Source organism: Populus trichocarpa, chromosome 12, assembly GCF_000002775.5.
Source record: "Populus trichocarpa isolate Nisqually-1 chromosome 12, P.trichocarpa_v4.1, whole genome shotgun sequence".
NCBI classification, from domain to species: domain Eukaryota; kingdom Viridiplantae; phylum Streptophyta; class Magnoliopsida; order Malpighiales; family Salicaceae; genus Populus; species Populus trichocarpa.
In genome coordinates, this window is record NC_037296.2 from 12,068,188 (window position 1) to 12,314,014 (window position 245,827).

General features: G+C 33.7%; 25 protein-coding genes, 2 long non-coding RNA genes and 2 other non-coding genes across 53 annotated transcripts; 11 read left to right on the plus strand and 18 right to left on the minus strand.

Annotated features, from left to right (window-relative positions):
- Nucleotides 1-7,369: 7,369 nt before the first annotated feature.
- Nucleotides 7,370-9,203, minus strand: LOC7484471 (cytochrome P450 94B3). Its single transcript, XM_024582283.2, has one exon. It carries the CDS (start codon nucleotides 9,017-9,019, stop codon nucleotides 7,490-7,492), a length of 1,530 nt encoding a protein of 509 aa, XP_024438051.2. The 5' UTR covers nucleotides 9,020-9,203; the 3' UTR covers nucleotides 7,370-7,489.
- Nucleotides 9,204-15,123: 5,920 nt separating this feature from the next.
- Nucleotides 15,124-18,818, minus strand: LOC7454549 (uncharacterized). The gene is made up of 6 exons (XM_006376839.3): nucleotides 18,539-18,818; nucleotides 18,071-18,116; nucleotides 16,554-16,680; nucleotides 16,182-16,252; nucleotides 15,920-16,023; nucleotides 15,124-15,478 (listed from the first exon to the last, which is right to left on the minus strand). The coding sequence occupies exons 1-6, from the start codon at nucleotides 18,662-18,664 to the stop codon at nucleotides 15,446-15,448; spliced, it is 507 nt and encodes a 168-aa protein (XP_006376901.1). The 5' UTR covers nucleotides 18,665-18,818; the 3' UTR covers nucleotides 15,124-15,445.
- Nucleotides 18,819-22,128: 3,310 nt separating this feature from the next.
- Nucleotides 22,129-25,360, plus strand: LOC7454550 (SNF1-related protein kinase regulatory subunit gamma-1). Its single transcript, XM_002318092.4, has 6 exons — nucleotides 22,129-22,462; nucleotides 22,662-22,834; nucleotides 23,369-23,539; nucleotides 23,626-23,901; nucleotides 24,253-24,416; nucleotides 24,813-25,360. Exons 1-6 carry the CDS (start codon nucleotides 22,255-22,257, stop codon nucleotides 25,108-25,110), a joined length of 1,290 nt encoding a protein of 429 aa, XP_002318128.1. The 5' UTR covers nucleotides 22,129-22,254; the 3' UTR covers nucleotides 25,111-25,360.
- Nucleotides 25,361-28,227: 2,867 nt separating this feature from the next.
- On the minus strand, nucleotides 28,228-30,711 carry LOC7484472 (exocyst complex component EXO70B1). Its single transcript, XM_002318687.4, has one exon. The coding sequence runs from the start codon at nucleotides 30,523-30,525 to the stop codon at nucleotides 28,543-28,545; it is 1,983 nt and encodes a 660-aa protein (XP_002318723.2). The 5' UTR covers nucleotides 30,526-30,711; the 3' UTR covers nucleotides 28,228-28,542.
- A 6,145-nt stretch (nucleotides 30,712-36,856) lies between these two features.
- LOC7454551 (uncharacterized) lies at nucleotides 36,857-41,000 on the minus strand. Of its 3 annotated transcripts, none has more exons than XR_002977105.2 (7): nucleotides 40,852-41,000; nucleotides 38,977-39,414; nucleotides 38,735-38,905; nucleotides 38,564-38,656; nucleotides 38,297-38,407; nucleotides 38,038-38,179; nucleotides 36,857-37,255 (listed from the first exon to the last, which is right to left on the minus strand). XR_002977105.2 is itself a non-coding variant. In XM_002318688.4 (6 exons), exons 2-6 carry the CDS (start codon nucleotides 39,148-39,150, stop codon nucleotides 38,132-38,134), a joined length of 597 nt encoding a protein of 198 aa, XP_002318724.2. In that variant the 5' UTR covers nucleotides 39,151-39,414; nucleotides 40,852-41,000; the 3' UTR covers nucleotides 37,716-38,131. The 3 variants fall into 3 exon arrangements, 1 of the variants encoding a protein (XP_002318724.2); XR_002977104.2 differs by lacking the exon at nucleotides 36,857-37,255 and adding an exon at nucleotides 37,716-37,857; XM_002318688.4 differs by lacking the exon at nucleotides 36,857-37,255 and having other exon boundaries at nucleotides 37,716-38,179.
- On the minus strand, nucleotides 40,789-49,622 carry LOC7454552 (DExH-box ATP-dependent RNA helicase DExH12). 6 transcript variants are annotated; one of them, XR_002977103.2, is made up of 5 exons: nucleotides 46,267-49,622; nucleotides 44,698-45,087; nucleotides 41,151-44,591; nucleotides 41,016-41,040; nucleotides 40,789-40,910 (listed from the first exon to the last, which is right to left on the minus strand). XR_002977103.2 is itself a non-coding variant. In XM_002318689.4 (3 exons), exons 1-3 carry the CDS (start codon nucleotides 49,237-49,239, stop codon nucleotides 41,394-41,396), a joined length of 6,561 nt encoding a protein of 2,186 aa, XP_002318725.4. In that variant the 5' UTR covers nucleotides 49,240-49,622; the 3' UTR covers nucleotides 40,789-41,393. The 6 variants fall into 6 exon arrangements, 1 of the variants encoding a protein (XP_002318725.4); XR_002977102.2 differs by having other exon boundaries at nucleotides 40,789-41,040; nucleotides 41,160-44,591; XR_008056877.1 differs by having other exon boundaries at nucleotides 40,789-41,040; nucleotides 41,154-44,591.
- Nucleotides 49,623-55,754: 6,132 nt separating this feature from the next.
- LOC7454553 (nucleotide pyrophosphatase/phosphodiesterase) lies at nucleotides 55,755-60,565 on the minus strand. Its single transcript, XM_002318690.4, has 12 exons — nucleotides 60,205-60,565; nucleotides 59,480-59,571; nucleotides 59,177-59,246; nucleotides 58,949-59,071; nucleotides 58,726-58,818; nucleotides 58,236-58,365; nucleotides 58,031-58,112; nucleotides 57,823-57,955; nucleotides 57,417-57,622; nucleotides 57,195-57,320; nucleotides 56,661-56,970; nucleotides 55,755-56,186 (listed from the first exon to the last, which is right to left on the minus strand). Exons 1-12 carry the CDS (start codon nucleotides 60,421-60,423, stop codon nucleotides 55,881-55,883), a joined length of 1,890 nt encoding a protein of 629 aa, XP_002318726.3. The 5' UTR covers nucleotides 60,424-60,565; the 3' UTR covers nucleotides 55,755-55,880.
- Nucleotides 60,566-69,023: 8,458 nt separating this feature from the next.
- LOC7454554 (uncharacterized) lies at nucleotides 69,024-71,335 on the minus strand. The gene is made up of 5 exons (XM_002318691.3): nucleotides 70,652-71,335; nucleotides 70,311-70,559; nucleotides 69,953-70,031; nucleotides 69,515-69,596; nucleotides 69,024-69,416 (listed from the first exon to the last, which is right to left on the minus strand). The coding sequence occupies exons 1-5, from the start codon at nucleotides 70,937-70,939 to the stop codon at nucleotides 69,353-69,355; spliced, it is 762 nt and encodes a 253-aa protein (XP_002318727.1). The 5' UTR covers nucleotides 70,940-71,335; the 3' UTR covers nucleotides 69,024-69,352.
- Nucleotides 71,336-77,089: 5,754 nt separating this feature from the next.
- Nucleotides 77,090-78,633, minus strand: LOC7454555 (F-box protein At5g50450). Its single transcript, XM_002318692.3, has 3 exons — nucleotides 78,403-78,633; nucleotides 78,134-78,296; nucleotides 77,090-78,041 (listed from the first exon to the last, which is right to left on the minus strand). Exons 1-3 carry the CDS (start codon nucleotides 78,543-78,545, stop codon nucleotides 77,301-77,303), a joined length of 1,047 nt encoding a protein of 348 aa, XP_002318728.1. The 5' UTR covers nucleotides 78,546-78,633; the 3' UTR covers nucleotides 77,090-77,300.
- Nucleotides 78,634-90,022: 11,389 nt separating this feature from the next.
- Nucleotides 90,023-95,317, plus strand: LOC7454556 (ubiquitin-like modifier-activating enzyme 5). 7 transcript variants are annotated; one of them, XM_024582710.2, is made up of 8 exons: nucleotides 90,023-90,339; nucleotides 90,492-90,746; nucleotides 91,206-91,280; nucleotides 91,457-91,543; nucleotides 91,657-91,772; nucleotides 92,383-92,429; nucleotides 92,876-93,004; nucleotides 94,773-95,317. In XM_024582710.2, exons 2-7 carry the CDS (start codon nucleotides 90,678-90,680, stop codon nucleotides 92,971-92,973), a joined length of 492 nt encoding a protein of 163 aa, XP_024438478.2. In that variant the 5' UTR covers nucleotides 90,023-90,339; nucleotides 90,492-90,677; the 3' UTR covers nucleotides 92,974-93,004; nucleotides 94,773-95,317. The 7 variants fall into 7 exon arrangements, with proteins under 7 accessions (XP_024438478.2, XP_024438480.2, XP_024438479.2 ...); XM_024582712.2 differs by lacking the exon at nucleotides 94,773-95,317 and adding an exon at nucleotides 93,550-94,758; XM_024582711.2 differs by lacking the exon at nucleotides 94,773-95,317 and adding an exon at nucleotides 93,858-94,758.
- Nucleotides 93,235-97,289, minus strand: LOC7484473 (uncharacterized). 4 transcript variants are annotated; one of them, XM_002318693.4, is made up of 9 exons: nucleotides 96,823-97,273; nucleotides 96,630-96,705; nucleotides 96,456-96,495; nucleotides 95,988-96,046; nucleotides 95,876-95,913; nucleotides 95,378-95,441; nucleotides 95,070-95,123; nucleotides 94,281-94,376; nucleotides 93,235-93,957 (listed from the first exon to the last, which is right to left on the minus strand). In XM_002318693.4, the coding sequence occupies exons 1-9, from the start codon at nucleotides 97,014-97,016 to the stop codon at nucleotides 93,901-93,903; spliced, it is 678 nt and encodes a 225-aa protein (XP_002318729.1). In that variant the 5' UTR covers nucleotides 97,017-97,273; the 3' UTR covers nucleotides 93,235-93,900. The 4 variants fall into 4 exon arrangements, with proteins under 4 accessions (XP_002318729.1, XP_052301955.1, XP_024438471.1 ...); XM_052445995.1 differs by having other exon boundaries at nucleotides 93,235-94,376; nucleotides 96,823-97,289; XM_024582703.2 differs by lacking the exon at nucleotides 95,070-95,123 and having other exon boundaries at nucleotides 96,823-97,267.
- A 10,263-nt stretch (nucleotides 97,290-107,552) lies between these two features.
- TRNAL-AAG (transfer RNA leucine (anticodon AAG)) lies at nucleotides 107,553-107,633 on the plus strand. The gene has a single exon. It is a non-coding gene; the product is annotated as a tRNA-Leu (tRNA).
- A 5,304-nt stretch (nucleotides 107,634-112,937) lies between these two features.
- Nucleotides 112,938-113,780, plus strand: LOC7454557 (protein indeterminate-domain 14). The gene has a single exon (XM_002318094.4). The coding sequence runs from the start codon at nucleotides 113,004-113,006 to the stop codon at nucleotides 113,538-113,540; it is 537 nt and encodes a 178-aa protein (XP_002318130.1). The 5' UTR covers nucleotides 112,938-113,003; the 3' UTR covers nucleotides 113,541-113,780.
- A 7,183-nt stretch (nucleotides 113,781-120,963) lies between these two features.
- LOC7454558 (TITAN-like protein) lies at nucleotides 120,964-124,696 on the plus strand. The gene is made up of 7 exons (XM_002318096.4): nucleotides 120,964-121,334; nucleotides 121,501-121,627; nucleotides 121,761-122,088; nucleotides 122,197-122,267; nucleotides 123,125-123,179; nucleotides 123,326-123,789; nucleotides 124,312-124,696. Exons 1-7 carry the CDS (start codon nucleotides 121,051-121,053, stop codon nucleotides 124,330-124,332), a joined length of 1,350 nt encoding a protein of 449 aa, XP_002318132.4. The 5' UTR covers nucleotides 120,964-121,050; the 3' UTR covers nucleotides 124,333-124,696.
- Nucleotides 124,697-130,262: 5,566 nt separating this feature from the next.
- Nucleotides 130,263-133,460, plus strand: LOC7484476 (uncharacterized). Of its 2 annotated transcripts, none has more exons than XM_024582318.2 (3): nucleotides 130,263-132,106; nucleotides 132,188-132,280; nucleotides 132,366-133,460. In XM_024582318.2, the coding sequence occupies exons 1-3, from the start codon at nucleotides 132,059-132,061 to the stop codon at nucleotides 133,290-133,292; spliced, it is 1,068 nt and encodes a 355-aa protein (XP_024438086.1). In that variant the 5' UTR covers nucleotides 130,263-132,058; the 3' UTR covers nucleotides 133,293-133,460. The 2 variants fall into 2 exon arrangements, with proteins under 2 accessions (XP_024438086.1, XP_052301802.1); XM_052445842.1 differs by having other exon boundaries at nucleotides 132,193-132,280.
- A 3,238-nt stretch (nucleotides 133,461-136,698) lies between these two features.
- Nucleotides 136,699-138,909, minus strand: LOC7484477 (acetolactate synthase 2, chloroplastic). Its single transcript, XM_024582568.2, has one exon. It carries the CDS (start codon nucleotides 138,811-138,813, stop codon nucleotides 136,837-136,839), a length of 1,977 nt encoding a protein of 658 aa, XP_024438336.1. The 5' UTR covers nucleotides 138,814-138,909; the 3' UTR covers nucleotides 136,699-136,836.
- A 3,530-nt stretch (nucleotides 138,910-142,439) lies between these two features.
- LOC7454559 (protein transport protein Sec61 subunit gamma-1) lies at nucleotides 142,440-143,898 on the minus strand. Its single transcript, XM_002318696.4, has 3 exons — nucleotides 143,670-143,898; nucleotides 143,472-143,587; nucleotides 142,440-142,667 (listed from the first exon to the last, which is right to left on the minus strand). Exons 1-2 carry the CDS (start codon nucleotides 143,761-143,763, stop codon nucleotides 143,472-143,474), a joined length of 210 nt encoding a protein of 69 aa, XP_002318732.1. The 5' UTR covers nucleotides 143,764-143,898; the 3' UTR covers nucleotides 142,440-142,667.
- Nucleotides 143,899-148,067: 4,169 nt separating this feature from the next.
- LOC7454560 (nuclear transcription factor Y subunit C-4) lies at nucleotides 148,068-152,832 on the minus strand. The gene is made up of 2 exons (XM_024582603.2): nucleotides 151,977-152,832; nucleotides 148,068-148,297 (listed from the first exon to the last, which is right to left on the minus strand). The coding sequence occupies exons 1-2, from the start codon at nucleotides 152,678-152,680 to the stop codon at nucleotides 148,294-148,296; spliced, it is 708 nt and encodes a 235-aa protein (XP_024438371.2). The 5' UTR covers nucleotides 152,681-152,832; the 3' UTR covers nucleotides 148,068-148,293.
- Nucleotides 152,833-155,970: 3,138 nt separating this feature from the next.
- LOC7454561 (uncharacterized) lies at nucleotides 155,971-160,106 on the minus strand. The gene is made up of 2 exons (XM_024582602.2): nucleotides 159,937-160,106; nucleotides 155,971-158,986 (listed from the first exon to the last, which is right to left on the minus strand). Exon 2 carries the CDS (start codon nucleotides 158,858-158,860, stop codon nucleotides 156,512-156,514), a length of 2,349 nt encoding a protein of 782 aa, XP_024438370.1. The 5' UTR covers nucleotides 158,861-158,986; nucleotides 159,937-160,106; the 3' UTR covers nucleotides 155,971-156,511.
- A 9,059-nt stretch (nucleotides 160,107-169,165) lies between these two features.
- Nucleotides 169,166-173,131, minus strand: LOC7454562 (protein NUCLEAR FUSION DEFECTIVE 4). The gene is made up of 3 exons (XM_002318699.4): nucleotides 172,561-173,131; nucleotides 170,192-171,126; nucleotides 169,166-170,076 (listed from the first exon to the last, which is right to left on the minus strand). Exons 1-3 carry the CDS (start codon nucleotides 172,900-172,902, stop codon nucleotides 169,578-169,580), a joined length of 1,776 nt encoding a protein of 591 aa, XP_002318735.1. The 5' UTR covers nucleotides 172,903-173,131; the 3' UTR covers nucleotides 169,166-169,577.
- A 9,533-nt stretch (nucleotides 173,132-182,664) lies between these two features.
- On the minus strand, nucleotides 182,665-183,698 carry LOC112323619 (uncharacterized). 2 transcript variants are annotated; one of them, XR_002977068.2, is made up of 3 exons: nucleotides 183,507-183,698; nucleotides 183,297-183,389; nucleotides 182,665-183,205 (listed from the first exon to the last, which is right to left on the minus strand). It is a non-coding gene; the product is annotated as an uncharacterized LOC112323619 (long non-coding RNA). The 2 variants fall into 2 exon arrangements; XR_002977069.2 differs by having other exon boundaries at nucleotides 183,288-183,389.
- Nucleotides 183,699-183,801: 103 nt separating this feature from the next.
- TRNAS-UGA (transfer RNA serine (anticodon UGA)) lies at nucleotides 183,802-183,883 on the plus strand. Its single transcript has one exon. It is a non-coding gene; the product is annotated as a tRNA-Ser (tRNA).
- A 786-nt stretch (nucleotides 183,884-184,669) lies between these two features.
- Nucleotides 184,670-186,452, plus strand: LOC7454564 (mediator of RNA polymerase II transcription subunit 30). The gene is made up of 3 exons (XM_002318098.4): nucleotides 184,670-185,262; nucleotides 185,766-185,846; nucleotides 186,076-186,452. Exons 1-3 carry the CDS (start codon nucleotides 184,885-184,887, stop codon nucleotides 186,172-186,174), a joined length of 558 nt encoding a protein of 185 aa, XP_002318134.1. The 5' UTR covers nucleotides 184,670-184,884; the 3' UTR covers nucleotides 186,175-186,452.
- A 1,089-nt stretch (nucleotides 186,453-187,541) lies between these two features.
- On the minus strand, nucleotides 187,542-190,304 carry LOC7484478 (non-specific phospholipase C6). Its single transcript, XM_002318701.3, has 3 exons — nucleotides 188,563-190,304; nucleotides 188,220-188,396; nucleotides 187,542-188,072 (listed from the first exon to the last, which is right to left on the minus strand). Exons 1-3 carry the CDS (start codon nucleotides 189,638-189,640, stop codon nucleotides 187,774-187,776), a joined length of 1,554 nt encoding a protein of 517 aa, XP_002318737.1. The 5' UTR covers nucleotides 189,641-190,304; the 3' UTR covers nucleotides 187,542-187,773.
- Nucleotides 190,305-192,512: 2,208 nt separating this feature from the next.
- On the plus strand, nucleotides 192,513-194,738 carry LOC7454565 (FBD-associated F-box protein At4g10400). 2 transcript variants are annotated; one of them, XM_002318099.4, is made up of 2 exons: nucleotides 192,513-192,764; nucleotides 192,870-194,738. In XM_002318099.4, the coding sequence occupies exon 2, from the start codon at nucleotides 192,870-192,872 to the stop codon at nucleotides 194,559-194,561; it is 1,692 nt and encodes a 563-aa protein (XP_002318135.2). In that variant the 5' UTR covers nucleotides 192,513-192,764; the 3' UTR covers nucleotides 194,562-194,738. The 2 variants fall into 2 exon arrangements, with proteins under 2 accessions (XP_002318135.2, XP_024438241.1); XM_024582473.2 differs by having other exon boundaries at nucleotides 192,695-192,764; nucleotides 192,851-194,738.
- A 4,284-nt stretch (nucleotides 194,739-199,022) lies between these two features.
- LOC7454566 (CBS domain-containing protein CBSCBSPB5) lies at nucleotides 199,023-205,324 on the minus strand. 2 transcript variants are annotated; one of them, XM_006376843.3, is made up of 15 exons: nucleotides 205,158-205,324; nucleotides 204,946-205,073; nucleotides 203,886-204,054; nucleotides 203,636-203,768; nucleotides 203,378-203,548; nucleotides 203,158-203,236; nucleotides 202,923-203,036; nucleotides 202,701-202,767; nucleotides 202,249-202,354; nucleotides 202,109-202,167; nucleotides 201,235-201,344; nucleotides 201,019-201,152; nucleotides 200,646-200,731; nucleotides 200,461-200,550; nucleotides 199,023-199,506 (listed from the first exon to the last, which is right to left on the minus strand). In XM_006376843.3, the coding sequence occupies exons 1-15, from the start codon at nucleotides 205,158-205,160 to the stop codon at nucleotides 199,330-199,332; spliced, it is 1,626 nt and encodes a 541-aa protein (XP_006376905.2). In that variant the 5' UTR covers nucleotides 205,161-205,324; the 3' UTR covers nucleotides 199,023-199,329. The 2 variants fall into 2 exon arrangements, with proteins under 2 accessions (XP_006376905.2, XP_024438242.1); XM_024582474.2 differs by having other exon boundaries at nucleotides 204,946-205,310.
- Nucleotides 205,325-228,533: 23,209 nt separating this feature from the next.
- LOC18109678 (putative F-box protein At3g16210) lies at nucleotides 228,534-230,354 on the plus strand. Its single transcript, XM_006387903.3, has 2 exons — nucleotides 228,534-228,709; nucleotides 229,041-230,354. The coding sequence occupies exon 2, from the start codon at nucleotides 229,073-229,075 to the stop codon at nucleotides 230,174-230,176; it is 1,104 nt and encodes a 367-aa protein (XP_006387965.1). The 5' UTR covers nucleotides 228,534-228,709; nucleotides 229,041-229,072; the 3' UTR covers nucleotides 230,177-230,354.
- A 1,281-nt stretch (nucleotides 230,355-231,635) lies between these two features.
- On the minus strand, nucleotides 231,636-241,377 carry LOC112323677 (uncharacterized). Of its 5 annotated transcripts, none has more exons than XM_024582873.2 (2): nucleotides 240,982-241,375; nucleotides 231,636-232,418 (listed from the first exon to the last, which is right to left on the minus strand). In XM_024582873.2, the coding sequence occupies exons 1-2, from the start codon at nucleotides 241,240-241,242 to the stop codon at nucleotides 232,341-232,343; spliced, it is 339 nt and encodes a 112-aa protein (XP_024438641.1). In that variant the 5' UTR covers nucleotides 241,243-241,375; the 3' UTR covers nucleotides 231,636-232,340. The 5 variants fall into 5 exon arrangements, with proteins under 5 accessions (XP_024438641.1, XP_024438642.1, XP_024438644.1 ...); XM_024582874.2 differs by having other exon boundaries at nucleotides 231,636-232,415; nucleotides 240,982-241,374; XM_024582876.2 differs by lacking the exon at nucleotides 231,636-232,418 and adding an exon at nucleotides 233,940-234,225 and having other exon boundaries at nucleotides 240,982-241,373.
- On the plus strand, nucleotides 233,206-234,424 carry LOC112323678 (uncharacterized). Its single transcript, XR_002977170.2, has 3 exons — nucleotides 233,206-233,411; nucleotides 233,911-234,049; nucleotides 234,153-234,424. It is a non-coding gene; the product is annotated as an uncharacterized LOC112323678 (long non-coding RNA).
- Nucleotides 241,378-245,827: the final 4,450 nt, after the last annotated feature.

The following is a 245,827-nucleotide window of genomic DNA, read 5'->3' on the forward strand; positions in this document are numbered from 1 at the left end:
GATGTTAAAAATAATTTTTAAAAAATAAAAAAATATTATTTTAATGCATTTCTAGACAAAAATTACTTTGAAAAATAACGACTAATATACTCTCAAATACCCTTTAAATAATATATTCAGGTCTAGATGTAAAAATAATATTATTACAAACCTGACAAATTCCTGTCTCTTTAGATAAGTGTAGGCATAAAAATAGTTTTATTAACCAATTTGTTAAGGCAGGACCTTTACAAACTAAGAAATAGAATAATTTTTGGTTTTATGTTTTAAAAATATTTTTTTAAAAATTAATTTTTATTTTATTTTAGATTAATTTTTTTTAGATATTTTTATATTATTTTAATGTGTTGATGTTAAAAATATTTTTTTTATTTTAATATATTTTCAAATGAAAAAGTATTTTAAAATACAATTACTACTATAATTAAAAAAAGAAAAGAAAAGGATGAAGCTGCTACTGCAGAATTATTTAATTTTCTTTACTTGGATCATACGTTTCTTACATTTTTTTTTTTTAGTTTAACGTGGGTGTTCGGGCCAGCTTGCGCTCACCTCGACTAATCCCACGGGCCCTGAAGTTAACGACCATGTAAGCCTCCAGTGACCATCATATGAGCAACCATGGGACTCGAACCTGAGACCACAAAGAAAGTAAACCTCTTGGTCCCAAGCTCTTACCACTGGATCACTACCTAGAGGGTTATTTCTTAGATATTTTATTGCATACACTAAAATTCCCTCCAAAACAGCTGCTGACAATCTTCTAATCGGCAGTTTCCATTTAAAGGACACAGCCCCAATTCGTTGAATGACCTCGCAAGGGCCATGGAACCTGGGACTCCATTTGAGATTAGACTACCAGTGCGTTTATTTTCTGCTAGTTTTTATATTAATGGCAAAACAAACGCTCCAACATACTTGGTAACAAAAAAAAATTACATTTTATGTTGGGAAGCTTATTAAAAAATTAAGTTTGAAACATAAATTTTATGTAATGGTTTTTATATGTTTTTTTAACCGAGTTTCATAAATGTTTTTTGAAGAGATATTTGAGAGTGTAGTTGTTTTTCAAAATACTTTTTACTAAGAAATGCATCAAAATAATATTTTTTTTATTTTTTTAAAATTACTTTTGATATCAGCGTATCAAAATGATATGAAAATACCAAAAAATATTAATTTGAAGTAAAGAAAAAAATAAAATTTTTTAAATTTAAAAAAAAAAAATTTCAAAAATTTTATACATGTTTTTTACTATATATAAACTTCAATTATATTTTTACCATACATATATTTAAATCTAACTCTCTATAATTAAAATAATAAATTTAATCTAAATATAAAAAAATTATATATAAATTAAAACAAAAATAAAAATAAAAATAAAAATATTACTTCATGCTTAATAAGTAAAATAAAATAACCTTATATTTTTTTAAAACAAAGCTAATATAAAGCCTGAAATGAAAATTGAAATTATACAACCGTCGAGAACCATAACTTTTATCTCTTAATTTGTATTATGCATTGTCATTTATCTTAAATATATAGTAGGTTTCTGAACACTAAATGACCCGTTCTGTATATCCATCCGGTCATGAATACCTTGTCTCTGTCTGTGATCGCCGGCTAGGTTTCTGAACACTAATTGACCCGTTCTGTATATCCATCCGGTCATGAATACCTTGTCTCTGTCTGTGACCGCCGCCGGCGATCCATGAAATTCTCACATGGGGATCTCTCTCGTACGTGGAAACTGCCATGTTACATGATGACAAGGCAGCTTGAAACTACAGGATCATCATTTAACATGCACATGCTCTATATAGTGCCCCTATGAAGGTACAATTCATGTAGCCATGTCTGCCCATCATGCATGTTGGAGCCCTGCCTCAAATTCATCCATAGATCCCACATGGGCGTGCGAGCTTTCTTTTCAATTGCTTCATGCTTGCTCAAAAGGAGCTTCCATGCTAGCTAGGGTTTTCGAGCTTCAGTTTTATTACAGGAGGACCAGCCTCTCTTTTTGCCTGCTTCTCTCTTTTTAATGTGTTTCTCAAGGCAAATTATTTGCCTTGTTTGGTCACAACGCTTTATCGTGCCACAACCACGTGCGAGATTGAAGACGGCTTTTCTTTTCTCCCGTGGCTATCTATTTCTACTCAATAATATTTTTTTTTCCAACATGATTAATAGTTAATTGGATTAATAAATTTAAACTAAAATAGATCCATTTATTTTGCAATCTCATGATGTCATTTATTTGGTTAAAAAATAAATATTTTACTACATATATAATTTATTTATTTTATAAATCATGAAATAGTTTGTTTTCTTCTGGGAGAGAGAGAGAGAAAGAGAGAGAAAGAGATTGTTGGCGGTATTTCGTCGGAATCCAACAAAACTATCCAATTCCGGCGAGCTGGAAAGAAGAAGACAATACACCACACGTGATCCTTATTTTTTTGTTATGAATACATTTTTTTGTTGTAAAATACATTTTTAATTTTCTTAGAAATAAACATTCTTAAAAAAAATCATAATATCTCTAAATCATGTTTTCTTTGTCTTTTATGTTTTCCTTATTTTCTTAAACAATACACCACGCGTGGTCCTTATTTTCTTTATCATTTTTTTTTAAGAAAATCAAATAAAAATTCATATACTCAATGACCACTGAAATTAAATATAATAAATAGTAAAAAAATTTATGAAAGTAAATCCAATAGAATAAGATTAAAAAACACTCATGGAGTGTCTATCAAACCACTTATGGAATTTTGCAGACTACTAACATATTATTTTGTCACTATTTAGACACTACATTTGTTGAGGAAACATTTATTAATGAAATCATTGACGGTACTTGTTGGTCGAGAATTTATTGTCGATGATTTCTATTATATCGATCAGTCTGTTAGTAATATAATCATACTAGAGTTACAGAAAAAAAAACACGTCAAATAAAAATAATTTACCGGCATTATTTTGTTAGTACTTCCATCAATGATTTAATTAATATCACTAAAGGAATCATGACTCGTCAGTGACTTATATATTGTCAGTGGTATTTCTTGTGATTTTTTCCAACTCTCTAGAACTCTTTGAGGATTTAATCCGGAGGGTGATTTCGTCTATAATAGTGGCATTTTAGGTAATTTTTTTGTCTGAAACTTTCCAATAGACTTATTCCATCGGTAATTTTGTCAATAATTTGTTTAATATTTTTTTAAATAAATTAAATTAAATAAAATAGAATGAAATTAAAATAAAAAATCAAATATTTATTATAAATTTAAAAATTGTCAGTTTGTATAATTACAGATTTTCTACAAAAAATCAAATTCTTTCACATTTACTATAATTTTTAACTTAACAATAAAATTGATAAAATATAAAATGTAATCATTAAATAAGTTATTATTTATTTCATTACAAAACACCTAAGTCACAAAATCAAACTCAATTTCATCAAATTACGAACAAACACAATTTCTTAAAATCTCAAACAAATCCTAACATGTACAAATCATACATTCATACAATAAAGTTTTATGAAAAAAAACTATAAAACAAATAAATACGCAAACAAACTAAATATACTACATCAGAATACTAAAAAATTAACATTTTAAAAATGAATTACAACAATAAATGAGTAGTTTTTCTTATTTGACGTGGCCAATCTTAAAAAAAAAAAAAACCAAAACAAGGATTCTGACAAATTGAGAGTTTGGGTGACTGTATTTGTGATGATGAAAGTTTGATTTGTGACAAAATATGAAGGTGATGCGTGCTGTTAATTTTCTGCATAATAAAAAGGAAGAAGAAGAAGAAGAAGAAATGAGGGAGGGCGAGAGAAGGTCATCTATCAGGTTATAACTTAAATATTATAGATGGGTTCACTAACAGATATTAGCAATGACTTTATTTTGTCGGTAAAACCGTTTATAATGATGACACATCTTTATTATTTTTTCTTTTCTTTTCATTCTAACTGTAATTTCCTCAGTATATACTAATGAAAATTTTTTGTTGGTGTATATCAAGAGGGACATGGCGATAAAATATTTCTTCAGTAAAAATCATTGTAAATTACCAACGAGTTTTATTCCATCAGTAGTTCCATTTGTATTTGAGAAGTTTTTGGTAGTGAACAATCCATGTGAATTATGGTAGCTAGTCATAATGTAAAATTTAAATAAGATATAGAAATGTGAAATATGTTCGTCATTATAATTAAAAAATATAAATAATATTTTTTTTTCATAGTTTAGCCAGAACAACAAAAGCTCAAAATTGTAATAATATTTTTATGTAGTTTGTAATAATTTATAGTATTTTATTTTACATTTTTTATTTATAGTATTTTTTATATTAGAATTAAAATAATTCTTTTTTTATATAAAGTTTAATTGGGTAAGCTATGATTAAGAAATTATTCTTTTGGTAATTTTATAGATAATTCTTAATTTCCATGGAAAACATATAATATTAGAATATACTTATTTTTTTATAAAATTGCAAATCATATGGATAAGGTCTATTCAGGGAATTAAAATTTATTAATATCTGATTTATTTATTTATAAAATTAAGACATTTCAATTTATAATATAATTAATAGAGAATGAAAATGACTGATATAATTTATTTGAAAAGAAACTTGAGTAGTTTTTATTGTCTAATTTGCATTTTTTTTCCCTCACCTATAGTCTTTTAACACAAGCTCTTTCAACACATTTATAATATACTTTATTATAAGCTTCTTTTATTTATCATTTTACATTAAAATTAAAAAAAAAATTTGGTTTAACCAAGGGCATCTCCAAGCCTATTGTACCTAAGACTATTTCCCTTGCGAGTCGAAGCATGAAGGTAAAGCTCTCTAGAGAATTGAACTTGTGTTATCATCATTTCTGAGAAATAGACCACTATCATCTCTATCAATTACTTGTTGGTTAAAATTAATTTTTAGTTGGGATTTTGCTTTTTATAGAGAGAATAATTTTTTTTAGGAGAGAGAGGGGGGTAATTTCCTTCTTTTAATCATTTTATTTATTCCTCATTACTATATTTATGTAAATATTTAATTTAATCAAAATGATATCATATTTATACTAATTGTGAAAGAGATGAAACCTAGTAGAAAAGGAAGCAATATTGCAAAAAAAAATTTAAGGATACTGGTTAAAAACTATTTTAGAGAGTGAATAAATTATATTTTTATTACTTAAATACTTTATCATTATGTCCATTCACATATTTATCTTCTTATTATCTAGGAAACCAATTTACAATCATCAAAATTATTCCAAGGAAAAGAATATTTAACATTTTGAGAGGACAATAATAACTTTTTTAAATAATATATTACAGCTTATTTAGTAAATTTCACATGAAATTATATATATATATATATAAGGAATCCGAATCCGATTCTTTCCCTTGATCTTAGATTATTTGTTCCTATCTTTCCTAGTTTATAGGATAAATAATTGTTTTGTTTGTTTGTTTTTTATTATGTATGATCTTCCAACTGTATATACATTATATATAATGAGAATCAATAACCTTAATACTATTGAGGATTTTAGCCACACTTTACACATGTTTTAAAATCTTATTATGGTATCAGAGCATAATCTCTCAAATAAAGAAAGCATAAACATCCAAAAGTGCGAAGCATAGTGCAGTTGGGGTATTTACCAAACAGGAGCTCATAAGGAGTTTTGCGATCAAGAGTTTGTGAGGGGAGTCGGTTGATGAGATAAACGGTTGTCGAGAAGGCCTCAACCCAAAGAGGCAGCGAAACACATGCATGAAACATAATAGTGAGTCTGTTTTAGTGAGATGTTGGTGTTTACGTTCAACAATCCTATTTTGACTCGGTGTATAAGGGCAAGCAATGCGCAGCACAATACCACAAGATGTGAGGTGAGAGCGAAATTTATTATTTATAAATTCAGTTCCACCATCATATTGGAAGGACTTAATTTTGGAAGAAAATTGAGTCTCAATATAATGTTAAAAGTTGACAAAGGTATAAAAAAATCAGATTTGTGTTTTAATGAGAAGAACCAACTGAATCTGGTACAATCATGAATTAACACTGCATGATATCAAAAACAAATAGTGGAACAGACAGGTGAAGGACCCTATAAATCACAGTGTAAGCGATTAAAAGGCAAATCACAATGAGTATTATTAAGTGAAAAAGGGCAAATGATGGCTTTTGCCAAGGTTACATCCAACACATAAACCGGAATCCAAACCCATCAATTTATCACTACGGGAAATAAAACCTGACTTGGAGAGAGAGTCAACAGTACGAAAACTAGGATGACCTAGGCGAGCATGCCACAAATGAGTAGAGGCACATAGTTTATTGGAAGAAACTATGGAAGCAAGAGCATGATGATGTTGCTCGAGCACGTATAGGTCATTCTCACATCTGCCGACCCCCATCACAACTCATGTGACCCAGTCCTGTATGGTAAAACTAGAATAAAGAAAAATGACTCAACAATTATTATCCTTTGTAAGTTGACTAATGGAAATAAGCTTTTTTGTAATACCAGGAACAACTAAAACATTAGATAAAAGTAATGAGTTATTGGGTACAAGAGTGGAAATGGAGCCAGTGTGAGATATAAAAAGAGACTGACCATTACCAACCATCACCCTTTCATTACTAGAGTAGACAACATGAACATTTACATCCTCGGGATCATTTGTCATGTGAGAGGTGGCACTAGAGTTCAGATATCAGGTAGAGTCGTTGGAGTTCGGGGTCGAACAAGCAGCGAAAGCCTCAATAAGGTTGGCAGACTGCTTTTTCTTAAGATTAAAAAGTGTCCAACAACGTTTAGCCAAGTATCCCTTCTTGTCGCAGAGTTGACAATAAACTGGAGAAAAATTAGAGAAAAACCAATAATCTGGGGAGAAGGGGCTAGGACACTTTACACAAGTTTTTAAACCTTGTTTTATATATATATAATTCATTATGTGTTCTTATGATAAATTCTTCAATATTAATTTGATGAAATTTTGAATAAGATATATAGTATGTTTTATGTATGTCTAATATACACAATAGAGAAGAGGTGAAAAAGGAAAAAAAATTGAGATTATAGAGAGTGTTTGGTTTGGAGGCGGCTTTGACTTTTGTTGACGGGGTCCACACAAAAACATGTATTTTTAGCTTTTGAAGATGTTGTTTGTGCTTTAAAAGGTTGTACATTTTAAAAAAAAACCACCACACCTCGAAGCTAAACACACATTGAAGTTTTAAACCAAGGCACTCTAGAATTTCCCATAAAAAGAAAAGAATTCAAAAAAAAAAAAAAACTTAGCTTGTATCTTTATCAAAGGCATATCACATATAATAAAATCTTTTCAACAAGAATGCAACTTAACACTGATAAAAGCAAAGTACATGGCCACACATATATTAATTACAAATGCAACATGCTATCCTATATTTTATTTCAAATATCACCATTTCCATTCCTTCTCTTGACCATAACCTTCAACCCACCAACCATGTGAGCTGTCAATAGAGGAGCAAAAACCGGTTCGTTATCAAAAACCGGTTTGATCTCGAACCGCCTCAATACGGAAGCCATCACATATTTCATCTGTATCATAGCCATCTCCTTCCCTAGGCACACCCTTGGACCGGCTTGAAAGACAGGAAACGTATATGGACTCACCGATTTCAATGTCTGATCATTACCGATTTCTTGAAACCACCGGTCTGGTCTAAATTCAAACCGGTCCTTACCCCACAATTTTTCCATTCTGCCCATTCCGTAGGGAAAATAGGTCACTCTATCTCCCTTTCTGACAGAAGTTCCGTCCGGCAAGACATCATCAATAATAGCATGCTTTGAGTCCCATGGAACTGGAGGGTACAGCCTCATGGACTCACATAAACTTGCCTTCAAGAAATTCATGCCTTTTAAAACTTCATAATCAATTGCCTTTTCACGATCGTCAAGCAATGATTTTACTTCTTTCACGATCATTTTCTCAGAGTTTCGATGCTTTGAAAGCAACCAAAATAGCCAAGTCATTGCTGCTGATGTTGTATCTCTCCCTGCCATGATGAAGCTTATCACCATATCTCTTACAACTTCCTCGCCGTGCCCTGCTAGTAATAATCTTGACAGAAGATCACTTTCCAATTTTCCTTCTCTATCATTTTCAAGAACCCTCTTCTTGGTCTTAACAATTTCTGAGACTGAATCATGAACAAGCTTGATTGCTTCTTTCAGTTTTTTCTCAGCCCCTAAATTGAAGAGTTTCTTGGCCTTCCACACAGCATAAACTGGCGCCATTCCACGCATAGCGCTTATTTCTGAAGCAGCATCAAATGCTTTAACAAGTGGCGGGATGGGCCGTGAAAAATCCAAGCAAGAAGGATCAGTCCCCAGAGAAACTCGACAAACAATATCAAATGAAAATCTCCTCAACAAATCTTGCAAATCCAATACACTCTTAGCTTCCACGGCCTCTTCTAACAACGGTATTAGACGATTTTCCACCTCTTCTTGTAGTGTCATAACAACGAATTCTCTCAAAGACTTGGTGCTGAACTCATGGCTAGCCAACTTACGTTGAGTGCTCCATAATTCACCATCAGCATTGAATATGCCGCACCCTAGAAGGTCCCCAAGGATTTCAGTAAAGGGTTTTCCTTTAGGGAAGTTAATGAAGTTGGTCTTGAGGACGTACTCAACATTTTCCGGATTGGCCGTGACAATAATGCGGCGGGCACCTAACCGCTGCACCACAATGGTTTGTGTTGGTGACACCGACAAAAGATTGGTGTACCAGTCTAAAAGGCAGCGGCGATTCTTGTAGAAAGAGATTAGGCAGCCTATAATTGGATAAGAAGGAGGGCCATGAGTGGTGGGTGGTTTTGTTTGAGAGGCGTAGAATTCTTGAAGGACTGAGAAGAAGAAAGAGAGAAGGTAAAACCCTAGATTGCAAAAGATAATGAGAAAGATGAACATGGCTAGCTCTTTTGGACAGAGTTTTTCTCCTTGATTTTTGGTGAGGATTATCGAGAGAGTTTTGCTTGTTTTTGTACTAGAGTAGTTTAAAGTAGGATTGATCCAAGGATATGGGGAAGAAGGGCTATATATACACACAAACAAACACAGTGTTGTGAGTTGATACAATTTATTGGCATGTGTTTGATACCGAAAGAGAGAGAGAGAGAGATCCGTTGATATCTTTAGAGAGAAAAGGTAGAAAAGGAAAGAAATCATGCATTCAAATCCAATTTGATCATGAGCATAAAAAAAGTCCAATTTAATGTATTGGTTAGCTAATTTTAAATTAACTAAAAGTCATATCTTCGTAGAGATCACTGTATCTTCAGGGATCCTCCCATGTGTTTGTACTCGTTTATGTATTACGATTTTATTGGTATAGATTTTCCTTGTTTAATTTGGTTTTCTGGATCCTGAAGCCCCGATTTCAACCAAAAAAAATTGAGATTTAATCTAAGTTTTAATTCATTGCCTAAACCATATTATATAGCTAAATTAATTAGTTTTCATTTCTAGGGTCACTTTGCATATACACTGAAACTAACTAGATTTATTTCTCATTTTGACAATTTTTAAATCTGAATCCTTCAATAAAATGAAAATTAATTTTAGTATATATTAATTAATTTAAATGGCAAGGACATAATTTCCTCTCATATATATGGAGTATTATATATGCTAAAATTATTTTCATATATATATATATAGCTAGATAATTGTTATTAGATCACCGAAATACTGAACTAATTCAAAATTATCGGTGGATTAGAAGCATTATGTATTGGAAAATAATATAAATCATATCTTGAGATCTGATCTAACAGTTGAAGTTATTGGGTTGAGATGATTCTTTCACATCATGCATGCTCACTTTTAAAAATAAAAAAATCTGTCGATTAAGGTTTCGAGAGGAATTATCTCAAAATCATTGTTCTTTAGTTTTTTTTAAGAAAATTAGTAGGGTTTTGAACTTGTGTTCCTGTGCTTTAAACACATATATAACAAAGAAAATTAATTTTAACACACCCCACTTAGTTAATCAATCACTTAATTAGATTAATAAAAAGATTCTATGAATGGCTGTGGTGAAGAGAGACCTCAGCCATGCACACTAGCTAGCAAACCCAATCCAGTAGCCTCGATCTAGCTTATTTACTATAATAAAGACATGGGTGACTGTGTGGTCAAAATCCTTAATTACTACACATCTAAACGAACTCCTATCCCCTTGTCTACCAAGCATACATCTAGGTTCCAACAACTCACAATTCGTCACTGTTCTTGAGAAGAAAAACAAATTAAATCTAATCTTGTCCACGACACAAGGATCGATAGTCTCCAATTGAAGCACTAAGTGACAAGTTAAAATATCCCAACCTATTTTGAGCAAAACTCCAACCTGTGTTTTGTGGATGACTGGATAAGAACTGTTCATCTAAGCATTTTTTTGTCACGAGAAGATATTATGGTGAAATAAACAATAATTTAGTATCTATTTTGTTAGTGATATAACATTGTAGCCCTTCTAGTTTCGTAAAGCATGATTTAATCCCTAGACCATCTATATATCAGGGTCGATTCTTAAAAAATCACCAAATTATTCCTAGATTTCTTTCAATTAAAAAGGTTTTTATTTCAATTAATACATTTTATAATTAACATACACTTAATGGAGAGGGTAAGTTATACATATCCACTTTTTTTTTATAATAATCGATTAATTTATTAATAAAATAGTCATTCAGATATTGATCGAGAGAAACATAATGAATTTAAAAAAAAACTAAAAAAGAAAAAGATCGATTGGAAACAATTCCAATTACAATATATTAGTAATATCAGAATCTAAGCTTACTCTTGCGCGTTTCCTGCCTGTATTTATCTAGAAATAAATGCCTGCAGCACTGCGAATGAGATCAGTTCCTGTATAACCTTATCTAACAAGTTGGACGATGAAGAATCAAGCCAAAAACTGTATCCTAATTCACTGTTTTTTGGTGTATATATATATCCACTTCTTTTTTTAAAATAAAACACACATTTAATTTAATTAAAAAGTTACAAAAAATAACACATAATATTGAAAATGTTTAATTTCTTTTCCTCTGATTAATTTATATATGCTACGGTTATTATTCATATTGTTTCCTTATTTGAATAAATAAATGGAACACATATAACATATACATCTTCCAATTTATTAAATCATGTTTCACAGTTGAAGGAAAGATATTCCATTAGTTTTATATATCTATGTCGTAGGCACACACATATACATCAAGCATATATATATATATATATATATATATATATATATATATATATATATATAGAGAGAGAGAGAGAGAGAGAGAGAGAGAGAGAGAGAGAGAGAGAAGACAACTAGCTAGAAATTGCAAAGTTTGCTTTTCAATCGTCGTTGTCAGGAGTAGTTAAATTATTTCACGTTGAGAAAACTTCAATGGGTTGTCTCCCTCTGAACCCAACTGGCCTTGTGCTCTTGCGCCGATATTTAATAGGCATGTGAAGGTTCTGAAGCACGTTTTTGTTTCCAGAAGAGATACTGCTTCGACACCATGCAATTGCTTCAAGCACAGCCCTTTTGCGGCCTATAATCTGGCACAATTCAATCCTACACCCTCAATTATTAGCTGCTAGCAAAACTTATCACCTCCGCCGATATTTAAGAGGCAGATTGCTTGTAGCTAGCTAGTAGTTGCCCCATTTGAGCCGTGGTGGGGCTTCCTCTGTTCTTTTCAGTTAAGTTGAATTCAACTTAAAAGATAACAGGGTCGGTTTAAGTTAAATGAGGGTTTTCATTTTATAAATATTTTATTATTATTTTTCATAAATATTTGACAAGTCAAGTCTATTTTCATTTCATAAATTATAATCACTTAAAATGGGATCCATGGACGAAGGTTGAGTTAACACGCACTCTTTTTTCTTTTTTCTTCTTTTCGGGGTGGTCCAAGCACTATCTGACCTTGGACAGGGCACAGCCGCCGTGTCGTTTGGCTTACTCCACGACATTAAAGCAAATATTCTAGTCTACGTCAAGATTAATATAGCGTGTAATAAATTTAGCACACTGTCTGAATTTTAGTGTTATTGACTGATTAATGAGTATTAATTTTGTTCAAAAATAAACTCAAGGAGTTGATTAGGGAATTAAGGATGTCTATTCTTTTCATTAAATCTCTAAATTAAAAATTAATACATAAAAAAAATATTAAATTATTCTGGTTCTATCATTTCCTATATATACATAAACTCAATTCATAATTATCCACCTGTCCTTGTCTGCGCATGGTAGCAGTTTATTATCATCGGCGGTCAATCATGAAAACGGCGCCGTCAAAGGCTAGTTTTTTTCACGTGGAAGAAATGATCGCTTGACAAAGCCCTCCGACGAGCCAAGCAGATTGTGGCATGACAAAGCACCGACCCATACGACCCTAAAGCTGGAAAAATATGGAGCGATCTTCCATCGAATCCATCTTTCTCTTTCTCTTTCCGTCTCTTGTGATGATATATAAAAAGAAAAGAAAATGATGGCCGAGGCTCTGCCTCTTCCGACACTGTTCGTTCCTTTCCATTCCCTCTTTTTTTTATTTATTTATTATTATTATTTTAATATGGATTTCCAAGCCAGCTTTTGCATATCTCAACTAATTTTAAGGACCTTAAAGTTAATGATTATATAAATTTCTAGTGGTCATCGTATTAACAACCACATGACTCGAATCTGAAACCACAAGAAAATAAACTTTTTAATTCTAAATTTTTATTATTGAATCACCTACTACTTTGTATTTTTTTTATGTTGGAAATTAATGAATAATATCACTTCTTTTCGTAGCATATATAATAATCATGCGTTCTAAAGAAAGCTCAGTCAATCAATTCATACACTCGGGAAAGAGAGATTTTTTTGTAGCCATACAATTGCGGCTTCGAATGGATTGAAGTTAATTCCCCATTTCTAATTCCAAACTCAGTGAAACATCGATTTCCATCTATCTCATTCGCTACTTAGGTATAAAGTATTCTAGGAGCGTTTGATTAATAAGAATAAAGATAAAAATAAAAGAAATATGTTTTTGTTAAAGAAATAAAAACAAATATATAAAAATAAATTTATATTTGGGATAATTTTAGAGTTAATCCCTATATTTTAAAAATATAATAAGGTATAGAAAGAACATATTTTCAAATATAATATTTATTTATATTTTATTTCTAAAATATCATTGTAAAAAACTCTGAATTCTAAAATTATCCAACTAATACATGAAATGATAAAAATAATTATTATCATAATTTTAAAATCCAACCCGAAGGTTGATCCAAGATTTTATAACCAGGTAGTAGATTTTAAACTTTGAGCTCGGAATGAATTTAGTGAAAAGGCTAGTGTGATACAGGTCAATCTATCCAAGGTTTTTTTTTTTTAAAAAAAAAATTAAATCTATGTGGTTTTGAAATTTGTTTAAAAAAAATTAATAAATTTTGAGTGAATTAATTAAATTGTGATTGGACTCAATGGGTCAACTAAATTAACTTTGGATTAACCTTTTTTTACACCCGGTCTAGGATATAAAGTATATCAACTAGATCTTAGATTGACTTGTCAGACTAAACCAAGTTTAATATTAGTGTCACCAACAAGTTATTCAATATGTAAAAAGCCTCGGATAATAACCTGAGATAAGATAATAACCTTGAATTTTTAGTGCTTGTTTGAGAATATGATAAAAATTATGTTTCAAACTATTTTTTGCTTATAAATACATTAAAATTAAATTTTTTTATTTTTTTAAATTTATTTTTGACATCAATACATTAAAAATATTACAAATAATTTTAATTTTTTAAAAAAAAAAACAATGTTTTTACCGTGCAAAACATGCCACCCGGAGATTGAAGCGATCCAACTTCCATAATCCCCACATTTTTAAAATGTCATGTTTTGATGAAAAATTCCGTCAATAATATGTCATGTCAAACGACTGAAAAGGAGGTCACGCTGCTCTCATATATGACAAGGTAGAAATGAATTGCAACTTTCCTTGAAGGGCCCCATTTGCAATATCCCAAAAGCAATAATTAATGGGCTTTGGACCATCAAATTGATTGCCTGTTTGTCCTCAGTACTCCAAATCCTTCCGTAGCCAATCGAATGATTTGCAAATGATCCAGGAAGTTTAGAGAGACAAAATTGCTTACTCTATTCTGTTTTTTAAATTTGAAAAATGGAAGAAGGGGGAATGAATACTAGTTGTGAAAGACAACTAGTTTATTATATAAATTAAGTGGGAAAAAATGCAATAAAAATAAAAATAAATAAATAATGCACCACCTTCATTCACGTCAACTACTTGTTTCTTGCTCAGCTCCATTGCTTGTAGAGAGTTACCATTATTCTGCGAGAGAAGACTGGACCTTAGAGTTCACTGATCGCTTGGACCTTACAGAAGTCGAGGTTTACACTGGCTATCTTCTGAAAACTGCTGGTTAAGTTGTGTCAGCTCATAACAAGGACTCGCCTCTTCGTTTAAGAGAATTGCATTGGACGTGTTAAGAGGGAGACGAGTTTCATTGCAGACCCAAATCTTTAGCTGAGAAATATCGTGAGCTCTGCCGGGCATTGGTTCAGGTTCGCAAGACTTCCTGCATCCAATCCCAAGAGTTTGCATTGTATAGAAAAAGCTAGTGTTAGACTTCGGCATGCTAGTGTCAAATGGTGCGCAGCTTTGATCTTATGAATCTAACTAGGATCATTCAAGCGGTACCCGAAAACAAAAATAAGAACATTTCCAATCTTAAGAAACTGCAAAGCTAGTATCAGTTCCTTGGACATGAAGAATCAGTTGCAAACTTGAGATTTGCATATAATAATAGGATGCAAGCTTGAAGGTGACATTAGGAAAACCGTATTCTACACTGTATTTATCACAAGCTCGAGTTTTAAGATGTAACTTTACATGAATAAGCTAAAATCGAAAATCCAAATGATTCACTATGAGATTAGTGCTCAGTGTTGAAACTAGAAAGCAGGATCTGAAAGAAAGTTTTGATTCAAACTAGAGACATTGAGACAGCCCAAAATTGTGCGGATACTCTTTAAGTTTCTAATGATACGACCACATGTCGCAGCACGCAATAGAAAGTATCTTGGAACCAAAAGACCAAACCCGCTTAAAAGACAAAACCATACAAATTGCTCATTCTTGTGCTCAAGTTATTATTTCTCTCCTATGTTACAACTTGCATATTTTAGATATTTCCTAAGTTACATATAATCTACTATCCTTATCTTGGATGGCGCACATGCAGAGATTAGCCTCGTCTCTGCACCCGAACAATCAACCATTTACTTTTTTACACACCTCTCAACCTTGCAACCAGCTCATCCTGCACAAGCAATGCCACGAATGATTTAAGGAACATGCAAAATGAGGAGGATGATTCTAACATTTCTAGTCAATATGAAAATGCCAGTCTGAGGGCCACATCAGCATGCCAACTGATAAAATATATGCAGTTCTTCCTTTAAAGTTCATTGGCTGGTTTTGTCGAAGGCGACCCTTCTCCTCCCTTAATCCCTCCCACCGCATAGAGGCAGAGGGTTCACTTTTCTTTGATTCGTAACTAAGGCCTCCACCTTGTGAAGAGGGAGATGTACTGCTTGGACTAAAGGTGCAATGCAAATTAGCATCAATCCATTTGAACTACCAATGAGGAAACATATACTGTAATTATTAATTAGCCATTCTTTTCTGTATACTAATCACCAACACCCATATGACTAGATAGCAAAGACGTGGACCAGATAAACATAAGCTGTATACTTGCCTTCCTTCCTTTGGGTGAAAGACCTCGCTCTTTCAGGAGAGCCCGGAGCCTCTCTACTGTCAAACTGTAATAGTCCTTATCTGATGTGCGGCTATCAGATTCATCTGCATGCTCAAAAACCATTTCAAGGCTCAGTCAAAATACAAGTGAAGAGACCATCACTTAAATATTAGTTTGCATATGAACCGAACATGTCCTATAAATATAACAGATAGCTGACATCTAAGACATGCTGCTGCTAAACAAAGACCAACAGCCTCACCTTGTCGAGAACCAATCTGATTATTGCCTCTCTTTGCTGAAGCCCTGGAATTCAAAGCTTTTTCTGGGGCCCTGAAAATTGGTGGCAGCAAGAATCAAGGAGACTGAATTAAATATGCATAAAGGCTTTCCAATATAGAATTGTCACAGCAGAATGAAAAATGGCCGACGAACAAGCAAAGAAGAGGCATAAAAATAAATGCTCATGCTGATTACTTTAAACAGCAGGGACGGAACTGAAGCATGAAAGCCTCTCTAAATTCAAAAAAAAAAATTTGGTTGCAACACAATAATATAATGCTAGGAAACACAAACAGGCAGATCTTTTCAAGGAATGTGAAGCATCCTTTTCCAGTAATGATGGGAGCAATACCTCTTTCTAGAACCCTCATTTGCAGCTACCCCCTTCACATCCTTTGAACTGGAATCACCCTTCTGTTTATTAAGCTGGAGTGATCTTATCAGAATGTTTGTCTGGTTGGTCTTTATTTGTTGGCCCTCTGAGTATAAAGGGAGAGGAAGTCAGTTTTTCCAATATCCAATTATGCACTTGCATTGTTCAGAAATTCCAGGAGTTTGATTACATGAGATTAACCCCCACATTTCTTCAATTTATCAAATGATATAGATGATAGAAAAAGCCACACTGAAACAAAATAATATGGACATGATTCCTACACTGTTCATAGCAACAAAGAAAAATTAATATGATGGATAATCACCATAACAGTATAAATAGAGAGGATCAGCGTCTTGAATATTGTTTATGCATTTATACTTCACAAAAGGGCAAATCATAATCAACTCAGAGTATGTTTAAAAAATCCAGTATTTGAAGTTTAATTTAATAAAAAGAACTGGTGAGATCTAATAAACCTTGAGATTGCTAGCTAACTTAGCTTGTAAAGTCGATTGAAGTTCAGTCCAGGGACTTCAGAATGAGTCCAACTCCACCAGGAATATGGGGTTTTTGGATAAAGATCAATAATCCTCAGTGTGTGTAGCCCGACATAGGGCCCAAAAGAAGAAACTTATAAAAGTATCAAAGGTTTTGAAATCTTTCAATCCAAAGCAGCTTGAGATATTAGTTCATTTCACTTCATGATTAACTTTTCTATTTCAAGACACTGTTTCCAAATTCAAATACCTACCCCAGGCCAGAAACAACTCTTATCAAGAACATAAGCCAATGCAAAATGTACAAGGTAGCATGTGGCGAAATCCTACCCCCCCTCTTTTCCCCAAAAAGACAAAAACAAAAAATAGAAAATAAAAGAAAAAATGGGAGAAGTCAAACATAGGAGAATGCAGCTGCAAATTTTCTATAGCAAGTGCTTTCAAATTTTTGGAACTGCAATCCAATGATTTAAAAGCTAAAAAAAAAAAGTTTTCTTATTCTTTCTTCATTGACATATACCATCAGAGTACCAAGCTGGTCTTCGTAAAGAGTTTCATGATGCCTAGAATTTCAGCCAGGAAGGCCAACTCACATTGCTAGAAATCTACCATGTATGAAAACTAAACTAGCAGATACCAAGACTCTCCAGGATTAGACTGCCAAGTTAGAAAAATTATCCACATGGAAGCCTGAGGACAACATGAGCATCCAATTCTACAGTAAAATGTACTCTTTCTCTTTCCTAGGAGACCACAGGAGCAGCTTCTCTAAAACAAGAAATTTAACCAGTTATGTGAGACTATGACACCGATATCTCAGAACTAGAATCAGAAGAATGAAAACCCAGTCATGCTACATTTACTGATGACAAAACCTAAACGAAAACTTGGCTCTTTCCAAGTACAACATTTGATATAGCATAAATTCAGGGCTACGAATTGCATCAAACACTAAAGGTCAGAAAACCCAGAAAGCTAAAAACATAAATAGACCTGGGGGTGAAGTGTCATGCTCGCAAATATAAACCCGCATCCCACCCTGCATAAAATTTCCATCATTCGAGCAAGTTCTCAGCAAACTAGGAAAGAAGACAAACATTAACATAAAGCATCAAACCAAGACACCGCAAACGAAGACAAAACATAAGAAAGTAATAGAAAACAAGCCAGCCCTAATAACTTTAAATTACATAAACAACATTCTCTCCATTGAAATCTTATAACAGCAATCGAAAAAATCCACAGCCTTTTTCCTCATTGTCAGTAATCACAATCTTTAAAACCTCACTAATGTTAATTACCCATTGTAGAAATATGAATAATTCTATAAATACGGACCAGTAGTCAGTAAATTCCTCACTTAGAATTTAGACAAAGACACACTGTCTTAACTAAAATAAATAATTAAACAACTCTGTGAGTAAAAAGTAAAGAAGAAATATATCAAGGGAAGAGAATGACCGGATTGGAGGAGGAAGAGGAGACAGTGGAGGACAAGAAGCCGCGGGAGGGAAGATTGGCGAGGAACTTGGAAGCACCGGCAGCCTTTGGACTGGAATCGGATGGATGAGAAGAAGAGGTCTCCATGGAGATTGAAAGGAAGGAAAACCCTCGGTGGCAAGTACGGATAGAGAGAAAGGGTAAGGCCCGCAAGTATGTGACAGTCAAAAATTTAGAACAGGGGCTTGGACTTGTGCTCCTGTGGCGGTATGTTGGTGTGTGTGGGTGATGGGTTACACTTTGCTATTTATACGGGGAAGTGGGATTATTTTCTGACTGCTGAGAAACGGAGGAAATTACAACATTATAAAGGAAAAATAAAAGAGGTAAAATAAATTCAAGGTCTCTTAAGTTTTGAAATTAGTCATTTTAGCCCCCTCACTTCAATTTTGATCACTAAAGGCTTTGATTTTTTCATTCGGACTGGTTTTTTTTTGCGGCGTTGTCGTGTTTATCAAAATATTTGATTTTTTTCAGATTTTTTTTATATTTTTAGACTATTTTGATGTGCTGGTGTTAGAAATAATTTTTAAAAAATAAAAAATATTATTTTAATATATTTCTAAGTAAAAAGCATTTTGAACAACAACAGTTACAACAATGTCAACTATTCCATTCGGATCTATCTAGTATACGAGGACTTTTAATGATGTTTATTTCAAGAAATCAATGATTTTGATTATATATAGAGATTAGATTAATCTGAAAAAAAAATTTGAGAATCAAATTGAATAAAAAATTAAATAAAGGAGCAAAATTTATTTTTTTAAAAAATAAAAACCTAAAATCCCAAAGACACCAAATAACTTAAGAATAAAATCAAATTAAAGTGTCATCTCTTCCCACTGCTCACTTTTCTGATCTTTTAATTATTTTCTTTTCTACAATAAAAAAACTAAATTTCCTTTTCTAATTTTTTTTTATGATTGAAAGTTATTGGAGAAAATGTAGAGGATGACTAGTTATTTGTTGATGCAAACAACACAGTTTTTCTTTCTATGTTTTTTAGTTTTTTTATATTAAACACAATTTAGTTTTTTTTTCAAGATATAAAAATAGGTCATAATATATTTTTTGGTATTTAACTTACATGCGAGATAAAATTAATTATTAATTTAAAATCTTAAAGTGGTGTTTAGTAATAAAAAAAATCAATGCATTTACATTTTAGTTTCCTTAAAATATATAAAATTATGAAACTCATGTTTTTTTTTATAGTAGTAAAAGTTTGATTATTTGTGATTTTTTAAAACGTGGCATGTGTTGTGCAAATTATATTTTTGCTCAATGAAGATTTTCATGGTTAAAACCGTCATTTCATAGTTAAAATATTTTTCTATGGTCAAAACTGATTTTTTATGGTCAAGATGGGTTTTTTTTAACACTTATTTTAGCTTTAAAATAAATAATAACAACAACAACCGTAGCAGCAGCAGCCACCCTGTTGATGGGTGGTGCAACGGGGGCTGAACATTTTGCAATTATCTCATCCTCTCTCGTGCACAAATTTCTTTTCTCTCAAATCAATCTCAACCATCGAATCAAATTGCCCAAATAAATCTCAATTGTTAAATCAAAGTCTTATATAAGCTCACACATGGCGCACTGGAGCCCAAACCAATCCCAGTTGTTCGATCAAAATGGCTTCATCCAAGCTTATCCGCACATGGTCATAGACCAAGTAAGGCACTAGGCCTTTTCATCAGGGGTCTAGTACATGGACTGGGCGATAGGCCTGTACAACCCTCTATCTAGCCAACAAAAATTCTAGAAAGGGATGGATTGGATGTTGGCATTTTTGTTTATTCAGGTTAATAATCTATTCCTTTCGGTAGTATTGGTCATGAAAAAACAAATCAATCAAAAATAATAATTCAAAATAAATTAAATAATAATTTAAAAAATAAAAATTAAATTTAAAAAAAATTAAAAAAATCTAAAAGAATAAAATCAAAAATAAAATCCAATTAGAAATAATCAATATAAATAAAATAATTTCAATTCAAAAAAAAACTAATTCAAAAAAAAAAAATGAAGGATTGGTTTAATTTTTTGAATGATTAGCATGCAATCTAAAAAAAAAACTAAATCAAGATAAAACCAGTGTGAATAGACTCACATCCACCACCCAGCATGGTTGGATCTATCATGAGAAATCAGAAAACACATTAGATGATATTTTTTGAAAGTTGTGAGGCGCCGCCCTCGCTACCCAAAGGTGATGAGACGCGGTATATGTTTGCTGATTTCTTTTTTATTTTAATTGATTGAAAGAAAAAAATAATCCCTTCTAAATATTAACAAAAAAAACTAAGTATGAAAAAGTAAAAAATACCCCAAAAAACTTCAGATAATAGCAGGGAAAATATGTGGGAAAATACAAAAAAAGCTCATAAAACAAAAGTTTTAAAAATTCAAGTCGAAAGTTAATTGAGTAATTAGACTGTAAAAAAATTGAAAATCCTATTACACCCCTCTAAGCATCATGCATTTATTTATTTTTATTCAAGGGTAATGAAGTATTTCCATGTAAAACAAAATTACGGAAAACGTTCACACCCTCCAACAATTATACACTTACATTTATATGCTGTAAAATGATAATATTACCCCTGTTTTTCTTTTTTTAAGGCAACCAATAGGATTGCTTTTTCCAAGGGCAAAATGGGAGAAACACAGGATGGCTGTTTAGAGCATGGGTAATAATTGAGCAAACAGTCTAAACTCTAAACTATTGAAGGCCAAAACGTGGCATCAGCAAAAAAATATCGACTACTACTTAGAAATAGCCACATGTCAGCATCAAAGCCACGTCATTTTCCAAGTCATTCAGTAAATGTCAAACTTGTGCGCCATGCGCGCTGTGGCGCATACTAGATTGCCACGAAAGTGGCCGCCATGAAGAATCGGATAAGAAAGGTCCCTTCCTTAAATAAGAAACAAATTTATAGGACTACAAGGATAAGCTTTACCCATGTAATTCGTCAACTACTTTGACCACTCTTCTGCATCACCACCAATGCTCCCTCACACTCCCCCACTATCCACGTGTCCTTTTCTACCTTTTTAAAAATCTTTTTTCTAGTAATGTGGTGTAAATAATATTTTTCAATTTATTTATTTATTTGATTTGAAATTATTAATGACTCTAAGAAATTAGTATATTTAAAATATTTTTTTAATGTGGAACTAGATCTTTGTTTATTATTATCTTTTCATTTATAAGAAGATATTATTTTCAATAGTTGCTTTTTAAAAAAAATTAAAATATAAGATAATAATATAAAAAGTAAATTGATTTACTCTTCTTTGTAGCAAAATTTTTAAAATAAAAATATGATATTTTAAGTACTATACACCTGAAATAATTATTCATTTTGAACGTGAATTCTTCTTCTTTTTGTTAAGAAAAAAAAAAGTCATTTTTAATGGAAAGAAAGTCAAAATCTTAACGGTGATAAAGTGTGGGAATAAAAAGAACAAAGTGAGATGGGTGGTAGGGGATAAAGGAAGAGACGTTGTATTTACTCAGGAGAGATGCTATCATTGTCAGCATTGTAATAAAAAAAAAAACAGAGAGAGAGAAAGACCTGCCTTGGATTTGCGCGCACAGAGAAGAAGAGAGACACTAGTCGACCTTTCTATACCGAGAAGAGAGATTGGTGAGTGGTGGAAAAATGGCAAGCATGCAGCTTATGAGAAGGGAAAGTGCTTTTGTTCATGAGGTTACGCAAGACAGTCCAAAAAGTCCAGAAGCAAGGCTGGGAATGAAAGTAGAGGATCTATGGGATGTTCAAGAACCACAGTTAACTCCAACTGAGAAACTTAACGCTTGCTTTGAGGGTATCCCTGTCTCTGCCTTCCCTCCCGCTCCTTCTTCTCAAGGTAAATAAATAATAGATACCCCACTTGTGTTAAAGCTGTAACTTGTATGTTAAAGTTATGAATTAGAGTGATCATGATCACTTTGGTTGTTTTGGTGTTGTTTATGATCAAGAGTGGAACTTTTTGGATACCCTTTCTGTTTTTTATGGACTTCTTTCTTTCTATAGGAAAAATATTTACTTTTTATTTGGTTTTGTAGTGATCGAGATAAAATCAGACACCAGTCTAGCAGAGGCTGTTCGTATACTTGCAGAACACAAGATTCTTAGTGCTCCTGTGGTGGATGTTGATGCTCCTGAGGATGCTAGTTGGATTGACAGATATATTGGAGTTGTTGAGTTTGCTGGGATTATAGTGTGGATTTTACATCAGGTTAGGTAGCTGGCAAGCTCGCTAGCCAATTTTGTTTTTCTGTTTTGACTAATGAAAGTGATTCCAGCATCCTTTTTATGTTTTCTTTCTATTATTTTTGATGAATATGTTCTGTTTATTATTAGAAATTGGATAGGAAAAATAATGAAGGCAGGCTCGTTTATTTGATCTGTCAACAGTTTGTAATGTTTGACAATACAATCAATCCTTAACAAGAAGATTTAGAGAGGTATCAGGATATGTTGTATCTGAGACAGAATGGGATACGCATTTTTTTTTCTTTATTTATTGATGTTGCTTGTGATCCTGTTTGTTCGTTGATTTTCTCAATTTATTGATGCTGCCTGTGATCCTGTCAATGCTTGTATATAAGGTGATAGCAACTGAAATTTTCATTTCTTCTTAAAAAAGTTATTTTAGTCCTGTCGAACTATGAGAATGAGATCTATGGTGTTCTTTGTCTATTATTCTTGTGCTCTGGAGATCTTTTCTGAATGGTAATTGAAAATGGGATATTTATATTTTTTTCTCCAGTCGGAACCTCCATCACCCAGAAGTCCAACCTCGGGATCAGCTCTTGAAGCGGCTGTTAATAGAGTGACCAATGCTGCTAGTCTCGGAACCTTAGGTCCTGAAGATGCTGCAGCAACTTCTGGAAATTTTTTTGAGGCTCTGACTTCTTCCGAATTCTACAAGAACACAAAGGTTATGATTCATTCTTTGATGTTAATATAAAGCTTGTTAATCCTGATATTGTATTGGATCATCCATGCTAACTTGAGATCATACAGGTTCGAGACATTGCAGGGTCATTCCGTTGGGCACCGTTTCTCGCTTTACAGAAATCAAACTCCTTTCTGACCATGCTTCTGTTGCTTTCGAGTTACAAGATGAAGAGCATTCCAGTGGTTGATCTGGGTGAGGCGAAGATTGACAACATCATCACCCAGTCTTCTGTTATTCACATGTTAGCGGAATGTGCTGGGCTTCAATGGTTTGAAAGTTGGGGAACAAGGAAACTTTCTGAAATTGGTCTTCCCTTGATGGCCCCTGATCGTATAGTCAAGGTGCTTCACCTTTTCCTGTAAAGTATTCTTTAATCGGGTTCAGGGTGACTTGCATTCATGCTTATTTCTAATGCTTTGATCAGTTTATTGTGTTTAGCAATGCATGGAATGAATCATTGTGATGTATGAGTGTGTTTATGTTGGCTACGGGCCAATAAATCTTTGCATGCAAATAAATTGAGATTTTAATGGCACGTTTGAAATCTTGTCCCCAACTGAGAGCAGGTTTTTCTTGCCAGCAAGACTCCATTTTCCCTTGGTGTTTTTTTTTTCTTTCAAGCAGACATGATAGGTTGTTTTGAAGGTTTACAGGCTAATGATACTCACTGAATAGTTACTTGTCTGTTTTAGGTGTACGAGGAAGAACCAGTGCTCCAGGCATTTAAGCTGATGAGGAAAAAAAAAATTGGTGGAATACCTATTGTTGATAGTAGCGGTGGAAAGGTAGTAGGCAACATAAGTATAAGAGATGTCCATTTCCTTTTAACTGCACCAGAGATCTACCACGATTATAGGTTTGTGGCTCCATTTACCCCCTAGACCGTGTTTTATTTGGTAGTTCATTTTTATAAAATGTCCTGCGTTTTGTGGTTGATAATTGGAGCTCTCAGGGAGCCTAAAATATGCCTGGTCATATTGGTTCTCAAATTTATAAGGATTTTGTTGATGATAATAATAAGCTGGTATTTAGAGTCGATTTGGAAGCTGATGGAATTGCAAACTTTGATGATGATCAATTCTTAACAGTACATGGTCATATATTGATGAATCCATGAATATCTCAGGGTGGGCTCCAAGGGGTAAAAATCAGTTAAAAATTCTTGTAAAACTGAAGCTTGTAAGATCTTAGTTTAGCATCAAGCTTTCTTTTCCATCTCAGTACCACCACTCATTTAAAATACTTTTGACAGATCCATCACGGCAAAGAACTTCTCGACTGCAGTTAACGGCTACTTGGAGACGCATCAAGAAATCTCACCTTTTGTGCGTGGCATGGTGATATGCACAAAAAACTACTCCATTAAAGAATTGATCATGAAGCTTGATTCTGAGAAAATCCACCGGGTATATGTCGTGGATGATGCTGGGAATCTGGAAGGGGTGATCACACTGAGGGATATACTATCAAGGCTTGTACACGAGCCCCGTGGCTACTTTGGTGATTTCTTTGACGGAGTGCTGCCATTACCTTCGAATAGTAGAGTTTAAAGAGGTATTATAATGATCTGGTCATTTCCTAATAACTGACGGTGTTTTTCTAGTGTTTCTGCTAATCTCCTGATGATCATTAGACGTCTGGTAAATGTGGTGGTTGTAACATCGGTGAGCACCCTTGTAATGAGTTTTCCACCGCTCGGACATTGTTTCACTTTCTGTTTATCTTTGATGTACAACAGAACTCGATTTTGAACCCCTTTGTGTTGGAATCAAATAAGCAGGGCTTATTCTGCTTGTCTCACTAAGCTGAATGCTGAGTTTTCCATTTAGTAAATTTGCATGTTTTTACAGTTACTCTCCAAGCGTATTTTCTGTTTTGTGCCCCTGTGCTTTTCTTTTCTTCTATATTCTGGGCGGAGTCTTTTATACTCCGCAATAAAGCAGCAAGCATCTGATATGTTTTGATTTATTTTCTTGAGAATTGGATTTTCTTTCTTGGAACAACTCCACCGTGCCTCGTTAGGTGGCCTAGGAGAACACTCTGAATGACACGAGGGGAAAAATAAGTAACAGGAAGACCCTATCAAAGAACTTAGAGCAGGTTCCAAAGATTTCTGAGGCTGGACACCTTCTGATTCCAACAATATCTTTTTGATTCTTTCGTGGGTCAAGACCATTCCAAAAATATTTCTAGCTCAGCTGGATTAGCGGACTGTGGATTCTGATAGAGCAAAATTCATGCTGAGCGGCAGACAGTGGACTGTTGATTTCTGGTATTGCATGTTGCTGTATTTTTGTGTTTTATGTTGATCTCAAGGATAACGTCTCCTTCAGTGGCATCCAGAAAATCAAGAAAAACCTTTTGCATCTAATACAATACACACATTCAGAATATTGATTTTTACAATTATATTTTTTTGTTCTCTTGAATATTCTCTACTGCCGGTACTTGTTTCTGGACAACTAAGCAATTCCGCACCAAAACTGGATGATTCTCTTTGGAGGCAAGAGAACCGTCTTTACACTACATTCCACCGCGAATCCGCAAGTTCCTTCATCAAGCAAGAAAGAGCAAGCTTTTCTGAATGTCTTACACGTGGGTAGTGTCATTTTCTCCTCGAGCAAAGAATCAAATCAAACTTTTTCCTAAATGTCTTCTCTTGTGGTATCTATAACATTATTTTCAGTTCAAGCCACTACATAACCTATTTTAATGAAAAGACAGACAGGTTCCCTCATCGATGCAAGGCCGATCCTTCTTGTTGGCTGCAAATGGGAGCAACAAAAATCCACGGGCATTCCAATGTTTTACCACAGAGAGGTTCATATGCCTCCACTTAATGTGGGAGGTAGTATTTCACATCTAGGCAAACGAGTGATGTAACTTGTCTGACCAAGGCTGTATCAAGAAAAAACAAGCCGAGAGCCATGGCAACAATTTTGAAAGGGCAATAAAAGCACATGATGATCTGGCCCTCTGAATCGTATTCCTTGGTTTTAAGCAAAAGACACAGCATGTTTACTAGTCACATGTATTCGTAAGCATGCGGGGTATATGCTAATTAGCTCAGGGACCTCGTGCCCCCACCAGGTCGAGTTCCGATAAGTGACAAAAAGCCAACCATGAACCACCTGCCTGAAACCATTATTGAATGGGGCCTTTTCTTTCCAGAAACTTGTAGTTGCAGACAAATCATAGTATTGATTCGGAAGTTTCACCTCTGGACATTAAAAAGAGAGCACAGGCACTCGCTGGAGCAGACCACTGTACTGAAATCTCTCTGAGAAAGTGTGAACGCCAACCTTCCCTCCTTTCCCTCATTTCATTTTGTTGCAAACATAACAACAGTGAAGATCTCTTCCCACTAGTATAAGACCATCTCAAACCTCATGCTCAACACGTTAAAAGGGATCCAGAATAAAAAGCAAGCATGATCAGGATGCATCAAACTAAAAAGCTTTGGGTTTTCAGTCGCCAAGGCATTGAATGATTTCTACAACCTAACCGATTGGCTGTCTATTTTCATCAGGACTATGTTTCTAGGGATTCCCAATAGAGAATGCAAGGCATCTTCCACAAGATGGTGCGAATCAAGAGTCTATCACCCATAACTAAACGACTTGACAGCCTTTTCCCAAATCATGTTCTATAAGACATAAAGTACTTCCCTATATGATAGCAAGAGATGCATTCAGATAATATTTGCAGGCTGCTGAAATAACATTTTACCCTATTTGGATGTTACTTGCTTCAAGAAATAGGCATTCTCCAAGAAATAAACTGCTCTTCCCAATTGCTGAAGCCTTTCAAAGGCCTAACAGAACTTCAAAAACCATGCAAATTCAATTTAACACCAGAAGAAGGAAATGATACCTCACAAATCTCTTACCGATTGCAACATGCTAACCAGACAAATTTCTACACGAACTAGATTCTACTCCATTAGCTACGCTACTACCCCCCTGCATCAAACGGGCACATGTTCTGGGTCAATCTCAAATAATTGGGTTTACAAAGCGTAATAACTAGTTCTAAGACAATCAGAACCCTGTGTTATGACCGGTCAGAGTCACAGGACCTCGGAACCTAACCAAAAATATACACGGGGACAAGCTCTACTCGTGTCTGCATGGATTTGATACACTATAAATACAAATTGTCACTGGTATCAAGTTACATGAACCCTAGCATTCCTCCCTCGTTAGAATCATAGACCTTTAAGTGATAAGAAACTTATGAATGAATCCTAAGAAACACTGAAATATATAGTATTCCACTTTGTTAGGCACTTCTACATTTTCCAATATAAAAACTTGTTCAAAATTGCCAACTTATTAGAATCCCTTATGGAGCTTTTCAGGTTTTCCAATACTGTCAAGGCTCTACCTCAGGACCTCCATAACCAAAGTTAAAAAGTAGTGAGAAAAGCTTTGATCACACTTTCATTTAACACTTCTTCATCTTCTAGTGCAAAATGTAAAAAATTGTCAGCTTATATGATCCCTCATCCCATCATGATATACATTCAAATCATTTGCAATCAAATATTTTGCAAATACAATACAATAGAATGCTCTATCTCTAGGAGTTTCTAACTGATATTGACGTTAAAACAGAAAGATAACATTTCATAGCTTCGATCCCATTACTCTCCTCGCACACATTACTTAGTCAATCACTGAAAATTGCATTGCCAAATATTACATGCCAATTGGAAAAAGTATGCTTTGTGGTGATTTGGTGACAGTAGAAATACATGAACAAGAAAGAATTCACAAGTAAAAAACCTATGGTCTATAATACATGTACAAAGTTTTATATAAAAGGGAGAACTGTTCGACTCAGAAGCCTGTGTTTAAAACATTACACTAAGAAAATACAAAAAGAAAAAGAAAGCATATGATCCAGATACAGCAAATAGTAAACTCTCTCTTTTCTAATCCTTGACAAGAACTTCTTACCTGTTAAAAGAGTCATGAATCCTATGAACTCTTTCTTCTAAGATGGTGAAGAACAAGGGGGGTCCCTTCAAACAAATCAATTAAATAATTCTCCAAATCATCTGGTGTGTACTTTATGTATTTCCCAGCATGTCTTCCACCCTCTAGCTGACTACCAAACCTTCCCATAAATGAGCGATAAGCTGGTAATACCTTTTGAGATATGGATATTCGAAGCTCTTCACGAAGTTGAGGATCTAGGACCTTCCAACCAGTCTGAATCCTATATATTTCCTCAAAGCACGCATTGAAATTCTTGAACCTTTCCTTCAAAGCCACTTTGGAGGCATTATTAGAACTCCCACCAATCCCTTCATCCTTCAAGCATGACAAGGCCTTAGTCCAAGCAGCCCTCAGATACGCTGTGGCATATTGGCGTATTTGGCCACGGTGTTTGCGGACCCATTGATCTCCCAAAATCTTAATAAGTTCTGAATCCTTAACTTTTTGCACCATGTACAGAATATTATTCATACGAAATATATACTGCATTGCACCATCCTCATACAGTGTTGATTTCTCCTCGAGATTAGACTCCAAAGTCGATAACAAGGCCAACAATCTCCTTGCTATAGGACTCAAGCTCTCTAACTGTAATCTCTCACCATCATCATTTTGCAATCCATTTAACTCATCATCATCATCGTTCTCCAAAAGTGAATTCAGCGTATCACTATAATCCACAAGCAGTTTCACATAATTCATCACATACCGTGTAAGTGGATGAATCACTCCACCTAACATAGGCTTCCTAGAAGTCTCACTTTTCACAGCATTCTCAAACTCCACAAAAGTCCCTTTAGCCGCCCTTCCCAAACCAGCCAACACTCCTTTCGCCTCACTGTACACAAACTCATCCGTAACCATAGCTTCCAAATCTGGGAAAACACCAGACAATGCATCATACATATCCAAAATCCTAAACAGCTTCTCCGGTGACCTCCTTCCAATAGCCACTGCCTCTGCAAAATTCAACAACTGCATCAAACACCCTTTTGCAGTCTCATTAAAACAAACCTCCCTGGCCGAATCCGACCCACTAAAAATCACATCACAAAGCCTTTTCTCTCCTCTCAAAAGAACCTTAACACCAATCTTAACAGCCCGAACCCACTTCTTCATCTTCTCATCCAAAGGCTTCCACTCTATCTTCTGCACTTCCTCAATACTCAACTTCTCAACACCCAAAATAACCAAACACTCGTCCAAAGCATCCCTTCTCACACTACTATAAACCTGTACACACTCTTTCTCATACCCTGATCGCATCATTCTATCAGCAATCCCTTTCAAATCCATAACCGCCTCGTTATTAATCAAATCAACACACAAATCATCTCCTAAACTCGCTCCTCTCTCGTGAAAACACACACTCCCAGTCTCCACTTCTCCAAAATTCTCAAACTCCTCGTCAATTTCCCCTTCATTCGCTGCAAATGAAAGCGAAACCCTCCTAATAGATCCATACAAACTTTCCGCGTCAAGCGGAACAGTATTCCTTATCAGAATATGCCCAAACTCCTCTTCCAATCTCGACATAGCCACTTGAACCAGAGTCTCCGCCCGGTCCAAAACCTCCGAATCAGGCCCGACCGATAAATTATCTAACAAATCAAGAATCTCATCAATAGCAGCTAAATAATATCTAGATTCCTCCGCCGAGTCATCCCAGGAAGAAGCTCCGGCGTTGGAGGGCATGCCGGAGTCTGACCGGAGAATGATCTTCTCGGCGGCGTCTAGAATGGAGGACTGAGATTCCGAATCGGTTTTGATGAAGTCGGATATGTTCGATAAACGGTTATCAAAACTCGAAAGGATTAATAACATGTCTTCGCGTACATTTTTTGTAGTGTTTAAGCTGTTCACGATCTGCTGCGCTGTTGCCATGACACGGTCGTCTGCTCCACCGCCTCCTCCTCCTCCCCCTCCGCTGGTTAGACTGCTTGTCGTGGTGGTTGTGGCCATTTGATTTTTGGGATTTTAGGGATTTTGTGGAAAGGGTTGAAGTGAACTGTTTTTTTTTTTTTTTTAAGTGAGCGAAGTAATCGGGTTTGCTTTCGTTTGGTTGGCCTGCTGGTCTGAATTTCTTTTTTCCTTTCTTTATTTTCAGAGAGTTTTATGGTTTTGTAGTTGTAGACAAGAGAGAACAGAAGTACTTGTGTCGAGTCAGGCTAGACTTGTCGTACTTGTTGATTTGGTAAACTACAATCTAGCCCCTACATATTTCATGATATTTCATTTCAGACACTATAGTTTTACATTTCTATTATACCCCAAATCCGTGCACTAACAGCATCAGTCTACAACCCAATTTGCATTGTACTAGAGCTCAAAAACGTCAAATGATGAGATTTCTTAGTTACCCAATTTCTATTATATTGTTTTGTCGTGAAAAATATGAGTTCTGCACGATTTTTTTTACAAGGGCCGAAGTGAAACATTATTGTAAATTTAGGAACTAAATAATAGTTTACTCTCGTTGCTCTGCTTGTTTGGATGGTGTACAGTCAGGCGTGTGCTGCTGCTTGTTTTTGAGTTTTACAACTCTTCGAATGCTGGAATTCTTCTGTAACTATGTTTTAAATAAAACGCAACCGTAGTTGTACAGGTAAACTAGCGTGGTAATAATTGTTTTTTAAATAATTTTTTATTTTGAAATATATGTTAATATATATTTTTTTTTAAATTATTTTTAACATCAGTATATAAAAACGATCCAAAATATATAAACTATATTAAATTTTAATAAAAAAATTAAAATTTTTTAAAAACACAATTTACACCATTTTCCAAACATGTTAGCGCATGCTGACTGCCGAAGAGGAGGATACGATGAGAATAAGAATTCAAGTTTGGCGGACGTAGCGGTGTCCAATATTTGTATGCAAGGGAAGACAGATGGGTGAAATGAGACTTTTTGAAGGCGAAATTATTTGTTTTTAATTTTTTTGTTTTTAATTATTTTTTTTCATGTCTAAATTGTTTTAATATGTTAATATTAAAAATAAATTTTAAAAAATAAAAAAATATACTATTTTAATACATTTCTAAACAAAAATATTTTAAAAAATAATTACTATAATGTTTAAACGGGATGTTAGACTTAAAAGAAACTGTTTTCTTTTTAGAGAAAAAATTTAAAATTGTTAAAAAAACAAATTAATATTTCAAATTTCTAAAAAGTTGAAGTTAAAAGAAAAGGAAAATTGAAATTTAATACTCAAAATGCAATATCTTTCCATATGGAAAACTAGTTTTTTTATTTTTTTAATTTATATTGAGTTTAAAAAATAGTTGTTCAATATACTTTTTCACGGTTTTTCAAATAAAGAAAGAACATGGACGATGTAATTTTTTCTTTATCATAAAAGCATATTTTAGAAATGTAAGATATTAGCAAAAAAATATATATTTTTATATCTAGTCAATGTCATAGATTTAATTCTTATTATAAATTTAAAATAAATTCTTTTAAGTTGATAATATAACTTTTTATGATAATTTTTAATTTGAATGAAATAAAATAAATATTTTATAATCATATTATCACAAATACAAAATATTAAAATAAATTTTATAAATTATAGTTTTATTTTTTGTATGAAAAATGGTTGTAATCTTGATGTATTTTTTTATGAAAAAAATTGTGTTTATTTTCAACAAATGAACAAATTGTTTTAATTTTCATTAGAAAATAAAAACTGAAAAGGGAAACTGCACGTTGTTCAATCTCTTATTCCTCTTCATGTTGTGGGACAAAATAGCACATGGGAATGAATAAAATATTCAAAAAATTCATTGTCAGATTTTTTTTTAAGGGAGTACGAGATGTCATTTGCCCATTTTATTTTATTTTTTTAAAAGCAGCACGTCACTTATTTACTCAAAATTTAACTACACAATGATGGCAGAAAAATCAAAATAAAGATATTTATATAGAGAAAAAATAAATTTCAGCCCATTTTAATCAAGAAAGACCTTATAAACACCTCACAACACCTAGAAATCAATTTATCAACCTAAAAAACTTCAAAAAAAACCCCAAAACATGAAATCAATCTAGATAGCATTTTTCTTTATTGACCTTGATCTACTATTTTAGGTAGTATCAAGGTTTGAAACAACCACCTTTTAAATTTTTTAGTCAAATGAAATCGGTTGACACCAACACAAATCAATTTGGTGGCTAGAATATGCGAAAACAATGAATTTTTTTTTTTAATGATGAAATCCAACAAAAAGTTTTCTATCCTTCAAAAACTAGGGGCTTAGAAACAATAGAGATGAAGTTGCGTACTAAAAATGAATTTAGAAAAACACAAGGGACAAAAAAGATCTAATTTTATAAATTAGAAAAGTGTATTTTCAACATCAACTTTAAACACCCTATCTATTTTCGACGTCTTTTCTAAGCTGGTTCCTATCTTTCAATTTTGTTTCTAGCCAATAAAATTGATGCAATTGAATGCTAATTTTGCAATTAAGGGACACAATCAGAAAAAAATAATTAAGGGACCAAAGTGATGACAAAATTAAAATATCATTACTTCAGTTCAAAATGCTTTTCAAGTGTTTCACAATGCTTTGTAAGTGTTTTTTTTTTACCCCTTCCTTGTCAATATTTATAATTTTAGTACTAATAATTGAAATTTTAACTTTTTTAAAATATTTTTTTAATTTGATCCTTTTAATTTTTTTTTTGTTACTCCAGCCCTCCTCATCTACCCTCTGAACGTAACATGAAAAAAAAAAAAAAAATTTAATCTTGGTACACAAAATTATCTTATTATAAAAAACTCTCAATACGGGCATTATTCAAATTCAGAGAGTCTACCACAGAGAAATTCTTAATACGTTCATGGCTACATTAATTGCTTTCAGACATCAAATCAACCATTTTACTTTGTTGAGAAGTTATACAGATCACTGTTCTGTGAATGCGAGTTCACCAATAGAAAATCCTTAATTCGTTCATGTGCTCAGCAGAAGGAGAGACAAGGCAAGGGACTGCCAAGATCATAGGTATATAGACGTTGATGTTACTTAAGATTTAATTTTTAAAGTGTTTTTATATTTAAAAATATATTAAAATAATATTTTTTTATATTTTTAAAATTATTTTTAACATCAATAATATAAAAACACAAAAAAATATTAATTTTTTTTAAACACGCAAACAAGCTATTCTTCTTTAATCCAATCTCACCATATCAATGATATTTAAAACATCCGATGCTGTTAGGCTGCTGTATTTATTTCTAATAAAAAAAACTCTAGTTATCAAACATTAACATCAACTTGTTTGCAAATTAATCAATCCATGCCGTGCGACATGCGCCACCGTCAACTCTCGATCCCCACAAAAGCTGACCATTTCCAGGGGCAACAAAATGTCTTCCTGCTGATCCAACCACAGATATATTGTTGTTCTGATTGAATCTAAGAGAAGGCTGCCTCCTTTGTCAAATCAATTTCGCCACCTAATGTGTTTTGACGTGATGTGGTTTCACACTCCATCTAACCGGTTGACGAGCCCTCTTTCCGACGACTTTTCTGTTTTCTTTTGATTTCTAGCTAGATCGACGGTTTTGGGATTTATTTTATTTGCAAATGGATGGTTTGAAACCATGAACTTAGCGAGGGTTTGGTAGAAGATGATGAGAGATTTAAGAACCTTCGATTGCTTAAGATTGTTAGCTATAACCAGTCTGGTCAGAAAAGCAATTGTCAAACTCTTCTATTTTGTATTTGATTAATTTTTAAGTTCAAGTTTAAGTATTCAATCAAAATGCTGAACTCTTTTAAATTTAATTCACATCATGACGAAGACCAACCATAATCCCAGGATTAAGAAACTTAATTTTAATTAAACCCTTTATTGTGACCTCACTATTTCCTGTCTTTCGTCTTTCCCCCCTCTATCCCTGGTATTTTAAGAACCGACTCTCATGTATCATAGTTATTAAATCCGGACCAGCCCGGCGGATTAATCTAGTGGCTAAACCAGTTTGAGTTTGTTAAAAGACCGGCTGGTACAACAACTTAGCAAAACCCGGTCGACCCGGCAGGTCGACCCATGACTCGGGCAACCCAAGCGAACTCGGACGAGACCCATTGTTTTTTTTCTTCAAATGTGGTTTTTCTCCTATATCTTTTTTTTTATATTTTCTAATTGGTTATTAACATTTTTAAAAATTCATTATATAAATATTATATAAATATTTTATTTTTTCAATGTGGGATTTGAAATCTTTTCATATATATATATATATATATATATTCTATATTCACAAGAAAAAAATTAAGTTTTTTTAATATGGGATAATTTTTTTAAAAAAATATTATTTTAAACTTTATTATTTATAATATGTGTAGATTATATTCATATAACTTTTTTTAAAATTTTTTGGTTAATTCATGAAATTTAATATCTGATTTCTTGATAAGATGAATTTCTAGATTGGGTTTGATTACGATGCCATGAGGATGGAATGACGGCCACATAATTTGATGAAAAAAACAGGCTTGCATTTCCGTAAGCTATCATTACTTTCTCCCTTTGTCTTCATTTAGCAAGTAAGTGCGGTCTCAATTCCGAGCCATTCTTCTCCCACTTTCTGCGCAAAAATCACTTGATGATGGCCACAGAATAACTCCATTACGACCTTCCGTTATCAAAATCACACGGACTTGAAGAATTAGAGTTCGTTGATTGATACGCGGAGACTTAGAATAAATCAAGTTTCTCAGTCCAGTCAAAGACGGGTTATAGAAAGACTCCAGATGCCTAAGTTCTGGAGAAATTCAATATCACGACGGAATGATGAGTTGATGTCATTGCATATCAATCTGTAACTCCACCGCTGATTTGGGAAAATGGAATTCGATAGCTGCTTGTGCCTTAAGTGCAGAAGTGCTATAAATCCAGGCCAAGACTTGGTCCAAAGTTCTACAGACATTCAATGACATGATGGGTTATAGAAAGACTCCACACACCCAAAGTCCTAAAGATATTCAATAACGTGACGGGTGGGTTTATGATAGATAAGCATGTTTTGAAAAATTATTTTTTCATGTAAGTTTTTATTTAAAAGGCTAAGAAACAGGGTAATTATCTAGTGACGACATATGAGTGTAACTTAAATTTATACCCAACATACTTTAACTTGATAGAATATCGGGTACAAATAACATGGAACTGGCTTGTTTCCAGACTCAACATTAGACGCTTTTAAGAGTGAAACCCAAGCGGATATGAGTCCAGTGAGTTGTCAGACCTAATATTCTTGAGTTCAGTTATGCATTGAACCCAAACAAATATGAGTTTGACAAGCTGTTAGATTCAATATCTTTAAGTTCAGTTACGCACTGAATCTATGTAGACATGAGTTTGGCGAGCTGTAAGACTCAATATCATTAAAATCAGCTACGCGTTAAGCCCAAGTAAACATGAGTTTAGCAAGATGCCAGACCCATCGCCCGAGAGCTTGGCATTGTGCCAAGCCCAAATGGGTATGGATCTGACGATCATTATAGGCTCCATGTTAAGCCATAATGTTTCATTTGTTTATTCTTATGATTTTTAACACAAAATGTTAATGTCAAAGATATTCATCTCTCTACACATCTAGATATATCAAAGTCTTCTAAGGACTTACTATATTCTCATTGCCATCAATATTATGTAAGTGATATTTATCTTATTAATATTGTGTAAGAGATATTTGTCCCTTATTTAATGTTGTGTAAAATATATTTATCCTTCATTAATGCTATCATAAGAAAATAACTCTTTAACAAAATGACATGGTTCAGAGGTTATAAATACCCCCTAACCACCTAGGTAAAGGGTTCACAATATTCTTTCTTTAGTGCATACATATTTTTAGAGCATCTCTCTAAAATATTATTGTATTTTCTATCTATAAAGATCATAGTTTTAAAACCCCGCCCGACTTGACAGGTCGACCTGGGGCTAGAACCAGATTGGGTTTATGAAAAAATAAAGGTAGTTAAAAACTCGGCTGACCTGGTTACAACTCGTTGACTATTTTTTTATTTTTTTTATCAAAGTAATGTTTTGATTTATAAAAAAAATTGAGGTTGACCCGATCAAAACTCGTGACCCTGGTCTTGGGCCGGATCGACCACCAGGCCGGGTTTAAAAACATTGATAAAAATACTTAAGTATATAAAAGTCCTCAAATTTATTAAAATAAATTTTTTATGAATATCAATCATCAGCCATCTTGACTGACCACGCATCAAGTACTAGCTCCCATAATAAATCCTATAATAAAAATAAATCAAATTAATAGAACCGATTTTCCAGTACAAAAATCTTGTTGAATATTTTTGGACATCATCTGTTTCATTGCACGTCAATTTGCAACTCCACCCACGACAGCTGCTTGTGTCACGACAGCTGCTTGTGTCATGAGTGCAGGAGTGCTATAAATCTAGGCCAAGACTTGGTCCATGAATACAATGGATCAATTTGCATATCCATCGACTACAATAATATTGCATTTTTAAATGCTTGGTCATCCTCTATCGACCACGAACTCAATGACTATGAACTTAACTTCAAGGAGATTCTAAACCTTCGGCCTGTGACAGATACACATTAAAATAACGCCAGGCAAACCTTCGGCCTCGCTCTTCATTCTGGACTGAAGATGGTAAAGGCTCCACCCTGCTTTTACCATGTGATGTAAAATAAAAACATAACAGAAGAATCTTACACCAAGTAATGATGAATAACGTGACATCTAGAATCTGAAACTGATAATATCAACTGCTCTTTTTTGTTGCATCATGTGTTATGTAGGAAACTTTCCCAGCGAAAAGGTTTCCGGTTTCTCTCATTCGTAAAAGATTCTGGCAAAAAGACACATTGCTGCAGCCAGCAAGTACAGATTAGTGCCCAGTTTTTGCATCACCACCAACTTAGAGCCAGTTTGATATTGTAGCAATTACTTTTCAAAGTTTTTACTTTGAAATGTATCGGATAATGTTTTTTTTTTTTTTTAATATATCAAAGTAAGTCAAAACAATATGAAAACAATAAAAACAATTAATTTGAAACAAAATTTTTTTTTTTTTAATTTTTTTCAAAAACATTACACGCCATGAATGACATGACCAACAAACCATTCACCAGTAACATCATCATTGACTCCACAATACAAACTACAAAGCACGGTTACATGTCTAAATGTTCTTTATTGCCAAAAGAATCCCAATGATTCTTGCTCCTGATCAGCAAAAGGTTTCTCTCTTTCAAGTGGCGGGGCTCTGCATGTGTAAAAAGAACGTCCAAAGTGTAAGTGTGTAACTGGTTCAGAGACATCTTCCTATGCTGAACAAAACCTTGACCATTACAGTTAAGATATTGTGCCCCCAACAGCAATAAACGATATAAAATCTTCACATCTCCGCATAATTTGCTATAGTTTAACCAATATAACAACATACCATGTCAAATCTTGCAGCGGATAGATTCCAAGTCCAAGACATGGCCCATACCATTCCATTTCAGGCATTGCTACAAGCAAGAGTTACTAGCTTCCTAGACTATGTTGGTTCCCTGAGATAACTGCCTACTTGATGCCCCACCCTGCGATGGAGATAACATTTAAACACAACGAAAACCAAACTACTAATCACAAACAAAATTGCACCTCATAATATATGCATAAGGAAAAGCAACGTAAATTTCAAGTGCAAAACTTACCAAGTCAGACAATTGGTCTCTTATGCAGTACATGGACTTCACCATTGTTTCTAGAGTATCTTTACCTAATTGGAACTTCACTTCTGAGTGAGACTGTGTATCATCTTGAAGCTGTACAGAGCACAATCATAGCTGATTAAAACATGATCAGCTCATGACCATTCTCGATGTTTTTAACGTACACATTTTTAAATCTCATTCGAGAATTTGGTCCAAATTAAGCACAAGTTAATTTTCTACCAAAGCCCCAAACAGTGAATTCAATACCTTCAAATTGATAACAGCGACAGGATCAGTCCCTTCCGCTGCATCCTGGTTCGCCATATTCCATGTCATTGCCTTCAACCGTGGAAAACCAACCTGAACAGCAAAAATTAAAATTCAAACTCAACATCCTCGTATCTCACCAGACACAAATCGAAGACCTAAAAACATTACCTGATCTTTGAACACATCCGCGCGCCACTCTGTCTGAAACTTCTGCAGTAAAAGCGTCAACAACCTTTGCAATTCCGGCAAAACCTCTTCAGGAAACAACTTCTGAATATCATCTTTGCTTACATTCTCGTACACACACCTTCGAATCAGCATTCGAAGACAAACCAATAACTGCAGAAACAGGTAAAAAAAATGAAATCATTTTTCAAAAAACGAAACCCTAAGATGATTTAGTTACTTACGGGGTCGAGATCGGTGTCGTTTGGGAGTTGGAGGATGTCGCTAATGACAAGTCGGTCGGCGGAATCGAGACCGGTTTGACGAGTTCGCCAGAGAGCTTGAAGAATGTACTCTACTGATTCTTTAGAGTTTGCTCTTACTAGTAACGGCAAATGATTCCATAAACTATGCTCCATTTTTTCTCCAACTCTTTAATATTTAATTAATTACACAATTTTTAACAACATACGTATAACAAATTGATGTTTGAAAGAGGATTTCTCCACCAAGCCCTAAATTAAGCAGCCTTCAACTCCATACCTATTTCTGGGCAGCAAGATGCTGGTACAACTCCCGCCCCCCTCCCTCTTGTTCTAGATAGGACAAGAACAAAGCGACATCGTTTTAGCTGTGCCATCCCTTTGTTTTCTTACGCAAAAGACTCGTTTTATAATCATCTCCTGCTAAAAATAAATAAATAAATAAATAAAATTATAAAAAGATTATTTGTCACTATTATAATTTTGAAACCAGCCCGATCTGAAGCTGAAATCGGGTCTGGTTAAAGAAAAAAAAAGAAAAATCATGTGTGACTTGGTAGGTTGACTCGGTAGTCCAGTTAACCTGGCAAGACCCGGTTACAACCCATTGACTTTTGATTTTTTTACTAAAACGACGTTGTTTTGATTTAAAAAAAAAAATTAACCTGGGCGATCTGGTCAAAACCCGGAACCCGGGTCTTAAATCGGGCCGGGTCTGAAAACTATGATTACTAGAGCAACATGTTTTTTTTATAAATATTTTTTATATTAAAAGATAAAAAAATTAATTTTTTTTTAAAATATTTTTTCACTGTAAAAACATGCTAATATTCTGAATTAAGGGAACTAATAACTTATCACACGTTAATGTTGAAAGCTTTAAGAAAAAAATGGGATCAATTTGATCCTTTGCTTTGCTTATAGTAATTAGCTCAATGTTATTATCTTTAAGAATTATAATTATCCAAACCTAAAATGTTTATATACTTAGTAACAAGTTGTTTATGATTGGATAGTTTTATTTTTTTATTTTTTGTTGACAGTCATTATATATTTTTTAAATTCAAACTTTAAAAAAGAAAAGAAATCTCATTAACAATCTAACTTACTATTTAAAACTTGGAGTGTGAGTTAATTTATAAACAAATGATAATTTTTGTAATTTTATTTTTTATTGCAATATTAAAATAGTTTGATACCCATCCAAACAAAATTTGTCAAACTCTAGGGTTATAGTTATTAAGTTAAAAGACCAGCAAGTTCCTTTTTTCTCTTGTTTCCTATCCTTTTTTATTCATCAAGAGGTTAATCTCAGAATGGTGCAAGTAGGAACCCTCGTTTCAATTAATTTTTCTCACCCGAAAAGAATTTATGCATTTATTTTCTAAGCTACTAGAAACTTATATATTTTAGGGTTTGTGAAATTAGTTGAGATATATAAAAATTAACCCGAACACTTATATTAATAATAATAAAAAACAATTTTTATCATTACAAACAATTCCCACATATTCTAATCACAGTTTGAGGTAATCAAGATCATCCTTGTTGCAGCCAGAATGCCTAAAAGCATGCGCATATTGTTCACATACGAAATGCCTCTTGAATCCATTCAGTATGCATTCATAATTCACCATAAGTTTTCGTTAGTTGATTAGTTTCATTGTTTTCCTTATTTAATATATTGTTTATATATAGGTATTGACTACTTAGAACAAATTTAGTCCATAGTCCATAGCCCATAGGGAGTATGATTCTCATTAAATAAACACAAGTCGAAAAGCCCGTGAGAAATATGGTAAAAAATAATCTGATTCTGATATGAAATCATGTTCATCGATAATAACGAGTACTCACTCAGGCCACGGCAAGAGAAGATCATCCCTCAGCACTCGTCAATTCCTGCAATCAACTTCCTAGAGATGAAAGAAAGTGAAAATAATCATAACATCGCCGTCATCTTCTTCTTGGTTACGAGGATGATTGCTCCATACATCCTACCCGACTCAATCAATAAATACCTGATCATGATAATGCATCTTTAACCTAAAAAAAATGCACCACCAAGAAGTGCAGTGAAAATTATATACATTAATTACAAATTCAGTAACAAAGAAAAAAAGCAATGAACCACGAAAGAAATTTCATCTGGGTACCACCTCTACCAGGTCTGCAAAAGCAAGGCACCGCCACCTGAATCTAAATCTTCATCACATTGCCATACATGTTCAAAGCAGTCATTTTCGCCGACAGCATGAACTATATATATGACCATCTCCTAAAACAAAAGCAAATACACCAACCAAGATTAGAAAGATTAGCCAGCTATTCTTGTAAATTCCAATATTGCTACTGGAAGAGACAAAAATGAGAAGGAAAAAAAAATATCTAACTGCAGTTTACTCTCCTTCACTGTCTTCATCTGGGCCTGCAGCTTCACCGACATCAACAGAGAAGTTGTATTCCTGGTCACAGCCAAGATAAGAATCACACATGAAATAGAGAGTGTACGACATCCTTCCAGCATCTGTAGGAGCAGCAAACTCCAGCTTCACCTTTGACTTCCTCTGAAGGGAAACCCTCTTGATGGCAAGCAACAGGTTGCTCTTGGTATCACCGACAACAAGCCACCACCCTTCTTCTTTGGGTTTAGGATACCTTGGGGCATCAACAGGTCCCACCTCTGTCCCCTCTAGATCCCTTGCAAGGGTGACAAGCAAAGTGATGTCTTCTCCTGCCCTCACATTATCACCATCCATCACCTCGTAAGACATATCAATGTTGGGAAATTGATTGCAAAACCTCACAATATCTAGCACCTGAGAATCTGACAACTGCAAAAGCTCACGCCTCTCATCATCTTCCATCTCTACCAGATCAAACACTGTCTCAATGCTCTTTCCCGGGTTCTCCTGGCATTTCTTAGCCAACTCCTTTGTGAAGTGTGGAAGCTGTAGAAGCATGGAATCTCGCTCCCACATCCCTTGTGTCACCATTTGGCTAACTTCCATAGCAAGGAGAGCACAGTTCAACCAGCCATTGCTTGAAATGACATAAATCATTGCTTGAAGCAATCTACTGGCAGAAAGAAGCACCTCTCGCTGTTCCAATGCTAGGTTCCCACCCACAGATTGCCTAGAGAAATGGGCTTGTAGCAACACATTAGCCTTCACATGTCGATCAGCATATCTAGGATTTTCAAACGAAAACCTCTGATGATTGATTAATCTTCGAAGCACCTCCTCCTCCCCAGGTTGTATTGGCAGTTGCACATACTCTGAGGCTGAAGAGAGGATTTCCAGAAGACCCTTCATCTTTGTTTTGGGAGTCAGAGAGGAGCTAAAACGTTCTATAGTAGTATAACTGATGTAATAGTAAGATGCTATCATGCCAAGGTTCAAAGGAGAAAGGTCCATGTCATCCTCGATAGCAACACATTTACTCTTCTCTAGGTCAGCCAATGTGTTCTCAACAAGCTCTGAGAGGTGATCAGAAAGATGCCTGTGACTAACTCCCTGGAGATTGTAGTAGTTTGGATTCTGAGTGAGCCTCCTGTACATGAATGTCCACGTGAGATAATCTACAGCATCCTGCTTGTTCTCAATAACTCCAGCAACAACTTCAGCATTAAAATTATCATGTAAGAAATGGTGCAAATGACTTTCCACGGGAAATGCTTCATGTAAGAATTTCTTGTAATATTCTTTACGAGGTGCATGGCAAAGGATGACACACTTTCCAGAGTTATCTATAAGAGGTCGGCTAGCATGACCCATCATCTGCAGAAGATCTATGACAGGATAATCCGTGCGAGCATCTTCTTGCCCATCATAGTATTGAGTTCCCATCACCACCACTAAATGTGCTGACAAAGGCAACCCCCAGCATAATGAACTACTCATGACACAAACCTGAATCCACCCAGCTTCAAACAGTTGGCACACAACTTCTTGATCCAAGCTGCTCAAGCCCTCATGCAAGTACCCAACTCCATGGTACAAAGTGGCTCTCAACATTTCTTCCTGGATCTTTCCAATGAAAGGCTCCAATTCTTCAGACCTTAACAGAAAAGCTGGCTTCTCTCCACCATCCACACTTGAGTATGTCATCAGATCTACAGCAGCGAGTTGCACATGCTTTCTTGTGGGAACAAAGACAATAGCTGGCTTACCATTCTTTGCATGCTTGACAATACAAGTATATGTTGGTTTCGTCATTGCTTGCATCCTTGCCTCAAAATTGGCAATATCAACACCTTGAATGTGTATTTCCAGGGGCACAGGACGCACACCAGGAGGAAAATTGAAAAGGCCATGAGATGTAGCTCCTATCCATTCCCCAAGATCCTTGGCATTTGCAAGAGAGGAAGACAAAGCCACAATCCGTATCTTGTTCTCTATCTGACTAGAAATGTATCGCATCCTAGAGACAATCACCTCCAAGACAGGACCACCTTGATCCCCAATCAAGTGAAGCTCATCAATGATAAAAAGATTAACTTGCTGGACATACTTCCGCTGTTTCCATCGTCGAGACAGAGCATCCCATTTCTCAGGAGTGCTGATGATTATTTGACCCCTTTCAAGTAGCTTCAAGTCTGTAGCTGTTTCCCCAGTTAATTCAACAACGCGCATGCCAAGACCTTGGCCAAACTTTCTCTCCCAATCACGATAGCGTTCCTTGGCAATTACTTCAAGAGGAGCGATATAAACTGCACGCATTACACACTCTGGTCCCTTTTGGTGATTCCTCAATATGGCAAACTCTGCACAGGTAGTTTTCCCACTCGCTGTTGGTGCAGCAACCAAGACATTATCATCTGTATTATAAAGAACAGTAAAGACCTGAGTTTGCACTGGATTAAAATGCTTAAAATCTTGATAAAGAGCTTCATATGATGGATTTCTCAACGCAGTCACAGGCAGAGGCTGCAAGTCCAACAACTCTGTAGGAGGTGGATACTTTTCTGGCAAGATAAGATGCCTTAAAGAGATGGGCAAAACTGTTTGTGAACCAAGCCATTTATCTGACACAACACGAATGAAATACTGAGGTGGCAATGGCTCATGGATCAACACTGTGAAATTCAGTGTGGGGTCCACAACCTGTTCCTCATCAACGGACTGCCTTTTCAGCATAAAGTACTCGTGATGAAGAATAGAGTCACCATTATTATCCTCCATGATAACCCAAAATGGTTCCACATATCCATGAGCGTTTTCGTCCCATAGAAAGTCTGCAGTTATTGTAAGTTCAACCCTCAACACGGTGCGAGTAATGGGCTGAACATGTGCTGCAAGGTTTAACTTTGGGAATTGGTGGATGAACTTGTGCAGTGTTTTGCCCATCTTGGGAAAACGGATGAGCTCACCAATCTCCTGTGGTTTAAGGTCATAGTACCTTTCCCATGACAAATCTTTCTTCTCCAACATCATCAGAGTTTCATTAAGGATCCCATGGAATTGGCGAAGGGGAGTCTGGACACTCCACATTCTCTTATTAATCATTTTACACAAGTTCAAAGCCTTCTCAGCTAACCGGGCCCATCCTCTTTTCAAGACAATCTCAAAGAGAGCTCGCATAAGACGACCAGCACTCTTCAAAGAAAACAAAAACAAATGAATAAAAGTTGTATACAAATCAAGAATCTAACTGGAAAAGAAAGAAAGAAGAAACTGCAATGCGAATTAGAAGAACACAAACCTGAGTTATGAACACCATGTCAGATGTCAATGAAAGCCCTTCGAGCTTTAGCTGAGAAATATATGCTTGCAGCAAAACATTAATTTTGGCACTAGGCTCCTCTAGGCTTTCCTTGATAGGAATTGGAACACAGTCCAAAAGCTTTGCCAGTTCCATCTTCTCATCTTGTCTAACTGTAACATATTTAAATTCTTCACTTAGTGAGAATAGATGACACAGCTCAATATCTCCCATTGTTGGCTTCAAATGCTCATTATATGTGGACATTGTCCCATGAGTAATATAGTAGTAGCTCGCAATTCGACCCAAGTCAGTCACCTGGAAATATCCACTCTTCCTGTCATACTTGACCAAATTATTTTTGTCCAAGATAGTAGCAGCAGAATGTATCTGCAAAAAGAACAAAAGCCCATTAAAACACAATTAGACTTTTTGAAAAATAATCAGGAACATTACTTTTAGCAGGTGAAACCAGCCACCACAGTTAATTTAAATTAAGAAGGCATAAACATCTGTCAATACATGCAATGAAAATTTCCTACGGAAGACAAATAAGGGCTGGAAAAAAATGACATCGCAATTATATTGGAAGACTAGACAGATGAAAGGAAATTCGACAATACCACATCAATTTCAAACTAACAAGTGATTAAAGAAAGAAAGAACAAAGATAAGGGGAACAGAGGAAGACAATCACACTATAGTTTATTCAAACCAAGAACATACTTGAAACCCAAACTCTTTCCCCATGTCCATAAAAGTTATAAATGGAGGCGTAGTTGTTGGTGGTGTATGCTTTCCTCTTCCACTCATTTCATAAGCAATCATCTTATGACAGTCAGTTTCAAGTTTCGAAAGAAGACATTGGATACCCCAATTTCTAGTCCAGTATACCATGACTTAATATGGTTTCCAATTCATAAGTCAATAGTTTGTGTGTTATAGAAATGCATATTCTCCATAAACATATCTTCACAAGTTCAGACAAAGTTGAGTTACTAATTATACATGATTACCTATCCCCACTCAACTAGTGATGTCGTGTGCTGATGCAACCAGTCTATCGAAGCACCTAATATATCATCATACAGTAAAAATGATATTCGGCACTCAAGAGATCCATATAGGGAGAACAAAGCAATGATGATGAAGACACAAGGGACACGGTGAACAGCTTTTTTCAAAAACATTGAATATGCAAAATCCGTGTGATAAAGCACAAATTTGAATGGGACACATATGATCTAATGACAGCAGATGAAAGCACAGATACCAAAAACCAAATCTAACATAACAGGGAGTCCTGGGACATTTACTTCTACAACAGTGGTTTGGGCAACTAAAGAACCACTAAAGAAAATGGGACAAGTATACCAAATTTTGTCTCCACCACCCAATGACATAAAGCACAAATAAGTAAAAAATAAACAAATGTTATAAACATATGTGACACATGCCTGGAGCTAATAGCAAATAAAGAAAGCCAATTGATATATATATATATATATATATATATATATATATATATATATATATATATATAACTATATAAAAGAGTAGGGTGCCTACCAGATCCGCCCTCCTCTCCTCCAATGTGATATCCCTAGTAAGAACATCTGGTGCTAAGCCATAAAGTGTAGGGTTTCGCATCATCCGGACATACAAGTAAGTATACTCGAGCCAGTGGCAAGCTTCCCTGGCATTTTGAACTGATCCTAGAACAATTTCTGCATTCAACTGATCAGCCAGCTTGGATACGAACTGACTTTCAATGGGAAGTTGTTGATTCATCAAGGAAAGGTAGTACTGCAGCTCACTATGGCCTGTGATGATAATCCCTTCCCCGTATGAATCATACTGAGGCCTGCCAGCACGACCCAACATCTGCATAACATCCAGTGGACTTAGTTCAGTCCATGCTCCTTCTTCTGGATTGTAAATCTGAGTCCCTTTGATAATCACAGTGTGAGCAGGCAAGTTAACACCCCAAGCTAGAGTTGCAGTAGAAACCAGTACTTGCACGTGCCTATCCCTAAAGCGCTCCTCAACAAGATGACGATCACCTCTTGTCATCCCAGCATGATGAATAGCAAATCCATAGGGCAGAAGATCTTTGAGATCATTGCTTTTCACCAATTCTGAATCAGTTTGGAGAATCTCACGACTTGCACTATCCTCTCTCAAGAATCTACTTAGAGTATCGTTAGCAAGTGCAGTGTCCCTTATTGCTCGAGCTGTTTTGGCTGTTTCCTTCCTTGAGTGGACAAAGATGAGAACTTGATGCTTTCCTGCTACATCCATTACCTTCTCGTGACAGATATCATTCATCAACTGAAACCTCTGCAGTGGCTTATTTATATTGATTCCAATATACTGTTGAGAAAGAGGAACTGGCCTGTAGCTATTGTCAAAATGGAAGAGCCCCTTTTCCAGATCAACCCGTAAAAACAAAGCCACATCCTCAAAATTAGGGAGTGTAGCTGACAGCCCCACTAACCGGATATTTTCCTTTGTTGTTTCAATTTGCCTAACGGTTCTTGCAACAATACTCTCAAGCACAGGTCCTCTATTATCATGAAGAAGGTGAATCTCATCAATAATAAGGAGTTTCACAAGTTGAGTATAGGTGCGATCACCAGACTTTCTGGTGATAATGTCCCACTTTTCAGGGGTTGTCACAATTATCTGAGTTTCCTCAATTTGTTGGCGGGTCATTGTTTGATCTCCACTTAGTTCCTTCACCTGGACACCATACTCCTGCAGCCGATTGGACAAATTACCCACAACTTCAGCCACAAGGGCTTTCATTGGAGCCACATAAACTATCTTATAATTGTTATTGTTGAATGAACCGTCCAGATTCCTGTTCAAGGCAATTTGCTGAAGTATAGTGAGCACTGCAACATTGGTTTTTCCTGCTCCAGTTGGAGCACTCAGGAGTATATTATCTGCCTTGAAAAGGGCGGTCTCATAGACTTTACTCTGCACCCTGTTCAACTGTTGCATCCCTTCGAAAGCTGGTTGAGCCCAGTCTGGCATTTCTGATATCTTTACAAACCTCTCATTAGGAGGTATTGCCCGTGGCTTCAATGCTGGTACATGAACTTCTTCATAACCCTTTTTCTGATGTTTAAAAGAACCAACAGGAAGATCACACTTTTTGTTTGCCATCAAAAGGCCAGCACCCTGTTCAAAAGCAATGCTGTCCAAGTCAAGCAACTGAGGCTGGCCTTTCAACCAACCACTTTCAGCATCTCTATCAACAAGTCCTCTCCTACCCCTATCCCCATCTCCACCAGCCCCATCCTTCAGCCAGCGAGCCTCTTCTCTTATACTCTTCTCCAAGTTCTTTTGCCTCTCTTTAGCAGTTGCCCTAGTGGCATGCAGTTCCTCCAAAATCCCTGCCAAATCAGGATCTGAACCCATCATTTCCTCCTCTATCTGCTTCCTCTCCTCCTGATCTTTGGACCTAACTAAACGTGTAGACCAGACAATCTTCAGCCTGTTCCACAAAAGAAACTTTATAAAGCTGAACTTATCAAACTGGAGATGTAACAGCAACTTCGTTTCAACTTCCCTGTCATCTCCCTCGGCAAGTAACTTCAGCACTTCTTCTGCTAGCTTCTGGCACTGTTGTGGATCAATCTGCTGTTCATAAGCTTGTGAAATCTTCCTTTGTAGCCAATAAGCATCAATATCCTGAACATTAAGGTTCATTCCCTCATTTGCCCCCCTCATTTCATCATCATCGATTCTGCCACCCATCTGCATGGCCCCAGAACCACCTGCTTCCACCACATCATCATCCTCTTCCTCCTCCTCCTCCTCCTGTGGCACCATATCCAGATCACTATCCCCTTCCTCATCTTCATTGTCCTCATCAAACTCCACAGCAACACCCACATTATCATTAAGGACATCATCACCATTAGCAACGGAGACCCCAGCACCATCACCCCCATCTTGGTAATCAGTGATAAGCTTACCAATTGAAACAAACTGATCAAACATACTGTTGGGAATAGGGTTCAACAACTTCTCAATCTCCTTCCTCTTGTCCTGCGTCCTAACAGACTCGTTCTTGAGAACAGCCAAAATCTCATCAGCGGCAGCACTAACAATATTAAGAGGCTGACCACCCAATTGCTGCTGAATGACACTTAGCATAGCTTCATAGGCAGCTCTAGTTTCCTTGGTCTTGGGGTGGTAAACGCCCTCCTCAGTAGAAGTAAGGACACTCTCCTCTCTAAGGCGGCGCCTCTTAGCTTGGCAACCACGGACAGCTTCAGAAAGAGCATCACGCTCCTTCTTCTTCCCCTTAGCCTTGTTAATCTTCTCATCTAACTCAGAAGGTCTCCCTCTGTGAGCACGGTCACCAAAACTTCTAGGGTCAATCCTGCCCCAGAGAGACTCAGGTTCACCAGTGGGCTCATGAGTATCACGTTGTCGAGTATCAGTAGTATGAACCAGACTGCAATTGGCTCTGTACTCGTATTGCTTGAATCGAGCGTGTGCCTCAGCACCACCACCCAGATGCGCCATTATTGAATTTCCCAATCAAACGCAACAATTAAAGTTAGAAACCAAAACTCGATTTAAAAGAAAAGCAAAACGTAAGGATGATAGACCCTAACCAGATAGATACCTTGGATAGTTGGATAGTCTTCGTATCCTAATTAACTCTAACCCTAACTAAGATGGATGGGTAGAGTTAAGTATTAAGAGAGATAACGACCGTGTTGAACGAAAACAACAAAACCCTAATTACGTTTTATTGATTCGAATCGAAATTCAAAAAAGGAAAAAAAAAGCTAGAGAGAGATTGGAATGCTTACCGTAGCTTCTTTGGTTGAGAGAGCGAAGAAACTTTTACAATCTCTTCTGAATTTTCGTGTTCTTCTATCGGCGGAGAAATGAATTAATCAACCAGATTTTGCTGCTGCTGCTTTCTTGACTAACACGTTAGCTAATAATTTAAAATATTGTAGAATAGATACTTAAGAATATTTAAATGGAAAAATAAATGCAAGCAAAGACATTCAGTGTGCGTCTGGGGGTAGACACCATCATTTCATAAAATTTTGAATTATTTTTGAATTAATTATTTTTATATATTAATATTAAAAATATTATTTTAATATATTTTCAAATAAATCCAATATTAATTATAAGTTGTGTAAATATAGGTCTTGAATGTTTCATTGCCTTCACAAATTTAAGACTTTTTTTTAAGGAAATAAATCACATAAGAAACAATTAGTCATTTAATTTTTAGATTTTCCAATTTGGCACATAAAGTTTAACAATTATAATATTAAACCTAAATGTGTTATTTTATTGCAATCTTGCCTTTCTGCTTTATAATAATTTGTTCAACCATATTTTCAAACACTAACATAAAATATAAGAGACGTGGGAGAAGTGGCATGCCAAAACGTTGAACAATTAGGAAAACAAAAGGTTGATTTCAATCAATTGATTCGTTCAAATTAGAATTTTTTTTTCAAGGGATGACTTCGTAAATATATTTCCAGCTACCGTTACAAAAGTAATTACTGCTCTTGCCACCTTGCTCCGCAAGCAAAAGACCCCCAGACTACACTGCCCACGTGAACAAACAAACTTTGAAAGAAAATTTTCCAACTTCTGGACAATAGACTTCAGCAGATTTTGAAAGTGTTTTTAAAAAATTTTAAAATTTTATTTTATTTTATTTTAAATTAATATATTTTTGATGTTTTTAAATCATTTTAATATACTAATATTAAAAATAATTTTTAAAAAATAAAAAAACCCTATCATGTTAACACAAAGAGCTCATCCTAAAGTTCAATTAAGATATGTTAGATTCCCAAGTTTTTAACGAGTATCTTCCTCTCATCCTAAAGTTCTTGGCTCAAAATATCCTATCGTGCCAACACAAAGAGCTCATAATTGTTAGGAATCCTGTTAGAGATATATTAGGAATGAATAACTTACATGAGTTCCCTACTGTAATACTAAGTCTATAGGACAATGAATTCCGAGGAAGTGTTGGATTCCTAGTAGATGAGAATAACTGTATATACTCTTGTATAAATATGCGATGCAATCAATAATAATTCTCATTCCAGCAAATTCTATTCTTCTCAATTCTATTCTTCTCTTATCGATTTACATGGTATCAGAGCTGGACTAATTATCTCCATCAATATTTTCATCAATTCTCTGTTTCGTTCCTCCTTCCACATCAGTCTTTATCTTCTCTGTTTCCATCCTTTAAACCTAGAAACCACAAAACCTTCAGAGCATGGATCTTACAAAAGCAAATCTCTCAAACCCCTTCTTTACTCATCATTCAGATCATCCTGGACTGATTTTAATCTCAAAGCCCTTAAATGGAGATAACTACTCTACGTGGAAAAGAGCAATGACATTGGCTTTAAACTCCAAAAACAAATTGGGCTTTGTCAATGGCTCGATCAGAGCTCCCTCAGAAGACAATGATCCTGAAGAACATGCAGCCTGGTCCCGGTGCAACGACATGGTTCACTCTTGGATTATTAACACCCTTAATCCAGAAATATCAGATAGTGTGATATATTATTCAACTGCTTATGAAGTTTGGGAGGACCTTCATGAACGATTTTCTCAAAGCAACGCGCCTCGCATCTTTGAAATTCAGCGCGACATTGCTTGCCTTCGACAAGAGCAGCTCTCAGTTTCTACCTATTACACAAAATTGAAGGGGTTGTGGGATGAACTAGCCTCCTACAACGACACTGTACATGGAACGCAACAAGAACAACAAAAATTGATGCAGTTTTTGATGGGATTAAACGAATCTTACAGTGCCATTCGCGGTCAAATCCTCTTAATGAATCCTCTTCCTTCAGTGCGGCAAGCATATTCCTCCATCTCACAAGAAGAAAAACAGCGCCTCCTAAGCTCAATGCATACAGGAGGTGATTCCAGTGGTAGTGCTGCCATGGCAGTCCGTAATAGCACCAATCGATCAACTGAACATCTCAGTGCAGGATTTGGGAGATCAGAGCGCTTCAACAACTCATATGGGCCACAAGGATTCAGATCACAAGAGAAACCAGCAGGGAATTTCAGTGGAGGACGACGATTTCAACAGGATGGACGACGCCCAACCTTTGGCAGAGGGCGTCCTTATTGTACACACTGTGAAGAAGCGGGTCATTGGGTGCAAACATGCTATCAATTACATGGGTATCCAGCGGGTCATCCAAAGACAAAATATGGGTCAGGATCAAAGCGTTTCAATAACAATAAACACATAGCTAATCACGTGTCCACAGTCGAAAATGAGCAACCAGTTATCGGTATTTCACAGGATCAATTAAAACAGCTCTTGTCACTCCTAGACAATAAAACTGAAGGTTCTAGTCCTCATGCGAATGCCGTAACTAAACCAGGTTTGTCTAAAGTTACTTCCCGCAATTGGATCATCGATAGCGGCGCAACAGATCATATCTCTTCTAAATTATTCACTGAGAAGCACACCAAATGTTCATTACCACCGGTACTAATGCCCAGTGGACAAAAGGCTGACATTGTGGCAAAGGGATCTTTACCCATTAATTCTGTCTATTATTTACACAATGTGTTGTGTGTCCCTACATTCAAAGTAGACTTGTTATCTGTCAGTCGCTTGACAAGAGACCTTAATTGCTCAATAATCTTCTTTCCTTATTGGTGTCTATTGCAGGATCTGGCTACGAGGAGGATGATTGGTTTGGGTAAACAACATAACGGACTTTACTATTTGGTGGCTCTGGCAACGAAGCAACATACATCTAAACAAACCCCCACCATCAATCAACCAACCTGCAATCTCATCACCTCATCCACCAACCTTTGGCATAATCGCTTAGGCCATACATCACCTTCTCGTTTACACTTCATTGCTCAAAAATTTTTAAATTTTTCCATTCAGTCCAATAATACTTGCCATGTATGTCCTTTGGCAAAACAGAGTCGTCTACCTTTCCATTCTAGTGTAATTTCTTCTACAAAACCTTTTGCATTAATTCATTGTGACATTTGGGGTCCTTATCGACACCCTTCCATTTCTGGTGCTCGTTTTTTTCTCACTATTGTTGATGACTTCTCACGTTTCACATGGATTTTCTTAATGCGACATAAAAGTGAGACGCAATCAATTCTAAAAAAATTTTTCCGTTACGTTTTCACTCAATTTGAAGCTCATATTAAAATTTTTCGAAGTGACAACGGGGAAGAATTTATATCACTTCGCACCTTTTTTCACAATAATGGTGTCATTTTCCAACGTTCTTGTGTTTACACACCTCAACAAAATGGGGTTGTGGAACGCAAACATCGTCACATTCTACAAGTAGCTCGAGCTTTAAGATTTCAAGCTCACCTCTCCACCCAATTTTGGGGGGAATGTGCCCTTACTGCTACTCACATCATCAATCGCCTCCCATCTCCTGTCCTCTCCTTCAAAACCCCTTTTGAACTTCTCTTTTCCAAACCACCTTCCTTTTCTCATCTTCATGTCTTCGGTTGTTTGGCTTATGCTACCAATGTCCGCATTACTCATAAATTTGCTCCTCGTTCCATCCCTTCTATTTTTCTTAGGTATCCTCCCGGTCAAAAAGCTTATAAATTGTTTGATTTATCAAACAAAAATTTTTTTACTAGCCGCGATGTCATATTTCATGAAAACATTTTTCCTTATGCATTTACCCATCCCACTCCTTCCTTCCCACCTTACAATCCTGGACCCATTCCCCTAATCCATACCGACACCACCACCTTTCCCTTTCCACCATCCTCTTCACCACAACCACCCCTACCTACCCAAATTCCCCTTTCCACCACACACTCTTCCCCACCTCCCACCACTCTACGCACCTACACACGTCGCCCCAAACCCATTAACCTTGACACTCATCCCACTGATTGCTCCAACACACCTTCCACCATCATTTCGGCTCAAACACCACCCTCCACTACTTCACCCTCTTTGGAACCAGGTTCCATTGCGCCAACCCCCCTCTCTTTAGAAATCAGCCCACCAATCACACTTGCACCCACCCCGCTTCGCCGATCCAACCGCCATATTGGCCCCCCGGTCAAGCTTCGTGACTATGTCTGCTCCCATGTTTTCTCCGGCCAATCACCCTCCTCCCCACCAGGTCTGAACCAAGGTACTCGCTATCCATTATCCAATTATGTTTCCTATCACAGATATACATCTCCACATCATTCATTTATTGCTCAAATTAGCCATACCATGGAACCTAAATCCTATTCAGAAGCAGCTGCTCATCCTGAGTGGCAGGCCGCCATGCTCTCTGAACTACAAGCTCTTCAGCAGAATGGTACTTGGTCACTCACTTCTCTTCCACAGGGCAAAACTTTGATTGGCTGTCGCTGGGTCTACAAAGTCAAGCACCGATCTGATGGCTCTGTGGAGAGATACAAAGCCCGTTTGGTGGCTAAGGGTTTCACCCAACTTGAGGGAATCGACTATCAGGACACTTTCTCCCCAACTGCCAAAATTGTTTCTGTCCGTTGCTTGCTTGCTCTGGCCGCAGCTCGTGGTTGGACCCTCCATCAATTGGATGTTCACAACGCGTTTCTCCACGGTGAATTATCAGAGGAGATTTATATGTCTCCGCCGCCAGGGCTTCTTCGACAGGGGGAGGAAGACTTGGTATGCCATCTTCATAAGTCCTTATACGGGCTGAAGCAAGCATCACGCCAATGGTTCGCCAAGTTCTCTGAAGCCATTTGCTCTGCTGGATTCAAACAATCTCAAGCCGACCACTCTTTATTCACCAGACAACGAGATAAGTCCTTCACTGCCCTTTTAATATATGTTGATGATATTTTGATTACTGGAAACGATCCCGACAGTATCGCTATGACAAAGAAATTTCTGCATAGCCATTTCCACCTTAAAGATCTTGGCCCCTTAAAATACTTCCTTGGTATAGAGTTCTCAGCTTCTAAGAACGGCATTTTCATTTCTCAACGTAAATATGCATTGGAAATTATTGAGGATGCAGGATTGTTGGGTGCAGCCCCTATTGATACACCTATGGAACGTGGCTTAAAATTATCAGACAAGAGCGACTTGCTCAAAGATCCGGGTCGTTTTAGAAGATTGGTTGGTAGATTGATTTATTTGACTGTTTCAAGACCAGATATCACTTACGCTGTGCATGTTCTGAGCAGATTTATGCACCAACCCCAGAAGCTTCATATGGAAGCTGCTCTTCGGGTTGTTCGATATCTGAAAGGGGCACCTGGTCAAGGGTTATTCTTTCCTTCACACACTGATTACAAATTAAGAGCCTATTCAGACTCAGATTGGGCAGGTTGCCCACTGACTCGGAGGTCTACCACGGGTTATTGTGTGTTCCTTGGACCCTCGTTGATATCCTGGAGATCAAAACGACAGAAAACAGTCTCACTCTCCTCTGCAGAGGCAGAGTATCGTGCAATGACAGGAGCATGTTGTGAGTTGACATGGCTCCGATGTCTGTTGAGGGATTTAGGCCTTTTACATCATGAACCTGCTTTGCTACATTGTGATAACAAGGCTGCATTACACATTGCAGCCAACCCAGTCTTTCATGAGCGCACCCGACATATTGAGATGGACTGTCACTATATCAGGGACAAAATTCAAGATGGCTCAGTGATAACAAGACATGTTCATTCTGAACATCAATTGGCAGACATCTTCACCAAACCCTTAGGAAAAGATGTCTTCATTCCTATGATTCACAAGTTGGGAGTGCAGGACATCCACTCTCCAACTTGAGAGGGGGAGTGTTAGGAATCCTGTTAGAGATATATTAGGAATGAATAACTTACATGAGTTCCCTACTGTAATACTAAGTCTATAGGACAATGAATTCCGAGGAAGTGTTGGATTCCTAGTAGATGAGAATAACTGTATATACTCTTGTATAAATATGCGATGCAATCAATAATAATTCTCATTCCAGCAAATTCTATTCTTCTCAATTCTATTCTTCTCTTATCGATTTACAATAATGGAGTAGCAGAAATACAGAATAAACATGAAGAATAAATTCCATGAAAACCTTATTATCAGAGAGCATTGTTATGTATTACAGCATCATTCCAAGAAGAATGCTTCTGTCATTTGACAGGGAATTTTTATTACAGACGATTCAAGTTGCCAGAGTAGTTGCGGGACAACTATCATGCACACAGGCCAAGACATCTCTATAGTCCCTTGAAATGGTGAACGAATCATAGACCTTTCCATCGCTGCTTTTCTTGTACTCGAAGAGCAGAGATGAATGATTAAATGCTGTCAACTTCACAAATCCAAAGTCATAATCTCTGTAAATACTCCAATTTGGGATCACGCTGCTGTATTCTGATAAATGGCTTCCTCCCCCGCCAACAACAACATGAATAGTTCCATTCATTGTGCCTGAATAATGATGTTTTTCTTTGCTCACGCATTGATTCTACATCATCAACACAAATAGTAAAAATAAGCAAAATGAAATGAAATTATCTAAACTTGCAGTCACAATATTGAGGAATTTGAGGAGGAGCAATTAGAAGCTATAATGGGACTGGTGACCAATGGCCAATGACAGGATGTGATAGTTTCATAAGGCCAAGATGTTTTTCCAGACTATAGATGTTATGTATCACTTTCTGGTAATCATTAAATACCCTCCAAACCTTTTCTAAGCATGAAATCAATTGCCCCAACAGGAACGGCCATCTAAATTAGAGCTCAAAATGCAGATTTATAGTTGATGATTTAACATTTCACCATAGATTAACGATAATATTAAGTAAATGCAATTGTCATCTGCAACTCTTAGAAAGAAAAGGACGAAGCCTTTACAAATAGCATGTCACAAATGGCACCTGTATCCAATTCTTTGTAATGGATAAAATCATACATGTACTGCTGCAAGTGTGCATACCTGGTAAACAGGGCATGTCCTCTCGTAGTTGTGGACGTGTCCGAAAAATGCAATGTCTACCCTGTATTTTTGCCAAAGTTTCTGCAAGCTTTCCCTCCCCATGGGCTCTTCGAATGCACCCTCTAGGCCATACCAAGAGTTAGACGAGTAGCCAAGGACACGATGCGCTGAGAAGATTAACCATGGCTGCTTTTGTCTATCAACGGATGCAAGACATTTTTCAATGAACTTGTATTGTTCAGTTCCCTCTCTCCAGTCATGCTCAGAGTCAGCTATACAAAAGTGAAACATGCCATAATCCGTCGAGTACCTGTATGTTTATGGATTTTAATTGATTTCACCACAAAACTAGACTGGATAGTAGAATTGCAAAATACAGGTGCATTTGTTGATCCTAGGCTGTTTCAGGATTCAAATGTCATGGCTCAATGCTTATTATCTTCCTTCCTCCTATTTATTTTATTTTTGTTAATATAATTCTTTTACAAGATCCTTAATCTGAGAATTAATTGAGGTACATTTTATGCAACTTACCAAAACTTAGCTCTGTTCTCAGCAGGAACATAGTACATGGTTTCTGCGGGCACACCACATTCTCCACCAGAATCTGAAGTGTCATAAAAGGAGCCTGAATTTGGCCAATCACGTTCATGATTACCACTGCAAAGAAGAAAACATTCCCAATAAGCTTATTGTAAACCCCGTGTGTGTGTGTGTCCAACACATTTGTAATTGTTCAAGCGCAAGGGTGCGAACCTTGCAATCATGTATGGAACAGTGGATGTAATGGGCTGCACCTGTGCTGTGAATTGGTCCCACTGTGAAATGTACCCATTTGCATATGGTAAATCTCCTATATGGAATACTATATCAAAGTTATCCAAGTCCTTGATGAGTTGGTCTGTAGTGTTGAGTGAACCAGGCTGATAATCGCTGTACTCATTTGAACCATCACGCTCCGCCTGAAAGACATTTGATAGAATTGTAAATCTCAACGTATGCACAAGTCATATGGAATGTTTTCTTCCATAAAGGACGATCTTGTGTTTATCAAGCACAGATTGTGCATTATTTGCGACGAGCATACAAGTAGTAATATAGATTTCCTCGTTGCTGATATAAAAGCACAGGTTGCTAAGATTGTCAAAGACAACATACATACCTTCCCCATGTCACCAAATATTATGACACGCTGTAATGAGTCTTGTCCAGGATATGGAGATGATTTGAATGAAAACACCTTGCTCCAAACATATGAACCATCGGATAAGATATGACCCATTCGGTATGCATACCTGAAAAAACATGACCAATTAGTAGTTGTTTGAAACTTTTTCAGAGATAGAAAGGTATGTTTTCTAATTCCGTACACTGTGTTAGGCCATAAATCTTTCAGAAAACTTGTATGTATGAATCCAGGATCACGCCAGCCAACTGTTCGTGCAGGTGAACCTGGGAAGTGAAAACAAGCTCATCATTGCATGCCTTCTAGCAGACACAATTGAACGTGATAAAGGATATGAATAGGTTAAGAAAAAAAAAAGTCCTATCATGTGCAGGTGAACCAAATCATACCACACATGCTGTTCTGCTTGAATGTTAATGTTCCAGCAGGTGAGCGCTTTGGAGTTTCACCCTTCATGCCCCATTCAACAAATGGAACAGCTTCATCTATATTATAACCACTAGTCCATGTTACAGTCATCTGTGAAACATAGAAATTCAGTAACATTTCAATAATAACAATAACAATGGTAAAATGTTTGCTTAAGCCAAACATTGAAAGTCGATGTTGGAAAGTTAAAACACCATTATTATCATCTCGATGTTAAAAAGGAAACTATATTTCAGGGCTATATAACTTCCATTTTCTCTCTCTCTCTCTCTCACACTCACACACACGTAATTCATACATGGACTCACATGGAACTTTATAAGACGAATACATGCTTTAAGACTCAGTATACAACCACTAGAATGCCCTTAACTTGTTTATGGGGGTTAATAGTTAAATCAGACAAACTTCATTGAAAGATATGTGAGAATATTGTCTATAAAGACTCACTTCATCCCAAGATTTTCCATGAGCAAGCCGCGGGTATACTGGTGCTTCTGGATTCGAAAACTGTAATTTGTTTGAAACAGACACCAGTTTTGGCTGCAAGAAATTGAGCAAGAACAAGGCCATTTTACAACATCATAAGCATTCCTCAAAAGTAAATCATTCGGACAGTAAGAATAAAATGATGATGCAGAACAAAAGCAAAAAAAGGAGTAAGAAAACTCACATATGACAACCCGCCTGAAAATAATACGAAGGCAAAATCTGCTCGCTGATTTATCAACAAAAATCTCAAAGTACCTTTTCCTGTTTTTGTGTATTCCGGATTGCTATGGTTCGCATACTTGTACTAAAACAAGGACATCCAACGTAACAGATGAAGTTAGAGATGTCTTGACTTGTAAGATTCGACTGTTAACCTTAACTCAATGTCTACAATCACATTTGTACACACCTTTATTGGGGCTGTACAGATATACGGACTTTCCTGCCATTGATCATCTTGTGGTGGACATGTGGATGCGCTGCCATACCAAAACACAGTTGTAATTCGTAAAATACTAAAATGAGCATGAAGTTTCCTAAACGTTGTAGTTATCAACTTTGGTCCTACAACAGCATTTCTACGTAGAAAAAGCTTGACGAGCGAGGAAAAAGATTTAAGTGTTAATTGATGTAATGCACTAGTTAATCACAGTATTACAGGCACAAAGAATCATGACCAGGCAGTTCATATTGGCACATTGAAGAGGATTACTTGAAGTTTGCAGGAGAGAAAACTCCAACCCAATCATCTGCAGATGGCTTTTCGTTCATAATATTCACCGTTATCCATTCAGAATCCTCACCCTGCAATCACATAAATAAAGGGGAAAAAACCTAAGAATTACTTGCCATGTTTGTTAAGAAAATATTCTTAAACCACGTTACCTACAATGTGTTCCATACAGTATGTTGTATAATAACTAGATTCTGGCTGAAAATAAAATTATATTAACAAAATATGATGAATGCTTGGGGTTATCATACATGATGCCAAGTTTAAAAACAATATTTTAGGTCTCTAAGGTTTAATTTTACGGGTTTTTCTTTTTCTCAGTTAAATTGGTTCTTCAATTTTTTTTCCCGCTCCCTAATTCAAAATACCGCCTTTTAATACGAAATAAAAATCCAGCAACAGTCGAGTACTGTTGTACAAGAACATCTTTGAACAGATTGGTCCAGTTATTATACTTTTTTAGAGCAGATTTCACGTTTGAAGGTTTTCTTCCTCCAAAAAAATGAGGGGATAACACAACACTTCCACCATTACTAAAAAATGAGACAAAATATAGATAGAAAGTGCAGCTTTCAGGCAGCAAGATTAAATCTATATATCCAGTCGAAAAGATGGCAGGGCATCCATGTTGGATTAAAAATATTTATGACAACATAGCCAAAGCTGTGAGAGGTAGATTAGGATCAAAGGGTCAGAGTCATTACCAGAGAGCCAAGAATGCGAGGGTAGGCGGTGATGAGAGCGGAGCCATCAAGCGCCAGAGTGGCTTTGTAAATGTCGATCTTGGCAAGTGCTTGCTCTCCAGCTCCATGAATATCAGCTTGAACAAAGGTCAAGTTTGCAAAACACAGCAACCAAAACACGAGTACTGCTGAGGATGTCGCCAAAATGTTTACTGGAAAGTGATGAACGGTCTCTTTCATTTTGCCTGAACTGGTTTTTACGTGCCAGAAATGAGAAGACCAGACCCCAAGCTAGCCAAGCAAGTAGCCCACTAGGTTTAGCAGAGAGCCATTAAAAAAGCTTCACGCGCCCCCAAAATTAAGCTATGGTTACGTCAATGGTCCTTCTTGTAGCTATATATACCGCATGAAAGGATGTGGTTGAGCTTTGTTGTCAGTTTTTAAATAAAACGTGAGGAATGACTTTTTTTTTTTTTTTTCTTTACGTACATCAGAGTATCTAAAAATCCATTGAATCCATCTAATCAGATCGATTTATTAAAGGGTAAAATTATTTTAATAATAATATATTCTATTTTCAAGAACTCAAAACTGCACTTAAATAAACAAGTTGTGAGCCAATTGAACCACCCACTGGTAATAGAGAAATGACCTCGTGAACATCAATAATGTCCGATAATGTCAGAGGATATGTTTGAGATGTGACAGGGGTACGATTAAAAGTTTTTTTTAAAAAAAATATATTAAAAATATATTTTTTTATTTTTTAAAAATTATTTTTAAAATTAACAAATCAAAATAATATAAAAAAATAATTTTTTTTTTTTTAAAATCACGTTTCCAACAGACTCACACTGAAACTCTCTTCCCGCATAACTGATTTTTATATAAAATTATTTTTTTATTTTTAAATTTATTTTTTAAAAATAATTTTTAAATATTTTTAAATAAAAAATACTTTACAAAACAATAACTCAAATAAATCATCCATGAACAGCTAGGGGGTTCCGCTTATCAACCTCGGAAAATCAGTTTCCGTGTCCGTAGTGTTTTGTTCTGCAGTGTTCAGATTCCCGGTTTTTCTCATTTTCGCGTCCGTCGTGTTTTGTGTGTTTTTGGCTTTGTTTTGCCATTGTTTTTGTATTTATGATGCAATAAACATAATAAAATATTTAATAATAAACTTATTTTGTATTCATTAAAAAATTAAGTTTGAAATACAGTTTTTATATAATTTTTTAATTAAATTTCATAAAATTCTATTTATTTTTGCATTTCAAAACTGTTTTTGAAAAATTTTAAAAACATTTATTTTTTTACTTTATATTAATATTTTTTGTATTTTCAAATCATTTTAATGCGTTGATATCAAAAATATTTTTTTAAAAAAATATTTTGATGCATTTATAAGTAAAAAATATTTTGAAAAGCAACCACAACCACACTTTCAAACACAATTATTAAATATTTTTTACATATTTTTTACTGCATATAAACCACTTCCATAATTTTTACTAAACACAAATTTAAATTCAAGTACTCATACTTTTTTTAATTTTTTTTTAAACCACAGCATAAAGCTATCTTGAAAAGAAACATTCTCTTTATAAATCTAGAAATCTTCAATAATTCATAACAATTTTATTATTTTTTTTATTGGTAGACGAAATTATTGCACGTCGTCCCTCGAATCTGACTGCGCCATCAAAGCACAAAATAGAGACAAGCATGAGTCAAGTCAAGACACCACGTGAATTATTGGTTATGGCTAGAGGTCCATCAATAAATTCAGAGCTCACCCACCATTTGTTGGCTGTCGTGCTTTTTCAAGGGATGTTTATCATTTAGGTTCAACATGTTTTTTTTATTTTAAATTAATTTATTTTAATATTTTTAAATGATTTTAATATGTTAATATTAAAAATAAATTTTAAAAAATATAAAAATATTATTTTAATATTTTCTTCATCAAAAAATAATTTTTAAAAGGAAGTGTTAACATACTCTCATCACCTAATAAAAGAAAATCTTATATTTAATGTCTTGTCCTTTTCTTTTTCATTCAGTTAATTACAATGAGGACAAGATCTAAACTGTATCCACTAATTGTTTTAATATATTAAAAAAACATTCAAGTGATTGCAATATTTAAAAAAAATTATTGGAATGCAAGTGATTAATTTAAATGAATTTTATAATTTTGTTAATTTAATAATATAATTAAAAAATAATAAATAAAAACTAATAACTAATAAAAAAAGTGTTTGTCAATATTATAAAAAAATATCATATTCTGAAACGATTTTAATTATTTTATTTAATAAAAAAAACTCACTAAAAAATAAAAAAAAAATTCAGAGCGGAAGATAGAGACAAGCATGATTCAAGTCAATACACCACGTGAATTAATGGTTAATCAATAAATTCAGAGCTCATCGAATTTGTCTGGTTTTTTCAGGGGTGTTTGTCATTTAGTTTTGTTTTTTAAATTAATTTTTTTAATAATTTTAATATGTTAATATTAAAAATAATTTTTTTTAAAAATTAATATATTTTTAAAAGTATATGCTAATACCTGGTAAAGAAAATCTTCTATTTAAGGTGTGCTTGGATTGCGTGTTTTCAAAAAATTTAAATTGTTTTTATTTAAAATAAAAAAATTATTTTTTAGATTGTTTTGATATATTGATATCAAAAATAATTTTTTAAAAATAAAAAATTATTTTAATATATTTCTAAATAAAAAAATACCTTAAACCTTCAATATTATCATAATTACAGGCAGCCTTAATATCTTGTCGTTTTCTTCTTCATTCAGTTGATTACAATGACGACAAGATCTAAACTATATCCATTGAACAGGGCCGGGCTAATTATTTTTTTTCGCCAACTTAAATAATTGCAGTGTTTATTTTATTTTAGGCGGTCAGATTCACGGTTTTTCTCATATTCGCGTCCGCGTGTGTTTTTATATATATAGAAATCTTCAATAATTCATAACAATTTATTATTATTATTATTGGTAGACGAAATTATTGCACATCTCCCTCGAATCTGACTGCCATCATAGCCAAAGATAGACGATCATGAATCAAGTCACGACACCACGTGAATTAATATTTTAATTTGTCATTTTTTTTAGATTAATATGGAATTCGGCGAATCAAGTCACCACACCACGTGAATTAATATTTTAATTTGTCATTTTTTTTAATTAATATGGAATCAAGTCACCACACCACGTGAATTAATATTTTAATTTGTCATTTTTTTTAATTAATATGGAATCAAGTCACCACATCACGTGAATTAATACTTTAATTTGTCATTTTTTTTAGATTAATATGAAATTCGGCCTGCTTATATACATTTTAACTAATCTTACAAGTCCTAAAATTAATGAATATATAAGTTTTTAGTAATTATAAAATTTGATTTCTGAAAAGTAAATTTATAAGCTAATCAAATTAAACTTCACTACTCATTGAGGTTTAAATCTATTTTTCTCAAAAAATAATTACTTTAATTAATTTTTTTTTGTTATTGAATCTTTTTTATGTATTAATATTAAAAATAAAATTAAAAAATTAAAAAATATTATTTTAATATATTTTAAAATTAAAAAATTACTTTAAAAAATAATTATTACTGTAATCCAAACACCAATGCTGACAAATGAAAAAAAAAAACAGGTATTTAATGTCTTATCCTTTTCTTTTTTGTTCAATTAACTACAACGAGGACAAGATCTCAACTCATTATCCACTAAATAAGGTTGGGTTAATTTTTTTTAATATAAAAAAATATTTAAGTGATTATAATATTTTAAAAAATAAAAAGAATTGAAACTTTAGTTATTGATTTGAATGAGTTTCATATTTTTTTTATGGAAAAAAAATTCTTATCTACTGAGAATTTCCTCAGTTACTTGCTGAGAATTCTCCCTTAAAAATGAAGAAAACCAGATATTTCTATCGCAAGTTTTAAGCATTAGAAAACATTCTATACTCCAGTATAGGTTGCACGTGTTTTACTGCAAGTTATTTTTAAAAACACGTGATGCTTTTAATTATATAATAATTGAAAAATAAAAAAAATACTTTTTAAACATGCAATCAAGAGCTAGTAATATATATATATATATATATATATATATATATATATATATATATATATATATATATATATATAATTTGGATTTCAAGTAAGAGATAAATAACATGTAAAAAACTTGCTTAAATTGTTTGGAATTTCATATAAAAAATCAAATTATAAAATATAAAGGGACATCAATCTAACATAAACATTGTTCGAGAAACTCAAAATAAAAAAGTGACATGATGAACAAAAAAAGTATGGATGCTTAATTTTTAAATAAGAAGTAAAATCTCAACAACTGTTAGCAAACAAGGAGTCAACTCCTTGTTACTCCAAGGACCTAAATAACTTAGTTAAGTATTTGTAAAAATATTTCATGTATTAATCTATGTATTTGAACCCACAATATAAAATAAGTATGGTACATACCTCAAACACTCATCTTAGAAGATAAATTCCACCCAAGAAAAAGTAATCTAAGAGCACTTAAAGCCTTTAAACTTTTATTGGCAAGCATTGACCAAATAGTTCCCTCCACCAGATTCGCCCCCCTACTCCCCCCACCACACACACACACACACATGTATATATATAACTCCTATACAGAAGTGTCTTAGGTCTGACAACCATGCAAAACCCAAGCGCCTTGGTTGCCAGACCCACATAAAATTTATTAAACAAATATCCAGATCTTCTTGTTTTTATTATTTTTTGCAATAGGCAACACAATTTTCTATGAGAATAGAGGGGAGAGGGGGGGAACCATGACCAGAGCTCCTTCGTGGGCCGCCTTGGCACACACGCATTGCCACTATGCCTGGGTGGCGAGGAGCATTGAACGCAGCTCCGTAAGGCAGTGCTCGGTTCTGTTTTGGGGCCGCACACACCACCCAAATAGGGTAGGCGTCGTTCACCCATTGGCGCGTGCTCAGCATGTGTCAGCTATTTCTGAATATAAACAATAATTTATATACATACAAATACTTAATTACCCTTGGACCGACATGATATTTACAATCAAACCATATGAAAATGATGAAAACACGTCTACATGCACCCTTGTTTTTGTTGAAACCCAAGAGTAATTTTGTATTTGAACTGTTTTAATAAAAAGAAAAAAAAAACCCCTTAATACATACATATTTCCCTCCCTCATGGGCATGATTATATCTTAACTGTTTATTTTTTTATGAAAAAACAAAAGAAGCTCTCAACCCAAAGATTAAAATTTTGTGACTTGAAGAGTAAATTAGTATTTATATTGTAGTCCAAAAAACTTAATTGGATTATTTTATCCCCAATCATTCTTTTAATACCTAATGTATTTCATAAAAAAGACAATCCTACCCTTAACTACATGTTTAGAAAATTTATTTGGCAAAGACAATTCTATAATTATAATGTTTTAATTCACAATAATTTGTGGCTAAACAAACAGGAAAGGTCCACTAAACTCTTTTAGTTTTTGTTATAATTATAATGAGATGACATGCTCGTGCGCTGCCGCGGGCTTATAGAACAAATACACTTGATAGTGTTATAATTGTGAACTAGCGCTAGATAAGTAATAAACACTATATATATGATGGAGCAAATATTTCATGACGGAAAAAAAAAGGTTGTGTTGGTGATAAAAAACTTAGAGATTGAACAAAATGATTTGTAGCAATCCACAATGTTTTATGAGGAAAGATACAGTGCTTTCGCCATATGATTTAACTTTTCTGTTAATAAAAAGCAAAAATAATTTACAAAGCTAAATTCTCTATCAACTTAATATTAAAAAAACAACAACAAAGATAATTTTGGAAGGAAAAAAACCCATGAGGAAAAACGTTGTAGCAATTGACAATATTTTGTGAGGAAAACTACAGTGCTTTCTCCAATAAAATAAAATAAAAACCATTTAGAGAAATACTGTAGCAATCCACAGTGTTTTGTGATAAAAACTACAACGCTTCCCCCATATGATTTAGCTTTATTGTAATTATAATTCTTAACCAACTCAATATTCAAAAAAAAAATCGACAAAGATAATTTTGGAAAAAATCATAAAAAAATTATATGAAAAAATACTGCAACAATTCACAGTGTTTTAAAGAAAAACAATTACAAAGCTAAATTCTTAATCAGCTCAATATTAAAAAAAAATCGACAGAGACAATTTTAGAAAAAAAATAACAAAAAAAACACAAACAAAAAGTGAAAAAAATCATGTTGGAAACACTGTAGCAATTCACAGTGTTTTGTGATGAAAGTTGCAGTGCTTCCCCACATGATTTAGCCTTATTTGTAATGACTTGTAATTATAATTCTCAAACATGTCAATATTAAAAAAATAAAACTGACAAAGATAATTTTGAAAAAATTATATAAAAAAAAAATCATGTAGAGAGACACTGTAGCAATCCACAATGTTTTGTGAGGAAAGCTACGGTGCTTTCCCCACATGATTAAGTTTTATTACAAAGTTAAATTCTAACAAACTTAATATTAAAAAAAATATCAACGAAGATAATTTTGAAAAAAAATATTATAAAAAAAGAAAACACAAAAGAAACTAGAAAAAAATCACGCGAGAAAAAATTGTATCAATCCATAGTGTTTTGTGAGGAAAAACTTGTATTTACTTGTAATTGCAATTTTTAACCAGCTTAATATTTAAAAAATAAAATTGACAAAGATAATTTCAGGAAAAAACATAACAAAACAGAAAAAAACCATATGCTGTAGCAATCCACAGTAATTTACGAGGAAAGTTACAGTGCTTTCCTCACATATTGTAACTGTAATTTTTAACCAGCTCAATATTAAAAAATAAAATAAAAAAAGATAATTTCGGAGAAAATCATAAAAAAACAAAAAAAAGAATAATGCGGAGAAACATTGTAGCAATCAACAATGTTTTAAAGAAAAAAATAACAAAACTAAATTCTTAATCAGCTCAATATTACAAAAAAAATCGACAAATACAATATTAAAAAATAAAAAAAATAGAAAAACTATGTGGGAAAACACCGTAGAAATCCATAGTATTTTAAAGGAAAAAAATTATAAAACAAAATTTTTAACCAGCTCAATATTTAAAAAATAAAATCAACAAAAATAATTCTGAAAAAAAAAATAAATGAAAAAAAAAGAAAACATAGGAAAGTCGGAAAGTAATTTTGAAAAAAAAAGAAAAAAAAGAAAAAAGGGCAAAGTTGGAAAAAAAATGAAAAAAAGAGAAAAGTTGGAAAAAAAAAATATATATATATATATATATATATAATATTATAAATTACTGTTGTAATCCACCAACAGCGCATTTGGGTGTGAAAAACCATGACCCCCTAGTGATTCCCAGTTATATGTATAATAATGTATAATGTATAATTATAATGTCAGCTATCTTGACTTGGCAGTCACTTGCATGGTCAACATCAAACTGCAATGAGTTAAATCAAAATCCTTGAAGCCCATTAATTTGTGCTTGCAGCAACAACACAAGCAGTTACATTGTCACTCCATTTCTTACGTGTTCTCTTGAAACAGAGGCTCATTTGCCCCACCTCCGAGGCATGCCTTGACACCCTCACTTGATTGTTATTCAACAGTTGTGGAATTGGGTAAGCTTTAAAGGCTTCCTATTCTGCAAGGTGTTTCTACGGCTCCTGAAAAGACATGTGAAAGCTTTTCAATGAAATGATGGAGTAAGGTGCTCATAACAAAAACCAGATCCAAGAACTGCACTCACAGGAAGATACATACACAAATACTTCATCACATGTCATTAGACTTCCAATAAACACACAAAGAACAACAATGAAAAAGAAAAATGGTATTCAATATTCAATGACTTCAAGAGACAGTGTGACACAAATGTTCATTAAGCGACATGTTGACAAGAACTAAATATTACCTTTGCACCAAGAACATATGCTTTGATAGAAGCATTGTCATGAAAAGCGTAAACAGCCTTGTGGATAGCAGTCTTAGACAATGGCTGAACCCCAGCTCCGTTCTTGCTGTGAGCTGCTACAACAAGAGGACCCCCAGTCTACCCATAGGCATCCAACCAAAGTCTTTGAAGTGTGAATTCGTTAGATAAGCCGACTTTCTTGTCATTTTCTCGGTCAACATCCATCAAAGTTGGAAAACTATCTATAAATTAACTAAAAGTAGAGCCAACGCCTTGGTTAATTAAGCACTCAAGTAATTAGCCCAGTCGAGGCCTTGTCTGTTTCCCTCTCTTTTCCATTTGCGGTCATGTCAATACGAGATATAGTGAGCTAGCAACCCGTTGTCCTTGTTGTTAATGTCATGGCACAAAGATGCAAGCACTTCTCGTCGAAATCTGATCACAGAACGTCTGGTGCTAGAGTCCATCACCCGTACCCTCTTTTAGGCCTAGCAGTGGCCTAGAGGAAACGAGCTTGTTCATGGATCCGGTTGGGTGCGAGGTCAAAACATCAGGCTCTCCTTTTTTCAATTAAGAATACATCATGCGTGGCTCACCTTTTCCCAGTCTGCAGCATGAGAAGAAGGTATGCTTTCTGTCTTGGTAATCCCCAATCTGGTGCCCAGCTAGAGAGTGCGAGAGAGAAAGCTCTGGCTGGTAGCATCGGACATTTTAATGGGAAGCTATCTTATTGAGGGACACCAACTCCTACAAGACGAGCATTTTTCATTGATACTATGCTCCCAAAAGCCTAGTGCACAACTCTTGGGATCAAGCTTTACTTTAATTTATCAAGAGTCGGTTTAAAGCCACAAACAAGTTCACAAATTTAATTCTTCCATAGGCAACTACAGTTTTCTTGAATGTTAGCTAAAGGTGCTCTTCCCAGAGTCTCACTCTTCGCTTTTAATGTGTCTTACAGTTTCTGATCGAACAGCCAAAAACGTCAACGCCCTAGACAACTAAGGCATTGAAAGGGCAAGCAAGGATAGCTCTTAATTACAAAACTTGAGGCACGTTAGCATACCATCCACTAGTCACTTGTTTACAAAACTCATTGCTAGTGAAAAATCACTAGCAGCACCTGAGCTATTTCACATCTGCCTATGGAGAATTGATTCAAGATTTGCTTCAGTGGTTTACAGCCTCACGTTTTGAAAAGTGAGGGGAGAGCTTCTTCTCCAACTCCAACAAACTGAAATTTCAAAAACAATAACTAGTGAGGAAACTCAAATTTGAAAAACCAAAAATCTAGAATGCAACTGGACAAAAGAAAAAATAATATTCACTTACATCTCATATTTCTGAAGAGCCTCATTTCGTTTTGCCACATACAATTCACTGTCTTTAGGTATATTGTTCAAAGGATTGAACACTACAAGCATTAAAATTACAGTTACCAAGATATTACATCCAGTTTAAGATACAGGCATGGAGGAAGATTTGGACATCAAACCAAAACACAAGTATTTGCTCGAATTTATGCATAATCTGGACCAAGTCACTTTCGTTGTCATAGCAACAACTTGAGTGATTCCATTGGCTTTACAAGAGATTATTTTTAACAATCTTGAAAGAATATCAATCAAATTTTGTTTTGCCACTATATAAAAATCCATTTGATGTAATGCAATCATATTATGGAATGGCTTAGTGTCCACAAAGCTGTGCAGAATGCAAAATCCTGTCATTTCCAGAATACACAAAACACAATCCGTGAAGAAGACATACTTGGAACTGGTGTCAGTTCTTTCACCTCCACATTCTTCTGAACTTTCGGAGAACCGGGATTGTCAGTCGGCTGCACACCCTGTTCAAACAAAACATAGCTTACTAAAGTAACAAGAAAAAAGGTCAAATGGAATTGATTAATAATGGCAATATCTTAAAGTTCAATGCAAAAGGTAGCAATTAAGACTCCCAAGTCAAGTCTTTAATGATGGATTAAGTCTTTGTTTTCTTAATTTTACCAATTAAGCTCCTTTTTTTCTTTTTCTCTCTACCTTTCTTATCTCCTCTAAATAATTATGTATTTGGACGCCAACAGATTCGTAAATAAAAAAGAGCTGAGATGATTAGCAACTGTTACCTTCTTCCTTTCCCTCCTCTTGAGTATCTTTACGTGGCACTTTTTAATGTAGTGCATCAAATGATATCTAGAATGTCTAGAGAACAGCTGTTCTCTAATCCCTGGATTCTCAGCCAGCCAATCAGAAATATCTTTGGACTTGACCACCTCATCTTTATCCAAAGATTCCAGCCAGGAATAAACCGGCAGCCATTGATCAGTGCGTTGAAATCGAGCATGTGGAACATCAACCTGATTCGTCTCCGGCACCTGATATAGGAAAAAAGGCAACTACTTAGCTCATAATGCTTTGATGATGATGATGAATTGATGATGATGATGATGATGAAAGCGCAAGGTACCTGCTGACTGTGATCGGGGAGCCTCATGTAATTTTGAATAGAAAGCAAGCGATCAACGAGGTCTGAACGAGGCATGGATTGTAAATCAGAAGGTAAAGATGAGTAATTAGAATCGATCCATGACTCCACCTCGGTCCCACTCACTGCTTTCACTCCAGGAAACGCACTGAGCCAAAGTCGAGCCATTGTTTCCCATTCTTGTGATTGATTAGGGTTTGATCCGCTTCCTCTGTTGTTGTTGTTGTCGTCGTCTTCCCCTTCTAGGGTTTGTTCCATTGATTTCGACATTTTTGTTTTTGATTGACTAGTCACCCACTCCCTCCCTTCCTCAAACGCTCAAAATATCGTGTAGCATCCCTTCTGAATTCTGATATCGCTGAAACGATGCCGTCTTTTTCATCGGCTTCAACAGTCTGTTTTGGGGATAATGAACTACGAATTATACTTGGGAAGCAGCGACAAAGATAATCCCTAGGAATCCAGTGCTCTACCCTGCTTCTGAAAGTTCCACCCAAGATTTAGTTTCCCAAAAAAATAGTTTAAATTTTTATTTATTTATTTATCTGGATGAAATGATGCAAACCTTCGGCGTCTGGGGTTGAAATGTGAAGGCTTAGATATAGGTTTTGCCACCGGGCTTGGTTGTTCATACAAAACAAGTTCTTTAAATATTTAAATCAATAAATTCACGAGGATAAATAATCTATGGAAAAGAGATATAGAATGAAGATCCCATGAAGTGGATGATTCAATAAATTGATGTTAAATCCTTGAATGAGCTTAAATGCCTTGGAATGTTTACCTAATAACAAGAGTTATTTATAGAAATTGCTCAACTTCAAGGCTTGTTGGATTAGTCAAGGTGCGCGCAAGCTGATCCGGACACCCACGTTAAACTAAAAAAAAAATTTATAAAAAGTAGCCAACGCAATCTGAGATCCCATGTCCAAGGCAAGAACTTCTTGTTCAAGACATTTTAAAGGGAAATCTCTTCATTAAAAAGAAACTGACTCGAATCCAGAGCATCCTATCTGCAACTCTTTACCTCGGAAACAATGATTCTCTTCACCCAAATAGGCACACATTCAAATTAACAATTATACTGTCTTGAGTCAACGAGTTCTTAAACATTAGCTGAAATACGAAATGTCAAATCACAATCTTGCCAAAAAGAGCTTAAATATGCTTGTTTTAAACAGGAACGTAGCGTGATGATAAAGGGCTTGAGATTTGCACAGCAGGTCTCAAATTCGAGTCAGGACATGTATTTCTTGTAAGAGCTTGGGACAGCCGGAGTTTTACTCGCTCACCTAGACTAACAAGGTATTTTCAGAAAATGGAATTTTAAAAAAAAGAAGAAGACACGGCCAAAATGAATGTCAGATGACATGGACTCCGAGGTGCAAAAGCTTTGACATTGAAAATCAATACAGGCTTTTATCGAACATGTGTTGACAAGTTTAAAGCACACTGAAATTATCACTGTACAGTAGTTCCAGGCTAACAATGTTCGCAGCATTCCAAACAATACATGAACACCAAATATCCATGGAGAAGAGAATTAACCAGGGGCCATGATCAGTTTTGTAATTAATCTTGTCGGGAAAAGACTAGACTAATAACATCAACCTTCATAGTATTTACGTCATCCACAGCTGTAAAGGGCAACGCCACCCAAACTCGAATGTCCTGTCTGGTTTTACACCCATATCTTTACTAAATCTGAAGAAAACCAACTGATCTTGGAATACAGAAACCATGTTCAAAGCCCGAAAGTTCAGAAATTGATTCAGCTGTGAATCATGTTGAATTAAGTTGTATCTTGCTGATATTTCTTGCATCAGAACCATAAAGTTTCTTGTTTTCCTCCACAGCAGCTTTTACTAACAGCACTTACAATTCTGACACACATCAAAGTTTATGAACTTGAACCAGTATTTTGATCCGACTACGCAGCACAACCTCTAAGAAAGAACAAGTAATTTTGTACTTGCAAATCAATAGTGCCTGGAAACAAGAATTAGAAATTTAAATGTCAGCTCCATCGTTAGTAACATATAACAAAGAGCAGAGGTGTATGGCAGCCATAACGATCGACTTGCTCTTTAACAGCTAGCGATGCTTAGCAATTGATGCACACAGCCCTGCTCCCTAATAACCAGTAACGTTAAACCATGATCATTGCTTATGACATGAAATAACAGCATGACCATGAAAAAACGTGCCATTGTTCGCAGCATTCCAGACAATACATGAGCACCAAATAGAGTAACGTTCATGAACACAAAGTAAGTATCGGGATCATTTTAAACCCATTTAGATTCGTACAATTTACTTGTTTCATAAAAGACGACATTTCAATGAAGCCTATAGTTTAGCAATTAGCATTGCAAATAGAGTAATGTTCATGGGAAAGAAATAAATAATTTACGTGTGATTGTCAGATTTTTTTTGTTAGGGCAGAGTACTGCTTACAACTTGCAAGTACTTTCATGTTTAGAAGAGTGTGGTTGCGATTATTTTTTAAAGTGTTTTTTGTATTTGAATACATTAAAATAATATTTTTTTTATTTTTTAAAAATTATTTTTGAGATCAACATATCAAAACAATTTAAAACATAAAAAAAAATTAATTTTTAGCAAAAAAAACAAATTTATTTTTTTAAAAAACATGGATATAATCTCGTTTCCAAACGCATAATAAGGTAAACAATGATCCTAAACAGCCCAAATTGTGTCAAAATGACTTGCGAGCACTTCCATGATTGGAAGTTATATACAAAGGGTGCTTACGAGGGTGATAATTGTTATTTTTTAAAATATTTTTTTATTTAAAAATATATTAAAATAATTTTTATTTCATTTTTAAATAATTATTTTTAATATCAGCATATTAAAACAAAATTAAAAAATTAATTTAAAATAAAAAAATTTAAATTTTTTAAAAATACTTTTAAAATATAAAAACAATGAGTTAAATAATTATCTTAAACCACCAAATCGTGTCAGAATTTAAATACAAACACGTTGTTGCAAAAAGCTGATGAGAAAATTACAAAAATCAAAGCAATAATTAATGAGGAAGCATTAATTATCACAATAGTAAGATTCAATCAATTATGTTCCATAAAAAGAAACATTGAGTTGACCATGAGAAATTGATACATAATTAAGCATATTTGGAAGCATTCAAGGAAGGGGAAAGTGATCAGCTCAATCACTGACACAATAATGTTTAAGCAAACCTATAGTCAGTCTTCTAAGTGAAACATGTTTTCCTTAATCAAACATTTGGTCTAAAATTGTGTATTTTTGCTTGTTTTTAGCTCATATACTTCACATTATCTACTAGATTACTTTTCAATAATGCCAACAACAAAAAAAAAACCATAAAAATTGAAACAAATACACAAATGGTGGTGATCACTTCAACTTTCACAGCTTTAAAACAGGCCTTTATGCCACAAAACATGCCTTGAAAGCCAAAACACCTACAAAGAAATAACAAATGATAAGACAAGTTTTATAATAGCTTAGGGAAATATCAAGGGAAAGGTCCTATGTTAATGAGACATTAACTGAGTAGTTAATGACTTCTTTTTTTCCGGTTTGATTCTATTAAGTTATTTTTAATAATTATTTTTTTATTTTATAAATAATTTATCATACTGTAAATAATTTTTAATTTTATTTCTTTATAATTTTTTTAATATTTCAGGTTTAATCTTAATTCTTTTAACTATTTTTTTTTTATTTGAGATAATTTTTTTATATATATTTCATTCTCATAGGAATTTTTCATGTTAGATTTTAGTCTTTTTTTTGTTATTCTCTTTTTTAACAAGTTTTTTTTATTAGTAGTTTTTTTAACGATTACATCCATCAAAATTAAATTAGATGACATTTAAGTTTTTTGATTGAACTCGAGTCTATGATTTAACAAGGTGCAAGTTTTTTATATTAGATTAAGTTTTGAAAGCTCGCCTAGTTTTTCCTTCTAATTTTTAAGCTCATGTTTTCTTTTTTCTTTTTTGTTTTGAAGCTTGACTCTTTTTTTTTTCTTCTTCAGCTAGCTGGTTAGCATTGAATTGTTTGATAATTTGAATAAACTCGTTTGTGGGTTTTTTTTTATATTATTTAAATTATCAGTTTAACCAATGATTTGAAACTTAATTGTTTTTTAACCTATTACTTTTTTCTATATATATATATAGAAACTAAAAAACAATTCTCAATGATTTTTTAACCTATCACTTTTCTCTCTCTCTCTCTCTCTCTCTCTCTCTCTCTCTATATATATATATATATATATATATATATATATATATATAACAATTATAAAAACTAGAAAACAAAAACTTAATGGTGGGTTTTTTTCTTTTGCAAACATGGAAAAAAATCTCCATATGATAGGATAAGTCTTTGATTAGATGTCCAAACTACTTGCCTACATCCTCGATGTATCGATAGATAAATTCTCAATCAAATGCATCTAATCTATTAGTTTAAGTTAACAAAATTGTGAAATTAATGACCACACGAAACTTATCCACTAAGAACCCCAATAAAACGGGTTTATGATTCTGCAGTCTAGTTTATCACATAAGCTTCATATGATTCAAAGATTTTAGAGAATTCAATGATTTTTTAAGAGTAAAGTGTTTCTCAAATGCATAATCTTTACGCAATAAGTGTTGTTTGGTGTTTGTTAATTAATTTTTGAGATGTGACATAAATATATAATATATAACTTTAATTTAATTTAATTTAATAGATAGTGAAACATAAATCTTTGTTCCTAGAAATATAGGTGTATTGCTCATCTATATTAAAAAAAAAAAACAACATTGAATTATCTTTTAAATGAATGATTTCGAACGTGTTTGTTTTTGTATTTAAAAATTACTTTTAAATTTTTTTGATTTTGTTTTATTAAATTAATTTTTTATGATTTTGCATCGTTTTGATATAATAATATTAAAAAAAAAATTTAAAAATTATATTATTTTAATATATTTACAAATAAAAAATACTTGAAAATGAAATTCCCATCCTCTTATCAGATCGAATCGTGGGAAAACTTCTTTCTCAATTCGAGAAGAAGTTGATGAAGGTCAAATTTATGGGACAAGTTTCTTTCTTTCTCCGAGGATTCTACCTCCTCACAATGGATGGTATTTCAAAACTCGTTTTATTTGACCTTCATTTATGTTTGAATTATGTACAAGACTTTTTAAATTAAATTAAATTAAATAAATAAACAAAAAAAAACCCTCCTACGGGTCATAAAATGAATTAATCACTTGCTGATATTTTTTTTTTAATATGCCTCAACATTCGAAAGACGAATGCTGCAGGAATGGAAATAGTTGAAAAGGATGCCACGGCATTATACCGCGGGCTTTTCAATTGCCGGGCACAAAACACCAAGAAAATGTTGTTAGGATGAATTCAAACAAGAATTTATCAACCCTGTTTTGACTTTGAAGGCCTGGAAGAAGAACTGGTCTCTCTTCAAGCAATTAAATAATTTCCATCCTTTTTTATTTTATTTCTTAAAATAATGAGTCTGCTTTTGCAATTATCTAGTTGATTTTTCTACTTAGAAAGAACGGCCATCAACGTTTTAGAGTGATTATCAATTAACCACCCTAATTAAATTCCATTGTTGTCTCTTGTTTCTCTAAAAACAACGGTTGTTTTTTTGTTTGGAAATATATTGAAATAATATTTTTATTTTTTAAAATTTATTTTTTTATTTAAAAATATAAAAGTACAAAAAATATATTTTAATTTAAAACTAAGAAAAATTAAAAAAAAAAAACGCGGTTGGACTTCTTGGAGTACTTTGGCTGGTGGCTGTCAAACAACTTTGGGCCCTCTCTTTGTCACGTCTCATTTCAATTTAATCCTATCCTTGGGAAGTTAGATGGCAAAAGTAATTCCAAATCAATTCAGACGACATGATGGATGGTTCCCCTTCGTTTAATTGATTTGAAGTTTATATCATGCATCACCTTAAAAATATCCCAGCAATAATTCAACATTAATTTTGATTATTTAAAAAAACAATATTTGAACTATATGAAATTGTCCCAATTCGGAGAAATCGATTGGGATGTCGGCAAGCTGTTTTGGTGGTGTCTTATAATTATTAATTGAAATGGTTATATTATTTATTTTTTTATAGAAAAATTTGTTTTTTTAATGTGAGTATTCGGGCCAGCTTGCAGGCACCTCGACTAATCACACGGGCTCTAAAGTTAACAACCATGTAAGTCTTTAATGACCTTGAGGTTTGTGAGACTCAAACTGGTGATTTTTAGAAAGTAAATCTAAAACCTAACTAGTTGAGCTATACCGCGGAGGTTAAAATTTGTTTTTCTTTTGCTTGGTGGCTTGGTTTTTATAAAATATATATATTGCCAGTATACATGCTTTTTAACAACATAATGAAATGGGACCTGTTCTTCCAAAGGTCCTATTCCTTGTATTTAATTTGTTAAGTCACAGAAAATAAACTCCAAAACCCTTCACATATGTACATAAATAAAATACAAAAAGAAGGAAAAAGGTGAAAGAGTTACTATCAAGAATTCCCAGTTTCAAAAGGCAAGATTTCTTTATCCTGATTTGCATCAAATCTCTATCATTCAACAATATCCACATACTCATCACCTTCCTCCATTTCCACCATATCTCCACCATCTTCTAATACTCCATGCCATTGATCCATCGGGACACATTCCACTTTATGCCTCGCTTTCCAATCAAGTGCTTGGCATCCTCTCGAACAATAATTTACCGTACCACAAACCGAACACCTGCGAAACTCATGTGTCCTTGTCTCGGGCCTCCCACATCCACTATGCGAGCATAGTCTCAAGCCATCATCCAACGCCCCACTCCTCGACTCGAACCACTCCCTTAAGAACTTGCTCGCTGGGTGCACCTCTCGAGCCAGTAAGTTACATCCAAAATCACTCAGTAATGGACATCCCGTGATAGCGGTACCCATCACCGTACAAGCATGATGAAGATTTTGTTGCTGCTGCTGGGGTTTCCATGTCATCATGGAACGTAAGGATAATGCGAGCTCCTTTGCATTAGCCTGGACTAATAAACGGCGTCCCTCGACGATATTTTGAGGGACTCCGTAACCATCTTGAAGGCAATGGCCGAGCTCACGAAGCGCATCGACATGACCCAAAACGGAAGCTCGAGCACATAAAGCCACCCCCGCTCGGAGATTTTTATCAGTTTTTGAGCCTCCACTGCCGTTGAATTGTATGACAGCAAGAGAATACATGGCCAGGGCATGCGACTTGATAGCGGCTTTTGCCATCAAGGACGCTCCACTTCCTCGGTTTTGTAAGCAATAGAATCGGATCTAGATTAAAACACCAAAAACTTGAAACTTTCAATCTTTATCGACAAATAATATTGGCTTCTTTAAAGTAGAGAAAATAGATATACACTGACCATTCCTAGCGTGTACGAGGCTTCACTGTTGCCTGCTTTAACACACTGTTTTAAAAACTGGTGAGCCGAATCCGACCAACGTTCTGCTTTCATGGCAAACATTTTAGCTCCAGCTTTCGACAAAACCAAAGGATTGGTGGCCAACCGCTTTAATGTTTTACATCTGTTGTTTCCATATTCGAAACAGCCAATACATCAACAATCATGCAAACAAAATTAAACCCTCGTACCAACCATAACAAGAAGAAATCTTCAAAGACTAGACTTACGTGATGAGAACGTTAATAAAATCGGAGGGGCAAGAGGCAGAAGAACTAAGCTTGCAAAGAATATTTAGAACAAGATCGTCTGGTAACTGATCAAAGTAATCAGGTTTCTCAGTGATTGTACGTAATCTTTTCCTTTGAGCCATGCCCGCAGAGGTGTGAAACTTGAGATTTTGAAAGCTGGGTACGGAACTGTCTCCTGATTATGGTATTCACGAGCCGTTTCATTTGTCGGGTCTTATATAAGGCCTCGTCATGCTAGAGATAGAGGCACTGCCAAACAAAGCTGTTTTCGAAGTGGGCTCTACTTGCCGTAAAATAAATCAATGTCCCTGTTGTAGACAATTTCTCAGTTTCTTACCTGCTCTCCTTAATTATGTGCGGTACGCTAGTACAATATATTGTTTGACTAGTAGCTATGGACAAATCTTAAAGAATGATTTAGTTTTTTTTATATATTATTTTTATGATAATTTGCACATTTACTGTTTGAGATTAAGTATTTTTTTAAAAATAAATCTTTTTCTATCAATCTAATATATTTTAAAAGGTAAGAAAACATATATATTTTAATCACTAGGGTAGCAAAGCTAATTATGTCGATAAAGAATACAAATAAAGTTGTAATAAAGAGTATTATTAACTCCATTTACTAAGATGTATTTCGTATGCAATCATGAATACATTTCCAAGTATATTTTTTCTGCTAGAGGACAGGCTATTTTCTATTTTTCTTCTTAAAAAAGAAGAAAAGGTGAGAATGGACGATGGGCGTGTCAGGTAGTGGTCAAAGTGGCCCCATGGATGGCCAAAGCCAGGGCAGGTGAGAGCTTGGGGAAAAGACAAGCTATTAGTAAAAGATTGGGTGCTTGGGGGTGTTGGGATGCAGATGCCGCAGTGACTCTAATCGAGTGCAAAGGCATTGGTGCGTTGCAGCGTGAAATTCGGGAAAAAAGAAAGAGCTCGAGGAATGAATTCGAAATGTGATCCCATGAGGTGGCTGGTTCATTGATCGAGCAAGAGCCGAATCAAATTCCATTAACAGCCCGTGTGTTTTTACATTTAAAAACTTTTATTTTTTTTGAAAAAAATTATTTTTTTATTTTTTTCAATTTATTTTTTTATATTTTTATTTTGTTTTGATATGCTGATATCAAAAATAATTTTTTAAAAATAAAAAAATAAACAAGTAAGTATTTCAAGATCATGTATAATCAAATTATAATTATAATGATAAGGGTATTTGTTTCTAAAATTACTGTTTAATAAATTATTCATTAATTATTTCTGTTTTTATACCTTTTGAAATTCTAATCTTATAATGATGAGTAAGATAGTGTAAAATATTTCTTCATGTCTTTTAAAATATTTCTTAACATAGTCAACTTATTGAGGCAATTGTGTAAAATATTTACTCCTTAGGTTCGCATGTTTCATGTATGTAACTTGTTTCTAAAAAAAACATTTTACATACATTTTTTTTTAATTCTGACCATGTTAATGAAAGCTAATTGAATATATATATATATATTCGATGTTTGGTGTAAAAAGGAGATTTAATTGGTGACGGGGCTATAATTTAGTAATATAGATGGTTTTATAAAATATTTTCACCATTTGAGAACAGTGCATTATTGTTTTTTCTTTGATTATAAAATATTTCTCTTTGATTATTTATTTTTAGACAACCCAAATACGAGAGAAGGAAAATAATACTCGATGGAGCCGTATTTTATGGAAACAAACGTAGCCTTAAATTGTGAAGGAAAACGCAAATAAAAGAAATAAATTAACAGGCCAACATATTTTGCAATTCCTTGGGCTGTGATTTATTTAATTTTCTGATTTGGTGCATGATCTAGCTACCTCGTGGTCCGTTGCCGATAAAAAAATATAGCAAATGGCACTGTGGTATCCATGCCGCAAAAACAAAACAGCTCTTCTTCGCCAAATTAGCTTTCCTCTCGTGAAATCCCACCCAACTCTGCCTTCTATTTTTTAAAAAACACACACCCGCTCTCACATTCGTCAGGGGCTATATAGCCTTTGATGCATGTGAAAGTCGGTCTGTGTTTATATATATATATATATATATATATATATAGGCCTTGAAATTTAAGTCTGGCGATGAATACTGAAATGTTTTGGTCTTTTACTATTTGTTTTTTAAATTCAATTTTTAAATTTTTTTTTCATATTTTAATGTTGGTTTTAAAGGGTGTTGGACTTTGTTGTTTATTTTGATTTATTTTATACGGAGTTATTCACGTCTAATAACCTGAGTAAAATTTTTTTATTAATTTTTTTATGTAATATTGAATTGATTAAAAATTAAAAATTATCTATTTTATTTATTTTTTATAAGATTATTATGGTTTGATAACTTTAACGTTGATTTTAAAGGATGCTGGACTTTGTTGTTTATTTTGATTTATTTTATGCGGAGTTATTTATATTTAGTTTAATATCTTGAGTTAAATTTTTTTATTGATTTTTTTTAATTTTATTATTTAATATTAAGTTAATTGAGAATTGAGATTTATTTTTTTATTTATTTTTTATAAAATTATTATTGTTTTAATTGGGAGTTTTACTACTAGTATGTTATAAAAAGTATGGAAAGTTATGAATTCTACAGAAATTGAAAAATAATCGCGTACTGAGCTTTACCAGGGTCGGGCAGATGTGATATAAAATGGGCTAAGGTAGCTGTAACTTAAAGAGCAAATAACTCGAGTAAATTAATAAGTTTGGTTGGTTAGAATAATAAAATAGTAAGAAAGTCAAATTTTCTATTCATCGACATGATAAACATGCAGCTGTTCAACAAAGCCGCCTGTTCCATTCCCATGAGTGACGGAAAAGCCTGACTAACCTTGTAAGAATCATTCTATCTCCACCCTTCAAATATGGCCCCACCGATACATCAATTCCACGTATTAATATAATGCAATTACCTTCAACGTTTTTGTATATACTAATAATTCTAAGGAGCGTGTCTAGTAGTCGAGCAGGGTTTTTTTTTTTTTTTTCTAAATTCAAATTTTAAAAGTTAATATGCACAATAATTTATTAATAAAATATTTATTAAATGATATATCCTTATCATAAATGATGTGTGGATATCAAAATCAAGTTTTAAAAAATAAAAAATATGTTATTTTAATGTATTTCGGACTGAAAAACACTTTGAAAAACAATCGCGCCACATAATTAATGATGTTTTTTCTATTCTTGAATCTCTTTAATTTTGTATACCACTGGTGAGATTTGATCTTAGATACCATAATTTTACGATGCTAAATAAATTTTTTTTTGTTAACCATGGGTGTTCGGGCTAATTTACGCGTGCCTTAACTAATCTTCCAAGACTCTAAAGTTAGTGACCATGTAAACTTGCAATGATTTTTAGATTTGTAACACCCGAATCGGTAGTCTTGAAAAACAAACTTAAAATCTGATCAGTTAAGCTAACTATTATCGATGCTAAATAATCTTATTACCTTAACTAGTCAGCAGCCACAGTATTTTGAAGTATCCTTGTATATTAATTCATAGCAGCATCATCACAAAATCCCTACTTGCACTTGTGTGTTGATGAATGATAAGCAAAACTATTTGCTTATCCGGACAAACTACTTGTTAATCGGTTCGAGGCCGTAACAAGGCAGGTAACAATGATGGGTTTTGGCAGGAAATTTACATCTTTAAATCTGTACACACTTTTACATCTCTACGTATAGCGAGCAAGTTGGCAAGTTTTTTGCAAATCAAGCTAGCCCTAGATATTTATGCGTAGAGAAATAATTTCCCCGCTTCTCGAATCGGAGAGCTGGAGGTTTTGGATAAGGTCTAGAGAATGTGGAGTTGGTAGAACACAAATCCCTTTCGTTGCCACGAAATAGATATGGATGCCATGGTTTGGTACAAAAGAGATGCATTGCTGCTAGCGTTCCACATATCCATAGCTAGCCAGCCAGCCAGCTTTTAGAGTACCTTTTACTTGTCACTCGTTTCCTTTTATAATATTGTAGGGTTCTTATAGTTCCATGTTTCTGAAGAAATCGACGGACTTTAAAAAAAAATAAAACTTCGATGATGATGTGACTGTGAGGAGTAAACGACACACTTCCTCTATAGAATACGAGAAAGTTGCCAGGATGTTTTCATCTTCTTATGCTGCGCACACATATTGGTTCCCGTTTACATTGACGTTATCCTTTCATCATGCATCAAAACCATCTGTTCAGAATTTGTTTATTTGTTTATTCTTACAAAGAAGATCAGATGCTAACTCCAGATTTCTTGAAAAACCACCAGAAAATCCATTGTTTTTTTAAATGGTATTGGGAATTCCATTAGAAAATTAATTTTCGATGGAATACTTAATGAAGAAAACCCATAAAAAAATCCTTGTTTAAAAGCAAGATTATTTCAATAATTATGTTTTAAAAAATTATAGATGTAATTATTGACTAATTTTTTTTTATTTCTTAAAAAATATTTTTTAAAAAATCATTTATAGCAAAAAAATAATTTTTAATGTATTTTTTAAAAAATCAATTGATAATTCTATCCATAATTAAAAATAATAATAAAGAAATAGATTTTGAATTAAATAATTTTTTAAAAAATAAAAATTCAAATATTATTTTTAGTATCAAATTAAATATTTTTCTTCATTTAATTTCAATGTAAGATTTAAAAATAAAAACTAACAGATGCATCACTGATAGATCTAAATAAAATGAACTAAAAAAATCCTTTTAAATTAGGCTCAAAATCACCGATTAGTAATTAGGCTCGAGATTGGTAGCCTGATATACAATTGAGGGCCTAATGAGAGTAGGTCTGGCCGTGGTAACCCGAGCCTAACTCCCTATATTGCATGAGCTCAAGTAAGAAATTCAAACCCACATATAGTATACACCCAATTGGGTGCACACTCAGCATCGACGTGTCGTGCCTAGCAAGTTGAACGTGCTATAGCGGGATGGGTCTCGGTTAGCAATCATGTTGTTTCATGCCAAATATTCTATTAATAATTAAAAAAAATTTGGCTTTGGGGGGATTTAAAATATTTTTGAGGGAATTATCAAAATGTTTTTTATGATGAAGTTATTTATAAATATTTTTTTTGAAATATTTTTTTTCAATTTTTTAAAGATATTTTTGATGAAGTTACCGCGGAAATCTTTTTTTATATATTTTTGTTACTAATTAGCAACAGAATTACCAACAAAAATTGTTTACCGTAAAAAATTTAGTGGCAGAGTTAATTTCGTTGCTAATTCGCTATGTATTTAGCGATGTGATATAATTAATTTCGTCAGTAATTCAACCTTTTCTAATGCTGGAACAGGAGAGATGACAAATGTTATTATTAGTTAACATACAACTCGTTGATTATTGAAAACACTTATATGAGTATATCCAACCTAATAACTCTAAGAGTAGTAGAAATCCGGTTGGAATCTCAAATTAATTTGTGTGTTTGTTTTTATGTTTAAAAAGTATCTTTTTAAAAAAATTAAATTTTATTTTTATATCAAATTAAATTTTTTTATTTTTTTGAATCATTTTGATGTTTCAATGTTAAAAATAAATTTTAAAAAATAAAAAAAATATTATTTTAATACATTTTTAAGCAAGAAACAATTTAAAAAACAACAATTTTTATTATCTCAAACACTACCCATCCATATAAATATTATTTTAATACATTTTTAATCATCTAGTAGGTGACTCAGTGGTAAAAGCTTGAGACTAAGAGGTTTGCTCCCCTGTGGTCTCACATTCGAGCCTTGTGGTTGCTAATATGATGGTCACTAGAAGCTTACATGATTATTAACTTTAGGATTCATGGGATTAGTCGAGATGCGCGCAAGCTGGCCTGAACATTCACTTTAATAATAAATAAATAAAATCAACTCTTTCGATAGAAGAATGATGGTCTGATGACTTGATTCTGCTCCATGGACTTTCACAAGTTAGATATTCCGTAAACTCCCCGGAAGTTTTTTGGAAATTAACTGATAACCCTGCATTAATTAATTAATTAATTGATGCCTCAATAAACAGTAAGGAAAATATATGGAGGTCAAATTCTGTATCTTCAACTTGCTCGAAGAGACAACGATACAGAGATGTGGCCATTCGAGTTGATTTTCTCGGTAATTGTAAGCCAAAGGCAATATTTTATTTCTGTCTTCAGTGTCATGTATGCCTCTTGTTTGACAAAAGGGATCGGGAGATATTGTCTATTAAATATTAAATATATTTTTTTTGAGAAATTATTGCAACTCATCATGCTCAGTGATTTCTATGTTTACATATATTGCGTGCTTCCTTGAGCCTCGTAATTTTCATCTTTTTAAAAAAAATAAAAGAAGACAAAGGCAGCTTTCATCTTTCGCTGTAATTTCTCTAAAAAAAGAAATCTTAAATTATATTTAATATTAAATATATAGTTAACCTCGATCATGATATTATTGCTTGCGTAAAAGATTAATATATTTAAATGCATGAACGCAACATTTTGGAATTTATTATTAGAATTTAACGCAGATATTTACCCTGACATGAAGACTATTGATGTTCTGCAAGAGACAAGCTGGGAATTCTTGCTTTGTCAAAGATAAAGCAGCCGTAGAATAAAAGCCATGATCACAAGCAAAGTACTTGCGTCATCGAATGAATTTTTTCCCCAGGATTACGTATGTTTCATTTTTTTTCCTTAAAATTTTTAAGATTTTTTTATTTAATATCATCTTTACATTCCGTTAAACTTCATAATTTATTTTGATTTAGTTTTTATAGTGTTTTCTAGTCTAATAACTCGGACTATAAGTTTTACAGATTGGTCGTATTTATTCGAGTTTTTTTTTTATCCCTTCTTAACTAATTTCTTTTCAATTTTATCATTCAATATTGAGTTGATTGGAAAATGTGATTCATAATTGTTTTTTTATTTGCTTTCAATGATATTATTGCGGTCTCATTACCTGAGTCGCAAGTTTTGCGGGTTAGTCATGTTGACTTGTATTTTTATCATTTTTTTAAATTGAATTTTTTTAATTTCCATCATTCGACATTGAGTTGATTACAAATTAGAATTTATAATTTTTTATTTGCTTTCTATAGACATCTCGGTCTCATAACCCAAGTTATTTTTTGTCATTTTTTTTTTCAATTTAATCCTTCAATATTAGGTTAATTTGGAATTGAATTTCATAAATTTTTTATTAGCTTTCAATAGGGTTATCACAGTTTTATGACCCGGGTTATGGGTTAGACCGATTGAGACAAATTATTTTTGTTGTCATTTTTTTAGTTGAATTCTTTTCAATTTTATCCGTCAATATTAGGTTGATTAGAAATTAGACTTCATAATTTATCTTAGTTTGTGTTTTATGAGGTTATCATATCTCATTACTCGAGTCACAAATTTGGTTAGTTGACTCATGTGGTTTTTGTGTGTTTTTTTTAATTGATTTTTTATTATTTCATCTATAATACTAGGTTGATCGAGAATTAATATTTATAATTTGTTTTAATTTATTTTTTATAGGATTATTATAGTTTTATGATTGATATATTAATTGGGGTTGAATTTTTTTTTCCCCTTGAATTTTGTTTTTAATTTTTAGCTCCGGTGGAATGAATATACACGTAGCCTTTCTTGATTTTGATTTGTCTCCACGAGCCGGTCAATAATGCAAAAAAGGGGTCAGAAAACCTTGGCTTGTTGACCTCGCAACTCAAGCAAATGTCCACAATATTGTGGAGCTCTTCTACGGCAGTGATTGATGATGACCCCACGCCCTTGTGCTTATAAATCTCTAGAGACATGCTACCTTACACAGCATGCTATCTAAACTACTATACATGTGTGGACATGTTTGTGATTACAATTGAGTGGGCATGATTATATGTGGCTTCGCATGCCTTTCAACAAGAGAAAAACAAGGCGTGAGAGCCTCTCCCATGAAATTGACAAGTAGAAATATTTTATTGGCATTTTTTAATAGAAATTTCAACGGAAATGAGAAAATAATAAAATAATAATTTTTTTATCAAAAATATAACACATTACTATTTGTCAACAGAATTGTCAATGGACATTAATGAAATAAAATCTAACAGTTCTCCCTCTTCTTTCTTCTTTTTTTATGCCTAAAAAACATCAGCCCTCGTTTTCATGAAGGAAATTGATTTCATTGAATTTTTAATTGATAGTTATATTATTAATAAATATTACCATCAATATTCTATATAGGTTTCGTAAGTAATGAATAATTATTTTTGAATGTATCGAAATACTTTTAAAGGGTTGTATAGACAAGATTATCTTAAAAAGGTTGAAGGGTTGAATGTTTTATTAATTTCATACTTTATAATCCAAAGAATATTAGTGAAGGTGAAATTATATATCCATGTGTGAAGTATAACAATAAAAAGTTTCACAATAAAGATGTTATGTTGATGCTTCTACTTAAAAAAAAGCTTTTCGATAAATACTTGTGTTGATTTACACACAGAAGAACCTTATGTTCCTTATCAAACCATGTTAGAAATGATGGTTAACTCAAATTCTAGTTCTAGTAAAATACATGAGTTTGTGGATGATAATAATAATCCTTATAGGAGTGTGGTGATGGATGCAATGAGAATGAATCAGGATTATTCAGGTGAAGATTCATTTAATATCCTTTTATATAAAGAACCAAATGTAGATTAAACTAGGTTTTTTAAACTTTTAAAATATTATGGTGAACTATTGTAGGATGAGTGTACAATTCATAGTAAATTATCGGTCATTTTATAAGTGCTTACTATTAAGTTAGATTACGAGTTAAGTGAGGTCGGTTATGATAAGATCCTAGAATGGGAAAAAAAACATATTACTTGAAAGGAATTGGCTGAAAGATAGCTTTTATGCTATAAAATTCATGATGAAACCTTTTGGCTTAAGATACTAAAAAATTGATATATGTTTAAACTTTTGCATGTTGTACTATAATGAATATGTAAATTTTATTGAGTACAAAACTTATCAGCATGCTCGATATAAACCCAATAGTGGTAGATGAAGGACATTTATAACATATAAAAAATTAAGGTACTTCTCAATCACTCTTAGGCTATAAATGTTATTTATGCCTTTGAATTTAGGCATCATTCACATGATAAGGTGAATGGAGTCAGGGTGTATCCTTTCGATGGTAAAACATTTAAGCAGTTTAATAGGGTGCATCTTTAGTTTTTAATGGAACCGTAAAACATATGTTTTGACTTGTGTACAAATAGATTTAGTCTAGTTAAATCCTTTGTTAAAACCTATTCTTGTTGGTTGGTCATACTAACAGTTCGCAACTTGTCCACAAGACGTGTATGAAGTCAAAATTCATGTTTTTATCTATAGTCATACCTGATCCTTACAATCTAGTTAGAAATATAGATATTTATCTTCAATTATTTATTGATAAGTTGAATTAGGTATGGTTAGTTAGGGCTCTGATATATTATATCTCAAGGAAAACAAAGACAATTTTAATATGAACTATAAATGATTTTCTTGCGTATAAGATGGTATAGGGTTGGAGCATACATGAAAAATTAGTTTGTTCATATTGAACGAATAGTAAGGCATTTACCTTAATCAATGATGGTAAAGTTTTTTTTTCTTTATTGTTACCGGAGGTTCTTGCCAAGTTGTCATGGATTAAAAAAAAACATAAATAACTTTTTAAAAGGTAAAGATAAAAGGGATGTTGCATCGCCAATACTATCAGGTAAAAAAATATACGATGAAGTTTCGCAATACAGGAGCATTATATTTGGTTTTCATTTTGGTAAGTAAAAGTTCTTTAGTATTGGTGTGACCTATAATTGGGTAAAATAAAGTATTTTTTTGGAAGCAATGGAACTTCCTTGTAGGAAATCTAATGTTATTCACCATAATTTGGATATATGCATATAAAAAAAATGTGTTTAACAATATTTTTAACACGGTTATTGACATGAAAAAGAAAATAAAGAACAATATAAAAGCTAGAAAGAAATAACTTTGTATTTATAACCATGAGAATATGAAGTTGGTTAATGATGGACTCCATGTTGTAGAGCCTAAAGCCACTTTTACATTACACAAGGATGCATAACTTTTTATCTATGAATGGCTTGAGAGTATGTGATTTCCTAATGGATATACTTCAAACATGGCTAGGTTGGTGAATTTAGAAGAATGCAAATTATATGGATAAAGAGTCATTATTGCCATGTATTTATGCAAATACTTATTCCAATTGCATATAGAAATTTTATTGTAAAAAAAAAAAAATGAGATGTACTCATGAAAATTAATTATTTTTTTAGAGATATTTATTCGAACAAGTTATATATCCAACACATAAAGTAGTTTAAAAATAACATCATCAAGACAATTGAAAAGTTTATATTTAATCCAACTCTCACATATTTATGTTTAAGCAATTACATATTGGTTGTGAGAAAAGTCTATGGTAATATAGTAATAATCCAACTCTCACGTATTCATATTTAAGCAAGCACTCCATATCCAAGTAATTTCACAATAAGTAGAGGATTATTTTAATTTATCCTAACTCATTTTTTTTAATAAATAATGAATAAATTATTATCGATAATTGGTGTTAATAGTTATCGGTAAATTTCGTTCATCTATTAACTTACGAGTTTTTTACCATTCACTCGTACGTCCCATATTTATTGTCTTTCATAAGTTTCAAAAGTTCAACAAGATTTTAATTTAACCAACGTTTTCCATTATTTTTTATTAATTTGAAATATCATTTTAAAAAAAAATGAATTTCACATTTTTTTTAGTTTTTTTTATTATAAATGAAAATAAATTAAAAATATTAGCAAGAAATTCACTATATCAACATTTAAAAAGTACAAAAAAAAAAAAAAAACCTAAAAAGGAAGGGATTGCTTTATTCTAGTGTTCTAAAACTTTACTGGGTTGGATGAGTCAACTCATATGTCATTAGGATGATGCATGTGAATTATATATTTTTTTAAATATATTCAAAATAGAGAAATTTTAAATAATTTATTTAAAACAAATAAAATAACAGTATTTTTTTAAAAATAATTGGGTTTCACCCAAGTTACATGATGATCTTTCGAGTCGATCGAGTTTCTCCAATTAACTGCATGATATATTAAAAAAACCAAACCTGATCTAGGATTTAGGTTGACAATGCCCGTGCCAACCCGTTGAAGCAGGGCGATGCTTTAGTGTGTGTTTGAGAATATGATAACGATTATTTTTCAAAATGTTTTTTGTTTAGAAATGTCTTAGAATAATATTTTTTTATTTTTTAAAATTATTTTTTATATCAACACATCAAAAATATCAAGAAAAATCATTAAAAAAAAATTTAAACAAATTTTTTCTTTAAAATTTAATAAAAATTGCATCGCGTTTCCAAAAAATCCTCCATTACCCATTATTCTCCTCTATCAAGAAACAACTTGGTATTCCAAAGCTTACCTGCTAAGAACAAGGTCCATAACCCATTATCTCTAAGTTTGGGGCCACAATCTAAAGCCCATAAGAATAGAAAACACACAGACAGAGGCGCTCATACACAGCATCCAATCCATCCTGTTTTGGTGCAAAAGAAAAGGAAAGGAAAAAAAACAAGAAGAAGAAGAAGAAGAAGAAGAATTTATTTAGAGCGAAAAGACAGAGAGGGAGAATTGAAGTTAATATAGCAATAACGTTGTCAGATTAATATTAGATTACTAAGTAAAATAACAGACTCGCTCACATTTATCTCTAAAGAGAGAGCGATCAGCAGCAGCAAAGCCATGGAGGCGGAATTGAAAGAGATACTTAATGATCCTGATTCTCTCAGACAATCCTTGCCTGATCCTTCTTCTATTCATATGGTGAAATACAATTGCATCTGCCTTTTCTCTCTACTCTTCCGATCAATTACGAATAATCATTTATTTACTAATCCAGATTTATTCTTTTTTTTTTAAAAAAAAAAAAAAAACCTACTCTGTTTTTTTATTTCTTTTTATTTTTGATGATGTAGCTGCAGTCGCGTGTTGAGCATCTCACGAAGCTGGCCAAGTCTGCATCTGCTGGGCGTACGAAAGTCAAAGTTTCGTCTATGGGTATAGTGGTGTATAGGGTTGTGGGTTTCTGATGGTGAATTTTTTTGTTGCTGTTGTGGTGGTGGTGGTGACAGGTGGTGGATAGTAATCCGTATAGTAGGCTAATGGCACTTCAGAGGATGGGTATAGTGGACAATTATGAGAGAATTCGGGACTTCTCGGTTGCCGTCATTGTCTGTATTTGCTATTTATCTCCTCATACTCTTCCTTTAGCTGTTTCTAGTATTGAAAACTTGATGAAGAATTGTTATGCATATATTTTTTTTCAAGTTAAATTGAATACTATCCACGATTCCTTCACTATTCTAAGTCTGGAAATGTTGTTTTGATTGGTTATTTTCCATATGACGGCAGGGAATTGGCGGCGTAGGTTGTGTTGTAGCTGAGATGTTAACAAGTTGTGGCATAAGTCGTCTTTTATTGTATGATTATGACAAAGTGGAGTTGGCTAACATAAATAGGCTTTTCTTATATGATTTTCACTTTTTATATCAACTTTTATATAGGCATATGGTTATTGAAACCCCAACCCCCCCCCCCCCCCCCCCAACAGAATCATAATGCAGTATATTACTCTGATATTATTTTGCTGCATTGGATGTTAATATCCATTGATATGAATTGCATTTCAGGGAGTTGTTGCAGGGCTCTTAGTGCAAAATACGCTGAAGTTCCTGCTACAGTTTGGACATGTCTCTCCTTACCTGGTAAATTTCATGTTAATCACCTTTTTCTCTTATTGTCCAATGTGGTAGCTGAATTTAACTAGTATATAGAACTTTATGTTTCTCACTTGTCACCTAGTTTTGTTGTCAAATTAGCTGAATGAATGTTGATTCCCTGACTGGTTTTGACAGATTCTGACTTTATTGCATGGTTGCAGGGTTACAATTCTCTTAAAGATTATTTCCCAACCATGGAAATGAGGCCAAATCCTCAATGTTCAAATGCAGCTTGTCTAGAGCGTCAGGTATAAAAGCCAGATCTACCTTGATTTTCTACCAGATATCTTTCTTGGGAAATCTATCCATTTAGCATTTTTCAGCTTTCTTGCGCACTGTAATAATTATATGTACCATGCAGAAAGAATACCTCCTTGAAAAGCCTGCTGGGGATGCTGCAATCAGAGCCAAGATGGAGGCAGAAGCATTATTAGTTCCAGAAGGCCCACTCCATGCGGATAATGAATGGGACATCAGGTGGTTCTTAGGATGATAGATTGGTGTATACCATATCATTATCTTGCACATAGGTCTATAGCTTGTAAACATATTTCATGCTAAAAAAAGTTGTGTTTTTGTTCCATCTCAGAAAACTAGGAAAACATGTTTACTAAATACAATTTTTTTTCTTTTCAAAATTGAAAACCAGGGCCCTTTTTGGCATAAATTGAAAATATTAAAAGGAATGACCATAAAATATTAGGTGAACCAATCAAAGCCCTGATTTGTAGTGAAGAACTTCAAAAACAACCATTTTGATGTTTTCTAATTTTCTGGAAAGATAGAGAAATAGAAAACATGCTTTTCCAATAAATCAATTTTTATTTTCAGTTAGGAAATGCATTTCCTTTAGTTTTCTGTTTATTTTTTTTTAAAAAATCTAGAAAACTGGAAGATTTTCCACAATTAAACGCAACCTAAAATATGATTGTATACAAGTGCTTTGGTTGGTCAATTGCTTTGGGAGTGATGTTTGGTATGTTTTAATAAGAGTTCCCTGCCATAATTTACTAGTTATCACCCGATTTTTCTTTTCTGGAAAGTTTAGGCACCATGTTCACTGTTTTTTTTCCTGGTGTTTCTTCAGTGTTGTTGACGACAGTGAGCCCGAAAAGACAGATGCCACAAGTTCAGGTGATCTCTAGTTCTTATGCTCTGAGTTTTATGACATTTTGGATGCCTTAGTTATCAACTTTTGGACTTAATTGCCAAGTTTTCAATAAACTACACTTGGTTGATGTAGCCTAGAGGGCCAAGGACATGAACCCTGCAGGGCAGCCATCTCCGTTCTCCTGCCGATGGCACCCCGTGTACAAATAAAGAATAAAATGACTAATTAAATATACACACCTCCCCACATATAAAAGGACAAAAAGTTCTTATCATATTGCTAAGCATTTGATTGCTGTAGAGGCCTTAAATTCCAGGGTTGGTCTTACAGTGCTTCAATGTTCACAATGTATCTGAATCTTAAATTTCCTGCTCCAAATTGTTTGCTCCTAATTAAAATGTTGATTATTTTTTCCTTTTTGTCGTCTTTAGATGCTCTTAAGGTCTTACTCGTGAGCTCCCAACTGCAGATGAGTTTCAAAAACCCCCAGCTGCTGAACCAGCTACAACTTCGTTTGATGACATTGAAGAACTTCGGAAGCAACTTGATGCCCTTAATGCTGATTAAGGTCCAATATTAGCATTTAGTGCAGATACAGGTAAACTGTCTGGTGAAGTAAGAAATTCTACATTTTTTTACCATGTCCTTTCTTGGGTAAATATTTAGCCTTTGAGAAGGGAGAATCCAACTGTGCATTGTTGTTCCCTTTAAAATTTTAAGGATCTAACCCGCCTCCCACCAAGCCCTTGTTTTCAACGTTGTTGTATACCACAGAACTAATTTACTAGGTTTAAACAAAACAAAAATGTAGCATTTGGCAGAGACCAGTTCCATGAAACGAGCATTTATTGGTTGGATTTGGTTGAAACTTAGTACATTTATGTTGAAACAACCAGAGCAGAGCAGTGCCACAACAAAAAGCACCAACGATTTCTGGCTCCATATTTCCTTTTGATGAATACCACTTACGGGCAGGAGAACTCCAACTGAATTGTCGGGTCAGTGTTACATGGCATGTGTCACCCAATCTGGTTTCTCTAGTTTTTAGGGTTTTCCTTTCTCATGAGCAAATAGTTTGCTTAACTCCATGCAAAGAACATCGATAGATGATAATGTCATACGATACGAAGGAATTCTGTGCAGAGTAGAAAGAGGGATCCACTATAAACAGCGTGGGATAACTGCCCAACTGAGTTTGCAGTCGAAGCTGTTACCTTGTCATCACTCCGACCTAGTTAAAGCTGTTGACTGAGATGATACAACACAGCCATACTTGTTTCTCCTGACAGAGATGGTAAAATACACAACCATACTTGTATCTGCTGGGTAATTGTAGCTAGCATCCAAGAATTCTTCATGATAGATAGTTTTTCTTGGTGAGAGGTTCCAATCGTCAGTTAATGAAAGATGCAACATACAGGTTATAACAAGGCTTGATCTTATAACTGCAGGTGATGCTCAGGCTTGACAAATGAACAGCAATAAAGTCATTATCTAGGACTCTTGGAACTTGATCGAAATTTGGTCCGTCTGGGGTTGGTGTTTTCTGAACTGCCATTGGAAGAACAAGTACGATTAAAAATAGATCATGAAAAGCCAAATGCATTGAAATCCCAAAGCTGCTGCAAATTATCCTCGTTGGGTTAGAGTATTTGTTAATGCGCAACAAAACAGTTTGGGGCATGTATTGGCATGGCACGTTAAGCTTGGTGTCATTGACTGGTTATCAGTACCAAGTGATACACAATTTGATGCATCAAACAAAGGAAGTGCTTTGGCCAAAGTAAACCTCAGTGGGAGCTTCAAGTAGATTAACTGAGAAAAATCAGTGCAGTGTTTAACACTGCTTCCACGAAACAGCAAGCAAAACTTACTTTAATACCAGCCATGGACAGTAACTTGTGTGAAGCAATGTACGCCATGTCTGAATTGTTCTTCTCTATAAAATATATAACTTCAGACACGCCCGACTGCAAGAAAGAAGCCAAGCTAAATCCATTTAGAAATCAATTGTGAAAGGCAAGAAAATAGGAAAAATGAAGGAGAGCACTGAGAATGGGGCACATTTCTAGAGCTTGTAAACAAATACCAGCACGGTGGCAAAGAGTTAGATTCCACTGAGAGCCAGTTTTTCTAGGCAATAAAGAAAAATTATTTAGATCATATCATGTAGCCGCCTTGTCAGCCTATCACTGGATGGTTAATTAGGGTTTTCAGCACTATGTCTCATAAAGTTTGTGTATATTTATGCAGTAGGCTGCTATAGTTGAACACTGCAGGTTGCCACCTAAAGTCTTATTCAGCCTTGTTAGAAAGACATCAACTGAAAACATAAACTATAATGTTCCTATCCGTCTTCATTTCAGGTTTCATGCGAGGACTGCAGTATATGTTGCTATCGAAAGCAAGTATACATCAATCTGGAAAAAGGAAATGTTTCAAAATTGTTAAGGGCAGGTTAAACAATGGAGATGACCCTCGGGTTTCCAGATTAACCAAACTCCAAAGGCCTCTCATCTACTTCTTGAAAAACTGAGGAATGGAAGCAGCACGTTCTCTCTATTTGCCTGCTCATAATTTATACCACAAACACACAAATAAAGAAGGAAATCCCACCGAGGCACTCATGTAGCATATAGCGCAGGGGAGCTTGGTTAACAAACCAGAATGATTATCTTGGCACATTCATTGCAAGGGAACATAGTCACATAAAGCCTCTGCGATAATTATAGAGGGGGAGACATTTCTTAGTTCTATTGGTGACAAACAGCCTTTATTTTAAGGATCGCTAGAAAACTTGGCAAACAATATCAACAATTATGCATGATATTGATAATCACCTATACTCGCTTCACAATGAATTTATCATTAATTCTAGTCAAATCCCATAACGGAAGAAGAGTTTGTCTGTGTATGTGCTTGGGGTGGGGAATATAAAATGGATATAGTAGGAAATGAGACAATTGCTTACCTGCCCAACAGCAGAAGCATGATTTGTGTTCAGAATAGCATTGACTTCAGCATGACAAACATAACTACAACAGACAATTAGAGTTATCAGCAGAAGCACGAGTATTGGAAGATATGATTTTATTGTGGTGGTGAAGCACAATTTCTATCTCTTGTGCCAAAATCTGCTTTGCACAGTGCATCAACTAATTAACAAGAAAATGTGTATATTTATATACAATAACTGCATGTCTCTGTGCGTAACAGAGCATGCATCGCATGAAGCAGCAAGATTTTTACCGTGTTATTTTTATATTTTAAAAGTGTTTTTGAAAAAAATGAATTTTTTTTCTTTACTTGAAATTAATAATTTTTTGTGTTTTTAAATTATTTTAATATACTGATATCAAAAATGATTTTTTTAAAAAAAAAACATTATAAATATGTATTTTCAAGAAAAAACACTTTAGAAAACAACTATTATTACATTTTCAAAAAGCAGCCGAAAACATACACTTACGGGTACTTTGTCTCAAGAGGGTCCCCAGATTTGGATTTCTGAAACATAACAGAGGAGGTTTATTACATGTAATTCCCGAATGATATGATGAACTTACACATCATATACCAACCTTTGCCCACGGAAGGTCGTCATCTGAACAACCTCTTGGAAATCCATTGTAGCCAATGCCTGACCAAAGAAATTAGCATGAGAATCAAATGCATCACTACCATCAAACTCAAAACGACAGAACCTGCGCGATGGCTGTTCCAGCATGATCAGAAATATACCAAAATCAGTGTAATAACTACGTTTACCATTTATTCATCTTCTTTAAGAGAAGAACAGAACCTCTGATGTAAAACAACGAAATCGTTCTACTTTAAATCTCAATTGCACCATCTATTCTTCTCTCTCTCTGTTTTTTTTGTTCTTTTTCTTATTATAAGAATCTAACTTTTCACTTCTGCAAATGCCATCAATCCTTACAATTTTCGTATTCTTATTTTCAATTCAATTCAAAAAGAAATTAAGAAGCAGATGGAGTTCAAGATTCATGTATAAAAAGCAAGGAAAAATACATACAAGATCAACTTACCAAGAATTATGCCATTTTTACTAACCAAACACGCCCCAACCTACAACACCAAATACATATTATCAAACACCTACAGTAGAAACCCAACAAAGCATTTCAACCCCCCAAGAAAAAAAAATATCTTAATCAAATTCTCTTGAGTGATTAAAAAGTAAGAGAAAAAAATATTATGACCTGCCTGTTTGGATCTTTGGACCTTTCAGCTGATAAAAGTGCAATTGCCATAAAATAATCATCCCATGATAAATACCTGAAACCAAAAAATATAATTAAAACAAAGCACTTAAAACTGTAAAAATTAGACAGTGAAAGCTTCAATCCTTAACAGATGAAGGCGGAAAAAACACAAAGTTGAAATGTCAATAACTCTTTGCGTTTGGAAGGATCAAAGGGGCTCTGAGAAGAGCATTTCTTCGAAACGTCACAGTTTGGAACCGAATCGATTTTGGAAAACTGCTTTCTGGAATTGCTGTTGCTGGAGTAGAAGCGAACAGCAAAAGCAGAAGCTAAAGCTCCGAAGACTGTGGCTGTGGAGACAAGAGCGAGCTCTCGTGAATTCATTGGAGTTTGATTTAGCTAAGAAAGTACAAGAAAATGAGAATGAAGATTTCTATTTCTTTTCTTGTGTTTGTTTCGCGAGAAAATTTGATTTGAAATCCGATTGGCTGCAGAAAAGAAAAGACAAAAAGGGCAATTAGCGGGAAGAAGTAGCGAGGGAAAGTGGGAGAGAGAATCCATTTCCCGAGTGCGTGGGGACACGGACGAGAGAGGGGGAGTAGGGGTGTAAAGTGAAATTTGGGGATGGGTCCGATAGTACTAGTCGGGCTCCATTTAGCCCATGTTAAAGAAGATGGCTCAAGAGTGCGTGTTTGGCAAGAAAAGAGTATTCTACTTCAAGGTCCTGTTGAACAAAATGATGAAGGAATATCTCAGAACACATGCACAGGAGTTTTGTATCGGAATCTATAAAGAAAAGATATAATTGATCAAGATGCATATCGTATCTATATGATTTTACACTTCTCGACGAATATAGTATGTTTTGTTATTCTAAATAGTTATTCCTTTTTAGTTAATAAAAAACTTATTATTTTTAATTATTGGGTTCATGAATAATTCATATATAACTTAAACGACACGATAAACTTGTCTCGTGCAACGACAAGTTTAACAGGCCTAGGGATAAAAAAAATCCTATCTATATAACTATTAATTTTATCATGATTTTCAAAAAAAAAATGTCTCGGTGCTTCCTTCTTAATACAATCTTATGCACTACATTTATCTAAATTGTCTCGTGCAACGACATAAACTTCATCTATTTTAGTGTTAGCGCAACAACTACTTCCCTTGATTCACCCCATTCTTTATAATCACCGTATTTAGAGATGTATTCATTGACGACAGTGGAGTCAAAAGCTCTTTGAATGTTTGGATGGAAATGTGCTAGCCTATTTGGGGATACTATGTCGAAGAATCATTGACTTTGTGTTTCAAACTTGTAAGGGAAGTGAAACAAAGCATGAAGATGAGGTTACCTATCTTCGTGTAGCTCTTTAGTTATACGTATGTAAAAAGAAGGTCTATTTATGAATAAAGACTTTAATTTCTCCAGACAATGCCATTTGATTATTAAACACTTGAGGTATGTAAGGAAAGTGTTTTTAGATTAAAGATGAAATGTTCTTTGAGGCATTACTTTCACTCTATAACGTCACTCCCACCAGGTTGCTCTCAAAATTCTCTAGATATTATGGTGGGAGTGGTTGGAGTTTTATAGGGGTCATGGGAGTGCCTATTAGAATGTGTTTAGTATTATGGTAGATTTTATGGTTGTAGTTTTAAAAAAATAGGTTTTAAAAAATCATTTTTACTTATTGTTGGTTTGTTTTCAATATGTTTTTTTTTCTATAAAACTATGGTTGAGATTATTGTTGAATAAAAAGTATATCAATGGTGTTTGGTTGAAACTATAATTGAAAATGATGTAACTAATAAATGACCAAAAAGAACATGTATTAATTTCTTAATTTGCAATTACATTGATGTGTTTTGGATTATTAACACATCATAAATATAGTAATGTGAATTATAATCTCATTTTTATTGCCCCATTAAACTTGTTGCAATCCTATCATAAACATAATCCATACAAAAAGATCTTTGGTTTCCATGTGTTTGTGAAAGTGAAACCACATCAATTAAGAAATCATTAAGAACGAAATTAGAATGACGATCAAATTATATAAATATCACATCTTCTTGCGACTTATTTCTAATATAGTTATGTATTTTTATTGATACCACTACAATATAAACTCTTATTTTGTAAGGAAACGCAAGCATATTTTGCAAAATTCTCCATCTTTTTTTTCCAAACTCCAAAAATATGTTCTATCACATAACGTCTTGAAGAGTAAGTACAATTAAATACTTCTTCTTGACTTTATAGTTGTTCTAGTTGGTGAATTTCTGACAGGTGAAATCTCTCATCTTTATATAGACCTAAAAATCCATGTTTATTTAGATATCCAGAATTGACTAAGTAGTACTTCCCTACATTAACAAATAATGAATTTATAATTTATTCCTCAATATTACAATAACATTAAATTTTTCTAATTTAATAACATTATTTTTTTTTGTTATTTATTACCTCATGGTGGCTTTGAAAATTTGATATTTGGATTGTCAATTGTCTAAAAAAAAAAATTTGTATCATGCGTACTACTTTCTCATCCAGCCTAAAAAAACATGATTTGGATATCAAAGCTACTTATAACCATTATGTTTTGAGCTGATACACCTTTTTTTGTTGATAAAAGGTATTTGATTTTCTGCAGATACACAAGCGCGCACATGTGTGCCATCGATAACTCTTATGCAATTTTATATTAAAAACAATAAGCATCAAGCATTAGTTTCTACCATATTTGAGAAAAAAAACTACCAACTAGAAAAATCATTAATGATAATGAAATATATTAGTGATCCAAACATGAAAATAATTATGCTCCTATTTTAGAACCTTTTTTTTTCACCTTGAGCTATAAAATGTTGTCTCACTTTTCTCTTGCCACTACTATAGTTGCTACTGTTGTTTTCAACATTGAATCCAACTATCAAATTACTCACATCATAAATAAAATTAGGAATGCCATCATCCTTTAAATCACCACTTCTATCCTTCAAATAGTATTATCATAATTAGCAATTCTCACTCTATTATCCCCACCATCTTCATCATACAACATTCTTGAAGAGAGAGCCTAAGCATATTATCTAGTAGTCACACTATTTTACTGAACATTATATCATATTTTCCATGTAATGAAGGCTCAATACCAGCATGTCTAAACTTTTTTACTCCCATGATTTTCTACATAAGAGAAATTTAATATAATTAATAAAACTTAATGAAGTAATCTAGTACTTTAAGAATATAAATGAAATTGAAAAGATTAAGTTCCTAACAACTGACTTGGATTTTTGTTTTCCATCACTCATTATGTGCAGAAATAGTCCTTGCTTTACTACTCCACCTAGCTTTAGTTTCAAAAATTAACTTTTTCCACGTCTTCTAATCCTTTTTTATACCATCCATTTGTTCTTAAGTTGTGCTTTGGTAAAAGCATGATTAATTTGTTTTTTTAAGAAAAATATCATAAATTTTCAACCAGCTTTGTCAAAATGAGTATTTGGCCTCATACCCATCTCAATAGTTTTGGTGTAAATGTCATAAAAAAATATGCAACATTTCTTTAGTTTAACAACCTTTATCTTGATTGTCAGAGTCTTCCATTGCAAAACTAACTTGCATTAAGAATAATATTAGATGGATATAAAAAAAATATAAGACTAGAAAAAAACAATGATAGGTTATGTAAGAGTTACTTCATGAACTTGGAAGATTTAAAAAGCATATCAATTATAAAGGTAGCGTGCAGATTATATATCAAAAGACAATTGAATAAAATATTTGAAATATGACAAACAATTCTATAAATATACATCCTAAAGATTAAGAATGCATTAAAGAAGTATAATATAAAACCACATTCAGTGCACTTGCTAAAACAGTTACTCCTAAAGATTTAATTTCTAGGATACAATTAAACTATATTGTAAAAAACATGAGTGAATAATCAATGAAGCATTACAAAAGTACAACATCCCATGACAAAAAAAAAAGTCTACCAAAATACAATTTCAAAACCACTGTTATAAAAGTATTACACTGCAAACCACCAAATTATTTGCTACAAGAGATTCATTAACTAAAATCCAATGTTATTACACACTAGAGGCATTAATATATCGTATTTATCCAAAATAATAATGGTTAAATATACATTCAAGCAACTCACAAACAAAACCAAATGGCATGAATGAATATGGTTGAATCAATATACAAAATTGAAATAATATGGTAACATCTATTAGTCTAAGCTCATGGACATTAAAGCTTAGCCAAATGAGAATTGTCATAACCTATTTCTGGGTTATTCCCCAAAATTACATATTTTTCTTTCCAAAATAAATACCAAAAAAATAAATAAAGGCTGGCAACATGGAGAAAGTATGTTGGGGAGGATTTGAAAAATACATAAAAAATCAAGCTGTAATTTTGAAGGAAATTCGAGGCCTAATTGTACCAAAGACCAAAGACGCTAAAATTAGGGGATGATTTTGAAATTAGGCAAGGGCCAAATTGAACTGAATCAGAAGTTTGGGGTCAATTAAGGGTGAAATTAAAGGAAATCAAAAGTAGAATGATCAAATTGAATTTTGGCCAATATCCCTAATTCAAGGCAAAACAACGTTCTTCAATTTTACCCGTAAAAGCTGTCCGGGTGACTACTTTTCAAGTACATTTAATGTTTCATATCTCCACTAAATTTGACAACACCAGAACCAAAATGATCGTCTGACATTTCTCTACAACCAGGTGTGGTCCGTTGAGATCGATTGACACCACAATGATTGCGATGCCGGCCTAAAGTGGCAAACTCAAGCAGCCTTTAACTGACAGATTTGACAAGTCATGGTGTTATTTTGAACCAACGGTTGGGATCTTTCCTAGCAGAACCAAGGGCTAAGATTTTCACCATTAAAGACAACACTTCCCTCCTCCACCCTCTATAAATAGAGATGGATTTCATGGCCTGAGCATGAAGAAATTCGGGTGCAAAAAGTGAAAAAAAAAAAGATGCAATCTTCTTCCCCCTAATTTTCTGTCATCTCTCTCTCTCTCTCTCTCCCCCCTGCAGTCCCAGTCGTCTACCATAGCCACCACCATCTCCATCACAAGTAGTTAGCACAACCACCTACCAGCCACCAAGATCCATTGTCGACCTCTCTCTCTCCTCTGCAAACCTTCTTCTTCTTCCTCTGTCGTCTGCCACTAGCCTCCCTCGTTGCAATCGTCAGCCTCACGCCGTCCTCTCACACCAGCCAGCCATCACCACCACACTAAGTATCCCGCTCATCTTCCCCTTCCCTTTCTTTTTCTTTTTCTTCTTCTTCTCCCCGCCAATTCCACTGTTCATGTAGTGAACTTTAGGCCGGACCAGTTATGGCCCAGCCCAAATGGTTGGGCTGGGTACGGCCCAGACTAAAAAAAAAGAAAAAGATTTGTTGGGCTGAGATCGGCCCCACCCTTGTCGAGCCGAGATTAACCCACCCTTTTTTAGGTTGAGTCTGACCCAATTAGTTGGGTCGGCCAAGCTCATATATTTTATAATATATTTAATTATAATAATATATATTATAATATTATTTAAAAATGAAAAAAATCCCAAAAAAAAATGAGAGGCATTTCAAAATAATTCTGATTTTCTCGCGTGTTTTTCTACCAATTTTGCATAATATCGAGTTGTATATTTACACTGTAAGATATAGACACATATCCAATATTAAATACCCAGTTTCTCCAAAATATTTCAAAAAAAAATTAAATTAAATAAATAAAAATCTCAAAACTTTTAAATTAATTTCCCTTTTCAAAAAAAGAAACAAAACAAATGTTTTGTTTTCATATATACTACCAAATCCTAAAGATTTCTCCAAGCATATTTTCATAAAAAAATTGTATCTTTCTTATATTTTAAAAAAAATAGATATCATAACCAGTTTATGAGTATTCATTAGGATCTGGCCAAAATATCAAAAACCCTTTACTAATTATTATTTTTTATTTCATAGGGTTTAGGTGTAGACTTTAATATTTATGGGGTGTAAAACTATACAATAGAGTATACCCTCAGGTGTTAGAAATATAAGGTGAAAATAAATGCAATGCTAAATTTAGAATTTAGAATGGTTATGATTAAACCCAATGAGGTAGAGACTCTCTCATGAAGAGAAATCTATCTTAAACCTTAGAAAAAGACCAATTGATAGAAACTCGACCTAGAAAAACAATCAAACAACAATGCAGCTTACCTTAGGTAGGGTGCACTCAGGGTAATGCGTCTTCTCTTTGCACAACCAGTCTCTTACCCAAACTCTCGTAGATCATAGGTTTCTAGTAACCATAATATTATGTGGTGACTCCTGAACCTTAATCATAATTTTATGATTAAACTCAAAACCTTTTCATTCCCAACAACAACACCTCCTCAGGAGGCATAATAGCTCGTCAGCGCCCCGACATCGCCCCCGCGACAAGAATAGCCAAATCTGATGAGAAGATAAGGACTATTTTAGTCAGATTAGTTTCAACAGTTCTTTTTCTCTTTCTTTTTTTTGTCGATAAGGCTTTAAACAAGCATGCAAAATGAGGTGTGGATTTAGTAAAAGCATCTCCAGCTTGTTTCACATCAAACTAAGGTTACACCTCAGTTTTGGGGGGGACCAAACTTTCAAACTATAATCTTAAGATGTAACCAAACAGTATAATTCATTGTTGGGAGTAAAAACAATAGTTACCACTCTTAAACAGCTTTTAATATTATAGAGGTGATCCCCTAGCCACGTGGTAGTCATAGATTAGTTCCTTTTTTTTTTAATTAAAGTAAAGTTATGTACTATAAGATATAATTTATTTATTAGTCGGTCCCACACATAATAATTAAAGAGTCTAAATGTTAACGGATTAACATTTAATCCCTGAGAGTTGTAGCTCAACTGGTCAAATCAGGAGTTTGTTTCCCAAAGGTCATCAGTTTGAGTGTCACAAACCTCAGGGTCACTGGAGACTTATATGGTTGTTAACTTTAAAGTCTAAGCTGGAGATTAGTCGAGGTAGGCGTAAGCTGACCTAAACATCCATGATTAAAAAAAAAAGAAAAAACATTGAACCTTTTTGTTCTTGGAAGGGTTTTTTTTCAAGGTGTGGAAAAGGTTTAAAGGATCAACACTTAGGTTGCATTTAGTTTGGAGATAAAAATTAAAGGTTGAAAGATTTCAGACGTTACAAATACTAGCTAGCGACAACTATATATCAAATTAACCGGCCTTGCAAGAATCATGAGCGAGCATGCATCGCCCTTTCCCATGAATTGCTTCTAGTGGTCAAATCCATCATAATCAATCCAGGTGAGACATCCATGCATGATTGGCGAGGAAAAGAATTCAGCAGTACTGCTGGTGAGGTCCGATAATATGAACCAGGCAAGACCTGCACGTAGAGTTATCGATGCCTGCCAAAAAGAAAAAAACTGGTTAGGCTACTTTAGAGCTACCTTTATTGATTCTAGCTCATGCATGGGGACCTCTGGCTAGGACAATGGTGCTTTGTTGGGGCCCATGAAATATAATTCATTGCCCTCTGTGACCTCGTAGGCTCATATCATCAACTGACCACGCCAAACTACTGGTCGTGTTGGTTTTTACAGGCGGCTGGTATTAAAAGAAACCAAGAGTACTCCTGGTTTTACTGTGCATCTATTACTGTGATTGTAGATTAGAATAGTTAAATTACAATTTAACCCTCGACAACAAAACACAAGTTACCTTTGAAGCGGGGTATAATAGTATATTTGTTGTTTAGTGAAGAGTAAAATGACTACTATACATTTCGAGCAAAAGATTATGCACCAGTAAGCCGGGTTAGTTTTGACCTTTTCATTTTATTTGCTCGGTAAAATTAACACAAAGCCATTGAATGAGAATTTTCTGTACTCATTAAGTATGACCAGTGATAATTTAGTATTTTTATATAAGCAAAATATTATTTAATTTTAAAAAGGTTGTTGCGAATGGGATGACGAGGACACATGTGTGTTCTCTAGTGATTTTTGGATGACGCGTATAGTGTTGTTCAAAAATAAAACTCTGGCTTTTATTACGGAGTTTTAATTTTCACAGTGTTGTCTCTGCATTTGGCAAAAATATGCTGGGTTTTGTATTAGTGGCTGTTTTTTTTCTACCTATTTTTTTTTCTTTAAATTTAGAGCCTATCACTATATATTTTCAAAACAACTTTTTAATTTATTTTTATTTATGATTTAGTCCCTATTCTTTTTTATTACTATTTATTTTATTTTAGACTATCCATACAATTAGGATTTTCTTTCAATTTAATCCTCCTTTGGTTTTTTAGCTTTTAAATTTGATCCTCATTTTTTTTATTTTGATTTTTTAAAAATTATTCTCTTAATTGAATTATCTTTTTAATTGCATCCCTCAATATTTTATATCATTCTTTTAATTGGATAATTTTTTTTCAATTGCTTCCTTCAATATTTTGTATCATTCTCTTAATTGAATTATTTTATCATTTGCATCCCTCAATATTTTAGTTCATTTTATTTTATGTCACATTTGATCATTATTTTTTTTATTGCTATTTATTTTATTTTTAATTCTTTTTTATTTGAATTTTTTTTTTAATTTCATCCATTGATATTTTATTGATAGGGATTTTGCTCACCTCTCAGGTCATGAGTTTGAAAGATTGGATTAGGTTAACTTATATAATTTTTAGGTCATTTTTTACAATTGATTTTTACTGATATCGTCCTTCTATAGGATTATCCTAATCTCACGTGCTAGGTCACGAGTTTCGCGTGTTAACTCAGCTTTGCCCGGAGTAGTATTTTTAACAAAATTTATTTATTGTTGTTGTTGCCTCATTTTTTTATCATATTATCAAATTAATCAATGTTTAACCTTTTGTAAAAATCCACTTTATTGTTGTTATTTCAATTTTAGTACCTATTATTTTTATTTTTATTTTATTTTATTTTTGTCCCTTTTGTAAAAAAATTTATTTGTTTTCAATTTCATCTTTCAATCCTAATTTGTCATTTTATTTTTCAATTTGTTCCTTATTCTTTTTATTATTTTTTTGCTCAGCACTTTTGTAAATGTTTTGTTTGTTTTTAATTTCATCATTCAATCTAATTTTATGGTATATTATTTTTATAAATTTGGTCCTTATTCTTTTTTTTTTTCCTTTTATTAAAGTTATTTTTCTTTTCAATTTCACCCTTCAATAATTTTTATATTTTTTATGTCAATTTTGATACTTATTCTTTTCATTATTTTTAGGTCATTTTGCTAAATTAATTTTTCTTTTTAATTTCATCCTTCAATAATAAATAAAATTTATTTTGTATTTCAATTTTGATCCTTGTTTTTTTAATTGTGATTTTTTTTGTTTTGAATCATTTTGAATTTTTTTTTAATTTCATCATTTTTTATTAATAGAAAATTGGGTTTCATAGTTTTTCAAATAGGATGCTTCAAGTCTCGTGACCCGGGTTCCAAGTTTAAGATGTTAACGCAAGTTGACATTTTATTTTAAGAAAATAAACTTTGTGGTTTTTATTTTTATTTTTTTCTATCGAGTTATTTTAATCTCATGATCTGGATCGAAAGTTTGATGGGATAATCTGGTTGGCTCAGCCTTGATTACGAGGGTTATATGTTTGTCATACTAACTCGAGTTGACTATGACCGATTTTTTTAGATCATTTTTTACCCTATCTTGTTTATATTTAATGGGCTGATAATCAAGCTATATAGTTTATCTCATTTTCAAAAAAAATATTTTTTTTTGTAGGTTATCATGATTATGTTTTTAAGAAATCAATTTAATCTAATGTCGTTGCTTTTTTTATCAGCTAATTAAAAAAAAATCCTACTTATTTAATCAAGTTAAATCTACTATTCTGAGTCGTGAATTTTTCTTCTTTTTCGAAATGAGTTTATAGCCGCTGATGACTAACTTTTTTACAAAAAAGAAAAGAAAAAAGTAGTCTGCCCCCGCGGGAGTAATGCATGTCCACACCTAATTGAAGCTAAATATGGACAACCTCATCCTGATTATCGAATTCTCCCCAAAATTTTCTCACACAAGCCCTATGTCAGCTTCCTAATAGATTACTATCACTCTAACCTTGAAATTTAATCTCCATAACTGTGGCAAAATCCCAAAACAATTTATTAGGATATAGTTGTGAATTATAACAAATATATAGCCCTTTTCTTAATTCTAGTAATTAATATACAAACTTTAAATTAGTGTTATGTTATTTTCTCGAGACAAAAACAATAAAAATAAATAAAACATATTTTTATATTTTATAATTTAAAAGTTCAAAAATTCACTCTTATATTTATCTTTATTTTTTTAACCAATAGATTAATATATTTTATGCATAACCTGTTTGTTTAAAAAACCCATGATTGAAATGGTCTAAAACTGGGTGCTAACCCAACAAGCTTGGGCTTAGTAAAATATTCATCCTAGATGATATGAGTTTGACTTGCTACTAGATCCAACACCCTTGAGTTCAGTTACATACTAGATCCAATAGCAGGTAGATCTGATAAAATACTAGACCCAACATTCTTGATTCAGCTACACGTTAACGTTCAAGCACATATAAATTTGACATAATATTAGACCATATATTTTTAGGTTTAACTACGTGTTAGAATATATTAGATTCTCAAACATCATTATCTAACCATCTATTACACCATATCTTGTTCTTGATAACGGGTAAATGCAGCATCGAATTCAGAACAACCAGTTGTTCTCCAGTCTCCACACAAGCGCATAGGCCAAGGCAACATGGCGACATGGGCGAATTGATCTTGTTAAACAATATCCTTTACTGTAAACTTCTAGCGACGAAACGGCTAGTGGAGATGGCCGAGTTGGTCTAAGGCGCCAGATTAAGGTTCTGGTCCGAAAGGGCGTGGGTTCAAATCCCACTCTCCACATTATATATATATTTTTTTTAAGTCTTGTGTACTTAATGTTTTTTTTTTAAGAAAACAATACGGACTTTAAACCAAATCAAATTAAATAATATAGAGTGCTAAGACCAAGAAGAATAAATTATCACTTGTACTTTTAGATAAAAAGGAAACTTAAAATAAAAAAAGGTCTGGGAATTTAGAGGAAAAATAAATAAATTCAAACATCTTTAATTTTCATGGCTGGAAAGGTTACGGTGTATGATAAAATATACAGTGACTTTTACCAATGCATGCAACCTTTTCATGATAGCATATGTAGTCAAGATAATCAACCTCTCACATGCATCCTGTTTTAAAAGTCCTCATTCCCTGCTAGAGTTATTCCCTGCCTGTTTTGTTTTATCCGGTAAAAATCTGAATTATTGTTGAAATAAAGATTAAAAAATAATATATATATATATATATATATATATATATATATATATATATATATATATATATATCTGTGTGTGTGTGTGTGGGGTTTAAACTTTTAATGTCATTTCTTGCAACATAATGTTTGATGGAAAAAAAATACCAAATCAATCACGGATGTAGCTTAACTGGTTGGATTCTAAATTTGCTTCTTAAAGGTAATTAATTTGAGTTTTACACATCTCAGGGTCACTAGAAACTTACATGGTCGTTAGTCGAAGTGCACGCAAACTGACTCGAACATCAATATTAATAAAAAATATATATCAAATCAATTGATATATTGTCTGACCACGTGAATCCCTTTACAAATGCTGGCACAATAACATAATGAAGGATATGCAAAACCATTAAAGAATTGCATATTCCGGAAATCCAGGTTTTATGTTTGAAAACAACATAATAAATCACTTTTACTGAGCTTCAGCATTGAAATCAATCACATCTTACTTTCTTCTTTTATTTTTCTTGATGGGAAGTCGTTTGCATCTTCGATTTTATATCTTGATAGATTTTCATATTTAATAATGGAGTTAGGTATCATATCTTTGATTTCATATACAATTAGGAGAATCTTATATTCTTCTAACCTCAACCATGTTGGATTTTATTTATTTATTTATTTTAATTAATGTCGGTGTTCGAGTCAGCTTGCACGTATTTTGACTAATCTCACGGACCCTGAAGTTAACGATCATATAAGTCTCAAGTGGTCCTGAATTTTATTTTTTAATATAATGGTTAATGAATATATATTCAAGGTCGAATTAAAAATGAGATTCATTTATTTTTTGAGCTAAAACTTTATTAAAATTTAATTTTCAACATAAGCTCTTTAAAATAAAACATTAACATGACTTAAATAAATTATGAGTAAATAAAAAATTGATCTAATTTGATGAAACCCAAAACTTTATAAAAGCTCTTATCCCACACAAGTAAGAAACAACACTTTCTTGGTGTTTTATAAAATATGAAGTTAAAAAGTTAAAATTGGGCTAAAAAAACACACAAGCTTTTACAGGTGAAAAGTCATAAACAGAATAGACTTCGAGTTAAAACTCACACGCATGTGCTAGCTTGGGCCTCGAGTCTAAGTTTAGATTTGAGTTCATTATAAAATATTTTTTTGGGTCATAATATATTGTTTTTTGCCAATTAAAATTTGGATTGAGGCTTGGTCCATGAATAATAATTTCTTTTAGCCCAATCTATAATTTTGTCCAATCCATGAAATGAAGAATTTGATTTGTTTTTTTCATAACTCTTTCAAGGTTATATGAACAAATTTTTCAGTTCAAAAGTCTCATGATTTAAATAAAAAAACATTTATGTTTAATTCTAGTTTATTGTGGGTGATCAAAATTGTTAATGGGGGACGCCCATCAATATTTGGTTCCTGAAATTCTTTATAAAAGGGTATGAAGAAGTGTGTTTAGGGTTGATGAATTCCGTATTGTTTTGATAGAATTTTACACTCTTTTTCACCTTCTTTTTCAACATTGTGTTTTAGTTTTAAACCTTTGTTTTTCCTCTCAAAATTTCTTCTAATCTAAAGCTTAGGTCCAGTCCTTATAGATGGATAATTGAGCAATATTTTATTGGTTTATTGGACCTTGTTTAAAAGTGTACCTAAACAAGGTGTTGTTGTTGGAATCTTTGGTGACTTACTGAAGAAAGTCATATTGCTCCAAGTGAAAAATAGTAAAGCCATAAGGAAAAAGGATTGATTATTGACAACAACAAAACTGGATCAATTTTAAAGTGTTTCAACAAGTATATTTTTTGTTCTTATTTAGTTTTATTAGTATGCATGTTAGGATTATGATTCTATTATCTATGTGAGATTATATATATATGCGCGCGCGCGCGCGTGTTTAGTATTATGTCTTTTTATTATGATAGTAAATTTACCATGATCTTATATATTGCATCAACATACACACAAAACATAAATGTTTACTTTGTCTAATTATTATCTACTAATATTTTTGGGCAATAAGACGAACATGTAAAATTTTCCTATATACTAAATTAACTAGCATGACTCTATATAAATTTGTTGGGTTTAGTTATTGCCATAGCACAAAAATGATAAAATAAAAAAGATAGAAATATATTTGATAGAAAAAACAAAGATAAAGACTTAAAATAAATATGTCTCAGAGATAATTTTAGAGTGAATTATTTTATTTTCAAAATAAAAGGTCCATAAAGATATGTCATCTTTGTCCTTATTGTCTCTTCTTTTCCGAGACATTAACCAAACAATGACTAAGAGCTTGTTTGCCTCTAATTTTCTAACTTTTATGAAAGCATTAAAAACATTTGGATGAAATTTTAAAAACTACATGCTTTACTTTTGAGAGCGGAATGTGATTTTACAAAATTAGTTTAAAGGTATCATAGATTACATTTCAAAATTCATAGCAAGTGATGTTTATTTTTGTTCAAGAATTAAGGCAACTTAACACTTAAGAAGGAGGTGAATTAGGTGTATCACTAAATTTAATAATTAATGTAAATTACTTCAAGTAAACACAATAGTCAATAATATAATTACAACACTTAAAGTAAAGAGATAAGAGAAGATAATTTTCAAACTCGTTTTTAATGTGGTTCGGAAAGTCTACTTCCACATCTCAAGTACCAAACCATAATTGAATATTTTATTCCTTAATTTGTCCAAACTTTAGAATACAATTCCACTTGATGAATTCATACCAAGTTTTTTTATACTATTTAAAGAAATTCCTTCTTTAAGATTTTTTCCGCTTAAAGATATGTCATCTTTAAGATTTTTTTCTTTGGTGAAGTTACTTCACCAATATTAAGAGTTTTTACTTAATTCTTAAAGGTTTACAAGAGTGATTTTGTTTTCACAAAAAACTCTATCACTAGAGTGGATAATATAATTAAAGTTATAATATCTTTATATCTCATAAGATAACACTTAATATGATTTAGAGGTGTTTAAGTATAGTGAGAATCAGATTGATTATTTCTTGTGCTAAAATATAAAAGCTTAATAGTATAAATTAGAGTATGATAAATTATTGATGATTTCATAGCAGTTTTATTATTAGAATAGCTTGTATATCATATATGTTTGGATTTTGTTGCTAATTTTATAATTAAACAAACTATATATATTTGTATGTTTTCAGAGAAATAATTCGTTTACTTTCTTAAAAAACTACTTAATTTCATAAAGAATCTCTTAGCTTAAATTACTTTCCTAAACATATTATAATTTACTAATAAAACAATTCAACATTTTATCATAAAATTCTGAAAAAATATCCCAATAAAACATGTTTTCCGAAGCGGAAAAGATGGAATTAATGTTGATAGTTACAAGGCATTTGGAAATATCAGACCAAAGAAAAAAAAGAAGAACAGGAACCACCAGCTTGGAATCAGGTGTATAATGCAGAGGAATGAGGCATGAGAATTAGGATATCTTCATACCCACTGCCAAAAGATATTGTAGGATGACGAAGAAAGGGCTCTCACAATATGCCCACAGATAACATGGTTCAAGTGGAAGGGACGGTCGGCACCCACAATCATGGCCAGTCTCATCTTGTGTGCCCATCCCACGTGCCAATCCCAGCGTGGAGCGTGCGTTGCTGAGTTACAAAGTGGAGAGCTTTTTGTACCGAGGCCCGACAGCTTTAGGCCTACCATAAAGCTAGCTACATATGAGAGAGATCCATGCCTTCCCAAACTTGTATATAACTATTTTAACTTGAATATATATGTACCTATTTTAGCTACACTTGAGAGCTTTTTGTACTCGCTTTTTTTCTTGCAAATTAGCACGAAATAGCAACTTTTTCATGAATCCAGCTCTCTGGAATCAAGAAATTTCAGTTACTTAATTAGGATAACAAATCCCTTTTTTTTTACAATTTATTGATATATTAAATAAATCCAAATAAGTAGCTGCTTTGGTTTTATTTACCGATTACATGTTAATCAATATTTTATTGTTTGATCTGAAAAATATTCTGATAACAGATAATATTCAAGAAAAATAATTGTAATAATTAATATTCTGAATACGTATATTTTTATTCTTGTATTTGATGCAAAAGATTTTTTTTTATATTTAATTAAATTATAAAAGGTTTTATCTTTATATGTATATCACATGATGATAGAATGTTGATTATTTATATGTGAGGTTGATTGATTAAACATATTTAATATCTGTATTTTATGATTATATTCTTAATTTTTATTTATTTTCACGTGTTTTCAAGGTAGACGCACAAAATCGCTCATGAGAATTCACAGGTTGATCCATGTTTGTTTTTTTTTAATAAAACATCTTTGCACTAAAATTGTTCTAATTTCGACAAGATTTAAAATTATTTTGAACAAGTGTTATATATATATTACCCCCCTTGGGGGAAAACAACCGAAGAATACACTAATTGCACGTGTGTGTCTAATTATTACACACCCACCCTCCATATCCTCATATCCCAAAAAGATAACGAAAAATAAATAAAATATTACAAAGTCAATAAAACAATTCACTTAATAATGATAGTTTAAGTAAAAAAGATGAAAAAAAGAGAGACAAACACTTCACTACAACAACAAAAAGCTACTCATACCTCAATAACGTGATCCGTTATTTCTTTCCCATACTTTTGGCTCTTTCTACAACGGAATTTTCAATCTTCACTCGTCTTACCAAAATACCCTTCAATGTCACCTAAATTCACCGAGTAGCTAGCGGTAAAATTTTGCCTCGGATGAACAATAGAGAGGGTGGTCTAGTCATTACAGTGGGTTGAAGGTAGATGTGTGTCTATATATGGGCAGCAGTCTCTGCCACCCCACAAATCTCCCTCATCGCCATCACCTCGTGGCTTAAACCTTCTTGTTATTTTTTTTTTCAACATGGAAGAGGGCTATCAAAAGGAGCTTCAGCTTCTCCCCTCACAGCTTTCCATAGCCGCTTCCTCCTCCTCATCTTCTCTAATGTCATCGCGGCCGATGGATTCTTCATTGAGGTACAGGCCAGTGGCGTCTGATCATCATCAACATCATCAGTTTGGAGGGCCATCACTAGACTTGCAATTATCGATAAGTGTTGGGCCAATCCAGGGACCATCTAACTGTGTTTTAACAGGTCCCATTTGTGATTTCAGCGATGCGAAAACGGATACGAGCTGCGTTGAAACCTTGAAATGGCAGGCTGCTGAGCAGATTAAATTGGCAGCTATTGAAAAGGCTTATGCAGAGCGAGTAAGGGAGCTTACAAGGAGGGAGATGGAGTTGGCGCAGTCAGAGTTTGCAAAGGCAAGGCATATGTGGCAGAGGGCTAGAGAGGAAGTGGAAAAGGCAGAGAGTATGAAAGAGAAAGCTACAAGGAAGATAGATTCTACGTGCATGGAGATCACCTGCCAGTCTTGCAGGCAAAGGCTCAAACCCTGATTGATATCATAAAATCATGCTTTTATGAGATTGAGATGAACTCTTGAACCCTTCATGATGAAGAAAAGGTTAAGTTATTCTAGAGCCAAGTTATTGAGTTTGAATATCTGGGTATTAGATTCCTTCTATTTCTTCATTCAACAGTAGAAGGGATAAGATTGAATCTTCGGTAAAAGGACATCATAAGTGGCAAGATTGAAAAGTTTGCAATAATAATGCCCATTCTGTGTTTTTTTATCATTTGTGATGTGCATGTTGATGGATTATTAACTAGAAAATTCAATTCAATGATGACATTTGCGTTTCTCTTGGAAAATCAAAATGGAAACCAAATCTGAAAAAATAATCATGTACATTCTTAAAGCATTCATAAGAATTGATTCTCAAGACAGCAGACAGCGATTGCCGTACTTCAAAAGTTGCATTTTCAGCAAGCTACATAGGAATTAGACATTGTGGAATAGCTGTGTTGAGATAAATATTTAAACTCCATCAATCAGGAAATTGATCATACGTACGAAACTATTCCTGGGGCTTCACTGCTCAAATCGATGGTTTTTTAATATTATATCATAGATATAAACAATCCTTCGGTGACCAAATTAAATTAAAGGTTAATTGCTTCTAATTTATTAGAAAATAAAGAAATTAAAAGCCAAGACCAAACTGAAAAACATTGAGAAACTTGTTTGCCGTCTCAAAATTGGCTCAAAACATTAATCCTCTTACTTTTCAACTAACCCATTTTCAGTCCTTTCGGTTTTACAAAATTTTCTTTTGTTCCAAAACCTCATTGATCTTATTCCTAGTCGTTGGTAGAGGTGGGAAAGAGAAAGTTATTGGATTTTAATGGTAGAAAGAGAAAACATTGGTTGCCAATATCGATTCCGACCACCAAAATAATTGATCTTGATGTTAATGGATTCTATTCGACGAGGATGGTTCCACTTAAGTGTTGTTTCACCTTGAAATTGCTTGAGATAGTAGATCTAACATCATGAAATTTTTGGATTTTGAGTTTTTTTTTTTTTGACATTTTTTGCATTTTTTGAAGGAAAAAACAAGTTTTTTAGATCTCTAGAGTGCATTTTTGTTGTGTTTTTGGGTCAAAAAATATTTGAAAATGAATATATTTTTTTTGCAACACCCCTAACCTGATTTTCTAATAACCCGGCTGCTAAAATCTAGGCAGAGAATGCGACTTCATACTTTTTAATAAAAAAAAATAGACAAACAACATTTCTTCCACCTAAAAAAAAATAACAATTATCAAAGGCGCGATGCGTGAACTTGGGCTTTTCTTATTAAGGCTCATGTGCGATGGGCCTCCCATGCCTAAGCGCCTAGGCTTTTTTTGGGTGCTTCGGTTTTTTTTTTTAATTTTATCATTCAATATTTGATTTATTTTAAATTAGTCTTTGTGATTTGTTTTGTTTTTTATAGAGTTATCATGTTCTTAGTATGTGTTTGATATTGTGATGCAATGTATTTTTCAAAAATACTTTCCGCTTGAAAATGTATCAAATTAATTTTTATTTTCAGATTTTATTTTTTATATCATCACCTCAAAGCCATTGAAAAAGACTAAAAAAAAAGCATCAATTTGATTCTTTTAGCACATTTTTAAAATGTACCCAAATATAGTTTGAAAAACAAAAACAAACAGCTTTCTAGATAAATGTTCTACTATTTTGTTGGTGTTTGATTTTATGAGCGTTTATTATTATTATTATTTTTTTCCATTCATTCACATTGCCTTTAAACTCAACAACTATATTGTGTCATATTATGCTAACTCTTATATAATTTTTTTTCAAAAAATACATTAATAGTGCCTTATTTTTTTATTCATACTAAAAAATTAATATAAATCGCATCGTAGCGGTGGATAATGATAAAACCTAAGCTCTTATTCAGTTTTGAGTGGGTTAAAATGAGTTGGCATCCGCAGCCAAAATATCACACCTATCAAGAATAAGATGAATTCAATCTCTCTAAGAATGGAGGGAGGGCAGGCGTAGGCAGAAAGAAAACAACAGTATTTATAACTTCCAAGTCACAAACTCTGATCGGCAGCCACCAGACACCATTGTTATGCTTGCAAGTAGAAGTAGATGTGTAGTGGATGCTACAGAAGCTCTAACACCTAATATGGGCTAAATGAGTCAAACCTGATGGAGCCAGAGTGAAGGTAAGAACCTTGATTTTGATAGAAAGGCAAATGAATCAGAACAAAAAGGCAAGTAATATCATCAGTATCAAGACAGAATGTGTATAGCTGCATCCACTTGTATTCAATTTCTTAACTTTAGCTCTGATCAGAAACCAAACACCCACTATCTATGTCTGAGATCCAACACAAAAGAAACATTTGTTTTTGGACAGGACGACCCATTTCACTTGAATGCATCACTCAGAGCAATGAACAGTGCCTCTGCCACCCCTTTCGAGATGTCGCAAGAACGAAATCTACCTTAATTTGTCAGCAACCTCCAAACATGTTGCTCATATACAGTTAACCTTCATGGGTGGCTTCAATAATACACTGAATTGATTCCTTGCTAAGGTCAAAACATGATCTGGTGGGGGCAGAGGATCTTGAAGTTTCAAATATTTGGTCCTCTTGAAAAGAACATCTGCTAACACTGCCAGGAAAGCACGGGGAGAAAAATAAAGGTAAACACCATCAATTAATTAATTGGCATTAGGGCTGTGCAGGATCTTGTGAAGGGTTCTTCAACCTAATTAAAGATCAAAAGCAAACTTCCCCTTTTCACTTTCTAAACATTCGCTGTCTTGCTTTAATGCTTTTAGGACTAACCACTTCTAACTAATATAACCTCAAAAAGACAATTGGTCCACCCTCAAGCTTTTCTATGCTTTGAAGTTTCAACAAGATATATAGCCCACTCTCTTCTCTAATGCACTTCTTAATTTACTTACCAGAATTGATAATTTGCAGCCTCTTCCTTCTGACAGGGGTGTGATTAAGAATCTGTAATGTTCATCACAACAAAGTATCCTAATTGAGCTCCGTAATTACTCGATTATGATCATGCTAATCAAGGAACCATACTCCGACGACATCTGACCACTTGCATCATGGGTTCCTTGTCTTTTATCTTTTATTTGGATACGATCAGAGAAATGCAAGAGCTATTGATTCCATGATGAAGTTGATGAGCAGGATAAAAGTTGTAGGACATACTTGGGATGATCTATCAAACTGTCATTATGACAAAACCTTAACATTTGTCTTTTCAGATTGTCCATATATTATGCTGAAATGATACCGTACCTCTGCCTCCAACTGATGTAGATCTTACGTCCAGCACTTCAATGAATTCTTCAGAAAACTGACCCTAAATTATCCTATTACCAAACAGCAAACATTAATGCCCTCAAGTATCTCCAGTACCAGGTCCTCTGTAATTACGTCTTCTTGAAACAGACAAATAAGTCTTCATCGGTTCCATTAATGCTAAGTAGCCCGTTACATCAATATATATGACTTGTCGTAATTTTGCACCAAGCAATCCACAGCTCGAACAGCACATTACTGCAATTAGCAGTAAATAACCTACTAGTCTAGATCATCTAAAGGTCAGTACCAATCATTAACATATAAAATTTGGCAGAGGTGAGGAAGAACTATTAGAATCAAGAGGAAACAAAAACTGGTGGAGTTCGTTCCTGTCGTGTGAGAATTCATCAAGTGAAAAGTTTTTGCTAGTACTGTATGGCACTGGTGATGGTAAATTTTCCACAGACAACCAGACTGGTAACAATCTTTTTCAAGGCAGCAAGTAGAGCAGAATATGAAATGTTTCGTTATATTCGTTATATCCGAACCAATCAAGAAAGAAAAAGGCACGTAGCTTTAGAAGTTGGGAAAGCTTGGATCATGGTGGGACTCAAATCTCTTGAGAGCCACACCATGTGGGACTGCGAACAATCACACCATTGCATTACTATACTAGGCTAACAGCAGGGATGGTGAAATTTCTTCTTCTTCTTCTTTTCCTTTTTCAATAATGAAAAGCTGAAAGGAAAGATATGGACAAGTGCGGACATTGTACAAAGTTTCCATTTGCAGTTCACATCAGAAAAAAGAAAAAGAAATGGTGAGTCTACACTATGTTCAATCCATATCACATGAACATAGCCAGTAAATAGATATTCTTCAATTACAAGGTCAAGTTCATGGTGTGGAAATTACAAGAATTTGATTATTTTTTTCAATAAAAATATGATACATTGAGTAAGTCGAGTCTTTAAGATTCTGCGCTTGCTTGCTGGCTGAGGCCAGTTGCTGTGATAGCTTAGTATTTGAATGGACTGGTATAGCCTTGAAATAATTGCGACGACTTTTCATTTAATTACCAGCTCCTTCTTGACCCGCGCTACGAGTCAAGTTTTTACTTTTTTCAACTGTAAAACAATAAAATAAATATACGCTGGAAGATATATTTTTAAAATATTAAGATTGTATATATTTAATGAAATATTATTTAAAAAAATATTAAGATAATAACATATTAAATCGATCAGAGTTAATTTTGTTAACTTGTAAAACTTGTAATCTAAATCAATAAAATATAATAGAATATAAATTAAAACAAATTAGAAAATTTAATTTCAATAACAAATATGAATGATAAAAAGAAAAAAAAATATTCAATTTAAAAAAAGAGAATAAAAAAAAAACTCGATTAAATGATGTAAAAGCAAGGCCTGGCCTGTGCGCCTGCTCATTTTATTATTTTTTTGTTGTTTGCCTAATTAAATTTTTTTTGTCAAACAATGTGCACGACATATTATTTACATCTCTAGTTTTCTATGATTTAAGGGTCATCAAAAAAATAGAAAAAGGGTTTTTCAACTCTAATAATATATTTTTAATTATTTTTTTACCCAAAAACACATATAAAACAACCTAAAGACATACATAAATTTTTATTTGCCTTCAAACAATAAAAAAATCAGTCCAAAAACAAAGAATCAATTCAAGATCCAAAAACTTATCAAGGTCATATCTATCTTCTCATATAATTATACGGTGAAATAACACTAAAATTAAACTATTCTCGTTGAATGAAACCCATAAACACTAAAATTGACATTATTAATAGCTAAAATTGTTTTCAACCTATACTTTTTTTTTCTTCCGCTTCTACTTTCTTAAATCAAGGATCAAGAAAAAAAAGAAAGGGGGCGGAAAAAAAGCCTTATAAATGATGTTCTTCAATAAAATTGAAACTACCTTATAAATGGTTATTTCTGCAAAGATTTCTGCTTCCACCCACTTTATGACATGAAATTGTTTGGGAACGCGGTGCAAATCGTGTTTTCAAAAAATTCAAAATTTTTTTTTGTAAAAATTTAATATGTTTTGTATGTTTTGGATCGTTTTGATGTGCTGATGTCAAAAATAATTTTTTAAAAATGAAAAAACATCATTGACATGCATTTTGACACGAAAAGTTATTTGAAAAGCAACCAGAATCATATTGCCAAGCAATCTAGTGAATAACCACTAAGATAACTATTTTCTTCTTGAATTCTTAAGAAAGGGACTTAAAATGTCCATTCCCCACTGGAAGAAAGGCCACGAAGAAAGGATGATGGTTACCTCCATGGATGGATGACGAGGCTCCCCAGGCTAGGTTATTCAGCCAAAGCCTTTTTTATATATATAGAAGAAGAAAGTCAACTTTGGAGGCTAAAGTTGATGTCTACGTAAGATTACAAACTTTTCTCACTTTCATTTCCTACTTTGGTAGGTTGATTGATGCATTACAGAAAGAAAGAGGGTGAAATATGAGGGACCTAAATGTTGCCATTTAAAAAGTAAGAGGGTGAAAGCGAACTTCTCACCTAATTTTTTAAAACCACCACCCTTTTTCTCAGCTTTTATCACTCTAGTCCTTTAACTTAGAAAACAAATTCAATAATCAAATTGAAAAAACAAATTCAATGAATTGTATGTGAACAAGAGTTACAGTGATTCTCCCACTCAATCATCCTTTTATGTCTGGTTTATTTTTGCATTTTAAAATTATTTTTAAAATAATTTGAATATTTTTTTTAAAATTAATAATTTTTTGGTATTTTCAGATTTTTTTGATGCATTCATGATAAAAATAATTTTTAAAAAATAAAAAATATTATTTTAATACATTTTCAAATTAAAAACACTTTAAAAACCATCTTCAATTCAAAACAACCCTTTAATGTTTTTGTTAATTAACTTGAAAATTCCTGGGAAACCTGCGCAACATAATCCAAAGCCACGGAAAGACTACAAGTAGGCTCTTGAAAGAATCTTCTGATGTTTAAAGCTCTTTACAAAGTCGCCCAATGGAAGAGTGCTACACACAACAGCTTCTGCCACGGAGACAACAAAATAAATCCAATTAAGAGCTGAAGAACCAATATTTAATCACTTGTAAATTGTCATTGCACATTGCTAACTACTGTGATTAAGGTAAGTATTTAGAAGAATTTATTCTTCTAATACATCAAATTATATATTTATACTCACATGGAGAGGGAATTTAGAGTCTGTTGATAGCGGTTGTTTTTTAAAGTATTTTTTACTTTAATGGATTGAAATAATATTTTATTTATTTTTTTAAATTTATTTTTAACTTCAGCATATCAAAATCACCTAAAAATATTAAAAAATATTAATTTGAAGCAAAGAAAAAAATAAAAATAAAAATTAATATTTTTTAAAAATATTTTTAAAGCGCAAAAACAAATGAACTTTTAATCTTGATGATTCTCAAATTAATTTAATAATACCTTTTATATCTAATTTGTTTTTGAATAATATTAAATATAAACTAGTTTGAAAAATAAATTAATTAAAAGAAAACTATTCGATTTGAATTTGATTCGATAAGTTATGTATCAAGTCTGATTAATCAAGCTTATAAGCTTTCAATTATGTATCTTAATTAGTATTATTAAGTTTTTTTTTAGCATATACAAGTAAGAGTATTTTATTTTTTATTTTAAATTATTTTTTTTTATATTTTCACATCAATCAATATTTTGAAAAGTATTAAACATAAACTAGTTTGAAAAATAAATAATTATTTCAATATATTTTTAAATAAAAAATAATTTAAAAAATAACCGCTACCATGATATCAAATATATTCTAATTAAAAATTAAATTTGACAAACTAAGTAACTATGAATTATGGCTATCACACTTAGATTTGATCCAAAAATCATAAAATTAATCAAGAGGGGAGTTGTTAAAAAAAGAAGATGGAAATACACATATTTATGCATGATTATAATTTCAGTTACATTCTCAGAATTAGATATTGGCGGGAACCAATTTAGAATAGAAACGCTGCGTTTCACAGATATATATAACGAAAAGAACGACGCGTCATCTAGTGTGATCGGCATCCACTGTCCGGAAAAATAAAATTCCAAATTTGAGTTACAGAGATAATTCAACAAAACCCTAGCTAGCCCAAAAGTCACCACCATGAACCAGAAGATGAAGATTAACAATGAGAAGAAGAAAAACATGGAGTTCGAATTCTGCAAAGCATGTAATTTGAATCACGATCAAGGCCAAAACCACAAGTACTTTCCAAACCACAAAAAATCACTCTCTAATTTCCTCTCTCGTTTCCAAACCAAACTCGCCGACATTCGCTTCTTTCTCAAGAACCCTACCATTCTCCGCCCTGAACTCGCCTCTCGCAATCGCATCTGGTGCATCTTCTGCGATTTCGATATCCACGAAACTGGCAGCTCCTTCGCATGGTAAAATATAAAAAATAAAGAAATAATATTCAATTACTCAAATATTTTTTTATTTCATTATCTTCAGTATTTATTTTAATTTTCTGGTGTTTGTTATTTAATTTCTAGTGCAATTAACGTGTTTCTTCCTCTTCTTCCTTTTCCTTTATTCTGTAAAAAAAAATAGTGCTAAGGCGATTAGTCACTTGGCGAGTGAGGAGCATTTGAAGAAATTGAAGCACTTTATGTGGAAATACGGTGGTGGAATGGATCGTGTCGATACTTTTCGGATTTCGGAAGCTGATGCAGCTAAGGTATCAGCCAAATTCGTTGTTCTATTCTAGATTAAGGTTGTGTTATTGGGTTTTTTTTAGTATGAATATGATAGCATTGGTTTAAAAGTTTTGTATTACTTGACTAATTTATGTTATGTTTCTTAAATGTTAGTGGGAGAAGAAGTGTGAAGCTTTGAGGAATGATGCGTCATCATATAGTGATGGATCACGAGGGATGCAAGTCAGACCTTCAAATGATATCCGCGATGAACTCAGCCATGAAAATATAAATAGCTTTGAGAATAATAGTTTGGATAATGTTAATTTGAATATTTCAAATGGTGTTATGCCTTTACAGTATTATACGAATGAGTATCAGATATCCAATTCAGGATTCTCTGCAGCTAGGAATGCTGGACCATCCATGTATGGTGCTGTATCCACTTTGCCTGTGGGCGCACGTTCTGCTACAAGTTTATGCAATTCAAACGATACAACGGGTAAGAATAAGCTGTTTATTTGATATCTCTTCCTTCAATGAGGTAGCTCTGAATGGAGGTATATTGATACTAGTTCTGTTGCATGTCCCCTACGCTTGAAATATGCAGGTAATTGGAATAGCCAACATTCTGTCCCTTATAACAGTATAAACTGTGCATCTAATCCTGTAAATGGAGAGGTGAGTTTGGTCCTTTACACTCTTTCTCTATGAAGCTCATTTCATTTTCTCCAAAATTAGTAGATTATTTTCTTCTTCTGGAACTTTTACCTGTGGCTGAAATTTTGTGGTGAGATTTATCTTGTACCACATATGCAATTCATTAGTTAATTAACTGTTGGGTTTCTCTGGATTAGTTTTGGGGGGGATATGGTACATGGCTGGTGGTGCATTTGAATTTATGTTGATACCTATCTTTAAGTGTTGCATTTATTAGTTTTACTAGATAGGCTGAATATCTGTCGAGGTTGTATGAGGGTGTGCAGCATTTTGGTGTACATCTTTTCATTAAGTGATTGTTCTAGTAGTCATATGAATGGTGACTGGATATGAAACTACTTGCACTTATCCATCTTTTCTGTTGTTTATTGGGTGGCTTTGATAATCACTAAGCTGTATTAAGAGGATATTTTTTTCCACAAGTAGATTAAGAGGATTCTTTTTCCCCCCTCTACTTGTGAATACTATTTTTTGATCATTTAAATGAGGGTAAGGTGGAAATGTCAGGTGCATAAATCTGTCAAGATGTCATGTCCTACATGTATATTGACACTCTTAACCAGGATGATGATTTGTAAAAGATTTTGCAGGCGTTATCCATTTAGTGTTATGATGTGCAAATTTCCATATTGTTTTATGTATAATCTCCTTCTTCCTCATTTAATTGCATGCCTGTTGTACCATCCAACTTCTACATGCTGTCAAGGTTTTGTTTTTGCTTGATGCTCAGTGATGTCAAGGGCTCTCGGGAGGACTTTCAATTCTGCATGTACTTGTTTTGGTGTTAAAATGTGTAAACTTGTATTTGTTTGCTATAGCTGTGCCAGGTTTATCAGGATGAGAGAATTGGACATGGAGTGAGCAGTTTACAGGGTAATGATTTTTACATCTCATTTCCATTATTATTCTACTGTTATCATGGGTCGTACATGTATAATTTGAATAGCATGGTGAATGGGGTACTGTTATCATGGTGTTTTATTAGATGTCAAATCCTCATCTTGTAATTGTTCTGTTAGATTCGCAGAATATCCCTCAAGTTCCTGCTATTGCTCCACAATTGGCTGGAGGCTCTCAAGTGCCTGCCTTGACCCCACAAATGGCTGGAGGAAATGTGCATACTGGAGCTCCTCCACCATGGTTTGAAGGAACTGATACAAAACAGCTAAATTTTCAACTAACACTTTCTAATAAATCCATGTCGAGTTCAAATAAATCTGGTAAATCATATAAATTGAACCCAAAAAGGGTAGGAGCTGCTTGGGCAGAAAGGAGAAAGATTGAGATGGAGATGGAGAAGAGAGGAGAGGCTGTCAAGAGTGATTACAATGCTAACTGGCTTCCCAATTTTGGTAGAGTTTGGCAGTCTGGGAGCCGAAAGGAGTCTAGAAAAGAATTTGAGAAGGAGAAAAAAAAATTATCCAGTGTTAAGATTGATACTGAGATGCCAATTATGATACAGCCATATATCAGCAAACGGATGGTAATCACTAAGCTCCAAGTTCTTGTGTGTATTATGCAGTTCATAATATGTCCCATCTTTTCCATTTTCAGGCTTGACTCCTTTTGTGGTGGCAATTGAATTATACATTTCATGTTTTGAACATCATTGCAATACGTTGTTTTCTTGTTACATGATTGTCCATGTTAATAGATAGTGACATCTCTTCACATTTAAACTCGACTCAAGTTATTATGAGTTCTGTAATAGGACACCAGTCTACTTCAGCATAATTTGATAAAAGAAAAATTGTAACTAGGCATTTGCAGGTGGTCAAGTTATCATAGCTATTGGTCATTCCTCAAGAAGTACCAGCAGTTCAGCTTTGTAGGTAGCAGTCTAGGCTAGTTTGAGGTGACATGCCTTGTTAAAACCTCTTTGCGTATTGGGTTGACGGCATTGTATTTAAGTCTAGCATAAATTTCATTGATTTGTGCATGTTATGACGGGCTTGTGGAAAATTAGTTTATTTTCTAATACGTTTATATTTTTTATGCAACACAGAGGAAGGATGCAGGTAAATGATGTCTGCTGTAGGATCATCACAAGCTAAAAATGCTTCTGGTGACGATCATGATGGGAGGGTACTACTGCTCCCACCTCAACTTCAGATTTTGGACCTGAATGTATATATTTTTGCCAAAACAAGGAATCATTACAAACTTAGCCCAGAAATGGTAAATCACTTTTTGGGTCTGTCTTGTAATCATGGTAATGTTAGATGTTGGGGTTGTTGATGCCCTTTTAGTATACCTTAAATTACATTTCGCAGATCTCTCATATTAGACATCAGATTCTTTTTTGTTCATGTCAACTTTTACTGTTCACCCATACCTTAAATTACATTTTGCAGATCTCTCATGTAAGACATCAGATTCTTTTTTGTTCATGTCATTTTTTACTGTTCACCCTTAGAGGTAGTTTAGTTGGTGTTCTATCTACTGCTTTTGACCTTGCCACTACTTCCCTGTGTTCAAATATCAGAAAAGCAAACTATGGAACCCAAAACATCAAAGTATTTTTTTTTTTTAAATATAGCTATTAGGTCACTTAATCTTCTAATAAGAGAGCCCTTTTCTTTAATTATGTAGAAACAGCTGTGGACAATGAGTTACGCAGCAAAACATAGTCCTTTTCCAACGATGGTTTCATTGGGCAAAATCCATGGACAGTATTCAATTCTTGGTAATCCTACCTTAAACATGAATCAACTTTAAAACAATGAAGTTTGTTTATGATTGGCTGAAAATATTTTCCGTGTAGATGGAAAAGTGCTTGTATTTACTCTCTTTGTACTTTGAATTTGCTTCTCTTCAAGAAGGTAGTGACCTGATGCCTGATGGTGTTTAGATGTTAGGCCTTTGATTGGCATAGTCTTGGCTTTTATATGGATAAAAGATGTCATGACATCTGAAACAAGCTTCACTATGTGCATGGAAAGAATGATCATGAACTGTACAGACTAGATTTTTCACTGTGCGAATCAAAACCATCACTCTATAGCAACTGTTTGGTCTGAGCAGAATCCTGAAGAATTTGATTTACCTGGGATCCTAAAACTCCAGATTTTCCTCTTTGAAGCAATCAAGTTCACATCATACAGAAATTCCCAGGAAAACCACTTCTCAATTGTCCTATCAACATCATGTACCATTACATCTGTTGCGTTCCCAGCTCTTGCTATCATACTAGCTGTGTAGATTGCCTCCATTCTGCCCGGTGCCTCTGGTGAGTGGCCACTTGAGCAGTTGAGCCATCCACCGCCACCACATTCCATTTAAGCTCATAAACTTCCTGGGGCAAGTTTTTCAATGCAAGTTTGCATGATGAATTCTGGAGCATTTCTGTGTGTGGTGCACAAGCTGGGCTTTTCCTTGCACATTCAAGCAGCTTGTAGGCCTTCTTTGCAGGTGTCTGGTAGTCAACCTTGTAGATTTGAGTGGTGTTCCATTTTGCTCTGGCGGCATTTATTTTGTCAGGATCATCCTCTAGAAAGATTGTGATGCCACCTGATTTGAGACGGACAGTTTCATGTACTGGGTGTGGTTTTTGTATGCCAAATTCTAACTTGTCAATTCGATGCCAACATATCACAACCTAGTGTCATTATTCATTAACAAATCTTTAAACGCTTCCGGGAAATCACTGTGCAAAAAAAATAAAAAATACATATTTTATACTTGCATTTCATTTTTTTTTTTGTTGAAAAACAAATATACAGCAAGCGAGTCAAATAGCTAGTAATATGTACTAAAAATGCCTAGGACAATCACCTTAGCAATTGTTTTATGTTCTTATTTTTTTCTTTCAATTACATTCTTTTATAAATTAATTAATAGCTAGTAAACTATTTTGTCAAAATTTGTTAAGGATTAAAAAAATTCTATGATGGGGATCGAAGTGAAAAATATGGAGAAATATAATGTCTAATTTGAATTTCAGAAGCAAACTTCATTATGCTCTTAAAGTTTATTGTTTTTATTTTTTCAGTATCTAATAAGAGAGATGAAAGAGAAAATCACCGTATTCCGGTTGAAGAGAGTGAAAGACGTTGATTGGAACTGATTTTGGCAAAAAAAAAAAGCATTTTGGTGTTAATGATTTCTTTTCAACAAGAAGAGAGTTTATTGAGGTGTTATTTGGACTTCAACGTGTCTAAAAAAGTAGATCTTAACTTGTAAAAGTTTTGGAAGTCGGGTTGAGTTTTGGTTTTTATTATGATTTTTTGGATTTTTATAGCCTTAAATGAGTTTATTTGATTTTTTTATAATGTGTTTTTATGGTTTTTTTGGGTAAAAATGGTTAAAGAAAAGAGTTTTAGGTCCGTTTGTTTGCTCGAAAATAATTTTTTTTGGAAAGTAGTTTTTTTGAAAAATGGATTCCTGAAAAGTAAATTATTTTTTTATATTTGATAGCGTCACAGAAAATAAGTTGGAAAACACTTTCTAGTATTTAGTTATGTCATGAAAAATAAGCTGAAAAATAACTTATTAATATTTTTTTTAAGTTTATTAAAATAATGAGTAATAAATCTTATAAATTAAAAGGTTGAAAGAGAATGAAATTAAAAAAAAAAAATCTAATTTCATAAATTATTTTAAATAAAATAAATAACAATGAAAATAATGAAGATAAAATCTAACAGATAAAAAATTAAAAGATAATGAAATTAAAATAATAATAATAATAACAATTTTATAAATTATTTCAAATAAAATAAATAATAATAAAAAGAATGAAGATTAAATTTGATAGATAAAAATTTCAATTAAAAAAAAAAGAAACAAATAACAATCATAAAAATGAGGATCAAAGTTAATATAAAAATCAAATTCTAAGAGGTGAAATTAAAAAAAAAGATTCAAAACAAAATATATAGCAATCAAAAGTTTGAGGATCAAATTTGTTATAAAAAATAATTAATATGATATTTCTAAATTTTTCACAATTTCTGGAATGTGTTTTCTGTTCAAAATAAAGAGAGAACACTTTTCTGGAAAACAAACTAAATTTTTCTCTAATTAAAAAGTATTTTCTGTTGATTAATTTTTTTAATAATAAACAAATATAAAAAAAATTAAAAAAATTATTTTTCATCTAACAAACGAGATCTTAATATAATATTCATCTACCCTGTTTTTCCGACCATTAATGTTGCGGGTGGAATCTGGGTTTACTCCAAGAAGACGACTTGTCCGTTACTTTGTTTAAAACAATTGGTTTTGATTAAATCAAAATTGGGCGCGAATGTTGAGCAAAGGTGTTTGTTCTGTGTGGTTAAAGGTTCGAATCACACTGTCGGCCTTTCCTTAATTTGCTTTCAATAACCCAATTGCAGCGTTACCCTCCAGCAAATAGGGAAATACATTTTTTTTTGTCATTTTCAAACAAATAAAAATTTGAAACTATTTAATACATGCTAACAAGAAAAAGGAATGTCAAGAAAATTATATAATTATAATCATAAATAAAAATTTGAAACTATGAAGTTTTTGGGATGTTAAAAAAACAATTTTGACATTAAGTTGATGGTCAATTTAATATAATAAAAATTAATTTTATTGATTAAAAATAATAAAACTTTGGGAATCCTCTTCTTTTCTTCATTGTACATGAGGCTCCGCTCGTTTTAAAGTATTTTGGTACTTAATTTTAATTTTTTTAATTTTAATTTTTAATATTTTTTTTATTTAATATTTGTTTGATTTGAATATGTTTTTTTTTATATAACTAAATTAAAAAATATATATTATTCAATTCAATAAGTCTATTACTTGGATTACAAGTCTTACATGTTAAAAGTTTATATATATATTATATATATATATAACTTGTAGGGTGGAAAATAAGCTAGTTGCCCTTACTAGGGCTTTCTACGTGTCTGTGCTGGCGTAGGGCTTACAACGAGAATTCTTGTACCATAACTCTGATTTATGTATAGCCATACATTTTTGCTCCAGAGGGCAGCCTAGCAACTGCGTATTAAATTGGGAGAAAGATATGAGACCCCTTTTTTTAAGAAATCAGACCTGCAATTTTTAGAGGATACTGCAATCAATAGTAATAATAATAAAAAAGATTATTAAAAAACAAATTAAAAGCGATCATGGGTTCACTATATACATAGTTTTTTTTTTAAGTTATAATTAAGTTGTCTAAAAGGTAATTTGATACTTTAATAAATATAAAATATAATTTAAAACTAAAGTTAGTTAGCGCGTGTAACATGTGAGGTGTTCACTATTTTCTAATAGTGCGTGCAACTTTTCCAGACATCCAAATGATAATTTTCATGAAAGCATTGGAAGTGTTGAGGCATCTCCTTCCATGTGGGGCAGTGCAAGTTGTCATTTATGTAATGGTATATCACTAATGTTTTTTTTTCTCTTATCTCCCCCTCAAAATTCACCATGGTCATTCAAAATTTTTGAGTTATCATTTTATTTACTGATATTGCAACCCTGGTTTTTATTTTTAAAATTTTTATTCTTGACCTTTTTATTAAATTTCAATTTATTTTCAATTTTTTCATTTAATGATTTGTTATTTTTTCAAATCTAATCCTCATTCATTTGATTTTGATTTTTTATTTTGGGTCCTTTTGTAAATTTGATTTTTCTTTTCAAATTTCATCTTCAATTCAAAATTATAAGTTGTCATCTCATTTATTTATTTTTTTCAAATTTGGTCACCTTTCTCTTAATTACTATTATTTTGTTTTGGATCCTTTTATATGATTTTTTTTTTCAATTTCATCTTTCAATATTTGATTTATTATTAATTGAGTTTTGTGGTTATTTTAGATACGATGCTTCCGACTTAGTGACTTGAAAAAAACTAATATAGGTAGGGATCATTTTTTTTTGCAATTTGTTTTTCAATTTCATCTTTTAACATTGTTTATTTTGAAAAATAAGCTTCATAAATTTCATCGGTTGTCTTTCAATTAGGTTATCTCGATTTCATGACCTGGACAACGAGTTTGGCTGGTTAACTCAAGTATTTTTTAGGGTCGTTTTTTTCTATTTTTCAGTTTCATAATTCAAAATTAGATTTATTTTTAAATTAAGATTCATCATTTGCCCAATTTTTTCTTCTATTAGGTAACCTCATTCACATGATCCAACTTGCAAGGTTTCACAGCCTTACACAAGTTTGCAGGTGTTGATTTTTTGGGCTTCTTTTTATTGATTGATATTTTTTTCGATTTCATATTTCTATATTTGGATTGTTGAGAATTGATTACCGTTATTTTTTTTTCAATTTTCCTTCTATGAGGTTGTCTTGGGCTTACGAATCGGGTTGCGAGTTTTCCATAGTAGCTCGGGTTGACTCGGGACACTTTATTTTGTTATTTTTTTTCAATTCCATCCTTTAACATTGAGTTATCTTATAATTAAAATTTGTAATTTATTTTCCGTTTTGATAGACATTCTTTTTCTTCTAGTCATCATTATCACATTTTCTTTTGAAATTCGAGTCATAATTTTTTTTTCCTTTCTAAAATATGCTAATAATATCTGAACAGTATTTTTTATGTTATAGAAAAATCAGTCAGACCCGCGACGAAGCGTGAGTGAACTATACAGTGGAAGCCTAAAACTCAAGAAAAAAAGTATAATTTTTTAATATATATACAGATCTGCTAATACTACATGTCCGATTAATTTCAAGTTGGTTTCGATGAATATATAGATCAGTAGATAATTTATTAATTTCAACTCCAGTATTTTAGAAGAGGGGTTTGATAATTTTGCAAGCAAGTTTATTCTACTGACATGGTGTGAATTTTTTTAGGGAGATAACAAAGTTTTCACCTGACGAAGGTAGTTTCAGTTCTTAAATTCAGCGCCATAGAATTTATCTGAAGCACCAGTCCTACTAATTCACTGATTCACATATATTCTTCAAGTCTTTTTCTTATCATATTTTCATGATGTGTAGCCTTATTTTTTTTCCGCAAAACCAAAATATAATAAGTTGTGTAACATGTAATTATCTTCTTTCAGACTATGCATCAGAATTAAAGATCATCTAAGGCCCACTATAATCATTGTTAGTATTTATCAATTTTAACACATCTCACTGTATGGTATAAAAAAAAATTATCGCTTTCAAGCTCAAGGTGGAAAAGCAAACAACAATGGTTAGAAAATTCGAAGGGAAAGAGAGTGGGGAGGGGGGAGTTTGTTTAAGTCTTGCAGTCCTTTTCAAGCTAAACTTCGAGAAAAGTCATATTCTAAATAACTCAATATCTGGGAAGATGAACTGCTTAAGTATTCATTAAATATGCATGGAGTGTCAAATGGAATGAAGAGAGTATTGTAATATTTAATTTTTCTTCAGTGGTATTCTTCAACAGAAACGGGGGACTGCGCATATGGCAGCAAATCTCAGCTAGCCTGGAAGCACAACATTTTCCACTGATTTTAAGTATAATCATGCAATTCGAGGAGATGCATCTATATATTATCTTAAGGTCAATTTGCAAATTATAATAAGCTTTTCTTAGTACTTTGTCTCTATGGAAGTATTCCTTTCAGGCATCTAAGGGCGGCATGTTATACTTCTACACCGGATTGGAATAAACCTTGTTCTTGGTTTCTTCAGCACCATGTCTAAAAGGGCCTCCAAAATCCAGCAATTTTCTAGAACAGTTATTCATTTAATCCATATACGAGCACAGGATGTGGCTTATCTGACTGGCACCTGGAGCAATAGCGGAAGACTACTGCCGGCAGTAACTTGGCTGATGTCAATATGCTGACATTGCTGCTTAATGTTAACATACCAGTTTCTAATCATATTATCACCCTCAGGAATCAGGATAGCTACCTGCCATTAAAAACCATTGTTGCTAAACAATGCCAAGTTCTGAAGAGGTTCATCAGAAACTTTTATAGAACTCAGCTACAATCCCTCTACTGATTTACAAATTACAACAAGCTTGGCTTCGAAACAAGTTCTTAGGTTTAGGGTCGGCCTTCACACCAAAGGACTCGTGTAGTTCAACACAACCAAGTCCTCCTTGTTAACTAAAGGTTCTTAAATGGTCGCTTTCCATTGAAGATTTAAAAATTTAGAGGCTGATGTTTCCTCCCAATTGAATATATTTTTGCCGTTGGTTGCCACTCTAATATCATTTGAGAATTAAGTTTTTTTTTTTTCTCCCTTCTGACTATTTATCCTGGAGTCGGATTGATAGAGGCGTGGAAGTCGAGCTAAATTAAAGGTATAATCAAGGTTTATTATATGCTAAATACTCATATTAACTAATGATCATATGGCATATACTAATCTTTTATAAGATTAAAAAACCATGGATAGAATACGAACTGGAAACCATCAACTGTTGATAGTTCCCAGTTTTAGAACATTGCTCTTGTCATTGTCAGCATGCCTTTCGTTATCGTGACTTATTTTTATTTTCTTGAATAGCTGACATTCATATCCAAGCTTGCAACAAGAAATGTTTTAGTCAGTTTGGCTTGGTCTTCTCTTCAGAGCTGACTCTAATTTCTTCCACCAAATCCCCTACTTGCTCCTTTTCCCAGTGGTCACTTTCGGTTTCTTTAATACTCCTACTCACTTCCTTTTTTGTTCTCGGAGGGTTTGACTACTTTGGTTTCTCATTCTTAGGCTCCCTTGGTCCTTTCTTTCCATGAATCTCTTTGTTTCATAATTTTTTCTTGCTGATACGTACAGCAGTAAATTCCCTGTGGTGTTCTTGTCTCCCAACCCCCTCGATCCCATGGGTAGGAACAATGAAGGAGAGGTTCTTTACAGTGCAGGATCTAAGGTAAGTAACTTGTACTCTATAAAAAGTTGTCTAACCACAAAAAATGTTCAGGAATTCTAATTAAGGTTGACAAAAAACTAGGCCAGGATGGAAGGTCAAAAGAAAAAATCTCTTCTTGCATCTATAACCAAACCTGGAGTCGAAAATAGCAGACCAAGCAGTATGGTTGTGAAGGTATATTTCAATCTATAAACAATCTAGATTATGTTTTTGTAGGGTTGTAATGCATATCTATCTAACTAGTTTTGGTTGTATACAGAAAGCACATACCGTAGTTCCTGCACATATCTTGGCAGAAGCCATATCGACAATTCGTGGTCTTGACCTCAGATGGTCAGGTCCGATAACAACAACAGAAATGCAATATGTTGAGCAGTATGTCTTGGCGAAATACCCCCAATACGCTGGCTTTATCGGAGAGAAGGTTGATCTATCTACTCTTTGTATCAACGAGGAGATTTCAGAGCCTTCACCTGACGACAAGAATAAGTCACCAAGGGCTAGTCCGAGAGAGGTCTCCATACCATCCTTGGGAAGCAATCACCCTGACTTGGATAGAACCCAGTTAGAGCCATCAAGACTGCTTGATATTCTCACAGAGAAATCCTCATTTCCAGGGAGTTTCGTATCAATACCTGAAATTCAAGCTCAGCACAAAGTTCTGAGGCACTGTGGATTACTCGATAATGAGTATCTTGTCCTATTCACTCAAAACTACAAAGATGCAATGATGTTAGTAGGGGAGAGCTACCCTTTCTTCAGAGGGAAATTCTACATGACTGCTATCGGGGAAGAAATGGATTATGTAAAGGAATTCGCCAGTTACAAGGAATCAAAAGTGATCCCGACGCCAGAGACTTGGTTGGATTTGAGAATCAAGGGATCACAGCTCAGCCAGTATTTTAGAAGGAAGTGTAAGCACAGCCCTAAGGGGCTGTTCTCATACCCAGCTGATGTGCATGGAACTCGTTATTCTATGCATTGGGTATCAGAAGCCCATCGGAACTCATGGCATGTTCTGCTGGACGCAACTGCACTTGTTGTGGGAAAGGATAGGTTGAATCTTGCACTTCACAGGCCTGACTTTGTGCTGTGCAGCCCTGACAATACCCCTACTAATCCTTCAACAATCACATGCCTTCTTGTTAGGAAGAGATCTTTTGATACAACAACAGCTTCTTCTTAGCTCGAAGATTAAGAAGAGGTTTTTGTTTGTGATTTTTGAGCATGCTTGGACTGGTTAATTAAGCAAAGTCAATACATGTTTTCACCTTGGTGTCTGAAATCGGTAATCTGATTTGGTTAATTTTAACCTGTCATTGAAGTGTCCTTCACCCTACGAATAATCCTATCATTGAATAACCTTCACTCTTCGGAGGCGGAAGCATCTAAAAAAAGTCCACAATTATGTGTTTAATGTATACTGGAAATGATGTGATGAGTTATTTGCTGATATATAAAAATTAACAATTAAATCATTGTATATGTGTTAATAATATAATTTTTGGTTTTTCTTACAATTTTTTTTTTCAAGTTTGAGGCTTAACGTGGTGGTTAAGATGGTCTTTAGTTATCCCTTGAACCATGCGCCCGTCACATTCCGTTTGGGTGCAGAGTGCAGAACCACTTGCATCGCTTACTTTTAACTTCTACCCTGAACCTTATCAAGGTAATAAAAAGAAGTGAATCCATCAATTTTCATCTATGGTTATGAATCTGACAAAGCCAACCTAGAGAGTACTTGATTCTTACAATCCCTATATCAAAAGATCAGAAAGCATCAAGATTATGTGCCTGGTCTGTAGCGATCGAAGATTTCGATGACGATTGTTTCTTCTCGCAATCCTCGCATTAAAAATAGCACCAATCAAAGAATTTCTCTGAAGGACTTTGGATCATTATGACTATCCTCTGTATCTGTCTGACGTCTTTGAAACCACGAAAGATGTGGAATCATCAAAACTAAGAGCCCAGATCAACACCATCTTGAGAATCAAACTGGCCTGTCATGCCAATAACATCATCAAGCTGCTGAAGAACCAACCGCACTCCCAAGCTCAGAACTCAGTGCAGACATGCCTAGACTGCTGCGCACAGCTGGACAGTCAAAAACTATACTTGTACCATCACGGCAATTCATGCCTTTCCAGGAACAAAATATCCTGTAAACCAGCAAGTGCAGACACGGCACCAGCACCCCACCCCTGAGACATTTTCCTCTTTCAAACATAGCTGGAGGCAGGTTATCTACACACTGAAGTTCAAATATCTGGACCCTTTCAAAGAAACTAAACCCACGTTAAATTTTATTGACCTACATGAACACACATGAAACATACAGGTCCCATTGTACAAACAGAACGTGAAACATACACGTCCCAATGTATAAACAGGACATAGTAGGTGGTCAAAACAAGCACACCCCTACCTCGGAAAACCAGTCCTGCTTCTGTCAGCTGGCTCTTTCCGTTTTTACTACAGAGAGTTAGACCAGCAACACGTTTGAAGCTTCTTCAGCCATTTCCTATAAAGGACAATCACACCGCCTCTTTGACCATTAGCTTAACAGATCTTTTAGTCCCAAAATTTCCACAAAAAAACCAAAAGAAAGAAAGAAAGAAAGGACAAGGAACAGAATGTTAGGAATATAAAAATTATTAAGACTCGATATTTATTACACTATTGCCATGATTTTTCATTAATTCAGGGATCTCGACCTCTCCTGTCTTAATGTCAACCAAAAGGTGCTGATATCTTGTGTGTGTGTGTGTGTACAAAGATATTATGATCTCTGAACAACAACTCAAATCACAACCCAAATCTACTGTAATTTCAGAGCTTTGCATCATGTATATACACAATTCATAATATAAAAAACCAAAAGAAAGTTTCCAAGAAAGACAGAAGAAAATCACCGCCATCAACAACTTAGTGATTAACCAATATAAATATATCCAACAGTGATAAAATCAAACATATTCACACACACATAATGATTTAATTAGTAACTTTCATACCATTTCATAACCCATTACACCATATACATAGTCCACCATCACACACCATGTACGAACTCATCACACAGTGTATAACCCAACATCACAGTGTATCATCTTCCTTGAAAAATAGCGTGTATACATAGAGGATGTCAAGTTCGGCTTGGACGGCCCAATTTCCTTTCTTTCTTCTTCTCTCTCTTTTCTTTTTTATTCTCTTGATTTTCGCACATAACTCTCTCTATAATTACGAAGTTGTCTTCATTTGTTTTTGGATGACAACATTGGTTGGCTTTACTTTTGTTTTTTTGTTTTTTATTTTTTTTATATTAAGTTGAATATGAATTATATTTCTAAATATTGGTTGGTTTACTTATTATTATTTTATCTTGATATTATAACTTGGATTATAGATTTGATAGGTTAATTTAGGTTACCTCAGTTTTTTATTTTTTTAATTAATTTTATTTTTTAATTTCATTATTCAACATTATATTGTTTAAGAATTGACCTATTAATTTTTTTATTTTTTTTATAAGGTTATCTTAATATCTTAGTCTGGATCATGGGTTTCCCATATTAACTTGAGTTTTTTTGTCATTTGTTCTTAATTTATTATTTTTTTTCAATTTTTTTTTATTATTTTTAAAATTGATTTTTTCTAATTTTATTATTTATTATTTTATTAATTAAAAATTAAGTATTATAATTTATTTCAATTTGATTTTAAAAAAATTATCGTTGTTTTATGACTTTAATAGGATAGATTTAAGTATTGTAAAAAAATAGTCCAGTATCACATTTTTATTATTTAGAGAGAGAAAAAAGTGTTGCCCAATGTACATTGAATTTTGAATTCATGATTGCTAGAAAACAAACACTTTAGGAATATATATATATATATATATATATATATATATATATATATATATATATATATATATATTTTTTTCTAAAAAAAAAAATGATTTTATGAGTGTAATAGTAATCTATTTTTTTAAAAAAAAACCATTTATTGATTTTTTTATCAAAATGACACGCCCCACACACAAATATATAATTTTTTAGCTAAAAAAAAAATTGATTTGATGAGTGTAATAGTAATCTAGTTTTGTAATAAGAATCCATGTATTGATTCTTGTACCAAAATGCCAGGCCCCACACTGAAATATGTAATCAAATAAATATATTTAGCTGATCTTAGAGAGACCCATTTGCAGCATCTAAGAAGACAAACGTTGTGGACCGTTCTGCAGAAGCAACTCCTAAACGACTTTTATAAACTTGAACTGTCACAATATCATGGAGTAAAAACTCACAGCCCAAAACCATGAATGAATCTAAACACGACTAAATTTGCACTAACAAGCAATTCAGGAGAATCAGGAGAAATCCTATCATCCTCCGAAGCCCTTTTTGTTTTTCGAAGACGGCAAGCTAACACCTTTGCACGAATTATTGGGGAATCGGATACACAACTAGCACCCTGATATCTTCAAATTTTCCTTTTTTTCTCCTGCAAGACAATTCATTTTATGCAACCTAGCCATTCTAGCCCTGCAATACATCATATGACTAGCCTACATATGCACAAGCTCATTGAAAAGTGCCCCTTTATTGAATATATAAAATCTCAATACAAGATTCAAATATAGGTCCACATAACAGACACGGCGTGGAATAACACAGAACATTCATATAATTTTTTTAAAACATATCTGTTGCAGAGGAAGATCAGTACTTCGTTCTTCCATCACCCTCAGTTATCACATCTTTAAAAGCCCCTCCACTTGGGATCATAGGCAAGACATGTTCTTGGTGGGGCACAATCACATCCAATAAGTATGGCCCGGGAGTGTTCAACATTTTTTGAATTGCTGCTCTAAGATCATCCTTTCTCGTGATGCGGGCAGCAGGTATTCCACAAGCTTCTGCAAACTTCAACATATTGGGAAAAATCTCAGACTCGTTCGATGGATTACCCAAATATGTGTGAGCCCGGTTAGCTTTGTAGAATCGATCCTCCCACTGGACCACCATGCCCAAATGCTGATTGTTCAGAAGCATTATCTTGACAGGGAGATTCTCCACACGAATAGTGGCTAACTCTTGGATATTCATGATGAAGCTTCCATCACCATCAATGTCCACAACAATGGAATCAGGATTCGCAACAGCAGCTCCAATAGCAGCAGGCAATCCAAAACCCATCGCCCCCAACCCCCCTGATGTCAACCACTGCCTTGGTCTCTTATACTTGTAAAACTGAGCAGCCCACATTTGATGCTGCCCAACCCCAGTACTTATAATCGCATTCCCATCAGTCAACTCATCAAGAACCTGAATCGCATACTGAGGAGGAATTGCTTCTCCAAAAGTCTTAAAGCTCAATGGATACTTCACTTTCTGCTCATTCAACTCCTCTCTCCATGCCCTAAAGTCCATTTTCCCTCTAGCACCTCTGCTCTCCAAAATCTTGTTGATCCTTTGTAAAGCCACCTTGACATCCCCACAAACCGACACATGAGGCTGCTTGTTCTTCCCAATCTCAGCCGAATCAATATCAATATGCACAATCTTTGCCCTACTTGCAAAAGCCTCAAGCTTTCCTGTCACACGATCATCAAACCTCACACCAAAAGCAAGCAGCAAATCACTCTTATCCACAGCATAATTCGCATACACTGTTCCATGCATACCAAGCATTTGCAAAGACAGCTCATCCCCTACAGGGAAGGCACCTAGACCCATCAAAGTACTCGCGACAGGAATCCCCGTCAACTCAACAAACCTCCTCAACTCCTCACTCGAATTCAAACACCCTCCACCCACATACAAAACTGGCTTCTTACTCTCCGAAATCAATCTCACGATCTGCTCTAAATGCAACTCATTCGGATTCCTTGGCAACCTCGACAGGTAACCAGGCAACTTCATAGGCACATCCCAATTAGGAACAGCCAATTGCTGCTGTATATCCTTTGGAATATCAATCAAAACAGGGCCAGGCCTGCCCGAGGAAGCCAAAAAGAAAGCTTCCTTAATAATCCTAGGAATATCATCAACATCAAGAACCAAATAATTATGTTTGGTTATGGACCTTGTTACCTCAACAATTGGTGTTTCTTGAAACGCATCAGTGCCTATCATTCGCCGCGGAACCTGACCAGTAATGGCCACTATTGGGACGCTATCAAGCAGCGCGTCAGCCAATCCACTCACAAGATTCGTGGCGCCAGGACCTGACGTTGCAATACAAACGCCAGGCAAGCCTGAAGCACGCGCGTAGCCTTCAGCAGCGAAGACACCTCCTTGCTCGTGGCGCGGTAAGACATTTCGGATTTTATTAGATCTTGTGAGAGCTTGGTGAATCTCCAAGGAGGCCCCCCCAGGGTAAGCGAAGACATCAGTTACACCTTCGCGTTCGAGAGCTTCTACGAGGATGTCAGCGCCTTTTCGGGGTTCATCAGGGGCAAATCTGGGAAATGAGAATTTCTCGGTTGTCGGGGAGGAAGTTGTTGCGGTGGAAGAAATGGGTTTGGAGAGGGAGTTGGAGATGTGGAGAGAGCGGGTTTTTGTGTGGTTAAAGGTTGAAGGGAGGGTGAGTGTGAGTGTGGAAATGGGTAATGGGGCTTTGGAAGGGGAAGGGGGTCTGTAGATGGGTGCAGTGGAGGTTGAGGGGGCTGCTGCTACCGCCGCCATATTGGACATGGCAGAAGAAAGAGAGAGACAGAGGACGTCGAGAGAGTTTCTGGCAGAGCGAGAGGAATGCTATCGTGTGACTTGCGAGTGATTTAAAGAGGTTGGAAGTTTGAAAGGGTTGTGGACGGTGGAGAGTAGAGTGGAATTTGCTTTCCTGTCCAATTTAAATGAAATATTAATTTATGTATTAATAAAGGTTAAATTTATTTTTATATTAATTTTATTTGAAATTTTTAAATTTGACCCCGTGGTTATCCCGGACCAAAATTTTGGTCACGAGTTTTAGATCGGGTTATCAGGTCGACATCAAATTGTTTTTTTATATAAATTCAAACGATATTGTTTTTGTTAAAAATAAATAAATAATCAACGAGTCGCAATCAAGTTTTTGACAGGCTCTTATCGGGCCAACCCAGGATTTTAGCCCGATCAACCTGTTTTTTTTACTATATCACCTGAGTTTTTACTTTTTTTATTTTTTTAAATTCGGTCCGGTTCTAGCCTTAAATTAACCGAGTCACTGATCGATCCACCAAGCCGAGCCTGTTTTTAAAATTATAATTTTAATAGAGCAATTTGAATTAACATTAAATATTAGAAAGAATTTAATGAATTTTACTCAATATTAAATTTTAAATTCATATTAAAAAATTAAATTTATTTTACCATTATACTAATATCTTATACGATTAAATAATTTCTTTTATTGATATGTAATATTCAATGTACCAAGGTTTATGTCTATGGAGTTATATAAAAATATAGAAACCCATTAAAAAATATATTAAGAGATTGGGCTTTTTTTCATGTTAATATATACAATAAAACAATTTTTTTTCTTTTTTAAATTTCAATCTCATTTTTTTATTTAACTCTTTTGTGCTCTTATTTCATGGGATAAAATTTTAAACTATAGTAAAAATAAAAAATAAAAAATGGGAGGACCATAATATAAAACATGGAAAAAATATGTAGTCAATCTTAAAATCCTATAGAATTTTTATTTGGTTCCAAAATTCATTTTATTTTATTTTTCTTTCAGATCAATTTAAAAAAAAAATAGAAAGTCATAAAAAAAACAATGGAGAAAAGATAAAATTATGGGTCGGCTAAGAAGTCCAAGAAAAAAGGGGGGAATTCTTTCCTTACCCGTGATTCATTCATGAGTCATGACTCGCCCTTGTTTTTTAGGAGACCCCACCAATCATGGTGAAAAGAAGGGCCCACCTAGTCTGACCAAATTGACCTTTGTAACCTCGAGACAAATATCCAACGCCGGGCTATGATAGTGTTTGGCTCTGCGTTAGCTTCTGTTTTTTTTATCAAACGCAATAGCATGATGTTTGGTTATTTTCAGTAACTGTGTTTTGGCCATGGGACCCATGAAAATTTGGCATTTCACCTGCGGTTTTAGCAAGCAATTTTTTCCTGCTTTTCTTGCACTGTTTATGTTAATTGCACTGTTCATTGAACAGTGCAATTAACATGAACAGTGTACATCGGTACACTGTTCATGTGAACAGTGCAAGAAATTGCACTGTTCACTTAAAAATAGTGAACAGTGCAATTTCTTGCACTGAATTTTTTTTTTTTTAGTGTTTTTTTTAGTGTGTGATAATTTTTTTAATATTTTTTTTAAATTAGTTTAGACTGAATTTTATACCTGATAATATTTTATCTAATTTTATTATACGCTAAAATAATTATGGAAACTGTAATTCTTATCAGATGTATTTCGTACATAATGGAATTGTAGATGCTTTCATGGAATAATAAAAAATATTTTATATTAAGTATGATTTATTTCATGATGTAATAGCAATAGTTAAATCCATAATATTTAAATTAAAAATTATCAATATTAATATATATTTTTTAAAATTATTTTATAACCTCAATTTTAAAAGCATTTTTAACCAAACACATTAAACTACTTTTTCTTCAACCTCAATTTCAACCACAGTTTTAACCAAACACCTATTTTTTCAAACCAACCTCAACTAAAAGTACTTTTTATAAAACAACTTTTTTCAAACCACAACCACAACAGCTACCGCAATACCAAACACACTCTCTCTATATATATATATATATATATATATATATCTTCATTTATTTTCTTTTACCTTGGATGCATGCATTAAATATTTCTCTTCATTTTGTAATATGACTTGTCTTCTCATAGTTTTTCTTATTTATTATTTATGTAACTGTGTTTTTTTGTTTGACTGGAAATAATATTTTCGAGCTAGCTTCCTTCTGGCTAGCTTGCACATCATTTAAGACTAAGTTCTATCGTTTGATGATCCTAAGGGTGTACCTCGACATTCAAACAAATTTAATAAAACCCTTCAACTGTTTTCATTAAGGTTTTAAATTGTTGGTTTTGTGATTGTAATTATTTTTTAAAGTATTTTTTATTTAAAAATATATCAAAATAATATTTTTTTTATATTTTAAAAATTATTTTTGATATCAGCACATTAAAATGATATGAAAATACTAAAAAAATATTAATTTAATACAAAGAAAAAAATAAAAAAAAAATTAAATTTTTTTAAAACGTAAAAACAATTACTGCGTCAAGGAATAGAGCATGCCTTCTTAACCATCAAACCATTCCCTTGAAGTTTTTTTATAACTAGTTTCCATAGTTTTAAGAAACTAAATGAATTGCTTGAGAAATGATCAGTTTTTCTCTCTCTGTTTTTTTTTTATATAGAAAACATACAAATATCATAAACAAAACATACAAGTAAGAGAAATAATACAAAAAAAATTGATATATTTAAAATAAAATTACTGAGGTTAGTTAATTTTTAAATATTCAAGGTTGTTAAGTGTTAACTATTTAATAAAATATAAATTAATTATTATAAATAAAACAAAAACAATTTAGATAGTTAAGTTTACTATATAATTAAGCTGAGAGCTGATATTTATTACTGCTTTTCACCATAAGATTTATGAGTTGAAATGCTGTAATTCTGGATAATAAAATTGATTTTGATTTGCATAGGTTGGGCCTGTATTAATTTCTATTTTCTAGATAAAGAAAGCGTACCCATGCGTTCTTGGGAGTTGGGACTTGGGAGGCTCCGGGATCTCGCTAATGGTTCTTCACTTCATGAAAAAAATTCTTTTAAGGTTACTGCCCTTTTGGACTCTACTAGAAGCATCAGGAACTGATTTTCTTTTTTCCTTTCCTTTCTTTCTATTGCCGAAATCCAAACTGATAAACTACACCTGAAGCAGGCTTCTGCCAGGAAAATCCCAGATGATCTTTGATATGTTTTGGTGACGAGTGTAAGAATCTCTCTCTCTATATATATAGAATGGGTATTCATTATCTAATATCTAATATTGTCCGCATATATTTTTAAAAACTTTTTTGGCTGAGCATTGCAAGTACCACACTGTAAATTTCACGTTACAGAAGTCCAGATCATGACAACAAGCGAACCAAAAGGAGACCATAATTGTACTGTGGTTCTTTCCCGACTACTTAAACATGAGCTTGAATCTCTCCACATATTGGAAGAAAAGAGGTGAGACAACTAACTCATCCACTACAACATCGATAAGGAAAGGCATAAGAGCATAAGATCACACAAAGGGTCAAACAGTCGCAGAGCTTAAAAGAATCATAAAGAGTTTTGATATCGATAATTTCCTTGTTTGTGGAATATCACAAACAAACAGATGCAGAGCCTAAAAGAATCATAAAAAGTTTTGATATTGGTAATTTCCTTGTTTGTGGAGCATTGCAAACAAATCAAAAAGAAAATTAAGCAAGCTAAAAGCTAAGCTTCCTCATTAAAGATAAGTTTTTTATCAGACTGCCTCTTGATGATCCATACCACCTGCAATTTTAGAAGAAAGAAAAATCAGCTTTTGTTCAAAAACAATTCCAAAACAATTTAAATAAAGCCTAATAGAACCACATGACCATTCTCTAAAACCAGAACGCAAAATAAACATGGAAAATCAAGAAAATATTAAGTTTATAGAGATGGAGGCATGACCGCATTTCTATACATACTGCATAACAAAAAGACCAAAACAACTTGCATGATAGCAAAGAAAATAATCAAAGCCGTTATCAAATCAAGAGCAAGAACAATTAAACAAACCATTATCAATAATGATACATGCATAAGCTATAGTAATTTTCAATAGTGACCCCAAAAGTATCAATGTGCAATGACACAGCCACTAGTACATTGCAAACGAAAATAATCAAAACCATTATCAAAATCAAGAGTAGGATCAATTAAACAAACCACACCACTACTTGCAAATCATAGCAAACTCAATCTAATTGTGCAAACCATACAGACATAAACCATAATAATTTTCAATTTGTTAATTATGTATAAAACACAAACAGGTCTTAAATCTTCATCGACAATAAAACTAAATTCGATTATAAGATATCCCAATTGCTACAACTTCTCGATTTAATCATTATTTTCTAAAAATAACACCATTTAACCAAGTATAAACCTCATAATAATTATCCCAATTGCATTACATGATTAAAAAATCAAAACAATCAATCTGCCATGCATCACCATCAACAAATCTCTCAAAAAAATAAACAGTAAAAAAAATTAAAAATTCTATCAATAAAAAACAAAAAATTGATACTGAAATCGAAACATTACCTAAGAAGCACCAACGATGATGTTATTAATTGGGATAAAAATCAACTTCACGAAAAACCCAACAAATCCCATAACCACGAATCCGATTGCAGTACGAGTCGCCACCTTCGTGAATTCTACAAAATATAAAACCAGAATTTTCAAAATCCCTAACTTTTTTTACTGCGACAATCCAATGATTAATAAAAAAATTAATACCTTTTTGATCGGGTTTGTGGCAGCGTTTGACGAGTCGGACGCTATCTTTAGCGAATTCTCTGAGAGGATCGACGACGGAATCTATGGCGTCCATTGTTGTTGAAGAGAAATAGGAGATCGAGAAACCCTAGACAGATTTATTTGAGATTTTTTCTTCTTCCTTTTTGAAAGAGCAAAAAATATGAGAGAGAGAGAGAGAGAGAGAGTCTCTTGTGACAATTGCTTTGCAGACGGTACAGACACCCTTTTATTTCTCTACAAGTGTAACGCGGAAGAGGAGACTTTTCCTAGTCAAAGCTGGAAGGCAGATTTTATTTGATTTAATTTTTATTTATTTATTTATTTTATTAGATTGAAAAGTCTTTCATAAATAGAGTAAAACTAGTTACATGCCCGTGCGATGCCGCGGGTCAATTATTTTTTGCATTTTAAAAATAGTCAAGATCTAAAAGTGTTAGGTTTTTTTGCAAAGTTATATCCAAGAATCTCAGGTTTGGTTGCAACGCCTGACCCAAGAGTAATGTTTATAATATTAATAATAACATTAAACTTGGGTTAACCCTTAGCATAAAAGTGTCTGGACTGCAATACCAGACCCAATAGCATTGGGCGTGGGTCTGGCTACAAGGTCGTATCATAAAAATGTGATAATTAAATAGATTAGTTAAAAAGAAAAAAAACCAACAGGAAGAAAAAAACTAATGAAAAAAAAGAAAAAAAAATGAATTAATTGGGTTAACCCTTCAAACCAGGTTAACCCGTCATACCTTGAATTCGCATCGTGAAAGTTTGATAATTAAAAAGAAAAAAACAAATTAATGGGTTAACCCAAAATTAACTGGGCTAACTCGTCAAACCAGGTTAACCTGTCAAACCCGGAATCCGTGTAATGAAAGTTTGATAACTAAATAGAAAAAAATTTAACATCAATTTAAATTAAACGAAAAAAATTAATTAAAAAAAAAAAAGGCATCAGCCTTTTCACTGTGGACTGTACTGTGCAGTTCACAGTCAAAGGCATAAAAAAAAACTAAAGGCGTCAGCCGAGAACTACTTAAAAAAAAAATTAATATTAATAAACTAAATTAATTAAATAAATAAAATTAAAAAGAAAAAAAACCTCTAAGAAGAAAAAAAACTAAATAGAAAGAAATTTAACATTAACAAACTAAACTAAACGAAAAAAATAATTAAAAACAAAAAAAAACAAAAAAAAAATAAAATTAAGGTTAACTCGTCAAACCAAGTTAACCCGTTAAACCCGGGATCCGTGTCATGAATGTCTGGTAACTAAATAAAAAAAAGTGAACATTAACAAACTGAACTAAACAAAAAAAATTAATTAAAAAGAAAAAAAATCCGGGTTAACTCGTCAAACCATGTTAACCTGTTAAACTCAGTATTTGTGTCATGAAAGTCTGATAACTAAATAAAAAAAAATTTAACATTAACAAACTAAATTAAACAAAAATATTTATGAAAATAATAATTAAAAAAAAATTGACGGGTCAACCCAGAATTAACTGGGTTCACCCGTGAAACCAGGTTAACCCGTGAAACTCGGGATATGTGTCATGAAAGTCTAATAACTAAATAGAAAGAAATTTAACATTAACAAACTAAACTAAATGAAAAAAATTAATTAAAAAAAACAAAGAAAGAAGCAAAAAAAAATCCCAAAAATCATTAAAAAAACAGCTAAAAAAACTTAGACAACTTAAAAAAAAAAAAAAACGCCTAAGGAATCAGTGTTTTACTGTGGACTGCACAGTGCAGTCCACAGTAAAACACTGATTCCTTTTAGCTATTGTTATAATTAGATCTGTGTTCCACACTTTGTTTGGGCCGGGTAAATTTTTTTTAATATAAAAACATTAAAAAAATAAAATAAATTTAATAAAAAAATACAATAATATTAAATAAATAAATAACAATAAAAAAGATAAAATAAACTCAATCTGAGTCTACCCAAATTATAAAACAACTTAATATTTAAGGGAAAAACTGGAAAAAATTAAAACAAAAAATAATAAAAAAAAACTCAGTTAAACCAAGTTAATTCACAAACTTTTGTGACTATGAGTATAAAATTGAGATAATCTCATATAAAGAAACACAAGCAAAAAAAAACTTGAAGGTGAAATCTTAATAAATAAAATGAGAACATGATAACTTAAAAAAAAAAAAAAAAAGATGAAACTCAATTCTAGCAAATAAAATGTTGAATGACAAAAATTCAGAAAAAAAATATAATTAAAAATAGTAAAAAAAAAACTCAATTTAAGCTCACCCAGATTAAGATGAAAAATCTTTGACTTGGTTGTTATACTAAGGTGATTGCATTTGAAAGTAAATTGAATAAATCATGAAGTTTAATTATCGAACAATTCAATGTTGAAGAATGCAAATTAAAAAAAAAAAACAGTGAAAAAATATGAGTCAACTCAGGTTAACCTGCAAACTGCGACCATGGGTATATGATCAGGATAACCCCATAGAAAATAAAGAAAAAAAAAGTATGAAGATCAATTTCTAATAAATCAAATGTTGAATGATGAAATTAAAATAAATTGTATTTTTTAGGATAAAAAAAGCCAATTTGCCTTTGAAACTAGTGACTCTGGTTATGAACTTGAAATTAACCTTATAGTAGCAAAAAAAACATCTAAGTCAACCTGAGTTAATCCACAAACCCTGCGACCATGGCCACACGATTAGGATAACTCAATAGAAAGAAAATGAGAAAACAAAATGTAGGAAGATCAATTTCAAATAAATTAAATATTGAAGGATGAAATTGAAATAAACCAATCTAAAAAAATGACAAAAAAAACCAAAAGTCAACTTACGTTAATCTTTGAAACTTTTAAAAGAGGGTAAATAATAATAAAATAAAACATTAGCTCAACAAGGGACTAACTAGAAAAAACATCTTAAACCCAGTCTAATCTCAAAACTCGCAACCCATGAAATCCTTTATCTTGGTTCAATCAAGAAATTTAATTCCTAACCAATTTAACTTCGAAGGACAAAATCATGAAAAAATATCAATTTAAAAAACTTGCCAAAAAAAAAAAGATAGTAATGAAAAGAATGGGGATCAAAATTGATAGAAAAAAAACATTATGGATGATAAAATTATATATAAAAAACAATCTAAAAAACGATCCCAAGAAAATAAATAGCAATCAAAAGAATAAAGACCAAATCTGAAATATTAAAAAATGATAGGGGTTGAATTTAAAAAAAAACAATTGAGATTTTATAGCTTATTCAAAATTTTAAAAAATAGTAATTAAAAGAATAGAAACTAAATTTGAAAGATTAAAAAATAAAAGGGGAAAAATTAAAAAACATTTGTAGTCTTATAACTTATTCAAAATGAAAAATAGTAATCAAAAGAACAAAAGACCAAATATAAAAGGAAAAAAAATTAATAGGGCTGGTTTTGAATCTTAAAGGAGCTAACGCTGAATCCAAGAAGAAGAGAGAAAAGAAAAATAAAAAAAATGATAGTCAACACCAAACCAAAGACCTGACTGGTCCACACGCAACGCCATTGCATAGGGGATGCCAAGACCTTTCAAACACTACCCTGGAAAGCATCATTTAGTGACCGGAAAAGCATGAGGATTGTCCACACGCTGCACTTGCTAGCAGGTGTTTTTTAGAATAATATTTAATATATATCAATTACAAGAATACCCTTGAGTAACCTTTAATATACAATAAAACCAATGTAAAATGAATAAAAAAGCTATTGTGAGAGAGTTGTATTGATTTTATCTTTAGGAGCATCAAAGAAATTATACTATTTTGTAAAAAATAAAAAGACCACAATACCCCTTAATAATAGAGATTATATCTTTTTCTTGTATGGTTAAATTAGTAAAATAAAAATGAAATGACCAATCTAATCTCATATAATTTATAAAAAATAATTGTCATTGTAAAAAAATCATCTTGCCACCAATACCTGGTTCAAATGTTTAATGGCTAAAAAACAATTTTATCATTATATTATTATAACGAATAATATTTTGCTCCTGGGATATTAGATACTTCCCTTCCCTCTTTAGTTTTTTCTTAATGGTCGAGTTAGACTATAGTATTTTGAATAGCTAAATTATATTCCCTCACGAATTTTGTAGAGAAGAAAAGTAGTCAATATTTCTCTCTCTCTCTCTCTTTATCATTTTAAAAAATGTCAACAACTTTCTAACCTATTTCAATAACATACATATAATTCCTGAAGTAATGTATGGAGATTTATGGTTTTTATAAAAGCGAAATCAAATTAAAGGTGAAAATCCCAGCAAAGATCTTCCTGGAGTGACATTCAAATGGTAGCATATGATGACATATAACCATTCAAATCAGTAACAAATAGATAATAAATTAAGAAACTGAACATCAGATATAATTAGGCAAGTCAGCAGCAAATGTAGAGCTGCCATACAATGAAGTTAATAAGTTTTAAGAAGTCTCTAACAGCTAAGGAGAGCTTTCTTGAACAATAGCCAACAAGTAGACTTGGAGATCATATGCATTCAAATTCCAAGTAATATTAGTCAAGGTACATATTTGCCTTCTGTCATGCCACTAATCACTGCATCTGAGAAGCTTAACTGCAGAAAAAGAGCAAGGAAAAACAATTGGACGACATAGAGAAAGCAGTGACAAGACATCATATGAAATTGAAGGGGAAGAGTAATGAAGCATGGCCATTTCTCTTTCATTCATTGACTTGGTCACAAGTCACAACAATAGCCAGAAGAAGCTCCACAGATTGACTTGGTCACAAGTCACAACAATGGCCATTTCTCTTTCTTTCATGGTTAGTACTGTTAACTGAAACCTTAAGAAGTAAGAGTTTAACATAGAAGTCCCAAGGATCTTTGAGGATAAATAGAAGCATCCTGATATTCACATTGAAGAGTAATTTGGAGCCCTTTCATCCCATTAATTAACTAAAAATACTCTGCGCCTGTTGCTTTTATGAGGGAGGATGATGAGGAACCAAGGAAATACAAGTTTATTTTGAGAGGAGAGAGAAATCACCCTAGCTTCAACACACATCACACATAAGGCATCTTCTTTAACAATATACTGAGTTACTGCTAGCCATAAAAAAGGGTTGGTGTAGTGCACAGAAATGCACAAACAAGTGTTAAAGGGAAATAAATACAAATTTAGAAACATTATATATTCATTGGGTGCTAGCATGGAGAAAATGGAACAACAGCTCAGAGATATAGGACAAAATAGAAGAGTTTTTTTTTATGAAATACAGTTTTATGACAAACACCAACAGCAAGAAAGGAAACTAACCTGAAAATTCGTTATTAAGTTCTTCGAACATTATAGGTCTTATGTGGTAAAACGAAAATGGAACTATTTATTCAAAGAAATCATAGTCAGCAAGATCAAAGAACTCAATAAATTAAAGAGACAACAAAGATTTTCTCAGGAAATTAAAACCTCTACAGAACCACCACACAAAAAGAAAGAGAACTAGAAAAAAAATCAGGCACTTCCACAGCATGCTGCTACTCTGTCTGCCAGGTAACAAAAGACAACCTAATGTTTATTCCAACTTTAGCAGAATCTAATTACAACACAGCACACCTCACATATAGAAAAGAGAACAAAAATTAGCCTCGCTATAATTAACCATGTAAATCACTCACGAAATTCAGAATACAAACAAAAATCAATAGCTGGTAAAGTCACTCCACAAGTGTTGTACATGGACTTTACACCATCCTTTAAAGAATAACTCTCTTAATAGAAAACCCATTATGTACCGTTGATCAAATTCAATGACTATCAGGAGAGAGAAAAAACTGTCTCTAAGCCTAAACAGAGCCTTTGTTTGACAAGGGACAATCCTCATTCTTTGATCCTTCCTCTAAGACAGACATTCTAATCAAAATGATTTACATTGCACTCATATTAATAATAATAAAAAAAAACAACTTGAGCTTTTATAAATGATCATTTGACGGCTACATGGCATGTCTCCATTTGTTTCAAACCCGAACACTTCCCATGGAAACCATCAATGTCTACAGGCTTCTTAAGTTGCAGGTAGTATCCATTTGCTGTAGCCTAGAAGAGATTTAGGCGACTATAACACAACTATGACAGACTATTGTAAACTTTCTAGGCCCAGTCCTAGAGGCTAATCTCTAAATTTATTTGAAAGTACCACCAAAGCTGCCCATTATCATAGACTGCAACCAACATAAATGAACAAAAGCAGCCAACAAGAAGCAACACCCTTATGTCCATGAGAAACAAATCATTGAAACAATGTCGATGAAAAATCAAATATCATTTGGACAAAAATCAACTGCATTACACTCGGATAGGATAAAAAAATTGCTTCTTTACCATAGCCAATAAAAGATCAAAGAGCCATTACACCACTGTTCTCCTGCATGTACGAGGGTTTTATCCATTATGAATCACCAACCCACTAAAGATCACTTTTTTTCTGAGTTCATCTACAATATATTGATGATAACCGAAAACAGCTTAACAAGACGCAAAATTCAAACTGCATAAGATGAAACCCAATAAAACATTGCCCTCAAATGACCCCAAAACATGATACAAAAGATTTTCTCTAAAAGAAACAGCCACAAAGACAGGTTTTTCTAGTTCATTAGAATGCACAAGCATTTGTCAAAAGAAAAGAAATATACATGCCAGGAAATTTAAGTGCAAGCATGCGAAAGGTAAAAAGAAGTTCATAAACCGACCACATTTATTAATACTATGGTTTGGTTGGGTGATCTACGATGGGAATAAAATGGAACAACTGTTCAAAGATAGGACAAAATTGAGGACTATCAACAAAATACAATTTTCAAGCAAACACCAATGGCAAGAGAGGCAACAATTTAAGACAAATTTGAGAAATTTTCTCATCTAATTCTTCATACATGAATAACATGATCTATGGTAAGAAGTAAATGTAACCGATTATCCAGAAAAATCATAGTAGGACAACATTGTAGATTTTATGAACCAAAAAAGACAAGAAAAATTCTTTGAAGATTTTCTAAGGAAAATAAAATTTTCATGCAACCAAAGAAGATAGACAAAAAACAGGCATTTTTGTCTTACGTAACTTGAGCACGCTCCTGCTCGGACTCGGTGTGCCAAATAGCAAAAGACAGCCTAAAGTTTATTCCTTTTATAGAAATCCAAATAAAAAATTTACATGTGAAATGGCATGGTCCCACAACAAGCACCACACATATAGCATAAAAGATAAGGATTAACCTCACTGATTTTAGAACAAGTATATACACTCGTCAAATTTTAGAGTACAAATGAAAAACTAATTGCTGGTATAGTTATTCCCATGTGTTAGCATACACCATACACCACCCGTATTTAAGAAAAACTCTTTCGATGGAAATGTCCTTAAGCAGCGTGATCAAAATTAATGACAATCTGAACAAGCTTGTCTCTTTTTAATGTGTCAGCTCAGAGCTACATTAGATCAGGTAGGTTTTTTCATCCTTATACAACATATAGAGTTTTTTCCTTTTTGACAAGGGGCAAAATCCTCATTCTTCAACACTCTTTTAAGACACCCATTGCAATCAAAATGATTGCAAACAAAGTCCATCTGTTGTGCCTACAGTGTATTTAGGAGATAACAACACAACTGTGATTGCTACTATATGCCTTTTCGGGCTCTAAAGGTTAACCTCTATTTATTAGAAACGATCCATCAAAAGTTTTCCATTGTCGTATGCTTGAACCAGCATAAACGAACAAAATCGCCTAGGTGCCCTCAAGAAGCAAACTTTGTAAGCACGAGCATGCAAAAGAAATCCTCAAAACAGCCAATGAAACTGCATAAACCCGGACTGCTTGAGCAAAAATCGACAGCATTCAACTCACATAGGCTAAAAGATTGCTTCTTTACCATAAAAGCGGAGATCAAACAGCCATTGAACCACTGCTTACACAAATCTACTATATTCTAAACCACTAATGTTGCTTGTTTTCTAGGTTTCACTATCTCATATTCAAAAATAACTTAAAACAACAACCAGAGACATAACATTTAAACAACGGAATTTAACACCCCATAAAAGATTTGCCCAAATGACCCAGAAGCATCCCCTTCGCACAAAACCAGAAATCATCTCACACAACAACCTCGCTACAACAAAACTCACGCTCCAAATCGAAAAAATAAGTACAAAAAAAAATGAGAAACCTGTCACCAAAACAAGAAAAATAAGAAAACAAGACATTAAAAAGAAGAAGAAAGAGACATACCCTTGTCCACCACTGGCACCACCACTCCCATAAGAACCATCCTCGGCGGCAGCTGTCTGCCAAACAGATTGCCATGCCTGAGAAGGTGGCTGAACATAAACCCCAGTGGCAGGATCCACAGCTGGCCTTCCAATCATCATCCCTCCAGCGGCAGCGGCAGCGGCAGGCTGTCCCATCGGAGGGTAATAATAAGGTACCCCACTAGCCGTAGCGCCGACAATTCCACCAAGACCAGCAGCTTCCTCTTTGATCTCATCTCTAGGTACAATATCAACCAAGAAATCAAAAATGTCAGTTCTGGTAATAGCAGCAGCAATGTCATTCTTCTGTAAAGTCCTTCTCTTGTTTTCCTCAGCATGAAGCCAAGAACGAATTGTCAGTTCTAAAATGAAAAGCTCACATGCTTTAGCAAACAAAATAGGTGCTTCAGCAGAGATCATGCGCACATCTTCATCAGCTTTCATGATTTTCTTGATTCTTGCTAGAGGGAGTTGATGGTTCTTGAAATCATTAACTTGTTCAATTTCCTGACGCTGGTAAGACCAAAACATTTGAAGTTGCTGCTGTTGTTGTTGAAGGAGGTGGTGGAATGGGGCTGAGGATGGTGCCCCTGGTGGTGGTGGTGGTGGAGTGGTGGTGGTGGAGTGTGGCGGGTATGCGGTGGATTGAGGCTGGTGATTGGTGTTGGTGTTGGTGTTGTCCATTGTTTTGTTGATCGGAGACAAAAGTAGTTTTGTTTTGTTTTGTTTTCGAGGGCTAGAGATGAAATGAATGGGGGAGATGATGAGATAAGGTGAAAGGGTTCAGTGTTTTGGGGCCGTGTGATTTGCTGATTTTTAGTGACTTTTTCTCGTGTTCTTGCCTGGATTCCCTTCTTTTTATTTATCACATAGATTATACCAATCAAATCCGGCCTAGTACAGCCGGTCGATTTATAATTTTTCCACGTGATTCATTTATTATTTTTATTTTAAATTAAATATAAAAGTTTTTTTTTTGTTTTATTAAATAGTTAAATACCTTTAATCAAAATCTTAAATTTGTTAATTTTTTAAAATTCATCCTCATTATTTCTTCTTAAATTCTTTTGTGAAACTGATTTATTTTTTTAATTTAGCTTTTTAATCCAAAATTATCTTTTCTTTATTTTTTTTAAAATTTAATCTCTATTTTTTTATTATTTTTATTTTTATTACTATTCCAAAATTAATTACTTTTTTTTTTAAAAAAATTGACCATTTTATTTAATCCTGACTAATTTGTTTTATTGATCAGATTTAATTAGATTAATTCTACCATATATTTAGAGAGCATTTGGAAACACGGGCAACCCGTGTTTCCAAAAAATATAATTTTTTTTTTTGTTAAAAGTTAAAATTATTTTATGTTTTCAATCGTTTTGATGTGCTGATTTTAAAAATAATTTTAAAAAAATAAAAAAAATATCATTTTAATGCATTTTAGCATGAAAAGTACTTTAAAAAACAACCATGACCACATTCTCAAACAAATCCTAATACGAACCAAACCTAAATCAAATAATCAAATCACAAAAAACAACGTAACATGTGAAATTATACTGATTTTAATAAAAAAACAATAGCCAATGGGATTTATGGATGAAACCACCATTGACTATAGCTAATTTCATTTTTATTTTATTTTTATCATAAAGTATGAGGATCGCTTATGTGATCATTCTCTATACGATTTACGAGCACAATAACAAAGTCAAACCAAGCAAGTGAAGTGACGATGCAATCAAGTCAGGTCAATTTTCAGTTTACGTGTTGGCATGACCAATCACATTGCTCTGACACAACGCAGGCAGCAGAACTACTTAGCTATCAGGTAGGTTTAATTTTTATTTTTTTTCACGTGTACAGAGGGAATGACCATTCTAGCCTTGCCCAAAAGAACCATAATTAAATGTCCGTCGCTGTCATCTTCATCTTATAATAGTAAGTTTTGTTATATAGTTATGACATGAAAAAAGATAGAATTATTTCTGGCAGTCCAACTCCAATCTTTGAAGGAAGAATAAAATAAAAGGTGATGTGTACGTGCCTTTATCACATGATGCTGCTTTGCATCTTTGAAGAGACCTTCCTGCTGTGCCTCTAATGGCTCCACAGTTTGACTGCTTTTCCTCTCCAATGCCTCTAGAAGAAAACCCTTTTTTAACCTAACTCTTCTTGAGATTCCTCCATTAACACCAAGATTCTATCTTCTTGAGATTATCTGCAAGAGAAAAGGACTTCCATGTTATGGATTTGTATTAGGGTATCACGGTTTTTTTTAAATAAAAAAATCTTATTTATGCTCGAAAAAATGAATTGAAAATGCAAAAACCGGAAGGTTGTTTTTGTTTATGAAATGCAAAAAATATATACATATATAAATATTTTATTTTTTTTATTGTTTTTATTTTATATATATATTTTTTATTTATCTTATAAGTTAATTATGATCGCGGCATGCAAATGAAATTTTTTTTTGTATAAATACATCGTGCAAATATAACTTATCTATTTAAAATCTAAAAGGAAAAAATTTAAAAATATATCACAATAATCTCTTTAAAGTATAGTGAAATTATAGAAACAATCCAAAAAATTAGTTCCTATTTTAAAAAAATAAACTAAATAATTTTAAATAAGATAAGGGTATTAAATAACATTTAAAATTAAAAAAATAATTAATTAAAAAACAAAAGTTAGGTCCACACTTCTGGTTTACTTGTTGTCCATCGTAGTAAATGATATGACATTTACATGAGTATTTTTCAATTTATTTTCACTTTTTATTCAACTTCTTTTCGCATAAAAATACTTTAAAAACATACTATAAATTTTAATAAAAACATTTTCAACCCAAAAAACCCTCAAATCAATTCAAATACTCAAATTTAAATATAATCAAAACAAAATTCATAGATCCCAATCTATCTTTTCCAATATATTTAAAGGGTAAAACTACCTCCAATGAACTTTCTTCTTTAGAATAAACCTATTAACATCAAGTTCTGTATTTTTATAATTGACCAAATATTTTCTTTTTCTTTTTCTTTTTCCAATGACTTTCACTCTTCCCCCTTAATATTAAGGGACGTCTTGATAAAAATAAAGTTTTAATAAAAAATTTAAACAACAAAGACTAAATAAATGTATAATTTAAAACTTAAGGGATAAAATTGAAGTTTCTCTTGCTTTTTGAACAAACAACTTTGTTTTCTTTTAAATTTTGATCCTTAATTTTTAAAAAATTGTTTAACAATAATTTAAAATTCTATTTTATAAAATTAAATTTTAATTTGAGGTTGAAATATTCTATGACGCGTCGAATATGCAAATATAAACAAATTCCAAGATGTAGAACCATGACAATATAACTTACAATGATAAAATTAAAAAAAAAATTGAATGACTAAAATGCAAAAAAAAATTTTATAGGAACCCAGAAGGGAAAAAAGTGGTTATGAACAGTGAAATTTGAAAGAACAACTCTGTTCACTTATTTATCATCCTTGTTTTTTCAATTCTTTGTTTAAATATAATCTAAAATTCCATTTCATAAAGTCTAAATATTCTATGATATATCAAACATGTAAGAACATGCAATGTGAGAAGGTTAACAGTGTACAAATCTATCCACGGTAAAATGCCAATCTCTTTTAACTACAATATTGTATAATGGGTGCTCGAACTATTCGCCGCGGGGAAGTGAGAAAGGGAAGATATTACAAACCTAACCATGGCGTCTCCGAGTAGATTTGGAGGGTTTTTTCAGGGCTACCAACACTAGTTTAGCTTCTGCAACCATACTAGTAATGACTGAAGAAACAAAATGGCATCCTGCCAACCTTTCCATGAGAATAGGTAAATGATTAAAAGCAAACACCTGGTTTGCATGCGGATAGTTAAAATGCAAGATATTGGAGTCAAAAGCTAAATGAGAATAAATTCATCAGACACACCGAGCACAGGAGAAGGAAGATGTTGAAATTCTTCGTATTTTTGTGTATCATAATAACAGATTCTGAAGCCTTTCTCAGGTATACAAGAATTATGGGGTGCAGCTCCTGTAACACAAAATTGACCAGCTGCAGAACACCAGTCCTTTGGAGAGTAACCAAAAACATTATTAAAATTATCAGTGGGCAGCAACAAAAAAAAAGAGAGCTTAGCCTATTGGGTGGTAAGCTCTAAATTCTGCTACCCTGTGTGTAAATTCAGCCTTCCAAACTGTCTTCAAGTTGCAAACACAGCTAGGATAAAGTCTCAAAGGCATCCTGTAACTTCAAACAAAACTGTAATCCCACCAATGTATAGAAAAGGAAAGAATTGCTGAACCAGTTTCTGTAAAACCACGCCCCAGTAGTCTTTGAAGAAATGCTAAAAAGAAAGTTTTCTGAGACTTTGGCCTGCAATGATCTCTAACTTCAATTTTCTAACACTTCAACTACTTGGCAAAAACTGTTAAGTGAGCCCTTCAGTTTAAGTCAAGCCTAACAGAGAAACTTCTAGCTTTTTTCCCTAGTTCTTTCGTCGCATCCGTTTATACACAATTACCGTGTCTTCATTTGTTTCCTTACCCTTTTTCTTCCTACCACCAGTCACATCTTCTCTAGCAGCCTCTCCCACCACCCCTTTCTCCTTGACTGTGTTGACATTTTCAACAAACTCTTCTTCGCTGGATTTTTTCATATCCCCAGATGAATATTTTTCCTTATCTTTTTCAGCAGTCTCCATCATTGCATCCAGCTGAACTTCTGTTAATACCTGAAGTAGCTCCAAAGGAGTTGATGCAGGATCAAGCTCCCAGCAACCTTTAGGAGCATATTGACCTTCTTGACCTGTGAGCAGAACTGAAGGCACCTGGTGAGAAAACCTAAACATCTCTTCCCTTGGAATTGTCCTGGTTTTGCTTGGATCAGGATGCTGGCGAAACACCGTCTTGAAACCAGCAACTTTAACAAGAGGGGCGACAGCAACTCCTCTCTCCTCTTTGTAGTCCTCAAGCACTTCAACCATGTCGTATTTGTGTATGACTTCATCTGGGGTATGCTCATTCCAATTAGGGGACCAGTTTTTATAAACGGCCCAAACATCTCCCTTTCCAGGATATACTTGAATGGCTCCTCTTGTGCCCTTCACCCACTTCACCTTGTGAGAGAAAGAATTAAGAGACTTATTGACTTCATGCTTGCCTATCCAGAATTCTCCACTGGTCTTGTAAAAGCCAGAACCAATCCAGTTTAATGGGCCCAATTCACGGTTGCTTTTGGTGTTAAGCCAACTAATCCGCATTTTGAAAGGTTTCCGTGATATCACACTGTGAATCATGGCATAATACCTAGGCATCCCATCATCATTATCATAAGCAGCCCAAACCTGGTTATCACCAAATGATTTCTCGGTGCGATCCTTGTCAAAATCATGAAAATCTGGATCCAGAACACTCAGTGCTAGCCGATCACTGATGTTTGTATCTGGATCATCATTAGCATTAATTGGTGAAGGGTCAGTGGAGTGAGCTCTGCTCTTGGAAACTAGATACTCTGGACATTCTCTCGCATCAGCTTTTGTGCCATTCATAGTAGCCTTCTGCTTTCCTCTCTCCTTGTTTATATACTTTCCTGATGTCTTTAGAACATTAGCCACACTGCTCCATTCCTTCGCCTTCTTGGAAATGTCCCTCTTAGCCTTCTCCATCATCATCTTTCGAGTTTCTGCTTGTGTCAACTCCTTTGTGCTATTAACTTTATGGTTGCCAGAAATGTTCCTCCTCCCTGCTTCAAAACTACTCTTTCGAGAACCAGATTCAACAACTCCATTTCTGTTAGCCACCTCCTTTGCTTTCTCTTTTCCATTACTGTTTGCCCTTTGCTCATCAGAGCACCTTCTCTTCTTCAGCCTATCTCCTTTCAGTACAGAACTGGAACCAGACTTGCTGAATCCAGAAGCTCCTCCAGCAACTGTTTTTGTTTGCTGGTGAAGGAATTCCTCTTCATGCTTTCTTTTCAATTTCTCAGATTGAGCAGCTGACAATGCTGATGCTGCACTTCCAACACTGCCATCTTTACAAAATACCCCTGGCTGAAACGTAGATGATGCAGATGATTTTTCAGCCCTTGTATGCCGAGTAGAATTCTCTTCTTTGCTGTATGAAGTCCACATACGGGATGGGCCATTTTCATCCATGGATGGGGGTGGCGTCTCAAAAGCCAAGAAGGACTGACAACAGTTCTGACAAAGAAGGTTGTGGTTGAGATAAGTTCTAAGGTACTCAAATTGTGTTTTGCATGCATTACAGATTGTCCAAAAGGTATTGGGTTTGGAAAACAGGTGAGGAGGAGCAGGCTTCGGGTGCACAGCACTCTTCTGGCTCCGTGCATTAGAATTTTTATTGCTGGAGAGATCACGGGAACCATTCTGACCAGCTGGCACTGATGATTTCCAATTTGGAACTTTTTGATCCATACCTTTTACATTCCGCTTCTGGTCAAAGGAAATTCTCTTCACTTTATCAGACAACAGATTCCAGGCTTCAGATACAATCTTAAATGCCCCATCAGCGCCTGTTGCTTTATTTTTATCAGGATGCAGAATGAGAGCCAGTTTCCTGTAATGTCTCCGGATTGTGTCATCATCTGCTGACGATTCAACATCAAGGACTCTGTACCAGTCTACATCTCCATTTGTTCTGTTATCAGCAGCCATGTACACATCAAGAGCTGCTAAAAGTCGAGGAAGACCATCAAGTGCAGGATACAAGTTTTGAGCCTTCACTGCAAATCTTCTTGCCCCAGCAATGTCCCTCTCTGCAAACTTCTTCTCTGCAATCTCTTTGACTCTAGATGCCTCCTCTTTATTAAATTCCATTTCAAGAGGTCTCGCTATTGGCTGTTCTTCTTTGTAAGTATAAGCCAAAGCAATGTTGTTGAGATCTTAATCACAAATATCTAAATCCAAAACCTGAAGTTCCCATATGCATCATCAAGAAACCATCTTCAAAAAAAAAAAAAAATTCAACAATAAGGAAACTATGTCTGCAAAGAAGAAAAAAATAAAGTCCGAATTCCCAACATGCATCATCAAGTTACTGCCTTCAAATGGCAAGTCCTGACACACCAAAAATGAAATCCAAAACAAGGAATCTATCTGGAAAGAAGGAAAATAAAGACCTTGATTTGCGCCGAACAACACGGCCATGATTAATCAGAATAACAAATGATTGTTTATTGCGATCCATCAATTACATTAATATAACACTTGTTGATCTTAATTCCTATAAATGATCCAACGGAATTACCGGAAAAAATCCATGAAGTTCCAACGATTTCCAAGATGAGCATAACGGATTTGAAAATACAGCATTCCAAATAAGTCTAATCACAATGCCTTGCACAATTCTCACTCATGGTGATTCAAAACTAAAGAACCATGATACAATCAACAGTAGGTGATCTAACAACAAGACCAACAATCTACTTGATCACTAAGAAACAACAGGAAATGAAAGAGAAAAACTCAAAGTCTCAACAAGTATCCCATTCAAATAACTCTCTCAAAAACTCCAAGTTTTCTTTACCTCCCTAGCATAATGTCAGTCACCATCCATTTCAAATGAATAATAAAAAAAAAAACATCAATCCATAACTGAACACAAACACAAGTACCTAACAAAAAATAAGACAAGCAAGAACTATCCACTTCTCAGATTGACATGAATTTATGAAAAACAAAACATCCCCGATACTTAACACACAATGAGGTATGTAAATCCCAACAACAACAAGTAACTCATGTTCAAAGTAAAATTCTTTACTAGAAACCCACATGGTATTTATCATTAAGACACGATATAAAATACAAGAGAAATTATTAAAATTCCAAATGAAACATATTGTAAGAGTAAATAAGCAAAAATACTGAAAAAAGAGAAAAATAAAAATTACCCATTTGCATAAACTTGAATCAAAGAGACCCCATTGATGAATTAGCTTCTCAATTATTGAATTTTGGCCACTGGATCAAATAGAACCAAGAGGAGGGTTTTGTTTTATTTTTTTAATTTCCGAGAGGCTATGAGGATTAGAATTCTCAAAGAAAATAAAACACTACTTGTTTTATATTATATTTTTTTTTAATGAAAAAGTAGCATGGGTTTTCTGTTTATTTATATAGAAAAATGGCAGATTTTGTGCGTGTTAAACCCTAACTATGGTTTGTTTTTTACTCTGGTTAACAGGATTGGCAGCCAGCTAAATATGGGAAAAAATTATTCCAGTGTCCAAGACAGAAAAATAAAAATTAATAGTGGAAATGTTAGGTCCAATATTTATTTTTTTTATATATTACATATCTATTTTCATAATTTACTTATATTTCTGAATTTTATTTTTTATATATATTACATATCTATTTTGATAATTTACTTATATTTCTATTTTTATTTGAGCCTAGATTAAAATAATTTTATCGTGAGTCTGGATGTAATTTTTTTTTCATTATTTATATCTCTATTTATAAAATAGGTACGTGAAGGAAATATTAGCAATAATTCTCGTAGCATTAATCTAAAATTTTATGATGGGTAAGTAATATCTCAAGTAATAAATACAGGATAGCATGCATGCATGAATTTGCTTAACCAATTCTCGAGTTGGAAATGCACTAATTAGTCATCGAAATATGGTAGCTGTGCTTGACTTTACTGGCAGGTTCCAAGGATCCCAGTCTCACTTTTTTTTTTTTTTTTTTGCAAGGTAAATTGGCAATTTCCTTTTGGAAATTTCACGTTTAAGCATAATGTGATAAGGTAGATGCATGGACTTTGAAGGATTAGATTTTGAAGGATTATCATGTTTTATTTTCGCCAAAATTTTCATTCAACCTCTATATTGGACCCTGAGATTTTAACGAGTTAATTTTCTTCTGATAAATTAGATATATTTTCTCTCTGATAAGCTATCATATTTTTTTTCTCTTTGCCATATAAGAGATGTTTTAATGCTATTAGAAAAAAAAAATGACTGTTTAGTCATCTGCTTCACCAAAGAGTAAGGATGATAGGCTGTAAAAACTCATTCAATCCTTTAAAAAAAAACATTTCAATCTTCATTCTTGATTGTATATTTATTTTAAGAGTTTCTTTTTAAATTATTATTATATTTTTTTATAAAAAAATATTTATTTAAACATCGGAGAATCCTTAAATTCACCAAATAGATCTTTTACAAATATCAAACATCAACCACCGATCACCTTGGCTAGAGAAAATGAATTAGATTATTAGAATCAAGATATTAACCGATTATCCAACACATCATCGGATTGGATTGATAATTTTGTGTATATAGCTTGTATTTATCCATTATTGCGTTGCCAACACAGATAAGATTTTGCCCAACAATGAGAATCCAATTCTAGATATCATTGTGATTGCCTGAAGGATAATGCAAGGTTAACGCTTGGTCGGACTTACCATGTAGGGTCGGGAAGATTCATGAGGTTCAATCTGTATATCATCATAAGTGCATTGCATTTTTCTTCTATCCATTTTAGGAAAATGCAATCCAGCGATTACTGGCACCGCTACGCTGGTAATAAAGCGATCGAGCTTATTAAGAAAATAGTGGTTATTTGCTGCTGAAATCAGACACGTTGGTTCTTGAGGCAAGTCCATGAAAATCTCACAGCCTCTGACAGTACTAATCTTCATCAACCGATGGGTTTCTTCTCATCAAAGCAATCTGCAGAGGCTGAGGGGCAACTAGAAAGAGATACTAGAGAGTGCAGAATTCACATAATGTTTATGGAAACATACAATTAGCTAGGAACATGAGGCTAAACTTAATGGATTTTAATGCAAGACCTTTATGCATAGATTGCAGTAGATCAATGTCCTGTAACCTGCAGGTTCAGTATTCAGAATTTGGAATGGCTAACGAACTGTAAGGACAACAAAAGGTGAATTTGGAATGGCTAACGAACTGTAAGGACAACAAAAGGTGACAAGAGTTTGTCATATTTTGTGTATCCTGACTCAGTGTTTATGGATATAGTGGGTTGAGTTTTAATTCATAATTATATCCAACTTAACCTTTAATATTAAAAAAAATATAAACTCGATCCATTTTAAACCTGAGCGGGTTGAATATATGACTTTGAAGTTTGATATACAATTCTAATCTTTTGTTTTCTTATGGTCTTTCGGTAACCAAATAGAAAAAATTAAAATTGTATATCAAACTTCAAGTTCATTACTTGCCAAGACATCATAAGAGACAAAAAAAAAAAATTAATAAGTAATTTAAATATATAAAGTTTAAAGGAGAGGATTGAAGGGAAATAGATTAAGAGAATGAGAGGTGGGTGTGAAGATGAGAAATAAAAAAAATAAAAAGAGAAAGAAAAATATTATTTATATCAAGGAATATGTTATTTATATTGGATTATACGGGTTAGGTCGAATTGAGCGAGTTTCAAAAATCTCAACCCACATCTGACTCGTGATATCCATTTATTAAGTTTTTTTACCTACTATTATTAGTAATATTCGTATTATCTTACTTGATGGGTTGAGTCAGGTTAGATAATACAAATATTATAGATGAGTTGGTTTTTTTTAACACCCCAAGTTTCTAGAAAATAAAAAACATTAATAAGTAAGGGTGTTAAAAAAAATTGACCAACCGAGAAAATAAAAAAAATAAAAACACTGAACCGAGAGGAAAGACCAAATAAATTAATTTAAAAACAAGAAAATTCACTTGGTCTAGTTGAGTTTCGGTGTTGAAAAGCTGAAATCATTAAAACCAAACCGAATCGGTCTAATCTGAACCAACTTAAAAAAAAAAAAAGGTGTAATTATATATTGAGTCTCTCCCCCTCCTCTCCCTCCCTCCCTCCTAAAACTTGAAAGATAACCTTTGTAACTCTGTTTATTTTTTTATATTTAGCTTGTAAGGTCTGAAATTTGGGGTCTAGATTTAGCTTGTAAGGTATAAAATTCTATTACAAGACCGAGCTTGTTTCTTCCTTCTTGTTGTTGTTATAACTTATAAGGCTTATTTTCTTGTGAAATGATTTGTTGTCATTGTTGGGTCTTAGTTTATGGGCTTGTAAGGTCTAATTTACTTTAAGGAAATAATTCTATTAATTTTAATAACATAATTAATAATGGGCTTATAGAGCATAGTAGTGTGAATGAAATCGAAACACAAAACATGCCTTCTTTTTTCTCTCTTGTTTGATAAAATATAGATTAATTTAGCCCCCTTTTTAAGTAGAAGTACATTTGATTTAGGTAGTTTGAAGAATTAATACATTGAAACTCAATTATCATTGAAACTCAAATAAATAATTTATTTCAGAACATGATTTATATTGTTATGGTGACAAAGAAGAGAAAAATGAAACATTTGTATGTTTTGAAGGGACAAAATTAGTTTACTAATTAAACTCTAATCTGTTATTAATTTACTAATGTTTCTTTGTAACATTAACTTTGTAGGATCTTTTGGATTTTGTTGTTGCTTGATTTTCTGGATGTTGCTATTATTGAATTTTTTTTCTTCAAACTATGCTAAATATTTTTATTTAATTTTCTCTAATTTGGATTTGTTTGTATTAAATTTAATAATATGATGTTTGTTGTTAACATATCTGTCCATTTATTTTAATTTTTATAATGCGAACACCTCTTTTAATTTAAAATGCCTAAATTTCATCATGCATGTCATATTGCATTGATTTAGCTGGGTGAAGAAAATCAGGTTCTTGTTAAACCGAGTTAATGCAAATATTAAAACCCCGACTTTCACAATTATTAAACCTGTTTGCTCAAGGTAAAACTTCAGAGAGAAAATGTTCTACTTCATTCACCGAATCATCCTTTGAATTTTTGGAACTAAACTGACCGATTCAGATCGTGAACACCCCCTACTAATAAGCTAACAAGTTCAAAGTCAAGCAAACTTGGAGAAAGTTTTCGTTTTACTGGATGCCATCTTGCCAAATCTCAGATTGAAATCCTCCTCTTTTCCTACGGTTTCTCAGAATTACCAGTAAAATTTCTATGCTATTATAATTGCTTGTAATTTTCGGCCTTGATGTTTGTACAGTTGCTCGATATACAAAAAGGGTTGGTTCTATCATTCAGGTGTTTCAGACAATTGAAGCTTTGCAATAAAATTGTTGTCAGGAGTGTTAGTTTTAAGGTTCAAGTTTGATGCTATTGTGAATCGGCATTGATTTATCTGACAGGTTATTTGATGGGGACACCGAACCCGAAATATTATTTATGCACGCGAATGATCATAGACGATGGAGGATAGCCCAAACAATTGAGAGATTGAGCTTTAACTTATGTTTTTGGGTTTAATTTATATGAACTTTTAGTTAAGGTTTATTAATTTGGTTTTATTTGTTGGGTTTGATTTAATTATTGTTGGGTATTTTATTTAGTGGGCTATAAGCCCAAACGCTTGTTCTAGTTAAGGTTTTAGTATTTATATCCCACTTTTCTAAATGTTAAGGCAGTTTTGATGATTAATGAAAATTGCAGACTTTGCATATCTCCAATCCCCTTTCTTCTCTTCTTCAGCTTCTTTCTTTTCTAAAGCTTCTTTCTGTTCTTGCTTTAATTTTATTATTTATTATTCTGCATCAAATTTGGTATCAGAGCCAGGATTTTAATTGTTCTTACAATTAAACGATCCACAATGTTTATGCTAAACCCTAGATCCGGTTTGATCTAAAAAAAAAAATGTTCACTGTTCAAAAAAACACCTACTGTTCTGATTACGAAAAAAAACAAAAACTGTGCATTGTGTTCACTGTTCATCCTCAAAATGCAGCAATATAGAAATGTCGATCAGTTTGCCTTCAACGCCGATCACAGCCAATACCACCACATCAATCCACAAGCACACGCCGATTTACTGCCTTCAACTCACACAGCATCTTAGCCTCCACCAGCAGCAGCCGCAACCATCACCAACCACCTTCTGTTACAATAATCGTAGCCCACGCCACCGTCACCAACCAACACAGACAGCAACCGCAGCCGCAACATGTCGCCCACACCAGCAACACTAGATCTTCATCGGCGGCGGCTCATCAACCAGCTCATCCTCTCCCCGCCATCGGCAAGTCGGACCTCTAGCAGCCACCACTTTGCGCCACAAGAATCCCACAAAGCCACACCTAGTTGCTGTCTCCACAGTAGATTCGTCTTCAGCCTCTTGTACCATCCAGCGGCACCAGCAACAACAACACCTTCACTGATTCTTTCAGCCCTGGCGACGCCTCAACAGTAGTATCACAGATCAGCAGTCACGCCTCGTCGCCAACAACAGCAAGAAGGAAACTCAGCGAAGAGGATTGAAGCACAGAAGACATTAGAGGCAAAATTAATTAATCGTGCCACGTCATCTGCCACGCCAGCCCTCTGGATCCACGTCACCCACCACGTCACCCACCACGTCAGCAGTCTGGAGCCACATCAGTTCAGTCAGTTACGCCACTGGACGACACGTCAGCAACATCACCATGTCATCCCCTATTGCCACATCAGTTGCCACATAATCTGAGGTCCATCCCACAACTAAATCTTGGTCGGTAAATAACTCTACTTTTTAGTTTGTTGATTTTATCTCTTTGGTATTGCTCTTGGTATTCGAAATTATCATTAATATTTCTTTTGTGCCAAAAAAAGAGAAAAAAATCTCACCTAGCATTTTTAATTGTTAATTTTTGTTCATCAACCTCTTTCATCAGTGATAGCTAATATCTTATTCTATTTGATAATTATAAACTCTTGCTTATGACATCGTGTTTGATTAATCATTTACACTTAAGAATCTAGTATTACATGCTTACAATTTTATTAGTGTAATTTGTTCTTGATTAATCTCCACATTTAAGGAAAAAGAAAAAGATAAAAAAAAAATCTTAGCTTTATTTTTGTATTGTGACTTCACTTGCAAGAACCATTTGTGATCTCAATTTCATTTCTAAGTGAGTGTTGCATGCTTTTGTGTTATGATCATCTAGTGTCCAAACTTAAGTTTACATTTACCGTAGACTCAACCCTTAGTCATATTCTTATGACCATTTAAAGGGAACTGCAAACTTAGGTGATCAACATGTTTAGAAGAATTGAGCCCCAAGAGAGTTTTCGAATAAGGCACTCAAAGACCAATAAATATCACAAGAATAATCATTACGGACAAGTTCACTCTGAGCGCCACCAATATGACTATCATTTAGGTTACTCTAAATACGATGACTTTGATGAGCGAGTCTTGAATCCTAACAAAATAGAAGCCCCCACTTTTGACGGTCGTCATAATCCTTGGATATTTGATATGTGGATTCGTGATATGGATAGATTCTTTGAGTGACATAAATTGTCTGATGATAGAAAAGTTAGATTTGCTAAGATGAAACTCATTGATGAAGCCAAAATTTATTGGATAGATGTTGAGGATTGTTTAGAGATGAGAGGTAAACCTCCTATAACTGATTGGATCAAAATGAAACAAAAACTTCAGGAGAAGTACCTACCCCAGTCTTATAGGAATAAACTCTTAGACCAATGGAACAATCTAAGACAAGGGAATAAGTCTATCAATGAGTATATAACGTAGTTTAACGATTACATGATTAGATGTGCCATAAGAGAGAATGAAACCATGACTTTGCGTATATTTTGTAAAGGCTTAAATGATGATCTTAGAAGAGAAGTTGTATTTCAAGGTGTATCTACCCTTAACCAAGCTTATACCTTAGTTCAAGATTACAAGTTGGTCACTGAAGAATCAGAGGATGAATCGTCAGGGCTCTTATAGTATCCCTACTAGGTCCCAATTCAGAAGTAGTGATTCTTTGTTAGGTGCTCCACCCCACAGACCTAATCCTAGTAGCGCCCAACTTTGTAAGAAAGATAAGGGCAAACGAGTTGTCAATGAAGTGTCTAAGGTGAGTTCAAAGGTTAAGTGTATTAATTGTTTAGGTTTTGGTCATATCTCTTTAGATTGCACCTCGAAACCCTTAGTCATCCAAAAACATAAAGATATAGGTAAAGAGGAATATTGTAGTGTTGAAGTGTATGAGCCTAATCTTGAGGATTTTAGTGACCTAGATGAAGAGGATGTGCAAGAAGAGGGACCCAACACAATGAGTCCACATGAGCTTGAGAATGAGGTTAAGAAAGAGTCTGATATGTCTGCTTTAATGGTAGAGGAAGTTTTAGGGAACTCTTCAGTGGAATCGCCTATAGAGATGAGTATGGTCTTAGAAGAGTCTCATGATATTAGTCCTCTTAAACTACCTGATTCCTCATCCCACATGCTTAGTGTCCAGCACATCATAAGTTTAGAGCAACATGTTGAGCTTTTTGACCCCTTACCACATGCACGTGATGAGGAAGATGAAGATAATCCTAGTTTACTTGATTATGTCCATACCATATCTACACAGGTTTCAAACAATGTTTGTCTCATTCCACACCCTCAATCATTTAGTGTTCATAATTACAAACCTGAGAAGCCTATAGAACACCTTCCCATATCTCCTCACGATAGGATGTCTAAGTCAGCTGAGTCGTTACCATGTAGGGTTCATAATTTGCATATTGAGATCATGAAACAAATTCAAGCAAGTAATGAACAATACAAATTTCGAGCTGATTTACTTAAGTATCATGATGCACTTAATGTTGGAGATTATTTCATGATACAGATTAGACCTGAACGATGTCTTTTGGAAATCGATCATAAATTGCAAGTAAGTAGTGCTAGACCATTCAAAGTGTTGCAAATGATTAAATCAAATAATTATGTCATTAAATTGCCATTAAACTTTGATATTAGCTCTACTTTTAACATGAAAGACCTCAGTATTTATAAAATACAGCCTATCCCTGATGCTCCTTTTGATACCCCTACCTCATTATCCATATCTTTGGCACAAAAGGAACATATTAATGCTACTTTGAATGCACAAGTTGTTTTTACCAGGGATGGTGAACTTCAGCAAATCCCAGTATATGGGCTCGATGACCAGATTCAGATTATACTTGGATTATCAGAGAGACATCACAACAGCTTGATCTTTATCTTTGAGAGCGTTATCGGAGTCACCTTGGCCTATACTCGACGGGGTCGAGTTCTTCCAACCCCGGGAGAATTGATGGGGACACCGAACCCGAAATATTATTTATGCACGCGAATGATCATAGACGATGAAGGATAGCCCAAACAATTGAGAGATTGGGCTTTAACTTATGTTTTTGGGTTTAATTTATATGAACTTTTAGTTAAGGTTTATTAATTTGATTTTATTTGTTGGGTTTGATTTAATTATTGTTGGGTATTTTATTTAGTGGGCTATAAGCCCAAACGCTTGTTCTAGTTAGGGTTTTAGTATTTATATCCCACTTTTCTAAATATTAAGGTAGTTTTGATGATTAATGAAAATTGCAGATTTTGCATATCTTCAATCCCCTTTCTTCTCTTTTTCAGCTTCTTTCTTTTCTAAAACTTCTTTCTGTTCTTGCTTTAATTTTATTATTTATTGTTCCGCATTATTATTGTTGCAGGATTTGTATGTTTGGCTTGCTCTTGGACCCTTGCTGCAGTATGAGACTGCGATAATTCTACTGGTTGTGTTGCATTTCTACTTTTCTATGCATGGTTGTTTAGCAGCTAGATTTTACGCTTTGAGATGCTGGAAGAGCAAAGGGAATGATGGTTATCTAGTGGAGGATGGCTCACTGAAAGGCATGGGAGCTTTCTGGCAGAAACAATCTTGGGAAGGGAACAAATGAATGACTAGTTTTCTGAAGGGAGAGGAAGTTGCTTGAACGACTCGGCAGGGGGGATTTCAAATGAATGACTATGGAGAAGTTCCATTAGTGCTATGAATTTTCTTTATGAAGGATTACAAGACGATGATAGATCAAGGGAACAGGAGTCATTAACAGAATAGTGGGCTTAAATAAATAAATAAATAACCCCGAATGTTCACCTGGACTGCAGCCTGCAGGCCTAAAGCAAAAGGCATCTTTCTAGTTTCAGAAGACAAAAAATCAGACGATCTGTAGATTTCATCAGAATCACCTGTATAGTTCCACAGCTACATGCCATTGAAAATTAATACCAGAAAGAAACTCGAACATAAAAGAAGAGGAATAGATGGAATATATTTATCAAGTAAGAATTCTGTTTTGATTTCAACAAGCATATAATTAATCACCTAACTTACAAAATGAATACAAAGCATGATGCTGCCTGCAGATTAATGAAATATCCTGCAGATCCTGGAAGAAACTGGTTGGACGAATCAACCACTCATAAAATATGTCCAAAAAAAGCAAGGAGTTTAATCATGTTCAGAATAATTCAACGAAGACATGTATTTGGGATAATTCAAACAAAGACTTTACTGTGTGCGGCTCCACGCTTTCTGGTGTAACAATGGTGATAGATTCATGTTCTGCCTTTCTTTGCTCAGCAGGTTCCCTGGCATACAAGTAGTGGTGAAAACCATATGCTAATGAAAAGCGCTTTATAGTTGTTTCTCTTGCAACTCAAACAAGAGTATTTCCATAGAGCTGAGCATACACACTCTTAGTCCGACGAACCACAATCAAACTCAGGATCACTGCAATAATGCAAAGACCTGACATGATCCCACAAGTGAGAGAATAACATTCGAGGCCGACACAAGTAAGCGATTTCTCCTCCTCAAGATGTGTAGCAGGCAATGATCCAGAATTTAGCTGTTGGAGGCCAGCTTGTTTCCTTGCAAAGTGGTCATATATACCACTGGCAATGACACCAGAGAATATAAGAGAACCAGCAGGGCTTGAAAGTGTAAGAAAATTATACAGTGCACCAAAACTCTTTAAGCCAAAAAGCTCAGAGGCAGAGGCAGGAACAATTGCCCAATGGGCACCATAACCAAGCCCTATAAAAATGCTTAAAACATAAATTTCTCCAGGCCAGCCCATAGCATAGTAGAAGAGAGCAACTGCCATGACAACCTGAACCACAGCCATGGCCACTGGCCTTGGGTAGGCATATTTTCTGGAAAAACAGCAAGGACGGAAAAATAGGATTAGGAATATGAGAGGAATTAGTTTAAAGAAAATTACTGAATTTGTGATTTTGAATAGTTCTATCAGGTGAAACTACTTTTCACCTAATGATAGCTTCTGAGAAGTAACCACCACCAACACGGCCAAGAAAGTTCCAAATGCTAATCATAGAAACAAAGATACTTGTATCATTATACCCCAGAGATTGACAAATCTGTCCCAGATTATCAATAACCGTCAAACCCGAACCAGAAGCCAGTACAAGGGAGAAAAACATGAGCAAAAAATCTGCCTTTCTTAATGCCTGCATTAATGTGAAATCCTCTCCTCGGCGTGGACCTTTTCTTCTCTTGATCCTCACTGCTCCTTCCGCAGCTGCTTGAAAAAGTTTAGCTTGCAAATGAGCAATTCGTCTATGTCTTTCTGTTGGTTGAAGTAAGTCCATTTCTGAAGGCTTCTCATCTTCCATCTCACTTAGAATGAAACTTCCACCTATTTGCAGCTCAGATTTACTGGACTCTTGTTTATCTGTCTCAGGAAGAAGGTTCTCCTCCACTGGATGTCTTGGTTCCGAGTAGAAAGCCAATAGAACAGGAATTGTGATAGGAAGCAATACAAGAATGATCAGAACAGCAACAAGTACTGTGAGCAAAGTTTGATTCAGATTAACTAGATCCTCGACTATCAAGACTCCCAATAAATAAGCTGCTAGAACGAGGCAAACACTGTAGGTAAATAAGAAGCTTGAATTATCAGATGACCTAGCTTGTCTGTGACCTCTTACAGGTCTCACAACGAACATTATAGCAATTACAACCATGGATGGCCCAACTGCAATCATGAAAATCAGCGATGCTTCATTAGGGGAATTGATCATAGCATAAATCTGAGTCAGAATTGCACCACTCAACCCGGCAAATCCCTTCAGTATCCCAACAACAGGTCCCCGGTTTTTGGGGAAGTTCTGCACACATGATACTAGAGCTACTGTATTGAAGTAAGTCTCACCATTTGTCCCCACAAATATAGCAACACAGAGCTGCAGAGAAGAGTTTTGTTAATATTTATGAGCATGTGATAATTAACAAAATTGCAAATCTATTCTCAAATAAAATTAAATGAAAAAAAAAACCACATTAACTCAACATTTCAGATTTATGATGTCCGTATGTGATTCATAATCAAAGGGTACTTCCTAGCTGCGAAAAAGACATAATGCTATGTCCTGACTATCTTCAGCATACATCTAACTTCTCCTCAGGGAGGTAAAAACAGAAGAATTCAGAGAAGAATTCACACCAGCAGATCTGTTCATCAAGTGCTTCCTTTCTTTTCTCAATGAAAAATGAGGAACCTCTCTTGGTCATTGTAGGGAAAAACATTGAAAGAGAAAATGGCTGGCTTATTCTGTCAATTTAATTGCAAACTAAAATCACTTTGAAACTTCAAGAATACTCAAGAATACTCAGGCGTAGAGTAAAATCACTAAAATCCCTCTACTTTGGTGTTTTCCACTACTTTTTAGAGTGCAGCTTGTCAGGGCAAAACCAAGCTTGGAGTATAAGTTGCACAGTAAAATACACAATCAGATCACCATACATGACCTCCAAGTTTAAAGCACAAACAATTTGATTCTTACTTGAGTTTATATCACGAAAAATGACAAGAAGTCAAAAGGTAGATAAGAAATTTGAAGGGGAGGCAAAACTGAGTCGTGAAAGTGTAACAAACAAATAATACTAGAAAAATCCCAACCTTGTTATGGTTCTGATAGGAGATGATAGAATTTAGATCAACTGGGTTCTGATAGGAAATGATAGCATTTAGATCAACTGGCAAAACTATGACCTAAATCTGAATTCGGGCGAGACAACTTTTTTGGATTGGAATGGGACCCAGTTGAAAAAGAGGGATGTGTATCTCTTGAAATCCCATCTGAGTAAGATCTCGATTTCATTTCTTTTTAACCTTTTACCCATAAACCAAATTGACAATCAAACGGACTCGAAGCTTTGAACTGTGAGACGTGGTTGACATTTCTATAATGCTATAGAATTGATCCAATAAACCAGCAGTTCTGCAGATATTCTGACTAATTCATGGAGATATATCATATATCTCTATTGAAGGCACAAACAGTAAGCTTAATATTGTAGGCTTGTAGCTAGATCATCAACATCACCATCACCATCACCATCATCACTGTGAACCTAACAAAAATCAAGATCGTCCAAAATCCCAAGAGAGAGAGAGCACACTTTTCTCAAAAGCCAAAAGGGATCAACACTGCACAATCAAAATCTAACCACAGGCAGCCAATTCAGACATCCAATAATCAGATTTTTAAGAAACTCTAGACTCAAAATACAGACAATCGTATGAAAAATTCAAATGATGGAAAGATTTTCTATTTATATATTAAGTACATATTCAGAACACAAATTAAGTGATAGAAACAAATGATTGAACTCACCACCCAGAGAGGCAAAGCAGGCACTTTCTGCGCAACAATAAGCCAAACCAAGCCATACCCGACAAAGTTTTGCACAACTCCAATAAGACTAATAGCCCAAATAGGAAAAATCTCACATAAACTGCCAGGCACAAATCCAATACTATCACCCAGGTCCTTAGCCACACCAAGTATAGCCACCTGCCTCTGGTTGTACCCCATGGTGCTCTTGATCACTGGTGATATACTCCCAAACAAGTATCCAATCCCAGCACATGACTGAATCCACATTGCACACACAAAAACCAGCCATCTGTCATTAAAAAAGGCCTTGAATCTGTCATGCAAACGTTGCTTCGTCATCCCCAAAAGAGGAGGATTAACAAGGCTTGTCAATGGTAAAAAGAATGATCTTGAAGGTATTGGTTATGAGATAAGTAGTGGTTGATTCTTAATCTTGAAAAGACATTAACTTTGTGTGTATAAGATCAGTAGTGGCTGTATAACTTGGACAATTACTTTCCTATTTTTTTTGTTTGCTTGGACATGGAAGCAAGTGGAAAAGGATGCTCTAAACTTCAAGATATAAATACAGAGGCGTGTGGGAATGACTTCCTGGTCATAAAAATATCACCATTTTTTTTAAAACAAAAAATCATTAAAATATATGTGAACACTTTGATGTAAACATTCACCAGCTATTTTAACAGTGTTACGCCGCGCAAGTTAGATATTTTTTTATATAAAAACTATATATATATTGATTTTTTCAAAATATTTTTATATATAAAAAATTATATAAATTAAAATCTTATGTATACGTATAATGAAATAAATTAAAAATTATATATATTAATAAAAATAGAAAAAATCATTAATAATAACTAAAATTAAAATTAAAAAAATCAAGAGACATATATAAATTAAGATATATAATCTTGAAAAATAGGATATTTATCTAGTTATACTTGCTGATTTTATTTATTAAAATTATTTTTTTATTTAATCAAGCGAAAATAGAAATAGACTCATACATTAAATTGAATGAATAAAAAAAATATAAAGCTGCACATATTAAAAATATTATATAAAAATAAATATTTTAATATTAAAAAATAAAGTTCATCTATATAAAATATTGAAAACAATTATAGATAAATAAGAATAATTTTTTCAAAAACTAAATACACACAACACTATTAAAAACAAATTTCTATCCAAAAAAAATTAAATAAGAAGAAAAAAATTCATAAAGAAGAGATATTAATTGAATTGAAACATAAATTTAAAAATTATTTAAAAAATATATTAATTAAAAAAATCAATATTAAAAAAAAAACCTCAGATGTTGTGGCTTAACTAGTCAAACATGTACTCTAGATTATGGATTCAATCAAGTTCAATAATTTTTTTAAAAAAAATTATATTTAATTATAAAAAAATTTTTATAAAAAATAACTTGAATGATGATTTTTTTTTTTATTCTCTTCTCTTTCTAATCGGGGAATAAAAAATACTATTCTCTCTCATTTCTCTCGTATTTGCATTAAGTGCCAAAACAGGGACTGACTAAGAAATAAATGTGACATTGGCTATAAGTAGGGCAACAGATCTATGCCTACTTCGTGGATTTTTTTAATCCATTTGATAAGAAATAAATCTATGCCTGCTTCGTATTTGCATTGACCATTTCTCTGGTATTTTGTTTGTTTGTTGTGTTTTAGTATGTTCCAATTACACCTTGAGAACACAGACATATAGATAGGCGAATGAATATAGTTCGATAGGGCTTATGTTTTTTCACTCTTATAATTTAAGCTGAGGAGCAATGTGATATTTAATCAAATATAAAAAATAATACTAAAATAAAATACACGATAATACTAAAATAAAAAAAAATTAAACCTGAAATCTAAAGGCTTTTTGGTCTTTTCACGATGATTTTTTTTAATTATAAAGTTAACTAAGAGGCACTTTGGTATTTGCCTAAATAAAACAAAAAAAAACTTGCGCATGTGGCGCACTTGGAGGCGTGTGGGGGGTGCCTATGCTCTTCGAGTGGATCATGCGACTCTTCTCGGCTTCTAAAAATGCCATTTCACCATGTCATTTGAAGCTTTGTTGCGTCATATTCCTGATTATATTGCGCGTGTATCCCGTGGTAGTTTGATTTGTCATTGGCGGACCTTTCCTTTTCCCTCTTGTTTTCTCTCTTTTTCTCTGAAAATTACAACTTAACCAACTTAGTTGCTAGTATTTCAACTTCAGTCCTTGTTCTTTTGATTTTTAATTTTTGGTATTGGCTTTTTTGTAGAAGTTTTATTTATTTTCAATTTTATCATTCTTAATATTATATTCTCCAATTTGATCCTCATTCGTTGGATTTCTAATTTTTCTTGCCTTGACCCTTTTGTAAATGTTTTATTAGTTTTTAATATCATTCTTCAATTAAAATTGACGGTATTATATTTTTCAATTTGGTCCTTATTGTTTTGATTTTTATTTTTTTCTTGGCTTTTTTGTAAAAGTTATTATTCTTTTCAATTTTGCCGTTCAACCAAAACATTGTTTTTATTTTTATGTCAATTTTGACCCTCATTCCTTTTATTTATTTTTTTGTCCTTTTACTAAATTAGTTTTTCTTTTCAATTTCACAATTCAATCAAATATAAAATTTCTTTTGTATTTTAATTTTAATTCTCATTATTTTAATTTATGTTTAAATTATTTTGTAAAATTAAAATTCTTTTTGCAATTTCATCTTTCAATTTTTTTATTGATTAGGAATTGGACTTCATAATTTGTTCAGATTGGGTATTTCACGTCTAATGATCTAGAACACAGGTTTAAAAGGTTAACAAGGGTTTTTTTAAATGATTTATAATTCTTTTTATTTTTTTATCGAATTATTCTAATTTCATGATCTGAATCGTGAGTTTAGCAAAATATCTCAGGCTGACTCAACCATGATTACCTTGATTATAGATTTGTCATGATTGGTTTTTTATGTCTTTTTTATATCTATGGCTTTTTTTTATATAAATATAAAATACTTTTTAAATGAAAAATTATACGACACGTGCAAGGCAGGTGCGGGTGACGTCCACACCATTGGTCAGCATGTGACGCATCCTATGATGGTCTAATAGTGGCTTTATGGTGTCATTCAATTTCTCTTGTTGACCCCTCCATTCAGGATGGAGCGTGTAGCCAAAAACCTCTAGTTTGGAATTGACATACTTTTTTCTTTCTTTTTGTCTTCTTTTATTTCTACCCCTCGATTTCTATGTCAGGCCCTGTATTTTTTCAAAGCATGCCTTCAATTTATTTTTCATTCAAACTTGTTCCTTATTCTTTTCATTACTGTTTGTTTGTTTTGAAATAGTTCATGGAATTGTAATATTTGTTTTTCAATTTCATCCCTTTTCAAATTTTTTTCTATCATATTTGGCATGCATTCTTTTTATTGCTATTTTTTATCACTGTTTTTTTCAATTTCATCCTACATTATTTTATTTCATTTAATTTTTGTACTAGATTTGATCCTCACTCTTTTGATTGCTATTTATTTTATTTTTAATTTAGAATGATTGAGAATTTTTCTTCGTGATTTTTTAGGCTTGCTTTCTACAAGGTAACCTGGTCTTATGATCAGGTCACAGATTTCAAATATTAGCTTGTTTTGACTTTGATTCTTTTTTTTAATTAATGTTTTTTTTTTAATTTTATCATTCCAATAGAGTTATCATATTCTCATATCCCCGGTCCCGGGTTAGTCAAGCTAACCCGGGTTAACTTGGATTTTGTTTTTAATTTTTTTTCACCTTTTATTATTTAATTTGCTTAAGTGTTGACCTCCATTTTTTTATTCAATTTTTTTATATAGGGTTATCCCGACTTTACAACCAGGTCACGAATTTGTCAAGTCTCTTTTTTTAAAACAAAAATTGGTTTTTATTTTCAATTCGTCATTGAGCGTTTAATTTGTTGGTAATTGAGCTTCTGATTTTTCTTACCTCTTTATAAGGTTATCATGTTCTCATTAAATTTTTTCTTTGTTAATAAATGAAATCTTTGTGACATTTTAAGAATATTTTAAAGGATGTATTTTTATTATATTGACAAGCATTTATTTTTTCTGAATAGCCATTGTCGCCATTTTTTAGGTTTATTTTAATTATTGTTAGTTTTTTTTTATAATTATGTTATTAGATTAATCGAGTTTATTGAATTTATTTGAATCAATATGGCATAGTTTACAAGTTTTTTTTGTTTTTTTAAAAATATTTTTATTTTTTTAATATCATTTTTATGATAGAAAAAACTTGGTTCGCCCCGGCATAGCATGAACAATGAACCACTTGCTAGGAAAATAACAAAACAGAGGATTTTACTAAACTTTCCTTTTGGCTCTTTTTTTTTTATTTTTTTTTATTGTTATTATAGTTGTTGTTTTTGTTTCCTTTCAAATACGGGGAAAAAAGAAATCAAAATTCAAAGTCTTAAACGTTTGTTACAGTCATCAGCCACCCACCAGTATTAAATTTGGAGGTTTTGAAATTGTATTTCAAAAGTCAAAATAATTATCTTGCTGCTAGTTATATACTACAAGTCTACAACTACACAACAAGAAAATTATACGGACGACAAGAATATTATAATAAGCGGTACGCCGTCTCAAAACACCTCCTTTCATGATTGGAGGGCGGCGAGCGGTGACGTCATGAGTGGACCAGATGGAGGAGGACGTGTGTTTATAAATAAAGCGTGATCCAGATACTTGGGAAACCTTTTTTTATTGTAATAGGAAGTTGAGCCAATAATTTGTTTTTTGGCAGCTACCGACAGGAAACATCATCTTAGATAAATTAATTTGGATTGTTTTATCAAGGAAAAGAATCATGCTGTATGTTCTTTTTTTTTTTTTTTTTTAAAGAATGATACTGTATGATCGTGTTTTGAAAAGATAGCTATCACTAGAAATTATAGAAATTAGAGGTGATTAATTTTTATTCAGTTTGATTTTTATTAAAAAAAGCAATCAAATTAATTTTTTTTTTAAAAAACCAAAATCGATTCAAACCGATTAGTTTCAGTTTAGTTTGGTTTGGTTTTTTAGAATAAAAACCGGTTCAAACCGGTTTGACTTGATTTTTTCGGTTTCAAACTTATAAAACTGAAACCAAACAGAACCGGTTGGTTTTTTCAAAATTCTAATCGGTTTAATCGGTTTTTTCAGTTTTTTTTTGTTTAATCAGTTTTTCAGTTTTTTTTTTACTCATCCATGCGAGGAATGTATTGTTGTTGTGAGAATTTAATGTTTTTTCTTTTCTTTTCTTTAATCGCTTTCCTATGCATTCTCGTTTGATTAAATAAAATATTAGTTTTAAAAAATAAAGTTACTATATAAAATTGAGTATGATTAAGTAAGAAATTGATTTTTATAAACAAAGTTATTATACACAACTAGAGACATGGTTTGTAGTGCAAGATCGAATATATTTATTTACTTTCTCTTGATTTTTTTAATTTAATCTTTAGCTATTTTTAGAAATTTTATTTTATTTTTTTATTGACATAAATAATTTTTGATTTATTTAATGAAATGTATACATAAGTTTTTCGGTTTAGTATTAAAAATTTTATATTAAAAAGCATGTTAAAAAAACATGTATATTTATTCTTTTTGTAAAAACATTATCTGGTTTGTATAGCTAGTTATTTCACTAAAAATAATAGATCAAATAATAATTACTAGAAAAAAATAATGTAAGAGGATAACTAGATCCACGTATACCTTTCCAATGTCTTTGAGAACTCAGGTGTAGGTCCTGCACCTCTCGTCAATTCTGTGTGAAAACGACGACACAGCAGGATTAATTATCTGCATTAAGTTGTGTGGAACCAATCACTTCAATACAGATATTTAGTTCTGTGATATTTTTGAATTCTAAAACAGAATAGATAAAAAAGAAATGGCTTGAGTTTGAGTCCGTCCTGTTCATTAATTCCAAGTGTATGGCACGTCGGATAAAGATGGACGAAACAAGATAATATTTTTATTAAGTTGTTTAGTTAATTTTTAGATAATAAAAAAATTAACTTTTATCATGTATAAAGCTTTTCTAGTGAAGAAATTTTAATCTTACTCGATAAAAAAAGATAAATTTATCTGATTTTTTACCCATAAAAAAATAAAAAAATATAAGAATTTGATAACTAAAAGAGGTGGCATGTGTTGTTAGAGCAATGATCTATAAAGCAAAGAAAAATAAAACATCATAAATCGAGCATTTCATGCTTATTTTCAAGCAATTAATTTAATTTAATTAAAAGATAAAACTTCTTTTAAAAAAGCTAGATTCAACAAAGGTCAAAAAATAAATTATGAGTTAACTCTTGTTAATTTCAAAATCACAAAGAAATCTATAGAAGGCAAAAAAACAAAAATAACAAAATGTTGGTGGATGAAACCCAAAACAGTTGAACTTAAGAAAAAAAAAAGAAAATACCAAGCAAGCCTGGATGAACTTTGTAAACTCGTGTTAATCTCTCAAACCTGTAACCCGTTAAACTGTAGACCCATGCTAAACTAAGAAGCTCAACACCCATAAAATTAAATGTTGGAGGATGAAATAAATAAATTTGATTTAATTAAAAAAATTCCTTTTAAAGAAGCTAAATTTAACAAACATTAAAAAACAAAACTCGAGGCAACCCTTGTTATTTAAAAAAGAAAGATAAATCCCATAGAAAATGAATAAAAAGAATGTTGGAGGCTGAAGTGGCAAAAAAAAAAAAAAGCTTAAAAAAAAGAGAAAAAAACCAAGCAAGTCCGAGAGAATTTTGTAAAACCAGATTAAACTCTCAAACCCACAATCCATTAAATTCTCAATCTCAACTCAACACCTGAAAAATTAAATGTTAAAGGAAGAAATAAATTAATCCAATTTAATTTAAAAACAAAATTCTTTTAGAAAAACTAAATTTAACAAAGATAAAAAAAAAATAGAGGCAACCCATGTTATTTTCAAAATGATAAAAAAATCCTATAGAAGTGAATAAAAAATAGCAAAATGCTGGAGGATGGAAAAAAAATTTTAAAAGGAAAAAATCAAGGAAATCCGTGTCAATTTCATAAACCAGAGTTAATTTCTTAAACCATTAAATTCTAGACTTGGATTCAACTAAGAAAATGAACACCCGACTCATTAATTGTTGGAGGATGAAATAATCATAAAAAAACCATTCTAAAAAAATCTTGCAAGGTAAAAAAAATACAATAAAAAAAAGATTAGATTTGATAGGGAAAAAATTGTAAAATGATAAAATTACAAAAACAAATTGCAAAAACTATCTAAAATAAAACAAATAGTAATAAAAAGAATGAGAGCCAAATCTGACAAATAAAAATATCTATTGGGGATGAAATTAAAAAAAAAATCCTTAAATTAATAAATTATTGTAAATACAAAAAATTGCACTTAAGAGAACAATAATGAAATTGAAAGAAATCCTTAATTTCATAAATTATTCTAAATAAAAAATTACAATAAAAAAAATAAGGATGAAATTTTAAAGATAACAAATTTCAGGGGTTTATTTTAATTTTTTGAAGGCCAACATGAAAATCAAGTAGAAGAAAGGAAAAAAAAAGAAAAAAAACAAAACTCCACACGTGCCAAATCGACCACCATTATGCTACACACACTGCTTGCTTATTCATGGTAAGGATGTTGAGATATTTTCGCCGCTGCCCTAGAAGCAAGGTTTTAACGACCGGACGGAGACGCACATGCTATTTGAAACTTGTGAACATTGTTCACGTGTCTCCAACTTTATTATTTTTTTTTTAATTTACAAAATTATTTTATTACCATTAATGTCATTCAATAACTATTAAATAACCAAAGATAAAAGAACCCTTTAAGTAATAAGGCAAAGCTTTTTAAATTTCAAGGTTAATGATATAATTTAACTGTTGTAAAATTGAAACCAAAGATAAAAAGTTCATTGATCAACGTTTAATGTTTTTTTTTAATAAAGAGCAATAAAATAATTATATTGTATAATAAAAAAAAACCATTTAACCTCGTTTTTTTTTTCTTGTAATGATTAATGAATCCTATAAAAATAACATTCCTCCTCCTAAAACAAAGCCTACTAATTTTGCCACCCAAAGGTAAAATAGTAGTTTCATGCACAGTGAAACAATCTCTTTTAAATTTTGTTATAATAATTGTTCTTGAAAAAGACCATAGAGGAGTTTCTTGCAGAAAGGGAGGTTGACAGTAAAGGAAAAGGACAGGCTTGGTGTGGTTGAGATCGATTAAAACATGGGCAGCTCAGATCAATTTGGAGCCTTGGCTTTCACATGCCAGCTGATGGAGGGCATCCCTTTGTCCTCTTAGACAACAACTTCATCTCAAGGACAAACAAGAAGCCGTCCACTTTAGTTTGAAATGCACTATTTTATCCTCCTCATTTCTGCTGATTTTTTTTTTGAATGATAATGCACTAGAAATTTATGAGATTTTAGGTCAAGACTTAAGATTTGGTGACAGCATTTTACGTATATAGCTTGTTCATTCAAGCCTCACTATCATTTTAATGAGAAAAATCAAACTAAAGGTGACAGTGACAATCGACCCACCTTGCAGAAAGGAAGAAACGTCTAGCTTCCGAATCAAAGAAGATACATCATGTGACAGTGAAGCTTTTGCTTCTGATGGTGACCCAGTTGAGCTACAGTTCCACCTTGATCGTATTCAAACATATTAATTAAACCAATTTAGTGATTAATCAAGTCTAGCCATTCATTTCCTACCTGATTGAACTTTGAAGTGATGCATCAAAATAAAATATGGAACCAAACCTACAGGGAAGTCAGAAATTATGAAGCAAGTTAATACTCCAATGGAACACAAGCAGCAGCAAACTCTTCGTTGAGCCAACCCATTATTAGAAACACAAACTTTAGCCACCATTCGGTATTGCAGGAACTTCTGTTTTTTTGTTCAATCACAAAGAAAAAACTAAAAAATTATTTAATTAATCAAATAATTTCTGTTTTTTGCATTGTTTCCACGGATAATTGTGCTTCAGGCTTTAATTTTGTAGAAATTAAAATAACTTGCTTTTTATTCATAAATACTTGCTTTTCATTAATTTTAGATATTAAATTCCATCTTAAATGTTTTTTTAAACCGTGACTATTATCACAACACAAAACACCCGTAGAACACTCGTGTTATGCAATACAAGGCTGTCATGAAAACCCACTCAGGGTCAAACACAATATCTGTGTAATTCACACATGAAAATGGACATGCTTTACGAGAATTCAAGCAAGAAATGAACTTCTCCAAGTTTGGAGTTAAATCCCATCCATTGTGACTGAACTTTAGTTGTCATGTGTTCTTTCTAGCAAGAAATGACCTCACCATTTACATATCCATTCTACACAAGTTATCTTACCTCCATTCTGCGTAGTGGCTTGTAATTGCAAGTGTATTCCAAATGATTTTTCAGCTTTTGCTTCACATCATCCACTTTTTTCTTTCACCTGGGAAGTGTAAGTCTAATTTCCAATCAATGCTAAACAGAGGTTCTTTTGATTTAACACTCGACAGCGGCGGCAGGGCTGTTTTCTCTTCTTCTTTTCCCCCTTTCAGCTAGAAACGTGCAGGCAAGATGTGTGCATGTTCTGAACCTCTGATATGTCATCTTAGATATCTTTCCTATTCACCTGGTCATCTTATCTAACATCTAATTTAAATTGTCAACTTCAGAAGGCATTTTTTATCGGGACCATCAAAAATCAACGCGATTCAGCATTTACATTTGTAAATGTTGGTCCGAAATGTTATCCATCATGATTTAAGATAGTCTATATGATCATAACACAGAATCTCCATAAAAATTCTTAAAATCAAGTGCTTAAACAAGTCTAAAAAATAGTTGATGAATTCGAATTCTTCTGCTGTTCTATTAAAGAACAATCAGACAGGACCAGTGAATACCAGATAAGATTTTCCACTGATATCCTTGAGAACATCCACTAACTGATGAAGCTAACTCAAAACAAGGACTAAATTTAATCATCTTGTTGGCCAGGCAATATAATATAAATCTAATCCATGGAATAAAAACTTCGAACATACCAGCCTAATTCGTCCAAGATTTTCTACACTCTTTCTTCCTGTCCTTCTGAATCCCCCAAGGCTGTTGTGAAAGGGTATACATAGGTTACTTTTGTAGCCATAGATCTATTAGCAACTACATCTCCTTCTACCAAAAACTAAAGCACATCGCGGTCAAACCCTCAATCAACCTCAGCTTGTAAATATTGGCTTGAAAGACCAAAGAAATTACTTGTATAAATTAAAATGAGCATCAATCAATGTACCTATTCTCACATTCACATTCACATTCACATCTAATTTTCATAATGAAGTATATTAAAGGCCTAAACTTGTTTTTGTATGTCTCGTATCCTCTTCTTTCTCCTAGTGTAAAGCAATCGTTCATGGTGTTCAAAGTCTTTCAAATTTTGTTACATAATTACTATGGTTGCACATATATGGTGTTGATTGCCATTTGGGGTATCTTCAATGACTTGAATCTTGGCATTTTTCTACATTTTCAGGATTGCTTCCTGCAACTTCTGCACAAAATTAACAACCAAAGCAAGTATAAACTACACTGAAGCGGTACATTTAGCCACAATGCAGAGAATTCTTTAAAACCTGGATTACATTCTCTGGAATCCTCCATGGGAATGCAAATGATGAAGATTGCGGATTTGTTGAACACAACCTGGGTTTGTAGACGGGCAAGGCCTGATTCTCCTGCAAGAACAGAACATTGCACGAAGTCAAAACAACAAAGACATACAAACCAAACACATCTAGCACTATAAAGTAGGGGAGATAAAGAGAGAGAAAAATGAAATTTCATTAAAATACCCATTTTATAGTCCAATCTGCAGGTTCTTGCATTGAGAAAATGGGTTGTGGGAAAGAGAAGGGGAGGCTGAGAGTTAAGAGAAGCGATAGCCAAGGAGGAAAATGGAGAGTTTAAGGTTACAGCTCTAAGGAGAGGAGATTGGTGAAGAGAATGGGTTTTGGAGTAAGATTTTGAGAAGTAAAGTCTGTGATTTTGGAGGTTGAGGGATGCGGAAGGAGGACATGGTCAAGCAATGGCATTTTCCATGTTAAGTATTATTATTTAGTTTATTGAACGAAGAATTAACCAACAAGCGTCGATATGTCCGAGTGGTTAAGGAGACAGACTTGAAATCTGTTGGGCTTCGCCCGCGCAGGTTCGAACCCTGCTGTCGACGTTTTTCCGATTTTCTTTCGTCATTGTTCATTCCCTTTTTTTATTTTTTTTAGTAAATTTTATTTTGACACCCACACAATCTCTTCAATATTTCACATCGATCCCTATTTCTTTTATTTTCTCAATATCAGATCAGGAGTTCAAAATATTTTCATATAATTCCAAATTCATTAAATGATACAATTGTATATTTTTCCTTTTTATTCTTAAGAATGTTTGTGGAATATTATGTTTATCATCCAATTTGATAATTGGATAATAAAGATATTTCATAATTACTAAAAAAAGTAAAAATAAAAACCAAAAGAGAGAAGAAAAAATAAATTATTATTTTTAACTTTCAGCACACCTAATAATAATAATAATATTATTATTATTATTATTATTATTATTATTATTATTATCTTACGTGTGCATGCATATAAAAAGATAATTAATAATTTTGTATTCGAAAATGATATGTAAGATGCAATATAACAACAAAATAATTTATTAATTATATTAATCTATTGATTGTGACTTTAAAATACTATAGCCACAAGTGATGTCAACATGAAGCAAACACATGCAATTAATATGTTAGTTTTTGCGATTTAACCAGTATTTTATATTATTTTTTTATGTGAAAAAATATTAAAATGATATCTTTTAATAATTTTAATATACTAATATTAAAAATTATTTTAATATATTTTTAATAAAAAATACTTTTATAAAAACACCGCAATGCAAATCATATATCCATTGAAAACTTCTAGCATATTTGAGACTCAAGTAAAATCTATAAAATAGTTTGATGGCTCAGATGTAGTTTACCCTCTTACTCTTATAAACTAATATTTATATATTGTTTCTGTTCCGAAACACAAAATTTCCCAATCCCATGTTTGGTTTCTAAGAAAATCCAGATACAAAAAGGGAAAAGGAAAGAAAAAAAAATCCCACTTGACAAATTTTTACTCAAACAAGCAGAGATAAAAACAATCCAAAGAAAGAGAGAAAATGGAAGGCAATTCAAATCCCATATCACCAGTAACACCACAACACTCAAAAACAACACAAGAGCTAGCCATAGAAGGCCAAAAACACTTGGAAGAAACAATCCAAGCTGCTTACCAGATCCTCTCTTCTATGAATGATGAACTTTGCAACCCCACTTTATGGTCCACCACCTCCACCTCTACAAGTACTGTCACTTCCCCTATCACTTCTAGCAATGCCCAAAACGGTGATGCCAATGCTGCTGTCTCTGATTCCACTCTTGAATTGAATGGTGGCGGCGGGGTGGGTAATGGGGCTCTTGATGAAGCTCGGTTCCGGTACAAGAACTCGGTTGCTGCTCTTCGTGATGTTCTTGCGGCAATTCCTAATTCTCACAAGGTTTATTTTTTTTGAAAAACCCTAACCCTAGTTTTTTTTTCTTTTACATTGTGAATTTTCTTGTTTGGGTATAAATTGTGCTTGATTAAAAGGGGCAATTTTTATGCTAAATGTATGAGGCTTTCTGAGATTAGATAGTAGCTGATTTATAACGGAAGATTTTTATGGAGTGTTGAATTTCGAGGCACTTTGTGTCTGTGATTGGAATATTGCTTAATTAGTTGAATGATCAGGAGCAAGTTTTTCACAAATTTTTAGAATTATTCTTCTTTCTGCTGTTGGAACGTTGCTTTAATCTGAGGTATATAATAATATGGGAGTCAAGAAGATATTGCTGTTAGTAATGTTTAAGTTTCAATACTTGATAAGTTAGTATTCTAGCCAATTGAATGTTTTGGGCTAACTGGAAATGTCTAGGGCTTCCAATTGGGGTAAAATTTTGTCTTTGGAAACTGGTGACGAAGCTAATTGAGTTTTTTTTTTTTTTTCATTTTCCAAAATAGGCAAAACCTTTTGAAACCAGTTCTCCGGCAGATCAAGCTGAGATTGAGAAGTTGGAAGAGCGAGCCTCCAACCTAAGAAAGGTAATTTTCTATGAATTTTGAATTCGTGTTGGTTAATCAATTTGTATATGTTATATAGTTTATTGTTTCAGAGTTATTTGCAACTGTATCTGCTCTTTGGATTGCTAAAAAAGAGCAATTTTATGCGACATAGTTAAAATGTCTTCTAAGTTTCTTCAAAGTTTGTGTGTTTGTTCATTTTCCTTATATTTGCAAAAATTAGCTCTAATCTTGAATTTTTTTATCATAGGAACTTGCAAAGAAGAACACATATGTCAAGCTTCTCATAGATCAGTTACGAGAGCTTATTGCAGACATATCTACATGGCAGGGTCCTTATTCTGTCTGAAGTTCATTCAGAACTCATTATCATGAAAAGTGATGCCTGGGAATTAAGAACTAAGTGGAGATGCGTTTGTGAGATGATGTCTGTCTTGACATTTTCTTTCTTTGTGACACTCGGATATACATTAACTGTAGATTTCTAGAGCTAAGTAGCAAGAAAGTTTCTGGTTTAGCATAAATTAGTAAATCTATAGAGATATTGTACAAGAGAGCATGTCTTGCATATCTTGATATGTTTAGCATTATGGACATTGTCTCTATTGAAGGAAATTTTGGGTACAAGCAAGTTTGATTGTTTTTTCATATTCACAATGGCATTCCCTGTTTGATCACAACATCAAGTGATTTCAAACAATTTGTAACATGCGATTTGATGTCTGATTGTCCTGGCTTTGAGGAAGTTGTAGCTGCATCTCATGAATGAAACAATTCCTCCGCATAGTAGCCTTCCAAGATAAATTTAATACCACCCCAACTTGTTTTTACCCAAATTACCAAGTTAGTAATTTGAAGTTGCTTCATTAGGAAGCTCACTGTAGATTCTAGGCTTTGGAAGCACCTTTGGAAGTCATGTATGTTGGGTTTCTCACATGACTGAAAAGGAGTTGCAATATGTATCTTGATCAACAAGATGACTTCCTGGAAGCTGGAAGGATTTATACAGGTTCACTTTAACTTCTGCATAAAAACTAGTTTATTGCATAGTGTTTGAACGAACGACTTAAGTGAAATGCAAAGTTCCTTGTCGGTGTCATTGATGGTTATTTGAAGAGAAACCATTGATGGACTTTTTAGCCGAAAATGTTGATTCTATTATAAGCTACTGATGTTAAAGAACATCATCATATGCTCTGCATGTAGGACAGGAAGGCCGTAAATTGATGGCTACAATCCCCTTCCTCGCAGAAAATTGGACTCGTTATTTTTTTCCCAATCCTTGTTTGCTACCAGCCATACCGCACTAATGGTGGACCAAGCAGAATAAGGTCCCGTCTGCATTTAAACGTGGGACTGATCTTTGCATCTGTATTAATCACCAACCAATAGTGGGCCAAAAAAGTCTCATGTATGGTCAAAAATTGTTCTCGGGCGGCAAGCTGAGTTTGTGTTCAATAGGCATATTGTCATCTCCATCTCCTACCGTACTCAATCCCATGGTAATGTTACATCATTAATGGGGGGAAAAACGTGTTTTCACATCATTTATCTCTGTGAAATCTGTTCAATAGGTTCTCGAGCACATGTGATTATTGGAATAAATTTTGGTCGCAATGACATTGTTTCGGAAAGCAGTGTGACAGTATCTCCCTGTTGGTACTAGGTAAAAGAATAGAAGAATGGCAATTTTGAGGGTTTAATGAACACCAAAAGTTGCGTACTTCTGTAGCTAAAAGTTCTTTTCCTGTTTGGCCATTTGCTACAAAAGACTAGAGACTTGTGCTTCACTAGACTGTTTTCTTCAAACGATTCAAAGTAATAAAAATCATTATGCAGGAGAGCTTTCTTTTTGCTTTTGTTGCACTCTACTTCCACCAATCTAATGACATGGAGCTACACACGATTTTGAACAGAAAAATGGAGGAAAACCCCAAATGATTAATAACTAATTGTGAACCGAAGATCTAGTAGTAAGTGATGATCTCATATCTACAATGGCAGATTCATCTGCTCCTAAATTGATAGCCTCTTTGCTAGCTCTGATGAACCTTGTAACAGAACCTTCCACGTATTCATGCGCTTCTTTGACATTCATTTTCTTGCTCATCTCATCTGGGAAGCTGCTCAAGAAGTGGTCACCGTTAAGAACAGCTGCTAGTTGAACTACCTCACTCTGGAATTCGGATAGTGAACCATCTTCTTTTGCTTCTGTTCTTCGCAAAGGTGCTACATCTGGCAAGGTCACTGCAATGGTTTGCAAAGGTGCACTTAAAAAACAATCTAACACCTCCATGTGATTTATCAGTACACAAGACTAAGAAATGATCAATCTATCACTACTTAAATTTAAGTTATTTTTGCCTAATTGTGCATTGATAAGGCTAAGAATACCTGGGCAGTCAGTTCTGGGAGAGGTCACCCCCCCAACAACTCCTTCAAATGTGCCAGCCCATGCATCTCTGTGGGTCAAGAAGTTAGAGGACAGGTTGAACATCTTCTTTATAGTTGCAGGAATTGAGGAGTGCTCAAACTCTGAGTTTGGAGCAGGTCCCTTTGGGCCACTTATCACTGAGAAGAAACAAATAATTATATCAATACAATAGAAAATGAATGTGGGAGAATGAAACAACAGAACACGACTTTAATTCTTCAGAAGTCAAAGTGATCAATAACGAAGTATCTACTGACATTAGGTACCACCCAAACTTCACATGTAAGAGAAAATTAAACTTACCAGTGCCTTTCTTGATCCAAGGAGAGACCATAATTGTCGGCACACGAACTCCAAGCCTATCAAACTTGAAGAAAGACGGGGCAGGGCCAGTGTTCCCATCTGGGCTAGGAATATTAACATAAGGAGTCTTAACATGGTCATAAAATCCACCATGTTCATCATAAGTAATGACCAAAAGGGTCTCATTCCATTGAGGACTAGCTCTCAATGCCTCATAAACCTCCTTGACAAACTTTTGACCATTAGCAACATCATGAGATGGGTGATCGTCATTTGCAGGCATTCTTTTAAGATCAAAATAGCTTGGTTCAATCACAGTTAAGCTTGGCAACTTCCCATTTCTAGCATCTTTCTTGAACTTCAAATTAAACTGATGAAACTTGAAAATATACTTCAGTTTCCTCATGTTCCTATAGAACAAAGTTGTTGGAATGTTTTGAAAGTAAATCCCAAAGCTCTTGCCATTCTCATGAAGTGAATCAAAAATTGTCTTTTGAGGGTACCCTGTAGCCAATTGCTTCTTAACATGGCTTGTTGAGCCGTGAGAAGTGGCAGAATACACAAACAGCCTATTGGGTTGTGTTGGGCCAGGGATTGAAGAAAACCACCTATCAAAGACTGCAAATTCTTTTACAAGTGTGGCATAAACGGGCACAGCTTCAGGCCTAAAGCCTTCCATGACAGTTTCAGAGAGGTTTTGTGATATAGTCAGAGCTTGTTCAACAAAACCAGTCATTGAAGGAATAGAGCTATTGCCAAATACCTGTTGTTTCACAGCTTCAAAAGAGTGTCCAGGATCTGGATCCACAAACTCAGCATCATCTGAGAAACAAATGGATTGTGGGCCTGGATTCTTGGTTGATACAGGATTGCATTCTGTCCCAGAAACACCATTGATTGCTGGATTAATAGATTTCTTCATCCAACCAATCATGTGATCAAAAGATCTGTTTTCCATCACCAAAACCACAATGGTCTTGATGGGGTTCGGTTGTTGGGCTGTGGAAACACATGAAAGTGTGAGAAACAGCAAGAAAATGGAGGAAAATGAAGGTGGTTTAGTTCTGAGCCACCCCATTGTTGTTTTCCTTTGCCAGGAGCAGGCCTCTAGGCACAGTGGGTTTGCTTTAGTTTTAGCTTCTATGCTTATCTGGTTTCTTGCCTTTATAACGGAATCAAGTAACTCTCTAGGAACCACTATTGTCTATTGCCAGTGCGAAGAAAAGTAGATTTGGCATCTTATACAGTTCTTGCTTTTTGGATATTTTTGAGTCAGAAAGAGAGGGAGATGGAATTTTCACTGTACAAGTTCTGGCCACAGAGAGGATAAAGAAACTTCTGGTTTTCACCTCTGCTTTTGCTTTTGTGGGTAGCTTTTATAAGACATGGCCACATATGTCCAAATCTTTAACAGACACAGCTTTCTGTGATATGATTACATGTTGCTAGATGTATTAGCTATAAGAGAGGTACTGGTAGGAGTCACCATTCACCTCTGCAAATTAGTGAGGAGAAGAGACGGGGCATTAAATTTTGAGCAAGTCTTTACAACCTTTAAAAAGTTACTTTTACTAGGAAAGAATGGCAAAGTGAGTTCATGGCATAGAAAAATGAGATCTTGAGCTTCACAAATATACTAGGTGAAGGGAAGAAAGGGAAATAATTGAGAATATGAAGGCTGTTAATGGTAAACTTTTTATGGCTTCTTTTCTGCAGGGAAGCTATTTTTAAATGTGGAAACAAGAAGGAAAGAATGTGAACATGATGTTGTTTTAGCAAATGGTTTTCATTGTGCTGGCAGCGTAAGAGACTTCTTGGTGTGAACTCCATAATTGGCAGGTTGAAAAAAAAATAAAAATAAAGAAGGGGCGCGGGCGCTAATGATAGGAGGTTAAAAAAGAAAGGGGAGCATGTGCATGAGGAAAAAGCTCAATATTATTTATATAAGTGTGCCAACTTTAGGGGCTTCCACTAGTGAGTGAGTGAGTGAGTAGACCCATCAAGAAATAAAAAAGACAGACACATGCATGCTGTAGACTGTAGAAGGTAACATATGGAGATTAGTGCTCTGTCAGTTCCGCCATCGAAGGTCATTTTAAGAACAATTTCCACCGTCACTTCTGAATTGACGGTCACCGCTTTAACTATCTTTGAGGAATATATATATATATATATTAGAGGTGTTTCGGCTATAATAATAATTATTTTTTAAAATTTATTTTCAACATTATTATATTAAAATAATTTAAAAATATAAAAATTACTAAGTTTAGGAGTGGTATTAATTACTTTTAAAGGTTTTTTGATTTGAAAATCTATCAAAATATATTTTTTATTTTTTTAAATATTATTTTCACAACAATATATCACAACAATAAAAAAAAACGATTTAAAAAAAACCCATTAAAAAGCTCACCAAAGAATTTCATGAATGTTAAAACCTAAAAAAGAAATTCTTAAATATACTTCAGACACGGTTTCAGCAGCCTGATATTCATTAAACTCAGCTAAAATATACAATAATGAACAAATGTACTTGAAATCCATAATTTAAGGTTTGATGCGATGGTCCCATCCCATCCCATGGGGTAATAAATAAAGTATTTGTAAGCGAAGCGAACGAACTGGTGTGTGAAAGTGAGAGTTCTCTTACAGATTTTTCTTCCCCTAATCAGTGGGATCTGTCCACCCACCACCTCCATAAAAATGTTTTTTTAAAAACACTTTTAAGCCATTCATGGCTTGTTTGAAGCAGTAATAAAATAAAAAATCATGCTCCCAGTATTTTTTAATGTTAAAAATTAAATTCTAAATAGAATTTAATCTGTCTCAAAATGACTGTTATTGTTTTTTCATTAAAAATTGAGCCCAGAAGTGGATAGGACAATGAGAGGGAAGTTTTGGGTATGCTTTTTTCCCAGCTTAAACACCAAGCTATGGGGGATGCAGGTCTTCCTGGTAGGTCAAAAACGAACAGGGGAACAAAAAGGCAAGAAATTCCACCATAAAATGTCAAAAGCATCACCACCTACTGAAGTGGGATTGGGTTCGGCCATGTTGCCCCCACACACCGACAACATCAATTCAGGCATTGAGAGGAGAGATCCAACTGGCTTAGATAGCCCAGTTACTTCTGTGGATTCTAAGTTTCTAACCTCCACGACATCACGTGGTTCTTAATATATATATATATATATATATATATATGTTGGGTTGTTTAATATTATATATTTATAGTGGAAATTATAAAATAAAATTATTTAGAAATTTATTATTTGAAAATTTGTTTAGTATGAACCCAGAAAGAGTATCAAAATGGGCCACCATGTGTGCTTGCTTCTTGATTTCTCAATTTCTTAATTGGGCTAATATGGATGGGGGCCTTGTTCATATAAGCAAAGATATGGGCTTTTAGAGTGACCGATATTATATTGTACCTTCTTCTTTAATAATTTTCTGAACTTACTGTTGCTTTCAATCAACATATATATATATATATATATATATATATATATATATATATATATATATATATATATATATATATATATATATATATATATATATATTTTGATTTACGTGGGGTGTCCGGGCCAGCTTACGCGCACCACGACTATTCCCCACGGCCCACTGGACATCCTGCAAGCCCAGGAGCAGGTAAGGCACCGCGGGGGTGACAGGCGTGCACATAGAGGGTCGAACCCGGGACGGGGACGGAACAAGTCACACGGTTGACCACAACAGCTAGACCCTCAAGTGCACATTTATATATTTTTAATTTATATATTTGTGGTTGGGTGTAACTTGTTTTTGATTAAAATTTAAATTTTTTCTTGATTTAAATTATTTTTTTAGTATTTTTAGATTAAAAGAAATTTAGTCTTTATTAATTAATGAACAAATAAATATTTAAAATATGATTTATTATAAAAAAGAATTTGTAAGTCACATGAAGTGTAATAGTATTTTACCTGCAGATTTCCTAGTCTTTGTCATCTCCTGTCTCGTACCGGAACCCTAGCTTGTGAAAACATCAGTAACAACATCATAGTTTTTTTCGCGATCATCACCTTGTTATTTTGAGAGAAAGATCTTAGAGGAAGGCTTTGCCGTTGCTACTATCATTCGTTTTGCTTTGCCGTTGCTACTATCATTCGTTTTGCTTGGATTCAAGTTCAACATCACAGCCGCTCAAAAACAAGGTATTCTATCATCATCATCATCATCATCATCAATTCTTACGGTTTCAAGCTTATGATCAATCAATCAATATGTGAGTAAAAGTTAGTGATCTCCTGTGTAACTAGATGGAAGAGTCTAAAGGAAGAATTCAGTATGCCTACCAAAGGAAACGATATGTAAGAGATGATGCCACCAATATGGACATGGGAATCAGAGTTGATGCCTCTGATAGGATCTCTCGACTGCCTGATCACGTTCTGCACTACATCCTCTCCTACCTCTCAATTAGAGCTGTGGTTCGTTTCAGTGTCTTGTCCAAAACATGGCACCGAATCTCGACATCGTTCCCTGTTTCTGATTTTTCAGAAGACGTGCTCCTTCTCGGAAAGCGTTATGAAATCCAAGATTGGAAAAATAAATTCATTGACTTTGTGCAAGATTCTTTGCTTGCACAGCACCACCACAACACAAGATCACACAAGTTCAGACTATCTATGGACCTGGATTCTTATGATCCTCAACTTACTTCTCGTGCTGACCACTTGTTGGAACTGGCTACTAAGTGTGGTGTTTACGAGTTTGATCTCAACTTCCAAAATATATCTCATTATTGTTTGCCGCGAGCCCTCCTCTCTGCTGAAGAAATAACTGTCCTTAGGTTAAACGGAAATTATAAGCTCTCCCTCCCTCGTGATGCCATAAACTGGCCCTCTCTACGTGTTCTCTCTCTGATGAATGTTCGTGTTGATGAGGCCATTCTTCAGAATCTCATCTGCGGTTGCCCTCTGATTGAAAAACTTGCTTTAGTTTATTGTTATGGTGTCAAAAGCATTCGTATTTCAGGATGTATAAAACTCAAGGAGGTTGAGGTGAATGAAGGCGACAGTGTTCTTGAAAGAATGGAGATTCATGTACCAAGTCTTCGAACCTTTTGCTACACAACTGGTTTGGTTAAAAGTTTCTTCCACATCGACATGACTGGTTGCAGGAATCTGGAGGTACTGAAGTTAAAGTTTTATAACATAACAGAAGTAATTGGACAAGTATTTCAGGATCTTATTGCTCAATTTCCTGCCCTTAAAGTCTTGGCCTTGAATTGTTATGCTACTTCTGTTAGTAGGATCAAAATTTCGAATCCACAGCTCGAGAAGTTACAACTATGGTCATCAGCTCTAACTAAAGTCACCATCACGAGTCCAAGCTTACATTCATTCAAACATTTTACCTATGGATTTCCATCTGCGTTTTCACTCGACCAATCAAGTCTACAGAAAGCTACCCTTCACGTTCACAAAGGCGCTCTCTATTCTTCTGATTTCCTCCAACTTAGGGAATATCTTGGAAATTTCAACCAAATCAGACGTCTCACATTGCGCATAAACTATGTAGGCATCAGATTTATCCCTGAAACATTAAATAATATCTCCATTCCTGCTTTGCCTGATATCAAGCACTTGAAGCTTAAAATCTGTCCATCTACTGGAGCTAGTGGGAGTCTTGCTAACCTGAAAGATTACAGAGATATTGTTGATGGCTTACTTTGGGTTTGCCATCCAGAGACTATACTGCTCATATCAGGCTGGAGTTCTGAAAATTTGTTTATCCAGATTCTTTGCGAAAAACTAATGCAGGGAGGAGAAAAACAACATTGTTGCACATCTTCTCGTATCAAATGCTGGCGGCATGACTTAAAAGACATTCAAATCGAGCACTTGCAACGAAATGCAGAGGCAAAGGCTTTTACATGTGGTACTTTGTTAGAATCACTACCAAATCTTGCTCGAGGGCAAAAGATTAGATTCATTTTCAATTGGTGATTCATTTTATCCATGAAGGACAAGATAGTGTAGATTTATTTTAATTATTCTGGCAATATTTACGTTGAGCCTAGACAAAGACATAGACATCTATGAGTGGTAAGTTCATGACATCTTTGCTTGTTTTTGTAATTGAATCTGGAATTTCCTCAATTATGGATTAATCCTTTTCAATCATCACGAATCTGTTACTTAATCCTCCTATGTTTATGATTTATATATCAACATCTTATACGACAAACAAGATATGACTGATCCTGTTTAACTAGATGAACGAGAGCATTAAGCAAGGAAGAGTTTTTCTGGTTGCCTATCATTTCCAAACTAGCTAGGGTTTAACTTAGCCAAGCTCAATCTATTTTCTGGACTTTAAGCATTAAAATTGCCAAAAAGAGGAATTAGCACAGATAAAATTAATGAAGGAATATCAACAGTTCGATGTTGATATCCAAGAAACCAGCTACCAGTACTGAAATATATTGAAAATCTAAGCACATGAAGAATTATATGCAGTACGATCAGCAACAGAGAAATAACAGCGGAAATTAAACTAAAAAGTTCTAAGCAGTTTCAGTTATCTTTTATTTATTTACGACTTAGCAAAACATCCTAGCTATTACCCTGAGCCTGAAAATTCAACTTGAAACTTTCGTCTTCATCTGATTCGAACCCTTGGCTCCACAATTCATTTATCTTTAACTTCATCATTTCATAGGTGTTGTGATCCTCTGGTCCCAAAATACATTTATACTCTGCCTTCAACTCATCAATCCTTGATGCTATCGTTTTTAACTCTTTCTCACATCTGTCGAGATCATTTTTTAGTGCAGACAGTAAATCCTTCACTAACATCCCTTTATCAGGTTCTCCTTCACGCAATAGAGTACTTTCCAAACACAGAATTGGATCAAAAAATTGGAGAATGAGTTGATCAACGTGGCTGCCTTCAATTAAGTTTTCCCTCAGTTCGATGCCTCTAAATTCATCATCCTGATCAGTATCTGAGTATTCTTCAGGAATGTCCACCTGCTTTAACCTTTTCAACCTTTTCACTTCTTCATCAGAAAATTCCAGTAGAACCAAGATCCTGTGAATTACCTTGGAGTTCTCATCTTTACATTGATATTTCAGAGAATTAAATAACCCTTGAAACATTGTGTCCACTAAGTCAATCTCTGGCAACGAAAACATGAGATTAACGAGAAGATGAAAAAGCTCAGTTGCCAGTCTAACTACTTCAGCCTTGATTTCTTTGACAGTCTCCCAATCTTCATCTAATTCAACATATCCCCTTAACCATTCCATGAGACTCTTTTTTGGTCGGTTTTGATCTTTCTCATCTTTAGTCATCAGCTTCACATCACCTCCTTCCTTCTTGAGTTGGTAACTGTCATCTTCACTTCCACTTTCGAGGTCAATTTTTTGTATTTCTTCTTCCAATCCTTCTATATTAGTCAAAATATCTCCAGCACCATCAGAACCTTCTTCTTGCTCAAGATTATTGGAGGAACTATATGCTATCCTTTCAAGGAGAGTCGTCTTCTTTACAACAACACCTTCTTCACTCCCTGTTTGTTGTTCTTGTTCTGTGGTTTCCGTGTCACTCTCCAAAGTTTGTAACAGTTCTTCAAACTTTGGATCGGATTCTTCTATATTTTCAGTACCTAGAAACTCGTCCTCGGAATCATCTTCCTTGGACTCGTTTTCTGTTTCTTCTTCATTATCTCCACTATAACCAGATAATGTCAGCGCCTCCTCTTCACCCGTTTCTAACTCAGCCAACATTTCATTCCCGCTATCTTCTCCTTCCTCAGATCCATTACGATCAGCATGTATCTGGGAAAAATCAACCCTTTTTTTAATCTGAAATTTGGTTGTTTGATGTTGAGCAGAAAGTGCCAAGCTTTTAATCCCACCAGAAAGCTCACTGGATTCCTGAGTAGAATCAATCTTTGGGCTAATTGCTTCGAGGTTGGCTCTTTCATGTTGACCAGAAGGCGCCATTAACCCACTCCTTGTCTTTAGAACGTCTTGATTACTTTTCCTGACCGCATTAGAAAGATTCAGCTTTGGAGTTGGAAAGTGGATTTTTCCAAGAAACCGTTGTTCCTGAGAAACATCTATCTTTGATTCTTCTGTATCACCTTCTACATCTCCACTATGAACAGTCTCTAACTCAGGCTCAGGCAATCCTTTAACCTCACTATCTTCTTCTTTGTTTAACACATCATTCTGACCAGCTTTCTTGGTGCTTTCAGCTTCAAGACTGGATCTTTCACGAGATTGAGTAGGATCATTTGTAGTTTGATCTTTGTCAGCCATTGATGATTCCTTAGCAGAACCAATCTTTGAGCTTCCTTCAAGATTGGTTCCTTCACGTTGAGTAGAATACCCCATTAACTCACTTGGTGATGTCTCTATAGCATCCTGGTTACTTTTCCTGATTGCGTTGTGAAGATTCAGCTGTGGAGTTGGAGAGTGGATTTTACCAAGATCATTTGGATTTTGATCTTTGTCAGCCACTGTTGATTTCTTTGAGAGTGTTTCTTGGATGCTTTCTTGAGAGAGAGATTGTGAGAGTTTTCAAGGAAGTGGAGCCAAAATGTGGGTTTTGAAGAAACGGTTATTCTTTTATGGGTAACTGATTGTTTCACAGGCGGTTATGTATTTAAATCCAATCTATCCTACAAATATATCGACATAAATAATCTGTATTATTATGGCCTTCGAGGAGCTATAAAAGGTGAAAATCTCTTGTACAGTTCTTTAGTAGCCATGAGAATAGTGATATCATCACCAACTATGATTATCGAATAGTTAGCAATTTTATACGTAGCAATCCTGTCGAGACCTCTTCGTTAGTTGGGATAATAACCTGCACAAATTGGATTTCTTGAGTTCCAGTATGAAAATCCAAATGCCAGCTTTTTTCTTCGCTTAGAGCAATCAGCACTGACATTTTATTAGGAGAAAGTAAACAGGATAAAACTTGAAATAGAAGATTACTGCAGTGCAATGCACAATGACATGTCTCCATCCAAAAGAGTTGGGAAAGGACTAACAAAACAACAATCCTGACACCAAAAACATATTGTTCTAGTCGAAAAGACAAGCTATCAACTCAAAATCAGCAGCGTGAAGACCAGCATACCTTAGCAGCAGCACTGTGGTATGTTGCATTAGAATGGAGGTTCGGTCTATCTATGACCCTGGATTTTGATGATGATGATGATGAAGAACTTTCGTCTCGTGTGATGATCTGTTGACACTGGCTACCGAGAATGGTGTTTCTGAGTTAAATCTCTACTTAGAACAAAAAAGGCAGATTTAATTATAAAATGATGATGATGATCTTGATTTTTTGTCCGATCACACTTCTGTGTAGATTCATTAACTGTCTTTAAGTTAAGTGGATATAGCTGACTGACTATTGATCCTGAAGTCATAACTTGGCCTCTCTACGTCTTCTTTCGCTGAAAGGAGTTTATGTTGACGAAGAGGACATTATTCAGAATCTCATCTGCAGTTTATATCATAACTTGGCCTTCTCTGAATATTGAAGAATATCTCCTCTCCTGCTTTATCTAATGTCAAGCACTTGAAGCTTGATACCATTAATAAAAACTCTCATAACTTTCGTACCCCACTTGAATTGAAAGCTCTTGTAAATGGCATATTTTGGTATGTGATCCTGTGTCTCTGCTGCTTATATCACGCCGGGGTTCCAACTGAATTGATCGAGCTTCTTTGCCGGAAACTAATGCGCAGTGATTCCCTCATCGCATATCGGCAGTCCGAATTAAGAAGGCATTCAAATCAAGCACCTCGAGCTGTATATAGAGACAGAGGCCATTAAATGTAGTGCTTTGTCGAGGTCACTGCACACTCTTGCACCTGCAGGGAAGAAGGCTATGGTGATTCAATTCGTTCATCAAGGATGGTGTGATAAGACAATGCAGTCAGAATTAGGACGGGAGATTCTTCCAATCCAGCTGCACGACCCAAGTAATTTTGCTGCTCAAAGTTGCTATGATGTGGGATTGCGACCCTCGATGTTGGCTGGCCAATTTATATTGTTCTAGGAATAATCATGCTCATGCATTGACGTGCAAGGTTTAGCAGATATGTTTATAGACTATATTGATAGGTTAAAACATAAAAAAAATAATAATAATAATTTGAACGAAAAACATTCTGTCTAGTAACTCGCTCTACGCTATGTCACACATGTACATAATAATACATTATTTTTATATAATTACAGGAGTGCAATCATAGGATTGAATGGTTCTCATTATATCATGCATTTGCTAGCTAAATCTTTTGTTGATTTCCACTATCCGACCCCACTTGCATTGGCCATAAAAAATAGCCGTGGCCTTGCCTTGAAGAAGCTTGAAAAAAAATCAACTCCGGGGTAAGAAAACCAGTCTGTCATTTGAATTTAAAGTGATTTGGGAATTTTGAAAAACAAGAAAACGCAGCTCTTTTCTTGCCTTGCCTATATTTAAATTTGATAAGCAACCTCAGTCAAACTGAACGGTGGCTGTGATTTCTGTACACAAAAATCTCCAAATTTGTGAAGGAGCACACCTCCAATGACAAAATACACAGAAGTGGCAGTTATAAATGCGAATTACAGAATAACCATAACCATGAATGAAGTTTTCTTGTATATGTCCTTTCTATAAGAACATCAATCGTTAGAAAACTCCCTTGCAAAAAATTACTGCAAGAAGATGTTAAGAATGTATAAACTTTAAGAGTATCAGTAACCAGATCTCCTTAAGTATGCTAATACGCCTAACCCAGCAACAAGAGCAGCACCTGCGGCAACAGCACTGTATGCAGAAGCCCATGCATCTGCTTGAGCATAATCAAGACTTTCTGAACTAGAACCTCTCCTTCGGCGTGTGCCTGTATAATCTAAGTGCAATCTCAGACCCTGCAAAGTTGATCGATGTAATTAATCAAGACTGCAGAGCTTCAAGATCCATTTAGCAAAGAAGGATTGCAGCAGCAAAACATGATTAAAAAATAGAAAAACACCTTTCATGCAAGCATTCACTGTTATTTCTAGAAAAGATCCAAAAAACGAGAGATCAAAGTTTAGGCCTTACTGGAAAATAAATTAAGCATGACCAGGACATTACATGAATCCACCCTTTTCCCTTTAAAAAACAATACAAGTTTGAAGAAAATATATATAACTAAATTATAATGAAAACATCAAACGATATTAATCGTAGCTGACCCTTTTTTTATCCTTTTCAGACATATTAAGTCACGAATAAGGCAAAAAGGAATGACAGGAAAAGAGCCCTCAGTCTTCATGAACTAGCTAAGAAAGTGGAACCCAAAACAAAAGGAAACTTAACCTCCATAGGATAAAAGAGGGGGGGAACTCTATTCATATTGTAGGTTAGGAATAAATTTAAGATATCAAAAACTATGAACAAAAAGTATTAATGAGGGCAGTCAAGTTGGGGGGAAGAGAGTGTGCACATCCACTGGTCCAAAAATCCATTCTTTTCATCTAAGGTACTCGTTATTCTATATCTTCTCATATAAGCATATTCACAATAATATAATATTCTGTTGCCAGGACTTCCTGGTTTTGTTTTTTCTAGAATTATTCAGGTTACCCATTCTTTTCTTAATTTCTTTGTGCAACCATGTCCATATAAAATTTTGATAGGAAATAAAGGAAAATAAAAGAACTTCAAAAAGAAGTCTTTCATGTCTAGAGGATGATCCACAAAGAACTATTCTCAAATAGTTTACAAATATTAATGCCATTGCCACCAGTAACCCATTCACCAGGTAAGTTTGTCCCTTAACTTAATTATCCCACTTTTCTAAAGAAAAACATTAATGACAAGCAGACAGCTGACAATACCTTCAAACCAGCTGATCTTGCATGCTCTACAGCAGTAGTGAGGTCACTATCTGATGCCAGAACAACTTTGTCATGGTCTTCATCTTCATACTGCAGAACGCAACCATGAATTAGTATGAAATTAACAGAAAGAAAATAAATTATTAAGGCTACTGATCACACAGTACAAAGTCCATAAAATATACCAGAATTTGAGGTAAGTTGTTGCGGTTAATATCATCCCCTAGCCTCTGAAGGATTGAAGTTATTAGATCAGTCAGACTTCGGGTCTCTACATCAAAAGAAATCAATAAACAAGGTCAGCTACCAATTATATGTGAGCCTTGTTTTCATTAAATGAAACCAGGATTTCACAGCATTCAGCCATTCACATATCCAAAGCCAAAAATCTAAATTTATGGGAATCACAAATATATATTTATACTTTCTAAAAGCAAGTCACCTGGCAGTAACTTGCAATGAAGTGTACATTCCATAAGCTATGCTAGATGCAGTGAGGAAAAGCAAATTCATGACCATCTTAAAAGCCTTGTATAGAAAGCAAAACAAATATCTTACCACAAGTAAATCTGTGCATTCGACCCTTTTTGTCTTCAATTTTAAAAGAAAAGTTGTTTGGCAACCCTGATGATGGATAGAGCAGAGATCTCGCCGTCTCTGTCCCTTCAGAAGCTATTTTCAAGGAACCTTCACTGCCATTTCACCAACTACGTGTAAGTAAACCCGGTAGAAGAAATCAAAATCTTGCTTAATATTAACACCAAAACATCTAACCTCCGCGTCTCGTCCTCGTCATCATTAGGACTCATAGCCATGGCAGAATCCCAAAACTTCTGCATCATTGTGCTTGCAGTCTCATTATTTGCTCCAGTAGCATTCCCGACCTGATTAATGAAGGGATGGTATAAATGCTTTTATTCTTCTCTGCAATAATCATAGCATCTTATGTTTTTCCCAAGACCAATAATATAAATTTAAACATTATGAGGAGAGCCGGAAAATAAATTACCACATGCATGCCATCTTAATAATTTAAGCATGACACTCATCTACCTTCCCTGCCTTCACTTTTTGAAAAAGACATAATTCCCAATTACACTTCTAAACAACACACGCATAAGCCATGCACTTGAATTCTAACACAACAGTTTGTGATGGCATAAAAGGCAGAGACCATCCTTCTCCAACTCCAAACTTCCATTCCTATTATTGATATTAAAATCATCCATTACAATTAATTACTTTAAATTTTCTGGATGTCTTGACTCTTTACAAAATTTATTTGTGCATAGGAAGGAAACATGAGCTTGGATCCGAATGCAGATATGTTGACACATCAATTCTTAGAAGTTTAGGATATTATATGTAATGGATACATATTCAAAGTATCTTCAAGTAGCAGAATTTCCCTTCTATTTGTTATTCTTTTGATACATATAGGAAGAATTCAACAAATTTTCAAGAGTATGATATTGAGTACAAGCTGGAAACAGATAACTGAGGAATTTTGAAGAATACTTGCTTTTCAGATTTGAGAGCATGTTGTAGATGTTATCCTAAGGAATAATAATTCATTAAGTCAATGAAACTTGCAAAGAGAACATTGTAAAGCACTACATAGTCCAAGAAGGACATGGGCTTGGCTTACTGTGGCGACTGCAGCATGAGTGATATGAATCACATCAATGACAGCAACTATGTTCCCATCTGCATCCAAACATCCAAGGTCATCAGAAACCAAAATGACTGGCCAAAAAGCATTTCACTCTTCATCTAAGAGAATGGTACCTCTATCTACCACAGGAAGGTGCAAGAATTTCCCATCATGCATGGTGTGCAGAGCATCAACAATTGGTGTATCAATTGTTGCACATTCTGGATTGGGAGTCATGACCTGTAGAAAAACCCAAAGCAAGATGACCGACTCAACCACTTTCTTCCATTTATCTGAGAGGCATGTTCTTCTGTAGTTCTATGTAAGGGTCCAAGTTTACATTTTGAGAGCCATTGCTTCACTCAAAATATGCTAAACAGGTATCTCATTCCCAAAGTCTCACCAAAAACATCCACTAAGATAGAACTATAATTGGATTATGGCTCTTTTTAGAAGGTACATAATCACATTCTCCTTACTGTTAGCAGATTCTATATCGTTGCAACTTGAAGGATACAGGACATACACAATTTTCTTTTGACAAATTCCCTTGGAAAGCCAACTATGCTATCTGAAAGAGAAATACCTTCTCTACAAGAGTTGAATCTGGAGGAAGATTTTGTGCTATTACTCGCATCAAGATATCTTTTGAACTGACAGAATTAAAAATAAAATAAAATGATGTATATTAATAATAACAACAAAAAAAACACTTCCTGCTATAAGATTTTGATGCAAACACAGATGATGGATGTAGTTTTTAACTCTATTCACTTGCTTGCTAGATGCAATTTAAAATTAAACTCACGTAAAAATTCCTCGGGGTTTTTCATCAACAGTCACTACTGCACAGCCTGATCGAGATTCAAGCATCTTCTTTGTCACCACCAAAACAGTTTCTGACGGTGATACAGTTACAACCCTGAAAGATGCAAAAACATATCAAATTAAAGAACTGGCTGTCTATTTTGTCCACATATCCTCTAAGCAATTAGTGGTAGAGTATCCAAGATAAACACACAAGGAGACAAAGTATTACCTACTTTGAATTCTCCGGTATTATAGTAGACAAAGCAGGCCTAAACATTCGCTCTCGAAGTGTCTCAATGAATGTATTGGGAACTGCATGTGAACCAAAAATTAAAAAATAAAACAAAAGTGCAAAGAAAAGTAAGGAACAAATTCTACTCTATGTTATGTTGTAACAAAGTAGCCAGAAAGACAAGTAATCCAAATGTTATTCAAAGGAACACTTTCACTAACCAGATATGGATGTCCCCCAATTTTTTTCAACACCTTCAACAGCTGCAGCAATGGCTTTTCCTTTTTCTGCAGCCCTTTCCATACGAGCAATAGCGTCATACAAACACTTCGCTATGTCAAGTAAGGCAATAACCTCTCCATTCTCGACAACAGGCAAATGTCTGAATTTTCCTGTTAATTACTAGTATCAGAACCATATCCACATGGCATGATGTAACAGGCTTGCAAGGTTGACATGCATCTCAGTTTATTACAAACCTTGAACCATCTTCTGGAGAGCTTCCACAGCAAGAGTGTCAGAGAGAACAAAAACAGGGTTCCTAGTCATAACTTTAGAAACAGGTGTCTCCTCAAGATTGACCTCAGGAGCAATTACTCTTGAAGCTAAATCCTACAAAAAAGAGGAAATAAGACATAAATAAAGGTCCACATTAGGGTAAAGGAAAAGAAAACTTCTTTCCACTAGGGTTTTTTTTTTTGACCCAGAAACATAAAATTTTAGTCACACCTTATCTGTAAGGATGCCACAAAGTAACGCATTAGAGTCGGTTAGCAATAAGGCATCAACTCTACGAGCAGCCATCCGACGGCAAGCCTCATAAATGCTTGTGCTCTCAGGAACTGTCAAGGCCTTTGACAAGCGCAGCCGTTTTACTGTGCGCTCTCCAGTTAGTCCCCTGTTTAAGATGTAGTTGCAAATAGAAGATTACATTAATGGTGATGTAGCAACCATTGCTGCTAGACCTTCCAGTGATCTATATTTGTCATGTGAACTGGATACCTGCCTATCTATCTACATAATCAGAGATCACTAATATTTCTCCTACCATGAATTCAATGTTAACGTAGCACAAAAGATTGATTACCTAAACATGAGGCCAAGGCCATGCCTTGCGTTTCGTGATTTACTAAGCCCAAACATCCCATTACTGTAGTAGGGAGAAGCGTGAATAATAAGGGGATAGAAAAGAAGTGCAGAGAGGAGTTGAATTCTAGGTATATGCCTCTTCAACACCCCCATCCCCTTTCAGTTTTCCAAAATCATTAGAAGAACTCCTGATGATCGCCTTCCATAACTATTCACTTTCATTGATCCAAAAATTTGTTATCCTTTCATTTCCTAAAAAATGAATAGAACCATTAACATACACGACATCAAGAACCAACCTAGAATCCAAATTCATCCTGTTGGGACACACCTCTCCACCATCGAACACATTTTTTTCCTCATGAACCAGACTAATATTGATTGAATCATTTCCATAGCTCACAATTGCAAGCAACAGACACTATACAATTCAAAGCTCTTCTTCTCCTATCTCACAATTTATAATCTCTACAAAAAAAAAAAAAAAACTAAATTATATGTAACAATAAAACACTAAAAATCAAATTTAAAATGCCCCAAACTTAATAATTTTTTTCCTTAAATCCTCTGCGTCCTCTAATTATTAAATCAATAAATAGAAATGAAAGTAAATTTCAGATTTAACGCAGAAACAAACAAAGAAGGAATCAAAATTCGCAATTCAAAAATAAATAATAAAAAAAACGCAGAGGAAACATACATAGAGCGCGAAGCAGTGATAGCTTTCCTAGAAGCATCAGGACCTCCTCCTCCCTCGTTAGCTTTTTTCCTTCCATGAAACGACGAAGACGACATACTTTTCCTCGTCGAACTTCCTTGGCTAGCCATCTTCACCACCGATAATAACAAAATTCAATATCAAGATTTTGAAAATTCAGGGAAGAATCACGATAGATGAAATCAGATTCTTACCATTTATTTATTAATTAATTTCCCGGGAAAGTTCTCGCGAAGTCGGGATTTCCCGGGAAAAATGGACCGATCGACGAGGAGAGAGAGGAGGGAAAAAGGTTGCCCTAAAAATTGGAAATGGGAGAGAATTGCGACAGAATGGGATGCTCTTAAGTCTTACCTTATCTTTGCTATAACGGGAAAACGTAAGATTTTTTTTTAATTTCTTTTTTTTTTTACAAAATACAAGAAATGATTTAAAAATTTTTTTTTTGGTAAAAACTAAAACATTATATTTAATCCTTTTAAAGCCCGTTTCTTTCTACTAAAAATAAGCCTTTTTCTTTATACATTGATTGTATTTATAGGGATTCTTTTTTTTATTTGAATTAAAATTAACATTAAATACATAATCTAAATTATTATTTTTTATATTTTTTAATTTATGAAAATGCTTAAATATATTAAATTATATAATAAAATAATTTCTTAGCCTAGAAACTTCATGCATGTGGTTGAAACTATATTTTGATATGTTTTAAAAATATATTTTACTTTAAAAAATATTAAATTAATATTTATAGTGTTTTTCAATAATTTTAATGTATTGATGTTAAACATATAAAAAATATCTAAAAAAATATTTTAATATATTTCTAAATAAAAAAATTATTTTAAGAAAACATTTCACATCACAATACTAAATATCACAATACCAAACACCCATTAAATTAATATTATGATACTATAAAATTGACATTCATCATCAGTGTCATCCTAATGACAAATATATTATTTGTTATTATAAAATTTAGATATTTTTTGAATTATCAGCGATAAATAAGTTTACCATAAAAATATTGAATATTTTAAATAAATCAAAAGAGAGTTGTTTCATTCAACAATATCTATTTACTTTAATATATAATGGATGCATAGGACGTGTTTGGCATGTCAATTTTATATATTTTGTAGAATATGACTGTGAGTAATATGATTATTGAGAAAGTTATTATCGTGATCGGTTGAAATTGGAACTGTTTGTTAATATATCTTTATATATTTGTGAGAATTCAGGAGGGATTTAAATAATTTATCTTAAGACTTCAAACATCTAATTTGTCGATATGTACATAAACAAACATAAAGTATATTAATTATATTTTGTACCAATATGTTGAATTAATTAGAATAGACAATAAATTTAATTTTATAAACTAAAACTATAATGTAAAATGATAAACCTACCAACAAATTAAATAACATGTCAAGCAAAGTTTCATTTTATTAAAAAGAAAGCTTTATTAATTAGGGTTCAATTTCAAGAATAGGTGTGCTGTATTGATGAAGGTAAGGGTATCTTATGTCAATTAAAATAAAGAATAAAGGCATTAATCACATTCCTTTCTCCTTCGTTCTAAAAGGGCATCACATTCCCCATTTTGGAGGGAATACAATATCCTAACAATTTTTTTTTAGATTTATAGTTATTTCTGAGTGTGATAAAAGATTATTTTTTAAAAAGACAATTTTAAAGTTCATTGAAAATTAAATAAGAAGACAACAAAATCAGGGTGCCCAAAACACGGACAAGCTTATTAAGGTCTGGACAATCATTGTGGTTCTATGAGTAACCCAATACCACCGTGTCATGGTGTTAATTAAATATTAGTTATTTGAATGTTATCTAGCTCGAATAGTACTGTTAAAAAATAGCAACTCGCTGGCTATTAATAAAGAAGAATATGCTTAACCCTAGCCCAGAGATCTCCATTTCAGGTTGTGGAAGATAAAGGTTCTTTGCGTAGGAATTAATCTTTTTTCCGATGCACAGGATTTATTGGACAGTGTTCCCCATAGGGTAGTGGAACATGACATGATGCAGTTCTTGCAAGAAAGGAATGGCGGTGATCAGCGTGAGAGTGAGGATAGTGTTCACGCTTTGGATCGCCAAAGGAGATCTTTGTTGGTTGATAGTGTGAGTGATCACTTAATAAAAGTGTTGATCTACGGCTAGATCCAGGATCAAGTGAAGCACTATTAAATGTTTTTTTGCAATCGTAAGCATTCTACGTAGGTAGGAGCTGTATTCGGATATAGTTATATAGCAGAGCAGAACAAGGGATAGAGGCTGAAGAACAGGCGTCTTCTCACTTCGGCTTGGAATGCAAAGCATTCTTTTCGATCTTGTACCCTAGACTGTCTTTCTTCAATGTGGGTACTTGGTCGCTACACCTTGTCAGACTCTACCCCCAACAAAAATAGCTTGAAGAATTGTTGGACGGGAGGCGCGGTAAAAACCACTGAAGATGATGATCCAATAGGTGCCTACCAAAAAAAAGGGAAGGCTATGGATGCCATGACCGATCACCATCGAGAAAAAAGACGCCGGGGTTGTAAATGACAGGCTGACGAACCCGCTATATATCCTAATAAGGTCCTCTCCTGTGGCAGCAGCTGCTGCAGCTCAAAACCCAGGTCTCGGTTTTCAACTACTTTCTTTTAGTCGGAAGATGCTTTTCGTTGATCTCTTACTGGGGTGGTGTCACAAGCCGGCCCCTTCTCTAAAAGCTTCTCTGATTTTGTTGACATGAATGAAGGCGCCGTAGTAGGTCAAGAGTCGGTTTTTTCTAATAAATGAAGCTACTGCGAAAACTTAGAAGTGGAGAACAACTTGAAGAAATGATCTTAAGTCTTAATTTGTGTATATCGGAGGCGGTGTCTTTTATCTCTGGTCTTCGCCTTTGGCTTCCTTCCGCCTTGCTTACTTCGTAGACAGAAAGCTTCTCTGTGAGAAGAATTCCCGGGTTGACATGCCCAGGCCCAGCTATCTATCAACATAGAAAGATAAAGCTATATATCTCGACTCTCTCTACCTGTACCAATCTGGAAGTTTACACATAACCTTATGATACAGATCAGCGATCCCTTAATGCCGCTTGCTATTCCGCTGATAAAATCTCTCTCGCAAAGGTACTCAAAAGTGGCAAGGGATTTCTTTTTCTGTGCAGCTATGAAGCATAGAGATTTCCTTTCTTTCTTTCCATATTTTTTTTAAAGTATTTTTTATTTAAAAATATATTAAAATAATATTTTTATTTTTATATTAATGAATTAAAAAAAAAAAAACTAAAATAATATTAATTTGAGATTTTTAAAAAAAATTAAAAAATTTAAAAAGTTAGAAGAAATGCTCATCTCGGTCCCACTAAGAAATTACTAATTCCCTGTATCTGTCAAACAAGGCACTTCACATAAATGAAGTGGTATACATGTTGTCGTATTGTACTAGCTACCTGACTCGCGCTACATCACAGGTTAAATAATTAAAAAAATTTAAATAAAATAAAAAAGGTGATGTTTTGTCCTGGTTATAAAAGAATCCAAAAATGTTGGATCTTGGTGGTAAAAAGGTTTAATTGGGTGTTGGTTCCTCGTGGGTTTGCAGACCCGCTCGCCCAGTGACCACAGCCAGGCGCGCAGGTCTTTCCTAGCGCCTAAGGCTTGACAGACCCCGTGCCAGGTATCTGCATGCTAGGATCTTAGATAGCCCTAGCGCCAGGTGGCACTCCAAGACTTGGAAGCCCAAGCGCCGGGTGCCCACAGCCTCAGGGGGTGTGCGTCCAGCCAGGCGCGTGGGGCCTGCAGTAATATTTTTTTTCAAAATTTTTTTCACAATAATAATAATCATAATTGTTATTTTTTTTTGCAATTTCCTTCTATTTTGAATATTCATACAAATAATAATATTGAACTACATGTCATGCCCGCGCGATGCTGCAGGCTTGTGACATGTTTGTGCGTTGTCGTGGACCTGTGAAAAAAATAAAAAAAAATTATATGAAGAAAAACTATTGCAATCCACAATGTTTTCAAGAAAAAAACTACAAAGCTAAATTCTTAACCAGATTAATATTTAAAAAATAAAATGAACAAAGAAAATTTTGGGAAAAATCTTAAAAAAAACTAAAGGAAAAAAAAAATCATGCAGGGAAACACTGTAGCAATCTATAGTGTTTAATGAGAAAATTTACAGTTATAATTCTCAACCAGCTCAATATTAAAAACAATAAAATCGATAAAGATAATTTTTTAAAAAAATCATAACAAAAAAAAATCATGTGGGGGAACACTAGCAATCCACAGTGTTTTAAAGAACAAAGCTAAATTCTCAACCAGCTCAATATGAAAAAAAATAAAATCGACAAAGACAATTCTGGAAAAAAAAACAAAAAAATAATAAAAAAAACTATGTGGAGAAACACTATAGCAATCCACAGTGTTTTAAAAAAAAAAAACTATAAAGCTAAATTTTCAACCAGCTCCATATTAAAAAAATAAAATCAACAAAAACAATTCTGAAAAAAAAACACAAAAAATTGAAAAAAAGAAGAAGATAATTTTGGAAAAAAAATGAAAAAAAAACATGTGGGGAAAGTTAAAGCTGAATTCTCAACCAGCTCAATATTAAAAAAAAATAGACAAAGATAATTTTGGAAAAAAACATGTGGGGAAACACTGTAGCAAAACAAAAGCTATGTGTGGAAACATTGTAACAATTCACAGTATTTAAAAAAAACCTATGAAGCAAAATCGACAAAGACCATTTTAGAAAAAAAAGAAAATAATTCATAAAAAAAAAACCTTGTAGGGAAACATTGTAGTAATCTATAATGTTTTAAAGAAAAAAACTACAGAACTAAATTTTCAACCAGTTCAATGTTAAAAAAAAATCGACAAAGATAATTTTGAAAAAAAAACACAAAAACAAAAAAGAAAAAAAAAGACAACCTTGGGAAAAGAAAAAAAAAACATGTAAAGCCCAAAAAAAGGGAAAAAGAACGAAAAATAATATGGGAAAACAAAAGGAAAAAAAAAGAAATACAAAACAAAAAAATGAACAAATAGAAAAAAAAACAAAACAAAAAAGAAAGAAAAAACAAAAAAAGAAGAAGCATGTGGCGTGGGGAAAGCTACAGTACTTTCCCCACACCTTTTAAAGTATTAGTTAATAACAATATGCTTTTTTTTTTAACATTCAATTATAATAAAAGTAATAATATTTAAAATACAAATAATAATATTTATCGCATTAATAATAATATGAAACTTGTTTGAACAAAGTTGATGTAGTAATATTTTAAAAAAAAATATTAACAATAACAGTAACAATAATAATAATAATTGTTTGGGGGATAAAAGTTTACTTTTTATGTCTCGGGAAAAATAGCAATGCATTATTCCCCTAGAGTGTGGTCTACCATAGCTTTGACTTTGAGTGTACGTAGGAGAGTAGCAAGGTCTCCAAGATCAATTAGTTTATTTTATTATCATAGGGCCCGTGTTTTGTCACGGTATGTTTATAAAAAAAAATTGTAATAACTTACAATCACATTCAAATTTAAATATATTAAAACTAAATTTGAAAAATAGGAAATGTTATCTCAGATATTGATGCTTTAATTTGAATATAATTTTTTACCTGCTCGTCGTGGGGCTGCAGCCAGGCATGCGGGTCTGTCCCCAACGCACAAGGCGTGGTAGACCCCGCTTTAGGTGTCTACATCCTAGGATCTCGGTCATCCCTAACGCCAGGTGTCTGCATGCTAGGGCCTCGGCCAGCCAACGCGCCAGGTAACAGCAGCCTGAAGCGCCTTCATGTGTGATGAACATAGAATACTTTAGAGATTTGTAATGTTGTTGATAATTTTCAGAATAATGTTTTTCCACACTTTGAATAATACAATTGTTAACATATATATACACAAGATTTGCAGGTTTGAATTTAGAAACAAAGCTAAGATTACGCTTAGCATTTACACTAAGGATTGTTTGTTGTTACAGGCTTGATATTAGGCTTGTATGATGGTTGCATGATTTTGTGTAGGAGGCAAAGGATCATATGCTTGATCTATGGTGATTTCCTTTATACGCTCCCGCAAGATGGGTGACCCATCAGCTAAGCCAATCTTGAGCAGTAGATAATGCAGACGTTATCGGGATAGAGGCTTGGTTAGCAGATCTGCCAGCTGATCGTGAGTGTTGACATGATGGACATTAAGAATCTTTTTCTGACCCATATCGCGTACAAAGTGAAGGTCAATCTAAATATGCTTCATCCTTGAATGTTGAACTGGATTAAAACTAAGGTGTGTGGCTCCCAGGTTATCACATAACAGTCGTGGTGGAGCGTGGATTGGTAGATAAAGTTCTTTGAACAGGGACAACAACCATACAATTTCAAATGTAGCAGTGGTGAGAGAACGATACTCAGCTTCAGTTGACGATCGGGCGACGACGCGTTGTTTTTTTGAGCTCCAAGAGATGGGGTTGGACCCAAGAAAGGTAATGTAAGCCAAAGTGGAAGTGTGATCATCATAATTTCCAGCCCAGTCAGCATTAGCAGAGGTGGTAACAACAAATGATGAATGACGATTAATGTGAATGCCAAGGAAAATCGTTTTCTTCAGATAACAGAGCAGACATTTTATAGCTGCCCAGTGAGTGACTGTGGGTTGATGCATAAACTGTGACAACTTATTAACAGCGAAGCAAATGTCAGGATAGGTAAGGGACATATATTGTAAACCACCGATAATACTTCTAAATTCAGTGTTATTGCAGTGAGCTATTCCATCATTGAGCTTTAGTTGTACCGAAGTGGACATAGAAGAAGAGACATCCTTAGCACCCTGCATGTTGGTTTTGGAGAGAAGGTCCCGTATGTATTTGTGTTGAGATAGGAATAGCCCGGTTGTTGTTTGTATGACATCCAACCCTAGAAAGTAATGAAAGGTGCCCATATCCTTTAAGGAGAATTGAATGCCAAGCTGATGAATCACATGAGTTAGAAATGATGAAGTATTACTAGTGATAACCAGATCATCCACGTAGACCAACAAATAACACAAAATAGCTTCACTGTGATAAATGAATAATGAAGGATCGGCTTTTGAATTTTGAAACCCCAGATGCATAATGGCCAGTTTTAGAGCAGAGTACCAGGCACGAAGAGCCTATTTAAGTCCATAAATTGCCTTGTTTAACATGCAGACATGATGTGGAGTGGTGGCATCTTGGAACCATGGTGGTTGTGTCATGTAAACGGTTTCATGCAGGTTCCCATGTAGAAAAGCATTATTTACATCCAGTTGCCATAATGACCAGCCTTTCATGACAGCCACGGTGAGAACTATTCTGATGGTGGCAGGTTTTACAACAGGGCTGAATGTTTCACTATAGTCCAGGCCAGGTCGTTGATCATATCCTTTTGCAACTAAGCTCGCTTTAAACTGAGCTATAGAACCATCAGAGTTTCGTTTGACCCAAAAAACCCATTTGCACCCCACGGGTTTGCAGTCAGGAGGTGGCAGTACTAGTTCTCATGTACCGTGTCTCATGAGAGCCGCGAGTTCCTCAGACATCGCTATCCTCCAGTATGGCTCACGGAGAGCCTGTCCCACACAAGTTGGTTCTACAATGTTAGGAAGGGGGTGTTTTGTTGTAGTGTGAACCTGTTTGGGTTTATAGATATTATTCATGGATTTGGTCACCATTGAGTGAGTATGATTGGGGGCAAGGTTTGGGGAATGATGGGTTGAATGGGGGCTGGACAGAGGGCTGATGAGGATGGGCTATAAGGAATATGCAATGGAGATGGAGCTAGCATAAGATTATTGAAAACAGAGCATTCTAGAGGGGAAGATGGAGATGTGAGAGCATGTGAATTAAAGGAGCGATGGGTAGATTCATTACTTGAGTAGGCAGTGAGAATGGGTGCCCTTGCCGAAGTCATTTGTGGAGGCTCAAGAGGTGATGATGAATCACCATAGACGGGGGAGGCACTTTTTGGGCGGGGTTGGATAGTTGGCTGGAAGAGTGACCATTTTTGTTTTCATGAAAGAGAACATGACGGGATTGGTATAGGCGGTTTGTCAGGGGATCAAGACAGTTGTAGACATTTTGTGTTAAGGAGTAACCAACAAAAATACAGGGAATTGATTTTGGTTGTAATTTGTTGGTGTTATATGGTCGGGTGAGAGGGAAATAAAGACAACCAAATTTTTTTAGCTTGTGATAATTTCGAGGTTGTGTAAATAAAATTTCAAAAGGTGATTTATGGTGAAGGAGGGGTGTGAGTTGATGGTTAATGAGGTATGCGGCAGTGGAAAAAGCATAGGGCCAATATTGTAGTGGGAGGGAGGCATCATGTAGTAGTGTGAGACCGGTTTCTACTAAGTGACGATGACGTCGCTTAGAAACACCATTTTGTTGCGGTGTATGAGGGGCTATGGTGTAATGGCTGATTCTATTAGTTGTAAAATAATGTTTTAAGGCAACAAATTCATCACCATTATCTGAATAGACAGATTTAATTTTTAATTGGAACCGGTTTTCAACAAGATTTTTGAACTAGGAAAATATTGTGCGAACACTGGATTTTGTTTCCATAGGGTAAAACCAAATATATTTCGTGAAATGATCAACAAAAATGAGATAGTAACGAGCCCCAGTGATACCAGTTGTACTGGAGGGACCCCACACATCAGTATAAATTAAGTCAAGAGGAGCATGACTAGAGAGACTATTTTGATGAAATGGTTGTCTGTGAGCTTTATTAATAGAACATAAAGAACAAAGAGAAAGATTTGTTTTTTTTTTATTGTGGGGAGGGAAAATGAGTTGATAAGGTGAGTGACCATTTTATGAGATGGATGCCTAAGATGTTTGTGCCACCCGTCAATGGAGATTCTTTCATGCACGTTGGCAACTATGGGAGGAGAAGACTTCACCATTGACTTTGGAAGGGTGTATACACCATTTTCACACGCTCCTCGGAATAGAACCGCTCCCGTGATTTGATCCTTAAAAAGAAAAAAAGAGAGGTGAAGCTCAACAAAAACATGATTTTGACGAGTAAATTGATGAGCATATATAAGATTTTTTTGTATATTAGGAACACAAAGAGTGTCATTTAAATGAAAGGTACGGTTAGGGGAGTGAAAAAGTAGGGAGCCAATATGAGAGATAGGCAAACCTGAACCATCATCAATGATAACTTTTTCAGTACCATCACACTCGGAGTGAATAGATAGATTAGCAAGATCACCAGTAAATTATTTTAGAAGTAGCCAAGACTTCATTTGTTTTCCTTTTCAGTTTTGTTTGGAGGAGCATTTTGGTTGATGGAATTGTAACAGAAAAATGATCCTGCAATATAATATTTCAAAAATTATTGTTTAGTTACGCAAACACCCCCAATGTCACGAATTTGAAACTGATTTTCCTTGCTGACCAATGCCCACGACAAATAAATGTGCCGATTCTTTATTTAGCACGTGATCTATCTCTCTCTCTCTCCCTCTCTCTCACACACAGTGGTTTACTGATACAAAGCCTTCTCCCAAGCAAGAAAAGAAGAGGAAAAGAAATCCCTCCCCAAAGAGCCCAGCAAGAAAAGAAAAGAAAAAGGAATCTCTCCCCCAAAAAGAGCCTTCTCCCCAGCAAGAAAGAAAGAAAACAAAATTTATCCCCAATCAACCCAGCAAGAAAAGAAAAGGAAGTCTCTCTCAAAAGAAGCCTTTCTCCCCTACAAGAAAAGATAAGAAAAATGAAAACTCTCCTCAAAGGGCCTAGCAAGAAAAGAAAAGAAAAGGAAATCTCTCTACAGAGAAAGGAGTCAATAAAGAATTTTGTACTATTTGCAGCAATACTCACAATATATATGGTTCTTGCACATGCATTCATCCCCAGAGATGTCATTGTCCCTCATGAGTTCTATTCTTTAATTTATACATATTTTGTCATTAACCTCAGTATTCAATGTCTGTCACTCCTCGTCTTTTGCTTTGCTTTTTAGACATAATAATACGGTGTTTGAGTTAATTTATTGATCTTATAGAGTCTCAAGGAAAAGGAAAACTCAGCTCTGATATCATTCAGAATAAAGCTGTTCGTCAAACTAAAATACACTTTTGGTTGGTTCAAACTTGGCCAGTAGGGTTTTGCTCAAAGAATAGATGTCATTGTCCCAAGAGATGGCACATGCATTCATCCCCAGAGATGTCATTGTCCCTCGTGAGTTCTATCGTTTAATTTATACATATTTTGTCATTAACCTCGATATTCAATATATGTCACTCCTCGTCTTTTGCTTTGCCTTTTAGAGATAATAAAACGGTGTTTGAATTAATTTATTGATCTTGCAGAGTCTCAAGAAAAAGGAAAACTCAGCTCTGATATAATTCAGAATAAAGCTGTTCGTCTAAGTAAAACACACTTTTTGTTGGATCATTCTTGGCCCGTAGACTTTTGCTCAAAGAACAGATGTCATTGTCCCCATAGATGGCACATGCATTCATATCCAGAGATGTCATTGTCCCTCTTGAGTTCTATTGTTTAATTTATACATATTTTGTCATTAACATTGGTATTCAATGTCTGTCACTCCTCGACTTTTGCTTTGCTTTTTAGAGATAATAATACGGTGTTTGAATTAATTTATTGATCTTGCAGCGTCTCAAGGAAAAGGAAAACTAAGCTCTGATAAAATTCAGAATAAAGATGTTCGTCCAACTAAAACAAGCTTTTGGTTGGTTCAAACTTGGCCAGTAGGGTTTTGCTCAAAGAGTAGATGTCATTGTCCCCAGAGATGGCAGATGCATTCATCCCCAGAGATGTCATTATCCCTCGTGAGTTCTATTGTTTAATTTATACATATTTTGTCATTAACCTCGGTATTCAATGTCTATCACTCCTCGTCTTTTGCTTTGCCTCATAGAGATAATAATATCGTGTTTGAATTAATTTATTGATCTTGCAGAGTCCCAAGGAAAAGGAAACTCAGCTCTGATATAATTCAGAATAAAGCTGTTCGTCCAACTAAAACACACTTTTGGTTGGTTCAAACTTGGCCAGTAGGGTTTCGCTTAAAGAATAGATGTCTTTGTTCCCATAGATGACACATGCATTCATCCCCAGAGATGTCATTATCCCTCGTGAGTTCTATTGTTTAATTTATACATATTTTGTCATTATCCTCGGGTATTCAATATTTGTCACTCCTCGTCTTTTGCTTTGCCTTTTAGAGATAATAATATGGTGTTTGAATTAATTTGTTGATCTTGCAGTGTCTCAAGGAAAAGGAAAACTCAGCTCTGATATCATTCAGAATAAAGGTGTTCGTCCAACTAAAACACACTTTTGGTTGGTTCATACTTGGCCAGTAGGGTTTTGCTCAAAGAATAAATGTCATTATCCCAAGAGATGGCACATGCATCCATCCCCAGAGATGTCATTGTCCCTCGTGCGTTGTATTGTTTAATTTATATATATATTGTCATTAACCTCGATATTCAATGTTTGTCACTCCTCGTCTTTTGCTATGCCTTTTAGAGATAATAAAACGGTGTTTGAATTAATTTATTGATCTTGCAGGGTCTCAAGGAAAAGAAAAACCCAGCTCTGATATCATTCACAATAAAGTTGTTCGTCCAACTAAAACACACTTTTTGTTGGTTCATTTTTGGCCCGTAGGATTTTGCTCAAATAATAGATGTCATTGTCCCCAGAGATGGCATATGCATTCATCCTCAGAGATGTCATTGTCCCTCGTGAGTTCTATCGTTTAATTTATACATATTTTGTCATTAACCTCGATATTCAATGTGTGTCACTCCTCGTCTTTTGCTTTGCATTTTAGAGATAATAATACGGTGTTTGAATTAATTTATTGATCTTGTAGGGTCTCAAGGAAAAGAAAAACTCAGCTCTGATATCATTCAGAATAAAGGTGTTCGTCCAACTAAAACACACTTATGGTTGGTTCATACTTGGCCAGTAGGGTTTTGCTTAAAGAATAGATGTCTTTGTTCCCATAGATGACACATGCATTCATCCCCAGAGATGTCATTCTCCCTCGTGAGTTCTATTGTTTAATTTATACATATTTTGTCATTATCCTCGGGTATTCAATATCTGTCACTCCTCGTCTTTTGCTTTGCCTTTTAGAGATAATAATATGGTGTTTGAATTAATTTATTGATCTTGCAGAGTCTCAAGGAAAAGGAAAACTCAGCTCTGATATCATTCAGAATAAAGGTGTTCGTCCAACTAAAACACACTTTTGGTTGGTTCATACTTGGCCAGTAGGGTTTTGCTCAAAGAATAGATGTCATTGTCCCAAGAGATGGCACATGCATCCATCCCTAGAGATGTCATTGTTCCTCGTGAGTTCTATTCTTTAATTTATAAATATTTTATCATTAACCTCGGTATTCAATGTGTGTCACTCCTTCGTCTTTTGCTTTGCCTTTTAGAGATAATAAAACGGTGTTTGAATTAATTTATTGATCTTGTAGGGTCTCAAGGAAAAGGAAAACTCAGCTCAGATATCATTCAGAATAAAGGTGTTCGTCCAAGTAAAACACACTTTTGGTTGGTTCATACTTGGCCAGTAGGGTTTCGCTTAAAGAATAGATGTCTTTGTTTCCATAGATGACACATGCATTCACCCCCAGAGATGTCATTATCCCTCGTGAGTTATATTGTTTAATTTATACATATTTTGTCATTAACCTGGGTATTCAATGTTTGTCACTCCTCATCTTTTGCTTTGCCTCATAGAGATAATAATTTGGTGTTTGAATTAATTTATTGATCTTGTAGGGTCTCAAGGAAAAGGAAACTCAGCTCTGATATCATTCAGAATAAAGGTGTTCGTCCAACTAAAACACACTTTTGGTTGGTTCATACTTGGCCAGTAGGGTTTTGCTCAAAGAATAGATGTTATTGTCCCAAGAGATGGCACATGCATGCATCCCCAGAGATGTCATTGTCCCTCGTGTGTTGTATTGTTTAATTTATATATATTTTGTCATTAACCTCGGTATTCAATGTCTGTCAGTCCTCATCTTTTGCTTTTCCATTATGAGATAATAATACGGTGTTTGAATTAATTTATTGATCTTGCAGGGTCTCAAGGAAAAGGAAAACCCAGCTCTGATATCATTCAGAATAAAGTTGTTCGACCAACTAAAACACACTTTTTGTTGGTTCATTTTTGGCCCGTAGGATTTTTCTCAAATAATAGATGTCATTGTCCCCATAGATGGCACATGCATTCATATCCAGAGATGTCATTGTCCCTCGCAAGTTCTATTGTTTAATTTATACATATTTTGTCATTAACCTCGGTATTCAATGTCTGTCACTCCTCGTCTTTTGCTTTGCCATTAAGAGATAATAATACGGTGTTTGAATTAATTTATTGATCTTGCAGGGTCTCAAGGAAAAGGAAAACCCAGCTATGATATCATTCACAATAAAGTTGTTCGTCCAACTAAAACACACTTTTTGTTGGTTCATTTTTTGCCCGTAGGATTTTGCTCAAATAATAGATGGCACATGCATTCATATCCAGAGATGTCATTGTCCCTCGTGAGTTCTATCGTTTAATTTATACATATTTTGTCATTAACATCGGTATTCAATGTCTGTCACTCCTCGTCTTTTGCTTTGCCTGTTAGAGATAATAATATGGTGTTTGAATTAATTTATTGATCTTGCAGTGACTCAAGGAAAAGGAAACTCAGCTCTGATATCATTCAGAATAAAATTGTTCGTCCAACTAAAACATACTTTTGGTTGGTTCAAACTTGGCCACTAGGGTTTTGCTTAAAGAATAGATGTCTTTGTTCCCATAGATGACACATGCATTCATCCCCAGAGATGTCAGTATCCCTAGTGAGTTCTATTGTTTAATTTATACATATTTTATCATTATCCTCGGTATTCAATGTATGTCACTCCTCGTCTTTTGCTTTGCCTTTTAGAGATAATAGTACGGTGTTTGAATTAATTTATTGATCTTGCAGCGTCTCAAGGAAAAGGAAAACTCAGCTCTGATATCATTCAGAATAAAGCTGTTCGTCCAACTAAAACACACTTTTTGTTGGTTCATACTTGGCCAGTAGGGTTTTGCTCAAAGAATAGATGTCATTGTCCCAAGAGATGGCACATGCATCCATCCCCAGAGATGTCAATTTCCCTCGTGCGTTGTATTGTTTAATTTATATATATTTTGTCATTAACCTCAGTATTCAATGTCTGTCACTCCTCGTCTTTTGCTTTGCCTTTTAGAGATAATAATACGGTGTTTGAATTAATTTATTGATTTTGCAGCGTCTCAAGGAAAAGGAAAACTAAGCTCTGATAAAATTCAGAATAAAGATGTTCGTCCAACTAAAACAAGCTTTTGGTTGGTTCAAACTTGGCCAGTAGGGTTTTGCTCAAAGAGTAGATGTCATTGTCCCCAGAGATGGCAGATGCATTCATCCCCAGAGATGTCATTATCCCTCGTGAGTTCTATTGTTTAATTTATACATATTTTGTCATTAACCTCGGTATTCAATGTCTATCACTCCTCGTCTTTTGCTTTGCCTCATAGAGATAATAATATCGTGTTTGAATTAATTTATTGATCTTGCAGAGTCCCAAGGAAAAGGAAACTCAGCTCTGATATAATTCAGAATAAAGCTGTTCGTCCAACTAAAACACACTTTTGGTTGGTTCAAACTTGGCCAGTAGGGTTTCGCTTAAAGAATAGATGTCTTTGTTCCCATAGATGACACATGCATTCATCCCCAGAGATGTCAGTATCCCTAGTGAGTTCTATTGTTTAATTTATACATATTTTATCATTATCCTCGGTATTCAATGTATGTCACTCCTCGTCTTTTGCTTTGCCTTTTAGAGATAATAGTACGGTGTTTGAATTAATTTATTGATCTTGCAGCGTCTCAAGGAAAAGGAAAACTCAGCTCTGATATCATTCAGAATAAAGTTGTTCGTCCAACTAAAACACACTTTTTGTTGGTTCATACTTGGCCAGTAGGGTTTTGCTCAAAGAATAGATGTCATTGTCCCAAGAGATGGCACATGCATCCATCCCCAGAGATGTCATTGTCCCTCGTGCGTTGTATTGTTTAATTTATATATATTTTGTCATTAACCTCAGTATTCAATGTCTGTCACTCCTCGTCTTTTGCTTTGCCTTTTAGAGATAATAATACGGTGTTTGAATTAATTTATTGATTTTGCAGGGTCTCAAGGAAAAGAAAAACGCAGCTCTGATATCATTCAGAATAAAGCTGTTCGTCCAACTAAAACACACTTTTTGTTGGTTCATACTTTGCCAGTAGGGTTTTGCTCAAAAAATAGATATCAAGGATGACACATGCATTTATCCCCAAAGATGACACATGCATTTATCCCCAAAGATGTCATTGTCCCTCGTGAGTTCTATTGTTTAATTTATACATATTTTATCATTGACCTCGGTTTTTAATGTCTGTCACTCCTCGTCTTTTGTTTTGCCTCATAGAGATAATAATTTTTTTAATTAATTTATTGATCTTGCAGGGTCTCAAGGAAAAGGAAAACGCAGCTCTGATATCATTCAGAATAAAGTTGTTCGTCCAACTAAAACACACTTTTGGTTGGTTCATACTTGCCCAGTAGGGTTTTGCTCAAAGAATATATGTCATTGTCCCAATAGATGGCATATGCATGCATCCCAAGAGATGTCATTATCCCTCGTGAGTTCTATTGTTTAATTTATACAGATTTTGTCATTAACCTCGGCATTCAATGTATGTCACTCTTCGTCTTTTGCTTTGCCATTAAGAGATAATAATACGGTGTTTGAATTAATTTATTGATCTTGCAGGGTCTCAAGGAAAAGGAAAACTCAGCTCTGATATCATTCACAATAAAGTTGTTCGTCCAACTAAAACACACTTTTTGTTGGTTCATTTTTGGCCCGTAGGATTTTGCAAAAATAATAGATGTCATTGTCCCCATAGATGGCACTTGCATTCATATCCAGAGATGTCATTGTCCCTCGTGAGTTCTATTGTTTAATTTATATATATTTTGTCATTAACATCGGTATTCAATGTCTGTGACTCCTCGTCTTTTGCTTTGCCATTAAGAGATAATAATACGGTGTTTGAATTAATTTATTGATCTTGAAGGGTCTCAAAAAAAAGGAAAACCTAGCTCTGATATCATTCACAATCAAGATGTTCGTCCAACTAAAACAGACTTTTTGTTGGTTCATTTTTGGCCCGTAGGATTTTGCTCAAATAATAGATATCATTATCCCCATAGATGGCACATGCATTCATTTCCAGAGATGTCATTGTCCCTCGTGAGTTCTATCGTTTAATTTATACATATTTTGTCATTAACCTCGATATTCATTGTCTGTCACTCCTCGTCTTTTGCTTTGCCTTTCAGAGATAATAATACGGTGTTTGAATTAATTTATTGATCTTGTAGGGTCTCAAGGAAAAGGAAAACTCAGCTCTGATATCATTCGGAATAAAGGTGTTCGTCCAACAAAAACACACTTTTGGTTGGTTCATACTTGGCCAGTATGGTTTTGCTTAAAGAATAGATGTCTTTGTTCCCATAGATGACACATGCATTCATCCCCAGAGATGTCATTATCCCTCGTGAGTTCTATTGTTTAATTTATACATATTTTATCATTATCATCGGTATTCAATGTCTGTCACTCCTCGTCTTTTGCTTTGCCTGTTAGAGCTAGTAATATGGTGTATGAATTAATTTATTGATCTTGCAGAGTCTCAAGGAAAAGGAAACTCAGCTCTGATATCAAGCAGAATAAAGTTGTTCGTCCAACTAAAACACAATTTTGGTTGGTTCAAACTTGGCCAGTAGGGTTTTCCTCAAAGAATGGATGTCACTGTCCTAGAGATGACATTTGCATTCATCCTGAGAGATGTCATTATCCCTCGTGAGTTCTATTGTTTAATTTATACATAATTTATCATTAACATCGGTATTCAATGTATGTCACTCCTCGTCTTTTGCTTTGCCTCATAGAGATAATAATATGGTGTTTGAATTAATTTATTGATCTTGCAGGGTCTCAAGAAAAAGGAAAACTCAGCTCTGATATCATTCAGAATAAAGATGTTCGCCCAACTAAAACACACTTTTAGTTGGTTCATACTTGGCTAGTAGGGTTTTGATCAAAGAATAGATGTCATTGTCCCCAGAGATTGCACATGCATTCATCCTCAGAGATTTCATTATCCCTCTTGAGTTCTATTATTTAATTTATATGTATTTTATCATCCTTGGTATTCAATGTTTGTCACTCCTCGTCTTTTGCTTTGCCTCATAGAGATAATAATATGGTGTTTGAATTAATTTATTGATCTTGCAGGGTCTCAAGAAAAAGAAAAACTCAGCTCTGATATCATTCATAATAAAGATGTTCGCCCAACTAAAACACACTTTTGGTTGGTTCATACTTGGCTAGTAGAGTTTTGCTCAAAGAATAGATGTCATTGTCCCCAGAGATTGCACATGCATTCATCCCCAGATATGTCATTGTTCCTCTTGAGTTCTATTATTTAATTTATATATATTTTATCATTAACCTCGGTATTTAATGTCTATCACTCCTCGTCTTTTGCCTTTTCTTTTAGAGATAATAATATGGTGTTTGAATTAATTTATTATCTTGCAGAGTTTCAAGTTAAAGGAAAACTTAGCTCTGATATCATTCAGAATAAAGTTGTTCGTCCAACTAAAACACACTTATGTTGGTTCATATTTGTCCAGTAGGGTTTTGCTCAAAGAATAGATGTCATTGTCCCTCGAGATGGCACATGTATTCATACCCAGAGATGGCACATGCATTCATCCCCGGAACACAGCTAAAATGGTGCTAAGACTAGAAAACAGGAGTCTTTTTATTTAGTTTAGCCAATTTTAATTTTCTTGATTGGTTATAGGGAGCAACCATACAATACATATGACATCAGACAATTTCAATTTTTTTTATGAATAAACATGTGTTATGAATGATGTTTTTTAACATTAAGATAAAGATTTGTGATCAAGGTTGATTTCTTGATTGTGATGTGAAAAATTGGTTGAAATAAGTTCTTTGGTTCAAAAACACTAATTCGGTTTATTGCCTAGTTTCTGCTACTTTTATGTCGAAAACTTGCAAACAAACAATATATAATCAATATTAATTTATTTTAATAAAATTTGTGTGGCAATGATATTGATGGGTGTGGTGTTCATTATAAGATGGATTTTGTTACTTTAGTTTTGAGGATAATAATGAAGAAGAAATGATAATTATTTTAATAACATGGCAATAGTGAGTTAATTGTGGCTATTAATGCAATAGTAGTGTTTGGGGTTTTAATGAGATGGTGATTAAGATAATAATGATACGGTGGTTATTGGTAATTATTGTGGTAATGGTAATAATAAAAAGCTACGGTGGTAGTGGTAATAATAAAAAGCTATGGATAGATTGGTGGTATAGAAAAAAGAGAGTAAATCTTTCTTTCTTATGATGTTAAAATATTTTCCTTAAAATCATAATGTATTTTTTTTTTGTTAATTTATTTGTTTTCACCCTAACAGCCTAAAAATTAAATAAAATATTTTCTTTCTTTTATATTACAACTTTTTGAGGACCGATATCTCACATATATTGAATATTGAATTTAGAATAATATTTAGTATTGTGGTAATAGTTATTTTTTAAAGTATTTATTATTTAAAAATATATAAAAATAATATTTTTTTAATTTTTAATTTTTTTATATTAAATAAAAAAAATAAAAAAATCATGAAACGTGATTTCTGCGGCAAAAATAATCTTCACCCCTAGATCTTGTTTGGTCCATAAAAAAAACTGTAGTATATTGTGTGCATGGATAGATGAATGAGTAGCCCCAATAACTGGCTGGGGGGTGTGAGGGCAGAGCATAGTGAACATTTTGCCGATTGATTAGTAAACGGTGACGTATAAATGAAGGGGCAATTCCATTATCGAGAGTTTAGATTGGTTAATGTGCTTGAGAGTCGAGTCTAATAGGAAGTAACTGCAGTTTGTAAGGCAGCGTTTGGGACTGTAGTGTTTGGAAAAAAATATTTTTTTTATTTTTTAATTGTTTTTATGTTTTGATGTTAAAAATAATTTTTAATAAATAAATAAAATATTATTTTAATATATTTTTAATTAAAAAATACTTTAAAAAATAATAACTAATATATATATAGACACGTTGCAACAAGATTTAGATTAAAAAATACTTTAAAAAATAATAACTCACCAGTGCTGCCGAATTCCCCACAGTCCCATTGTGTCATCCCAGCACTGTTTCATCAAGCCTTGGACAATCCTCGCCCAAGTCTCCACTCTCGTCAGCATACTGCTGCGCTAGCTGTTGTGTGCTGCCGCACACATACTCTGCCGATTTTCCCTACTGTCACGCAAGCTGCCACCCCGTAGCTACTATCCAGCAATGCTTTTTGTCAGCCTACACCCTGACGGATTTTAACCCTGTGACACCTAGCGTCTAAGGCTTGGCAGACCCCGTGCCAGGCACTCCCAGACTTGGAAGCCCAAGCGCCAGGTGCCCGCAGCCCCGGAGGTGTGCATCCAGCCAGGCACGTGGGCCTGCAGTAATATCTTTTTCAAAAAAATATTTTAACAATAATAATAATGATAATTGTTATTATATTTTTTTTACAATTTCCTTCTATTTTGAATATTCATACAAATAATAATATTGAATAATAATATGCTTTTTTTAAACATTCAATTATAATAAAAGTAATAATATTTAGAATATAAATAATAATATTTATCACATTAATAATAATATAAAACTTGTTTTAACAATGTTGATATAGTAATATTTAAAAAAAATATAAACAATAATAATAATTGATTGAGGATAAAAGTTTACTTTTTGTATCTTGGGAAAAATAGCAATTCATTATTCCCCTAGAGTGTAGTCTACCATAGCTTTGACTTTGAGTGTACGTAGGAGAGTAGCAAGGTCTCCAAGTTCAATTAGTTTATTTTATTATCATAGGGCCCGTGTTTTGTCACGGTATGTTTATAAAAAAAATTGTAATAACTTACAATCACATTCAAATTTAAATATATTAAAACTAAATTGAAAAAAATAGGAAATGTTATCTCATATGTATGCTTTAATTTGAATATAATTTTTTACCTGCATGCAGGTATGTCTCTCATGCACAAGGCGTGGCAGACCCCGCTCTAGGTGTATACATGCTAGGATCTCGGCCATCCCTAAAGCCAGGTGTCTGCATGCTCGATCCTCGGCCAGCCAACGCGCCAGTTGACTGCAGCATGAAGTGCGGGCAGGTGTGCGTGGCCTGCCCAACTCCCAAGCCATCAGCCCAAGCGCCAGGTGTCCGCAGTCTCAATGGGTGTGCATCCAGCCAGGCACTTGGGGCCTGCAATAATATTTTTTCAAAAAAAAAATTTAACAATAATAAAAATGATAATTGTTATTATATATTTTATTTTTTTGCAATTTCCTTCTATTTTTAATAATAATACAAATAATAATATTTAATAATAATATGTTTTTTTTAACATTCAATTACAATAAAAATAATAATATTTAGAATACAAATAATAATATTTATCACATTATATTAATAATAATATGAAACTTTTTTGATCAAAGTTGATACAGTAATATTTCTTTTAAAAATGATTAACAATACTAATACTGATAATTGTTATTATATTTTTTTTCTAATTTTCTTTTATCCTTAACATTAATACTTTTTTTTCGTTTTCAAGAATCAGGAGCTATTGTACATTGTAAAAAAGGATCAGGAGCTCACAGCAATGCCAACTCCCAATGGAGGAGAAATTTCTTCAGGAAAACACGATATCCACGTTCTCCAGCACGTTTCTCACCCATGTCTCTGAGAGTAGACAGAGGCGTATATGAGAATAAGGACGAACATCACCACCTGCAGATATATCCAAGCAGATATATTCTGCCTCCCCAACTGGAACACGGCTGAATCCTTGCCTGCAAGTGGCGGGGGAGGGGGGGCAGAGGTGCCACCCGGCCGATTCCTGGCCAGGCAACTGATGGCCCGTACAAATTCTAAAACCCTACCCAACAATTCCTTGACTGTCACAACAGCACAGGGAACGACATAAGGATCTCCAGGTCCATTGCTGAAAAGAATTCCGTCTGGTTTCATCGTTAGAGTTTCTGATGGTGGCCGATTTAAAAATAAAACTAAACCAAATAGTAGTTCAAGAAACCAGTAACAAATAGAAACCGACTATATACAATTCAGCCGTGCCATTGTTCATAATTACCTCTTTTTCGTCAAGTGCAGTAGCAGGGTTACGTGCAGGACCCAGAGGTATTGTGACACAACACTCAATCCAATCCTGCACACTGCAGATAAAAAAAAAGTTACAACAATTGTTTTTTTTTTATTATTATTATTTTGATGTGATGATATAAAAAATTAATTTTAAAAATTAAAAAGTCTTATCTTAATATATATTTTTAATTTTTTTTAAATATTCATTATGTAATAATATAATAGCTAGTATTTTGGCCCGCGCTATGCAGCTGGTCAATAATATTTTTTTTTCAAATTTAAAAATGTTTAACTTGGATTAAAAGTATGGAATATATTTGCACCATCACCATCTTCAAATAAAGCACTTTTTATAGTAGCACTCGGTACACGAACAACTAATTTTTATCCCTTGAATTTGTTTTTGTCTCTAAGATATTTCGATGTAATTTTCTCTTTATTTCAAGTTGGTTTGAATTTTCTTATTAAAGCATGTTTTTTTTTGCATTTCATAAAAGCTTTTTTAAAAAATCAAAATTTTTTAATTTTTTTTCTAACTTCAAATTAATATTTGTTTTGTATTTTTTTTTTAGTTTAACGTGGGTGTCCGGGCCAGCTTGCGCGCACCTCGACTAATTCCACGGGCCCTGAAGTTAACGACCATGTAAGCCTCCAATGGCCATCATATGAGCAACCACAGGACTTGAACCTGAGACCACAGAGGAAGCAAACATCTTGATCTCAAGCTCTTACCACTGGGCTTTTGTATTATTTTAATGTGATGACAGATCGAAGAAGCCATACCCAACAAAATTTGAATTTCCTGCTAGGAGTATGACCCAACGCTGAAAGGTCTTGGTCGCAACAGGAGCTAAAAACGGATGGGTCTGCTTCCAGCAGCACCCAACTCAAATGGATCCTGCTGGGGATAGGACTAAACTTTATTGGGTTATGCTGGAAGATGACCCAACAATAATGAGTCCGGATGCAGAACTCAAAGCTATACTGAGTTCTGCTGAGACCAGGATACAACTCTAAGGATCCGGACCCAAAACAATTGTGCCCTGGAATTCATTGAATTGGACCATTCCTGATAAGCGCTAAAGCTTCTTCTCTTGTATGTGGTAGTATCTGCTGCTTGAGCTTAGGTGGTCTTTCGCGCAATTGCGTGAAGCATCTCGCTATGCTACCTTCACGTTCCTTTGGGCGAGGTCAGATCTAGAGAGGAAAGGACTCAAAGCAAAGCTGCGCAAGGCAGGAAACAACTGTCACCATTCCCGGGCGAAGGAAGGCTGGACCGCTGGAGTGCTCTGAGGAGATCTGATTCTGGAATTTCATTAAACAATGATTGTTATGTTATATAACGGCTGTTATTAATAGATGCAAATTTTGTGAGTAAATGTCATCATGAAAATTGCGTGATTACTCATTAATAGTATTGAGTTTATAATTATTTTCATGTTTTTTAAAAATTATTTTTCACATGGAAATATATTATAGCCATTATTGTCATATGTACTTGCATGAGAAATTTTATGAATATATATAAGTAGAAGAGATAAATAATTTTTATTTTTGATGGGTCATGAATTTTTTTTTTTTTGTATCTATTTATTTTTCAAAATGAATTAAAAAAATAACTAATAAAATATTATTAAATTCTCTTTGAGCACTATAAAATGTGTTCTGCACTTGCACAAATGCTCTATTTATTTGAGTTATATTTGATTTTTTTTTCCACATGCTTTGTTTCTTTTCTTTTTTTTATCATTTTTCATTTCAAAAGAAAGATAAAATAAGATTCAAGTTACATGAAGGATATTAGAGATGAGGGTTAAGTTAGTAAAATAGATACAATTATAGAAGCAAAATAACTTCCCTGAAAATCTTGGTAGCTAAAATTAATTTCATTAAACGCTCAATAAATTATAAAATTATGTATAGTAATAATTAGAAAAATCAGATTCAAATAATGTAAATAAAATTCAATTAATGATCAAATGTTAACTTTTGGATTCTCAAAATATTCAAAACAAATGGCAAAATTTAATTGGAAATTAAGATACTATATATATTTCTAATTAATTGATTTAATTGAAAAAATATATGATGTGCCCGATTAAGAAAGGATATAAGATTAAAACAATCATAGACAATAATTTATTTTGTTTCTATATTTATTTAAATCAATTATACATATTGAATAAGATTTTGTAGGTTATATCTTGGAAATCTAATACACATCTAGTATAAAGCTAGCGTTTGAGTGCTAACATAGGGTTATCTTTCATCCTCAAATTGGCCAAGCCTTCTCGTTCGGCAATACCTCTGCATCCTCCTCTATTAATTTCCCACAGGTATTTGTTTTCCCTTTTTCTTCTCTTGTTTCCTCTCTTTCTTTTCTTTAGCTTGATTTCTCATGGCAATCCCATACATGCATGTACAGAAATTCTATCACCAGTAATGGCCAACTTTGATCATCATGAGTCAGTTTTTTCTTCTTAGTGCTAGGGTTTTTCCTGCTATTTAGACTTTGAGATCCGTTTTTATCTCGTTGCTGGCTAGATCTCACAATACCTGATTCTGGATTTGCTAGTCTCTTCTCCTTAGTGTTAGGGTTTTTTCTTTTTATTGTTTGCTTTGTTCGCCGTACATATTGTTTTTAATAATTTAAGTTTATACATCAAGGAAAAGTACCCAGCGAGAGATCAACAGCAGATATGGCAACTGAGAATGGATGTCTTTTGCCTGAAGATGTGATCATTGAGATTCTCTCGTTGTTGCCTGTCAAAACTCTATTGCAGTTCAAGTGTGTTTGCAAGTCATGGTATGGAATTATTACTAGTTCCAATTTCATTTCCTTGCACCTGAACAACCACTACAACAACATTAAAAGTGGTCATCTCTTAGCTCACTTTGTTTGCCCCCAGCTGCTTGAGTTGTTCCAAGACGAATCACTCACAGACTTATCACATCAGGGGCTTGATCCACCTATCCGAGGACGTCTTTGTGGTCCTTGCAATGGAATATTTTATGTAGACAGCGAAGATAGTAGTGGTAGTGGTCTTTGGAATCCTGCGACCAAGGAATTCAAGCTTCTACCTGAGAAAATACGTAATAAGTCGAGTCTTCCACTTTATTATGAAGATAGTTATGGATTTGGATTTGATCCGGTAACTAACGACTACAAGGTGGTTGTTATTCGAGAGTCCTATACACGAGAGTATTATCTAGAGAAGTTTCCTTCCTCTCTTGTCATTGTATACACATTACGAACTGATTCTTGGAGATGCTGGGGAAGTCTGGATCAAGGCTACACATTGCTGGGCAACTATTGTTATACAAATGTGGATGGAGTTTACTATTGGCAGGCAGGCCATGGAGTACATATGAATGTGATTCTTTCCTTTAACATGGCCACCGATGCGTTCCAAGAAATACAGGAACCAGACTATGACAAGCCAGCATACAGTACTAGACTTATATTATACCACGACTCAATCGCGTTTTCTACTGTCCACAATGTTGAGAAGTTTCTTGACATTTGGGTGTTGAATGAAGGTTGTTGGATAAGACAATTCAAGAGTCGACCTCTTTTAGAACTTCGGAATCCAGTTGCGCATTGGAAGAACGGTAATGTTATTCTAGACAGTGACAATGACCAACTAATGCTGTATGACACAAACAAGCAAGAACTCAAGGATCTTAGATTTAAAGGAACTGGTGTCTGCTATGAAATTCTTGTTTACAGGGAAAGCTTGGTTTCAATCAAAGATGGAATTGGGTGCAGGCAACATGAAGAACATTTGCCAGAACACAGCTAAAATGGAGCCACGACTAGAAAACAGGAGTCTTTTTGTTCAGTTTAGCCAATTTTATTTTTCTTGATGGTTGTAGGGAGCAACCATACGATACGTATGACATCAGACAATTTCATTTTTTTTTTTTTTATGAATAAACATGTGTTGTGAATGATGTTTTTTAACATTAAGATAAAGATTTGTGATCGAGGTTGATTTCTTGATTTTGATGTGAAAAATTGGTTGAAATAAGTTGTTTGGTTTAAAAATACTAATTCGGTTTATTACCTAGTTTCTGCTACTTTTATATGTCGAAAACTTGCAAACAAACAATATATCATCAATATTAATTTATTTTTTTCAAAAAAATAAGTGAAAAACAACATGTCATATGCCTCCTTCATAAAAAAAAAAAAAATCAAAATCATGCCAAGCGCAAGGACCTAACCTCTAAATTAACTTGCTTTACCAATCCTGAATTGTTTTTTTTTTTAATCAAAACAATGATTCTAGCTAGAAGAAAAAAAATATATATTTGTGATCCTTTTCTGTTTTGTTTGAAGGAACGTTTTGGTCGATGAAATATTGTCCATTTAAGTTTTTCTCTCTCCTCTAGCATTTTTATGCAATTCTCTCTACTCTATCAAACTTACAGTGAAGCAACACGCATGGATTAGCGCACGCGTGTTGCTTTGCTCGGCCAGTTCATTGGCTTGGGCTAATGACCGGGTCGGGCTGGCTGGGTCAAGCCCAGCCCACATGGGTTGAGATGGACCCAGCCCAAAAAAATTAAAAAAATTAAAAATTAAAAATATATGTTCATGCATAAAAATAAATTTATTTTATTTGTTTATTCACTGATGTTAGAATTATAAATAAAAATACTGAGTTAAATTTATAGTTACGTAATATTTACCAACGGCAAAATTAGAAATATCCGTAATTGAATATTCATTGGCGTCAAAGTCAGGAATATTACAAGTAAACCATCATAGCATAAATCAACAAATTTTTAGCAATTTAAGACAAAATCAGCAATGCAACTTATCTCAGGTAGGGTGCGTTAGGGGTGTCAATACCTTCCCTAGCCACAATCAATCCCGTACCATAAAATCTTTGTTGACCAGTTAGGGTTCCTAGTGACCGTAATACTAGGTGGCGACTCTTTAAACGAGACATTTTCCCATCAAAGAATAGGATGCCAGAAATCCATTCTTTCCAAAGATAAATTTTTAAGGCCGCCGCGATGTCCGAGTATGACAATATTTATAATACAAATAATAATATTTTTAATATTAAAATAAAAATTCTTATATTTTTTATAATACAACTTAATATAATCTCAATATATTTAAAAAAATATATAAAAATATCATAAATATTAATTTGAAGTAAAGAAAACAATAAAAAAATTCCAAATTATCTTCCAAGCATTTTTATAAAATACAAAACCAAACATACTTTAATAAAAAAATTCAACACATCCTAAAACAGAGTGAAATAATTCATTTAGCTGAAAAAAATCCATACAACGACGGTTCAGAATAACATCATGAGTGTGGATATGAAAGCATTTTGCAAGCTGCCAAATCTGGGACTTTTCCAGCTTAATTATGTACAATTCAGTGGAAGATGTGAACATCTTTCGAAAGAGCTTAAATGGCTCTATTGGCATGGATTTACACTAGAGTTCATACCAGATGACCTGTATCCAGGAAGCCTGGTTTTGCTATTGATATGCAATATAGCAACCTAAGAGTGGCTTGGAGGGATTCCATGGTATGTGAATTAGACCTTCATTCAATTTATCAGATCTCAGAATTCAGTTTGCTAAAATCTAATGCCTCTTTTATATATATATATATATATATGGAAATTCATCATGTCATGTCCTTTTCTTTTCATGCATTCTTGTTCACCAGTTGCTTGATCGGTTGAAGTTCCTTAATTGCAGTCATTCCCATTTCCTCAGACAAACCCCAGATTTTTCCAAACTACCCGATCTTGCGGTTGAAGTTTGACTGAGGGTCATCATTCTATTGGAATTCTTGAAAGACTTGCTCTGGTAAATTGAAAGAACTGCAAAGAACTTAGAGCCTCCCGAGGAGTTTCTGTAAATTGAGGTCTCTTCAAGCTCTGATCCTCTCCGGCTGTTCAAAATTTTAAAAATTGCATGATGACGAATTTCTTATAGATGTAGTTCAACACACGTAGCCGCCGCTGGGAGATTTGGAATCCTTGAAAATTCTCCTTGCCAAAAGCACTGCTACAAGACAGGTAACATTTGAAGTTTTTACAACTTCCATTAACATATCTCATGAAATTAGTACACAATTTAGAATATGCAGACATCAACATCCCTTTGTACTGACCCACCATAGGAAGAGTTCTGGTAAAATTAACAAATGCAAAACACACACTAATAGAAAATGATTGATCGTGTAGAAACAAAAAATTTCTATCAATCAAATTTGGTACATATTATTTTTATTTTTACATGAAAGTATAAAATTAAATTAAAATATTTAACATAAAAATTAAATGGGCTTTCATATATTTCTTGACCAATAAAATATTAATACATGAGATGAGATATTTGGATATCTTGTTATAAATACAAAATTTCATAAATAAAAATCAATCAATAAAATAATATCATGTGGGATTGGAGAAAATAAAAACAAAAAAGAAGAAAAGAAAAGAAAAAGAAGAAGCCTTTAAAGCGTCATCTTATCTTATATATTTTTATTGAAGCTTTCTGACTCAATTTTTTATTTAAATCAACAAATATATTATTATTTATTGATTTATATAATTTTCAATTGATTTTATTGAACACATTAACCTTTTATTTTGCAACGAAAATTTTTCTTGAAGAAGTAAAATTTTAAAATTGATTGCATTTTCCCACAATCTTTTTTTTTTTTTTGTTGAAATTTTTTTTAGAGGCTTTGGAATTTAGCATGCGGATGCAAACTAGTGTATTTCTAAAGTATTTCAACCTTTTCTTTTTTTATAACAAAGGAGCATAAAAAAGATTTATTCTTAAAAAAAAAACCTATGACATCTTTACCACTTTTGCATGCCTTCCAGTAAAAGCTTTGGGGGAAGAACAGGTGGGGGAGCCGTCGCTATCGGGATACGATTGAAGCAATTGATTGTAAGGGCGTTTTAGCCATTATAAGTAGTATAAAGCTAGCGTTCAAGTGCTAACATAGGGTTTTTTTTCATCCTCAAATTGGCCAAGCCTTCTCGTTCGGTAATACCTCTGCAACCTCCTATATTAATTTCCCTTTTTCTTCTTTTGTTTCCTCTTTTTCTTTTCTTTAGCTTGATTTCTCATGGCAATCCATACATGCATGTACAGAAATTCTATCACAAGTAATGGCCACCTTTGATCATCAAGAGTCAGTTTTTTCATTTGTGTTAGGGTTTTTTCTGCTATTTAGACTTTGAGATCCGTTTTTATCCCGTTGCTGGCTAGATCTCACAATACCTGATTCTAGATCGGCTAGTGGTTTGATAAGCCGGAACCTAGGATTTCAATCCCTGATAACTTTGCAAAATGACAAATTGGTCCCTGATTTTAACAAAGTTTTCGTTCACACACAAACATTAGTTTTGTTTTGGATTTGCAGGCCTTGATCTTGTTTGAAAGCCAATTTTGCAAGTCTCTCTCCTTAGTGTTAGGGTTTTTTCTTTTTATTGTTTACTTTGTTCTACATATTGTTTTTTATATTTTATGTTTATACATTAAGGAAAAGTACCCAGCGAGAGATCAAAAGCAGATATGGCAACTGAGAATGGAGGTCTTTTGCCTGAAGATGTGATCATTAAGATTCTCTCGTTGTTGCCTGTCAATACTCGATTGCAATTCAAGTGTGTTTGCTAGTCAAGGTATGGAATTATTACTAGTTCCAATTTCATTTCCTTGCACCTGAACAACCACTACAATAACATTAAAAATGGTCATCTCTTAGCTCACTTTACTTCCCCTCAGGTGCTTGAGTTGTGCCACGATGAATCACTCACAGACTTATCAAGGCTGACTACGGTAGTTCTTCGAGAAGCATCTAAACAAAAATAACCAAAACAACTCTATATTATTTTTAATATTTTATGTTTATACATCAAGGAAAAGTACCCAGCGAGAGATCAACAGCAGATATGGCAACTGCGAATGGAGGTCTTTTGCCTAAACATGTGATCATTAGTATTGAAATAACCTCAAATACCTAAAGTAAAAACTTCTATTGTCTAAAAAAACAAAAACATTCGGTTCAATAATATTTAAATAACCTCAATACATAAAGATAGGATCAGATCAGCTCTAATTTTACTGAAACAGCCACCACATGCAATTACAGAAAGGATCCAAAAGCGTAGAAGAACCATGAAATTACACCAAAAACAAGGAAAACAAAACCTGAAGAAAATAGTTGTTGAACATCATAAATAAAGCTTAATAATTAGATTTGATGCACTTAGTAAAAAAAGATTGAAATGGGCATATCAGCTTGATTTTTCTTCATTTCATAACCATATTTCTCCTCAACCACAAGTTCCTTACTCTCGCGTTTCAAACCATTCACATGAAATGACGTGAGTTCTATTAATACATACTTTGATTTCCGTCAACCCTTTTTTTCCTTCTTTCCAAAAGCATTTCACTCTGAAGCCAGTTGTATCAAATTTTTTCTGAATAGCTTTTTCAATTTTAGACCTCGGGTAAAATCCACCAGGTTTAATCTGATTATCTCTCAACATGTTAACTTTTTTTTCATATCTATAATCTTCTTGAAATACTCTTTAGGGATGAAATTGGTTTTGCAACCGCTTGCATGTCGTTTGTATTCATAATTTCAAAATCTAATCTGGTCTTTATCAGTTGCTTCCCTTGTAAGATCTGGTCAATACAGTATCATCTCGTTGTGGAAATCTTTTGATGCAAACTGCATCTCACACAGAGATTTATCTAATATCTAATATTTAATGATATGCAAATGAAAGATAAGAATACTCTCTTTTTACTTAATAACAATTTAGATTTCACATTTAAAATTATCAGGTAGGTTATTAAAATAAACACAAGTCATGTCAAAATATTTGCAATTATTTTTATTTTTTTTGAAAAACAAAAGCTGAAAAAAATATTGACTTACCATATAATCAATACTTTTCCTACTATAGTATTTACGAGTTTATTCATTCTCGTTAACTGATCACCACTATATAAGATAAAGGTACTTGGAATGGGTGAGAATTTACATTTATTATTGTTCTTTGAGCAAAACCCTTCTGGCTAGGTATGAACCAACCAAAAGTGGTGTGCTTTAGTTGCAGGAACAACCAATAAACTATGATTATGGATGATATCATAATTGAGTTTTCCTTGAGACTCTGTAAAATCAATAAATTAATTAAAACATTATATTACTATACAATATACTAAATGAGCTTAGTGTTTCATTATTTGCTCTTTTACTGTTCAGCAAGACACAAAGTACAATAGATTGGAGCAGTGTAATGATGTTGTTGTTCTTACCAAAGAAACTTGTTAGGCGCCCATTCCCCAGCAGCAGACCCCAAAAAACTCGAACGGACCATTATGGGGGAATCATCCTTTCTATGTCAAATGTATCCTATGAAAAAGACAACCTCACCCCCAACTGCATGACTAGCAAGTTTCTTTAACAAGGACAACCACATCATTACACTGCTTCAATTCACAGTGTTTTGTCGATTGATGAACAGTAAAAAGACAAACAGTGAAACATTAAGCCCTTTTAATATATTGTATAATAATATAATATTTAAATTAATTTATCAATTTTGTAGAGTCTCAAAGGAAATTCAGATCTGATATCATTCGGAATCCTCGCTTATTGGTTGTTCCTCCAACTAAAGCACTTCACTTTTGGTTGGTATGAACCTGGCTAGAAAGGTTTTGCTCAAAGAACGAGAATAAGTATAAATTCTCACACATTTCAAGCATCTTTACCCTGCATGGTAGGTGGCCAGCTAACAAGAACACAGAAACTCTTAAATATTGTAGTAGGGAAATTATTTATTATATGATAAGTCACTATTTCTTCAGTTTCTTTTTTCAAAAAAATATAATTACAAATATTTTGACTTGGCTTGTGTTTTTTTTTTAATAACCTACTCGGTAATTTTCAATGTGAAATCTAAATTGTTATTAAGGGTGCGTTTGTTTCCAGAAAACCACTTTCCAAACTTTCATGTGTTTGTTTGCCATTAGAAAAGTTGGTCAACAGAAAACACTTTCCTGTCAAAGAAAAATTTAGCTTGATTTCCAGGAAAGTGTTTTCCTTTTATTTTGGGCGGAAAACACTTTCTAGAAGTTATGAAAAATTTAGAAATATCATATTATTTGTTGATTATGTCAAATTTAGTTCTTAAACTTTTGATTGCTATGTATTTTGTTTAAATCTTTTTTTGTTTCAATTTCATCCCTTAAAATTTGATTTAATTTGATTTTTATATTAACTTTAGTCCTTTTTTTATGATTGTTATTTATTTTTTTCTTATCATTTTTTTAATTGAAATTTTTTATCTATCAAATTTAGTCTTCATTCTTTTGATTGTTACTTATTTTATTTAAAATAATTTATGAAATTATAATTATTATTGTTTTAATTTCATCATCTTTCAATTTTTTTTATCTGTTAGATTTGAGATAATTTATGGAATTAGATTTTTTCAATTTCATTCTCATTCAACTTTTTAATTTGTAAGATTTGTTTCTTATTATTTTAATAAACTTGAAAAAAAAAACATTAATAAGCTATTTTTCAATTTACTTTCCCAGAATTCACTTTTCAGGAAAACCATTTTTCAAAAGGAAACTACTTTCCTGTAAACATATGGGACCTAAGTAAAAAGAAAATATTCTTATCTTTCATTTGCATATCATTAGATATTAAATATTAAATAAATCTCTGTGTGATATGCAATTTGCATCAAAAGATTTCCATAACGAGATGTTGCTGCATTGGCCAGATCTTACAAGGGAAGCAGCTAATAAAGACCAAATTAGATTTTGAAATTATGAATACAAACGACATGCAAGCTGTTGCAAAACCGATTTCATCCCTAAAGAGTATTTCAAGAAGACTATAGATATGAAAAGGAAAGTTAACATGTTGAGAGATAATCAGATTAAACCTGGTGGATTTTACTCAAGGTCTAAAATTGAAAAAGCTATTCAGAAAAAATTTGATACAACTGGCTTCGGAGTGAAATGCTTTTGGAAAGAAGGAAAAAAAGAGTTAACGGAAATCAAAGTATGTACTAATAGAACTCACGTCATTCCATGTAAATGGTTTGAAACGCGAGAGTAGAGAACTTGTGGTAGAGGAGAAATATGGTTATCAATTGAAGAAAAATCAAGCTGGTATGCCCATTTCAATCCTCTTTGACTAAGTGCATCAAATCTAATTACTAAGCCTTATTTATGATGCTCGACAACTATCTACTTCAGGTTCTGTTTTTCTCGTTTTTGGTGCAATTTCATGGTTCTTCTATGCTTTTGGACTGTTTCTGCAATTGCATATGGTGGTTGTTTCAGTAAAATCGAAGCTGATCTGATCCTATCTTCAGGTATTTGAGGTTATTTCAACATTATTGAACTGAATGTTTTTGTTTTTCATGCAACAAAAGTTACGGTTGTTGTCTTGTTAAGTGCTAGTTGTTTTGATTATTTTTGTTTAGATGCTTCTCCAAGAACTATTGTTACTTGTTATCAAGGATTGCTGATAGGGGTGATCATTTTTTGTTCGGTTCGGTTCAGTTTTTACCTAAAAAATAACCAAACCAAAAAAAAAAATTAAAACCAAACTGAAACCGGTTCAAACCGACCGGTTTCGTTTCAATTTCAGTTCCATTATTTTACATTAAAAACCAAAAACTATATTGTTTTTTTTTTGTTTTTTTAATAATTTCTAATGAGTTTGGTTTCGGTTTGGCTCTGTTTTTTTATTAATTTCGGTTTGGTTTGGTTTTTTGGTTTCAGGCTTATGAAACTGAAATCGAACCGAACCAATAGGTTTTTTAAAATATTCTAATAAGTTTAATCGTTTTTTTTCACGGTTCGGTTTTTTCGGTTATTTTGTTTTGGTTTTTCGGTTTTTTTGCTCACCCCTAATTGTTGATACTATCTAAAATTAAAACTCCGTAGACGTAGTCAGCCTTGTAAACACACTGTGTTCATGCTAATACTAGTGACCACCTCTCATGTAGCTTCCTAGTTAGTTTAATTAGCCAACAAAATATTTCAGTCAGAATCTTTTTCAATATTTATTATTTTAAAAAACATTAAAAAAAATTATATTTTCGTGAATAGTCTAGAATGCTGAAGCTGCAATGGCAGGTGCTCACACTTGTGGAAGAATTATAAAAAGCCCATGAAGCTGGAAAATCTGGATATTCATAGAATAAATTAAGATTGAGTGATCAATTACAATGGTTTCGATTTAGTATTTTGTATGAATGTACAGGTGTGTGTTTTGCCTTGTGATGAGCTAAAGTATGGTTCCTTGAGCAGCGTTGATAGTCAGTAGAAATTGTTGATGGTTGTAGGGTGTATAAATAGATTAGCGAGTGGAGCCATGCAATCTTTATGAATGTCTGTGCAAGTATTATCAAGCATGAAAGAATAGTTCCAATGGAGCTTTTCGTCATGGAAGGTTAGATCGTACAGCTAGTGTTTTTGGGGTACCTCTTTGCATGCACCAAGCAACACAATTATTGAAGAAAATTCTTCTGCAGAGGTCTTTATTGAAGTGGATGTTACTTCTAGACAGCCTGAGGTTACTAGAAACAACGTAACTAATTTTATTTCAAAATCACAAACTAAATATCTGTAATGAAATGATTCCTTTAGCATTTCACTTTTATTTCCCCCTCCTTCCTTTTATATTTAGACACTTTGTCCTTATTCCACTTCTTACCCAAAAAAAGGATAGTTTCAGTGCAGGGTTCAAAGAATGAACAGAGGATAGCCCTTTCTCAACCAAGAAGATTAAGTAAGAAGAAGGTCATTGCATTAATTAGCAGATACAGTCAAGTCTTTATTTTCAAGCACAGAAACAACAAACACAAGCAAGAGCTCAAGTATCACAGCATATTTATTCTAACATATTTGGTGGTGCTCATAATTGAAAGGAAAGGAAAGGAAAAGAATCAACAACACAAATCAAAAGAGCATAAATGGCAAAACAAAAAAAAAACACAAAAGAGATGGTACTCTGCATTTAATTGCTCTCCACACAAATATCATGATGCTCAGTTCAGCTCAAATGAATGGTAACTTCACGAAACTAAGCCAAAGCCTACTTGTGCAACCAATACTGATCTTCTATGTTCCTCTTTACCTCAACTGCCGCAAAGTTATGGAAAATGTTACCTACCACTTGATTCACTGAAATCGTTTTTACTCCTTTATATGACCAGAGTCCACTAGGGAAATAAACATGTTTTAAAGCTTAAGCTGGAAACAAAATTGATTTTCCATTGGCACTGAAGTTGGATCCAAGAATGTTCATTGACAACAACAAACAAACATGTTTGTTGCAATCAATGAAGAAATCAATTACGGCAGATATTAAAATGACAGAAAAAACAAACAAAGCATATCAATGCAGAAATGTTGCTTGCTTATATCATCAACATGATTACAAAAATCATCAATTTCTCAGGAAAGAATGGTTGTGCCAGTCTAAAAATAACCTTAAGCTCAAATTCTCAAATCCTATGTGCACAAGTTTTCATCAACAAAACTAAAATCACCAATTGATCCGTCATTTCTTATTTACCAATGCCATTTTGGTGTAATTAAGAACAGGAAATCAGTAGACAAACCAAAAAAAATTCGGCTCATTTATTTGACTTCAAATAAAATTTGGAGACTCTAACATCAATTAGCCCCATATTGGGCTGCTTCTCAGGATCATCATCCACACAATCCAATCCCAGCAACTCCCTCTTCTATGCCACTTCGACCGGATACAAATCCTTCACCCTCTTATCATCAACCCACTTCCTTTACTCACCCTCACCAACAGCCACCACCTCCCTTGCCCTCTCAATCACACCAATTATGTTACAGACTCCAACTCCCTCATCAAACATATAGCGCAATGCCTCCTCCCCGTACACCAACTCCAAATTCACTGCCCCAAATGTAGAAACATCACATTCTGCGTCACAATTCCACTTGCCTCTCTTTTACAAGACATCCATGAAGCCTTGTGATTTGCAGTTGGGACCTATGTTATCCTAATGCTTGTACGTACGCATTGGATTACAAATTAAAAAATACATTGAAATACTTTGAGACCCTTATTTGTGTTTGGATCTATAATCTGATTATTATCAAAGTTGATATTATTTCGAATCGTGCTTAACTATATGACCCGCGCTAATTAATTGCCTTCCCCCATCTGACTAAAAAGGAGTGACCAAACATGTTCAAATGTCTAATAAGCATCATCTCGATTTGCCTAGTTTTCAAACACAGAAGCTTAATAAATCTAAGAACAGAAACACAGAAGCAATCAGATTAGAGATCCAAATATTTGCCTAGTTTTCAAGCACGGAAACAGAAATAAAATCAAGTTTCTTCCCAGACTTCGAGCACAAAAGCAGTGAGTATGTTCATACTGATCAGACATCACCAAAACTCTAAACAAATACTAAGTTCCTGATTCACAGGATCACATGAAAGAAGCCAAGATAGAATTCACTTGTAGCAGCTACATGTATAAACACTATAGCAAGGAATAACAGCAGTGTCCAGAATTACTGACCTTTTGAAATTGAACCGTGGAGCAATGACCACTGACAGGGTCCGGATTACATCTCCCCTTCCAAACCACGATGCCAACAGAGCCCGGAATATATACTTCAATCGCAGAACCAACAACACCGACGCTATAACTCGAATCGCAGACTTCATCAGAGTCCGGATTGCATCTCCCCTTCCCAGTTCCAAGACCACCCTTGATGCCTACAGCCAAACCACGATGATGCTCCACACGCTTAAGGTTCTGTCGAATTGCATTTTCCATTCCTAGTTTCAAGACCACCCTTTTGTCTTCTACATCGAATTACATGGTTGGCTCTGTCGTTTAGGGTTTTGGTTATACTTGCTTTTATTATTTGACTTGGATGCCCGTGTTAAGAGAGAGAGAGAGGGAAAGAAAAAAAAAACCTCGGGAAGAGAAGTTACTGTGCCTTCTCTCAGGTTTTTTACATTTTAATCCTTCAATTTGTTTTTATTTGGCCCTCGGACATTGCAATTATAATTTATATGGGTATAGGTTTTACAGATTGTTTTGTCCAATCTATGGAAAGGATCTTAAGATATCAAGGAAATATTTCATTGCTCGGTTATACTCGGATTTGCAAAATAAAGTAAAATTATATTAATTATAGTAATTAAAACTTTGAGAATCGAATTTGAGATATTGATAAATATTGAGCCCCTTTAATTTTATAACTTTAGGGGCTGGGCAACAAGGTTAGGGAAAATATTTTTATCCTTTTTTGGGTTTTTTTTTTAATTTGATCCTCCCAAATTTGTTTTTCTTGACTAGCATCACACGACACACACCTTGGCAATACAACACTGCACAATCACCTGACACACCTAATTCTTAGTTACAAGAGTGCATGAATTGTCAATGCAAGCTCATACCAATCTCGTCGATGAATATTTTTTTCTCGTCAATTATCTTTCTCATCAACAGCCGTAGTTTTAATCCTAATATAACACATTGTTGAAGAATAATGTAAATTATATTCTGAAATTTTATCTAATATCTTAAACTATTAGGTTAAGTTGATTCTCTGACATGATATCAGAGTCTTGATGACCAAGCGGTCACGAGTTCGAATCTCACAATCCTCATTTATTTAATAAAAATCAAATACAAGGTAATGTGGACCTGTGCAAGTTTCAAGCCCAAAGAGTTTTCACTTGAGGATGTGTGTTAGAGAATAATATAAATCATATCCTGGGACCTCACCTAACAGTTTAAGCTATTGGGTTGAGTTGGTTCTTTGACATGCACTCCACAACTTATTTTACAGGTTACCATGTGATACAAATAATTATTTTTATAATTTCTCTATAATTTATGATCAGATAATTTTATATCATCAAGGTATATAAATATTTTAGATCACAAAATTATAACATAGACAAAACCATAAAACAACACAATATAAAACAATCATAACACATTCTCATATGTTTTTCATCATCGTTCTCTTTATTATATATCATTTTTTTTCCTGTTTCGACATAAGAATTATTTTGCAGGAGTTTATAAAAATCATGTGATTTCTCTTTACTCATTAAGAATTCAAGGATTGATTAAAATATTTAATATCACGTGAAAAGATAGACTATATAAAGAAATGTAAAAACTTTGTGTTTCTTTGATGTTCTATAAAAAATTCTAATCCCCTAAACTAGTGTATTTCTAAAGTATTTTTACCCTTTTGTCTTACAACGAGTATAAAACAAACTTTTTGCTAACATCTATCGAGCTCATACCAGTGTGATAAAAAAAACACCGTTGAACAACTTGGATCTAGTACCGCGGATAATCATGGACAACAAATCTAGTATGTGATTAATTGTATTTTTAGCATTGTAGTAGTGAGTATTTTTTAAAGTGTTTTTTATTTAAAAATATATTAAAAATATATATATTTTAAAAAAATATTTTTGATATCAGCACATTAAAATGATTAAAAAACATAAAAAAATAATTTTAAACAAAAAACAAAATTTAAATTTTTGACAAACAATATTTTGACTGCATTGCTAAATACGCTTTAAAACAAGATAAAATAAATTTAAGTCATTATATATGGAAATTGGAAAGGAAAGGATAACTAATTCTTGGTATTATATACACACACACACACACATTAGCATATTGGCTCGTGCTCTGCAGTAGGTCAATAACAAAAAAAATTCAAATGTAAAAAAAAAAATGAAGAGTATAGAGAATATATTAAGTGTCTTGGATCTGGCAGCAACCCAACTATATTGGATCTTACCGACAGCAGGGCCCTCCATGTTTTGATTTCACTTTCGGATTATTTCCTTGAACTACCTCGTTACACTTTCTATATCAGTTTTCATTCAAGAACATTGCTTACCATTTTATTTGTAAGTAAATTTATAGACTTCGATTTTAAGTATGACTTAACTCAATGAAAGGTAAGACACGATTCTATAACTCTACTAAAGGATATAAAGCCCAATTCTGCCCTTAACACCCCTGAAATTATATGTTATAGTACTCAACACAATTTGTCTAGTACGAGACAGTTTGACCCTTCTTCCATTTTGTCTAATAACTCAACACTATTTCATTTTATTTTATTTTAACTAACCCATCTCATTCCCGATTCTAAATTGTTAATAATTTTATTAACATCATAGAATTTGATCGGGGGTTTACAATTTACCATCATTTCTATTTTATTTATCACTATTCAATTCATCATGGTGAAGTCTTTTGTTGGGGTTTTATAAAGTTTCCACCGAGTCATCCGCATCTTTAAATTATAAATTTATGTGGTTTCACAATCTCAAACCCAAGACAATTGGGCCTGGCAGCCAAGCCAGACCCATGAAGTTTGGGCCTGGTAAAAATGTCAGACCCAAGTTACTTTGGTCTGACGCCCCTGTCAAACCCTAGTTTCTGGAGTGTGGTCGTGCCAAATCTAGGTGTGATCTTATTACTATTTTTTCTAATAGCAATAATATTTTTTCATTTTGACCCTTCTTCCATTTTGTCTAATAACTCAACACTATTTCATTTTATTTTATTTTAACTAACCCATCTCATTCCCGATTCTAAATTGTTAATAATTTTATTAACATCATAGAATTTGATCGGGGGTTTACAATTTACCATCATTTCTATTTTATTTATCACTATTCAATTCATCATGGTGAAGTCTTTTGTTGGGGTTTTATAAAGTTTCCACCGAGTCATCCGCATCTTTAAATTATAAATTTATGTGGTTTCACAATCTCAAACCCAAGACAATTGGGCCTGGCAGCCAAGCCAGACCCATGAAGTTTGGGCCTGGTAAAAATGTCAGACCCAAGTTACTTTGGTCTGACGCCCCTGTCAAACCCTAGTTTCTGGAGTGTGGTCGTGCCAAATCTAGGTGTGATCTTATTACTATTTTTTCTAATAGCAATAATATTTTTTTTCAAATTTATTAATAATTATATAAATAATATTAATAATAACGAAAAGAATAATAACAAGAACAACAATACAAATAATAATAATTTTTAATTTTACCCTTCAAATCAAATCTATGGTTGTTTTTCAATAGTAATAATATTTTTTTTTCAAATTTATTAATAATAATATTAAACTTATTTGACCCAAGTTTTTATAGTTTTCAATTCCTTCAAATCAAATTTATAGTTTTTCTTTAATAGTAATAATATTTTTTTTCAAATTTATTAATAATAATAATAATTTTTAATTTTACCCTTCAAATCAAATCTATGGTTTTTTTCAATAGTAATAATATTTTTTTAAAAAAAATTATTAATAATAATGAATATAATAATATTAAACATGTATGACTCAAGTTCTTAAAGTTTTTAATTTTACCCTTCAAATAAAATCTATGGTTTTTCTTTAACAATAATAATATTTTTTTTCAAATTTATGAATAATAATAATAATAATAATAATAGTAATAAGTAGTGGTAGTATTAATGATTATTAATACTAATGCTAATTAACTTGGGTATGGCATGTTTCTAGACCCAAGGTGCTTTGGTTTGACAACTCATACCAGACCAAAGCAAACAACTAACAAATAGAGAATAATTGTGCATTTTATTTGTCAGGAGAGAAAAAAAATACAAACAATCGATCACCGGTGACAATCTAACTATGATTTGTCTGCACGCGTCGCACCATGTGGAACAAGACACGTCTGTGCATCTATCTAGACGGTGAATGATCAAATTTGACCACCGAGAGACGTCGCACGTGCCTCCTGAACGGCGTGAGCGCCGCCAAATCATTAGAACATGTGCAACATGCTACAACAGCTTTGAAAATAAAAAATGAAAAAGACAACGCCCCTTGTTCCTTTTTATTACATGTTATATCTATATAAATTTTACTATCGCAATCCACAGTTATATGTATTTATAGCTACAATAAAAATCCCATATCATTTAGCTTTAGGAATATTTTATCCTATGTTCGCTTGCTAAGGGAAGTAAACTTGTAAATTGAAGTTATAGTAGAATTCTTTAAACTCACCAAACATGCATGTTAGTTTTACTTTAGGTAGGAGGTTGTAAAGTGCAGTAAAATTCATCTAGAGCTAATTTCGATTAAAACACTCTGTTGTAACTTTTGAATTGTAATTATATTAAAAGGTAAAACTCCCTCGGGATTAATTTCAATTAGTTTTCAAACTTATTTTCTTTATCTCGATTAGGTCTTTAATATATTAATAAATTCATAATTAGATTTTTTGGTAGTTAAAGTTAACAAAATGGTTGGGTAATCTATGAGGACTGTCCAAATATATACCATTGTTTAGACATTTATTCCGTGGGACTTCTTGTGGTGCTATTATTCTTTT

Coding starts and splice junctions, on each gene's coding strand:
- LOC7484472 (XM_002318687.4), bottom strand. CDS start 30,525: ATGGCCACAACCACCACGACAAGCAGTCTAACCAGCGGAGGGGGAGGA.
- LOC7484477 (XM_024582568.2), bottom strand. CDS start 138,813: ATGTCCAATATGGCGGCGGTAGCAGCAGCCCCCTCAACCTCCACTGCA.
- LOC7454556 (XM_024582705.2), top strand. CDS start 90,678: ATGGCACTTCAGAGGATGGGTATAGTGGACAATTATGAGAGAATTCGG. Junction 90,747..91,205: donor ACTTCTCGGTTGCCGTCATT/GTCTGTATTTGC, acceptor ATTGCATTTCAG/GGAGTTGTTGCAGGGCTCTT. Junction 91,281..91,456: donor GACATGTCTCTCCTTACCTG/GTAAATTTCATG, acceptor GCATGGTTGCAG/GGTTACAATTCTCTTAAAGA.
- LOC7454565 (XM_002318099.4), top strand. CDS start 192,870: ATGGAAGAGTCTAAAGGAAGAATTCAGTATGCCTACCAAAGGAAACGA.
- LOC7454557 (XM_002318094.4), top strand. CDS start 113,004: ATGGAAGAGGGCTATCAAAAGGAGCTTCAGCTTCTCCCCTCACAGCTT.
- LOC7454553 (XM_002318690.4), bottom strand. CDS start 60,423: ATGAAAGAGACCGTTCATCACTTTCCAGTAAACATTTTGGCGACATCC. Junction 58,819..58,948: donor TTTCAGGCGGGTTGTCATAT/GTGAGTTTTCTT, acceptor AATTTCTTGCAG/CCAAAACTGGTGTCTGTTTC. Junction 56,971..57,194: donor GAGAACAGAGCTAAGTTTTG/GTAAGTTGCATA, acceptor ATAAACATACAG/GTACTCGACGGATTATGGCA.
- LOC7454560 (XM_024582603.2), bottom strand. CDS start 152,680: ATGGACAACACCAACACCAACACCAATCACCAGCCTCAATCCACCGCA.
- LOC7484478 (XM_002318701.3), bottom strand. CDS start 189,640: ATGGGGTGGCTCAGAACTAAACCACCTTCATTTTCCTCCATTTTCTTG. Junction 188,397..188,562: donor TTGGATCAAGAAAGGCACTG/GTAAGTTTAATT, acceptor GTTTCTTCTCAG/TGATAAGTGGCCCAAAGGGA. Junction 188,073..188,219: donor TCCCAGAACTGACTGCCCAG/GTATTCTTAGCC, acceptor AAACCATTGCAG/TGACCTTGCCAGATGTAGCA.
- LOC7454550 (XM_002318092.4), top strand. CDS start 22,255: ATGGCAAGCATGCAGCTTATGAGAAGGGAAAGTGCTTTTGTTCATGAG. Junction 22,463..22,661: donor TCCCGCTCCTTCTTCTCAAG/GTAAATAAATAA, acceptor TTGGTTTTGTAG/TGATCGAGATAAAATCAGAC. Junction 24,417..24,812: donor GAGATCTACCACGATTATAG/GTTTGTGGCTCC, acceptor TACTTTTGACAG/ATCCATCACGGCAAAGAACT.
- LOC18109678 (XM_006387903.3), top strand. CDS start 229,073: ATGGCAACTGAGAATGGATGTCTTTTGCCTGAAGATGTGATCATTGAG.
- LOC7454551 (XM_002318688.4), bottom strand. CDS start 39,150: ATGGAGCATAGTTTATGGAATCATTTGCCGTTACTAGTAAGAGCAAAC. Junction 38,906..38,976: donor ACGACACCGATCTCGACCCC/GTAAGTAACTAA, acceptor CTGTTTCTGCAG/TTATTGGTTTGTCTTCGAAT. Junction 38,657..38,734: donor CGGATGTGTTCAAAGATCAG/GTAATGTTTTTA, acceptor TTTGCTGTTCAG/GTTGGTTTTCCACGGTTGAA.
- LOC7454562 (XM_002318699.4), bottom strand. CDS start 172,902: ATGACGAAGCAACGTTTGCATGACAGATTCAAGGCCTTTTTTAATGAC. Junction 171,127..172,560: donor CTGCTTTGCCTCTCTGGGTG/GTGAGTTCAATC, acceptor TCTTCTCTGCAG/CTCTGTGTTGCTATATTTGT. Junction 170,077..170,191: donor TTCTCAGAAGCTATCATTAG/GTGAAAAGTAGT, acceptor CTGTTTTTCCAG/AAAATATGCCTACCCAAGGC.
- LOC7454552 (XM_002318689.4), bottom strand. CDS start 49,239: ATGGCGCATCTGGGTGGTGGTGCTGAGGCACACGCTCGATTCAAGCAA. Junction 45,088..46,266: donor AGGAGAGGAGGGCGGATCTG/GTAGGCACCCTA, acceptor TTCTTTTTGCAG/ATACATTCTGCTGCTACTAT. Junction 44,592..44,697: donor ACATGGTGTTCATAACTCAG/GTTTGTGTTCTT, acceptor TTTTCTTTGAAG/AGTGCTGGTCGTCTTATGCG.
- LOC7454555 (XM_002318692.3), bottom strand. CDS start 78,545: ATGGCTCAAAGGAAAAGATTACGTACAATCACTGAGAAACCTGATTAC. Junction 78,297..78,402: donor TTTATTAACGTTCTCATCAC/GTAAGTCTAGTC, acceptor TGGAAACAACAG/ATGTAAAACATTAAAGCGGT. Junction 78,042..78,133: donor CCTCGTACACGCTAGGAATG/GTCAGTGTATAT, acceptor GTTTTAATCTAG/ATCCGATTCTATTGCTTACA.
- LOC7454559 (XM_002318696.4), bottom strand. CDS start 143,763: ATGGACGCCATAGATTCCGTCGTCGATCCTCTCAGAGAATTCGCTAAA. Junction 143,588..143,669: donor CCACAAACCCGATCAAAAAG/GTATTAATTTTT, acceptor TATATTTTGTAG/AATTCACGAAGGTGGCGACT.
- LOC7454566 (XM_006376843.3), bottom strand. Junction 204,055..204,945: donor ATCACTGCTTCGCGCTCTAT/GTATGTTTCCTC, acceptor CATCTTAAACAG/GGGACTAACTGGAGAGCGCA. Junction 199,507..200,460: donor CAAGATCAGCTGGTTTGAAG/GTATTGTCAGCT, acceptor TCAACTTTGCAG/GGTCTGAGATTGCACTTAGA.
- LOC7454549 (XM_006376839.3), bottom strand. CDS start 18,664: ATGGAGACCTCTTCTTCTCATCCATCCGATTCCAGTCCAAAGGCTGCC. Junction 18,117..18,538: donor CCTCTTCCTCCTCCAATCCG/GTCATTCTCTTC, acceptor AATTTTATGCAG/GGTGGGATGCGGGTTTATAT. Junction 16,681..18,070: donor GCATGACACTTCACCCCCAG/GTCTATTTATGT, acceptor CTTTATACTCAG/AGGGCCAACAAATAAAGACC.
- LOC112323677 (XM_024582873.2), bottom strand. CDS start 241,242: ATGGAAAATGCAATTCGACAGAACCTTAAGCGTGTGGAGCATCATCGT. Junction 232,419..240,981: donor CCACGGTTCAATTTCAAAAG/GTCAGTAATTCT, acceptor CCTGTCTTGTAG/CAGTGCTTTTGGCAAGGAGA.
- LOC7484476 (XM_024582318.2), top strand. CDS start 132,059: ATGGGTAGGAACAATGAAGGAGAGGTTCTTTACAGTGCAGGATCTAAG. Junction 132,107..132,187: donor TTTACAGTGCAGGATCTAAG/GTAAGTAACTTG, acceptor ACAAAAAACTAG/GCCAGGATGGAAGGTCAAAA. Junction 132,281..132,365: donor CAAGCAGTATGGTTGTGAAG/GTATATTTCAAT, acceptor GGTTGTATACAG/AAAGCACATACCGTAGTTCC.
- LOC7454558 (XM_002318096.4), top strand. CDS start 121,051: ATGAACCAGAAGATGAAGATTAACAATGAGAAGAAGAAAAACATGGAG. Junction 122,268..123,124: donor CTAATCCTGTAAATGGAGAG/GTGAGTTTGGTC, acceptor TGTTTGCTATAG/CTGTGCCAGGTTTATCAGGA. Junction 123,790..124,311: donor CATATATCAGCAAACGGATG/GTAATCACTAAG, acceptor TATGCAACACAG/AGGAAGGATGCAGGTAAATG.
- LOC7454561 (XM_024582602.2), bottom strand. CDS start 158,860: ATGGAATTTAATAAAGAGGAGGCATCTAGAGTCAAAGAGATTGCAGAG.
- LOC7454564 (XM_002318098.4), top strand. CDS start 184,885: ATGGAAGGCAATTCAAATCCCATATCACCAGTAACACCACAACACTCA. Junction 185,263..185,765: donor CAATTCCTAATTCTCACAAG/GTTTATTTTTTT, acceptor TTTCCAAAATAG/GCAAAACCTTTTGAAACCAG. Junction 185,847..186,075: donor GAGCCTCCAACCTAAGAAAG/GTAATTTTCTAT, acceptor TTTTTATCATAG/GAACTTGCAAAGAAGAACAC.
- LOC7484473 (XM_052445995.1), bottom strand. CDS start 97,016: ATGAATTCACGAGAGCTCGCTCTTGTCTCCACAGCCACAGTCTTCGGA. Junction 95,914..95,987: donor ACGACCTTCCGTGGGCAAAG/GTTGGTATATGA, acceptor GTTATGTTTCAG/AAATCCAAATCTGGGGACCC. Junction 95,442..95,875: donor CCTCTTGAGACAAAGTACCC/GTAAGTGTATGT, acceptor TGTCTGTTGTAG/TTATGTTTGTCATGCTGAAG.
- LOC7454554 (XM_002318691.3), bottom strand. CDS start 70,939: ATGTCGAAATCAATGGAACAAACCCTAGAAGGGGAAGACGACGACAAC. Junction 70,032..70,310: donor AGAGGAGGGAAAGGAAGAAG/GTAACAGTTGCT, acceptor TTGTTTGAACAG/GGTGTGCAGCCGACTGACAA. Junction 69,597..69,952: donor AGAACTGACACCAGTTCCAA/GTATGTCTTCTT, acceptor TAATGCTTGTAG/TGTTCAATCCTTTGAACAAT.
- LOC7484471 (XM_024582283.2), bottom strand. CDS start 9,019: ATGTTCATCTTTCTCATTATCTTTTGCAATCTAGGGTTTTACCTTCTC.